Source organism: Calonectris borealis, chromosome W (genome assembly GCF_964195595.1).
Source record: "Calonectris borealis chromosome W, bCalBor7.hap1.2, whole genome shotgun sequence".
NCBI lineage: Eukaryota > Metazoa > Chordata > Aves > Procellariiformes > Procellariidae > Calonectris > Calonectris borealis.
Window position 1 is genome coordinate 48,513,339 of NC_134351.1, and position 209,467 is coordinate 48,722,805.

Genomic DNA, 209,467 nt, shown 5'->3' on the forward strand with positions numbered 1-209,467 from the left:
CATCTTTGCTAAGGCATGTGCTCCAATATCAGTTAAATATCACTAGTGACCTCCTGAGGTCTCTTATGCAGAATATATGCATGCAATAAGATAAGTGTCTCAGCTGAAATGCGCATACAGACACAAGCAGCGCACCTTTCGCACTTGTCAACACAAGGGTGCCCAGGCCATCCTGGCACAGTGTGGCGAGTAGAGTGCTCTGTGCGATCCACCTTTAGGGGCCTCCCTGAGGAGCCTAGACCCCTTTCATTTCCCCGCAGAGCTGTGGTCCACCAGCGCTCAGAGACTGCCTGGGGACAGGATGTTGGTGCTCCGGGACACCAATCCCACAAGGGCCCCCTCAGAGCAATGCGAGTGCCTCCACAGCAGCAGGGCTTGCCCGGAACGGCAGACAAACCTACCCCCGAAACCGGAAAAAAAAGAAACGGCGCATGCCCAAGGAAAGGGTTTCCCAGTAAACGGAGAAAAAGACAGATTCACCCTCCGAACGGACGAGCGGACAATACCACATCCCGAGCCACCAACTCCCCTTTCCCTAAGTACCAAAAGGAGAGCGATAAGTAACCCTCTCTCTGTGGAGTACTGCAATAACTGAATTGCTAGTTTTAGCCCCGCCCTCGTTAGCGTGACGTAGTAGTAGTGACGGAGGCGGAACCAGCGGGCAGATTTTGGTAGGTCGTAGTGACCTATCTGCACTGCAGCCTGGCTTGAGACGGGGTGAAAAGGCGACGAGTACCACTTTGGCTACTGATCTAGCCTATAACAGTTACCTTGGTGGCTGCAGGATCACTGTGCTCCACTATGTTCAACGTGGAAAGCCTAGAACGGGCCGAGCTTGGGGAGAGCCTCCTTACATGGGTGAGTGCCTGGGCCCAGTAGGCCGCCTCGCCTGGAGCAAGGTAGTCTGGCTGGAGGCATTCGTTGCGGTGCATGTTTGTCCGCCCTCTCCGGTCTTCCTCTCCGCGACTCTACGGGTGGCTCCGGGGTCTCTGTCCATCACCGCAGTCCCTGCGTCCCAGGACACATCCTCGCTCTCGGATGGGTTTGAGTCCTGGGGTCGGCGGAGCCCCGGTGGATCTGCCCCGCCTGACCAAAGCCCGGGGGAGGAATGGGGAATCGTAACCTCCGTACGTAGAGGTCTCCATAGCCTTAACTCTGCTTCTGCCGGGAAAAACAAAGGAGCTTGCTCCCCGCGCGCGCCTGCACAGGAGTAAGCAGGTTTCAGTGTGTCGGAGAGTCTGGTGTGTATTTCCTTCCTGTCGCGTGCCTGGACTTTGCGGGCAAGTTGTTATCCATTGCTTTGATTGTGTGTCCCCGGCCTCTCATGTCTTGTGCCTGTCCTGTTCGTGGCTGCGAAGTTCTTGTGCTGTGTTTCCTAACCGTTGCCTGCGTTCGACCTGGACTGCATGCATCAGTAGCTTCATGGTGTGCTTTTACTCACAGAACAGCCAGAACTTACCAGACATTGAACCTGTGTTTGCAGCTACTCTGCATTTTGAGACATGGAACATACCTGTGTAACTGTAACATAATTGTGAAACTGTCATTTCATTAGCAGTTGACTTGCTGGTTTAGCTGTCTAGAATCATTGGCTTCCCAAACACACATTAAGAAAATTGCCAAGTAAATATCTACTATATGAAATTCTGGAACATTTCTGTTTATTCTCAACAATAACTCATTTGGCTTTTAGAAACTTAGCCTGTAAAAGGTGGGAGCTGGAGTAAGCTGTGAAGTTCATGAAAATTATTGGGGGTATGAAAATGATGTTTAGGTTTCTCTGTGAAAATCAAAGTGGATAAGGAAGGGACATCCAATACCTGTTAAAAGGGAGTGGGTAGCTTGGAATGTACACAAGACTGAATTTTATGGGAAGATATGTTTATATTATGCCCTAGCTGCATCAGGGTCTCTCTTTCATTTGCATTCCTGCTAATTTTTGTGTCTTAACCAAGGTTGCTATTTGTCCTCCTTTTTGCTCTCTATGATTTTTTTCCCTCTCCTCCCCCACAGATGTTGGAGAAGACATGAGAGTACTGCTGAGCTTCATGAGGAAGCATACGTGTGTATGAACCCTGGGAAAGAAAAGCCAAGTGAGAGGCTTGTTTTAAGACTGGTACAAGGAAGGAAGGTTTACAAGGGGGTGATAGAAAGAGACCTGTTGCTATGTGTTGCTAGCATCCATGTGCTCCTGCTTTAGTTGTTTTATGTATGCTTCCCCTCTCCTCCCCCTCCAGTCCCAAATTGCTTCTTGGCTCTTTAACTTTTCAAATAACCTACAAATTAACTCTTGCTGTGCTTCCCATCATCTGCATGCAACCAATATCCTTGTGAGCTACTGTAATTATTTATTTTTCTCTTGTATCGTAGTGGTCTGTTAAGAGTGATCTGATCTGTTGATCCTACTTCTTATCCAATTTTAGGTTTGATTAAAATATCTTTGTGTTGTTAGAGCAAAGCTGCTATATGAAAGTCTGTGTCAATAATTCTTAAAGAGATTTTAGGACTAGAAATAGTCTGACAGTTATTTAAAATATGCTGTTCAAATTTGGTTTTAAACTAATTTAAATAAAATTTCAGAAATGCTAAAAAATATTTCATAACATTAAAGTATTTGCTAACTAGCTAGAGGACTAACAAAATGCATAGTTAGAGGCAAAGGCTTCTTTGGGGGAGGGGAGGCTTCTCTGTACCGCTAAATATTATATGAAACAATGCTCTATATGTATTCTAAAGGACTATTGTCTTGCTCAACTTCTGCGTGTGCTCAGGTCCAGTAGAAGTTGGGATAGCACTGATAAAAAATGAAGTAAAATAAAATAACAGTTCTTGTTTGTGGAGGGGATGAGGACCAATATATCTAGATGAAATTTGCTTGTGAACTGTTAGGAAAAAAATTTTTTTTTCTTTTTTCCTTGCATGGCACTGAAAAGTATTGGAACCAACTAGTGATTGTCCCTGCCATGTTTCAAATTTGAAGATGAGGCAATCGGTTTGTTCAGTGGTAAATTTTATTGTTACTTTTGAACTATTTTTACAAATCTGAACCATTAAAAAAAATCATCTTGGGACAAGGAACAGGAAAGAACGGGAAAGTTTGAAATGTTAATTCTGCTCTATGGCATTGTCCATCTGTAGGAATTATGTACTTGGACATGTGATCATTCTTAAGCAATAGTAAGTATTTACACTCCTTGATCATGAAATTGCATCTGTGCAGATGGATCCTTGTCCATCTCTGTAGAAGTGGTCCATAGAGATGGACCAAGCAGTATCCCTGAAGTCTAGCATCCCATAGACCGTTTATTTAAATATTCCAACTAATCTATGCCCTTTACATTTTTTTCCCCATTCTTTGCATGCTGACCTAGCTTCTTCTGTTTTTGGTTAGCAGAAATATTTGTAAATAATTCTTAAATGGCATTAGAATTAGTCAACACAGTTGTGTTTCTTAGGTGAATGTGTGGGGTTTTTTTGCTATTTTAGTCATTTTAATATTTTTGTGTGAATGTGGCTTTGAAAATGGCTCAGTTCAATTTAAAAAAAAAAGGTGATTCAGAATTAGCTTTTGTTCTGGCCCTACCTGGATTTAAAAACTGTTTTGGCTGAGCTGGTTTTACACTTGATCGGCTGAGATGCATCTCTCCTTAAATTGCAAGACATGAAACTTGCAAAACAGACCTTGAGGTTTTTTTAGTCTCGAGTGAAATGGGTAATATAAATAAATAAAACTTTTCTTTGTCTGGCTCTTCCCTCAAGTCCCATAATGATTCTTGGGAAACTGTTCATTTAGATGGCAAAAGAGCTGTTACAACTTAGAAAAGACCGGTCATCTGAGATGTATTTTGCTGGAAAAATTGTTTGTTCTTAAGAACTGGTTTAACCTCCTGGATTGCTTGTAAAAGAAATTCACATCCATAATGAAGTACTTCAACTGGTTTGTCAATGTTTTGAGGAGATAAGGCTTTGCAAAGAGGTCTGAGAAATTATTCAACCTAAATTGTGTTCCTGGCATTGATATAGATGACCTGAAATTGCTCCTCTCTGACAACCTGTGCTTTTGATCGATGAGAATATCCCTCAAGTCTCATATATTGCATGCCTGAGATTACTATATTTGATATCTTTAAACCAGAGCAAGACACTTTACCTATAAATGTTTTGGTTTTATTTTTTAATACTCCCCTCACCGTTTTGGGTTATGTTAATTATTTGGGTTCTGTTATAGTCTCAACCATTCTGTGATTCTATTAACATCTTCATTAAAAATCTGGCTGATGGGGCAGAGTGTACCCTCAGCAAGTTTGCAGATGACACAAAACTGGGAGGAGTGGCTGATATGCCAGAGGGTTGGGCTGTCATCTAGAGGGACCTGGACAGACTGGAGAAATGGGCTGACAGGAACCTCATGCAGTTCAACAAGGGGAAGTGCAAAGCCCTGCACCTGGGGAGGAACAACCCCAGGCACCAGTACATGCTGGGGGCCACCGAGCTGGAAAGCAGCTTGGCAGAAAAGGACCTGGGGGTCCTGGTGGACACCAAGTTGAACAAGAGCCAGCAATGTGCCCTTGCAGCAAAGAAGGCTAATGGTATCCTGGGATGCATCAGGCAAAGTATTGCCGGCAGGTCGAGGGAGGTGATCCTTCCCCTCTACTCAGCACTGGTGATGTTGTCCGAAAAGCGGATTCGTGCCCGGCGTGCAAGTAACCAATTCCACACGCTCAGGAGAGATATTGTTTTATTCAGGCCTGGGTGTTCGGTGGACTTGCCACAAATAAAGCACACCTGGTCTAGTCACCTTTCTGCTTATATCCATGCTTCTCATACATATTTTAAGATTCTCTTTTACATATTCATTAAATTTCCAAGAACTAATTATAATATTACATCATCCTAGACACATGCGCACTAAAGTCTTTGGGGTCTTCTTGAGGGTCTCAAGTGGTCTCTGGTGGTCGGCAGGGTAGTGAACTCTTCGTGAACCTGTTCCTTTCTTTCCTTCTAAGGTCGAGGTTTGTCTCCGAGCCACGTCTGGATCACGTTCATTTATGGTTCTTGATTTTAAGGTTAATCTTTACTAGAGTCTAACAATACTACACACCTGCAAACACAATACCTAATTTTTTAAGCATCAAATCTTCATTGTTTTAAAATTACAGAAACGAAGAGAACAGTATACAATGTTCGAAATTGCAAAATGAACAAACTATACCTACTACATCAATTCCCCCCTTTGAGACTTATGATGTTAAGCATCATGAGTCTCACACCATTTACTTATAAGCATTTGGTCTACAAAAAGACATACATTGAATCATACAACAAGTAATTATAACTAAAATGACGATCAGTATCGCAAATAAAAACAATTGCCTGAGCCAATTCAAATTTGGAAGCCACGAAAATAACCAAGAAAGGTCTAACCCTTCTCGTTCCTTAAATCCAGATGCTAAATTCTTCAATTGTTGAATTTTTTTCTCAACTAACTGTGAATTATCACTTAAATTAAAACAACACATACCTTTAAACTCTTCACAACCATGATTATGTCTTAAAAGTAAATAATCAATTGCAGCCCTGTTCTCAAGAGTAGCTTCTCTTATTTGTGTCATTTCCATGCCAATAGCTGAAAGTGCCTGAGAAGTATAATTTATATCTTTAACTAAAGCACAAGTAATTCTTCTTATGGTGTGATAATTCATGGCTACTCCAACTCCGGGCGCTAGGATAGCTGCAGCTGACATTTCACTTGAACTGTATAAGGTGACTTGCGAGTCACAATCTTCTGATACTTGGTGTACACTCCTTTTAGCTTGTTCACTATGTTCTAAGTCCTTTTTATTTATCAGCAACGGAGCCATCCTCCCAATTGAACATGGACCTCCTGTTACATTTGCTGGGATATAAGAATATGCTATTCGCCCACATAATAAAAACCATCCAAGGGGTAATTTAGTATGGGCCCAGGCATAACTCAGAAGATGAGTAGAGTTACACCTCAAAGGGGGTTGCAAACGTGTTAAATTTTCACATTTAGAAGTACAATTTACAAACTTAACACAATGTCCAGCTGGGAGTGTTCCTCGTACCTTAACTCTTAACATCCCTCTCTCCTTGGATCTAGTTGTTTTTCCCAGACTATAAATACTATGGTAAGTTAACTTGATGTCAAAGCTCTGAAACATCGTGTAGTTCTTTATCAATTCTAGAGGAGTTGGTATTCCTACAAGGCAAGAACTGTACATTCCTCCTACTGAATTCTCTGCTGCAATACAAAAAGAAGACATGTTGGTTACTTCTCGGGCTAAAAGCTCCCAGATATTTCGATTTCTGTCCCATTTTGGCAATAAAAATTGGGATTCAGCTTTACTGATCGTCATAACTAATATCAACAAACTCCACATATTTACTTCTAAACCTCAATTTCTAAATAATTTGATTCCTCTTCTAACAGTAAAAATTTAACTATTACAAATAGTTCAGTAGCATTTCTGGTGACTCATCAAGTACACCTTAAAGTTAACTTCAATGGTCCTTTAGGTATAGATGTCCACAATCTAGGAGGTATTTTCTTTATTCTAGTGTAGTGAATCCAAGAATCTATTCCTTCTAATTTTACAGCAGTGTTTGTTGTCAATAACACTTGAAAGGGTCCCTTCCACTTTTCTCCAAGGGGGTCGTCCTTCCACGTTCGCAGGTAAACTTGATCTCCTGGACTGAATGAATGTACTGGAAATTCAAGAGGTAAAGGTGTCTTCAAAAGAACATACTTGTGTAAAGAACTCAACACTTTACTCAAAGACAAGAGATACTCAGTTAATACTTTTTCCCCTATCACATGCATTTGTTCAGATCTTCCTGTTAGATTAACATTGTAAGGTTTACCATACAGAATTTCGAATGGACTTATTTTTTCTCTAGCTCTCGGGGTCACCCTAATTCTTAACAAGGCAAGTGGTAAAGCTTCGATCCATTTCAACTGAGCTTCCTGACATATCTTAGAAATCTGTCTCTTTAATGTTTGGTTCATTCTTTCTACTTGTCCACTAGATTGTGGCCTCCAAGGGGCATGCAAATCCCACTTGATTCCTAGTGTCTTACTCATATTCTTAATAACCTCCGCCACAAAATGTGGACCTCTGTCCGAGGATATCCCTAAAGGGACTCCAAATCTTGGAATAATTTCCTTTAATAAGTGTTTTGTTACCTCTTTTGCCTTGTTGGTTCGACACGGGAAAGCTTCTGGCCATCCAGAGAAGGTATCTACCAATACCAATAAATATCGGTATTGATTGCACCTTGGTAATTCTGAAAAATCTATTTGCCAATACTCACCGGGAGTTATGCCTCTCCTTACCTCTCCAGGAGGGGGTCAGATTTGTATTTTCGGATTATTCCTAAGACAAATCTCACATTTATTACTCACACTTTTAGCAATCAATAACATTTTAGTCCCTATTGCATATCTTTTTACCGATTCAACCATTGCTTCTGCTCCCATATGTGTCTCAGTATGGGTTTTGACCATCAGTTTTCTCATAATTTCGGGGGTTACTATACATTGTCCATGTGAAGTTATCCACCATCCTTGATCATTCTTTTTGCATTGTAATAGTTCAGCCCACTTATTTTCTTTTTCGTTATAATTTGGGGATTCTAGATGAATTTCTTTTGATGGAACTTAGCGCTACACGCTTGGCAGCTTCATCTGCCTTTCGATTTCCTTGTATTGTTTTTGAATTCCCCTTTTGATGTGCTTTACAATGAATTACTGCAACTTCTTTAGGTTTCTGTACAGCTTCTAATAAATTTAAAATCTCTGCTCCATACTTTATAGGTGAACCACTGGCAGACAAAAGTCCTTGCTCTTTCCATATCGCTCCATGGGCATGAACAACTCCAAAAGCATATTTAGAGTCTGTATAAATATTAACTCTTTTACCTTTAGCCAGATTTAAAGCTCTTGTCAAAGCTATGATCTCTGCCTTCTGGGCGGATGTATTTGGAGGTAATGCTTTTACTTCTCGATCTTCAGTTAAAGTTACCACGGCATAGCCAGCCCTCCTTTCTCCTTTCACAACAAAGCTGCTTCCATCAGTAAATAATTCTTCATCCAGCATCTGGAGAGGGACATCTCTCAGGTCTGGCCTGCTGGCATATACCTGTTCGATAACTTGTAAACAATCATGATTAGGACCACTTTCTTTTTCACTTGGCATTAAAGAAGCAGGGTTTAAAATTGCACTTACTTTCAAGGCGATATCATCTTGTTCCACTAACAGAGCTTGATATTGTAACAAGCGACTAGGGGTAAGCCAATGATGTCCTTTTTGTTCCAGTACTGCAAGTACCATATGCGGGATGTGAACCGTTATTTTCTGTCCCAATGTCAATTTTCTAGCTTCCTGAATGATAAGAACCGTTGCCGCAACTGCCCGCAAGCAGCTAGGCCATCCTGAGATTACTTTATCTAATTGTTTAGAAAAGTAAGCCACTGGTCTTTTCCAATCTCCCAAAAGTTGAGTCAGAACCCCCATAGCTACATGTCTCTTCTCATGAACAAATAGCTCAAAGGGTTTGGTCAGATTTGGGAGTCCTAAGGCTGGAGCTTTCATTAAAGTCCGTTTAATGTCATCAAAACTTTTTCGGCACTCTGGAGTCCATTCTAACAATTCTTCAGGGCCTTTGGTTGCCTCATACAATGGTTTTGCCATCAAACCATAATTTGGAATCCAAAGGCGACATCATCCAGCCATTCCTAGAAATCCTCTCAACTCTCTTTTGGATTGAGGGGGTGCCATCCTGCAAATGGCCTCTTTTCTATCATTTCCCAATCTTCGTTGTCCTTGGGAAATCTCAAACCCCAAATAAATTACAGTTTGTTTTGCAATTTGTGCTTTCTTCTCTGACACCCTGTACCCAGCCATTCCCAAAAAATTTAGGAGGCTAACAGTCTTTTCTTTGCAGATTTCAATAGTATCTGCTCCCAATAGGATGTCATCAACATACTTAAGGAGGGTGATTTGATCTTCCTTACCAGACCACTGTTCCAGTTCCTTATTCAGAGCTGCTCCAAAGATAGTTGGGCTATTTTTAAACCCTTGTGGCAGCACGGTCCAGCAGAGCTGAGTCCTCCTCCCAGTCGACAGATCTTCCCATTCAAAGGCAAAAATCTTTTGGCTGTTTTCTTCCAGAGGTATACAAAAGAAAGCATCTTTCAAATCTAAAACAGAGAAATATGCATTTGATTCATTGATAGTTGTTAGCAGCATATATAGATTAGGGACTACTGGATGAATGTCCACCACTAACTGATTTATTGCTCTTAAATCTTGAACCAGCCTATATCCTTGGTTATGTGGCTTTTTCACTGGAAGGATAGGAGTATTGTAATCAGATTGACATTCTCTTAAAAGTCCATATTTAAGAAAGTTATTTATTATTGGTTCTAAACTTTTTCTGGCTTCTATACTAATAGGATATTGTTTCTTTCTTACCGGTCGAACTCCTGTTTTCAATTCAACTTTTACCGGTTCCACATTTTTCACTCTTCCTGTTTTTTCTGTTGCCCAGACAAAAGGGTAAACTGCATCTTTAATCTCTTCTGGAATTTCTTCAGATTCTTCTGTGTTTGTCTGTAATAAATAAACTTGGGCTTGCCAGGCATTAGCTTCAGGAAAATGAACTTGGATTCTTCCTTTTTTAAAGTTGATTTGTGCTCCCAATTTATTCAATAAATCCCATCCTAAGAGAGGCATGGTGCATTCTGGTATATATAAAAATTCATGCATCAATGTTTTTCCTCCAATTTTACATTTTAAAGGTTTCAAAAAAGGCCTTACCTCTTTCTTTCCCGTGACCCCAACAATAGATACATTAAATTTACTCATTGGTCCTTTACATGTATTTATAACAGAATATTTTGCTCCAGTGTCCACTAAAAAATTGACTACTTCATCTCCCAGCTTTACTGGAACCAGGGGCTCGGCTGGGAAAATATCTTCTTTTACCCCTGGTCCCCATCATTCAGAATCCCCTCCCATCATAAGCAGATCAGCTTCAGGTGGAATCTGTCGTGGCTGATTAACTTTTCTATTTTCTGGACACTTGTTTTTCCAGTGTCCTTGTTTCTTACATGCAGCACATTGATTGATCCCTACTGGAGCAGACTGTCTAAATATATTTCCACATCCTCTACCTTTGCCCCTTAAATACCCTCTGCCTCTACCTTTCAAATATCTTCTTCCCCTACCTTCAGCACATCCTTGAGCATTCACAAAAGCAGCTGCCAGAATAGCAGCTTTCTGCTTCCTATCTTTTATTTTTTCTTTCTCCTGGTTTTTCTTTTCTTCTTCTTCTCTATTATTATATACTTTATAGGCAATCTCAATCAACTGTGATATAGTCATCCCTGTAATGCCATCCACTTTCTGCAATTTCTTTCGAATATCAGGGGCTGCTTGTCCAACAAACAAAGTAGTGAATATTGCCCTGTTCTCATCACTTTCAGGGTCTAAATCCGTCCATTTTCTGGCTGCCTCACATAAGCGTTCATAGAAGGTGGATGGGTCTTCTGTTTTCCCTTGAATTATCTGGGTTAATTTTGCCAAATTCTTTGGACGGGATATTCCATTTTTCACTCCATATAAAATCAATTGTTGATACTGTTTTATCATTAATTTCCCATCATTACTATTAGGATTCCAATTTGGGTCCTGTGTCGGCATAAAATGAGCAGGACCTTCTCTTGCATTTATTCTTTTGTTTTCCATATTAGCTTTTTCCAATACTACCCTCTTTTCTTCAGGAGTAAGCAAATTATTTATAAGAATTTGAATATCTTGCCAATCTGGATTATGATTTTCAATAATTGTCCTAAAGGATCTATACATCTTTTCAGGATTTTCTCTATATGACCCTGCTAGTTCTTTCCAATTCATTAAGTCAGAAGTTGTAAAAGGTACTTTCACAAATACGGGTTCCCCCCTTGGGCCCACAGCCTGACGAAGGGGTGCTAGTAAAACAGACCCCTGCTGGGTCCTAGTTCTGCCAGCTATTGGACTAAATGTATTACTTCCCCTTGCTCCAATTTCAGAACTTTCATTTCTACTCGGTGCCACCAACATCTGTATATCTTCTTCCTCTTCTCCTAGTTTTAAACACCATTTTCCTATACTACAAGCAGAACAACAATGCGCTTTTGGTTCCTTGTCCTCCATCATCATCATCATTACATTAGAATCTGAGTCTAAAAGTTTACATTTCTTCCGAATCTCATGATCATTTCTCAAGCTAAAAAACAAGTCCACATAAGGGACCTCATCCCATTTACTCTGGTTGTCCACAAAATAACATCAGTTGCAAGATAGTATTATATTGTAGAGTTCCCAATTCTGGCCATTTTACCTCATCTTCTAATTTATACATTGGCCACCATCTAGTACAATACTCAATTAATTTCTCCTTTCTCAAAGGATCTCCCCCAAATTTTCCCCAATGTTTTATGATGCATCCAAGGGGAGAGCAAGGAGTTACTTTAGACTGTTGAGTTCCCATATTTTTACCCCAAAAGAACGTTCTTAACCACGACTTCATATACTCCAGTCGTCACTGTCAAACGTATATGAATGTACCTTTTTACCTTTGGCCACAATTTCATATACTCCAGTCGTCACTGTCAAACGCATATGAATATACCTTTTTACCTTTGGCCACAATTTCATATACTCCAGTCGTCACTGTCAAACGCATATGAATATACCTCTTTACCTTTGGCCACAATTCCTTACCAAATGCATGCGCAATTTTATACTCCAGAACAATATCTCATTTACCTTAGCGTTGCACCGTTGAGTCGCTCACCTGCTCTGGTCGGGGAGAATACTCACGGAGTCCCCGATCAAAAGGTCGGTGCGCGCTGGAGTCCAGAGAGCAGGGTCTCCCCACTGAGAGCCGGCAAGTCGATCCGGGCAAGGCTTCACAGCAGTCCCATCTGGGGTGCCAAAAACTGTTGTCCGAAAAGCGGATTCGTGCCTGGCGTGCAAGTAACCAATTCCACATGCTCAGGAGAGATATTGTTTTATTCAGGCCTGGGTGCTCGGTGGACTTGCCACAAATCAAGCACACCTGGTCTAGTCACCTTTCTGTTTATATCCATGCTTCTCATACATATTTTAAATTTCTCTTTTACATATTCATTACATTTCCGAGAACTAATTATAATATTACATCATCTTAAACACATGCGCACTAAAGCCTTTAGGGTCTCCTTGAGGGACTCGGGTGGTCTCTGGTGGTCGTCAGGGTAGCAAACTCTTCATGAACTTATTTCCTCTTTACCTTATAGGGTCGCAATTTGTCCCTGAGCCATGCTTGGACCACGTTTGTTTATAGTTTCCAAGGTTATTCTTCACTAGAGTCTAACAATGCTTCCAGGATACACAATTTAGACTAGTTACAATTCTACACACCTGCAAACACAACACCTGCCAGTTACCTAACTTCTAAGCAACAAGTCTTCATTGTTTAGAATTACAGAAGCGAACAGTAGAATTACAGAAGCAAGCAGTATGGAAGAGTAGATACTGTACCTACTACATCATGGGGATGACTGAGCACTGGAAGGGGTTGCCCAGAGAGGTTGTGGAGTCTCCCTCCTTGGAGATATTCAAAAGTCGTCTGGACGTGGTCCTGGGCAGCCGGCCCTAGGTGGCCCTGCTTGAGCAGGGGAGTTGGACAAGATGACCTCCAGAGGTCCCTTCCAACCTCAACCATTCTATGATTCTATTATGGCATTGCTCGATTTCATTTATCTCTTGGATTTAGAGCATTGTTGTATATGTTCCTGTTGCAAATGAGTGGTTTAGAGGCTGCTTAAAAATCACCGTCAAAGATATCAGCAGAAAGTGATTTTAATAGAGATTTATAAAGGTGCGACCTAACAGAATTCGATGGCAAGGTTCACTCTATTACTTATTACACGGATGAAACATATAAAGGAAAATCATCTAAGGGTTTATATTTCAGGGACTATATGTGTTTGGCAGCAGTCTAGGTTTCATTCACAATTTAGCAACACTTAATTATCAACTAATCATTAACAAACTTTAGTAGCACTTAATTACTAACTAATTCAATATTTGCTAAGTGAGTTAGTAAGTCTACTACAATCACAACTTAATTACAGATTATGCTTACTATCAATTCACACACACAGAGAAACATATATATATATATATATAAAAATATAAATATACAGAAGGTATACCTGTTAAAAATTCCCCTCGATTTCAGTGAAGAAATATTCGCATCGAATGTCTAGGCATTCCCTCTCAACGGGCGAAAGGGTTGAGCTTCGAAAGGGACTCAGCCCAGGACCCGACAGTCCTCCGAATATCGCAGGCCTGAAAGATCGCAAGCTCTGAGAGGCGTCCCACTCAGAGGGAGATGCTGGGTGCAGCCTGCTGCGGTCCAGGAGAGCTCAAAGGGCCTCACTCAGGACCACCGTTTATAGGTTCGCAAGATGGTTGGCTTTAGTCATCCGTAAATTGCCATCCTGGCCACAGTCCCAGGTGGTAATTACTAAAAAATTCTCAAGGTTTCGGTGTTGTTCTACTGGACACCTGGGCCAGGCAGTAGGAGTATGTTCCCAGCCTCAGCTATGCAGAGTTTCTGATACAGTCAAGGAGCGCTCAACTGCCAGACTTCAACACACCAAGGCCGAGGTTTCATGGAAATTTCTGAGATCAACAAGCGGCCCAGATCAACAAGTGGCCCAGGGAAGAAAGGGGGTGTGTGAATGCACCACCACAGTTCCTGAATAATTTTTTTTCAGGATTTTAAACACCTGAGAGAGCTTTTGTTTCCTGCTGTTTCAGCAGTTTGCCATGATGGTTCTTGAGGCAGCCAGGGTAGCAGCAACTGGAGTGAATCTGAGCAAGGGACTGGAGCCCAACTACTAACATATCAGAATTGATTGTTCTAAGCCTTAGCAGTGTTTGCATCCCACTGTCATTGCAGAATTAGTATCCTACCAAACAAAATTTCCCAAAAACCTCTTCTGAGACTGCTCTAGGCAATGCAGTATAGGTACCAAAGCAACATTGCAACCAAAGCAGTCTAGAACAGTGTGGCTGTGGAGTAAACCTGCTGTGTTTTTAAAATTCTTTCAGCATATCTAATAGAGGTACACAGCATCTTTTCTGTTTAAAACTTATGACTGATCAAGGTACAGACACTGAGGTTCTTTGCTGTGGGTGTTGCATCAGGAGTGTTTTGAACTCAATTATATCTTCTGGCCATGTCTGAAGACCTTGGAGAGTTTTCATACATGCATGTGGCAGTTGCACTGTAATATGCCCATATCTGAAATAAGAATGACTGCAGGCTTTTCAGTGTGTTGTTTTTAGTGTGTGTTGTTTTTTAGTATTTTTATCAAACATAGAGCTAAGGTCTAATACTGGGGAAGGTTGCTCAGCGCTTGCTATTTAACCAGCAGGATTCCTCAAAGAGGTCAATGCTGGCTGGTCTTCTGTAGCAGATTGCAATGGAGATGTCAGCAACTGTCCCTCCCCTGTCATGGTAACTGTTGTATGTTATTCTGTTGTATGTTGCCTCCATTGAGTTGTACCTTACCTACTTTCCTTTTCTTCTTGTCTTGAAGGCCAAATAAAAATACTTTCTGCAGGTAGAGGAATTTAGATGCTTATTTCCTTGGTAGAGATGTTAAAACTCTCTATGAAGTGGGCATTTTGTAAATACTGTTCAAGGCCTCTCTTTTGGCTACTTCCATTTTGAAAGTATTTCTAGCTCTCTATGTGGTATCAATCCTTACTATTCTATTTGACTTTCTCCCTTTTGGCTGAAAAACTTCCTCAGTGTGGTGTTTTTGTCTTCTATGCGGTACCCATTCCAAACTGGAAGGATCTGCCTGCATTCATATGAGATCTAGAGGCCATCTAAGCAACTCCTGACAGACTTTGATCCTTCAAGAAGGGTACTTGTGAATTTTTTTTGTAAGGTCCCTTTGTGAAATAAGTCAAAGTTGCTGGAATTCACTAGTTATGTTTTTCCTTTCCTCTTCAGTTACTTCCTTACTTTTTATGCTATAGTACTTTTGGTCTTTGTGTGTCTCCTGTGTAGCCTATACTTTAAGCGCCTGTTTTGGTTTCTTGTGAATGACAGGATTGCAGGAGACTAGCTAAGCCTCTTTGTTCTAGTCATTGATCACCAACCACAAAGTTGTAGGCTTTCATTTTTTCTTCTGAGAGTGATATCATATCTGCACCAAGGAGCTCATGGGTATTATTTGTGCCATCTAACTAAGCTTCTGACTAGTACTGTATATTCTTTGTGGAGGTCTCATTGACTGTTGGGAGCTAAGACTGTCTGGGAACTGAATTTAGATATCCAAGTTGGACAGCAAGTGTGTATTCACATTGTTTATGTTTCTGGTGTATTAGAAGATCTGGGAAATTAAAGTCTGTATTTTGCATATTTCAGACTTGCAGAGCATTTAATGGGGCATAGCCTTTCCTCTGTTCTAGGGTTACATAAGATAAAGCTTTGAGGGAGATTGTTTGCCACAGGCAAGAAGGTATTCTTAGCTTTATTATGGGGAAAAGTGTGAGAGGGAAGGAGCGGCAGAGAGAAACTGTTATGTACTGTGCTGCTTGAGGGGGGGAGGAGTCTGGAGTGAAGAAGTAAAGCTGGGCATGAGAAAGGGGGGAGGAAAGGTGTTGTTTTAACGTTTGTCTTTGTTTCTCATGACCCGAATCTATTTTAATTGGCAATAAATTAAATGAAATTAAATTAATTTTCCCCAATTTGAGTCTGTTTTGCCTGTGACCGTAATTGGTAAGCAATCTCCCTGTCTTTATCTCAACCCACGAGCTTTCTCATCCTAGTTTCTCCCCCTGTCCTGCTGAGGAGGGGGAGTGAGTGGCTGGGTGGGCATTTGGCCCTTAGCCAAGGTTAACCCACCATAATACCTTTGAGGGAAGAGTTCTTTATTCCATCTGTCAATAAAGATGGTGCTTTTCATCTAAGCTATAACTGCAAGGTGGAGTTCTGGGCTTCAAATGACTTCTTTATTCTTCAGGGGCACAACTGTTATCTGTGTTCATCTATGCTTTTTAACATAATGTTTGAAATGTGTTTAAATCTGAACTACTAGTCTTCTAAGCTTTCTTCTCCAAACTCTATCCAAGAAGTTAAAGGACTTTGTTTTGCCTTATGCTGTCAAATAAAAACTATACACCTTTGCATGTCAAACATTGTTTAAATAGGGGTTAAATGGGGTGTAATTTTCTGGTGCTGTTCAGTTTTCCAGTAATCTGGCAGTCTTCATCTGTGATAACAATGGTTTTCTTAATGGGTTTGAATGCTCTTCTGCCACATAAACCAATGTCTGCTTTTAGAGAATAGTTGCATTATTTTTGATAGATTAAACTTTGTGGATTGTTGCAGGGAAAAACTTTTCAACTCACATGATTTAAATCACATGAGGATCAAAGTGTTTTATTGATTTATTAACAATACATGATTAAACAGCAATAATTGGACTATACATTCAGAATCCATATCAATAATACAACAGATAAACCACAATACTAAACACCTACAAAATGTTAATAAACACCTACATATTTCTAAATATGCTTCTGTTGCTACTCCTAAACTAATCGCACACGCACACACAGAGTTAACAGCCCCCCCCCCAAGGCAGTGTAGGGTAACAAGCACACCTCCTCTTCTGGTAGTGTGGGTGTCGTGGTTTAACCCCAGCCAGCAAATAAACCCCATGCAGCCGCTCGCTCACCCCCCACCTCCGGTGGGATGGGGGAGAGAATCGGGAGGGCACAAGTAGGAAAACTCCTGAGTTGAGATAAAAACAGTTTAATAATTGAAATAAAACGAAGTAGAACAGTAATAATAACAATGAGAACAACAACAATAGCAGAATATACAAAGCAGGCAATGCACAATGCAACTGCTCACCGACGTGTGTCACGAACTGGGGGGGGGGGGGGGAGCCCCCCCCCCCGCCCCGGTTTTTATACTGAGCATGATGTCACATGGTATAGAATACCCCATTGGCCAGCTGGGTCAACCACCCCGGCTGTGCTCCCCTCCCCGGTGCAAGCATCACCCAGCAACAGCCAAAGCATCAATGGGCCATCAACGCTCCTTTCACACCAAACCCAAAACACAGCACACCCCTAAGCTACTGGGAAGAAAGTTAACTCTGTCCCAGCCGGAACCAGGACAGTGGGTTACCCTACTTGCACACTCCTCTTGTGGAACATGCGGGTGCTGCACCTTTAGGTGTGCCCATGCTGCTTCCTACAATCTGCTAATGCACATGCCAGTGAGAAAGCCTCCGAAGAGGTCACCTTTGCACCCCGAGGGGTGGACCCCTACTTGGTGCACCCTGTACTGCAGCCCAGTAGCTGGATGCAGGCTACTCATGAGGGAGGAGGCTGCTTTGCTAGGCCTAGGTGGAGGTTGCGATGCCAGCAGGGCCACTTCTGGCAGCATCAAACCCAGTTTCACTGTTTCTCTGGTGCCATTTCTTTTTCCACATTTGCAAAATTTTACTGCTTCTTTTCTACTTCTTTTTTAAGCTGACACAACCCCGTAGAGTTGGCAAGTAGAGACATAGGTTTTTAGAATTTGACGCTCCGAAGGGTAAACTAGTGGTTCACCTCTTGTAAACTCTGTTCTCAATATTTTGTTCTATGACATGTTTCTGGTTTTAAAAGACAGTTTTTTTCTGTGGTGTTTCTGAAATTCATCACTGCTTGGTGAGGTGTGTATGTATGTGTCCTAAAAAACGTGAATGTGCATAAAGAAAATTGTAGTATATTTGCAATTGACAATATTGCCAATGATCTTTTTTTTAAAAAGAATAAGAAAAGGAATTTGGACAAATTATTTCAAAGTATGATTAAGTAGATGAAAGCTCAGAAAGAAGTGTTGATTTAGGCTCAGGCTATTCAAAAATTACCTATTGTATACTGTATTTTCATTTTATCATCACAATTGCTCTATTGGGTTTTTGTTATATAAATACCCTGAAGCCATGCTGACTACTCTTGATGATTTTTATGTCTTTAATGTGCCTGGAAATGGTTTCCAGGATTAGCTGCTCCATCACCTTCCCAGGGATGGAGGTGCGGCTGACCAGCCCGTAGTTCCCTGGGTCCCCCTTCCTGCCCTTCTTGAAGATAGGAGTGACATTTGCTTTCCTCCAGTCCTCAGGCACCTCTCCCAGTCACCGTGATCAAGCAAAGATTATCGAGAGTGGCCTTGCAATGACATCTGTCAGCTCCCCTCAGCACTCGTGGGTGCATCCCATCAGGCCCTAGGTCATCATATATATATGATCCTTGACATTCCCTTTCCATGCTTCTGAATTAGCAGTGCTTGCATCTTGTATCTTAACCTCCATCTACAGACCAGAAACTCTTTTGTATACAGCCCTTAATGTCTGTTACTGTAATAACTGAGTGCTTCAAAATATTTGGAAAACTAGCAGCGTAAAGACCTTCTAGTACTCAAAGAATTATGTTTTTTTCCATCTCATATTATAGAGGAGTTAGGTTTGGAGTACGTCTCTCTGGAACATGTAGGAGCTCTGAGTGATCAGTGTTGTGTTGTTTTGTTTTTTTTATTTTGTTTTGTTTTTAACCAGTTCTCTTATGTACATTATGCTGAGAAAATGGGATTTTCAGAATGTTTAAATGGGAGAACACAAGTCTCATTGACTTCCAACTTTTTCAGTGTGTTAAAAAATGCTTTCAGAAATCCCTTTGTTAGAAATATGCTATAGTTGAGTATAGCTGAGTTTGCAATATCTTTGGTTGCAAAAATAAAGCTATTAAGCAATGTCTCCAGTTTGTTTTACTGATTGCCATTCAATCTAAGATTTTCTACCTCTCTACTCATACAATAAATGTGTACTTTTTTATTCTAAGTAACAACAGCAAATAAAATAAGCACCAAAAGGTTTTCAAAAGTAAAAGAAGAAAATAACTTCTTTTTTTCCCCTTCCTCTTCAGATCCAGACATTTAACATTGAAACACCATGCCAGACTGTGGAAGACTTAACGAATGGGGTTGTGATGGCTCAGGTGCTCCAAAAGATGTAAGAACAAATTTGTTTCATGATTTTTGGTGCACAAGTTTATCACTTGTACATTTGTCTGAATTTGAGTATATTTTCTTATTTCAAATTTGGCCAGTATTCAGTAAGTACTCAACTAAACTATGTTTAGCCAGTGCTTTTAATCTGGAATATGGGTACTACTTTTTCAGATAGTTATCTTAACAGCAGTTAATATAAGCCTAAAAAAATAGTATTTGGACAAGGTGTTTATCTAGTGCTAATCTTATGGAAAAGTAAATTGGGTTAAAACTGAGCTTATATGTTCACAAAACTTAAATTTCATCTTAAACATTTGAAGCCAGTGCAAGGTAAGTTATTAGCTTGGGGCAGTGTTTGAAGTTATAGTATACTGTATCACATGTTAGAATTGCAGTAAATAGAAAAGATGAAGCTGTTAAAATTGTCTGTGTTACTGCTCACACTTTTGCTATCATTTTTATGAGTGTTAAAGGGGAGTGCAAATACTGAACAGGCATCAAAAATAACTCTGAAACTGGAGTTAGTCTTTCCAGGTCATGTCTTAGTTGTATTAGCAGGGCAGCATGGGGAATCTGGATAAAACAATAAAACTTCTGTGAGAAGGGAGCAAGGCAAAAAGCCCTGGACTTCGAGAGAGCAGATTTTGACCTCTTCAGGGATCTGCTTGGAAGAATCCCATGGAATAAGATCCTGGAGAGAAGAGAGGTCTAGGAGAGCTCATTGATTTTTTTTTCAAGAATCACCTCCTCCAAGCTCAAGAATGGTCCATCCCAACGAGCAGGAAATCAAGGAAAGGTGGCAGGAGGCCTGCATGGATGAACAAGGAGCTCCTGACTAAACTCAAGCATAAGAAGTGGTAGCAGGGAAAGAAGACCCAGGAGGAATACAGAGTCACTGTTTGAGTGTTCAGGGATGGAGTTAGGAAAGCCAAAGTCCACCTGGAGTTGAATCTGGCAAGGGACGTGAAGGATAACAAGAAAGGATTCTACAAGTACATGAACAGCAAAAGGGAGTCTAGGGAAAACATGGGCCCACTGCTGAATGGGGCAGGGGACTTGATGACAAATGGCATGGAAAAGGCTGAGGTACTCAATGCCACCTTCCCCTCAGTCTTTCCTGGCAAGACCAGCCTTCAGGAATCACAGCTACTGAAACCAGAGGGAAAGTCTGGAGCAAAGACGACTTGTCCTCAGTGGAGGAGGATTAGGTTAGAGAACATTTAAACAAGTTGAATGCACACAGTCCATGGGACCTGATGGGATGCACCCATGAGTGCTAATGGAGCTGGCCAATGTCATTGCGAGGCCACTCTTGATTGGTCTTTGAAAGGTCGTAGTGATTGGGAGAGGTTCCTGAGGACTGGAGGAAAGCAAATGTCACCCCTGCCTTCAAGAAGGGAGACCCAGGGAACTACAGGCCAATCAGCCTCACCTCGATCCCTGGGAAGGTGCTAGAGCAGCTAATCCTGGAAACCATTTCCAGACACAGACAAGGAGTGAAGAAGAGGGAGCCAGACTCTTCTCCGTGATGCCCACTGACAGGAGAGGAGGCAATGGGCACAAATTGAAATACAGAAATTGGAATACAGGAAATTCCATTTAAAGATTAGAAAATACTTTTTTACTGTGAGGGTGATTTTAACATTGGAACTGGTTGCCTAGAGAGCTTCCCTTGCTGTAGCTGCCCCTGCTTTGAGCATGATTTTGAGGGGCCTCTTCCGACCTTAACTATTCTATGATTCTATAAGCTGAATGGCTTTGTTTTAATAATGTAATTTTAGTGGTATGCAAGGACGTTACTTTCTTAGATTAAAGGAAAGGGAAAATCACTATTATGCTGGATAATAATAAATTTTGATTAAAAACTTTGAAGTTAATTAGGATTAAAATAGTGTATACGTTAGTTAAGCATGCCAGTATATAGTCTAGGATGTTTCTGTATACTATCTGAATTTGAGAATGAAATGTTTTGAAATGCTTATGTTCAAGTGTATTAGCTGTCTAACCTTGACACTGTGCACAGTGTTTTGGCTTCTGGGGGACTATAGATAAGCATAGTAGTTAATATATTGTAGTTAATATAGTAGTTAATAAGTAGTTAATATATATCTAGAAGTACCTGTTTTCAGAGAGAGGTTTTTTTAACCTTTCATTAGAAGAAGTTTCAGGTAAGAGAGAAAATATCTGTTGTGGGAAACCCAAATAAGTCCAATAGCTTAGTAGTGGAAAAAACATGGATCTTTTTAATGGAAGTTCTGAAGAAACAGTTATTTTACTGAAAGAACAAATACAGTCATCTGGAGATTTCTAACATAACTTCTCCTGTGAAGAAAGTGAAGCATCAATTATTTATAAAAATAATAAATGCTGTCCTCTGTATACTTTGCTTCAAGGGAATCTTTGCAATTGCAAATTATGTCAGCAGTCCTGGCTGCTTTAGAATAAGTGAAAAATCTTTAAGTATTTTGTGTTGACATAAAAGAAGACAAAAGATAGAAATGGTAGTTATAATCCAACATTTAAAATAGCATATTCTTAAGTTTTCTGAAATGTGACTGTCAGTGTTACAAGTCTAATAAGAAATTGGATGCTGTTTCTTCAAGATTGTAAAATTCTTCCTCTCTTACCTGCTAAAGTAGAAGTTTATCACACAGATGGTAAGCAAGCTTAGTAAATTCTGTAAGAAGTCAAGATTTTTATCAAAATTGTCTGTAAATTCTTTGTTGGAGCACTTGGTAGAGAAAAACATGATTGTGGCATATTGAGTTTGGATGTTCATCAGTCATCAACTTGTGCAGTTTTCCTCATAGAGTGCAATTCCCATTTACTTCATGACATGTCAGCAATTGATAAGTGTCATTGTTCTTTTGTTAGCTTTTTTAAACTGACTGGTTCAAGGACTGGTCAGAATTGGGATCTAAAAAAAAAATACTATGCCTTGATTGTATACCAAAATAAAGCTTGAATAATCCTCAATAATCTTACTGATAGTATTTTTAACTTTTAACCTATTACTGGTGACTTGGGATGCTGTGGCCCCCCCCCCAAGTAAGCAAGGAAATCTACGCTGAGATACTGGTTTTCAACTGTGATTTCAAGTGATTTCTTAAAAAGAAAAGTATGTACCAAAGTATGTACCATGTGAATATTGTGTTTCTGTAGCAGCACTTGTTTTTTTTTTTCCCTTAGCAATTGTCACATTGATGCTGAATGTTAGCTGGACTTTGTCAGTGTATCCAGAGAAGTTTAAGTAAAGATCAGCTAAGCAATTGCAAGTCTTCTGCTATCTCATGCAATAATTTGAGCCTAACAAAATTACTCTTTGGCTATCTTAACTCATGTCAACTCTAATTCAGATTTACCACTTTGCATGCTTGTGTAATGAAGATATTGATTCTCATACATGGATTTAACAATAACCTGGACTGTATTTCTATTGAGAAAAGCTTCGGAGCAAAGGAATTGCAGCAACGAGTTGATCTTAGAATTCTAAAACAATGATAAGGTATGCATGATTTCTAAGGAAAAATATGATTGCTTCTCTTTTTGTAGTAGTAGTGGATACCTCCAGTAGATCCTTGATGTAGCTATCAAGGGTAGCAAACACAATAGACAGCTGTGTCTCTGAATGTGAAAGGTGGGCACATAGATGTGGTCACTATGTTTGGTCTAAATAGTTGGTTTAAAAAACTGATAGGGAGCCCATAGACAAAGCCACTGTAGAGAATACAAAGAGAAAGCATTCATTGCTGTTAACAATTTGAAAAACAAATTTGAAACTAGTCAAGTTCTTCATTTTGCTACTTCAATTCAAACAGGTACTACAGAAAGGATACTTATTTAAGTAAGGTGGGAGTGTTCAGACAAATAAAAGGAGTTAGAATAGAACAGAGGAGTCAGTCTTTTCTTCTGTATCAGCAGCACTGGTTCCCTCCTTGTCCCAAGAAGGAGCACTAAGTAGAAGAAAGTTGACACATAAGTAGAAATGCATAACAGCAAGGCAGGTGGGTGCTAGAAGTTATTCAGAAGTCATGCATTAAAGTTTAATAGTAAAGAATAAATTAGGCCTAAAAGCAATAGATTACTATAAATAAGGGAATGGAGCCTGGATCATAGGCATGTAGTCTGTGACTTACAGGTGTCATCTTCAATGAAGAACTGAGAGTTTTTTCACCTCACTCTTCCAACCCTTCAGCAAGTGCATCTTAAAGACAAATTTAGAATGGACACTGGAGTCAAAATCCACTTAAAAATTGTTTCTCTTATTCCATTGAGAAAGGCAAACTGCTACTTCTGTAAATTATGTTTCCTGAAGTTTTGGGGGGGGGCGGGTTGTCACTCAGTACAGCTGCCTCCAATTTAAGGTCCTCCACCAATGTGTGTTCATTGAGGCTGATAACATTAATTGCATTGGGGAGGGGAAGAGATTTCTGATGACTTTTCAGTGCATCAGGAATTTCATCATAATTGTACTGGGTCTGGCGGGGATGGAGTTAACTTTCTTCATAGCAGCCCATGTGGTGCTGTGCTTTGGATTTGTGGCTAAAAACAGTGTTAATAACACACCAATGTTTTGGATATTGCTGAACAGTGCTTGCACAGTGTCAAGGCTTTCCCTTTTTCCCCACTCTGCCCCAGCCCAGTGAGTAGGCTGGGGGTGGGCAAGAGGTGGGGAGGGGACACAGCTGGGACAGCTGACCTGAATTGACCAAAGAGATATTCCATGCCATATAACGTTATGCTCAGAAATAAAAAATGGGGGTTTGGTCTTTCCAAAGTAGCTGTTGCTCAGAGACTGGCTAGGCATCGGTCTGTTTGTGGGAGGTGTGGTCTGCACAGTAATGGAGTCTGACAACACGTTATAAAACAAAGATTTATTGAGGCAGTAAGAAAGAGGAGCAACAACGTGCCCATACGGTGACTCACCCAATCACCGATAGCAAACACAGGATCATAAGCGATGCCATGGCTCCGGTGGACTGCCAGGGACACTTGCTGTCCGGGTCATCTGGCAGCAACAGCCAATCGTGCAAATGCCTTTTGAATGCGGGTAAGAGTCACGCCGCCCCTTGGCTCCACCAATGGCAGTGTGATTTGAGAGAATCATACCTTACATGGAATGTGGGCAGCATCCTGCCTTACACTGATGATGTTGGTCAAGGGGCAGGGTGTCAGGAGGTGGCAGGTGACTCCTTTTGCATTGTTATTTCTTTTCTTTTTTATTTCTTATCCCCTCTTTCCTTCTCCTATTAAACTGTCATTATCTTGACCCACGAGTTTTCTCATTTTTGTTCTTCCTTTACTCTCCCCTGTCCTGCTGTGAGAGGGGGGAGTGAGCAAGTGGCTGTGTGGGTGCTTGGCTGCCTGGGGTCAACCTACTACAATAATAAATCCATTTTTATAAAAGTCAGAAAAGCAGATTAATCTCTCCAGTGAGAATTCCAAAAAAGGGATGAGTTTAGTTATTAACAAACATAAATCAGGCAAAGTATTGGATAGAAGTCTGAGGATGTTGGACTTGTTAATTTCTTGCACTGATCCAGTGATCTGGGCATATTTCTGTAGAACACGGCTAGTATTACAAGAAAATTGTCAACTGAGAAGTCTAAACTTCCTATTCTTTCAATTTCTTTTTACTTCCACCATCATGGAAAGGGTCTACTAGGTGCTTATCAAGGCAGGTTACTGTAGAAACAAAGACAAAACTAGGACAGTAGTTTATGGTGAGGAGCAGTTTCAAAGGGATTCTTAGTTCAGAGAAAGAACCATAAGATTTGTTGACAATGAAAGAAGAAGTGGAAGAAAATCACTTGCTCATCAGATGATAGAACAGCCATCCCTTGTGTTAACTGGCTAGGAAGGATCAGGAACTCCTTTGATCTTGAAAGTATGTTGGTTTTGCTATTTTTTTTTTCTAGGATAAGATGTTATCCCAAGTGTATGAGGACCATCTGTATGAAACCATGTAGCAGAACTTCTCTGTAATAAAGCTACTGAAAGAGACTGTGGAAAAGGGTACTTAGAGGGAGTTATTGACACCTTCAGAAGCTTTTCACCAATGTAGAACATGATAAAATATGGTATAAACATGATGCAAGCAAGCAGGAGCATTTTTACCTACAGATACAGGTGTCACTAAATAAAAATCCTGAAGGACACTTTTCTTTTTATCTTAAAACCATCATCTTTGAAATTCAGGTTAAAGTACTAATGAATTGGATTCTCCAGTGCTAAGTTTATTTTATCTGAAAATATCAGCCTGGAGCTGAAATATTTTTTTATTCCTAATTATGTAGACTACACTTGAACCTTCAAATGTGAAGGCTACTGTCCTGGTTTCGGCTGGGATAGGGTTAAATTTCTTCCTAGTGCTGTGTTTTGGATTTAGTATGAGGAGAATGTTGATAACACACTGATGTTTTCAGTTGTTGCTAAGTACCCTGCTAGTCAAGGACAGCTTCCATGCTACCAAGTGCAGAGGCTGGGAGGAAGGAGCACAGCCAGGACAGCTAGCCCAGCTGGCCAACGGGGTATTCCATACCATGTGACGTCATGCTCAGTATATGAATGGTAGGCATGATCCAGGAAGTAGCGATCGCTACTTGGTTATCGGTCAGCGCGGGTGGTGAGCAATTGCATTGTGCATCACTCATTTTTGTATATTCTATCATTATTTTTTTTTTTTTTCCCTTTTATGTTCTATTAAACTGTCTTTATCTCAACCCATGAGTTTTTCTCACTCTTACCCTTTCGATTCTCTCCCCGTCCCACTGAGGGGGCAGGGGGAGTGAGCGAGCGGCTGTGTGGTATTTGGCTGCCTGCCAGATTAAACCACAACAGTCCTTTTTGGCGTCCAATGTGGGGCTCGAAGGGTTGAGATAACGATAGATCTGACCAAAGCATGTTAAGGCAAAATTGTTATAAGCATTCATTATATTGATTGGTCACAATGCTGATTTATTGGCTCTCAAAGTTGTGGAGCTGGCTCTCAATGTTAGGTTATGTAATACCTTACTTGCAGTATATGTTCCCTTTTGTGCTGTTTATCATTATTCAGAACTGGGCCAAGATTATAATTTTGCTGCTGTTTTATGAGGCGATAAAATCATTGGTCGTAAGTCTAATCTGGTATCTGTACTCAGCACTGACGTCATCTCTGTACCTCAGGAACCACCTCTTAGAAACTGTTAGTAATTACACTTTTCTCTCCTCGGAGAATGAATTTAGGGGAGAGACAGGGTGGGACACTTTCTCCCACTTGTTCATCTTCCCTTCCATATCGTCAGAAACTCCTTTTTCTTCTATCCTCTTCATGAAGACGTCCACAATATTCCCTGAGAATTTTGAATATCCTTGGGATGTTCAAACAAGCATGTTCATATTGCTATGTCTCCTGAATGTGGTTTAGGTCTTGTTTAGGGTTAAACAATTATTCAGGAATACTGTCCAGAGATCAACCCCGGCAACAAGAAAAGAGGGAGGGTGAACAGCGGCGCCTCGTCGGGGCGGGTGGAGTGGTGGGTCCCGGGGGCAGCGGGCGGCGGGAGATCAACCCCGGCAACAGGCACTGCGGCCACTTCACCCCCGCGACAACCCCTGTGGCTACTCAAACCCTGGCAACAGTCACTGTAGCTTCTCCAACCCCCGTGACAGGCACTGCAGCCACTCAAACCCCGGCAACAGTCACTGCAGTTACTCCAACCCCCACGACAGGCACTGCAGCTACCCAAACCCCAGCAACAGGCACTACAGCTGAACCAGAGGACCAACCCTTGCTGGTATCCGTTGCCCCTGTACAGAAGAGGGAATCTTGGAAGCGGAAGTCAGGTCGTTTAGAAAGGGATGATGGAAAAGCAGGGCCATCACGAGGAGGGGAGGAGGAAGAGGAAGAACTCATAAACGAGACGGAAACCACACGATCCCTATCCCTGAGTGAGCTGCGAGATATGCGGAAAGATTTCAGCCGTCGTCCAGGCGAGCATATTGTTACCTGGCTGCTCCGATGCTGGGATAATGGGGCCAGTAGCCTGGAAGTAGAGGGGAAGGAAGCCAAACAGCTGGGATCCCTTGCTAGGGAAGGAGGCATTGACAAAGCAATCGGAAAAGGGGCACAGGTCCTCAGCCTCTGGAGGCGACTGCTGTCAGGCGTGAAGGAAAGGTATCCCTTCAAGGAAGATGTTATATATCGCCCAGGCAAATGGACCACTATGGAGAGAGGTATCCAGTACCTGAGAGAATTAGCCGTGCTGGAGGTGGTTTATAGTGACCTGGACGATGTCCGAACACCGAAAGATCCAGATGAAGTCCAGTGCACGCGACCCATGTGGCGGAAGTTGGTACGGAGCGCACCAGCGTCGTATGCCAATTCGTTGGCCGTACTGTGCTGGAAGGAGGAAGAAGCACCAACAGTGGATGACGTGGTTAGCAGACTCCGCGAATATGAAGAAACTGTCTCCTCTTCCCTTGTCTCGGCTGTGGAGAAACTGTCCCGGAAGGTCCAGCAACTCGAAGAGGATATGTCTTATTCTCCACCTGTACGGACCAGTATCTCAGCCATTAGGAGTCAGCGTTTTTCTGCTCAAGAGAGAGGATATAAGGTACACACCCCGGGGCACCCTGTGGTTTTACCTGTGTGACCACGGAGAGGACATGAGGCAGTGGGATGGAAAACCTACCTTGACCCTAGAGGCACGGGTACGTGAGTTGCAAGGAAAGATAATCACACAAGGGGGTTCTCCCAGGAAAAATGCTGCTCCAGTTTTCAGGAAAACCCTGTCTCACGACAGTCCAGTTTCCAGTGAACAGTTACCCAGAGAGAGTAGAAGGGCTGATCTTACTTTGGATTGTGATGAAGAAATACTTGACTCATGTTTGCAAGAAGTGAGAAACGGATACTATGACCAGAACTAGAGGGGCCCTGCCTCCAGCCAGGTGGAGGAAAAGGACAACCGGGTTTACTGGACTGTGTGGATTCGATGGCCTGGCACATCAGACCCACAGGAGTATAAGGCTCTAGTAACAATGATAACAATAACAATAACAGAATATACAAAGCAGGCAATGCACAATGCAACTACGCACCGACTGCCGACTGCGTGTCACGAACAGGGGGCGTGCCCCCCCCCCACGCCCCCCGGTTTTTATACTGAGCATGATGTCACATGGTATAGAATACCCCATTGGCCAGCTGGGTCAACCACCCCGGCTGTGCTCCCTCCCTGCCCCAGCTTCCCCTGCACGTGGCAGGGCATGGAAGGCCGAAAAGAGAAACCAAAAGTCTTCCCGGTGCAAGCACCACCCAGCAACAACCAAAGCATCAATGGGCCATCAGCGCTCCTCTCATACCAAACCCAACACACAGCACAGCCCCAAAGTTAATGGGAAGAAAGTTAACTCTGTCCCAGCCAGAACCAGGACAGTATCCACCCCTTATTCTATACCATCTACGTCATGCCCAGGTCTCACATTTCCCAATATGTTCCAATTAATCACCACCACTTTTCCTGCCTTTTTATATATACACACACACATATATCATTCCCTTAGTCCATGGGCCATCCCTCTGAAATGTCCATTGAGTTCATTTAGTCCGTGACTTTGGGCTCCATCTGTCATAACAGTCCTTCAGGGCAGGAGAGATGGTGTGTGGTGTTGGACTGTTGCACGCTGAGGCCAGTTCTGATTCCATTATCGCTGCGCTCGTCCGGTTCTATCATCGTTGCACTTTGCTCGGTTTCATCGGAGTTCATTCTTCATTAATCTGGGTGATTTTTACTGCAATACTGTTAATATGGAATATAGTAACCATAGAAGTGATGACATACAGTATTATATAACAATTAACATCATACAATTCAGTTCATTGGCTATTTTCACCCAAAATCAAATCCCCTTGAGGTACACACCGGACTTCCCCATCCTTTCGCATTACCCACCAAGTGCACCCAGGTCCTTGAGCAAAAGCAATCCCACAGATGGGTTTTCCCTTGCCAGAGGCAGGAGTAACCCAGACTGTCTTCCCCAGCATATTTCTTATGTGCACGACAGGGACTTTATCTCCATCTACAGTACGTAAAAGTCTTGATTGGGCAGGGCCAGCTCGACTGAAAGATCCCCTGGTGTTGACTAACCAGGTGGCTTTTGCTAAATGTGTATCCCAATGCTTGAATGTCCCACCACTCATTACCCTCAGTGTAGTCTTTAGCAGTCCATTGTATCGTCCGATTTTCCCAGAGGCTGGTGCATGGTAGGGGATGTGATAGACCCACTCAATGCCGTGCTCTTTGGCCCAGGTGTCTATGAGGGTGTTTCGGAAATGAGTCCCGTTGTCTGACTCAATTCTTTCTGGGGTGCCATGTCGCCATAGGACTTGCTTTTCAAGGCCCAGGATGGTGTTCCGGGCAGTGGCATGAGGCACAGGATATGTTTCCAGCCATCCGGTGGTTGCTTCCACCATGGTGAGCACATAGCGCTTGCCGTGCCGGGTTTGTGGGAGTGTGATATAATCAATCTGCCAGGCCTCCCCATATTTGTATTTCAACCATCGTCCCCCATACCAAAGAGGCTTTACTCGCTTGGCTTGTTTGATTGCAGCGCATGTTTCACATTCATGGATAACCTGTGCAATAGCGTCCATGGTTAAGTCCACCCCTCGATCACGAGCCCATCTATATGTTGCATCTCTTCCTTGATGGCCTGAGGCATCATGGGCCTACCGAGCTATAAATAATTCACCCTTATGTTGCCAGTCCAGATCCACCTGAGCCACTTCAATCTTAGCAGCCTGGTCCACCTGCTGGTTGTTTTGGTGCTCTTCACTGGCCCGACTCTTGGGCACGTGAGCATCTACGTGACGTACTTTTACAGTCAGGTTCTCTACCCGGGCAGCAATATCTTGCCACAATGCGGCAGCCCAGATGGGTTTACCTCTGCGCTGCCAGTTGTTCTGCTTCCACTGCTGCAACCACCCCCACAGGGCATTTGCCACCATCCATGAGTCAGTATAGAGATAGAGTACTGGCCATTTTTCTCATTCAGCAATGTCCAAGGCCAGCTGGATGGCTTTCACCTCTGCAAACTGGCTCGATTCACCTTCTCCTTCAGCAGTTTCTGCAACTTGGCGTATAGGACTCCATACAGCAGCTTTCCACCTCCGATGCTTTCCCACAAGGCGACAGGACCCATCAGTGAACAGGGCATATTGCTTCTCGTTTTCTGGTAGTTTATTATACAGTGGGGCTTCTTCAGCACGTGTCACCTCCTCCTCTGGGGATATTCCAAAATCTTTGCCTTCTGGCCAGTTCGTGATCACCTCCAAGATTCCTGGGCGACTGGGGTTTCCTATTCAGGCCCGTTGTGTGATCAGTGCGACCCACTTACTCCACGTAGCATCGGTTGCATGATGTGTAGAGGGGACGCTCCCTTTGAACATCCAGCCCAGCACCGGCAGTTGGGGTGCCAGGAGGAGCTGTGCTTCAGTGCCAACCACTTCCGAAGCAGCTCGAACCCCTTCATATGCTGCCAATATCTCCTTCTCAGTTGGAGTGTAGCGGGCCTCGGATCCTCTGTATCCCCGACTCCAGAACCCTAAGGGTCGACCTCGAGTCTACCCCGGTGCTTTCTGCCAGAGGCTCCAGGTAGGGCCATTCTCCCCGGCTGCGGTGTAGAGCACATTCTTCACATCTTGTCCTGCCCGGACTGGCCCAAGGGCTACTGCATGAATTATCTCCTGTTTAATTTGTTCAAAGGCTTCTTGTTGCTCAGGGCCCCATCTGAAGTCGTTCTTCTTCCTGGTCACTTGATAGAGGGGGCTTACAATCAGGCTGTAATCTGGAATATGCATTCTCCAAAAGCCCACAATGCCTAAGAAAGCTTGTGTTTCCCTTTTGCTAGTTGGTGGGGACATGGCTGTTATTTTGTTGATCACATCCATTGGGATCTGACGACGTCCATCTTGCCATTTTATTCCTAAAAACTGGATCTCCTGTGCAGGTCCCTTGACCTTACTTTGTTTTAGGGCAAAACCAGCCTTCAGAAGGATTTAAATTATTTTCTTCCCTTTCTCAAAAACTTCTTCTGCTGTGTTGCCCCATACGATGATGTCATCAATGTACTGCAGGTGTTCTGGAGCCTCACCCTGTTCCAGTGCGGTGTGGATCAGTCCATGGCAAATGGTAGGGCTGTGTTTCCACCCCTGGGGCAGTCGGTTCCAGGTGTACTGGACGCCCCTCCAAGTGAAAGCAAACTGTGGCCTGCACTCTGCCGCCAAAGGGATGGAGAAGAAGTCATTAGCAATGTCAATTGTGGCGTACCACTTGGCTGCCTTTGACTCCAGTTCGTATTGAAGTTCTAGCATGTCCGGCACGGCAGCACTCAGTGGCGGCGTGACTTCGTTCAGGCCACGGTAGTCTACTGTTAGTCTCCACTCTCCATTAGACTTTCGCACTGGCCATATGGGACTGTTGAAGGGTGAGCGAGTCTTGCTGATCACTCCTTGGCTCTCCAGTCGACGAATCAGCTCATGGATAGGGATCAGGGAATCTCGGTTGGTGCGGTATTGTCGCCGATGCACTGTTGTGGTAGCGATTGGTACTTGTTGTTCTTCAACCCTCAACAACCCCACAACAGAAGGGTCCTCTGAGAGACCGGGCAAGGTGGACAGCTGTTTAATTTCCTCCGTCTCCAGGGCAGCTATACCAAAAGCCCACCGGTACCCTTTTGGGTCCTTAAAATACCCTCTCCTGAGGTAGTCTATGCCAAGGATGCACGGAGCCTCTGGGCCAGTCACAATGGGGTGCTTCTGCCACTCATTCCCGGTTAGGCTCACTTCGGCCTCCAATACAGTTAACTCTTGGGATCCCCCTGTCACTCCAGAAATACAGATGGGTTCTGCCCCTTTATAGCTTGATGGCATCAGGGTGCACTGTGCACCAGTGTCTACGAGAGCCTTATACTCCTGTGGCTCTGATGTGCCAGGCCATCGAATCCACACAGTCCAGTAAACCCGGTTGTCCCTTTCCTCCACCTGGCTGGAGGCAGGGTCCCTCTAGTTCTGGTCATAGTATCCGCTTCTCACTTCTTGCAAACATGAGTCAAGAATTCCTTCATTACAGTCCAAAGTAAGATCAGCCCTTCTACTCTGTCTGGGGAACTGTTCACTGGAAACTGTACCGTCGTGAGACAGGGTTTTCCTGAAAACTGGAGCAGCATTTTTCCTGAGAGAACCCCCTTGTGTGATTGTTTTTCCTTGCAACTCACGTACCCGTGCCTCTAGGTTCAAGGTAGGTTTTCCATCCCACTGCCTCATGTCCTCTCCATGGTCACGCAGGTAAAACCACAGGGTGCCCCGTGGTGTGTACTTTCGATATCCTCTCTCTTGAGCAGAAAAACGCTGACTCCTAATGGCTGAGATACTGGTCCGTACAGGTGGAGAATAGGACCTATTGTCTTTGAGTTGCTGGACCTCTCGGGACAGTTTCTCTACAGCCGAGACAAGGGAGGAGGAGATAGTTTCTTCAAAATCCCGAAGTCTGCTAACCACCTCATCCACCGTTGGTGCTTCTTCCTCTTTCCAGCACAGTACTGCCAACGAACTGGCGTACGACGCTGGTGCGCTCCGTACCAACTTCCGCCACATGGGTCGCGTGCACTGGACGTCATCTGGATCTTTGGGCGTTTGGTTGTCGTTCAGGTCACTATAAACCACCTCCAGCACGCCTAATTCTCTCAGGTACTGGATACCTCTCTCCATAGTGGTCCATTTGCCTGGGCGATATATAACATCTTGGTTATTGGTCAGCGTGGGTGGTGAGCAATTGCATTGTGCATCACTCATTTTGTATATTCTATCATTATTTATTATCATTATTCTCCCTTTTCTGTTCTGTTAAACTGTCTTTATCTCAACCCACGAGTTTTTCTCACTCTTACCCTTCCGATTCTCTCCCCGTCCCACTGGGGAGCGGGGGGAGTGAGTGAGCGGCTGCGTGGTATTTGGCTGCCTGCCAGGTTAAACCACGACACATGGCCTCTAAGGATGATAAGATGAGGCCGCTAAGAAAGTCCTCTTGGTCATCTTTGCCAGTGAAGCACAGATGATTATGTCCACTTGGTGTCTCTCTGGAGAATACAGCAGTAAATTTAATAGTGTTTGGCAGCAACATGTGATAGTTTTATGTCCAGAAATTAGTATTACTTTTTGTGAAACTGAAGTCTGGAGATTGACTACTACATTGACTCTCAAGAGCCTTACCCTTTCAAAAAATGCCATTCTTTTTTGGACTGTAGTGACTATTTTTCATCTGAAATATGAGTCTTTACTTATGTTGGCATATTGCTTTAATACCACTTATTTTTAATGCCTTATCTCTCTTTAGTTCTGATCATAACACTGTCCTAAATCTGTGTTGTAGAATGGAAAATATGACTTCAGTGAGCATTAGGAAATGTTACCCTTTTAGATAATCTTGTCTCTGAATTGGGGGGCAAGAGGGAGGGAGTGTTAGTTGTCATGAATAAGCAGCTCACGGAAGATGTTCAAGAGAGGAAGGAGGTTTATAGAAATAACAGCATGCTATACAAGCAATAGGTGTTCTCTTTTTCTGTGTCTATCTTGATTACTTCATCAGAGTGCAGAAGATGGAAAATCCTTTAAAGAAAGGTAATGGCAAATCTTTTTGTGAAGAATTGCCATGAAGAAATATTTGGAAAAACTGTGATGTTTGATAGAAAGTATAACAGATAAGTATGTCCTCAGTAGCAAATACTTAATTCCAGTGCTGCTTTTAACATTTTTGAGTGTATGAAGGCAGAATATTTTGTTCACTCTCAAGCTTTCCTGTTTGAGTGTTGCAGCCAGCATCTAGCAATGGTAATTCTTGATGTGTGGAAAAAACCCCTTAATTTTACTAATGTTTTCAAGTGTTGCAAACATGGTAGTTTCCCCTGAGAGTTTAAGCCCCAGCATTAGCCGATAATCTAACATTAAGAAAGGAACACTTTCAACTTGGAGACACAAAAGAAATTTGCAAGATGCTTTGCAAGTGTTGCAGTTTCCTCAAAAGTATTAACTACCCATAGCATGCAGATAAAGCTGGGATATGAGCAGGGTGTAAATATTTAGATAAATGAATAACAGCAGGATTCTGAACTTTTGTATACTGACCATATATATCTATATAGGTAGTCACTTAAATCTGCCTAAAATAGATGTTGAGTCACTAAGGTATCAGTACTTGAAATTTGTGTTCTTAACAAATGTTCTAACTTTTTATGTATTTTCAGAGATCCAACTTACTTTGATGAAAACTGGTTAAACAGAATCAAAACAGAAGTAGGAGATAATTGGAGGCTAAAGGTATTTGGTTTGTTTTGCTTGCCTGCAAATCTGTTTATCAGTTCTTAGTACAATATTGTTTGTGCTTAAATAGTAATGTATTTTTAAATTACCACTTTGCTTTATAATAGAGTATATTGAATGTAAGATGATTTTAGTTGTTTGTTACATTATTATTATTATCCTGTACTTCAATGAAGAAAAAACAAACAAAAGTTGAGTTTGTAAACAAGTTTCAATAACTTAAGATGAAAAATAATTCTTAAAATAAATTGTATGTTTAAATTAACATTTGAGCAACTGAGAAGTGTGAATAAAGGGATTTACTCTTTTTATTGCAAAGTGTGAAAATAATTACTCTCAAAAAAAGTTTGTACTCTGAGAAATGACTGCATAAAAATAGCAAAGTAATAAGTAATTTATTTGCATAAAAAACCAAAATGATATTTCTTTTTACTTTGACAGCTCTGCAAAATTATTGAGCTGTAGAGGAGAAAGTGGTGCTCTTCTGTTTTGTGTGTAATCAGCATGTATGTTAACAACACTGTATTTGCTAGATCATTTCTGCCACCTGGTATGCTAGTACTTTTTCTTGATTCGTTCTTATGCAAACCTTCAAGGCAGTAGAAGTTTCGCTGGTGTAATTAAGGAGCATTTGGGCTTAAAACCTGAAAGAACACAGTTAGCCATTTATATGTCAGTGTAAATATAGGTAAAAAGTAAATTCAAATGTAGACTGACCACATTTGATGGGAAAATCATGATATATGTAACTTCCTAAAATGCCATTTCCAACCTAGTTTCCTGGGGAAACAATACTGGCATGGTTTGTCTGTCAGTTCATGTGTCCCATAAATTCACCTTTTTCTGGTGTGCAAAAGCATTTCTGAACCCATTTCAGCCACGTTTGGCAAAGGGCTTAGAATTCTGAGATGTTTTAGTTCTTACAGGCTTATGAACATCAGTGGCTTAATAGAGAAGATGGACAAATAAGTGCCTTATGATGAAAAGGTAGGGAGGACTGCTGTTGTACATGTTTTGGTTTGGCCAACAGACCTGTCAGTATTGTGTGCACTGCCTGGCCAGTCACGTGTAATTCTGAACTTATGTACAGCATGTACTGTCTCTTGCCTAATGGGGTTGCCAGCAGAAGTGAGGGAAACTGATGAGGCAGTATGGGTGGGCTGGGGGACAAGGGACATTCCTCCCAAAACCAGCTCTGTTGGTTCTGCTACTCATAGAGCAGTTTATTTCAAGTAACTGATAGCTTGTTGAGGCATATTCTTGTTGCTAGACAGAGTCTCTCTCTGTATCCAACACCATATGGTGTAATAGTCAACCACTTGTATGAGCTGTCAGTATTACAAACCAAATAAAGGATACAGTAATCTAGCCTAGAATGGAAAATGGGTGACAAGACAGAATGTGCAGGGGTTGTTGTCCCACTTCTCTGATACCTTCCCTTTGACCAGTAATCTTGGCACCATTGACACAACTATTTAGAAAAATACCCAATTGTAAACTTTGATTGAATGTTCTTGCGTATGGAGAATTATGGAAGAATACATGGATACATGGCTCACTCCTCCCCCCCGCCACCCCCACCCATCCTGCATTGTAAGTTATCTTTCTATTCAGTCAGTTACTTGTTTTACTTGCTGATAACTGAAAGGACACTTTCTTATTAAAAGTATTGTTCAGTTACTATACTGTATTGGGTTTACATGGCACGGTTGTGGTAGCGGGGGGGGGTTATAGGGGTGGCTTCTGTGAGAAGACGCCAGAAGCTATCCCCACGTCAGAGACAGAGCCAGTTCCAGATGGCTCCAAGATGGACGCGCCACTGGCCAAAGCTGAACCAATCGCCGACGGCGGTAGCGCCTCTGTGATAACATATTTAAGAAACGGTAAAAAATGATGCGCAAGAGCAGCTGAAGGGAGAGGAGTGAGAATATGTGAGAGAAACAACTATGCAGTCACCAAGGCCGGTGAAGAAGGAGGGGGAGGAGGTGCTCCAGGAACCGGAGCAGAGATTCCCCTGCAGCCCGTGGTGAAGACCATGGTGAGGCAGGTTGTCCCCCTGCAGCCCATGGAAGACCACGGTAGAGCAGATATACATGCTGCAAAATGAGTGATGCACAATGCAATTGTTCACCACCCGACGACCAATGCCCAGCCAGTCCCCGAGCAGGGATCGCTGCTTCCTGGACCACGCTTCCTAGTTTATATACTGAGCATGACGTCATAGGGTATGGAATACCCCGTTGGCCATTTGGGTTAGCTGTCCTGGCTATTCTCCCTCCCAGCTTCTTGTGCACCTGGCAGAGCATGGGAAGCTGAAAAGTCCTTGACTAGCATAAGCACTGCTCAGCAACAACTAAAACATCAGTGTGTTATCAACATTCTTCTCATACTAAATCCAAAACATAGCACTATACCAGCTACTAGGAAGAAAATTAACTCTATCCCAGCCGAAAACAGGACAGTATCCACCCCTTATTCTATACCATCTACATCATGCCCAGGTCTCACATTTTCCAATACATTCCAATTAATCACCACCACTTTTCCTGTCTTTTGATATATACACACAGATATCATTCCCTTAGTCTATGGGCCATCCCTCTGAAATGTCCATTGAGTTCATTTAGTCCATGACTTTGGGCTCCATCTGTCATAACAGTCCTTCAGGGCAGGAGAGATGGTGTGTGGTGTTGGACTGTTGCATCCTGAAGCCAGTTCTCATTTCAGTACTGCTGCGCTTGTCTGGTTCTATCATCATTGCACTTTGCTCGGTTTCATCGGAGTTCATTCTTCATTAATCTGGGTGATTCTTACTGCAATACTGTTGATATGGCATATAGTAACCATAGAAGTGATAACATACAGTATTATAAAGTAATTAACATAATCCAATTCAGTACATTCACTATTCTCACCCAAAATCAAATCCCCTTGAGGTACACACCGGACTTCCCCATCCTTTCGCATTACCCACCAAGTGCACCCAGGTCCTTGAGCAAAAGCAATCCCACGAATGGATTTTCCCTTGCCAGAGGCAGGAATAACCCAGACTGTCTTCCCCAGCATGTTTTTATGTGCACGACAGGGACTTTATCCCCCTCTACAGTATGTAAAAGTTTGGATTGGGCAGGGCCAGCTCACGTGACAGATCCCCTGGTGTTGACTAACCAGGTGGCTTTTGCTAAATGTGTATCCCAATGCTTGAATGTCCCACCACCCATTGCTCTCAGTGTTGTCTTTAGCAGCCCATTGTATCGTTCGATTTTCCCAGAGGCTGGTGCATGGTAGGGGATGTGATAGACCCACTCAATGCCATGCTCTTTGGCCCAGGTGTCTATGAGGGCGTTTCGGAAGTGAGTCCCGTTGTCTGACTCAATTCTTTCTGGGGTGCCATGTCGCCATAGGACTTGCTTTTCAAGGCCCAGGATAGTGTTCCTGGCGGTGGCATGGGGCACAGGGTATGTTTCCAGCCATCCGGTGGTTGCTTCCACCATGGTGAGCACATAGCGCTTGCCGTGGCGGGTTTGTGGGAGTGTGATATAATCAATCTGCCAGGCCTCCCCATATTTATATTTCAACCATTGTCCTCCATACCAAAGAGGCTTTACTCGCTTGGCTTGCTTGATGGCAGCGCATGTTTCACATTCATGGATAACCTGTGCAATAGCGTCCATGGTTAAGTCCACCCCTCGATCACAAGCCCATCTATATGTTGCATCTCTTCCTTGATGGCCTGAGGTGTCATGGGCCCACGAAGCTACAAATAATTCACCCTCATGTTGCCAGTCCAGATCCACCTGAGCCACTTCAATCTTAGCAGCCTGGTCCACCTGCTGGTTGTTTTGATGTTCTTCAGTGGCCCGACTCTTGGGTACGTGAGCATCTACGTGACCTACTTTTACAACCAGGTTCTCTACTGTCGTGGTTTAACCTGGCAGGCAGCCAAATACCACGCAGCCGCTCACTCACTCCCCCCACCCCCCCAGTGGGACGGGGAGAGAATCGGAAGGGTAAGAGTGAGAAAAACTCGTGGGTTGAGATAAAGACAGTTTAATAGAACAGAAAAGGGAAAATAATGATAATAAATAATGATAGAATATACAAAATGAGTGATGCACAATGCAATTGCTCACCACCCGCGCTGACCGATAACCAAGTAGCGATCGGCACTTCCTGGATCACGTCTACCCTTCATATACTGAGCATGACATCACATGGTATGGAATACCTCATTAGCCAGCTGGGCTGGCTGTCCTGATTATGTTCCCTCCCATCTTGTGTACCTAGCTCAGTCAGTAGTCATGGGAGCTGTCCTTGGACTAGGAGGGCACTTAGCAACAACTGTAAACATCAGTGTGTTATCAACATTCTTCTCATACTAAATCCAAAACACAGCACTAGGAAGAAATTTAACCCTATCCCAGCTGAAACCGGGACATCTACCCGGGCAGCGATACCTTGCCACAGTGCGGCAGCCCAGATGGGTTTCCCTCTGCTCTGCCAGTTGTTCTGCTTTTGGGTTCTTGAAATACCCTCTCCTGTGGTAGTCTATGCCAAGGATGCACGGAGCCTCTGGGCCAGTCACAATGGGCTGCTTTTGCCACTCATTCCCAGTTAGGCTGACTTCGGCCTCCAATACAGTTAACTCTTGGGATGCCCCTGTCACTCCAGAAATACAAGTGGGTTCTGCCCTTTTACAGCTTGATGGCATCAGGGTGCACTGTGCACCGGTGTCTACGGGAGCCTTATACTCCTGTGGATCTGATGTGCCAGGCCATCGAATCCACACAGTCCAGTAAACCTGGTTGTCCCTTTCCTCCACCTGGCCGGAGGCAGGGCCCCTCTAGTACTGGTCATAGTATTCGTTACTCACTTCTTTTAAATGCGATTCAAAAGTCCCTTCATTAAGATCAGGAGTAAAATCAGCCCTTCTACTCTGTCTGGGGAACTGCTCACTGGAAACTGGAGCAGCAGTTTTCCTGGAAGAACCCCTTTTTGCGATTGTTTTTCCTTGCAACTCACATACCTGTGCCTCTAGGTTTGAGGTAGATTTTCCATCCCACTTCCTCATGTCCTCTCCGTGGTCACGCACGTAAAACCACAGGGTGCCCTGTGGTGTGTATCCACTATATCCTTTCTCTTGAGCAGAGGGACAGTTACTCCTAATGGCTGAGATACTGGTCTGTACAGGTGGGGAGTAGGACATATCTTCTTTGAGTTGCTGGAACTCCCGGGTCAGTTTCTTGGCTATCATGTCTGGCAGTTTCTCCACAGACGAGATGCAGACCCCTAGGGAGGAGGAGAGACTTTCTTCGTATTGCCGGAGTTGGCCAGCCAATTCATCCACCATTTGTTCCTCTCCATCATTCCAGGTCATTACTGCCAATGAGTTTGCATATGACGATGGTGCGCTCTGTACAATCTTCCGCCACATGGGTCGGGTGCACTTGCCTTCATCTGGATCTTTGGGTAACTGCTCGTTGTTCAGGTCATCATAAATCACCTCCAGCACGGCTAATTCCCTCAGGTACTGGATACCTCTCTCCATGGTGCTCCACTTGCCTGAGTTACATATAACATCTTCCTTGAAGGGATACCTTTCCTTCACGCCTGACAGGAGTCGCCTCCAGAGGCTGAGGACTTCTGCCCCTTGTCCAATCGCTTTGTCAATGCCCCCTTCCCTTGAAAGGGATCCCCGCTGCTTGGCTTCCTTCCCCTCTAATTCCAGGCTACTGGCCCCATTATCCCAGCATCGGAGCAGCCAGGTGGTAATGTGCTCGCCTAAAATTTTTTCAGGACGACTGAAATTTTATCTCATATCTTGCAGCTCATTCAGGGATAGGGATCGGGTGGTTACCACCTCATTTATGGCTTCTGCCTCTTCCTCCTCCTGTTGTCGTGATGGCCCTGGTTCATCTTCATCCCTTACTAAATGAGCTGATTTCCTTGTGTATGTCTTCTTCTGTATAGGGGCGACTGATACTGGCACGGGTTGGTTCTCTGGTTCAGCCACAGTGACTGTTGCTGGGGTTTGAGTAGCTGCGGTGTCTGTCGCCGGGGTTGGAATAGCTGCAGTGCCTGTTGCTTGGGTTGGAGTAACTGCAGTGCCTGTTGCCGGGGTTTGAGTAACCACAGTGCCTGTCGAGGTGGTTGGAGTACCTGCAGTGCCTGTCGTGGGGGTTGGAGTAGCTGCAGTGTCTGTCGCTGGGGTTTGAGTAGCCACAGTGCCTGTTGAGGTGGTTGGAGTACCCGCAGTGCCTGTCGCCGGGGTTTGAGTAGCCACAGTGCCTGTCGCGGGGGTTTGAGTAGCCACAGTGCCTGTTGCGGGGGTTTGAGTAGCCACAGTGCCTGTCGCGGGGGTTTGAGTAGCCGCAGTGCCTGTCGCCGGGGTTGATCTTTGGACGGTATTCCTAAATAGTTGTTTAACCCTAAACAAGGCCTGAACCACATTCAGGAGACATAGCAATAGGAACATGCTTGTTTGAACATCCCAAGGATATTCAAAATTCTCAAGAACTGTTGTGGAGGGCTTCATGAAGAGGATAGAAGAAAAAGGAGTTTCTGGAGATATGAAAGGGAAGATAAAGGAGTAGGGGAAAGTGTCCCCCCTTGTCTGCCCCATAAATTGGTTCTCCGAGGAGAAAAGGTAAAGAGTGTAATTATTAATAGTTTTCGAGAGGTGGCTCCCGAGGTACAAAGATGACAGCAGTGCTGAGTGCAGATACCAGATTAGACTCACGACCAATGATTTTATCATATCATAAAACAGTGTTACACAGTGCAGCAAAATGATAACCTTTACCCAGTTCCGAGCGGTGATAAACAGCACAACAGGGAACACATACTGCAAGCAAGGTATTACATAACCCAACATTGAGAGCCAGCCCCACAACTTTGAGAGCCAATAAATCAACATTGTGACCAGTCAATATAATGAATGCTTATAACAAATTTGCCTTAACACGCTTTGGTCAGATCTATCGTTATCTCAACCCTTTGTGCCCCACGTTGGGTACCAAAAAAGGACTGTCGTGGTTTAACCCGGCAGGCAGCTAAACACCACACAGCTGCTCGCTCACTCCCCCCTCACCAAGTGGGATGGCGGAGAGAATTGAAAAAAAAAAAAGTAAAATTCGTGGATTGAGATAAAGACAGTTTAATAGAACAGAAAAGGAAGGGAAAATAATAATAATAATAATAATAATGATAGTATATACAAACTAAGTGATGCACAATGCAATTGCTCACCACCCGACGACCAATGCCCAGCCAGTCCCGAGCAGCGATCACTGCTTCCTGGACCACGCCTCCTAGTTTACATACTGAGCATGATGTCGTATGGTATGGAATACCCCATTGGCCAGTTGGGTTAGCTGTCCTGGCTATGCTCCCTCCCAGCTTCTTGTGCACCTGGCAGAGCATGGGAAGCTGAAAAGTCCTTGACTAGCATAAGCACTGCTCAGCAACAACTAAAACATCAGTGTGTTATCAACATTCTTCTCATACTAAATCCAAAACACAGCGCTATACTAGCTACTAGGAAGAAAATTAACTCTATCCCAGCTGAAACCAGGACATGTGGCTAACAAAAAGAAATCTATGAATATGGAGAGAACTGTTTCCTGATTAAGAACTAATTGCTTCCTATAATCACTTTTTAACTGCATGCAAACCAATATTTCCTACTGACACATTTTGAAAACAAAACAAAACATCCTTCACTGAAACTAGGAAATAGTACTAAAAACGTAACGCAATTTTCTTGCTAAAATTTCACAAGAATGAAATTCCTTAAACAAAAATAGTTCGGTGGTCAAGGGATGCTGATATGTTAGAACAGAAATTTTAAACAATTAATGACTTGTGATTGACATTTGTGCCTATCTCTGCTTAATTTTATCATGCTATGTTAGAGAGTAGCAGAAGTGGGTGCTCTGCAAGGGCAGATGAGCTTGGAACCAAGGGTGACAGGAAGGCAGTGGCCTCACCAACAGGACACAGTCCCACAACAAGGAGAGCAGGGCAGGTCTGGTGACAGCAGCCAGGTTCAGTCAATAGTCCAGTGATGGCCAGGCAAATCCATAGTGACAAGGCAGGTCTGAGGTCAAGCCAGGAAGTCAAGTCAGAGGGTCAAGTCCGGATTAGTGAGGGACATGGCTGGCCACAGCATATCTACAGCGTAGCTCAGGCCCAAGGGCAAGGCATCTGCTGCACTTGAGCAAAGTGGGGAGGCCTCTGATGAGTCTTCTCCCAGCTCTTTCTCACCCAACTCTTTCCCAGCAGTCTGATCCCAGGTTGCATAGTTGCACCATATCAGAGCTGGCCTTGAACACAGGCAGCCAAACCCCTAGGAAGGGAAGGAAGGAGAGGTTGCAGAGACTGTGTGCTGCTCCGGTGTGGGTCCTCCATGGGCTGCAGTGAATATCTGTTCTGGCACCATGGAGCACCTCTTCCTCCATTTCTGACATTCAGGTTCCCTCTGTTGCTTATCACTCTTTTTGTTCTCTCTCTACTTGGAGTTTTCTGCCCTTTCTTAAGTATGTTTTCACAAAGGTGCCACCATCTTCATTGATTGACTCAGCTTTGGCCTGCAGTGGTTCTGTTGTGGAGCCAGCTTTGTCCAGCACAGGGCAGCCCCTCATGTCCTTTCACAGAGGCCACCTCTGCAGCTTCCCCTGCTACCAAAACCTTGCCACATACACCCAATACAGACACCCTGTCTGGGCCCCTCTCAGGGCTGTCCCAGGAGAATGTCATCCCCGTGCTCCAAGCATGAATCCATCAAGATAAGTCAATGCTGGAGCACCTTTCAGACTGAGGCAGGGGTTGCTGCCTAGGGGTATAGGACACATTATGGGATGCAGGGGAAGACCATTTTGGGATTGCACAGGACTTATTATGGGATGTTTAGGGGAGGAAGCAAAGGCAGGAAAAGGGAGGGGTTTAAGTGATTTGGGGAGGAATAAGTGTGGGGAAAAAAGAGGGGTAAGGGGATAAAAAAGGCTGGTTGCATGTAAACGAGTGCCTGGTCAGTAAAATTGTCTGGCCATGCCCTGTACCTGATCAGTGCAGTCTATCCTATCTTCTTATTAAATTCCTTTCTAACTCTCCCTGGGTGAGGGGCTCTCTAGTCTGTGCGCATGTGTGTGTGTAAGGGTGTCCGAGTGCCAGCAACTGGAGTCACTCCATGGGTTGGAGGGCTTGTGTGCCTTGGTACCAGCGACTGGAGAAAGCTGAGTGAGAAAAATCAAGTGCCAGCCACTGGAGTGGGACATGGGGCCAGAGCACCTGTGTGTCTGTAGTGCCAGCAACCGGACCGAATGCTGCCGGGGTGTGAGTGTATTATCACTAGCAAATATCAAGGCAGACTAGCCAGTGACTAGATGAAGTCAGGGGGATGTGTGTGTTTCTGAGGGTGAGCCCATGGTAGGAGCTGGCTATCAGAGGGATCAGGGGAGTCCCAGCCAGCTGCCGGAGAGACCGTAGGGTCTAGGGGTCTCTAAGGGTGAAACCCACTTTTGTATGTGTGTGTCTGTAAGGGTGAGACTATGGGGGGTTGGCTACTAGGGAACCAGGAGAGTTCCAGACAGCTCTGTGCACGTGTGTGCACATGTGTGTGTGAGTGAGATGATCTCTACCATTAACTTGAGTGGGGCTGCAGCCTCAGGGGCTCATATGTCCAGGTGCCAGCAACTGGGGAGACTGGGATCCAGGGGCAGCTACTGGGCAGACTGAATATCTGAGCCCTGCTGCTGGAGGGATCCACATTATACATATGTACATACATTCCCACTAATGGACCTCCATCCTGCTCAGCCAGAGGGGAACAGCATGAGGCCATTGGTGCTCTTTGTATTTGTGTGAGTGCTGAGTGTGTCTATCTGTGAATATACGTATATATGTGGTGTATGTGTGCTTTGTGTGCGCATGCCTACTGTGAATACATCTTCAGCCTCACTACTGATTGGACCTGGAGGCATGGAGCTGGGGCAGCCTTGTGTCTCTTGGGCTGTCAAATCTGACCTGATATTCACCTAACATCAAGGAGATAATTAGTTACTAACATAGTTATTTCTGTTTCTGTGTCTTTAACTTCTGAGGCACTCTATGTCCCAACATAAGTATAATCTGGAAATGTGTTCAGAACTACCTCCTTTAAAAATATATCTTGGTTTCTAATTAAACTCAAGTGCTTGTACCTGCCCATGCCAAGCAAAGATACAGGCATGTTCTTAGGATTTCTTTTCATGGAAGACAGTTGTGTGTGTGGTCAGGATGGGGTGGGCCCCAAAGCTAATAGGTTGGTGTCTTTCTTGGCCCCCTATATTTTAAGTGGAGAGACAAAGATTCCTGCAGAATGCAGTTCAGAGCAGAAACCCTAATGTAGGCCATTGGAATTGTGGAGACAGATGACTTGGGACCAGTCAGGAGCCAGTTGGGAGCTTATGGGTCAGGATTAGAGGGCAGAACAACATGGGTGATGTTGTGATGGGTGTCTGCTACAGACTGCCTAATCAGGAAGAAGAAATAGATGAGGCCTTCTTCAGACAACTGGAAGAAGCCTCATGTTCACAAGCCCTGGTCCTCATGGGGGACTTTAACCACCCTGATATCTGCTGGAAGGGCAACTCAGCAGGGCACAAGAAATCTAGGAGATTTCTAGAGTGCATTGATGACAACTTCCTGACACAGGTGATTGAGGAGCCAACAAGGAAAAGTGCTCTGCTGGACTTCATACTTACAAGCAATGTAGAACTGGTTGGGGTTGTAAAAGTTGGAGGTAGCCTTGACTGCAGTGACCATGAGATGTTGGAGTGAACTCCTAAGAGGATCCTAAGAGGAGGGAGCAGAGTAAAAAGCAGGACCACAAACCTGGACTTCAGGACAGCAGACTTTGGCTTCTTCAGGTATTTACTTGGAAGAATACCATGGGATATGGGTTGTACCCATGAGTGCTGAGGGAGCTGGTTGATATCATTGTGAGGACACACTCAATTGTCTTTGAAAGGTTGTAGTGACTGGGAGAGGTTCCTGAGGACTGGAAGACAGCAAATATCACCCCTATCTTCAAGAAGGGCAAGAAAGAGGACCCAGGGAACTACAGGCCAGTCAGCCTCACATTGATCCCTGGGAAGGTGATAGAGCAGCTAATCCTGGAAACCAGTTACAGGCACATGAAGGACAAGAAGGTGATCAGAAGTAGTCAGCATGGATTTATGAAGGAGAAATCATGCCTGACCAACCTGATAGCCTTCTACAGTGAGATGACTAGCTTGGTGGACAAGGGGAGAGCAGTAAGTGTTGTTTTCCTTGACTTTAGTAAAGCCTTTGACATTGTCTCCCTTAACATCCTCATAGAGAAGTTGACAAAGTACAGGTTAGATAAATGGACAGTGAGGTGGACTGAGAATTGGCTGAATGACCAGGCCCAGAGGGTTGTGATCAGTGGCACAAAGTGCAGTTGGAGGCAAGTCACTAGATGTGTACCCCAGGGATCGATACTGGGTCCAGTCCTGTTCAACATCTTCATTAATGATCTGGATGATGGGGCAGAGTGTACCCTCAGCAAGTTTACTGGTGACACAAAACTAGGAGGAGTGGCTGATACGCCAGAGGGTCGTGCTGTCATCCAGAGGGACTTTGACAGGCTGGAGAAATGGGCTGACGGGAACCTCATGAAGTTCAATAAGGGGAAGGGCAAAGCCCTGCACCTGGGGAGGAACAACCCCAGGCACCAGTACATGCTGGGGGCCACCGAGCTGGAAAGCAGCTTGGCAGAAAAGGACCTGGGGGTCCTGGTGGACACCAAGTTGAACATGAGCCAGCAATGTGCCCTTGCAGCAAAGGCAGCCAACAGCATCCTGGGCTTTATTAGGAGGAGTGTTGCCAGCAGGTCGAGGGAGGTGAACCTTCCTCTCTACTCAGAAGTGGTGAGGCTGCATCTGGATTATTGTGTCTAGTTTGGGGCTCCCCAGTACAAGAAGGATATGGAGCTACTGGAGTGAGTCTAGCACAGGGCCACAAAGATGATCAAGGGACTGGAGCAATCTCTCCTATGAGGAGAGGCTGAGAGCTGCGACTATTCAGTCTGGAGAAGAGAAGGCTTATAAATGTATATAAATACCTGATGGGAGGGAGTGAAGAAGAGGGAGCCAGACTCTTCTCGTGATGCCCACTGACAGGACAGGAGGCAATGGGCACAAATTAAAACATAGGGATAGAGAGGGAGAGAAAGGAAGTGAAAACTCTCCCCAGCGACCAGCCAGGAAGAGAAGTGGCAGAGGTCCACACGTGAACATCCTTTCGAGTGCAGCAGGGGGGGCACAGTTGCTTTGTGGAGGAGGGGGGATGGGACAACAACCCCCAACCTTTTCCCCCCAGTACAATTATATATTTCATCGATGCGCATTCAAGTTTCCCATTGGTGGTCTTTGTTTGACACTATTGGCATTGATTGGAATATGCTTAATTAGGTGCAGATTTTACACACTAATTGGGTGCAGATTTTACGCACTAATTGGGTACTAAGCCTTGTACACATCTGTTACTGGGTAATATTTATCAGATATTAAAATGACTGTTATTTGCTTATTATCTATCATGTTTGTTCTAATATGGAGTCAACAGTCTAGAAGCTATCAGGTGGATGTGGGGGAGGGAATGGCAAACTAAACAGAGCAGGAAACTAAAACTGCAAAGCAGTGCAGTGAGAACATACAGGAGAAACATGGCCCATTGTTTTCTGTGGTGCTTTCTGCAGCAGCCTGAGGCAAATTACAAACTGGAAGGTTTTTAATGAATCAAGTTTGAAACTGATATTCCAATCAGTACAGTATTCTTTGCAATGATATGAAAATCAATTGATATAATTCTTAAATTTGCTGTAGACTTTGGTTATGACAGTGCATGATCACTGAGAGAGGTCGTGGGGCCTGGACCATTTGGCAATCATCTAGGAAATTTTTGAAGTTCTTAGACCAAAAATGGTGTGTTAGATGGCAGGAGAGGGGGGTTAAACCTGGAGATAAACTAATGATTTGTGTACATCCAATTAAAAGAGATACAGGAACAGCTGTTGTCTGCAGATTGTCATGTAGCATCTCTATTTCTTACCTTAGGTTGCCAGAGTGTTTGGTATTTCTTTTTAGATGTTTAGGTGAATGTTTCAGTATAACTTTAGGTTCAATGATTATGAAGACAATGATGAACATTTCCCAGGGATGTTTTATATGCTTGTAGTTGGTCAGGTTTTGACTCCTGCTTCTGTAAGGGGTGGGTTTAGTAGGAATGAGTTCAGGGCTCTCCTTTATCTTTTGGGATGAATAGCCTGTTGCATTCTTGAACTTTTCTTTGGAGAGAAACTGAGTTTAGTTTTCAGCAGCTCTCATTTTGGCTATGCTGGAGTTCATAATTTGTCCTTGAATATCAATATAGTGCTTCCTAATTTATTTTCTGCTGTGTGTTCTCATATCTTTTTGGAAGATAGAAAACTTAAAGAGGCTGTCCAATGTCAAAAGTTTATTATATATATTAATATATCTTGTTTTAAAGAAAGTAAAAATTTGGACGTTCTGTTTCATTTCCCCTCCTTCCTCCCTCTGTTATAGTTTTGCATTTCATGTCACAACTTGTATGATGTTGTCAGTAGTATGCATCTTGTGAAGTGTAATCACCTGTGGTGTAAAACTTTGTCATAGGACAGTATGCTATTTAGGTCTGAGATAAGATGAATTGAACTGGGACATGATTACCCCATGGTTGTAGTGAGGTGGGGGTTGGTCTCTTCTCCCAAGTAACTAGCGATAGGACGAGAGGAAATGGCCTCAAGTTGCACCAAGGGAGGTTTAGATTGGACATTAGGAGAAATTTCTTTACTGAAAGAGTGGTCAGGCCTTGGAACAGGCTGCCCAGGGAAGTGGTTGAGTCACCATCCCTGGAAGTATTTAAAAGACGTGTAGATGAGGCCCTTAGGGACATGGTGTAGTGGGTATGGTGGTGTTGGGTTGATGGTTGGACTCGGTGATCTTAGAGGTCTTTTCCAACCTTAATGATTCTATGATTCTATTACCCAGGAAAATTCAATTTTCTAACCATTGTCTCCATCCCTCTTCAGGAAGTCTTTACAGAAGTTTTTTATTTAAACTTCCTGTCAAATGAGATAACACATTGCTTCCATTGTTTAAATTCTTTGCTAAGTACTTTATGACACTAATAGGCTGAGAATCTGTAGAAGTTATTTTCAACCAGAAGATTTTTTTATTCTAAATATAACCTGTGAGATCCATACAGTATCTTCATAATTTTTAATAGATGCTCTATTTGATACTTGTTCTAAATGAATTTTCAGCAGAAAGTGAGCTGAAACCCTTCAGTACTAGAGAAATCTGGCATAAATACAAGCCTCCTGCTTATATGGAATTTAACTTTGGTGTTGGTTGTGCAAGTGTTACAGTAGTTATCTTTGCATGGGATTGAAGACGCTGCCAAGAAATGTGGAATTTTGTCTTGATTATTGTAAGGAAGGCATTTAATCATAAAGAAGTGTCCTGGTTTCAGCTGGGATAGAGTTCATTTTCTTCCTAGTAGCTGGTATAGTGCTGTGTTTTGGATTTAGGATGAGAATAATGTTGATAACACACTGATGGTTTAGTTGTTGCTGAGCAGTGCTTACACTACATCAAGGACTTTTCAGCTTCTCATACTGCCCTGCCAGCGAGGAGGCTGGAGGTGCACAAGAAGCTGGGAGGGGACATAGCCAGGACAGCTGACCCAAAATGGCCAAAGGGATATTCCATATGACGTCATGCTGAACAAAAAAAAATGGGGGGAGTTGGCCAGGGGCGCGGGGCCGCTACTCAGGAACTGGCTGGGCATCAGTCAGCGGGTGGTGAGCAATTGCATTGTGCATCACTTGTTTTGTATATTCTTTTATCGTTATTATTATTTTCCCTTCCTTTTCTGTCCTATTAAATTGTCTTTATCTCAACCCACGAGTTTTACCTTTTTTCCAATTCTCTCCCCCATCCTACTGTGGGGGGAGTGGCTTGGAGGTGTATGTTTCTAGAGAGTAAGAAGATTCACCAGGATATTTCAAGAAAAGCAGAGAGGAAAAGAAAATTTTATTTTTTAAATATAAAAACATCTGAAGATAAACAAGTACTCTAGAGAAGACTTCTTTTAGAAAATCATAGTGTCTGGTCTAAAACCCATAGAAGACAATGTGGTGTGTAATTTTCAGAGGGGGTGTTGGTCTTTTCATAGACTTAATTGGGTTCCATTGTTTCATGTGGACTTGTGATAACATCTAGAAATTTGATCACAAGGGACCACTGCATAACTTACTTTATACTAATTTAAAGTGTTCAGACAGTAATTCTCATGGGAACTTAAATAGATGTATATTCATAGAAACATAGAATCATAGAATCATTAAGGTTGGAAAAGACCTCTAAGATCATCGAGTCCAACCGTCAACCCAACACCACCATGCCCACTACACCATGTCCCTAAGCGCCTCATCTACACGTCTTTTAAATACTTCCAGGGATGGTGACTCAACCACTTCCCTGGGCAGCCTGTTCCAAGGCCTGACCACTCTTTCAGTAAAGAAATTTCTCCTAATGTCCAGTCTAAACCTCCCTTGGCGCAACTTGAGGCCATTTCCTCTCGTCCTATTGCTGGTTACTTGGCAGAAGAGACCAACACCCACCTCACTACAACCTCCTTTCAGGTAGTTGTAGAGCGCGATGAGGTCTCCCCTCAGCCTCCTCTTCTCCAGGCTAAACAGTCCCAGTTCCCTCAGCTGCTCCTCATAAGGCTTGTGCTCCAGGCCCTTCACCAGCTTCGTTGCCCTTCTCTGGACACGCTCCAGCACCTCCATGTCCTTCTTGTAGTGAGGGGCCCAAAACGGAACACAGTATTCGAGGTGCGGCCTCACCGGTGCTGACTACAGGGGCACGATCACCTCCCTGCTCCTGCTGGCCACACTATTTCTGATACAGGCCAGGATGCCATTGGCCTTCTTGGCCACCTGAGCACACTGCCGGCTCATGTTCAGCCGGCTGTCGACCAGCACCCCCAGGTCCTTTTCCTCTGGGCAGCTTTCCAGCCACTCTTCCCCAAGCCTGTAGCGTTGCCTGGGGTTGTTGTGGCCGAAGTGCAGGACCCAGCACTTGGCCTTGTTGAACCTCATACAGTTGGCCTCAGCCCATCGATCCAGCCTGTCCAGGTCCCTCTGCAGAGCCTTCCTACCCTCCAGCAGATCAACACTCCCGCCCAACTTGGTGTCGTCTGCAAACTTACTGAGGGAGCACTCGATCCCCTCATCCAGATCATTGATAAAGATATTAAACAAGACCGGCCCCAGTACCGAGCCCTGGGGAACACCGCTCGTGACCGGCCGCCAACTGGATTTAACTCCGTTCATCACAACTCTCTGGGCTCGGCCATCCAGCCAGTTCTTTACCCAGCAAAGAGTGTACCTGTCTAAGCCGTGAGCCGCCAGCTTCTCTAGGAGAATGCTGTGGGAGACAGTGTCAAAGGCTTTACTGAAGTCCAGGTAGACCACATCCACTGCCTTTCCCTCATCCACTAGGTGGGTCACCTGGTCATAGAAGGAGATCAGGTTGGTCAAGCAGGACCTGCCTTCCATGAACCCGTGCTGGCTGGGCCTGATCCCCTGGTTGTCCCACACATGGCTCGTGAGCGCCCTCAAAACGAACCGCTCCATGATCTTCCCTGGCACCGAGGTCAGGCTGACTGGCCTGTAGTTCCCTGGATCCTCCTTCCGGCCCTTCTTGTAGATGGGCGTCACATTGGCAAGCCTCCAGTCGTCCGGGACCTCCCCAGTTAACCAGGACTGCTGGTAAATGATGGAGAGCGGCTCGGCAAGCTCCTCTGCCAGCTCCCTCAGTACCCTCGGGTGGATCCCATCCGGCCCCATAGACTTGTGAGCGTCCAGGTGGCGTAGCAGGTCGTTAACTTCTTCCTCTTGGATTATGGGAGGTTTATCCTGCTCGCCGTCTTTGTCTTCCAGCTCAGGGGGCTGAGTACCCTGAGGATAACTGCTCTGACTGTTAAAGACTGAGGCAAAGAAGGCGTTGAGTACCTCAGCCTTATCCTCGTCCTTGGTGGCAACGTTCCCCCCCGCATCCAACAGAGGATGGAGATTCTCTTTGGCTCTCCTTTTGTCATTAATATACTTGTAAAAGCATTTTTTGTTGTCTCTCACAACAGTGGCCAGGTGTCGTGGTTTAACCTGGCAGGCAGCCAAATACCACGCAGCCGCTCACTCACTCCCCCAATCCCCAGCGGGACAGGGAGAGAATCGGAAGGGTAAGAGTGAGAAAAACTCGTGGGTTGAGATAAAGACAGTTTAATAGAACAGAAAAAAAGGGAAAATAATAATGATAATGATAAAATATACAAAATGAGTGATGCACAATGCAATTGCTCACCACCCGCGCTGACCGATAACCAAGTAGCGATCGGTACTTCCTGGATCACGCCTACCATTCATATACTGAGCATGACGTCACATGGTATGGAATACCCCATTAGCCAGCTGGGCTGGCTGTCCTGATTATGTTCCCTCCCATCTTGTGTACCTAGCTCAGTCAGTAGTCATGGGAGCTGTCCTTGGACTAGGAGGGCACTTAGCAACAACTGAAAACATCAGTGTGTTATCAACATTCTCCTCATACTAAATCCAAAACACAGCACTAGGAAGAAATTTAACCCTATCCCAGCTGGAACCAGGACACCAGGTTGAGTTCTAGCTGGGCTTTTGCCTTTCTAATTTCCTCTCTGCACGACCTAACGAGATCCCTGTACTCTTCTTGAGTTGCCTGCCCCTTCTTCCACAAGTGATAAACTCTCCTTTTTTTCCTGAGTCCTAGCCAGAGCTCCCCATTCAGCCAGGCCGGTCGCCTTCCCCGCCCTTTCTTCTTGCGGCACATGGGGATAGCCCGTTCCTGTGCCTTTAAGACTTCCTTCTTGAAGAACGTCCAGCCTTCCTGGACCCCTTTGCCCTTCAGGACTGTCTCCCAAGGGACCCTCTCGACCCGTGTCCTGAGCAGGCCAAAGTCCGCCCTCCGGAAGTCCATGGTAGCGTTTTTGCTGGCCCCCCTCCTTACTCCACCAAGTATCGAGAATTCTATCATTTCATGGTCGCTAAGCCCAAGCCGGCCTCCGACCACCACATCTCCCACCAGTCCTTCTCTGTTTGTGAACAGCAGGTCAAGCGAGGCATCTCCCCTGGTGGGCTCGCTTACCAGCTGTGCCAGGAAGTTATCTTCCACACACTCCAGGAACCTCCTCGACTGTTTCCTCTCTGCCGTGTGGTATTTCCAGCAGACGTCCGGAAAGTTGAAGTCCCCCACAAGAACAAGGGCTAGCGACTGGGAGACTTCTGCCAGCCTCTGGTAGAATATTTCATCTGCCTCCTCATCCTGGTTAGTTGGTCTATAACAGACTCCCAGCAGGATATCTGCCTTGTTGGCCTTCCCCCTCATCCTTACCCACAAGCACTCGACCTCATCATCACTACCATTGAGCTCTACACAATCGAAGCACTCCCTAACATACAGGGCTACCCCACCACCTCTCCTTCCTCACCTATCCCTTCTGAAGAGCTTATAGCCATCCATTGCAGCACTCCAATCGTGAGACTCATCCCACCATGTTTCCGTGATGGCAACTAAGTCATAGCTACCCCGCTGCACAATGGCTTCCAGCTCCTCCTGTTTGCCGCCCATGCTGCGTGCATTAGTGTAGATGCACTTGAGCTGGGCTGCCGATTTCTCCCCCGACATTGGCGTGCGGTCCCTAGGCTCTTCTCTAGTGAGCCATATTGCATGATTCTTGATGGTGGGGTGTGGGAGGGTTTTTTTGTGTGATTGTCTACTCTTTGACCATATAGTATTTGTGTAACTTATCATCTATTTAGGTGTTCCCTGCATTTTTAACATATTTCCTTCCTCTTACTGTCACAGGTAAGCAACTTGAAGAAAATTTTAAAAGGAATCCTGGATTATAACCATGAGGTAAGAGCAGTTTTAAGTAATCTACATTCACTTTTCTTTTGTTATTCTCTTCAATGTACAATATAGTCTGCTGAGTTATTAGGTCTGGACTTTTTCAGTGTTGGGCACTCAAGGAGTCTTGTAGCCTGTTCTAATGTGTTAGCCCTCTCAAAATTGATTGCCCACATTACCATACAATCATGTATGTTGGAAGGTACCTCCAGAAGTCATGTAATCCAACCTTCTGCTCAAAGCAGGGCCAACAAGAGCTGGTTGCTCAGGGCCTTGTCCAGTTGAGGTTTGAATACCTCCAAGGATGGAGATCCCACAGCCTCTCTGGGCTGGAGTTCCAGCATTTAACCACCCTCATGGGGAAAAAGGTTTGTCCTTATATCAAATCAGAATTTTCTCTGTTGCAACTTGTGTCTGTTGCCTCTCGTCCTATCAATGTGCATCCTTGATGTTGGAGTGACCATGGGTCGGAGTGGGAGCGCGTTCCCGGAGTAATGATGAGTCCCAATGTGGGTATGGTCATTCTCCTCTATTTCAAGATATTGTGCTACTTTTATAAGCTAGCCACAGTAACACACGCACCTACGAATCCTCTATTGGTTTACAGTCAGCAAGCACACGAATCTTAACATACACAGATTGGTCAAAAGCAGGTGTCCACGCGAACGCTTCCTGCGCCTGCATTCCGTTACATAATCTACTGATATTTACATTCCTCAGCCTGTTTTTCCTACTCTACTATCACTTCAGAGACTCTAAAACTACAATTGCTCTTTAGCAGCCTTATACTATTACTAACAAATCCTCAGTGCTTGGAATGTTCATAGGATGACCGTTATTTAATAAAAATCCCTCCACAAATTCCCCCTTTTTGTTTTTGAACAATCCAAGCCTGATTTACTACTTTCGATACAGCCTTTTTTATACAACTAAAAGCAATACAAAAGCATACACACAATATTAAGATGATAATCAATATACGCAAGCCTTCTTTTATCAGAGCTATCAGCCATTGCAGCAACTCTCTAAAAATATTCATGAGTCATTCATCCAAAATGCCATGATTTTGTGGTATCATGCTTACATGGTTTTTTAACCATTGTAATTGTTTATGTGTAGACTCACCATGATCGGATAGGTTCATGCAACACATAAACTCTTCTACCCAGAAACCAGGCACACCAAACAGGTTCTGAAAGGCTCAGTTGCCATAACAAGAGACAAAACAAAACGCAGATTGATCTGTTTTGTTTGCCCAGGTAACCTCTTCTTGTGAGAGTGCAGGCTTCACCGCTCGGCTAGGCACCCATATTGGTCCCTTATCTGTGGAAACACACATGTATCCTCTTCCATTAAATATTACCGAAACTGGGCCCAGCCACATGCCAGTGATTGGGTCTCGATACATTACTTTTAGTTTCGGAAGCGTTGTATGAGAGTTAAACTTAAGGTTTTGGTGATGGATTATAATCGATGGCTCTTCTCTGTCTCCCATCAGACACAAATAATTTAGAGTAAATAGGACTTTATGCAGTCTCATCTGCGGGTCCTTTTCTCCCTCCTTTTGCTTTGCTAGATAGTCCTTCAATACCTGATGCGTGCGTTCTACAAGGCTCTGCCCCGTCGGTGAGCGTGGGATGCCAGTAATATGCTTGACCCCCCATCTCATCAGAAAGGTTCTCAACTTCTGACTGGTGTAAGCAGGGCCATTGTCTGTTTTCAGTTGTTCTGGCACACCCAACACTGCGAAGCAAGCAAGGAGGTGCTTACACACATGATGAGCCTTCTCACCCGATAAAGCCGTGGCCCATATTACTTTAGAAAAGGTATCTATGGTGACATGCACATATTTGAGCTGCCCAAATTCAGCAATGTGAGTGATGTCAGTCTGCCAGAGCTCTAAAGCCTTGAGACCTTTTGGATTAACGCCCAGCCCTATTCCAGGTCCATGATTTCCACACTTGGGACAGGCCTGTATGATAGAGCGAGCTTCGTTTTCTGATAACCCATATTGCCTTCTTAAACCCTTTGAGTTTTGATGAAATATTTCATGACCCTGTCTAGCTTGTAAAAATTTATCTACAGGTGGTACATGACACGCTGGACTGACAAGATTGTCCGCTATCTGATTGCCTTGTCCTAAACCCAACTCCCATTGATGGCTACGGATATGAATAACACAACACGGAGCCACTCGCTGGGAGATGGTCGATCTTAATTGAATAAATAATTTCCCTAGCTGAGGATTATTTGTTTGCCTAATCAGCGCGTCTTGAATTCTTGGTATAAGCCCAGCTACATATAGAGAATCAGTCACCACATTCAAAGGATGATCAAGCCAGTTCCCTAATGCCCATACCACCGCCATTAATTCTAAAGTCTGTAAGGTATCTCCAGCTTGCCCTTGCAAAATCTTTTTGCACCATTGATCTGTTTCCCACCATACGCATGCAGCTTGTCTAGAGCGTTTTCCTGCATCTGTGTATACCGTCAACCCCTCGAGTATCGGGCTAACAATCACTTTAGGTTTTTCTAGCCACTGATTTCGTTTTAGAATCTGCCACAATTTCCCTTGAGGTTGCTGAGAATGCACCTTTCCGCTAAATCCTAACAGAGATTCTTGAATGGCCAGCATGTGACGTATCCACCATTCTAAATCTACAGCGTTAACAGGAATACTGATGTCTGCTGGTTCCTGTCCTGTCAGCTCTATAATTCGCGTTCTCCCTTTTCGGATTAATTCCCCTACGGCTTCAGGACGAGTTTGTATACTGCAACGTGGTTGTACCCGTAAGAAAACCCATTCCAAAATTTGAAAAAGGGAGGAATTTGGCGAGTTATCATTACTCTTGTTGTCAATGGCAATCACGGAGTTCATTCCCTGTTGTCCCTTCATCTCCCCCTTCTTGTTTTGCCATTGACATATAACGGCAAAAGGTGATTCTTCGGTGTTACAGATAAGCAAAGAAAGTGGCAGTTCAAGGATTCTTCTTGCAGTCCAGGCTATAGTAAGTTTGTTTATAATGTGCTGTAAGGCTACGTGGTGTTTGTCCGTCATATGAATTTCAGCTGCAGGCTGAGTGCCACGCAGTAATTCAGTTAGTGGTTTAATGTCTGCATTGGTAATGCCAGCGCAATTGCGAACCCATTGGATGTCGCCTAAGACCGTCTGCACATCAGCCAATGTTTTAAGAGGAGTTTTTAGTGCTATTTTTTGAGGACGAATTTTTGCCTGTTCAATGGTCCACCCTAGGTATTTCCAAGGTGGAGACCTCTGGATCTTTTCTGGTGCAATTACAAATCCCTTGTCTGCTAGCATGGTTGTTAATTGTTGTATATGATGCGCTTCAAAAGGAATTTGTTGACAACACAAAATATCATCCATATAATGATAGATGATAGTGTCAGGCCATTTTTCTCTTATCGGTTGCAGCGCCCAGGCGACATATAATTGACACAATGTAGGAGAGTTTTTCATCCCTTGTGGAAGTACCACCCACTCATACCGCTCTGCTGGTGCTGCTTTATTTATCGAGGGTATGGAAAAGGCAAATCTCTGAGTGTCCTGAGGGTGCAGTGGGATTGTGAAAAAGCAGTCCTTTAAATCAACTATAAGTATGTGCCAATTTTCAGGTAACATATTAGGTGATGGCATTCCAGGTTGTAAGGCTCCCATAGGCAACATTTGGTCATTTATTTTCCTCAAATCATGTAGTAAACGCCACTTCCCACTTTTCTTAGGGATGACAAAAATAGGAGTATTCCATGGACTGACAGATGGTTTGATATGTCCCTCTATAAGTTGTTCGGATACCAGTTGTTTAGTTATTTGCAATCGCTCTTTAGTCATGGGCCACTGGTCAACCCAAACAGGGTCATTGGAGATCCATGTTAACGGTGGGTTGGGCGATTGCTCCCCAGTGCCCATGACTAAAAATGCTTTGTAGTCAGCATTGCCCCGATCTGACTGAGAACATCACGTCCAATTAATGCTTCCAAATTTCCAGGGAGTGACAAAACATGGACCTTCAGTGTTGCCCTCTGGCCTTCTGGGAAACTCACTTGAACCGGTTTACTACTTATATATGAGGCTGAGTTCCCTCCCACTCCTGCAATTAATGCCTTTGGGGTTTCTATTTCCCACTGCAATGGCCAATTTGCTCGATTTATAATAGTTATGTCGGCCCCAGTGTCTAACATTGCATTGATTCTTATTGAAAGGTTCTCCTGAGTCAAAGTCACAGTTTCGAGTGGGCGATGGTCTAATTTTGTAGTGAAACATACAGCAGGTCCAGTAGAACCAAATCCTTTACACCCACGTTCTTCCCAATCTTGGTTCGATTGACTTAAAGGATTTTTAAAAGCTAATATCTGGGCTATTCGACTGCCTTTTGGGATGAAGAGAGGAGGACTTATTGTATAGGCCATAATATGAATTTGACCAGTATAGTCTGCATCAATGACTCCAGGAATTACGAACAATCCTTTTATTCCTGCAGAAGATCGACCTAAAAGGATTCCACCTATCCTATTACTATCAGCTACTAAAGGCCCTACTGCATTGCTAGGGATTTTGCACACTTCTGTATTGGTTAAAGTGAAATCTATTGTTGTTTCCAGGTCGACTCCCAAACTTCCTTTGGTGGCAGCCGAGTGTTTTTGTAAAAACCCTGATTGCTGCTGTTGTTCTGAGGGGGCATTTGTTTCTGCACGCGGCCTCTCCTCGCGCTCGATTTGAAGTTTCCTGAACAGGCCTTAGTAGCATGGGTATTTTTTTGACACCGATCACACCATACCGTAGCACGACAATTTCGCCTGCTATGCCCCTGTTCCCCGCAACGATAGCAGATGCCTTTAAAGGGCTGAACTATTCCTGGAGAGTGTTTTCGCCTAACAACAGCTGCCAATGGTTGCACTACTTCTTTGACAGCACTTTGCAGCACAGCTGCCATCGACTCATTTTGTTGTTGAACTCCTGCTCTTTCCACCCGAGAAAGCATTTCTTCCACTCCTGCCCCTTTGGGCAGACTGGCTAGAATGGCCTTGGTAGTGTTATTGGCGTTATCAAAGGCCAAAATTCTAAACATTTGTTGTTTATTGTTCTCTCCCAAATCTGGGTGGTTCATTACTGCATCCCAAAGCCTATCAATAAAGTTGCTATACTTCTCAGTTGCACCTTGCGTCACCGAGCTGAAAGAAGGGCCTTCCGATCCTGGTAAGGAAAGAAACGCATCTAAAGCAAGCTTAGAAGATAACTGTAACATATTGACAGGAAAAGTTAGTTGGACATTTATATCAGCATAACGTCCCCCACCAATGAGCATTTCTGCTGTGACCCCATATAATGGATCCCCTGGCTGTTGATGTTGGGCAGCGGCATTCACTGCCCTCTGAGACCATGACGATCCCCATAACAAAAACTGCGTAGGTGTCAACAGAAGCCTCATCAGACTTTGACAATCATGAGGACACATCAAATCAGCAGAAAAAATCCAAATAACAATTTGTCGCGAGGCTTCCGATTTAACACCATACTGCGATATAGTATTTTTGGCTTGTTGTAGAATCTTCCAATCATGCAGTTCCCATTTTCCTTGACCGTTTTGCTGTACCACCGGAAAAGCCACGGGGCCAATGTTGGATACAACTCCCCACTGTCCATCCAAAATAGCATCCCGAACAACTCCACTCCATCGGCCAGGATGGGTAGCCGCGGTAGGTCCGGAGAAACAGGGTGGCAAGTTGTCTCTCGAACCGGCAGTTGACCAAGGTTCTCCTTTTTGCTGAGTCTGTGTAGTCAAGTCCTTTAGTTGTTGCACAACCTCTTAACAGCTGATTAATACTGTCTGTTGAATTTTTCTCTTTTCCGCTAGATGGCGGTGTGGCAGCACCGGAGGAATCATTAGAGAGTGGCAAGGGGGGGCAGAGAGGAGGGGCGGTGGGAGGAGGGCGGCACGTTTCCCCGCCTGGATTCGGGGGGGTGGGTGGAGCTGGCCACTCCTCCCCCTTCATGCCCAGCGGTTGCTCTTCCGCTTTCGCCTCACACTGCTGCTGTGCTTTAGCCCCAGCAACTTCCGGCTGCTGTGGCGCAGATGATATTGTCGGGCAAGATGGCGAACATAGACTGTCGGGCGTTTTTAAGTCCTGCTCAACTCTATCGCGCAATTCGGCAACAGTCTTACAGGTGGACCCCGTCATACCCTTCACAGCAGGCAGCCCAAAAAATCGCGCGAAAGGTCCCGCCTTGGATTCCATGCTCTTAGACTGTTCCGGCATGGGGTCCGGAGCCAGCATCTGAACAGCCGCACACGCCACCTCCCGTTCAGCTTTCATAGCTCTTAAAGTATCTAGTACGTCTCCCCACAAGTCTGACACAGACTTAATGTCCTTCTCAAATTTTTTATCACCTCCAGTAAGCTTCTGCCACATTAGTTCTCCCAGCTCCCGCCATTCAAGCACAGAAAACAACGTGTGAGTGTCTTTAAAATGTCCCAAACGTTGTCCTAACTTAATTAGCTTGATAAGCTGTTTCACCGTTGTCTCGATCCCTCTCTTAGAGAGTAGTCCTACGAGCAACGCAGCTGCTGCCTCATTCTCCATAATAGCAGTGCACCCTCTGGGAGGCAGTTGGCCACTCTGCACCGATATCTATTCTATCTGTTTGAGCAATAGAATAGTACAACTCCCAGTCGCTGGTTTCCCACTCCCCTTCTCTCGCTGCGCTTACCGCAGTCTCGAAGAATTGTAGTCTCTGCTACCAGACCTCTGGGTTACGAGCCCAGCATGTTTCCGCATCCTCTGCTACCAGATGTTGGAGTGACCATGGGTCGGAATAGGAGCGCGTTCCCGGAGTAATGAGGAGTCCCAATGTGGGTATGGTCATTCTCCTTTATTTCAAGATATTGTGCTACTTTTATAAGCTAGCCACAGTAACACGCGCACCTCTGAATCCTCTATTGGTTTACAGTCAGCAAGCACACGAATCTTAACATACACAGATTGGTCAAAAGCAGGTGTCCACGCGAACGCTTCCTGCGCCTGCATTCCGTTACATAATCTACTGATATTTACATTCCTCAGCCTGTTTTTCCTACTCTACTATCACTTCAGAGACTCTAAAACTACAATTGCTCTTTAGCAGCCTTATACTATTACTAACAAATCCTCAGTGCTTGGAATGTTCATAGGATGACCGTTATTTAATAAAAATCCCTCCACACCTTGAGAAGAGGCTGGCTCCATCTTCTCTACGCTCTCCCATTAGGTAGTTTGAGACAGCAGTAAAAATCTCACCTGAGCCTTCTCTTCTCAAGGCTGAACAAACCCAGATCTCTCAGCTTTTCCTTGTACATCACATGCTCCAGCCCCCCTGATCATCTTGGTGGCCCCCACTGGACTCATTACAGTATGTCCATATCTGTCTTTTACTGAGGAGCCCAGAACTAGGCACAGGACTCCAGGTGTGGTCTCACAAATGCTGAATAGAGGGGAAGAATCACTTCCCATGATGCGTTGGCTACGCTCTTGTTAATATGTGGTTGGCCTTTTTGGCTGCAAGGACACACTGCTGCTTCCTGTTCAACTTGTTGTCCACCAGGACCCCCAGGTCCTTTTCTGCAATGTTGCTTTCTAGCCAGTTGGCCCCAGCCTGTACTGGTGCAGAGTGTTATTCCTCCCCAGGTGCAGGACTTGGCATTTATCCTTGTATTTCATGATGTTCCTGCCAGCCCATTTCTCCAGCCTGTCAAGGTCACTCTGAATAGAAGCCCTGCCTTACAGCATATTGATCATTTCCCCCAATTTGGTATTGTCTGTGAACTTACTGAGAGTGTACTCCATCCCATCATCCAGGTTGTTAGTAAAGATATTAAACAGTACTGGCCCCAGTATCCATCCCTTAGGGATGCTGCTAGTAACCATCCGTCAGTTGGACTTTGTACAACCCTCTTAGCCCAACAGTCCAGCCAATTTTCCATCCACCCTATTGTCCACTTATCCAGTCCACATCTCACCAATCTGGCTAAAAGGATACCATGGGAGACCATGTCAAAGGCCTTGTTACAGTCAAGGTAAACGACATCCACTGCTTTCCCCTTAGTCACGATTTCCCTGTTCATCCATAGTGGCCTTTCACGCTTGCTCAGCTTCTTGCATGTTGGAATGGACATTTGCTGTGCTTTGAGAAGGTTGTCCTTGAAGACCAACTAGCTGTCCTGGGCCCCTTTGCCTTCCAGGACAGTCTCCCTGAAAGCAGATACCTGAACAAGCTGAAATCTGTTCTCCTGAAGTCCAGAGCTGTGATTCTTCTATTTCTCTTTTTCATTTCTGTCAGGATTTTTAGCTCCACCATTTTTTGGTCACTGCAGCCAAGTCTGCCCTTGACTTTCACATCCCTTAACAGTTTTTCCTTGTTTTTAAGTAACAGGTCCAGGAGAACATCTCCCCTAGTTGGTTCATCAGTCATCTGCATCAAGAATATTGTTTTCACTACACTCTCAAAATCTTCTGGATTGCTTGCATCTAGACATGTTGCCCTTCCAGGTTAAGTCTCACAGTACCAAAGCCTGTGATTATGAGGCTGCTTTTTGCTTTCTAAAAAAGGCTTCATATACTTCCTCTTCTTAATCAGGCTGTCTGTAGCAGACACCTACCACAGTGTCACCTGTGTTGGTCTGTCTGCTCATCTTGACCAACAGGTGCCTGATTGGCTCATCACTCATTCCAAGGCAAAGCTCCATGCATTCAAGCTGCTCCTTTGCATAGAGCATCCATGGCAGCACTCCAGTCATATGAGCTAGCCCCCCACTTCTCTGTGCCTTTCCCATCATACTGTCCCCCATGCCGTGACTTCAGGTTATGGTAATCCTTCCCTGACATACCTAACTTAAAGTCCTCTTCACTATCTTAGTGAGCCTATTAGCAAAGACTCTTTTGCCCTGCTTTGTCAGATGGATCCTGTACCTGCTCAGCAGTCGTCATTCCTCAAAGTGGGTCTCATGGTCATAAAAATGAAAGCCCTGCCTGCAACACCAGGTTTTGACCTTCTGTGTGCATCCACTCATACCTGAGCCTTCTTCCCTCACTGGAGGGATTGAGGAGAACACCTCTGTTCCCCTCAGAGACCTGAGTCTCTGGCAAGCAACAAACCTGCCAAGACATCAAGTCAGGTCTGCAGATGGACACCTCCATCCCCTGCAGGAGAGAGCCTCCAGTAACTATCACCCTTATTATTTTCTTCATGTGGACAGTTGGTTGAGGCTCAGCCGGCTCTGATGCCTTCCCTGAAGGGAGGTCATCTTCCTCACTTGTTTCTGGTGCAAATATTCTGTCATAGCTTCCATGTTAGTCTGATATTTAAGTTTTGGAATACAAACAGGAGATGTTTTTGATACTGACTCTCTTTTGGTGATGGCCTTAAACAGTGCCTCTGTTTTTTCTCCTCTGTTCCAATCAAAGACTGCTTCTTTCTCCCCCCCTTCCCTGGAAAGAGGAAGAGGAAAGAGCACTTTTTCCATCTCCCCATTGTAATTTTTAATTAAAATGTTTTCATTATTGAGCATTAGAGACTGCCCACTCTGTTATATAGGAGGTTGTTATGCAAATTTAAAGATGAATCATTCCAAATGACAAAGTATTTTTCAATGATGAATCTTCAGCTCTAAAATTTGCTTCTAGTTTGAGTGATGTTTTGTAGTGAATTGGTTAGCACAGTGTGATGCATAGTCTGTTCATTCATGTTCATTGCATGGGGATATTGCTCGTCCCAAGAAACAATATTCACTTCTTATAAATACTATGAGGAAGATGACTGCAAATACAGTGAAGTGCTTTAGAACGAACAGATTTTTCTAAAAAACTGAGTACCTGAAGTTAGATTCATAAGTCCATATTTAGTAAATGGTCACCCCTCCAAGTGCTGAATATCCATGCTGAAGTCACCATTTCGAGAACTGATGTTTGAGCAAATGTTTTATGTCCTGACTTATCTGATCATAGCTGACCTTATTAGAAGGCCATAAGTACATTTTAGAATTAGATTTTTGTGGGTTTTGACATAAGTTTTTCAGTATGTGTCCTTATACTTGCACCAGTGCACAAAGTCTGTAACTACTTTGACTTTTCATTTAAAGTTTAAAAGGATCTTTCATTATAGTCTTTTGGCAGATATTTTTTCTTTGAAGAATACTAAAGAACAGTTTCTTTATAGCTTCTGAATTAATGAGTACTGATACATTATAATAAAATCATTCTGTCATAGAATATTAGTATGGCTATGACAAAATGATAGCAGCTCCTTTTCAGCTAGTTGGTATATATGATTGTTAGGAGTCTGATATGACAACTTTATTACCTTACTAAGTCAGCAAGTGACAGGCAATAATGATTGATTTACTAAATTGTACAAATATAAATTGCATCTATAAGTGTTCTAAGTGTGACACACACACATGCGTGCCCCCTGCTGAAGTGATGATTTTAGCAACAGCAGAGATGTACTTGATTCTGCTACTAGCCCTATTTATACTTTTGTTATCAGGGTCTTCCCCCCTGCCTCTGGCAAAGCCCTTTTACACAGTATAGGTGAGAAAAATGCTTGGATTTTACCTGGTGCAGCTAAAAACCTTTGAAAAGTTTTTATGACAATTTATTTCATTTTAGAGAAACATCATAATTTGTTGCTTTCAAGAGAACAGTCTCTCAGTAGCTGTCCTACACTGGTTGTCTTGTCTATTATAATATGGAAGAACAACAAGCTAAAGGAGGCCCCTGGAATCTTGCTGCTTTGGAATCCAAACTTTCATTCTTTTTGTAAAATGTTCTACTATTTATTTTCCTCAAATAAATGAAAGGTGTCTGCTTTCATCACAAGACATTTATTCTGGAGCCTAACCTTCCTTTTGTTGTATATCCCATTGAGTTTTGTTGCAGTATTAAAATTGTCTGTTACATTTATTTCATAATCCTAAATTTTCTTCTTCGCTTTCCCCACTTCTTTATGGTACAAGCTAATATACCTCTTCAGCTTCTCCCAACAACTTTTACAAAGCAACTGTATTATCATTAGTAGAAAAACCAGCATTGCATTAAAAATACAGGCAATACAAGTTGAAATGTAAATGTGAATCAAACTTAGACCATTAAAAAATGCTATGTTTGATTTCATTTTATATAATAGTAACATTTTCTGTTGTACTTGATGCTTCCATAGAACTCTTATTTTCTTATCAGTGACCAAAAAGGAGTCATTTTAATAGAAAAATGGACCTGAAATCTTTAAAATAGTCAGATTTTGTCATGTCTGTGTTCATTCTTTGAGCAAGTCCTTAAAAAACAAACAAATCCAAACAAACAAACAAAAAAAACCCAACCACCTCATGAGTCCTCCAAAGCCCAATCCTGGAAACTTTTCAACAACTTGATTTCTACATCTGTTCAACAATTTTCATATGAATACCTTGACCTGCTCTGCATATTAAGCAAAAGCAACATTCAGAAAATAAATGAGTGATTCCTTCTGTAGTCATTGTTTCTCTATTAAACCTTCTTTAGAATTGGCACTTTATTTTTGTCTACAATTAAAGTTTCAAAATTGTGTTTAATTGCACATTATATATTCATATTTTCAGCTCCCTGAAAGCTTGCAGAACAGTCTAGCAGAAATGTTTAATTACTTCTACAGATAATCATTAATGTAAATTCTTCCTAATTGCAAAGCATTTTCCAGTAATTATCATGTTTTTCTTTTTCTTAGTGTCGTGGTTTAAACCCAGCCAGCAAAAATAAACGCCACGCAGCCGCTCGATCACACCCCCCCCCGGTGGGATGGGGGAGAGAATTGGGAGGGCACAAGTAGGAAAGCTCCCGGGTTGAGATAAAAACAGTTTAATAATTGAAATAAAACTAAGTAGAACAGTAATAATAACAATGAGAACAACAACAATAACAGAATACACAAAGCAGGCAATGCACAACACAACCGCTCACCGACCGCCGACCGCGTGTCACGAACGGGGGGCGAGCCCCCCCACACACCTGGTTTTTATACTGAGCATGATGTCACATGGTATAGAATACCCCATTGGCCAGCTGGGTCCACCACCCCGGCTGTGCTCCCACCTCCCGGTGCAAGCATCACCCAGCAACAGCCAAAGCATCAATGGGCCATCAAGGCTCCTTTCACACCAAACCCAAAACACAGCACACCCCCCAGGCTACTGGGAAGAAAGTTAACCCTGTCCCAGCTGGAACCAGGACACTTAGAGACAACTTATATTCTTGTTTGCTTTCTCGTTCATGAGCTTTCTTGCACTTGCTTGCACTAATGTTATCTGGCTCACGCTTTTGCTCATTCTCTCTTGTACTCTCATGTGCTCTCTCTTGCTCATGCACATCCTTCCGCCCCCACCTTCACTATCTCTCCCCCCCTTCCCTCCACCTCTTGCTTCCCCTCCTCGTCACTCATTTCCCCTCCTCTAGCTTTACCTCCTCTCTCACTTCCCGCACCTCATTTCCCCCCCTCTCTTGCTTCTCCCGTTGCACCCCCCTTCTGCCGCCCCTCCTTTCCCCCTCTTCCTCCCCCTTCTCTCTCCCTTCCTCTCTCTCTCCCTCTTCCTTCACCCCCTCTCCCTTCCCCTCTTTTTCTCTTTCCCCCTCTCTCTTGCTCCCCCTTCTCTTGCCGTATATTTCTCTTGCTCACCCTCTACATTTCTCACCTTCTCTCTTCCCCTCTCACCATCTCGCTCGCTCACCTTCTTGCTTGCTCACCTCCTGTCTCTCGCCTTCTCTCTGACTCGCTCGCCTTCTCGATCACTCTCATTCTGCCACTTGCACACTTCCTCACCCCTCCTCTCTCACTTTCTCTCCCGCCTGTCCACTTCCCCTCTGGCTCACCCTCTCTCTCACTTCCACGTGCCCTCTCTCACCGCATATCTCCCTCTCTCCCACTCACTCACTTGGGTGCACTCTCTCTCTCTAGCCCACCTTCCCTCTCTCACCTGCCTTATCTTCCTAGCTCTCCCTCCCCTTCCCTCTTCCTCACTCCCTTTCTCTCTCTTTTCTTCACTCTCTTGCCTTCTCTCTTGCCTTCCCTCTCTCACTCCTTCTTGCCTTCTCTTAGTCTCCTTCTCACCCCCCCTCACCATTTTGCCCTCTCTCTTGCCTTCTCTCCCTCACCTTCTCTCTCGCTCTGGCTCTCTTGACCTCACCACCTCTCTCACTCTCACAGTTTCTCCCCCCCACCCTTGTGCGGGTGCCTTCTCTCTCTCACCCTCTCATGCTTTCATTCTCTTCATTATCTTTGTATTTACATTTGCTCTCTTTAATTGCATGTTGTACCACTAGGTCAGGTGCTTTTCTCATGGATGAGAAATTAGTTGTTTTGGCTCTGGACATGCTAAGTATCCCTAGATTAGACCTACAAAACTGTTAGACCAAGTGTTTTACAAATTGAGATTTGTTATCCATTCATGCTAGATGTTTTTTATCAAAGTAAAACATTTAATTTCTGACTTTGCAATGGTATGGTTTAGAAATTCAGACTTACTTTTTTCCAGATGGAAAGCTTTTAGGCATTAGATTTTTTTTAAGGAAAAAAATTAATAAAAATAATTAATTCATCAAGTGCCGTTGATCAGCTTTTTTAGGCCTACCTACGTTACCTTTCCTTACCTGGAAGAACAAATCTTGTTCTTGATAAGTTTGAAACTAATACTTTGTTATTAGTTGAGACAGCTTTCCAAAATGTCAGTTGTGTCAAGTGATATGGATGGTTTTATATTTTGAAATATGTATATGAGCTGGTGCAATTTTTTTAGTTTGTTTTAAAGATGGATTTGAAAACTATGCCAAATTAGAGTAAGTGTTTCCTATTGCCTCTGAATCATCTTTGTATTTTGTAATGTATGTGTATGTATATATAGTGATGTACATATGTATGCAGATTCTAGGGCAACAGATTAACGACTTCACTCTTCCTGATGTTAACCTGATTGGAGAGCACTCTGATGCTGCAGAGCTTGGGAGAATGCTTCAGCTTATTTTGGGATGTGCTGTGAATTGTGAACAGAAGCAAGGTATTAAATTTTGAAAGTATATTTTGCTTCCAGGGCAGTTAATGAAAATCTAACTTGCTTTTAAATAACTGAGGGAAAACGATAGGTTGCTATGAGAGACAAATTTACTTTTTCTAAATCATAACACTACTTTATTTTACAGACAATGAGTGCTGTTATATTATGAGCTTTACTAAGTTTGCAGGCTGGAAATGTGGAATTGGTTTTGCTTTCAACATGCATATTTTTAGTTTGGGTTCCCTGAGCTGAAAAGGGACTTCACAAATGAAAAGTCTTGTCCCCAACCTTTAACTATTCATGTGTGAGGTAGCTCTGTGAAGTGAAGAATCAAAAAATGTGATTTACACATCCTTCACTGTGACCCTTGGGTTCAGGAATGTATCCCAATATCTTACTGCATGTCAGAGAGCCTTCGTTGTCACCAGGTGCCATCTACTGCCAACTGAGACACTAGGGTTTCTGAGACTTCTGCACAGGGTTAGCACTGGAGTATGGGAGATTGTGCCCTTCAGCACCAGTAGCTGGAGGCCAGGCAGGATATCCCAAGGACATCTGAAGTGTCACTAGAGGCCTATATTTAAGCTACAGAATCCCACTCCAGAAGTTATTGGAAAACACTTCTATCTCCTCTGGCTTCCGTGATGCCAGTTCTTTATCTGACCTACACAAGGAAAATGAGAACCCATTCTGTTTCTCTCCATATATGGCAGAGGATTTGCTGGACGGTTAAAGCATTTCTTAAGGTGTTCCAGGGCCCTTGTTGCATCCTTGGGTGTGTGATGTCTTATTGTTATCTAGTTCCCTTAAATTATGTTTAACTCAAGTCAGATTAAGGTAAAAATGCAAACAGTTATTCATAACGCTTAAAATCACAGAATCACATAAAGGTTGAGGTTGGAAGGGACCTCTGGAGGTCATGCGGTCCAATGCCCCTGATCAAGCAGGGCCACCTAGAGACAGTTGCCCAGGACCATGTCCAGATGGCTTTTTAACATCTCCAAGCATGGAGATTACACAACCTCTCTGGGCAACCTGTTCCAGTGCTCAGTCACCCTCACAGTAAAAAAGTGTTTCCTGATGTCCAGATGGAACCTCCTGTGTTTCAGCTTGTGCCCATTGCCTCTTGTCCTGTCACTGGGCACCAGTGAAAAAGAGCCTGGCTCCACCTTGTTTTCACCCTCCCTTCAGGTATTTATATACATTGATGAGATCCCCCCCGAGCCTTCTCTTCTCTAGGCTAAACAGTCCCAGCTCTCTTGTGGCATCTGATAGATACATGCACAGCCTTTATCATAATAGGGCAGCCCTACCATCTCTCTCTCTCTCCATTGCACCTCTCTCCCTTGTCTCTCTCCATTGCCTCCCTTATATCTTCCTTCCGGCAACGATCACATGTCTGCTCACAATTCCCTTCACCTGTTTCTGCTCTTGAATCAGCTGGTGCTCATTAGGCCACCTCTTAATTCTTCTCCACATCTCCCCCTTTTTGTTTATGATTTTGTAGCATTGCCAAAGTCCTATCTTATCTTGGCTGAAACTCCCGATTCCAGAATTCTTCTCCACACTCTCTCAGCCTTTCCTCATAGGAGAGATGCTCCAGTCCCTTAATCATCTTCGTGGCCCTTCGTTGGACTGTCTCCAGTATGTCCATGTCTCTCTTGTACTGAGGAGCCTGGAACTGGACACAGGACTCCAGGCGTGGCCTCACCAGTGCTGAATAAAGAGGAAGGATCAGCTCCCTCAACCTGCTAGCAACACTCCTCCTAATGCAGCCCAGGATACCATTTACCCTTTTTGCTGCTGCCAGGTGCCCACTCTATCACTCCCCTCCTCAGCAAGACGGGGGGAAAAAATAAGATTAAAAAATCGTGGGTCGAGATAAAGGCAGTTTAATAAGAAAAGCAAAGGCCGCGCACGGAAGCAAAGGAAACAAACAAAAAAATTATTCTCTACTTCCCATCAGCAGGCAATGTCCAGCCACTTCCTGGGAAGTAGGGCCTCAGTATGCGTAGTGGTTGCTTCGGAAGACAAATGCCCCCTCCTCCTCCTCCTTTCCCTTAGCTTTTATTGCTGAGCTCAATGTCATATGGTATGGAATATCTCTTTGGTCAGTTTGGGTCAGCTGTCTCATCTATGTCCCCTCCCAACCTCTTGCCCACCCCCACTGGTCTTTGTGGGGGGAGTTTGGAGAGACAGCCTTGATGCTGTGGGAGCACTGCTCAGCAGTAGCCAAAGCATTGGTGTGTTATCAACACCGTTCTAGCTACAAATACAAAGCACAGCACTATGAGGGCTGCTATGGGGAAAGTTAACTCCATCCCAGCCAGACCCAATGCAGGCATATTGCTGGCTCATGTTCAACTTGGTGTCCACCAGGACCCCCAGGTCCTTTTCTGCCAAGCTGCTTTCCAGCTCGGTGGCCCCCAGCATGTACTGGTGCCTGGGGTTGTTCCTCCCCAGGTGCAGGGCTTTGCCCTTCCCCTTATTGAACTTCATGAGGTACCTGTCAGCCCATTTCTCCAGCCTGTCCAGGTCCCTCTGGATGATAGCACGACCCTCTGGTGTATCAGCCACTCCTCCTAGTTTTGTGTCACCAGCAAACTTGCTGAGGGTACACTCTGCCCCATCATCCAGATCATTAATGAAGATGTTGAACAGGACTGGACCCAGTATTGACCCCTGGGGTACACTGCTAGTCGCTGGTGTCCAACTAGACTTCGTACCACTGATCACCACCCTCTGGGCCCGGCCATTCAGCCAGTTTTCAATCCACCTCACTGTCTGCTCATCCAGCCCATACAGCTTCTCTAAGAGGATCTTATCTTATGGGAGACAGTGTCAAAAGCCTTCCTGAAGTCAAGGTAGTCAATATCCACTGCTCTCCCCTCATCCACCAGGCCAGTCATTTCATCACAGAAGTTTATCAAGTTGGTCAAGCATGACTTCCCCTTGGTGAATCCATGCTGGCTACTCCTGATGATTTTCTTGTCCTTCATGTGCCTGGAAATGGTTTCCAGGATTAGCTGCTCCATTACCTTCACAGGGATGGAGGTGAGGCTGACCAGCCCGTAGTTCCCTGCGTCCTCCTTCTTGCCCTTCTTGAAGATAGGAGTGACATTTGTTTTCCTCTAGTCCGCAGGCGCTTCTCCCAGTCGCCATGATTGATCAAAGATTATCGTGTCGTCTCATAATGACATCAGCAAGGTCCCTCAGCCCTCGTGGGTGCATCCCTTCGGTGACCATAGAATTATGTATGTCCAGTTTGCTTAAGTATTCCCTGACCTGAGCCTCTTCCACCAAGGGTACGTCTTCCTTGCTCCAGATTTTCTCCCTGGTCTCTGGGAAATGGGATTCCTGAAGTCCAATCTTGCTGTTAAAGACCGACAGAAAGAAGGCATTCAGTATCTCCACCTTTCCCATGTCCTTCGTCACTAGGTCCCCTGCCCCATTCACCAGTGGGTCCACATTTTCCCTAGTCTTTCTTTTGCCACTTAGGTTCTTCGAGAAGCCCTTCTTGTTGCCTTTGACATCCCTTGCCAGATTCAATTCCATTTGGACTTTGGCTTTCCTAACCTCATCCCTGGATGCTCGGACAATGTTCTGTATAGTTCCCAAGGTACCTGTCTCTGCTTCCACCTTCTCTATACTTTGTTTTTGGTTTTGAGTTTTGTCAGGAGCTCCTTGTTCAGCCATACAGGCCTCCTGGAATTTTTGCCTGACTTCATATTCGTTGGGATGGAGCTCTCTTGAGCTTGTAGGAAGCGATCCTTCAGTATCAACCAACTTTCTTGGCCCCTGTTTCCCTCCAGATCCCGGGATAATGCCATGGGACTCTACCAAGCAGATCGCTGAAGAGGCCAAAGTCTGCTCTCCTGAAGTCTAGTCTTGTGATCTTGTTTTTTACCCTCCTCTCAGTGTCCTGAACTCCACCATCTCATGGTCACTGCAGCTAAGGCTGCCTTTGACCTTCACATCCCCCATGAGTCCCTCCTTGTTTTTGAGTATGAGGTATAGCAGAGCACCTCTCCTCATTGTTTCCTCTATCATTGGAGTCAGGAAGTTGTCATTGATGCACTCCAAGAACCTCCTGGATTGCTTATGCCCTGCTGTGTTGTCCCTCTAGCAGATATCAGGGTAAGTTGCAAGAGTCTTCATAAAAGATGTAGGTGGATAAGTGAAAGAAAAAGCTATACTTACTGTATTTATGCTAAGGTTCTATCAAAGGCTGTCTCTCCCTAATACACCTCACTACTGTTTCCTTTCTGGCAAAATGGCAGCTCAGTTTTCAAGACTGTTGTCTTCCTCTTCTATTGTGTATCTTAGCTTTTAAGCTAATTTCCCCTTTCCAGTTTTCTCAAGGTTCTAAATTGCTTTAATGTCTCATCCTGAAACTACTTTTATTCTTCCCTTAAGCAGGAGAAAGTCTGGCCATCCTCTTACTTAGAATACAAGTGTTTTCCCTTCTGTAAGTACATAAATAACTTAATTTAAGCCACCTCTCTTCCACTTGACTGCTTAGTTAACATCTCTGAAGTTGTCAGAGTCAAATACTCTCTGACCAAGTTCTTTTAGATATTCCACACGAGGAGGGTTTAATGTTTAATATAAAATTTACTTATTTGAAGATATTTGATGTTACATGGGATTTTGATTTAGCAGAGTGATACAGCAATATACTGAAATCACAATACAAGCATAATATAGCAATTGCAACATACAGTTGAGTCACAATACAAATGTGATTCCCATTACCGATCTCTCTATGCTCATCGTCATAACACTGGGTGTCCCCAGTTGCCTGGAAGGAATACATGTGTTGAAGTTAGCTCAAGCCTGTTGCTCTCCTCAAAGTTCATTTTATTAGTTGTCCAGTTTTTCTACTTTATGTTGGGCTGAGGCACATATACACTCCCCCCCCCCCATGCTAGTCTGGTTAGCTCAGGAAGCCATTACTCTCTACTAATTATCTCAGGGAAGGCTGTTTATACAACATGATGACCCGCTGGTACAGCCCTATAGCTAAAACAAAGGCTACTCTCCAGTCCCCCTTGTGTTGAGATAAGTTCAGCTTTCTTTACAATAATTGGCGATCATTCCTTACATTCTTCCCTGAGCTCAGCATTCTTGTAGTGTTAGGTTTACGGTTGGACTCGATGATCTTAAAGGTCTTTTCCAACCTAAATGATTCTATGATTCTATGATTCCTCTGATCCTTCTTCCACTGTGGGGGTGTGTTGGTCAGTCACAGAAGTGTAAATTTCTCATTCTTTATTTTGGTAGCTGCTTGGCATTTATTAGTGAGCAATGTATCTTTCCCTAAACATTAAAAACATATGAGATACAGACATCTAAACAGTCTAGTTATATGTAGTTTGATTATTTACTGTTGTGCCTCTTCTAAATTACTTTGAGGTGGCTGATTCCCAACATCTTCCTCTTAGACAAATCATAAAAATGATATGCATGGCATTTGGAAAAAAAAAAAAGGTCATGCTACCTGGCTGGGATGCATATGATATTGGGCTCAGTCTAAACATCAGAATTTGACATTCTAACCACTCAATCCTCTTACAGCATGTTTCCAAAACAGGTCACATCTATATATAGAAAAGGAAGAGAAAATGTGGAGAGGATTTATTGTATTCTTAGTTCTGTGCTTTCTCAAGACCTCATATGGAAATTCTGTGAAATGAGGGTGTTGTCCGAAAAGCGGATTCGTGCCCGGCATGCAAGTAACCAATTCCACACGCTCAGGAGAGATATTGTTTTATTCAGGCCTGGGTGTTCGGTGGACTTGCCACAAATCAAGCACACCTGGTCTAGTCACCTTTCTGCTTATATCCATGCTTCTCATACATATTTTAAGATTCTCTTTTACATATTCATTAAATTTCCAAGAACTAATTATAATATTACATCATCCTAGACACATGCGCACTAAAGTCTTTGGGGTCTTCTTGAGGGTCTCAAGTGGTCTCTGGTGGTCGGCAGGGTAGTGAACTCTTCGTGAACCTGTTCCTTTCTTTCCTTCTAAGGTCGAGGTTTGTCTCCGAGCCACGTCTGGATCACGTTCATTTATGGTTCTTGATTTTAAGGTTAATCTTTACTAGAGTCTAACAATACTACACACCTGCAAACACAATACCTAATTTTTTAAGCATCAAATCTTCATTGTTTTAAAATTACAGAAACGAACAGAACAGTATGCAATGTTCGAAATTACAAAACAAACAAACTATACCTACTACATCAAGGGTGCTGTAGAAAGGCAGGACAAGGAGTCAAAGTCATGGAAAAAGACAACCCATCCTTGGATCCTGTTCTTCTATTGCCTGAATAATTCAGGAACAAAGGGAGAAAAGCACTTGGAGAGTAGACAGTTCTTTTGGGAGGTAATGGGGAAGAAAAAAATGGCCATCATAGGCAAAAAAACCCCAAACATGTTGCAGTGTTCCAGTAAGCCTTGATTTATGTCTGAATAGACTTTTTTTTTCTATAATGTGTTCTTGATTTTGCTGGCCTGAAACTTGAAAGGTAATTACAAATTTCAGTCTCATCTGTAGCACCTGCTCAGCTTGTAGGAAAGATACGACTACTGATCTCATGTTCTGTGTGACTTTCTCAAGCTTAAATAGTAACACACCTGAATGCTCTTATTTTCAGAGTACATACAGACCATAATGATGATGGAAGAATCAGTTCAACATGTTGTCATGACAGCCATTCAGGAGGTATGTTAGAGTGTCCATAGTGTGTAGAAATTAAGCCTTTCAATATTGCAAAAAGATATACTTTTTTCCACTGTGATGAAAAAGGGGCACAGAGTTTGCAATTTTAGAAGAAACATTTTCCTCTTTTGAGTTAGAAAAACAAATCAAACAAGCCTTCTTCATGTTAAAGAACTTTGGTTGCATGCCCCACTTCTCTAGAAGTTTAAATCTTCTCAGCTGTGGTGGGTTGACCTTGGCTAGCCTCCAGGTGCCCACAAAGCTGCTCTATCACTCCCCCTCCTCAATAGGAAAGGGGGAAAAAATACAATGGAAAAGCTCATGGGTCAAGATAAGGACAGGGAGATCACTTACCAGTTACTGTCATGGGCAAAACAGACTCGACTTGGGGAAATTAATTTAATTTATTGCCAATTAAAAAGAGAGTATGGTAATGAGAAATAAGAACAAATCTAAAAACACTTCCCCCCACCCCTCCCTCCTTCCTAGGCTCAACTTCACTCCCGATTTTCTATACCTTCTCTCCCCTGAGCAGCACAGGGGGATGGGCAATAGGGGGTTGTAGTCAGGTCATAACAGTTCATCTCTGCCGCTCCTTCCTTCTCACGCTCTTCCCCTGCTCTAGTGTGGGGTCCCACCCACATGATACAGTCCTCCACGAACTTCTCCAACATGGGTCCTTCCCCCAGGATGCAGTTCTTCAAGAGCTCCTCCAGCATGGGTCCGTTCCACAGGGTGCAGTCCTTCAGGAACAGACTGCTCCAGCGTGGGTCCCCTGCAGGGTCACAGATCCTGCCAGAAAACCTGCTCCAGCGTGGGCTCTCCACAGGGTCACAGCTTCCTTCAGGGCACATCCACCTGTTCCAGTGTGGGGTCCTCCACGGGCTGCAGGTGGATATCTGCTCCACCGTGGTCTTCCATGGGCTGCAGGGGGACAACCTGCCTCACCATGGTCTTCACCACGGGCTGCAGGGGAATCTCTGCTCCGGTGCCTGGAGCACCTCCTCCCCCTCCTTCTTCACTGCCCTTGGTGTCTGCAGGGTTGTTTCTCTCACATATTCTCACTCCTCTCCCTTCAGCTGCTGTTGCACATCATTTTTTACCCTTTCTTAAACGTGTTATCACAGAGGTGCTACCGTCATCGCTGATTGGCTCAGCTTTGGCCAGCAGTGGGTCTGTCTTGTAGCCAGCTGGAACTGGCTCTGTCTGACATGGGGACAGCTTCTGGTGTCTTCTCACAGAAGCCACCCCTGTAGCCCCCCCGCTACCAAAACCTTGCCAAGTAAACCCAATACATTGACTTAAAGAATGTTTTGATAGTGTGGCCCCCTTCCTTTACCTTTCCTACTAGTGTACCTTTCCTCCTGAAGTGTATTATATTGCTTTTATATAAACAACCAAATACTGTAGAATTTTTTCATAAAATCATAGAATCATAGAATATCTCAAGTTGGAAGGGACCCATAAGGATCATCGAGTCCAACTCCCTGCTCCTCGCAGGACTACCTAAAACTAAACCATATGACTAAGAGCGTCGTCCAGACGCTCCTGGAACTCTGACAGGCTTGGTGCTGTGACCACTTCCCTGGGGAGCCTGTTCCAGTGACCGACCACCCTCTCAGGGAAGAACCTTTTCCTAATGTCCCATCTGAACTTCCCCTGACGCAGCTTCATACCATTTCCTCGTGTCCTATCGCTGGTCACCAGAGAGAGGAGATCAGCACCTCCCCCTCCACTGCCCCTCTTGAGGAAGTTGTAGACTGCAATGAGGTCATCCTTCAGCCTTCTCTTCTCCAAGCTGAACAAGCCAAGTGACCTCAGCCGCTCCTCATAAGTCTTGCCCTCAAGGCCTTTCACCATCTTGGTCGCCCTCTGGACACACTCTAATAGTTTGATGCCCTTCTTATATTGAGGCGCCCAAAACTGCACACAGTACTCAAGGTGGGGCCGCACCAGTGCAGCGTAGAGTGGGACAATCACCTCCCTCGACCGGCTAGCTATGCTGTGCTTGATGCACCCCAGGACACAATTGTCTGCCAGGGCACACTGTTGACTCATATTCAACTTGCCATCAACCCAAACCCCCAGATGTCTTTCTGCAGGGCTGCTCTCCAGCCTCTCGTTCCCCAATTTGTACGTATAAGCAGGATTACCCCGTCCCAGGTGCAGAATCCGGCACTTGCTCTTGTTAAATTTCATATGGTTGGTGATTGCCCAGCTCTCTAGTCTATCCAGATCTCTCTGTAAGGCCTCTCTACCCTCGAGGGAGTCCACAACTCCTCCTAGTTTAGTATCATTGGCAAACTTACTTAATGTACATTCGACTCCTGCAACCAGATCATTTATAAAAACATTAAAGAGCACTGGCCCTAAAATTGATCCCTGGGGAACCCCACTAGTGACTGGCCACCAGCCTGATGTAACCCCATTTACTATAACTCTTTGAGCCCGACCCATCAGCCAATTGTTCACTGAATGTATTATAGACTTGTCTAGCTGTGTGCTGGACATTTTGTCCAGAAGGTTACTGTGAGAGACAGTATCAAAAGCTTTTACAAATTTCTATCTAATCATTGGAAAAAAAAATCTGAACAACTAAATGTTGTAACTGGACAAATGAAAAGAAATAGAGAAACATGCAGCAAAATATTCTTTTGTCAATTATTAGCAAGATTAATAGACTAGTTAAGGTATTCCTGATAATACTTTGTAGCATGTTAATAAATGCACTGCAATGTATTTTGTAAAAATGTTGTTTTAAGGATAGTAATAGGAAACCTGATTTCTTTTTAAGACTATGGTGATGGGAAAGACCATTCTTTTGCTGTGCTTAGCAGTCATTAGCCTGGAGAGTTGCTGTATGCAGTAAAGGTTTTCTTGATCATCTTTAAGTGATAAATTACACTAACAATGCAGATGGAAGCATAAAAGAAGAAAACTACAGAATAATGTTAGTGACTGCTCTGTTGCCATGAGTAACTTCTCGTGTGCTCAGTCAGGCTTCATGATGGAGGTTTACTGCAGGGGAATAGTTAAAAGGAATTGTTTCCTGTACTTTCTGACAAGAAAGTGTGGCAAGTGTCCAGAAGTAAATAACAGTTCTTAAGTCTTTGTCAATATGCCTTTCCTTCCTAGGCCTTCACTGGTAATCAAATTGCTTCTGAATGTGAGCAAGAAATGATGAATTCCACGTTGAACACTAGAGCAATTTCACTATTTCTGTTACATCTCGAAAAAGATGTCACTAAAGAGATGTCACTTGAGCCTGAGGGCTCTGCTACCTGTTATCTCTTTGACTCATGCTGCATTCTAACAGTCTTGGATCCTAACTATGGAATCATTTCAAGGACTAAAATTGCAGATTGAGAGTTCTTAAAATTAGGATTTAAAAAAAAATCCCCAAACTACCTACTAGATCAGCTTCTTTTTTCTATCTCTTTAAGTCAGTGCTGTCAGGAACGGGCAAGTGCCAGATTTCCTGCCTAAGTTTTGGGATATTTTACTATTTTACTTTTGTTTTGTGTTTTTTTTTTTTCAGGGAGCAAAACCATTTCTTTTTGAGTTATTTGCAACATATCTGTAATATATATATATTTAAAATTTCTTATGGTACTGCTTTCAACCTTAACTTTACCTTAACTGGTGTCAGGGTTACTTGGCTATCCATTCCAAGGAGATGATATTTTTGTAAATATTGCATCTACAGCTGCCCTTGGTGTGTTATCAGGGGAGCTAATAAAACTGGCTAGCAGTCAGAGCTCAGCCTCTTTGAGCTATTGCTTGCTAGAACCTTCAAATCTTATGTCTTTGTCTCTTGTTTTGAGCCTGCCCTGACAATTTGTTTGCTGGGGGTAGGGGGTTCTTTGGTCTTAAAATATTTGTAATATTTAAATTTATTTCTAGCCATTTATCTGTTGCAGTTGATCAGTGGGTGAGGTTCCTGAAAGAAAACTTTTTTCCCCCAATAAGCATGTTAGTCAATCTGGGGCTTTCTAAGAAAGTAATGACTTGACAATCATTTTTTCCTCACTAAAACCATTACAAACCATTCTTCTAGTCAGATAGATTAGTCAGATTACAAAGAATTGTAATGTTTGTTTCAAAAATACTCATTCTAGAGTATAAATTTTTAATCTGCAAATTCCAGACAAATCGGGAGCAGTAAGCTTGGTCCTCTTTCATTTCTTTATAATTCATTGAGATACAGATGTTTCAAAACCAAAAATAAGAATGTGGGCTCTCAAAATGGGAAAAGATGAAAACAACTGCCAGAGAACAATTTGAGACCTATCTTGCCTGCCACATAATAGCTGCCACCAGTCTAATGCTGCTTCAATACAGTGCTCTGCAAAGGATAGTGTAGCTTTCATGATAGATAATGAATGTGCTTTTTCAGAAGAGAGAATGACTATGTAAGGTAATGTTTTTCATACTTTAGATATTATAAGTCCTGAATATGTCTTTCTGTAATTCTTTTTTAATATACCTCATATAAAAATGAAGTAAAAAAAGTTACTGTTGTCAGAAAAAAGAGCTTTCCTAAAGGTTAAGATGAACCTAATTTTTTGTTGAAACTTACCTTTAATATGCAAATAAATCTTATGTTTTTTCTAATCCAATGTAATCTAATTGCAGTTGATGAGTAAAGAGTCTCCAGTCTCTTTTGGAAATGATGCTTACATTGACCTTGAACGTCAGGTATCTAAGATGAGATGTTTCTTTTTCTTTAATCACAAGAAATCAGTGCCTAATCATTATGGTTCATTGTTAAGCAGTCTACCTTTTCTATTGTGGGAGAGTTTTGTGGAAAATTTGAATAATGGATGCAAAATAAAACTTGACTGTTTTTTACAGTTATCTGTGTAGAAGTACATAAATTCTGGTAGATGGAATTAATTTTTATGTCAGCTGTCCCTTGTAAACTTAAAAAATGAAAGATTATGATCCTGTCTGTGAAAAGTAGAAGGCCCATCTAAAATTTATTATGCATAATAAAATATATACATATGCATTAACTATGTGCATATTTTATCAGACCAATTTTCTTGTAGGTATTTCTTTATTTCCCTGACTACATTCATACAGAAACTTAGAAGATATAAGCCTTTTAATTATTATATAGTCCCTTAAAGAGATATAACTGAATGTTTTCACACTGCTTATAAGATTCAGTGTCTTTTTTCAGATGGGTAGGTTTCTCCATCACAATGTTGATTGCTTCCCCTGTTGTACAGTAAGAGTAGTTCCGAGTGACTAGACAGGTTTTACCTTAACTGTTTATTCCTTGTATTCTACCTCCCAATCTTTTGTGTATTTGAAAAGTAGATTAAAAACTGAAATCATGTATTATTTGCATCCATAAAGAAAAGTGGTATTGATGCTTTTTTTTTCAGTGTACAGAGGCAATAGATTCTTCAGAGCTAAGCTGTTTGCTTTTGAGGGGGCCTCAGTTTACAGAATAAATGTGATAACTTCAATGTTTTGTTTCAAGACCAAATATCACCTTCAGCTATATTTACCTTTGTTAGACAAATTAAACAATGATTACAGTTGCTACTTTGTTTCACTGTAGAAGCAGAATTGCTTTTCTTTTTTCCCCAAACTTCAATATTACATAAATGTAAAAAAAGACTTACAATCATATAATTCATAGTTTTGCTATATCATTTATAGAGATATATGATTATGAAACTAAAAATGATTGTTGTTTATGATAGCTGAAGAAAACTACAGAAGAATTAAATGAAGCCCTAGCAACAAAAGAAGAAATTGCCCAGAGATGTCATGAGTTAGATATGCAGGTAGGTCATCTTCAAATCGAGAAAAAAGTATGTTAATTCTTGGACAGCTGAAGAAAGGGATTATTGTGGAAATCTACCTTTTATATTTTAAAAAAAAATTCCTCAATTGCTGTATTTCCTTACCCATGTTAGCAGAGCAAAAAGTGCGTGCCCAGTTGTATTGATTCAATGATGTCAGCATTAAGGTGATTGGTACTGACAAAACTTTTTTGCATTCAAGCAAGAAATGAGCTGCATTGCTCAACTCATGAGTTACAGAAATCCTAGGAGGAGTTCTGCTCGTATAATGATTTCAGTAAAAACTTACAACCAAATCAAAGTTACTCTAGACTATCACCTATGCATAAACTAAGTTTTACTGTAAACTGAGCATATCTGATCTGGAAGGCATCAACAGACTAAACCTTGAACCCAGAAGAGCCATTTCAATCAGTTCCTATTTTGGTGTATAATTTGACTTTTAGCCAAGCAGTAATGACCGGAATTAATGAAGCCTTGTGCCTTATTGATTTGTGTTTGACGGTTGGTTGATTTTGTTGTGTCAGATGCAAGTTCTGATCAAAACTTTCCTTTCTTTTGGGATATTTATATTCTTTCTTTTCCCCTCCTACCTGCATTTTGATTGTATAGTGTCTAATAATATGAGCTTATGCTTCAGACATTCTTTGAGTCACAGTACTTTGGCTTCTCTGCCCCACTTCCTGTTTTCACAAAGCTGGCAGAAATTTAATCATCTTTGGGACCTCTGTTCCTGTTTCAAGTCTGTTTGCAATTGGCCATTGGATTAAAAAATTTCTTGGAGAGGCATGGCCATGAGAGACTTGAATATTCTGTGTGATTGTATAAACATTGTTTCCTTTGGAAAACATGTTAAAAAACCTTACTATGGGGTGCTAGGGTGTGTGCGTGGGGTGGTGGTGCTTGAAAAGTAGGCAGACTTTAATATAGTGACATAATCTTTGATAACTAAGATATTTTTCTTTAGATATTTCTGAGAAATAAAGGTAAGAACGCTGTTTTCTTTATGGTAAATCCTGTCCCTAATGCTGTAGTAGTACATTGGTTACATCACATATCAAATGAAAAAGTATTAAAGTTACAATGTGTTCCTGTGAAATACAGTTTTGTGAACTTCGATGTTTCCAGTTATGAGTTGTGTTAATGTTTTGCTGTGTGCACCAAAAAATTGCTCTTTATAGCTGACAGCTCCATTATTCCAGTCTGTTCTTTTATTACAACAGGTTGCAGCACTTCAAGAGGAGAAGAGCATTTTACTTGCTGAGAACCAGATTCTGATGGAACGTTTGAATCAATCTGATTCTATAGAAGATCCCAACAGCCCTGCAGGTCATAGGCACTTGCAGCTGCAGACCCAATTAGAGCACCTCCAAGAGGAAACGTTCAGGTAAAAAAGCCACAAGTGGATAAACTGTAGTTGGCAGCCAGTATGAATTGTACGCTTTTGTTTCTACTGGCATTTATGCTAAATTATTATAATGGGTGGCATAATAACCATAGTAGTGAAGTTTCTGTTATGATCTACCTGTTTATAAGCTCACACTTTGAAAAATGTGGATTTTTAAAAAAAATACTGAAATGCTGCATCCACTCCCCTTCCCCTCCCCTGGAAGTTGTAGTAATTCCTAGCTGAAAGTTTGATATGGAGTGTACTACAGACAGTATTTTTAATAGCAAAGTATTTCCTTTTATAAGTTTGAAAAAAAATTATTTGCTATCTGAAAGATAAAAGCAGTCCTTGATGTAAGGGTACGTGGAAGGAGAGTGTCTGCTCCTTTAAGGTTATCTGGTCAAGGACCTTTTCACTGCAAAAAAGGGATAATAAGAAAAGGAGGAAACCATAAACAAGAACATACAGGGACACAAACCTAACCGAGAAATGATAAGGGAGGCAGTGACAAGAACCAAACCTGGTCAGTCACACCAAATGATAAGCGTATGCGAGAGTGTGAGAATGCTTATTCCAGGAAAGTTATCTGATCGAGGAACTCCTAAATTGGGATGATAAGAAAAGGAGAAGACAAAAAACCAAACATACAGCCACACAGACCTGACAAAACAAACATGGAGACAACAAGAAGCAAAGCACGCCAGTCATACTAATTGATGGGCTATCAAGAAACTACAGGTGCCACTTCCAGGAAGATCAACCAGGACTTTGCAATTGATAAGACTGTAAACCAGGGGAGATCCTGGACACTGGACTGGGAGGGGTGAAGGGATCGATAGAACTATACAAATCGATGAAGGAACGTACAGGGGGAAGGAACAAAGAGGGGGTTAGATAGAAAGGAGTATAAAATGGGGCTGGTCAGTACACCCTGTGCCTGATCACTGCAGTCTGTTCTATCTTCTTAGTAAATCTTTTCTTAACTGTCTGTGTAATCTCACTCTCTATCCCGTTTGTATGTGTGCTGCAAGGACTAACTGCCAGCTATCAGTGAGACTGGTGTGAGTGGATTTGGGGCCAGCAACTGGAGTCAGACTGGGGCTGTAGGCACCCCACAGCCTGTGGTGTCATCTACTAGAGCGAGTGAGGGTCCTAGAGTCAGTAGTTGAAGGGGCCATAGCTCTCTGGATCTAGGGAGGGTTCTACAGACTTTGTGCTTGGAGTGTGAGCTACTGGGGGAACCAGCACACGTGGATTTGGTGCCAGCTACTCGAGTCAGACTGACGGTGTAGGTGCCCCCGGTCAATGCTGTCAGCAACTGGAGTGAGTGGGAGTCTCAGTGCCAGCTACTGTAGCGGGTGGGGGTCTCACCCGTCAGCCACTGGGGTGGGAACAACGTGTGTCCCAAAAACCAGCTACTGGAAGGGACCAGTGCAATTGTGGGTATGTGTGTGCACGTGTGTGAGGACTGCAAGGACTAGGTGCCAGCTACTGGGGAGATAAGCATGGGTGGATTTGCGGTCAGCTACTGGAGTCAGACCGGGGGTGTAGGTGCCAGGCCTGTGGTGCACCTGACTGGGCTACAGTGGAAATCCTGGGCTGGAGCTGCTGGAGGTGGTGGCCACTCTTTACATCACTTAATACTCAAGTGACCTCTATTCCCCCTCTGTGTTTCCTCTAACACAAGGAAATATTTTTCCACATTTAACTCTAAGCACTCCCTATTCACCCTCACTTTCAGCCTGCATAAGTCAACGCTGATGCTGAGAGAAGCGGATCCCTTTCACCCTCACCTTCTCATTCTTGTTCCTCTATTTTCCCTCTCCTCTGATTGAAACTAGAGTGTCTCCTGTGGTGGGTCAACCTTGGCCAGCTGCCAGATGCCCACCCAGCTGCTTTCTCACTCCCTCTCTCCAACAGGACAGGTGGAGAACATAAGATGAAAAAGCTCGTGGATTGAGATAAAGACAGGGAGATCACTTATCACTTACCATCATGAGCAAAACAGACTTGACTTGGGGAAAATTAATTTAATGTTGCCAATTAAAATAGATTTGGATGGTGAGAAACAAAACCAAAAATTAAAACACCTTCCCCCCACACCCACTTTTTCCCAGGCTCAACTTCTCTCCTTCATTCCTGACTCTTCTTACCTCCCCCCACACCCTGAGTGGTGCAAGGGGGATGGGGAATGGGGGGTTGTGGTCGGTCCATAACAGTTCCTCTCTGCCACTCCTTCCTCCTCACACTCTTCCCCTGCTCCAGCGTGGGTCCTTCCTATGGGCTGCAGTCCTTCATGAACTGCTCCAGCGTGGGTTCTCCACAGGCCGCAGTTCTTTTCAGGAGAAACTACTCCAGTATGGGCTCTCCACAGGCTGCAGTTCCTTCAGGAAATACCCACCTGCTTCCAGCATGGGGCCCTCCACGGGCTGCAGTGTGGATATTTGCTCCACCATGGTCTCTCCCACGGGCTACAGGGGAATATCTGCTCTGGTGCCTGGAGCACCTCCTCCCCCTCCTTCTTCTCTTACCTTGGTGTTCGCACTGTTGTTTCTCACACTTTCCCCCTCACTCCTCTCTGCCTCTGTGGTGTTTTGCCCTTTCTTAAATATGTTTTCACAAAGGCATCACCACCTTCTCTAATTGGCTCAGCTTTGGCCTGCGGTCGGTCTGTTGATGGAGCCGGCTGGAACCGGCTTTGTCTGGCACAGGGTAGCCCCTTACCTCTTCTCACTGAGGCCACCCCTGACCCCCCACAATGCTACTGAAACCTTGCCATGTACACCCAATACATCTCCCTACACTTTTGCTTTTTCTTTTCTGCCCTCTTTTCCTACACCCTTCTGTAATTCTGATGTCAACTTTCCTGTAACCTTTTATTACCTTTTGTGCATGTGTTTTCCCATCCTTCTACTTTCTCTTGCCAAGCTTCCTTCCTCTCTCTTAGTTCTTCTCACTTTGTGTACACATATGACCCCCTCCCTTTTGTTTCTTGAAAAACAGTCTGTGCTTCTCCATCTTTCATTCCAGCTAATGAACGTTTTCCTTGTCTCTATATAGCTACACTGTAAAGAAATAGTATATTCATGTTTCTCTAAATTGCCCTTATAACTCATCTTAGGATATTTTTCTTAATTATCTGGAACAATTCCTACCACAATCTGATTGTCACTTTCTGTTTATACTAAACAGGTTTTCTCTCTCTCTTCTTCTCTCCCCCACCCCCCTGCTTTAATTTCTGCACTGCCTGTAACAGTGGTCATTCCACCTTCCTCTATGCTCTTTACATCAAAGTTTTGGAGACTCTTTGAAACCTTTCTCATCTGTCCACTGGATCTGTTGTCATGGTTTAACCTGGCAGGCAGCCAAATACCACTCAGCTGCTCGCTCACTCTCCCACCCACCCCAAGTGGGACAGGGAGAGAATCGGAAGGGTAAGAGTGAGAAAAACTCGTGGGTTGAGATAAAGACAGTTTAATAGAACAGAAAAGGGAAAATAATAATAATAATGATAGAATATACAAAATGAGTGATGCACAATGCAATTGCTCACCGCCCACACTGACCGATAACCAAGTAGCGATCGGTACTTCCTGGATCACGCCTGTCGTGGTTTAACCTGGCAGCAGCCAAATACCACGCAGCCGTTCACTCACTCCCCCCACCCCCAGCGGGACAGGGAGAGAATCGGAAGGGTAAGAGTGAGAAAAACTCGTGGGTTGAGATAAAGACAGTTTAATAGGGAAAGCAAAAGCCGCGCACGCAAGCAAAGCAAAACAAGGAATTCATTCACCACTTCCCATCGGCAGGCAGGTGTTCAGCCATCGCCAGGAAAGAAGGGCTCCATCACGCGTAACGGTTACTTGGGAAGACACACGCCATCACTCCGAACGCCCCCTCCTTCTTCTTCACCCAGCCTTATATGCTGAGCATGACGTCATATGGTATGGAATAGCCTATTGGCCAGCTGGGCCAGCCGCCCTGGCCACACTCCCTCCCAGCCCCCTGCACATCTGGCAGGGCATGGGAAGATGAAAAGTCCTTGACTAGCGTAAACAATACCTAGCAACAACCAAAACATCAGCGTGTCATCAACATTATTCTCACACTACATCCAAAACACAGCACTATACCAGTTAATAGGAAGAAAATCAACTCCATCCCAGCCAAAACCAGGACAACGCCTACCATTCATATACTGAGCATGACGTCACATGGTATAGAATACCCCGTTGGCCAGCTGGGCCAGCTGTCCTGGCTGTGCTCCCTCCCAGTCTCTGCTTGGTAGCACGGAAGCTGTCCTTGACAGGGTACTTAGCAACAACTGAAAACATCAGTGTGTTATCAACATTCTTCTCATACTAAATCCAGAACACAGCACTAGGAAGAAATTTAACTCTATCCCAGCCAAAACCAGGACATCTGTCTTTCAGTGCTCCTTTATCTCCTTTCTCTGCATTCTCCCTGTGTGATTTCTAATGACAACTTGTCTGTCTTTTTATTCTTCCAGCTCTAGTAGACCAAACAGGTCTACTAGGTACAGCTTTGTTGATATGCAGCATGGTGCAGCAGCTGTTTTCTCAACCTTCTGTGTCCTTTGACTGTTCTAGTCTATCATTGAAACCTATGTATTTTTCAGCTTAAGGCTCCCATTGACCATTTTGTCTCCATTCTCCTTGAATTAACTGCTTGAATTAACTGGATGTCGTGGTTTAACCCTAGACAGCAACTAAACACCACACAGCCGCTTGCTAACTCCCCCCTCACCAAGTGGGATGGGGGAGAGAATCAAAAAAAAAAAAGTAAAATTCATGGATTGAGATAAAGACAGTTTAATAGAACAGGAAAGGAAGGGAAAATAATAATGATAATAATGATGACAGAATATACAAACTAAGTGATGCACAATGCAATTGTTCACCACCCGCCGACCGATGCCCAGCCAGTCCCTGAGCAGCTATTGCCACCCCCCGGCCAACTCCTCCCACTTTATATACTGAGCATGACGTCATATGGTATGGAATACCCCGTTGGTCAGTTGGGTCAGCTGTCCTGGCTGTGCTCCCTCCCGGCTTCTTGTGCACCTGGCAGAGCATGGGAAGCTGAAAAGTCCTTGACTTTGTGTAAACACTACTTAGCAACAACTAAAACATCAGCGTGTTATCAACATTCTTCTCATACTAAATCCAAAACACAGCGCTATACCAGCTACTAGGAAGAAAATTAACTCTATCTCAGCTGATACCAGGACACTGGACTCCTTGAATTAACTGCTGCTATACCTCTTTCTTGACTGCATCCCCTTTTATGGGTATCTTTATTAATTTTTTATTTTATTTTTGGATCAAATTCACAATGGCACTTTGCACTCTGTGCTACCAAGTTGTCTTCTCCACTCATTCACCATGTTTTGTCAAAGTTTCTCTTGATTATTCCCTTCACTCACTGCCAACTTCATGCAACTTTTCCTACATATATTGATGAGAGTTTGTCATACCAGAGACTTTGTTCTGTGCTCTTCACATGCTAGTCAAAATACTTGGTTTTTCAGAGGCACTGAACAGGCATAGCATCTAAAAATAAAAATTAAGTGAGAGCTACAGCATTCAAAACATCTGAAGAGCAGGTCTGGCTGCCAACATTGATGACAGTATAAGGGAGTTGGACAGCTGGATAAAATCCTGGGATAAACCCTAGGATAAAGTTTTCATGTTCAAACTTTCTGTGCCCCAAAAGGGGGGGGGGAAGTGAAAACTTCTGCAAGAACTTCCAATGTTATCATAGAGAAATCTCAGATTTTTTTCTTTCCAGCACAGTTGATACACACATTTCCTTGTGATATTTCAAAGTAGAAACATTATAATTGAATTGGAAGCATCAGAAAAGTGATGTGCTTCTATGTTTTTGAATAAGCGAGGCATTTGAGAGCAAAACTCCATTCTGTGTGGTGTTGCACATTGGACTGTTGTTTCCTTTTCATTGTGCATCAGAAGGCTTTGTTTCTGGTGTTTCTAGAGAGGATGATGATCATGAAGAAAGTTAATAATGGCTCAAGGTGAGAATCATAGAATATCCTGAGTTAGAAGGGACCCACGAGGATCATCGAGTCCAACTCCTGACTCTACACAGGGCGACCTAAAAGTTAAACCATATATCTAACAGTGATGTCCAAACTCTTCTTGAACACCGACAGGCTTGGGGCCATGACCACTTCCCTGGGGAGCTTGTTCCAGTGCTTGACCACTGTCTCGGTGAAGAAGTTTTTCCTAATATCTAATCTTAACTTCCCCTGATGCAGCTTTAAGCCGTTCCCTCATGTCCTATCACTGGACACCAGAGAGAAAAGATCAGTACCTCCCTCTCCGCTCCCCCTCACAAGGAAGTTGTAGACAGCAATGAGATCACCCCTCAGTGTCGTCTTCTCTAAGCTGAGCAAACCTAATATCCTCAGCCGCTCCTCATAAGTCATGCCCTCTAGTCCTTTCACCATCTTTGGTGCCCTCCTTTGGACGCACTGTAATATTTTTATATCCTTCTTATATTGTGGAGCCCAAAACTGCACACAGTATTCAAGGTGAGGCCGCACCAATGCTGAGTATAGTGGGACAATCGCTTCTTTCGACTGGCTAGCTATGCTGTGCTTTATGCACCCCAGGATACGGTTGGCCCTTTTGGCTGCCAGGGCACACTGTTGATTCATATTGAGCTTGCCATCAACCAAAACCCCCAGATCCCTTTCTGCAGGGCTGTACTCCAGCCTCTTGTTCTCCAATCTATACATACATCCAGGATTACACTGTCCCAGGTGCAGAATCCAGCATTTGTCCTTGTTAAATTTCATGAGGATGGTGATTGCCCAGCACTCTAATCTATCAAGATCTCTCTGTAAGGCGTCTCTACCCTTGAGGCAATCAGTGGCTCCTCCTAATTTAATATCGTCAGCAAACTTACTTAGTGTGCACTCAACTCCTGTGTCCAGGTCATTGATAAAAACATTGAAGAGAACTGCCCCTAAAATTGAGCCCTGGGGAACACCACTAGTGGCTGGCTGCCAGCCAGATGTTACCCCATTTACTACAACTCTTTGAGCCTGACCCTTCAACCAATTGTTCACCCATCGTCTTGTGTACATATCTAGCTGTATGCTGGACATTTTGTCCAGAAGGATACTGTGAGAGACAGTATCAAAAGCTTTGCTAAAATAAGTAAAAAAAACCCCACATCCACTGCCTTCCCTTTGTCTACTAGGCAGGTAACCTTGTCATAAAAGGATATTAAGTTAATAAGGCATGACTTTCCCTTCATAAACCCAGGTTGGCTTTTACCGATGACTGCATTGTCTTTCAAGTGTTTTTCAATAACCCCCAGAATAACCTTCTCCATAATTTTACCAGGCACTGAAGTGAGACTGACAGGCCTGTAATTACCAGGGTCTTCCTTCTTACCCTTCTTGAAAATCGTGACAAATTTGCTAGCTTCCAGTCGACTGGGACCTCTCCAGATTCCCAAGACCATTGATAAATAACTGAGAGAGGTCTCAATAACATCGGCCAACTCTTTCAGTATCCTGGGATGAATCCCATTGGGCCCCATAGACTTATGTGCATTCAATTGCAGCAGCAAATCCTGTACAAGTTCAAAGTCAACTGGGAGCTTCACTCCCCAAGTTGCAGTCCTCCAACCCAGGGCTCCGGGGGTCCCAGGGCCCATCTTCGGTGTTAAAGACAGAGGCAAAGGCGGCATTAAACATCTCTGCTTTGTCTATGTCCCTATTTGTGAGGTGACCAACCTCATCAAGTAACAGACCACTATTTTCTTCAGTCCTCCTTTTGCTGTTAGCATACTTAAAAAAGCCTTTTTTTTTTATCCACCACAGTACTGGCCAGCTTCAACTCCAGTTGAGCTTTGGTTGTACGAATTTTCTCCCCACAGTGACAAACAGATCTCTGTAGTCCTTCTGTGTAGCCTAACCTTGCTTCCAAAGTCCATACGTTTTCTTTTTCCTCTTAAGTTCCAGAAGGAGATCCCTGCTCATCCAAGCCAGCCTTCTGCCCCACTTGCTTGACTTCTGACGCTTTGGAATTGCCTGCTCCTGCCCTCTTAAAAGATGGCTCTTAAAAAGTGACCAGCATTTATGGACCCCAATACCCTTGAAAGCAGACTCCCAGGGGACCTTACTAACTAGTTCCTTGGGCAGCCTAAAGTCTGCTCTCCCCAAATCCAGGGTAGTAGCTCTGCTAACAGTTTTTCTCATATCACCAAAGTTTTTAAACTCAACCATTTCATGATCACTGTGGCCAAGACAGCCACCAATCATCACATCACCCACGAGACCGTCTCTATTTACAAACAACAGATCTAGGAGGGCACCTTTCCTAGTCGGCTCCCTTAGTACCTGTATCAAAAAGTTATCTTCAACGTGCTTCAGGAATTTCCTGGACCTGTTCATGCCTGCTGTATGATAGTCCCAGTTAACATCTGGGAAGTTGAAGTCACCCACAAGAACAAGGGCAACTGATCTAGAGATTTCCCTTAATTCCTTATAGAATAATACATCGGTGTCATCGGCCTGGCTGGGTGATCTATAGTCAACTCCCACAACAACATCTGCTTTATTAGCTTTTTCCCCTAATCCTTACCCAGAGGCTCTCAACCATGTCGTCCTGTTTTACTTCCATTGTACAGGTTAGAAGCTGCCAAAGATGACTATCGCATACGTTGTGAAGAACTAGAAAAGGAAATTGCAGAACTGAGACAACAGACTGAAGAGCTTAGTACATTAGCAGAAGAGGCTCAGTCTTTGAAGGATGAAATAGATGTACTCAGGTAAACTATGTTCCATTAGCTTTGGGTTGTTTTTGCTTTTTTAGAATATATAAATAGTTTTAATCCACAGTAAAATTCATATAATTAAATTTAGTCTTCATTAGCTTTTGGTGTAATAGTTTTAAGGATGGATATGTATTAAAACACTTCTTAAGCAAGTAAGTAAAAGCCATTCTGTGGCCATCAAAGTGATGGTTCTAACTTGTGTGTCAAGCAGTCTGACATCAGATTACTAAGTACCAAAAAGTTCAGTTCAGCTGAATTCATTCCAGTTTCACACTGTTGAGTATGGCTATGGGGATTCATTTGTTATTGTTAGCTTACAGGTTTTGGGTGTTTGAAATTTTTGTGAAAACTTTCAAATTAGAGGATATTTTCCTAATGTTGTTTGTTTTCAATCAAGCTGTGAATTACTTAGGAGTTGGTTACAATTTAAAGTAATGATCCAATATTGAGAAAACTCTGTTTGAATGTATTATAAACTGAGCTCTGTCTTGCATTTTTGTTAAAAAGGATTCAGACTCCAAAACTATTATGGTAATCCCGTATGACTGCTTGGGAAATGGATATAATAGCTGTTAGCATAAATTTGCCATTTCCTTTTTCAGAACACGTTTATCCCTGGTTATCTTAAAAAAAAAAAAAAAGTGAAGGGCAGAAAATATTACTTTTACTCTGGTAAAGCAGTGGCTTTTGAGGATGAATTTAGAGTTGGAAGGAAATAAGTTGGAATTGTAGGAATGTTAACAATTTATTTTTTAATTAATATTGGAAGCAGATAAGGAAATTATAGGAAGAATTATGCCATTCAAAAGCACTTCTGATAACAGCACTTTGTGTCAACTAATGGGGGGGAGCAGACAACTTGAAAACCAAGACATTTAGTAGTGTGTGAGGATGTTTGTGTTCTTGTGCTCCCTTGATGTCTGGGAATGTTTTCTACATTGATTTCTAGTCTTCCAAGTACAGATTTGATACAAATGTTCAATCTCTTGTCTTCCCAGGCATTCTTCTGATAAAGTGGCCAAGTTAGAAAGCCAGGTAGAGTCATACAAAAAGAAACTGGAAGACCTGGGTGATTTGCGGCGGCAAGTGAAACTATTAGAAGAGAAGAATACGGTGTACATGCAAAACACTGTGAGCCTGGAGGAAGAACTAAGGAAAGCCAATGCAGCACGTAGCCAGCTGGAGACATACAAGAGACAGGTGAGAACATCATCAGTGCAATAATTCTCTGCATTTCTCAACATTTCTTCTTTGCAACGTGGCTTATACCTCAAAGTAAAAAACAAACAAAAACAGCTCCTTGTGTTTGCTTCTTTTGTAAATACTTCTTTCTTTCTCCCTCCCTCCCTTCATTGCTTATTGGTCATTATGTCAAATTTGTGTTACTTTTGTCAATGAACAGTCTTACCTCTCAAAAAGTAACAGGTTTATCAAATTATTCCTAATTCAAGTTCAGTAGTGGGGCTAGAATTAGAGCTTCTTTCTCAGAAAAAGCATCCACTCTTCACTTGAAAATTTCCAACAGTGGGGAATCCACCATAGCCTTGGTAAGTTATTCGAGTGGTTAAGTAAGATTTTTTTCTTTAAGTTTCTAACCTGAATTTGTCCATCTGTGGCTAGAAAGTATACATCCTTCTTCCTCTATATCATCCTTGTTGCATATATGCATCAAGAAAAGCACTTTGAGTATCACCAGAACCCTCAGGAGTGGAGAACATCTGTTTATTTTCCTGTTCCACTGAAAGGGATGTGACTATTTCTATAAAAGTGGAGGACATGTGCATATTTACTTTTTGCATCTACAGTACATTGACCTGCCATCATTCTGAGATCCTTTTTGCAGGGCCAGCTTGAGCTCAATTTATGTGAACAGTGCCTTGTCTTTATTCTGACTTCCCTTAACCTTGAATGGTCACACTACAGGTGTCCCTACATGTCAATCCACAGCAGAATTTAAAAAGATACAAAAACAGGCACCAAGAACATTGCAAGCCCTGGAGTCATGTGCATCCCTCAAACTTGAAAGCTGTTTCCCTGCATTTGGCCATCTTGATAAGTAGGGCAATTAGCTTGCACCTCCCTGGGCTGGTTGGTATTATAGTCCAATTAATTCCACCAGAAAAAACAGAACTTGGATAAGAAAAAGGCTGAAGTAACATATAATCAAAGGGAAAAGGAAATATAGAAGGAGACACTCTTTCACACACCATTAATATCTCATTTGCTCATAAAAGGAATAATTCCTCCGAATAACAGAGCACCCATTACAGTTGTGTTATCCCTGATGTTTGCATCTGATCATGCTTATTTCAATGATGATGCAGATTTTGAAAGGGGAAACTTTGTTCTTTTTGTCTAAGCTGTGCATCTGCAAAGAATATCTCTTCTTCTCCCTCATTCCCGATGTTTTATGGATGAGATTTTACAACTGAGGAGCTGTTGTGTTGTATAGAACTTTACTGCTGGCTGAGACTGGAATAAAGCCCAGGCCTCTAATCTGGCAGACCTGAGTTTCTTTCACTTTAACCATACTGTCTCAGAACAATCACACAGTCTGTTTGCTTTCAATGTCTATGAAGTTGGGCTCCTCTTGAATACACCTTTAAGACCAAAACATGAATGAAGAAAGTATAAATATGAAATGTCACAAACAAATTAGTTTCCAGGAGTCCTAACTCTGTGTCCTGCTATAAGAATTAATTATATATCTTCAGCTGAGTTTTCATTCAGCTTATGTGTTTGCCAGTCAGTCTTTACTCTGTTTACTGCTTTCACACTCTGTGTTATGTTATTAACATTCTGGGATTGAGTCTACACTAGTAAAGACTGAGAACTTTGCTGAGTTGTCTTGTGCTCACTGATCTTTTCTGCTAAGCTTTTAAACTTCTCCTTTTTTAGTTTTAAAAGCTCTTTGCTAACTTACAGCTTGAAAAATATCTACGAGATTTTGTTAGGAACATATTGCCCCTTGAAATAAAGAAAACTGATAATGAGCCTGCAGCTGAATTTTCATGTTTGTGTATTAATAAACAATAAAAAATGTCTAAGCACAAGAAAATTTACCTAATTGCATGAACTGGTGCCTGACTTCTGAGTGAGGTTTGTAGAAAAAGAGATGACAAAAGGTTTCTTGAGTTTTTTCTTTTCCATGGCTTCTCTGAAAGTAGGAGGATTATTCTACTATTCCTAAACTCTTTGGTTCATAGGATTATACAGCTTTTCCTGAAAATCTCACTTGTATGTAAATTTTTAAAGATACTTTACATGTTTTTGTTGTTTCTTTTATTTGTGCTAAGGCCTAGTATTTGCATTCTTTTGGTTATACTGAAACATATAACAATTGATGAAAAAGAATTTTAGACTGTCCTGTAGGTAAATATTTCACTTATTTGTCTCATGGCGCATGGTCATTAACTACTTTCTTTCATATGTTTTCTTTTAATGTTAATAATTGCAGACAAATTACTGCTTCTTGCTCTCACAGGCAGTGGAATTACAAAACAGATTATCTGAAGAATCCAAGAAAGCTGATAAACTAGATTATGAATGCAAATGGTTGAAAGAAAAAGTAGACAGCCTCCAAAAAGAAAAAGATGTAAGTTTCATTATATTATTTTTCTAGTAGTAGTGAAAGCAACCATTTTTCCTTTATTACACAGAGCTATGGTTATCAAAAAAAGCTTTTACGTTGAGCTTTTTGAATTCATAAGTCTTATTTTCCACTTAAAAATTTCTAATGTATGTGTACAAATACATTTTTAGACTTAATGTTTATATTCCATGAGATAAAGTGACTGTATTAAAATATATGCAACAGATTTTCAAGAGGAAAAGCCCTCACATATAGTGTCTGAAGTTGTTTCTTGACCATTCACCATGAAAAGGAAAATAAATGCCAAAGATAATTGTAATGTATTCTGAAAAACTATTTGAAGTAGTTTTTTTGCGGTATCTCCCTAGAACTAAACTCAGAAGTGTTTTTTTTTCCAAAGTAATGTTCCTTGAGGTAGCATCTACATGTTTCTCTTTGTGAAATCAAGGCCTCTGTAGCAAGAGATTTAGGAATTTTGTAGAAGGATGTGTCCTCTATTGTGATTTCCCCTTTCTCTTGTGATCACTAATCACTGATTTAGTTTCTGGTGTCATCATGGATATGCAGTATAGATACCAGTTTATTACCAGACTGAGGTTGATTGCTCTTGCCCTCTCTTGCCAAGAATGATCCTCCATGTTTCTCTGGCATACTCTAGTTTCTTTGCCAGTTGGTTTCTGTTTGTGGATATATTTGGAGTCTGTATATTGGCACTTTAAAGTACCACATGAAACATGGCCAACACACTCAGTTAGCAATTGCTCAGGCTTATTTGAAGTGTAAGTCTGTCTTTCCTTCAAGCAGAATCTTTGTAGACACTTTCCTAAAGATATCCTATTTCCTGTCTAATCTTTTAATAAATTTCCAGGTCTTGCACTTAGTTAGCACTTGAGCTGAAAATTCTCAGTTATATTCTGCTCATAGGTCTTAGATTTCTGTACATTGCCAAATTTACTAAATACTATGGATACTTGTCCTTGTCATCACTTTCAAATTGGAATGGCTCACAGTAGTCTTGTTCATTTCTTGCTTTGCTTTTCTTTCCTGTTTTTTACCAGGTTGTGTTGTGTTTTCTCCCCTCACCCCCACCCACATCCCAGATTTCAGGGGAAGTTTGTATTTTTGGCTTACCTGTTGCTTGGTGGAAACCCTTTCATCTTGTATGAAGGACCTGCATTTCAAGTCATTGCAGATATGGTTTTCTGTTTTGCCACCTGGCAAGAAAAGTTGTTTTGGGGTTGCTTGTTTTTAACGCATTCTTTTGAATGAATAGCTGCTTATAAAAACTATATCATAGCTAAAGTAGTCTCTCAGTGTTTCGGTTAGTGATTCTTAACCTATTATTCTTTCTCAATCCCATTATTCTTTCTGTTTCTTGATTGTCACATCTTAATGTGGCATCAGTGACATAGATACTGGGATTGAGTGCACGCTCAGAAGGTTTGCAGATGACACCAAGCTGAGTGGTGCAGTTGATTCACTAGAGGGAAGGGATGCCATCCAGAGGGACCTTGAGAGGCTTAAGGAGTGGGCCCATGGGAACCTCACGAGGTTCAACAAGGCCAAGTGCAAGGTCCTGCACCTGGGTCGGGGCAATCCCAAACATGAATACAGGCTGGGTGATGAATGGATTGAGAGCAGCCCTGCCGAGAATGACTTGGGGGTACTGGTGGATGAAAAACTGGACGTGAGCCAGCATTGTGCACTTGCATCCAAGAAAGCCAATCATATCCTGGGCTGCATCAAAAGCAGCATGGCCAGCAGGTCAAGGGAGGTGATTCTGCCCCTCTACTCTGCTCTGGTGAGACCCCACCTGGAGTACTGCGTCCAGCTCTGGAGTCCTCAGCACAAGAAAGACATGGACCTGTTGGAGCGGGTCCAGAGGAGGGCCACAAAAATGGTCAGAGGACTGGAACACCTCTCCTCTGAAGAAAAGCTGAGAGAGTTGGGGTTGTTCAGCCTGGAGAAGAGAAGGCTCTGGGGAGACCTTACTGCGGCCTTTCAATATAGAAAGGGGTTTTATAAGAAAGATGGAGAAAGACTTTTTACCAAGACCCGTAGTAACAGGACAAGGGGCAAGGGTTTTAAACTAAAAGAGGGTAGAATTAAACTGGACATAAGGAAGAAATTCTTTACAATGAGGGTGGTGAGACACTGGAACAGGTTGCCCAGAGAAGTTGTGGCTGCCCCATCACTGGAGGCGTTCAAGGTCAGGTTGGATGGGGCTCTAAGCTACCTGATCTAGTTGAAGATGTCCCTGCTCATTGCAGGGGGGTTGGACTAGGTGACCTTTAAAGGTCCCTTCCAACCCAAACCATTCTATGCTTCTATGACTAAAATTGCCCATCACAGATAACAAATTACGTTGTGATATCTTGTCAATTATACTTTAGAGTTAGCTGTTGAACTCATTTTTGTCCTTGTGTCTGTTCTGTCAGAGTATGATAGTATGTGACTGATATCTTTAAAAATAATCTGTCTTGGAATTTTCTATATATGTTGTGTTGGCTGATAGATACCCAAGTGTCATGGTTTAATCTGGCAGGCAGCCAAATACCACGCAGCCGCTCACTCACTCCCCCCGCCCCCCTAAGTGGGACGGGGAGAGAATCGGAAGGGTAAGAGTGAGAAAAACTCGTGGGTTGAGATAAAGACAGTTTAATAGAACAGAAAAGGGAAAATAATAATAATAAATAATGATAGAATATACAAAATGAGTGATGCACAATGCAATTGCTCACCACCCGCGCTGACCGATAACGAAATAGCAATCGGTACTTCCTGGATCACGCCTACCATTCATATACTGAGCATGACGTCACATGGTATGGAATACCCCATTAGCCAGCTGGACTGGCTGTCCTGATTATGTTCCCTCCCATCTTGTGTACCTAGCTCAGTCAGTAGGCACGGGAGCTGTCCTTGGACTAGGAGGGCACTTAGCAACAACTGAAAACATCAGTGTGTTATCAACATTCTCCTCATACTAAATCCAAAACACAGCACTAGGAAGAAATTTAACCCTATCCCAGCCGAAACCAGGACAGTATCCACCCCTTATTCCATACCATTTACGTTATGCTTAGGTCTCACATTTTTTGATATATTTCAATTAATCACCACTATCTTTCTTTTTATATATCCATATATATATATGCACACACAGATATCATTCCCTTAGTCTATGGACTATCCCTTTAAAATGTCCACTGAGTTCATTTAGTCCACAACTTTGGGCTCCATCTCTCTGGGCCGGAGAGATGGTGTGTGGTGTTGCGCTGTTGCATCCTGAAGCCAGTTCTCATTTCAGTATTGCTGCGCTTGTCCAGTTCTATCATCGTTGCACTTTGCTCGTTTTCATCGGAGTTAGTTCATTCTTCGTTAATCTGGGTGATTTTCACTGCTATAGCATTGATAGCAACCATAGAAATGATGATATACAATATCATATAACAACTGACATAATAAAATTCAGTTGGCTATTTCACCCAAAATCAAATCCCCTTGAGGTACACACCGGACTTCCCCATCCTTTCCCATCACCCACCAAGTGCACTCAGGTCCTTGAGCAAAAGCAATCCCACGGATGGGTTTTCCCTTGCCAGAGGCAGGAGTAACCCAGACTGTCTTCCCCAGCATATTTCCTATGTGCACGACAGGGACTTTATCTCCATCTACAGTACGTAAGAGTCTTGATTGGGCAGGGCCAGCTCGATTGGCAGATCCCCTGGTGTTGACTAACCAGGTGGCTTTTGCTAAATGTGTATCCCGATGCTTGAATGTCCCACCACCCATTGCTCTCAGCGTAGTCTTTAGCAGCCCGTTGTATCGTTCGATTTTCCCAGAGGCTGGTGCATGGTAGGGGATGTGATAGACCCACTCAATGCCATGCTCTTTGGCCCAGGTGTCTATGAGGGTGTTTCGGAAATGAGTCCCGTTGTCTGACTCAATTCTTTCTGGGGTGTCGTGTCGCCATAGGACTTGCTTTTCAAGGCCCAGGATGGTGTTCCGGGCAGTGGCATGGGGCACAGGGTATGTTTCTAGCCATCCGGTGGTTACTTCCACCATGGTGAGCACATAGCGCTTGCCGTGGAGGGTTTGTGGGAGTGTGATATAATCAATCTGCCAGGCCTCCCCACATTTGTATTTCAACCATTGTCCTCCATACCAAAGAGGCTTTACTCGCTTGCCTTGCTTGATTGCAGTGCATGTTTCACATTCATGGATAACCTGTGCAATAGCGTCCATGGTCAAGTCCACCCCTCGATCACGAGCCCATCTATTTGTTGCATCTCTTCCTTGATGGCCCGAGGTGTCATGGGCCCACCAAGCTATAAATAATTCACCCTTATGTTGCCAGTCCAGATCCACCTGAGCCACTTCAATCTTAGCAGCCTGGTCCACCTGCTGGTTCTTTTGATGTTCCTCAGTGGCACGACTCTTGGGTACGTGAGCATCTATGTGACGTACTTTTACAGCCAGGTTCTCTACCCGGGCAGCAATATCTTGCCACAATGCGGCAGCCCAGATGGGTTTACCTCTGCGATGCCAGTTGTTCTGCTTCCATTGCTGCAACCACCCTGACAGGGCATTTGTCACGATCCATGAGTCAGCATAGAGATAAAGTACTGGCCATTTTTCTCGTTCAGCAATGTCCAAGGCCAGCTGGATGGCTTTCACCTCTGCAAACTGGCTCGATTCACCTTCTCCTTCAGCAGTTTCTGCAACTTGGCGTATAGGACTCCATACAGCAGCTTTCCACCTCTGATGCCTTCCCACAAGGCGACAGGACCCATCAGTGAACAGGGCATATTGCTTCTCATTTTCTGGTAGTTTGTTATACAGTGGGGCTTCTTCAGCACGCGTCACCTCCTCCTCTGGGGATATTCCAAAATCTTTGCCCTCTGGCCAGTTCGTGATCACTTCCAAGATTCCTGGGCGACTGGGGTTTCCTATTCGGGCCCGTTGTGTGATCAGCGCGACCCACTTACTCCATGTAGCATCGGTTGCATGATGTGATAAGGGGACCCTCCCTTTGAACATCCAGCCCAGCACCGGCAGTCGGGGTGCCAGGAGGAGCTGTGCTTCAGTACCAACCACTTCCGAAGCAGCTCGAACCCCTTCATATGCTGCCAATATCTCCTTCTCAGTTGGAGTGTAGCGGGCCTCGGATCCTCTGTATCCCCGATTCTAAAACCCCAGGGGTCGACCTCGAGTCTCCCCTGGTGCTTTCTGCCAGAGGCTCCAGGTAGGGCCATTCTCCCCGGCTGCGGTGTAGAGCATATTCCCTACATCTTGTCCTGCCCGGACTGGCCCAAGGGCTACTGCATGAACTATCTCCCGTTTAATTTGTTCAAAGTTTTGTTGTTGCTCAGGGCCCCATCTGAAGTCGTTCTTCTTCTGAGTCACTTGATAGAGAGGGCTTACAATCAGGCTGTAATCTGGAATATGCATTCTCCAAAAGCCCACAACGCCTAAGAAAGCTTGTGTTTCCTTTTTGCTAGTTGATGGGGACATGGCTGTTATTTTGTTGATCACATCCATTGGGATCTGACGACGTCCATCTTGCCATTTTATTCCTAAAAACTGGATCTCCTGTGCAGGTCCCTTGACCTTACTTTGTTTTATGGCAAAACCGGCCTTCAGAAGGATTTGAATTATTCTCTCCCCTTTCTCAAAAACTTCTTGTGCTGTGTTGCCCCACACGATGATGTCATCAATGTATTGCATGTGTTCCGGAGCCTCACCCTGTTCCAGTGCGGTGTGGATCAGTCCATGGCAAATGGTAGGGCTGTGTTTCCACCCCTGGGGCAGTCGGTTCCAGGTGTACTGGACGCCCCACCAAGTGAAACCAAACTGTGGCCTGCACTCTGCCGCCAAAGGGATTGAGAAGAACGCATTAGCGATGTCATTTATGGCGTACCACTTGGCTGCCTTTGACTCCAGTTCGTATTGGAGTTCTAGCATGTCTGGCACGGCAGCACTCAGTGGCGGCGTGACTTCATTCAGGCCACGATAGTCTACTGTTAGTCTCCACTCTCCATTGGACTTTCGCACTGGCCATATGGGACTGTTAAAGGGTGAGCGAGTCTTGCTGATCACTCCTTGGCTCTCCAGTCGACGAATCAGCTTACGGATAGGGATCAGGGAATCTCGGTTGGTGCGATATTGTCGCCGATGCACTGTTGTGGTAGCGATTGGTACTTGTTGTTCTTCAACCCTCAACAACCCCACAACAGAAGGGTCCTCCGAGAGACCAGGCAAGGTGGACAGCTGTTTAATTTCCTCTTCCTCCAGGGCAGCTATATCAAAAGCCCACCGGTACCCTTTTGGGTCCTTGACATACCCTCTCCTGAGGTAGTCTATGCCAAGGATGCACGGAGCCTCTGGGCCAGTCACAATGGGGTGCTTCTGCCACTCATTCCCGGTTAGGCTCACTTCGGCCTCCAATACAGTTAACTCTTGGGATCCCCCTGTCACTCCAGAAATACAGATGGGTTCTGCCCCTTTATAGCTTGATGGCATCAGGGTACACTGTGCACCGGTGTCTACGAGAGCCTTATACTCCTGTGGGTCTGATGTGCCAGGCCATCGAATCCACACAGTCCGGTAAACCCGGTTGTCCCTTTCCTCCACCTGGCTGGAGGCAGGGCCCCTGTAGTTCTGGTCATAGTATCTGCTTCTCATTTCTTGCAAACACGAGTTATGAATTCCTTCGTTACAATCCAAAGTAAGATCAGCCTTTCTGCTTTCTCTGGGGAACTGTTCACTGGAAACTGGACCGTCGTGAGACAGGGTTTTCCTGAAAACTGGAGCAGCATTTTTCCTGGGAGAAGCCCCTTGTGTCATTGTTTTTCCTTGCAACTCACGTACCCGTGCCTCTAGGGTCAAGGTAGGTTTTCCATCCCACTGCCTCATGTCCTCTCCGTGGTCACACAGGTAAAACCACAGGGTGCCCCGGGGTGTGTACCTTCTATATCCTCTCTCTTGAGCAGAAGAACGCTGACTCCTAATGGCTGAGATACTGGTCCATACAGGTGGAGAATAGGACCTATCGTCTTCGAGTTGCTGGACCTCCTGGGACAGTTTCTCCACAGCCGAGACAAGGGAGGAGGAGACAGTTTCTTCGTATTCCTGGAGTCTGCCAACCACGTCATCCACCGTTGGTGCTTCTTCCTCTGCCCAGGACAGTATTGCCAGCGAACTGGCATATGACGCTCATGCGCTCCGTACTAATTTCCGCCACATGGGTCGCGTGCACTGGACTTCATCTGGATCTTTGGGCGTTTGGTCATCGTCCAGGTCACTATAAATACCTCCAGCATGCCTAGTTCTCTCAGGTACTGGATACCTTTCTCCATAGTGGTCCATTTGCCTGGGCGATATTTAACATCTTCCTTGAAGGGATACCTTTCCTTCACGCCTGACAGGAGTCGCCTCCAGAGACTGGGGACCTGTGTCCCTTTTCCAATTGCTTTGTCAATGCCTCCTTCCCTAGCAAGGGATCCCAGCTGTTTGGCTTCTTTCCCCTCTAATTCCAGGCTACTGGCCCCATTATCCCAGCATCGGAGCAGCCAGGTGACAATATGCTCGCCTGGACGACGGCTGAAATCTTTCCGCATATCTCTCAACTCACTCAGGGATAGGGATCGGGTGGTTTCCGTCTCGTTTATGAGTTCTTCCTCTTCCTCCTCCCCTCTTTGTGATGTCCCTGCTCTTCCATCATGTCTTTCTAAACGACCTGACTTTCGCTTCCAAGATTTCCTTTTATGTATAGGGGCGACCGATACCAGCATAGGTTGGTCCTCTGGTTCAGCTGTAGTAGCCGTCGTGAGGGTTTCGGTAGCTGCAGTGCTTGTCATGGGGGTTGGAGTAATTGTAGTGACTGTTGCCAGAGTTTGAGTGGCTGCAGTGCCTGTCGCAGGTGTTGGAGAAGCTACGGTGACTGTTGCCGGGGTTTGAGTAGCCACAGGGGTTGTCGTGGGGGTTGAAGTAGCTGCAGCGCCTGTCGTGGGGTTTTGAGTAGCTACCGTGTCTCTTGTCGGGGTTGATCTCCCGCTGCCTGCCACCCTTGGGACTCGCCGCTCCGCCCGCCCTGACGAGGCAACACCGTTTGCCCTCCCTCTTTTCTTGTTCCTGAGGGTTGATCTCTGGACAGTATTCCTGAATAGTTGTTTAACCCTAAACAAGGCCTGAACCACATTCAGGAGACATAGCAATATGAACATGCTTGTTTGAACATCCCAAGGATATTCAAAATTCTCAGGGAATATTGTGGACATCTTTGTGAAGAGGATAGAAGAAAAAGGAGTTTCTGACAATATGGAAGGGAAAGTGAACAAGTGGGAGAAAGTGTCCCATCCTGTCTCCCCCTTAAATTCATTCTCCGACGAGAAAAAAGTGTAATTACTAATAATTTCTAAGAGGTGGTTCCCGAGGTACAGAAATGACGGCAGTGCCGAGTACAGATAGCAGATTAGACTTATGACCAATGATTTTATCACCTCATAAAACAGCAGCAAAATTATAATCTTGGCCCAGTTCCGACTGATGATAAACAGCACAAAAGGGAACACATACTGCAAGCAAGGTATTACATGACCCAACATTGAGAGCCAGCCCCACAACTTTGACAGCCAATACATCAACATTGTGACCAATCAACATAATGAATGCTTATAACAATTTTGCCTTAACACACTTTGGTCAGATCTATCGTTATCTCAACCCTTCGAGCCCCACGTTGGGCGCCAAAAAGGACTGTCGTGGTTTAACCTGGCAGGCAGCCAAATACCACGCAGCCGCTCGCTCACTCCCCCCACCCCCCCAGTGGGATGGGGAGAGAATCGGAAGGGTAAGAGTGAGAAAAACTCGTGGGTTGAGATAAAGAGAGTTTAATAGAACAGGGAAGGGAAAATAATAATAATAAATAATGATAGAATATACAAAATGAGTGATGCACAATGCAATTGCTCACCACCTGCCCTGACCGATAACCAAGTAGCAATCGGTACTTCCTGGATCACGCCTACCGTTCATATACTGAGCATGACGTCACATGGTATGGAATACCCCATTAGCCAGCTGGGCTGGCTGTCCTGATTATGTTCCCTCCCATCTTGTGTACCTAGCTCAGTCAGTAGGCATGGGAGCTGTCCTTGGACTAGGAGGGCACTTAGCAACAACTAAAACATCAGTGTGTTATCAACATTCTTCTCATACTAAATCCAAAACACAGCACTAGGAAAAAATTTAACCCTATCCCAGCCGAAACCAGGACACCATGCAATTTGATGAGTTAACTTTTTCTTCAGTATCTGCCACAAGCACTTCTACCACTGATTGCAGCCCTAGTGCTTTGTCTGTTCTCAAAGTACTACTTTTCTGTACCTGTAACTCTTCTCTTTCTGCTACCTGACATTTCAAGTTCTCAGCTGCCTCTTTCTCTTGTGATCTTTCAGGTTTAAAATATTCTTGCTTTCCAGTAATCAACTTCAAGGTATTTTCTGGCTGCCAGTATCAAACTCTGCAGTGTTCCCTGCTGAGTGGCTCTTTTTACTGCAGTGGTAAAACCAATCCAAGGGTTTGTGAAATGGCTGTTCATACAATCAGCATGCCCACTATATTCAAGTTGAACCAACAGTTAAACCAGAATTAACCATGCAAGATTCAGACAACACAAGCCCCTGATGAACCTCACCAAAGTGCTGTTTGCCAAAGGGATCACAAGTCCTGAATCCATTTGGGTTGACTTGTGTCTGGTGTGAGCATCTACCAGCCAACACAACTCTGTACCTACACAGAGCTAAGGGCTGTCCTAGAACTCTTAGTGGCATGGGACACATCCTAGTTCTAGAGCAGACTATCGCTTTGATTTTTACATGAATTGTCACCCTCTTCTCTTATGTTGGAGTCTTGGAATCCTTCTGAGCTACTAACCTGGTGCTACCTGTAGCTTCTTTTCCTTTGCCTTACTGGCAAATTGGAGCATACAGGCCTGACACTACAAAAGAATCAACGTATCTACACTCCAGGATGGTCCAGTACTGTTCTTCAGTTGTCTTTGGACTGAGCCTGAAACAACTACTTTCCTTCCACGTCTGAAGGAATCTTTGCTCAGATGATGGCAAAGCCGGTGACACAGATCAGGAGGAAGAAGTGGAACTGATGTCTAACCTCCCATTGTTGGAAAAGCAACAGTGTCAAGTTACTGTAGTTCATCTGTTGTGTTGACTCTGTATATCCCCCAGCTACCTTACATTTCCCTTCTCCTGTCTACTGAATCTTGATTTCCTTGTGTCCTGGTTTCGGCTGGGATAGAGTTAAATTTCTTCCTAGTGCTGTGTTTTGGATTTAGTATGAGAAGAATGTTGATAACACACTGATGGTTTTAGTTGTTGCTAAGTACCTGGCTAGTCAAGGACTTTTCAGCTTCCCATGCTCAGCACATGGAAGGGAGCATAGCCAGGACAGCCAGCCCAGCTGGCTAACGGGGTATTCCATACCATGTGACATCATGTTCAGTATATGAATGGTAGGCGTGTTCCAGGAAGTAGCGAACACTACTTGGTTATCGGTGTCCTGGTTTCGACTGGGATAGAGTTAAATTTCTTCCTAGTGCTGTGTTTTGGAATTAGTATGAGAAGAATGTTGATATCACACTGATGTTTTCAGTTGTTGCTAAGTATCTTGTCAAGGACACCTACCCTCCAGGAAGCTACCAAGCTACTACCCTCCCAAGATTGGGAGGAGGGAACACAGCCAGGACAGCTAGCCCAGCTGGCCAATGGGGTATTCCATACCATGTGACATCATGCTCAGTATATGAATGGTAGGTGTGATCCAGGAAGTAGCGATCGCTACTTGGTTATCGGTCAGCATGGGTGGTGAGCAATTGCATTGTGCATCACTCATTTTGTATATTTTATTAGTATTATTATTATTATTTTCCCTTTTCTGTCCTATTAAACTATGTTTATCTCAACCCACGATTTTTTTCTCACTCTTACCCTTCCGATTCTCTCCCTATCCCACTATTGTGGGGGGGAGAGAGCGAGCGGCTGCGTGGCATTTGGCTGCCTGCCAGGTTAAACCACGACAGTCCTTTTTGGCGCCCAACGTGGGGCTCGAAGGGTTGAGAAAACAGCACATCTGACCCGAGCGGGTTAAAACAAATTGTTATAAGCATTCATTATATCAGTTTAGTAGGCGTTGTTCACCATGTTGGTTTAGTTGCTCTCAGAGTAGTTGGATCTGTTCTTGAAGTTTTGGTATGTAGCACCTTACTGGCTCTATATACTGCTGTTTGTCGGTATTTATGTGGGGATTGTCATCTCTGGGAGATGGATTAAGGTTATCGTTTTGCTACACTGTGTAACACTGGCTTATGGTATGATAAAATTATTGGTCATGGGATTGTACTCAGCACTGACGTCATTCCTGTTCTTCAGGAGCTATCACTTGGACACTATTAGTAATTACACTTTTTACCTCTTCTCCTCGGAGAGCCAATTTACAGGGGAGACAGCTTCCTTCACCTTCCCCTTCTCCTCCAGGCTGATTACAATAGCTCTTGAGGATTTTGAATATCCTTGGGATGTTCAAACCAGCGTGTTCCTATTGCTATGACTCCTGAATGTGTTTCAGGCCTTGTTTAAGGTTAAACAACTATTTAAGAATACTACCCAGAGATCTGCCCCAAGGCTGGATAGTTATGAGTGGCAGGGTGTGTGGGATAGGATGGGCAAGTACCTAGGACAGTGGTCACCTCCACTGTTCTGGAGCTTCACCCCTGAACAAGTGCAGAATCCTGAAAAACTAGTAAAATATTTGGAGAAAGTATACTGTCACCTTGGCAATTCCAGAGAGACCCAGATCACTGCAACATGCTGGGGCCTGGCCCATGCCTACCGAGCCCTGTTCAACACTATTCAGAACCCTCAAGGGGGAGGGAAGGTCTCCAGATCTGATGACAAAATGGCAGGCACTGCGGCCAATCCAACCCCCGGGACAGGCACTGCGGCTATTCCAACCACCACGACGGGTACTACAGCTGAACCAGAGGACCAACCTGTGCTGGTATCAGTCGCCCCTATACATAAAAGGAAATCTTGGAAGCTAAAGTCAGGTCGTTTAGAAAGACATGATGGAAAAGCAGGGCCATCAGGAGGAGGAGAGGAGGAAGAGGAAGAAATAAATGAGACAGAAACCACCCGATCCCTATCCCTGAGTGAGCTGCGGAAAGATTTCAGCCGTTGTCCAGGCGAGCATATTGTTACCTGGCTGCTCCAATGCTGGGATAACGGGGCCCTGAGCAATGACAAGACTTTGAACAAATTAAACGGGAGATAGTTCAGGCAGTAGCCCTTGGGCCAGTCCGGGCAGGACAAGATGTAAAGAATGTGCTCTACACCGCAGCCGGGGAGAATGGCCCTACCTGGAGCCTCTGGCAGAAAGCACCGGGGGAGACTCGAGGTCGACCCCTGGGGTTCTGGAGTCGGGGATACAGAGGATCCGAGGCCCGCTACACTCCAACTGAGAAGGAGATATTGGCAGCATATGAAGGGGTTCGAGCTGCTTCGGAAGTGGTTGGTACTGAAGCACAGCTCCTCCTGGCACCCCGACTGCCGGTGCTGGGCTGGATGTTCAAAGGGAGCGTCCCCTCTACACATCATGCAACCGATGCTACGTGGAGTAAGTGGGTCGCACTGATCACACAACGGGCCCGAATAGGAAACCCCAGTCGCCCAGGAATCTTGGAAGTGATCACGAACTGGCCAGAAGGCAAAGATTTTGGAATATCCCCAGAGGAGGAGGTGACGCGTGCTGAAGAAGCCCCACTGTATAACAAACTACCAGAAAATGAGAAGCAATATGCCCTGTTCACTGATGGGTCCTGTCGCCTTGTGGGAAAGCATCGGAGGTGGAAAGCTGCTGTATGGAGTCCTATACGCCAAGTTGCAGAAACTACTGAAGGAGAAGGTGAATCGAGCCAGTTTGCAGAGGTGAAAGCCATCCAGCTGGCCTTGGACATTGCTGAACGAGAAAAATGGCCAGTACTTTATCTTTATACTGACTCATGGATGGTGGATGTAGAGGGGGATAAATTCCCTGTCGTGCACATAAGAAATATGCTGGGGAAGACAGTCTGGGTTACTCCTGCCTCTGGCAAGGGAAAACCCATCCGTGGGATTGCTTTTGCTCAAGGACCTGGGTGCACTTGGTGGGTAATGCGAAAGGATGGGGAAGTCCGGTGTGTACCTCAAGGGGATTTGATTTTGGGTGAAAATAGCCAATGAACTGAATTGTATGATGAACTGAATCGTATTATGTTAATTGTTATATGATATTGTATATCATCACTTCTATGGTTGCTATCAATGGTATTGCAGTAAGAATCACCCAGATTAATGAAGAATGAACTCTGATGAAACCAAGCAAAGTGCAACGATGATAGAACCGGATGAGCGCAGTGATAATGGAATCAGAACTGGCTTCAGGATGCAACAGTCCAACACCACACACCATCTCTCCTGCCCTGAAGGACTGTTCTGACAGATGGAGCCCAAAGTCATGGACTGAATGTACTCAATGGACATTTTAGAGGGATGGCCCATGGACTAAGGGAATGATATCTCTGTGTGTGTGTATATATACATCTCAAAAGACAGGAAAATGGTGGTGATTAATTGGAATGTATTGGAAAATGTGAGACCTGGGCTTGATGTAGATGGTATAGAATAAGGGGTGGATACTGTCCTGGTTTCAGCTGGGATAGAGTTAAATTTCTTCCTAGTGCTGTGTTTTGGATTCAGTATGAAAAGAATGTTGATAACACACTGATGTTTTCAGTTGTTGCTAAGTACCCAGCTAGTCAAGGACTTTTCAGCTTCCCATGCTCAGCACATGGGAGGGAGCATAACCGGGACAGCTGGCCCATCTGGCCAATGGGGTATTCCATACTATGTGACGTCATACTCAGTATATGAATGGTAGGCATGATCCAGGAAGTACTGATCGCTACTTGGTTATCGGTCAGTGCAGGTGGTGAGCAATTGCATTGTGCATCGCTGATGTTGTTTATTCTATCATTATTTTTTTTTCCCTTCCTTTTCTGTTCTATTAAACTGTCTTTATCTCAACCCACGAGTTTTCTCACTCTTACCCTTCCGATTCTCTCCCCGTCCCACTGTGGTGGGGGGGAGTGAGCAAGTGGCTGTGTGGTGTTTGGCTGCCTGCCGGGTTAAACCATGACACCTTGGTAAGGGAAAAGTAGCCTATGGTATCTTAGCTCACTTGCTTTTCCCTTGGAGCCAACTATGTGTGGGTGGAAAAGGAAGACAGGTGAGTTGTCCCAGTGCATGCTGTTTGCTATCTGGTATCTGAAGTGTGCGTCATGATTTTCTTGATTTGTGACAGAAACGGAACACGAAATCAACAAAATGGGTCTTAAGCGGGCTCACCTCCAGCACTTTTATGTAAGCAAGTAAGTAAGTGCCTACAAGGCACCATTATGGAGAAATCCCTCAAACACTTTCTAGGATGTCAACATGCTGGGATGCCTTTCTGAAGTGCCTGTACACTAATGCACATGGCATAGGGAATAAACATGAGGAGTTAAGAGATCTGTGTGTAGTTGCATGGCTACAATCTTGTTGGGATCATGGAGACGTGGTGGGATGGCTCCCATGACTGGAGTGTTGCAATGGAGGGATACAGGCTCTTCAGGAAGGACAGGCTGGGAAGAGAGAGCAGCTGGAGTGCTTGCAGCTCTGCCTGGGGATGGATGAGGAGCCATGTGAGAGCTTATGGGTAAGGATTATAGAGAAGGTGGGTAAGGGTGACACTGTAGTGGGTGTCTGCTGTAGGCCACCTGACCAGGAAGAAAAAGTGAATGAGGCCTTCTACAGACTACTTGAAGTAGCCCCACATTTGCAGGCCCTGGTCCTCATGGGGGACTTCAGCCACATCGATATCTGCTGGAGGGACAACACAGCAGGGCAGAAGCAATCCAGGAGGTTCCTGAAGAGCATCGATGACAACTTCCCTTCCAAATGGTAGAGGAGCCAAGGAGGAGAGGGGCTTTGCTGGACCTCATATTCAACCACAAGTAGGAGCTTGTTGGGGATGTGAAGGTCAAAGGCAGCCTTGGCTTCAGTGACCATGAGATAGCGGAGTTCAGGCTCCTGAGGGGAGGGAGCAGGGCAAAAAGCAAGATTGCAACCCTGGACTTCAGGAGACCAGGCTTTGGCCTTTTCAAAGATCTGCTTGGTAGAGTCCCACGGGATAAGGCCCTGGAGGGAAGAAAGGCCCAAAAAGCTGGTTAATTTTAAAGGATCACTTCCTCCAAGCTCAAGAGAGCTCCATTCCAACAAGTAGGAAGTCAGGCAAAAATGCCAGGAGGCCTGCATGGATGAATAAGGAGCTCCTAGCCAAACTAAAACACAAAAAGGAAGCCTACAGAGGGTGGAAGCAAGGACAGGTAACCTGGGAGGAATATAGAGACATTTTCTGAGCATGCAGGGATGAGGTTAGGAAAGCCAAAGCCCAAATGGAATTGAATCTGGCAAGGGATGTCAAAGGCAACAAGAAGGGCTACACTAAGTACATAGGTGAAAAAAGAAAGACTAGGGAAAATGTGGGCCCACTGCTGAATGAGATGGGGGACCTGGTGACACAGGACATGAAAAAAGGCTGAGGTACTGAATGCCGCCTTTGCCTCAGTCTTTCTTGGCAAGACCAGCCTTCAGGAATCCCATTTCCCAGAGACCAGAGGGAAAATCGGGAGCAAGGAAGACGTACCCTTGGCGGAAGAGGCTCAGGTCAGGGAATACTTAAGCAAACTGGACATACATAATTCCATGGGCCCTGATGGGATGCACCCATGGGTGCTGAGGGACATGGCAGATGTCATTGTGAAGCCATTCTCAATAATCTTTGATTGATCATGGTGACTGGGAGAGGTGCCTGAGGACTAGAGGAAAACAAATGTCACTCTGTTGTGAGTTAACCTTGGTAGGCAGCTAAGCACCACACAGCTGCTTGCTTACTCCCCCTGCAGTGGGATGGGGAAGAGAATCAGAAGGGTAAAAGAGAGAAAGTGCGTGGGTTGAGATAAAGACAGTTTAATAGGGAAAGAAAAAGCTGCACACACAAGCAAAGCAAAATAAGGAGTTCATTCTCTACTTCCCATCAGCAAGCAGATGTTCAGCTGTTTCCAGGAAAGCAGGGCTTCATCATGCATAACGGTTACTTGGGAAGACAAACATCATAATTCCGAAGATCTCCCCTTCCTCCTCCTTCCCCACAGCTTTTATTGCTGAGCATGATGTCATACGGTAGGGAATATCCCTTTGGTCATTTGGGATCAGCTGTCCTAGCTGTGTCGCCTCCCAACTTCTTGTGCACCCTCAGTCTGCTTGCTGGCGGGGTAGTATGAGAAACAGAAAAGGTCTTGACTCTGTGTAAGCACTGTTCAGTAAAAACTAAAACATGGGGGATTTATCAAAACTGTTTCGGTCATAAATCCAAAACACAGCACCATACAAGCTACTATGAAGAAAATTAACTGTAGCCCAGCCAAAACCAGTACACACTCCTATCTTCAAGAAGGGCAAGAAGGAGGACGCAGGGAACTACGGGCTGGTCAGCCTCACCTCCATCCCTGTGAAGTTAATGGAGCAGCTAATCCTGGAAACCATTTCCAGGCACATGAAGGACAAGAAAATCATCAGGAGTAGCCAGCATGGATTCACCAAGGGGAAGTCATGCTTGACCAACTTGATAAACTTCTGTGATGAAATGACTGGCCTGGTGGATGAGGGGAGAGCAGTGGATATTGACTACCTTGACTTCAGGAAGGCTTTTGACACTGTCTCCCATAAGATAAGATCCTCTTAGAGAAGCTGTATGGGCTGGATGAGCAGACAGTGAGGTGGATTGAAAACTGGCTGAATGGCCGGGCCCAGAGGGTGGTGATCAGTGGTACGAAGTCTAGTTGGACACCAGCGACTAGCAGTGTACCCCAGGGGTCAATACTGGGTCCAGTCCTGTTCAACATCTTCATTAATGATCTGGATGATGGGGCAGAGTGTACCCTCAGCAAGTTTGCTGGTGACACAAAACTAGGAGGAGTGGCTGATACACCAGAGGGTCGTGCTATCATCCAGAGGGACCTGGACAGGCTGGAGAAATGGGCTGACAGGTACCTCATGAAGTTCAATAAGGGGAAGGGCAAAGCCCTGCACCTGGGGAGGAACAACCCCAGGCACCAGTACATGCTGGGGGCCACCGAGCTGGAAAGCAGCTTGGCAGAAAAGGACCTGGGGGTCCTGGTGGACACCAAGTTGAACATGAGCCAGCAATGTGCCTGCATTGGGTCTGGCTGGGATGGAGTTAACTTTCCCCATAGCAGCCCTCATAGTGCTGTGCTTTGTATTTGTAGCTAGAACGGTGTTGATAACACACCAATGCTTTGGCTACTGCTGAGCAGTGCTCCCACAGCATCAAGGCTGTCTCTCCAAACTCCCCCCACAAAGACCAGTGGGGGTGGGCAAGAGGTTGGGAGGGGACATAGATGAGACAGCTGACCCAAACTGACCAAAGAGATATTCCATACCATATGACATTGAGCTCAGCAATAAAAGCTAAGGGAAAGGAGGAGGAGGAGGGGGCATTTGTCTTCCGAAGCAACCACTACGCATACTGAGGCCCTACTTCCCAGGAAGTGGCTGGACATTGCCTGCTGATGGGAAGTAGAGAATAATTTTTTTGTTTGTTTCCTTTGCTTCCGTGCGCGGCCTTTGCTTTTCTTATTAAACTGCCTTTATCTCGACCCACGATTTTTTAATCTTATTTTTTCCCCCCGTCTTGCTGAGGAGGGGAGTGATAGAGTGGGCACCTGGCAGCAGCAAAAAGGGTAAATGGTATCCTGGGCTGCATTAGGAGGAGTGTTGCTAGCAGGTTGAGGGAGCTGATCCTTCCTCTTTATTCAGCACTGGTGAGGCCACGCCTGGAGTCCTGTGTCCAGTTCCAGGCTCCTCAGTACAAGAGAGACATGGACATACTGGAGACAGTCCAACGAAGGGCCACGAAGATGATTAAGGGACTGGAGCATCTCTCCTATGAGGAAAGGCTGAGAGAGTGTGGAGAAGAATTCTGGAATCGGGAGTTTCAGCCAAGATAAGATAGGACTTTGGCAATGCTACAAAATCATAAACAAAAAGGGGGAGATGTGGAGAAGAATTAAGAGGTGGCCTAATGAGCACCAGCTGATTCAAGAGCAGAAACAGGTGAAGGGAATTGTGAGCAGACATGTGATCGTTGCCGGAAGGAAGATATAAGGGAGGCAATGGAGAGAGACAAGGGAGAGAGGTGCAATGGAGAGAGAGAGAGATGGTAGGGCTGCCCTATTATGATAAAGGCTGTGCATGTATCTATCAGATGCCACAAGAGAGCTGGGACTGTTTAGCCTAGAGAAGAGAAGGCTCGGGGGGGATCTCATCAATGTATATAAATACCTGAAGGGAGGGTGAAAACAAGGTGGAGCCAGGCTCTTTTTCACTGGTGCCCAGTGACAGGACAAGAGGCAATGGGCACAAGCTGAAACACAGGAGGTTCCATCTGGACATCAGGAAACACTTTTTTACTGTGAGGGTGACTGAGCACTGGAACAGGTTGCCCAGAGAGGTTGTGTAATCTCCATGCTTGGAGATGTTAAAAAGCCATCTGGACATGGTCCTGGGCAACTGTCTCTAGGTGGCCCTGCTTGATCAGGGGCATTGGACCGCATGACCTCCAGAGGTCCCTTCCAACCTCAACCTTTATGTGATTCTGTGATTTTAAGCGTTATGAATAACTGTTTGCATTTTTACCTTAATCTGACTTGAGTTAAACATAATTTAAGGGAACTAGATAACAATAAGACATCACACACCCAAGGATGCAACAAGGGCCCTGGAACACCTTAAGAAATGCTTTAACCGTCCAGCAAATCCTCTGCCATATATGGAGAGAAACAGAATGGGTTCTCATTTTCCTTGTGTAGGTCAGATAAAGAACTGGCATCACGGAAGCCAGAGGAGATAGAAGTGTTTTCCAATAACTTCTGGAGTGGGATTCTGTAGCTTAAATATAGGCCTCTAGTGACACTTCAGATGTCCTTGGGATATCCTGCCTGGCCTCCAGCTACTGGTGCTGAAGGGCACAATCTCCCATACTCCAGTGCTAACCCTGTGCAGAAGTCTCAGAAACCCTAGTGTCTCAGTTGGCAGTAGATGGCACCTGGTGACAACGAAGGCTCTCTGACATGCAGTAAGATATTGGGATACATTCCTGAACCCAAGGGTCACAGTGAAGGATGTGTAAATCACATTTTTTGATTCTTCACTTCACAGAGCTACCTCACACATGAATAGTTAAAGGTTGGGGACAAGACTTTTCATTTGTGAAGTCCCTTTTCAGCTCAGGGAACCCAAACTAAAAATATGCATGTTGAAAGCAAAACCAATTCCACATTTCCAGCCTGCAAACTTAGTAAAGCTCATAATAGCCAGTTCCGGGCTTCTCAATACAAAAGAGATATGGAGCTACTGGAGGGTACAAAGAGGATGGAGCCAGGCTCTTTTCTGTGGCGCCCAGTCATTGTCCCTCAAGCGGGGTTCGTTACCCGGTGTGCAATAAGCCAATCCCACACACAGAGCCGAGATATTTGTTTCTTTCATGTCTGCGCAGAGATGGGTGCTAGGTGGTAACTCCACAAAGCTAGCACAGCTCAGTTAACACACGGTAAGCATTTTATACGTTCAGAGCAACAGTTAGTACTTTTTACATTTACACTTAGTCACCCTTACTTCTATTGGTTCTTGTATGCCTCGTCTGCACTTAAAGTCACAGTGTCCTTTCTTTTTACTGCACGTATTCAGTGGGGAAGGGTCTTTGTTGGGCAGGGGGCTTTCCTGCCCGTGGGTGGGTTTTTTACCATGCTAATTAGGATAGTTCACCCGTAGTTCAAGTAGTTGTTTCTTTTACTGTTCTCTTAGTGCTTATCTTGGTACTCCCTTATTTGGCTGACTTAGCATTTTTCTTCCCCAAGGCCATGCCCAGTTAACTCCCTACAGAGGTTGAATAATGTCTTGTTTCATTTCTCACCAGGGCCTTCCTGGGATTCACCATCCTTGGTGCATCTAATCCCTCAGATAAACAATGTCAATATAACCTAAAAGCTAACTATTTGATTAGACTACACACTGACAAGATAAGAGGCAATGGACACAAATGGAAACAAAGGAGGTTCTGTCTGAACATCAGGAAACACTTTATTACTGTGAGAGTGACTGAGCACTGGAACAGGTTGCCCAGAGAGGTTGTGTAATCTCCATACTTGGATATGTTCAAAAGCCGTCTGGACATGATCCTGGGCAACCATCTCTAGGTGGCCCTGCTTGATCAGGGGCATCGGACCAGATGACCTCTAGAGGTCCCTTCCAACCTCAACCATTCTGTGATTCTGTGATTCTGTGATTTTGTAAGCTTATATTCTGATATCTTTAGCCCAACAAGTGTAATATGTAGCAGCAAACCTTCTTAAAGAATTGCTGTTTCCAGGAAGTAGTTGGTCTTTATTCTATTCTGAAATATGTTGAAATGCCTTGACATAAAAATCATCTCTTGAGTTGCATATAAATTCTTTTTTAAGTGTTGATGCTATGCCTTGTGGCAATCTGCTTAGTGTTAAGGATGGATTTGTAGTGCCAAGACTAATATTATTGTTGTTCCTATTATTCAGAGATTAAGAGCAGAAAGAGATTCTTTGAAAGAAACTATTGAAGAGCTCCGATGTATACAAGCACAGGAGGGTCAACTCACCACTACAGGTAAGAGACAAAAAAGGAGATTAAAGATATCTTTTCTAAAGTACACAGAGGTCTTCCGGAGAATACTGGATATGTCTTTATTTAGCAGATAATAAACCTAAAATTCAGCTAAACTCAAAACCCACTTTTGGTATTGTCCTGGTTTCGGCTGGGATAGAGTTAATTTTCTTCCTAGTAGCTGGTATAGTGCTGTGTTTTGGATTTAGTATGAGAAGAATGTTGATAACACGCTGATGGTTTAGTTGTTGCTAAGTAGTGCATTTACCCTAGTCAAGGACTTTTCAGCTTCCCATGCTCTGCCAGGTGCACAAGAAGGTGGGAGGGAGCATAGCCAGGACAGCTAACCCAACTAGCCAACAGGGTATTCCATACCATATGATGTCATGCTCAGTATATAAACTGGGGGAGTTGGCCAGGGGGCACAATTGCTGCTCGGGAACTGGCTGGGCATCGGTTGGCGGGTGGTGAGCAATTGCATTGTGCATCACTTATTTTGCATATTCTATCATCATTATTATTATTATTATTTTCCCTTCCTTTTCTGTTCTATTAAACGGTCTTTATCTCAATCCACAAATTTTACTTTTCTTTCTCCTATTCTTTCCCCCATCCCACTTGGTGGGGTGGGGAGTGAGCAAGCGGCTGTGTAGTGTTTGGCTGCCTGCTGGGTTAAACCACAACAGGTATTATTTTGTTTTCAAATGCTTATGAATTCATGAAACTTTCAGTTTGACTGAAATTTTTCATGTTTAGTCTCTTCCCAAATATGGTGTGTTTAGAAAATGTTTCTCCCTACCCCAGGAATTTGATTTCTGAATAGTCATGCTCAACATCTCTCTCATCTCCAAAGAATAGTATGTAACAATTTCCTGATGCCTACATGATTGTTCATGTGCTGCAGTTTATTTCCATGTGTTATGTTGCACAGTTTTTTAATTCTTATACAAACCAATCAGTAAACCATCCACCATAAAATCACTTCTCCAGAATGGGTGAAAATAGGAACAGTGATTGTTCTCGAAATTGTGTTGTGTTTGTCTTTCCTTCTTGCTAGAGGCCTGACATTTGTATTATTTCCCAGTTACTCAAGAGCATTACTCTAAATCTATCAACTTATAGAACAAAGTTTATTCCTGGTCTTTTAAAAGAAAGTTACTGTTCTTCCTGGTAAACTTTATATCTCTTTCTTTTCCTGACACAGCACTGATGCCCCTGGGAAGCCATGAACCTTCAGACAGTCTAGCAGTGGAAATTGTTACTCCTGAAATCAAGTAAGTTAACTCATATTTTTATTCTGCCTAAGCCTTAGAATGTGCACATAAATGACCGTTCCCATCTGGTTTTCAGTGTTTGAAAAATTCTAAGATTTGTGTTTGTTCTTCTCCTTCCCTTTGAATTTCCATACAACAGCACCCTTTATGCTTATAGACAAGATTCACTTGACCTCTCTCAAGTTTGCCTTGTTTCAAAAGGAGAAACAAAGAAACCCTTCATCCTCAAGTTGGGTTTCTCTTCCTGCAAAGAATTCATACAATTGCAACTTCTTATGTGCTTTAACAGACCAAAATATTTGTAACAATGGGATATATTGTTATTGTATGGGGAAAAAACATTAAAATTGTCAAAATGAAGAATAGATTTTAAAATGCATTTGCATCATGGCATTAGAACAGCCATGCACTATTAGAAAGAAAGAGAAGGGACAGGACTGAAAATCACTATGGTTTAAGATAATGCAGTCTGTGTTTAGCCTTGCCAGAGTGCCTGGTATCACTGTAACTTGAAGTCATGAAGGGGCACTCACATCTCAGAAGTCTGCAAGCTCTTTAGGAGCTCATTTTTTCCTCTGCAAATGTTGGTACAACTATTTCAACATTTGGATAGCTGCATATGGGTTCGAGAAACTTTTTAGAGTAGTTAAAGGATATCTTGCTAGGTAAGTAATAACAGAAACAAGTTGTTTCTCTTCCAGCTGCATTGCTGTGCATTGCTACAAGAGTAGTTCCTTTCAGTTTTGTTCTCTAGCAGCAGAGAAGGAAAGTAATGCTTTGAGACAGTATTACAAAAGTAGGGGGTTATTGCATGAACATTCAAATGATTTGCATAGGAGAGAACAGGATCCTAAATGCTGTAAATACCCAGGCACGGCCATGTAGAGTTCGCTGCCTCTTTACCTTCGGCAGCTCCAGAAGCTGGGTTTCGGACTAACATACATCTATGCTGGCTGTCTGGAGGTGCTAAACTTGGCCTCCTTGCTTACTTCAGAAAGATGGACAGTAGCAGTGGTTGAGCTGGGAAGACTGCTTCTTCCTGATCTACAGAGCTGGGCTGCTGCCAATGCTTCCAATGAAGTGTGAAGGTTGCAGGCGGCCTCTGTTGCTGGTGGGAGGGGGCTCCCACCCATAGGAACAGCTACTGCTGCTCTCCTATCTTCTCCATGACAACAGAGTTTGGGTCTCTCCACTGTAAGCTAGCAAAAAGAGTATCTGGCTGTTCAGACAAGATTTTCTGTTCAACCATCTTTTCTCATCCCATAGAGAAAAATTGCAGACTGGGTGAAAGTGTTTCTTTCACAAGGTGGATTCAGTCTATGGGCTGTTGGTTGGACTTATTCTAAATAAACAAGTTAAGTGACTGTTGTGGGTTGACCCCGGGCAGCAGCTAAGCACCCACACAGCTGCTCACTCACTCTCCCCTGCCCTGCCCCAAAAGGACAGGGGAGAGTATAGGAAAAGCAAAAGCAAGAAAACTCATGGGTCAAGATAAAGACAGTTTAATAGGTGAAGGAAAGAGGGGAAAAAAAAACCCAAGTGGTGCAAAGGCAATCACTCACCACCTCCCACAAGCAGACTGATGCCCAGCCAGTCTCCAAACAATGGCCATCTTGGAAGCAAAAAAAAAAAAAAAAAACCCCACCCCCTTCTTCCTCTACCCCAGTTTTTATTGCTGATCATGATGTTATATGGTATAGAATATCCCTTTGTCGAATTCAGGTCAACTGTCCCAGCTGTGTCCTCTCCCAACCTCTTGCCCACCCCCAGCTTACTCGCTGGGCTAGAGCAGAGTGGGAAAAAAAGAAAACCTTGACTCTGTGCAAGCACTGTCCAGCAATAGCCAAAATATTAGTGTGTTATCAACACTGTTTTAGCCACAAATCCAAAACACAGCACCATATGGGCTTGTATGAAGAAAGTTAACTCCATCCCAGCCAGACTCAATACAGTGACGTTCATGGGGGCTGTGGGGGGGAAGACCAAGAGGAGGGAAGTGACTCGCCCAGGTTCATGCAGTTTATTGATAGCTAAGTTTACAACCTGTATCCTTTGATACCCTGATACCCAGCTCTGCTTACTACCCATCAGTTTGTCTGACCTTGTTCTCAAATCTAATCAGGGCCCTCAGGCAATGTTCCTCTTCTGTGTTTTGTACAATTGCAGCTTCTTTAATCAAGTTTGAATTTGGAAATCAAGAGTCAATTGTAGTTTCATCTGTTTCTAAAACTGGTCAAGATCTTTGTGTTATCTTTACACATCCTATGGTAAACTGTTTTATTCTTTATAGAGAATGCCAAGCTTCTTCTAGTAGATTTTATTTGTTTAGGGAGAAACTCCTTCGCCTTCAGCATGAGAACAAGATGTTAAAGCTGAACCAAGAAGGTTCTGACAATGAAAAGATCGTCTTGTTGCAGAACTTGCTCGATGGTACAAATTTACGGAAGAATGAATTGGAGACAGAGAACAGGTAAGGAAGTTTTGTTCTCTGTTCCAGTGACTTTCCTAACAATGCCATACACTTCTGTCTTAGCAGACTTGTCAGGGCCAAGTTCCTTATGTAAAAAAATGTGGTTAGCCCTATCAAAAAGTATCTCAGCCAGCCTGTGAGTCTACTCAGACATTCAATGCTGTTCCAGTATCTGGAGCCTGCAGTGTGGGCTGAAGAATTCTGTAATAGATTGCAATTGGAATGACGCAAAGGCTCGCAAAAGGAACCATGTATTACTTCAGCTTCTCCTTCTGTAAAGCAAGTGTAACAAAAGGAATCGCTTATCTTCCCTACTACCCATTCATTCCCTGTACATTTTCCATCTTCCCTTCTGTTTCCTATTTTGTTCTTTAAAAGTATGTTCACAAGTGTCAGAGCTGCTGTCAAGGTGATCTAGATTTTGTAAAACTGAGTATTTATGAAAGTTTAGGGTGATAAAAACTTTTCCATCATTTTATATACTGAATTTTCTCTTACTGTAGTATGCAGTAGGTTTTAGGTGTCTTGCTTCATCCACAGAATACTGTGATCAGTGAGGACGAAGTCAGCAGAAAAAATCTTAGACCAGTCACAGCCAGTTCCAGCTGGCTCTGCAGCAGACCCACCACAGGCCAAAGCTGAGCCAATCAGAAAAGTTGGTGGTGCCTCTGTGAAAACTTATTTAAGAAAGGGCAAAAATGCTGGACACGCAGAGGAAGAGAGAAAAAAGAGTGAGAAACAGCATGTGAACACCAAGGTCAGAGAAGGAGGAGGTGCTCCAGGCATCGGAGCAGAGATTCCCCTGCAGCCCATGGAGGACATCATGCTGGAGGAGTTGGATATTTCCTGAAGGAATTGCAGCCCGTGGAGAACCCATGTTGGAGCAGATTTTTCCTGAAGGACTGTGGGATCGAGTGCACCCTCAGCAAGTTTGCAGATGACACCAAGCTGAGTGGTGCGGTTGACACACCTGAGGGACGGGATGCCATCCAGAGGGACCTGGACAAGCTCGAGAAGTGGGCCTGTGTGAACCTCATGAGGTTCAACAAGGCCAAGTGCAAGGTCCTGCACCTGGGTTGGGGCAGCCCCCAGTATCAATACAGGCTGGGGGATGAAGGGATTGAGAGCAGCCCTGCCGAGAAGGACTTGGGGATATACTGGTGGATGAAAAGCTGGACATGATCAGGCAATGTGCGCTTGCAGCCCAGAAGGCCAACCGTATCCTGGGCTGCATCAAAAGAAGCGTGGCCAGCAGGTCGAGGGAGGTGATTCTGCCCCTCTACTCTGCTCTGGTGAGACCCCACCTGGAGTACTGCGTCCAGCTCTGGGGCCCCCAGCACTAGAAAGACACGGACCTGTTGGAGCAGGTCCAGAGGAGGGCCACAAAAATGGTCAGGGGGATGGAACGCCTCTCCTCTGAAGAAAGGCTGAGAGAGTTGGGGTTGTTCAGCCTGGAGAAGAGAAGGCTTCGGGGAGACCTTATTGCAGCCTTTCAGTACTTAAAGGGGGCTTATAAGAAAGATGGGGACAAACTTTTTAGCAGGGCCTGTTGCGACAGGACAAGGGGGAATGGTTTTAAACTAAAAGAGAGTAGATTCAGACTAGATATAAGGAAGAAATTCTTTACGATGAGGGTGGTGAAACACTGGAACAGGTTGCCCAGAGAGGTGGTAGATGCCCCATCCCTGGAAACATTCAAGGTCAGGTTGGATGGGGCTCTAAGCTACCTGATCTAGTTGAAGATGTCCCTGCTCATTGCAGGGGGGTTGGACTAGATGACCTTTAAAGGTCCCTTCCAACCCAAAGTATTCTATGATTCTATGACTGCAGCCTGTGGAAGGACTCATGCTGGAGCAGGGAAAAAGTGTCAGGAGGAAGGAGCAGCAGAGAGGAACTGTTATGGACTGAATGCAACCCTGCATTCCCCATGTCTCCTGTGCCACAGGTCCTTCAGGGAATATCCACCTACTCCGTCATGGGGTCCTCCATGGGCTGCAGTGTGGATATCTGCTCTTGCAGGGTCCTCTCCACATGCTGCAGGGAATACCTGGTCCACTGTCGTCCTTTCCACTAGCTGCCGGGGAATATCTGCTCTGACACCTGGAGCACCTCCTCTCCCTCCTTCTTCTCTGACCTTGGTGTCTGCAGGATTGTTTCTCACACTTTTTTCCTCACTCCTGTGGTGGTGCATTCGCAAAAACTCCTCACTCCCAGGCAGTGTTTTGCCCTTTCTTAAATATGTTTTCTCAGAGGTGTCACCAGTTTCTCTGATTGGCTCAGCTTTGACCAGTGGTGGGTCCGTTGCAGAGCCAGCTGGAACCGGCTGTGTCCAGCACAGGACAGCCCCTGGCTTCTTCTCACAGATGCCACCCCTGCAGCCCCCCTCTCCCCACTACCAAAACCTTTTCACATAAACCCAGTGCAATTTTGAATAAAGAAATAGTGTTGTATCTCTTGCATAGATGTCCTGATAATGCTGGACACTAAACATCTTGGATTTCATCATGTTGTAATTCATTGTTTCTGGAAAGTAAAGTTTTATCTGTTTCCTAGGCTGGTAAATCAGAGACTGCTAGAAGTACAGTCCCAGGTTGAAGAACTACAGAAGTCTTTGCAGGAGCAAGGTTCAAAAGCTGAAGATGTAAGTAGAAATGTATGTAAAACTTGTGTTCAAGTAATTGCTATTATCCTACCTTTCAGCTTTACATAATATCTCCTGCTTGTTACATTTTGAAGAAATAATGCAGATGGAGATTTCTGGTAGCTTTTCATATGTGCTGTTATGGCCTTACATTTAAACTGTATTTTTCTCAATGAGAAATGTAAAATGAAATGTTTGTCTAGAATAAAAAAAAACTTTCTTTGTAGAAAAGGAATTAAATAAATTTTTTTCCCTTCAATGTGTCCATTCCAGTAGTAAACTCAGCATTATTTAAAAATCTGTAATTAGAATAGAGACTTTTATAGGAAATCAAGGATACATTGATTTTCCATTTCTTAGTAAAATATCCCAAAGTATTTTTGTTTAACTGTTCTTCATGGTAGTAAATACCTTTCTTGTCAGTGGAAACCCAGTAATTGCTGATATAAATGTGTATCTCTAATGCAAGATGTCATGCAAGCCAAAACTAAAAAAGTCAAATGAGCAGTCCTTTGACACAGTGCAATATTTTCTATTTCTGTATACCTAGATACTATACATTTTAATATTTAAAATAAAGACATTGTCACAGGGTTAGTGTGGGAACACAAATTCTAATCTTCTACTGAAAATTTTATTTGCTCCCTCCCTTATTCGAGAGTAGAAGCTATAGAACTGTCCTGAAAGCAGTGATTTCCTATTTAGAAAAATGCTCTTAAGAAAAAAATTATAATTCATTTTAAAATGGGTCTATACTATTATGTCATTCCATGATATTCTTTGCTGTCACAGGTCAAAACCAAATTTTTCAGGGTGATTAAAATCTGGATATACTCCTTGCATGTTTTGTGGTAAACAGACTCAACAGAATCTTTGATCTTTGGCATCCTTATCAGGAGCACTGTTTAATAGTGTCCAGTTGAGTGGAACCCTTATTACTAACGCTATCACTATCATTTTAATGTAGGAAGTCTCAAAAAGCCCAACCCAATCGACATTGATTCTGTTATGCGTGTACGAAAGGCTGAGAAATCTTAGGGCTTCCTCAGCAGTGCAACAGCCTAAGTCTCCACCTTTCTCATGCTCTCATAAACATTCCTGCCTTGTAAGCCCAGTGAGATCAGAGCACTGATATTTTGGTACTGGCATGAAGAATAACACAACTTTACTGACATTCTGTTAGTCTCTCGGAAAAAAGGATCTTTGTTGCTCTCAGCTCCACTCTGGCAAGAAGAGTTGTGGGAGCTGAAGGCAAATCATGGTCCCACTGAAAATCAAGAGGAAAACCTCTGTTTACTTCAGTGGAGTCAGGATTTCACCCTGCCTTGTCAAGGAATGCATTTAAATATGCTTGAAATTAAGGATTAGTGAATACAGACAGAGGAGTTTTTAGCAGTTCCTTTTGACAAGTTTGATTGCAATATTACTAAATTTAACATTCTCCTGAAAACTTATGAAGATATTTCTTAAAATGCACCTAGCCTATTATATTTATGTACCAGAAAATGAAACTTCACTTTTACAGTTTAGGAACCCAGAGAAAGCATTTATTGATAAGACAGGTAATTTTTTTTCTCATGAGTTGTGTTATTTTCAGCAGTTGACATATAAAGCTTTATTTTGTGATTTACTTTTTGAGCAATGTGTTTATGAAAGCTATTCTCAGATGTGGAGAGTATTGTAAATAATCTCAGTCTAATCAAATATACCTTTATTTATTGTAATTTTAAATCTGGCCCTGTTTGAGGCTTTGGTTTAGACAGTGATTTAAGATATGTCTACAGTGCACTTAAAGGACTGACTACAGCCCATGTAGGTATAATCTGAGCTGGTTTGGGTTCTGCTAGTAGCAAAACCATGCCAACACAGGTTTTCACATGGAACTGTACAGCCTGCTGTGGGCACCAGGCAGATCTGAAGCTCATGATGCACCAGCTGCATTCCTAGCTTCAGTATAAATTTGACCACACCAGCAGTGATATAATAGGCATTACCCCCATGGACCTAGCTTGTTGGGTTCTGAATATTTGCCTGCATGTACTCTTAAACGAGCAGAAAAGCAAATGTAGAATCACAAAATACTTTAAGTTGGAAGGTACCTTTAGGGGTCTGAATGTCTGGTCCATCTTCCTACTCAAAGCAGGGGCCAACCTGTTAAATCTGTTAGGGGAAATCAGGCCAGATCCATCATGAGATGAGATGAGGCTACCACAGCTCCATGTCTCTAGGTGCAACCAATAGCGAGGCTGAAGATGTATTCCCAGTAAGCACATGCATGCAGAGCACCCATATATACCACATATACACTACATATATACATGGCTGGCCACACAGATCACAGACAGACACACAGAGCACTCACATGAACACAGACAGCACCAATGGCCTCATCCTGCTCCCCTCTCTGGCTGAGCAGGATAAAAGTCCACTAGTGCAAATATATGTATATATGTATAATGTGGATTCCTTCAGCAGCAGGGCTCAGACACTCAGTCTGACCAGTAGCTGGCCCCTGGATCACAGTCTTCCCAGTTGCTGGCACCCAGACATAAGAGCCCTTGAGGCTGCAGGCCCACTCCAGTTGCTGGTGCAGTGGCCAGGACTCCTCTGGTCCCCCGATAGCCAGTCTCACCCTTAGAGACACACACACACATTCCTGGCTCCCGGGTTACTTCACCTACACACTGGCTAGTCCAGCTTGATATTCGCTAGCAATCACACAACCACCATACTCGCTCCAGTTGCTGACACTATGGGCACACAGGTGCTCTGGCCCTTGGTCCCACTCCGGTGGCTGGCACTTGATTTCACTCACTCTGGTTGCCCTGGTTTCGGCTGGGAAACTTTCTTCTTAGTAGCTGGTATAGTGCTGTGTTTTGGATTTAGTATGAGAAGAATGTTGATAACACACTGATGTTTTAGTTGTTGCTGAGCAGTGCTTACACTAAGTCAAGGACTTTTCAGCTTCCCATGCTCTGCCAGGTGCACAAGAAGCTAGGAGGGGGCACAGCCAAGACAGCTGACCCAAACTGACCAAAGGGATATTCCATACCATATGACATCATGCTCAGTACATAAACTGGGAGGAGTTGGCCAGGGGGTGGCGATTGCTGCTCGGGGACTGGCTGGGCATTGGTCAGAGGGTGATGAGCGGTTGCATCACTTGTTTTTCCTGGGTTTTGTTCCTCTCTCTCTCGTTGTTTTCCTTTTCATTAAAATTATTATTAATATTAATATTATTAATATTATTTTTATTTTATTTCAAGTATTAAACTGACTTTATCTCAACCCACGAGTTTTCTTAATTTGCCCTTCCGATTCTCTCCCCCATCCCACCGTGGGGGGGAGGGTGAGTGAGCGGCTGTGTGGTGCTTGGTTACCGACTGGGGTTAAACCACGACACTGGTCTCTCTAGTTGCTGGCACCCAGGCACACGAGCCCCTGTGACCTGTGGTCTGACTCCAGTCACTGGCACTCAGATCCCCATACACACACACGCACACAGAATAGAGTTCGTCACCCAGGGAAAGAGTTAGAAATGGAATTTAATAAGATAACACAGACTGTGCTGATCAGGTACAGGGCATGGCCAGACAAGTGTACTGACCAGCCACTGTTTACATGCGACTGGCCCATTTTATCTCTGTACTCTCTATTTTTCCACACTTGTTCCTCCCCAAATTACTTAAACCCCTCCCTTTTCCTGCCTTTGGTTCCTCCCCTAAACATCCCATAATAAGTCCTGTGCAATCCCAAATGTTTTTCCCCATAATGTGTCCCATACCCCTAGGCAGCAACTCCCCCTCAGTCTGAAAGGTGCTCCAGCATTGACTCATCTTGATGGATTCCACACCTGGACCATGGGGCTGATGCTCTCCTGGGACAGCCCTGGGAGAGGCCAACAGGGTGTTCCTTCCTCTCAGTGTGTAATTTGTTATTATATTTCTTAGAAAAACTGGAAAAGGAAAAAAGCAAATGGCCAAAACCCACAGGTCCATAGCTACTGTAAAGTTCTGTAGCTCTGTTTGAACTCAGTGGAATCACTGAGTTATGTTACCTCCTTGGTCACTTGGGTTATTTTACCTCCTACCCTCTTTATTCATAGTGTAAAAGACAATCCAACTTTGAACTAATCAAACAGCATAACTCAGGAATGTGATTAAAAATGATATTTTGAAGTGTTTAAACTCCAGCTAAAAATTTTTCTTAGATTGCATACAAATTGTCTGTATTGGCTTCGTGTTTAAAGTTTTCTTGAAAGAACATGGAAAGGAAGAGCAATGAAGTAATTTTGTTGATGACTTTATTTTATATTGTGATAGCACTTTGGAGTATCAGTCACAGACTAGGACTCTGCTATAATGGGTACCGGACAAATGCAAACCAAAAAGGCAGTCTCTGAGTTAAATATCCAATATTTGATGTCTTGTATTTAAACCATGTGAAAATAACACCAATTCAGAATCTCTCCACCAAAATACATGTATCTCTACATGTTGATTGCAGCCTGACAGACTACATATTGTCTGCTGCTTTCCTACTGTTGTGGTTTAACCCAGGTAGGCAACTCAGCACCACACAGCTGCTCACTCACTCCCCCCGCAGTGGGATGGGGGAGAGAATTGGAAGGGTAAAAGTGAGAAAAACTCGTGGGTTGAGATAAAGACAGTTTAATAGGGAAAGCAAAAGCTGTGCGCACAAGCAAAGCAAAGCAAGGAGTTCATTCTCTACTTCCCATCGGCAGGCAGGTGTTCAGCCATCCCCAGGAAAGCAGGGCTCCATCACGTGTAATGGTTCCTTAGAAAGACAGACACCATCACTCCGAACGTCCCCCCCTTTCCTTCTTCCCCCAGCTTTTATTGCTAAACATGACATCATATTGTATGGAATATCCCATTGGTCAGTTGGGGTCAGCTGTCCCAGCTGTGTCCCCTCCCAACTTCTTGTGCACCTCCAGCCTACTCGCTGGTGGGGTGGGGTGAGAAGCAGAAAATGCCTTGACTCTGTGTAAGCACTGCTCAGCAATAATGAAAACGTCCCTGTGTTATCATCACTGTTTTCAGCACAAATCCAAAACATAGCCCCGTACTAGCTACTATGAAGAAAATTAACTCTATCCCAGCCGAAACCAGTACAGCTACTAATGGGACTTCAATGTTAAAATTACTTTTTATAACAGCAACTGCTTTCCTTTGAAATTCTGGTTTGAGTACGATGTTTGCATATGTGTGAAAGTGGAACAGCATTCATATACTTGAACACAGCATGGATAATTTTTACTAGCTTTCCTAAACTCTCCAGAAAATGTGACAGGATGAAACTGTTAATGAGAACAGAGAAGTAAGAAAAATGTGCATGTCTGGAAAAAATGCATAGCTTTAAGCTTTTCTGTTCATGACTTACTAAATAGTTTCTTCTGTTGGTTGCTGTTTTTGCTTTATGCTAATATGTCATCTCTGTTTCCTGGCATGGGTTTCTGCTCAAGGCTATTGTGAGTATGGCTTTCTGTTTACTTAACACTACTTTTACTTTATAGGCATTTATCGTTTTGATTTTAAAAGATGATCACTGTATATAAAATGAGTTTATGATTAAACTAAAATTTACTTTGAAACTCACCACCACCACCACCCCTGCCAAGAGTTTATTCAAATGTGACTTAGCCAGAAATCAGAAAACCGTAAGGTGTATTATATTTACATATTTGTAGGCAAAGAAAGATGAGAAAAGCAGAGCAATTGAGGATAAAATTTCTGCTGTGCTCTGGTCAGTGGCACTCTACTCCATCTAATTTTTGTGGGGACAGAATTTTATCTCGAGTCTTTATGTGAATTTGCTTTGATGCATTGGACAGCTCTTCAAGCAAATTTTTCACTATCTAATTTTAAATAAATTTGTTGAGTCTAATCTGCAAAAGTACTGAATCACAAAGCAATGAAAATAACTGAAATACAATTTTGTCATTAATGGATCTCTCCTATATTGATCCAATTCCAAGAAAATATTTGTGAAGTTATAAGGCATTCTGATTTTGGGAAAGTCCACAGCTATCAAGGAAAGGACAACTACTGCAGAAAACTGCTATACAATCATGACCTAAAAATGGGTGAAATTAAATGGCTGTGTTCTGGTTATAATTGTGAAATTATATATTTTAATATAACTGAAATGATACTAAGCACCATAATGTATTAAAATAACTGACACATTTAACTTTCTGTTTTAGTCGCTGCTTCTGCAAAAGAAACTTGAAGAGCATCTGTAAGTAATAAAGCTTTCCATATTTTGCTTGCCATATGAAATGATCTACTTTCCATATGCTTAGCAGGTGCTTAGCCATTAACAGCAGTGGGAAGGCAGTAGTGCATTTGGAAGATATATAAAGAAGAGAAATGCAAATAGCTCAGGAATATGTAGAGAATCTGTTATTGAGCCATTATTTTCATTTCTTATGGAAAGCCTTTGCCAAATTAAAAGGAGTTATGAAAGAGCCACCATTTTCTGGTGGTTAGAAAACTTTATTTAAAATTGTGTAAAGCTTTAGTTAAGAGAAATAATTAATTTTGTTCTGAGGAAAACATTTTAATATAAACAATATTTATTTTTTTACATTTTAGTATACATTATGGACTGAAAGATAACATTTTAGTGTGATCTTTCTGTTCTACTCTTTCTGCACTGCTCTTAATTTTACACTTTTTTAAACTGCAAGTTTTACTTAAAGAATTGTTTGCTTGTTAACTGGCTTACTAGAAAGTATAGTCTCTCTATAACTTTGGGGGGGTAAGCCATTCTTCCCAAATCTTATCACAGCTATTGATATACACTTCAAACATTCCCATAGACATTGACCCACTTTTCATTTGTCCTCATGCCTCACAGCCAAGTCAACTATACTCCCAGAAATATACCATACTCTGAGGGTTTGGGTTTTTTTATCACTTAATGTTCATTCAAGAGGACAAGAGTATTGGAAAAATAATATGTGTTTTTATGGTTTGTAACAGTGAGAAGCTCCATGAAGCTAACAATGAGCTACAGAAGAAACGAGCTATTATTGAGGATTTGGAACCAAGATGTAATAACAGTTGTGAGTTTTCTGATATGCACTCCATTTCTTTTAACCATAAAATGTTTTGCATGCAGGGAATGATCTTCAATTAATATTTCATTTAATATCTATAAAAGCTGTAAGAAAAACAAAACGTATGTTTCAAGTGGTAGTGGTATGTGTGGTGTTAATTACTCTGAAAACTATAATGACCAAAAACATGCTACTAATTCTTGAGATGTAGCAGATCACATTTTAGAGCCCACCGTGGCAAAGAATGATCATCTGTCATTTAAACTCAGTTGTTAACAACTGATGTTTTCTGAAAATAGTATTGTGTCTCCTAACATCTTATGTTTAAAAGTCCTTGTTGCCATCTCCATGTTATTTTAACTCCCAATATATGTTACATCAATATGTTTTCAGATTACAGAGTGGAATTGTGCTATAACTTGAGAAAGTTTTTGGACACTAGTCAATGAGAATGTAGCTTTTGGGCCATTTTGGCAAGTCCTCAGCACCCAGTTGTAAATGACTGAAGGGAACATCACTGATGGCTACCAGCATTTGCCTTTTTTATACTGACTAGTCTTGGTAAATAATACATTGTCTCTTACTTTTGACAAGTAGCAAGTCAGCTTCTCTTGGAAGCACCAAAGCATGAAATTCTATTCATGAAATGGTCTGGGAAGATTGAAATATCATTTTGGTATTCATTAGAAGAATCATAGAATCATAGAATCATTTAGGTTGGAAAAGATCCTTAAGATCATCGAGTCCTAACACTACCAAGTCCACCACTAAACCATGTCCCTAAGTGCCATGTCTACATGTCTTTTAAATACTTCCAGGGATGGTGACTCTACCACTTCCCTGGGCAGCCTGTTCCAGTGCCTGACAACCCTTTCGGTGAAGACATTTTACCTAATATCCAATCTAAACCTCCCCTGGCACAACTTGAGGCCATTTCCTCTCGTCCTATCGCTAGTTACTTGGGAGAAGAGACCAACAACCACCTCGCTACAACCTCCTTTCAGGTAGTTGTAGAGCGCGATGAGGTCTCCCCTCAGCCTCCTCTTCTCCAGGCTAAACAGTCCCAGTTCCCTCAGCCGCTCCTCATAAGACTTGTTCTCTAGACCCTTCACCAGCTTCATTGCCCTTCTCTGGACACGCTCCAGCACCTCCATGTCCTTCTTGTAGTGAGGGGCCCAAAACTGAACACAGTATTCGAGGTGCGGTCTCACCAGTGCTGAGTACAAAGGGACAATTACTTCCCTACTCCTGCTGGCCACGCTATTTCTGATACAAGCCAGGATACTATTGGCCTTCTTGGCCACCTGGGCACGCTGCTGGCTCATATTCAGCTGGCTGTCGATCAACATCCCCAGGTCCTTTTCAGCTGGGCAGCTTTCCAGCTACCTAATGATTATGTAATCATTAGGCAAATTTTAGATCCAAGAAATTTTCATTAGTTTCCAGTTAAAACCACAGAACAATATTACATGTTACAAAATTCCACATTTTAGAAAATGATAAGACAACTGGAGATGAAGTTCAGGAGCTGAGTAGTTGATGAGTATGTAATCCTTCCATACTTAACATGCCTCAGTTGTGGGGGGCAGGGCAGAAAGGGGCCTGGTTTTCTGAGTCCCTAACCTCTAAAATTTAGAGCATATTCAGACTTCTCTGATTGGCTTACTTGAATTGCAAGTTGTTTGTGAAAAACCTTGGGCTGAGCTTCTAACTTGATATGACAAAAACAGTTAAAGTAGTTATACTTCTTCCTTTCTTTCCATGAATAGGATAAATGGTGTGTGGGTTGTTTCTTTGGATTCTTTTAACTGGACTGAATTATGGCCAAGTTTGTGCCAGAATTATACAAAACTTTTAAAAACAGATTCTATAGTCTTGATGAATACCTGCAATTGGTTCTGTAACAGATCAGCAGAAGAAATCTTACCCAGTCATCATCTTAGTGTTTTCCTTATGCTTGGAGAGAAAATTGTAAATAAGACAAACATAAACGAAAATTGAAAAATGAGGTTACAAAACAGATAGATTAAGAGTTGACAAATATTTATCATTGTCTGAGAACCAGACACCAATGTTATATACTATTTGATCGATGGTGACAAATTTGATCTTTCTCTGAGATGCAAGTAGGATGTATAGCTTGCACAAGTAGTAGTGGTTGGCACATTCTTAAATCAACACAGGAAATTGGATGTACAGTGAAACTGTCCTGTTGGTCTGCATCACTTCTTGAGGATGATGAGAAGAAAACATAATTGGAGTGTTTTCATGTCACAATTTTGAAGAATTTTGTTCATTACTACCTTTGGGCAGATATGAGCAAGAATCTTGTTTGTCACTTAGGACTGTTAAACTTCTGTTCATTTGACCTACAATATACTATGCATATTTGACCTACAATATACTATGCATATTGCATATGCATTTTTCATATGCGTTTCTGAGGTTTTGAATTAAACTTATTGTGTCCACTGCATCAATAAGCATTTTTCATTCCTTATGTAAGCTTTTCTTAACTGAAATAAAGTCCTAGCTGTGGGTTTAATGTCTGTTTAAATGCATGTAAATAAATTTAATGTAATTATTTTATCCTCTAATCCTGACATAAAGCACTCAAAATTGAAGAATTACAAGAAGCTTTGCGGAAAAAAGATGAAGAAATGAAGCAAATGGAAGAACGATACAAAAAGTATTTGGAAAAGGCCAAAAGTGTAAGTGTCTGGGTTCCAAGTTAACAATCCTTCCCTAACAGGCTGTACCACATTTTCACTCTGAAGGAATAAAACTAAATTAAGTATCTATACTTGTGACTACTATCTAACCAAAACCCTTTGTACTACTTCTGTACACGTATGTACCCCACTGATACAGATTTATATTAGTTACCCAGACAAAGCTCCTTAAGAGTCACAAGTGCCAGTGGATAACAGAGAGATGATGTTAACCCCTTCCTGATGTTATGAAAACCTGTTTCTTGGTGGAAGTTCTTCCAGGCTCATCAGTGAGTGATGCAGTTTGGCTGAAGTCATGTCCATGCTAAGGCTCACATGTTTTTAAAAAGTTTTTCAGCTATTTTCTAGGACAAACTTAAAAACCTCGGCCTTTACTGGAATCGTTCTTGAGTATTTGTTAGCACTCAAATGCTGTCTCTGATAGGTGCAACATAAGAATGTAGTTAGTTGTTCCCCTCATCTTACTTAGTGGCAGAAACTTCATCACACATGCACTGCCATGGATTCTTCTTGGCTGTAGTAGAACTTTCTAAAATTTGCATTACTGGTACTCCAGATCCCTGAATCACAGCCTCTTTCCAGATAGAAGTAGTCCTTGAGTTCACAGTGAGGCGTGAGTTGAGGGGTAACAGATAGGTAATCCTTAGCTATAAAGAGAAAAAGGCTTCAAGGAAAGGTTTCACATGCTCTGGCCCCATGGCAGTGCAGAATGGGGGTAGGAACTGCTTCCTTGTGTCCAAGATATCGAACCTCCGAGGTCTTGCTTCCTCCTATCAACACTTTTGTTTGACAGTCCTGTTAGAGCACATTTCAGATGATGTGTGACACTTCATGACTGTTGTTTAGTCTCCATCATCCTGGTTGACAATTTAGAGCCTATGTCTTATTAAGGGAGAGATGTGTTTGTATTATATGTCAGCCTTTTAAAATTAAGCATTCTTTTGTTTGACATTTTAAAATGTCATTTTACTTTATTATATTGACATGTTTTAAGTCACTTCTATGTCTCTTAATCTGCCTTATGTGGTTATAATGCCTTGATGCCTTTTCCAACATTGAATTAAAAACAAACTGTGGTTTTCCTCTCACAGGTTATCCGCACCTTAGATCCTAAACAAAACCAGGGTGCAGCTCCTGAGATTCAGGCACTGAAAAATCAGTTGCTGGAACGTGACAGAATGTTCCATTCATTAGAGGTAATAATCTCCATGTTTCCCAGAAGATCTTTTGTCTTTCCTCATTTTTGGGTATAGACTGTGCTTCTCTAATATTTACTGTTCTCTGCAGTTAAACAATTTTAAACATATTGGGTTTGTTTTGTTTTAGAAAGAATATGAAAAAACAAAGAGTCAAAGAGAAATGGAAGAGAAGTTTATTGTTAGTGCCTGGTATAATATGGTAAGAATCTCTAAACTTAAAAACGATAAAAAGGTTAATCTTAGTTGTTTCTGTGGTGTTTATCAAGGTCTTCATTTATTTATAATATTTTTGTGTGTAAAGTATTTTCAAATATATATGCAGATGAAAGCATTCTCTTTTAGTTATCATTATATAACAGTTAACCCCTAGTGGAAAACAATAAACTTGTAAAAGGCTTGACAGTTCATACTGAAAAACAGCAAAGTAAGCCTCAGTTCAGAATATAGAAACCAAGGTGGTTGTTATTTTCAAGTTTCAAAACCTGAAGCATCACTTTGTGGGGAGGAAGTGATCTCCCTGTCCTTATCTTGACCCATGAGCCTTTCGTTATATTTTCTCTCCCCTGTCCAGCTGAGGAGGGGGAGTGATAGAGCAGCTTTGGTGGGCACCTGACATCCAGCCAGGGTCAACCCACCACAGGCTGCTTTGAAACTGCTCTCCTGATAGGAGTCCCTGACCCCCCTGTAACATGCATCTGTTTCATCATAGAAGTTAAATCATTTCACTCTGTCTTCCCTTGGAAGAGTTTCCTTCTTGCTGTTTTATGTTCCTGCTATGTTCATGAGTAGGAGAGTAAAATGGTGTTTAAACAGAGCATTTGAATCTTTTTGGTATTGAAGGCACTTTCGGGTGACCTGGTGCCCTTGTCCAACTACATAATGTTGGTCCCACTGGTAAGCAGAAGACAAGGCTGAGCTGATATAGTTCAGTAGCCTGACTCTCATGTGGATGAAGATGATTAGTGATAGCTTCACCTGCTTCTTCCTTTTAGTTAGTCTCTGATTTTATCCACAGCCCACCATAGCTTCTATCATCTCCTACTGGACAGGGTCTTCCAGTCAGTATGCGATTTTCTTCTTTTCCCTGCCATTCAACAGTGGGAATATTTCATAGGTCCTAGCTTCTGCTAAAGACATAGATTCTCTCAAAAACAGAGAATCACAGAATAGCTAAGGTCGGAAAGGCCTTTGGAGATCATCTTGTCCAACCCCCCCTGCTCAAGCAGGGCCACCTAGAGATGGTTGCCCAGGGCCATGTCCAGAAGATGGCTTTTGAATCTCTCCAAGGATGGAGGCTCCACAACCTCTCTGGGCAACCTGTTCCAGTCTTCAACCACCCTCATAGTCAAGAAGAGTTTTCTTATGTTCAGAAGGAACCTCCTGTGTTTCCATTTGTGCCCATTGCCTCTTGTCCTGTCACTGGGCACCACTGAAAAGAGCCTGGCTCCCAGGTATTTGTACACATTGATGAGATCCCCCCTGAGCCTTCTCTTCTCTAGGCTAAACAATCCCAGCTCTCTCAGCCTCTCCTTGTATGAAAGATGCTCCAGTCCCTTAATCATCTTCGTGGCCCCTTTCTGGACTGTCTCCAGCATGTTCGTGTCTCTCTTGTACTGGGGAGCCTAGAACTGGACACAGGACTCCAGGTGTGGCCTCACCAGTGCTGAGTAGAGGGGAAGGATCACCTCCCTTGACCTGCCGGCAATACTCTTCCTTATACAACCCAGGATGCTGTTGGCGTTCTTTAGCACAAGGATGCATTGCTGGCTCATGTTCAACTTGGTATCCACCAGCACCAAAATATGCTCCCACCACTTCTATTAAGTTAGTATTTTCACAGAGGGTGAATATAATTGAGAAGTACTCAAGTTCGGGGGGGTGGGGGGGGCGTGACTTTCCAAAAGGTTTGTCATAGCACCATGTGTTCATGTGTGGAAATACACATTCAATACCTGGCACATTGGGAGTCCTTTTTCTCAAGAATTACTGCAAACTTGCATGATGATAAAAAGTGAACTAATTGAAAAGGCTCAGGAAGAATGTCTTAACCCCATTCTTGAAAATATAATGCTTGAAATTCAAACCAGGTTAGCTCGTATTTGTGCAGAAGAAATAATAAATTGTGAATTTGTTCATTGTTATTTATTGGTATTCACTGATAAGTTTCTCTTTATAGGGAATGACTCTGCATAAAAAAGCAGCAGAAGACAGACTGGCTAGTACAGGCTCAGGACAGTCCTTCCTGGCTAGACAAAGGCAAGCCACAAGCACAAGGAGATCTTACCCTGGTTATGTCCAGCCAGCAACAGCAAGGTAAAGAAGCCTTGCCTTTAGAAAGAAAATTGCCCTGTGATCCAGGCCACTTCTGTTGCACATGACATTTCTGGAAACTCAACCAGTATCCTATCTCTTTGTCCCTTGTAACCACTGTTATTTCTCAGTTCAAAAAGGGGTTTTATCATGGTTTCTCATTGTTCTAATGTATTTTGTTCATGTTTTTTGGAGTCTCTGTCACTTTCTCTGCCTTTTTGATTGTGCAAAAGTTTTGAAAAAAATCTAGAAAAATGTTTTATAATAATGGAGTCTTTAAAATTTCTATGAAGCCTTATCTCATATGAAAAGCCTGACATAGGCTGTATAGCAAACAAATTTGTCACAGTTGATATATTTGTGCCTACATGTATTATTATCCTATAATGTTATTGTGAAATGTATTTGCAGCCAAAAAACTTAATATTGGCAATGAGAGTAGCCTAGCCGCATCCTTTGCTATCTCATTTAGGATGTTTATGAGTTAAAAAAGCAGAAAGCAAACAACCCCCCCCAAACAAAACCCTAAAAGAAACAAAAAAAAACCTAACCCCCCCACCCATCTTCTCCTACATACAGAGGTGGCTCCTATTCTTGATGCTTGGCATTTAGTAGGGAAGTGGAATTTTTGCAGGCTTTCTTTTATTCTTCCCTAAAAATGGTTCCTATCTGCTTTTGTTTATCAGCTGCTGTTATGTTTGCTGACAGGTGAATGTTTTCAAATGATTTGTTCCACTCATGTTGAAGTTTGTGTGTCTGTGTATGTATGCACATATAAATAAATAAATATAAAAGGTTTAAAAATATTCAAAATGCTTTAATATGCTACAGCATCATTCATTTAAAAGAAGGCATTTATTTTAAACTTTTGTAATTATGGACTAACTACTAAATGGATCAGTCCATCGAGGTCCAAATGTGTAGTGTGGAGGTTAATGTAGTCAAATTGTTATCCCCTACTAAAAGATCTATTTTTAACATATTAATTCAGAGGATGATTATATCAGTTGCCTTACTAATGGTACTAGCTTCTTGAGGCAAGTTTCTTTGTTGCTAACTGTTGAAAATTAACTGTTGTTTATTGTACTAACTTTTAAACATGTAACTGTCTAATACTGTCTCACCCTTGTAGCACCTTTTTGTTGGTCAGTGGAATGGATGAGGGTGCCTATTATTAATTTAGGCCCTGGTCCTACAAAGTTCTGAGCATCCCCTGAGTAACTCTTAACTCTCCCTATCATTTATTTCAAGTAATTGATGGTGCCGGACACAAAGCACATCTGATCATTGGTTGTAATATATTTGCTCAGGGGAGAGTTTCATATGCATGCATTTTGTGGCAATTTCATCTTAAAGAACTTTTTATTTAATCTGTTTTGCTCCTAATATGCATAGCCTAGTTTCTAAATTTATCTTTTTTACATTATTTTAATACTTTCTCCAGTGAAAGCTTTTACTTTTGATATATCCCTTCAGATAAAACACACAATAGCTTTTACTTTAACCATCCCAAGATATATTTTAATCTACACATACCATGGAAAAGGCAAAGGATCATTTAAAACCAGCATGCTTGAATTAAAGGATAGGTATAGATGAGTGGCATTTATAGAAACTGTTTTAAAGCATCAGCTGTTCATATCAAATCCAGGCTAAAAACCTGCATTCAATATGTGTTTGAAGAACTTTTACCCTTTTTCATTTGCACTTTTTTCCAGCAATGCAAACAATGTCTTCTGAAGTCTTATCACTGATGTATATATTTGTCTACCACAACTGCTCTTTGTACAAAGGAGCAAATATAATCATTTTTCTGAATGAATTTAACATTCCTGATTGACAACACAGCATTTATATATCATCCAAAGGAAAAAAACCCAAGAATATTTAAAATTATCTTTTAATTTTGGCTGGATGGCTCTTCTTGTCTGTTACCGAACTGCCAAAATCGATTTGTGAAAGAAAGGGATACCAAGACTTTAACAGGAGGTTTTATCTCCGTGATTTGTCTACTAATTCAGTTTACTATTGCCATTAATTTGATGTGCGTCTAAAAGAAACTCAAATACAGTCTCCACACTAGAATAAAACCACTTGCTCATATTATTTTATCATTTGCGTTACCATTTTGCTAAGGCTTCAGTCACAAAGGCTCTTACAGGTTATACACTGAACAAACATTCATTAGAAACTTTCCTTCTGGCTTTTACTTTTCTGTCTCTTGGGTCTCTGTTCTTTTGTATTATTTTGAGGAGTTTTCCCCTCCTCCTTTTCCCACAAGGTTAGATACTATAGTGTTTTCCTGGGTTCTCTCCAAGAAAAAAATCCTATTCAGCTTTGCGATACTGTATATGTAGGAGCAAAAAAGAGTAATATTGAATCTATGCTTCACTGCTGCTCATAATTGTCAGGTAAGACCAAATAAATATTTTTGTTCTCTGAGAACTTCCACATTTGTAGAAATTCTGTATTTCCCAGAATTTGTGTTACATTTAAACCTCTAAAAGTATGCTAGGAACTTGTAGAACATTCTCTAAATACAGTCCGGTTAGTTCCAGGAGGTCATTTATTCTATGTTTTAATGGTAACCTATAGGATTTCATTCTTTGTTCTTAAGCATTCACTCTTAATATTTGTTGCACACATCAGTTACTGTGTGCGGATGGTTCTCTTCAATACAGGTGGTGAGCATCAGTGAATCTTCCCTGTAACATTTCTTTATTGGAAGGATTCAACTTCAGTACTTTTCTGTTAAGGAATCTTGCTAGTTATGTAGCTTTGGAAATAATTTTGGTATTAGAAACAGAGTTCAGAGTGTGACTTCAAGGAGTAAGAAGCTGTATGGATGAACTACCAGTGAGTACTCTCTCTTTTTAATATCTTCAGTAATAAAAGAATATAAGCAAAAAATTTAAAAAACAGATTTTCCCAGTACAGTAAGTACTTAAAATTTTTTGGGAGGGTTTCTTTTCAGGCACCAAAGACTAATTACATCAAAACTGTAATGATTAGTTATTAAATCAACATTATGTGCTGTCCTGATAAAATTAGAAAAAGAAGAAAGAAAAAAAAAAGAAAAAGAAAAAGAAAAAACAAAACCCTGCAGGGAGATGTTAGAGAGAAATGGTGAATAGTTCATAAGAGCACATACTGCCATTCCTAAGTACTGTTCCTGGGATCTGACTGGCTGAATCTTTCCCAGAGATTGGAATTAAAGACCAATTAAGGCTAAAAGTTAAACATGCTGTTGTGGTTTAACCCGGCAGGCAGCCAAACACTACACAGCTGCTCGCTCACTCCCCCCTGCACCCCGAAGTGGGATGGGGGAGAGAATCGAAAAAAAAAAAGTAAAATTCGTGGGTTGAGATAAAGACAATTTAATAGAACAGAAAAGGAAGGGAAAATAATAATAATAATAATAATAATAATAGCAATAACAGTGGTAGAATATACAAAATGAGTGATGCACAATGCAATGGCTTGCCACCCGCTGACCGATAACCAAGCAGTGATCACTACTTCCTGGACCATGCCTCCTATTTATATACTGAGCATGACGTCATATGGTATGGAATACCCCGTTGGCCAGTTGGGTTAGCTGTCCTGGCTATGCCCCCTCCCAGCTTCTTCTGCACCTGGCAGAGCATGGGAAGCTGAATAGTCCTTGACTTTGTGTAAACACTACTACTTAGCAACAACTAAAACATCAGTGTGTTATCAACATTCTTCTCATACTAAATCCAAAACACAGCACTAGGAAGAAATTTAACCCTACCCCAGCCGAAACCAGGACAGTATCCACCCCTTATTCTATACCATTTACGTCATGCCTAGGTCTCACATTTTCCAATATATTCCAATTAATCACCACCACTTTTCCTGTTTTTTGAGATAAATATATATATACACACACAGAGATATCATTCCCTTAGTCTCTGGGCCATCCCTCTAAAATGTCCATTGAGTTCATTTAGTCCATGACTTTGGGCTCCATCTGTCATAACAGTCCTTCAGGGCAGGAGAGATGGTGTGTGTTGTAGGATTGTTCAATCCTGAAGCCAGCTGTGGTTCCATTATCGCTGCGCTCGTCCGGTTCTATCATCGTTGCACTTTGCTTGGTTTCATCAGAGTTCATTCTTCATTAATCTGGGTGATTTTTACTGCAATACCATTGACATGACATATAGCCATCACTGAAGTGACGATATACAATATTATATAGCAAATAACATAATGCAATTCAGTTTATTGGCTATTTTCACCCAAAATCAAATCCCCTTGAGGTACACACCGGACTTCCCCATCCTTTCGCATCACCCACCAAGTGCACCCAGGTCCTTGAGCAAAAGCAAACCCACGGATGGGTTTCCCCTTGCCAGAGGCAGGAGTAACCCAGACTGTCTTCCCCAGCATATTTCTTATGTGCACGACAGGGACTTTATCCCCCTCTACAGTACGTAAGAGTCTTGATTGGGCAGGGCCAGCTCGATTGGCAGATCCCCTGGTATTGACTAACCAGGTGGCTTTTGCTAAATGTGTGTCCCAATGCTTCAATGTCCCACCACACTCTCAGTGTTGTCTTTAGCAGCCCGTTGTATCGTCCGATTTTCCCGGAGGCTGGTGCATGGTAGGGGATGTGATAGACCCACTCAATGCCATGCTCTTTGACCCAGGTGTCTATGAGGGTGTTTCGGAAATGAGTCCCATCGTCTGACTCAATTCTTTCTGGGGTCCCATGTCGCCATAGGACTTGCTTTTCAAGGCCCGGGATGGTGTTCCGGGCAGTGGCATGGGGCACGGGATATGTTTCCAGCCATCCAGTGGTTGCTTCGACCATGGTGAGCACATAGCGCTTACCGTGGCAGGTTTGAGGGAGTGTGATATAATCAATCTGCCAGGCCTCCCCATATTTATATTTCAACCATCATCCTTCATACCAGAGAGTCTTTAACCGCTTGGCTTGTTTGATTGTAGCGCAGGTTTCTCAGTCGGAGTGTAGCGGGCCTCGGATCCTCTGTATCCCTGACTCCAGAACCCTAAGGATCGACCTCGAGTCTCCCCTGGTGCTCTCTGCCAGAGGCTCCAGGTAGGACCATTCTCCCCGGCTGCGGTGTACAGCACATTCTTTACTTCTTGTCCTGCCCGGACTGGCCCAAGGGCTACTGCATGAACTATCTCCCGTTTAATTTGTTCAAAGTTTTGTTGTTGCTCAGGGCCCCATTTGAAGTCGTTCTTCATCCGGGTCACATGACAGAGAGGGCTTACGATTTGACTGTAATCTGGAATATGCATTCTCCAAAAGCCCACAACGCCTAAGAAAGCTTGTGTTTCCTTTTTGCTAGTTCGTGGGGACATGGCTGTTTTTTTGTTGATCACATCCATTGGGATCTGACGACGTCCATCTTGCCATTTTATTCCTAAAAACTGGATCTCCTGTGCAGGTCCCTTGACCTTACTTTGTTTTAGGGCAAAACCAGCCTTCAGAAGGATTTGAATTATTCTCTCCCCTTTCTCAAAAACTTCTTCTGCTGTGTTGCCCCATACGATGATGTCATCAATGTATTGAAGGTGTTCTGGAGCCTCACCCTGTTCCAGTGCGGTGTGGATCAGTCCATGGCAAATGGTAGGGCTGTGTTTCCACCCCTGGGGCAGTCGGTTCCAGGTGTACTGGACGCCCCTCCAAGTGAAAGCAAACTGTGGCCTGCACTCTGCCGCCAAAGGGATGGAGAAGAAGGCATTAGCAATGTCAATTGTGGCGTACCACTTGGCTGCCTTTGACTCCAGTTTGTACTGGAGTTCTCGCATGTCCGACACGGCAGCACTCAGTGGCGGCGTGACTTCGTTCAGGCCACGATAGTCTACTGTTAGTCTCCACTCTCCCTTGGACTTTTGCACTGGCCATATGGGACTGTTAAAGGGTGAGCGAGTCTTGCTGATCACTCCTTGGCTCTCCAGTCGACGAATCAGCTTATGGATGGGAATCAGGGAGTCTCGGTTGGTGCGATATTGTCGCCGGTGCACTGTTGTGGTAGCGTTTGGTACCTGCTGTTCTTTGACCCTCAGCAACCCCACAACAGAAGGGTCCTCCGAGAGACCGGGCAAGGTGGACAGCTGTTTGATTTCCTCCGTCTCCAGGGCAGCTATACCAAAAGCCCACCAGGACCCTTTTGGGTCCTTGAAATACCCTCTCCTGAGGTAGTCTATGCCAAGGATGCACGGAGCCTCTGGGCCAGTCACAATGGGGTGCTTCTGCCACTCATTCCCGGTTAGGCTCACTTCGGCCTCCAATACAGTTAACTCTTGGGATCCCCCTGTCACTCCAGAAATACAGATGGGTTCTGCCCCTCTATAGCTTGATGGCATCAGGGTGCACTGTGCACCGGTGTCTACGAGAGCCTTATACTCCTGTGGGTCTGATGTGCCAGGCCATCGAATCCACACAGTCCAGTAAACCCGGTTGTCCCTTTCCTCCACCTGGCCGGAGGCAGGGCCCCTCTAGTCCTGGTCATAGTATCCATCTCTCACTTCTTGCAAACGTGAGTCAAGAATTTCTTCATCGCAATTACAATCCAAAGTAAGATCAGCCCTTCTACTCTGTCTGGGGAACTGTTCACTGGAAACTGGACCGTCGTGAGACAGGTTTTTCTGAAAACTGGAGCAGCATTTTTCCTGGGAGAACCCCCTTGTGTCATTGTTTTTCCTTGCAACTCACGTGCCCGTGCCTCTAGGGTCAAGGCAGGTTTTCCATCCCACTGCCTCATGTCCTCTCCGTGGTCACGCAGGTAAAACCACAGGGTGCCCCGGGGCGTGTACTTTCTATATCCTCTCTCTTGAGGAGAAAAACGCTGACTCCTAATGGCTGAGATACTCGTCCGCACAGGTGGAGAATAGGACATATCCTCTTCGAGTTGCTGGACCTCCCGGGACAGTTTCTCCACAGCCGAGACAAGGGAGGAGGAGACAGTTTCTTTGAAATCCCGAAGTCTGCTAACTAAGACATCCACTGTTGGTGCTTCTTCCTCTGCCCAGGACAGTACTGCCAATGAACTGGCATACGACGCTGGTGCACTCCGTACCAACTTCCGCCACATGGGTCGCGTGCACTGGACGTCATCTGGATCTTTGGGCATTTGGTTGTTGTCCAGGTCACTATAAACCACCTCCAGCACGCCTAGTTCTCTCAGGTACTGGATACCTCTTTCCATAGTGGTCCATTTGCTTGGGCGATATATAACATCTTCCTTGAAGGGATACCTTTCCTTCACGCCTGACAGGAGTCGCCTCCAGAGGCTGAGGACCTGTGTCCCTTTTCCAATTGCTTTGTCAATACCCGCTTCCCTAGTGTCCTGGTTCCAGCTGGGACAGGGTTAACTTTCTTCCCAGTAGCCTGGGGGGTGTGCTGTGTTTTGGGTTCGGTGTGAAAGGAGCATTGATGGCCCATTGATGCTTTGGCTGTTGCTGGGTGATGCTTGCACCGGGAGAGGGGAGCACAGCCGGGGTGGTGGACCCAGCTGGCCAATGGGGTATTCTATACCATGTGACATCATGCTCAGTATAAAAACCAGGTGTGGGGTGGGGCTCGCCCCCCATTCGTGACACGCAGTCAGCGGTCGGTGAGCAGTTGCGTTGTGCATTGCCTGCTTTGTGTATTCTGTTATTGTTGTTGTTCTCATTGTTATTATTACTGTTCTACTTCGTTATATTTCCATTATTAAACTGTTTTTATCTCAACCCGGGAGCTTTCCTACTTGTGCCCTCCCGATTCTCTCCCCCATCCCACTGGGAGGGGGGTGATCGAGCGGCTGCGTGGAGTTTATTTTGCTGGCTGGGGTTAAACCACGACACCTAGCAAGGGATCCCAGCTGTCTGGCTTCCTTCCCCTCTAATTCCAGGCTACTGGCCCCATTCTCCCAGCATCGGAGCAGCCAGGTGACAATGTGCTCGCCTGGACAACGGCTGAAATCTTTCCGCATATATCGCAACTCATTCAGGGATAAGGGTCGGGTGGTTTCCGTCTCGTTTATGAGTTCTTCCTCTTCCTCCTCCCCTCCTCGTGATGGCCCTGGTTTTCCATCATCCTTTTCTAAACGACCTGACTTCCGCTTCAAAGATTTCTTCTTCTGTACATGGTGACGGATACCGGCGACGGTTGGTCCTCTGGTTCAGCTGTAGTACCCGTCGCGAGGATTTGGGTAGCTGCAGTGCCTGTCGCGGGGATTGGAGTGATTGTAGTGACTGTTGCCGGGTTTTGAGTGGCTGCAGTGCTTGTCGCACTGGTTGGATTAACTGTAGTGACTGTTGCCGGGGTCTGAGTAGCCACAGGGGTTGTCGTGCGGGTTGAAGTAGCCACAGTGCCTGTCGCAGGGGTTTGAGTAGTCACCGTGTCTGTTGCCGGGGTTGATCTCTGGACAGTATTCCTGAATAGTTGTTTAACTCTAAACAAGGCCTGAACCACATTCAGGAGACATAGCAATATGAACATGCTTGTTTGAACATCCCAAGGATATTCAAAATTCTCAGGGAATATTGTGGACATCTTTGTGAAGAGGATAGAAAAAAAAGGAGTTTCTGAAGATATGGAAGGGAAAGTGAACAAGTGGGAGAAAGTGTCCCATCCTGTCTCCCCACTAAATTCATCCTCTGAGGTGAAGACGTAAAAAGTGTAATTATTAATGGTTTCCAAAAGATAGCTCCCGAAGAACAGGAATGATGGCAGTGCTGAGTACAGGCTCGTGACCAATAATTTTATCATAACATAAACCAGTGTCACACAGTATAGCAAAGCAATGACCTTAATCCATTTCCCAGAGATGACCAACCCCACATAAAAACTGATAATCAGCAGTATAGACAGCCAGTAAGGTGCTACATACCACAACTCCAAGAACAGATCCAACAACTCTGAGAGCAAATACACGAACGTTGTGACCAGTGAGTACTAAACTGATATAATGAATGCTTATAACAAATTTGTTTTAACCCGTTCGGGTCAGATGTGTCGTTATCTCAACCCTTTGTGCCCCACGTTGGGCGCCAAAAAAGGACTGTCATGGTTTAACCTGGCAGGCAGCCAAATACCACGCAGCCGCTCACTCACTCCCCCCACCCCCCCCTCAGCGGGATGGGGAGAGACTTGGAAGGGTAAGAGTGAGAAAAACTCGTGGGTTGAGATAAAGACAGTTTAATAGAACAGAAAAGGGAAAATAATAATGATAATGATAAAATATACAAAATGAGTGATGCACAATGCAATTGCTCACCACCCGCGCTGACCGATAACCAAGTAGCAATCACTACTTCCTGGATCACGCCTATCATTCATATACTGAGCATGACGTCACATGGTATGGAATACCCCATTAGCCAGCTGGGCTGGCTGTCCTGATTATGTTCCCTCCCATCTTGTGTACCTAGCTCAGTCAGTAGGCATGGGAGCTGTCCTTGGACTAGGAGGGCACTTAGCAACAACTGAAAACATCAGTGTGTTATCAACATTCTCCTCATACTAAATCCAAAACACAGCACTAGGAAGAAATTTAACCCTATCCCAGCCGAAACCAGGACAACTCCTGTGGGTCTGATGTGCCAGGCCATCGAATCCACACAGTCCAGTAAACCCGGTTGTCCCTTTCCTCCACCTGGCTGGAGGCAGGGCCCCTCTAGTCCTGGTCATAGTACTCGTTACTCACTTCTTGTAGATTTGAATCAAAAGTCCCTTCATTAAGGTCGGAAGTGGAATCAGCCCTTCTACTCTGTCTGGGGAACTGCTCACTGGAAACTGGAGCAGCAGTTTTTCTGGCAGAATCCCCTTTTGTGGTTGTTTTTCCTTGCAACTCACGTACCCGTGCCTCTATGTTCAAGGTAGATTTTCCATCCCACTTCCTCATGTCCTCTCCGTGGTCACGCAGGTAAAACCACAGGGTGCCCCGGGGTGTGTACCCACGATGTCTCCTCTCTTGAGCAGAGGGACACTTGCTCCTAATGGCTGAGACACTGGCCCGTGCAGGTGGGGAGCAGGACATATCCTCTTTGAGTTGCTGGACCTCCCGAGACAGTTTCTCCACAGCAGAGACACAGGCCCGTAGGGAGGAAGAGAGACTTTCTTCATATTGCCGGAGTTGGCCAGCCAATTCATCCACTGTTTGTTCCTCTCCGTCTTTCCAGGTCATTATTGCCAACGAGTTTGCATGCGATGCTGGTGCGCTCCGTACAATCTTCTGCCACATGCGTTGGGTGCACCTGACTTCATCTGGATCTTTGGGTAACTGCTTGTTTTTCAGGTCATCATAAATCACCTCCAGCGTGCCTAATTCTCTCAGGTACTGGATAGCTCTCTCCGTGGTGGTCCACTTGCCTGGGTGACACGTATCTTCTTCTGTGGTTTAACCTGACAGGCAGTCAAACACCACACAGCCGCTCGCTCACTCCTTGCCTAATCGCTTTTTCAATGCCCCCTTCCTTAGATGGCCCTGGTTCATCTTCATCCCTTACTAAACGAGCTGATTTCCTTGTGTATTTCTTCTTCTGTATAGGGGCGACTGATACCGGCACAGGTTGGTTCTCTGGTTCAGCCGCAGTGACTGTCGCTGGGGTTGGAGTAACTGCAGTGCCTGTTGCTGGGGTTTGAGTAGCCACAGTGGTTGTCACGGGGGTTGGCGTAGCCGCAGTGCCTATCGTGGGGGTTTGAGTAGTCACCGTGTCTGTTGCTGGGGTTGATCTCTGGACAGTATTCCTAAATAGTTGTTTAACCCTAAACAAGACCTGAACCACATTCAGGAGACATAGCAATATGAACATGCTTGTTTGAACATCCCAAGGATATTCAAAGTTCTCAGGGAATATTGTGGATGGCTTCATGAAGAGGATAGAAGAAAAAGGAGTTTCTGGAAATGTGAAAAGGAAGGTGAACAAGTGGGAGAAAGTGTCCCACCCTGTCTCCCCCCTAAGTTCATTCTCCAAGGAGAAAAGAGTGTAATTATTAATAGTTTCTAAGAGGTGGTTCCCGAGGTACAGAGATGTCGGCAGTGCTGAGTGCAGATACCAGATAAGACTTACAACCAACGATTTTATCATATCATAAAACAGTGTTACACAGTGCAGCAAAATGATAACCTTGTCCCAGTTCTGAGCAGTGATAAACAGCACAACAGGGAACATATACTGCAAGCAAGGTATTACATAACCCAACATTGAGAGCCAGCCCCACAACTTTGAGAGCCAAAAATCAACATTGTGACCAGCGACTATTAAACCAATATAATGAATGCTTATAACCAGTTTTGCCTTAACACGCTTTGGTCAGATCTGTCGTTATCTCAACCCTTCGTGCCCCATGTTGGGCGCCAAAAAGGACTGTTGTGGTTTAACCAGGCAGGCAGTCAAACACCACACAGCCGCTCGCTCACTCCCCTCCACCCCGCAGTGGGATGGGGGGGAGAACTGGGAAAAAAAAAAGTAAAATTCGTGGATTGAGATAAAGACAATTTAATAGAACAGAAAAGGAAGGGATAATAATAATAATAATAATAATAATGGTAGAATATACAAAATGAGTGATGCACAATGCAATTGCTCACCACCCGCCGACTGATAACCAAGTAGCGATCGCTACATCCTTGATCACGCCTCTTATTTATATATTGAGCATGATGTCATATGGTATGGAATACCCCATTGGCCAGTTGGGTTAGCTGTCCTGGCTATGCTCCCTCCCAGCTTCTTGTGCACCTGGCAGAGCATGGGAAGCTGAAAAGTCCTTGACTAGCAGGGTACTTAGCAACAACTGAAAACATCAGTGTGTTATCAACATTCTTCTCATACTAAATCCAAAACACAGCACTAGGAAGAAATTTAACTCTATCCCAGCCGAAACCAGGACACACGCAAATGTGTTTACTGTCCAGCAGCTGGAGCTTAGTTTCTGGTCTTCAAGAATGTATGCAGTCCAGTTTGTATACTTCCATGAGGAGTTGAGGTACTATTGTATATATAATTAGGCATCATAAAAAGGAATATTTATGATCCCTGTTTTCCTGATAGCAACGCTTACCACTTGTATCATGCCATATATTTTCCAAGTGCTCTATAAACTATAATAATCTAATGTAAAGGTAAGATGTATGCCACTTATAGTGCAAAGGAAAATATTAGAGCACACAGCTATAAAAAATTTAAAATTAAATAAGTACATATCAGCTTTCAGGTACTTTTATCTCCTTCGAGTTAAGCGATTGGGAGTCCTTTGCAATTCTGTTGTCACCTGGAGATGGTAATAATTCTTGTTCTGAAAGTTGTCTGAAGCTTTCTGTTCAAGTAAGGAACACTAGCAATTTTATATTCATTAGAGTATGAAAGAATTAATGTTGACTTTTTCTGTTGCTGTTTTATGAACATCTTAGCTTGCACATACCATAGCATTGCCAAGAAAATTCAAGAGGTTTTTGGCAATTTTAATGGTCCCTGTATTTTGATGTGTGCCAATAGCTTTTGCATTTTCTCAGTCCTCTTAGCAACTTCCTGGAAGATTTTTGACGGGTTTGATTAACTCGATGTTTTCTTTGTAGATATGGTAATTAGAAAATATTGTCTTACCACTTGATTTTCCTTTAGTTAGTCATTCTGAAGAATATCCTAAATGTGTCTTTCAAATTTTTTTCCTGCAAAGCAAACAATACCTGGATTTCACTCCTCTTATGGAGATTTTTTTCCCCAAACTTAACTTTTCTCTCCTCTCCTCTCCTCTCCTCTCCTCTCCTCTCCTCTCCTCTCCTCTCCTCTCCTCTCCTCTCCTCTCCTCTCCTCCCCTCCCCTCCCCTCCCCTCCCCTTCCCTTCCCTTCCCTTCCCCATAGATTGAGGGGGAAGGTTTTTTGCACTCAGTCAGATATTTAACTCTGACTTCTAGGGTTTGTGCACATGTGTCTTAGGTAGCACGCAGACCCTGTATTTAGCAATAATTTTGTATTGACAAACTTTGACAACTCCAAACCAAGCTTAGGTAATTTTGCAAGCTTTTCCCTCACCTGTACTGTGTAATAAAGAGTGGAAAGAGGTTCCTCCATCATGACATACTTATATAACCATGTATTTTTCTGCAAGTCTTAGGCATTCATACTGCAGGGTTGTCACCTGCAGAGAAGTTTTCAGAGAAGAATTCTGACTGAAGTGTGATCTCAGGAAATCAAGCGCTTAGGAAGAAACTTTTTCAGAAACCATTCCTTAGAATGATTGTATTAACTAAAGCTGGAAATGTGACACACTGGTATTTTTTTCTGTTAAAAAGAAAAGCTAAAACATAACATAAACAAAATGATCAGGTAAGCAAGGAATTTGAATGGGGATTTGAGCCAGGCAGATTGCACACAGCCAAGGTACACTTTCCCTTTCAGACCTGAGCAGTCCAGCTCCCTTCTAGACTAGAAATGATATTGCTTTCCAGCTTTGTGGCTTTTGTGAGAAGGCAGAAGTGAAATTTTGCTTGTTCTTGTAAGGTGGAGGTAGGAGCCCTTCTTATAGCGAGGGACAAATCTCCCTTGCGCTCAGAACATCTCCATGAGCTACATTCATGTCATCTGGGGGGAGTAGGGTGAAGAGAGAGGTGTCAGATTATACATAGGATCCAGCAATATCTGGTTGCCACTCTCAAGGAATTTGAGAGCTTTCTAGCATATTTGATTGTGTTGCCTTGCACCTATGACATGTCTTCCCTCTCTGGAAGTCCAGAAAAGCAGCAGGAACTTGTGAGTGACCTTTGCATGCAATAAGTAAAAATAAGTGATGATTTCCTCAGTTTGGAGGGAAAGGAGGCAGAAGATGAAAGAACCTGTTCCAGGAAGCTTGGTGAGCACAAAAATCTGACGAGTAGTATGTCTACCTGCATACTGCTTTTTTGCTGTAGTTTGAAAAAGAATCATGAGCTCTTGGAATGGGTCTCTTTTTTTTTTTTTTTTAATTAACTTTGAGTTGCATTTGACTATTTGAGGTTTCACCCTATATGAATAAGACCGAAGTTGTTTTATAAGCCATGTCAACCTCAGACTTCCTGCATCTGGTACAGTGAATTCCTGGAGATCTTGTCTTTGCTGCCAGCTTCACTGCAGTGTTTGGAGAATTTGTGGACTTCTCTGGTTTTGTCCTTTTTTCTTTTCTTTTTGTTTTTTTGCCCCCTTTACTTTCATGGGTTCACTGAAAACTGAGATACAAAGGTCCTCTTAAAAATGTATCAACTGATTAAATTAGTGAATGAATGAATACAGATTGAGAAGATTGATGACCCTCAGCAAGTTTGCAGATGACACAAAACTGGGAGGAGTGGCTGATATGCCAGAGGGCCGCACTGCCATCCAGAGGGACCTGGACAGGCTGGAGAAATGAGCTGACAGGAACCTCATGAAGTTCAACAAGGGGAAGTACAAGGTCCTGCACCTGGGGAGGAACAACCCCAGGCACCAGTACATGCTGGGGGCCACCCAGCTGGAAAGCAGCTTGGCAGAAAAGGACCTGGGGGTCCTAGTGGACACCAAGTTGAACATGAGCCAGCAGTGTGCCCTTGCCACAAAGAGGGCAAACGGTATCCTGGGCTTCATTAGGAGGAATGTTGCCAGCAGGTGGAGGGAGGTGATCTTTCCCCTCTACTTAGCACCGGTGAGACCCCACCTGGAGTATTGTGTCCAGTTCTGGGCTCCACAGTACAAGAGAGACATGCTGCTACTGGAGAGAGTCCAACAAAGGGCCATGAAGATGATTAAGGGAATAGAGTATCTCTCCTATGAGGAAAGGTTGAGACACCTGGGACTGTTTAGCCTAGAGAAGAGAAGGCTCAGGGGGGGATCTCATCAATGTATGTAAATACCTGAAGGGAGGGTCCGTAGAAGAGGGAGCCAGGCTCTTTTTCAGTGGTGCCCAGTGACAGGACAAGAGGCAATGGGCACAAACAGAAACACAGGAGGTTCCCTCTGAACATAAGAAAACTCTTCTTGACTGTGAGGGAGGTTGAAGACTGGAACAGGTTGCCCAGAGGTTGTGGAATCTCCCTCCTTGGAAGTACTCAAAACCTGTCTGGACATGGTCCTGGGCAACTGGCTCTAGGTGGCCCTGCTTGAGCAGGGGGGTTGGACAAGATGAACCCCAGAGATCCCTTCCAACCTCAACCGTTCTATGATTCTGTGCAGCCCTAGAAAACTTGGCAAAGCACACAATCCCACAGGACATCAAAGGAACACATAGCAGTAGAACCAAGGCAGCTTCCCAAACATATTGTTTTAGTATCAAACCACAGCTGATGACTTGGCAGGAACTCTTGGTAAATTCTGCAGTGAAACACTCATCTGTGGAAGCCAGTGGATGCTTTTCTTCTTAGGGCCCAGATTTCACACCCTATTTGTAGGGCCTTGCTAATGCAATGGGATTCAGAGAATCATAGAATAGCCCAGGTTGGAAGTGACCTCAAAAGATCATCTCATCCAACCTTTCATGGGAAAGGGAGCCTAGATGAGATTACCTAGCACCCTGTCCAGTCGCGTCTTGAAAACCTCCAGTGATGGGGACTCTACCACGTCCCTGGGGAGGTTGTTCCAGTGATTGATTGTTCTCACTGTAAAAAATTTCTTTCTTATATCAAGATGAAACTTATCCCGTTACAACTTGTACCCATTGTCCCTTGTCTTCTCCATGTGACTCTTTGTGAAGAGAGAGCCTCCGTCCTCTTTGTAGCCACCCTTTAAGTACTGAAATACTGTGATGAGGTCCCCCCTGAGCCTTCTCTTCTCCAGGGAGAAAAGACCTAACTCCTTTAGTCTTTCCTCATAGGGCAGGTTCTCCAGCCCTTTGATCATTTTTGTGACCCTCCTCTGAACCGTGTCTTTCTTGAATTGTGGGGACCAGAACTAGACACAGTACTCCAGGTGCAGCCTGACAAGCGCTGAGTAGAGTGGGATGATCCCATCTCTATCTCTTATAGTAACGCCCCTGCAGATGCAGCCCAGGATGCGATTTGCCTTTGTTGCTGCAGCAGCACACTGCTGACTCATGTTCAGCTGCTTGTCCACCAGGACCCCCGGGTCCCTTTCAGCAAGGCTGCTCCCCAGCCACACAGATCCTAGCCTGTACTGGGCTCTTTGGTTATTCTGACCCAGGTGCAGGACTTTGCACTTGCCTTTGTGAAACTTCATACTGTTCTTGCTAGCCCACTCTTCCAGCCTGTCCAGGTCTCTCTGTAAGATGGCTCACCCTTCTGGAGTGTCCACCTCACCACCCAGTTTAGTGTCATCAGCAAACTTGGTGAGGGTGCTTTCAATCCCATCGTCCAGGTCATTTATGAAGGTGTTGAACAGCATGGGGCCCAGTATCGCTCCCTGGGGGACCCCACTTGTGATAGGCTGCCAGCCTGAGTAGAAACCATTGATCACCACCCTCTGAGTGTGGCCTGTTAGCCAATTTCCTACCCACCTCGCAGACCACCCATCCAGTCTGTATCCTACCAGTTTGTCCAGGAGAAGGTTGTGGGAAAGAGTATCAAATGCTTTGCTGAAGTCCAGGTAAACAACATCCACTGCTCTCCCCATGTCAACAGAAGATGTTATTTTGTTGTGGAAGGTGATCAGGCTAGTCTGGCATGATTTGCTCTTGGTAAATCCGTGCTGGCTTTTCCCAATCACCTGCTTCATTTGGCTTGTGATAGTTTCTAGGAGGACTCGTTCCATTACTTTCCCAGGGACTGAAGTAAGACTAATGGGCCTGTAGTTTCCTGGGTCCCCTTTTGGGCCTTTCTTGTAGATGGGTATGGCATTTGCCCTCTTCCAGTCATCAGGGATATCCACGCCTCACAACAATGTCAGCCACTTCCCACAGATTTATGTGGGTTGAGCCCTTGCAAGAGGCCACAGACCAGCCCTTCCTCCACTACTGGTGGGTCGACACATGCATTGTCGTAGCTACTTGATCCTGTGATCTGGGGTCCAGCTACGCCGGTAAAGACAGAGGCAAAGAAGGTATTGAGAACATCTGCCTTGTCAGCATTATTAGTGACTATTTTCCCTGCCCTGTTTAGTAATGGGCCTCTGTCTTCCCTGTGCTTCTGCTTACTGCTCGCATACCTGAAGAACCTTTTCTTTTTGTACTTGACATCTCTGGCCAATTTCAGTTCTAGCTGAGCCTTAGCCTTCCTGACTGCATCTCTGTATGCTCTAGCGAGGTTCTTGTAGTCCTCAATGGCTATTTGGCCACCTTTCCATAGCCAGTACGCTTCTTTTTTGCTTATAAGCACACCCAAAAGCTCTTTGTTAAGCCAGGGTTGCCTCTTGTTCTGCCTTCCTTTCCCTTTGTAGGGGATGGGCTGTTATTACAGAATCATAGAATCATTAAGGTTGGAAAAGACCTCTAAGAACATCGAGTCCAACCGTCAACCCAACACCACCATGCCCACTACACCATGTCCCTAAGCGCCTCATCTACATGTCTTTTAAATACTTCCAGGGATGGTGACTCCACCACTTCCCTGGGCAGCCTGTTCCAAGGCCTGACCACTCTTTCAGTAAAGAAATTTCTCCTTATGTCCAATCTAAACCTCCCTTGGCGCAACTTGAGGCCATTTCCTCTCGTCCTATCGCTAGTTACTTGGCAGAAGAGACCAACACCCACCTCACTACAACCTCCTTTCAGGTAGTTGTAGAGCGCGATGAGGTCTCCCCTCAGCCTCCTCTTCTCCAGGCTAAACAGTCCCAGTTCCCTCAGCCGCTCCTCATAAGACTTGTGCTCCAGATCCTTCACCAGCTTCGTTGCCCTTCTCTGGACACACTCCAGCACCTCAATGTCCTTCTTGTAGTGAGGGGCCCAAAACGGAACACAGTATTCGAGGTGCGGCCTCACCAGTGCCGAGTGCAGGGGCACGATCACCTCCCTACTCCTGCTGGCCACACTATTTCTGATACAGGCCAGGATGCCGTTGGCCTTCTTGGCCACCTGAGCACACTGCCGGCTCATGTTCAGCCGGCTGTCAACCAGCACCCCCAGGTCCTTTTCCTCTGGGCAGCTTTCCAGCCACTCTTCCCCAAGCCTGTAGCGTTGCCTGGGATTGTTGTGACCCAAGTGCAGGACCCGGCACTTGGCCTTGTTGAATCTCATACAGTTGGCCTCGGCCCATCGATCCAGCCTGTCCAGGTCCCTCTGCAGAGCCTTCCTACCCTCCAGCAGATCAACACTCCCGCCCAGCTTAGTGTCGTCTGCAAACTTACTGAGGGAGCACTCAATCCCCTCGTCCAGATCATTGATAAAGATATTGAACAGGACCGGCCCCAGTACTGAGCCCTGGGGAACACCGCTCGTGACTGGCCGCCAACTGGATTTAACTCCGTTCACCACAACTCTCTGGGCTCGGCCGTCCAGTCAGTTTTTTATCCAGCGAAGAGTACACCTGTCTAAGCCGTGAGCCGCCAGCTTCTCTAGGAGAATGCTGTGGGAGACCATGTCAAAGGCTTTACTGAAGTCCAGGTAGACCACATCCACAGCCTTTCCCTCATCCACTAGGCGGGTCACCTGGTCATAGAAGGAGATCAGGTTGGTCAAGCAGGACCTGCCTTCCATGAACCTGTGCTGGCTGGGCCTGATCCCCTGGTTGTCCTGCACATGGCTCGTGAGCACCCTCAAAACGAACCGCTCCATAATCTTCCCCGGCACCGAGGTCAGGCTGACCGGCCTGTAGTTCCCTGGATCCTCCTTCCAGCCCTTCTTGTAGATGGGCGTCACATTGGCAAGCCTCCAGTCGTCCGGGACCTCCCCAGTTAACCAGGACTGCTGGTAAATGATGGAGAGTGGCTCGGCAAGCTCCTCCGCCAGCTCCCTCAGTACCCTCGGGTGGATCCCATCCGGCCCCATAGACTTGTGAGCGTCCAGGTGGCGTAGCAGGTCGTTAACTGCTTCCTCTTGGATTATGGGGGGTTTATCCTGGTCGCCGTCCCTGTCTTCCAGCTCAGGGGGCTGAGTACCCTGAGGATAACCACTCTGACTATTAAAGACTGAGGCAAAGAAGGCGTTGAGTACCTCAGCCTTTTCCTCATCCTTGGTGGCAACGTTCCCCCCGGCATCCAATAGAGGATGGAGATTCTCCTTGGCTCTCCTTTTGTCATTAATATACTTGTAAAAGCATTTTTTGTTGTCTCTCACGACAGTGGCCAGGTTGAGTTCTAGCTGGGCTTTTGCCTTTCTAATTTCCTCTCTGCACGACCTAACGAGATCCCTGTACTCTTCTTGAGTTGCCTGCCCCTTCTTCCAAAGGTGGTAAACTCTCCTTTTTTTCCTGAGTCCCAGCCAGAGCTCCCCGTTCAGCCAGGCCGGTCGCCTTCCCCGCCCGTTCTTCTTGCGACACATGGGGACAGCCCACTTCTGCGCCTTTAAGACTTCCTTCTTGAAGAACGTCCAGCCTTCCTGGACCCCTTTGCCCTTCAGGACTGTCTCCCAAGGGACCCTCTCGACCAGTGTCCTGAGCAGGCCAAAGTCCGCCCTCCGGAAGTCCATGGTAGCGGTTTTGCTGGCCCCCCTCCTTACTCCACCAAGTATCGAGAATTCTATCATTTCATGGTCGCTAAGCCCAAGCCGGCCTCCGACCACCACATCTCCCACCAGTCCTTCTCTGTTTGTGAACAGTAGGTCAGGCGAGGCACCTCCCCTGGTGGGCTCGCTTACCAGCTGTGCCAGGAAGTTATCTTCCACACACTCCAGGAATCTCCTCGACTGTTTCCTCTCTGCCATGTTGTATTTCCAGCAGACGTCCGGAAAGTTGAAGTCCACCACGAGAACAAGGGCTAGCAACTGTGAGACATCTGCCAGCCTCTGGTAGAATATTTCATCTGCCTCCTCGTCCTGGCTAGGTGGTCTATAACAGACTCCCAGCAGGATATCTGCCTTGTTGGCCTTCCCCCTCATCCTTACCCACAAGCACTCGACCTCATCATCACTATCATTGAGCTCTACACAATCGAAGCACTCCCTAACATACAGGGCTACCCCACCGCCTCTCCTTCCTCGCCTGTCCCTTCTGAAGAGCTTATAGCCATCCATTGCAGCACTCCAACCGTGCGACTCATCCCACCATGTTTCCGTGATGGCGACTAAGTCATAAGTACCCCGCTGCACAATGGCTTCCAGCTCCTCCTGTTTGCCGCCCATGCTGCGTGCATTGGTGTAGATGCACTTGAGCTGGGCTACCGATTTCTCCCCCGACATTGGCGTGCGGTCCCTAGGCTCTTCTCTAGTGAGCCTGGTTTTATCCCCTTCCCCCTTCGAATCTAGTTTAAAGCCCTCTCGATGAGCCCGGCCAACTCATAAGCGAGAATCCTTTTCCCCCTGTGAGACAGCTGAACTCCGTCCGTCGCCAGCAGGCCCGGTGCCGTGTAAACCTCCCCCTGGTCAAAGAAGCCAAAATTCTGCCGATGGCACCAGCCCCTGAGCCACGTGTTGATCTGATGAGTTTTCCTGTTCCTTTCGGTGTTCCGCCCTGCCACTAAAGGGATCGAGGAAAACACTACCTGTGCTCCCGGTCCTCCCACCAGTCGCCCCAGCGCCCTGAAATCCCTTTTGATCCCTTCGGGACTTCTCCCTGCAACCTCCTCACTGCCAGCCTGTATAACCAGTAGTGGGTAGTAATCAGAGGCCTGTACCAGACCAGGGAGCTTCCTAGCAATGTCCTTAACCCGGGCCCCAGGGAGGCAGCAGACTTCCCTGTGGGATTTCTTGTGCTTCCAGGAGGCTGTTCTTGAAAAACTCCCAGCACTTGCAAGCTCCTTTGCCCTCCATGGATGCTTCCCATGGAATCCCTCGCAGCCGGGCTCTGAGGATCTTGAAGTTGGCTCTTCTAAAATCCAGGGTCTTTGCCCTACTATTGGTCTTCACCATGCTCGGCAGGATCTTAAACTCCACAATGTTGTGGTTGCTGTATCCAAGGCTACCACTGGTAGTTATGTTGTCAAGTAAGTCTTCTCAGTTTGTGAGCAGTAAATCTAGCAATGCGCCATTCCTAGTCAGCATGTCCAGTATCTGTAGCAGGAAGCAGTCCTCAATGCATTCCAGGAACCTGATGGACGGCTTGTGTTGTTTTCCCAACAAATGTCTGGGTAATTGAAGTCACCCATGAGGACCAGGTTCTGTTGGCCCAAGACTTCCTTGAGCAGCTGAAGTAAGGTTTCGTCAGCCTCGTCATCCTGCTTGGGAGGTTGGTAACAGATACCTAACACAAGATCCCTCTAATCCTGATCCAAAGGCATTCGATAGAATTTTTGTGGTCTCCGTAACTCACCTCCATACACTCAAATTTCTCTTTTACATAAAGTGCAACTCCACCTCCTCTTCTTCCTTTCCTGTCTTTCCGAAAGAGTTTGTAGCCATCCATTGTGGTCTTCCAGTCATGTGAGTTTTCCCACCAAGTTTCTGTGATTCCTATGACATCATAACTCTCAGTCTGGGCATGGAGCTCCAGTTCCTCCTGTTTGTTGCCCAGACTATGTGCATTGGTATACATGCACTTGAGGTGGCTGGACTTAGGGTTCTTGCCTTTGGAGAGGGTTGGGGAGCTCATCCACCCTGTTGCTTATGGATATACAGGTGTCACAGCTGTGGACCCTACCCCCCCCAAGTTCATTAGTTTAAAGCACGATTCACTAAGTCAGCCAATCTGCTAGCAAAGATTCTCCTGCCTCTTCTAGATAGGTGGATTCCATCTCTTCCCAATAGGCTGTATTCATCGAAGAACATCCTGTGACCATAGAAAACAAAGCCCTGGCGACGACACCAGCCACGAAGCCAGGTATTGATCTGCACCCCTATCTCTGACCGGCCCCCAGGGCTCTGAAGTCCTGCTTGATCTTGCCCAGGTTTTGCTTTACTGTGTCATTGGTGCCCACATGGAAGAGAAGTAGGGGATAGTAGTCTGTACTTTTTACCAGTTGTGGCAGTCTCTCTGTGACATTCCGGATCTTGGCTCCTGGCAAGCAGCAAACTTCCCTTGACTGTATATCAGGCCGGCAGATGGGTGCCTCAGTGCCTCTCAGCAGAGAGTCACCCACTATTAGCACTCGCCACTTCCTTTTGCAGCTTTTAGTATGTGCTGCTGGTGCGGTTTCTCCCTGTGAATCTTGCTCATTGGTTTTGTCCACTTCCAAGGCTTCACATCTGTTGCTGGTTGGCACATATGAGGAAGGGGAGTGAAGTCATATCCTGTTCCTATGGGTCACCAGAGACCATGACGCCTCCTCCAAGGTGCTGTCTGTTCACTGTGGACACTCTTTGTCTGGTAGTCCTTGGAGGACAGTGTCATGGGGACCTAGTATTTCTTCACCACGAAGCTGGTGAAGGGTCTGGAGAACAAGTCTTATGAGGAGCAGCTGACGGAACTGGGATTGTTTAGCCTGGAGAAGAGGAGGCTCAGGGGAGACCTCATCGCGCTCTACAACTACCTGAAAGGAGGTTGTAGCGAGGTGGGTGTTGGTCTCTTCTCCCAAGTAACAAGTGATAGGACGAGAGGAAATGGCCTCAAGTTGCGCCAAGGGAGGTTTAGACTGGACATTAGGAGAAATTTCTTTACTGAAAGAGTGGTCAGGCCTTGGAACAGGCTGCCCAGGGAAGTGATTGAGTCACCATCCCTGGAAGTATTTAAAAGACGTGTAGATGAGGCGCTTAGGGACATGGTGTAGTGGGCATGGTGGTGTTGGGTTGACGGTTGGACTGGATGATCTCAGAGGTCTTTTCCAACCTTAATGATTCTATGATTCTATGATTCTTGCAATGCCTCGAATAATACTTTGTTTCTTGTTCCCCCTCCCTAATACAGCATAGCCTGCTGACTTCCTCCTGCAGCTCCTCCACCTGCTGCCTGAGTGACTGCACCATAGCACACCTTGCACAGGTGGAGCTTCCACCCTCTTCCACACAGGAGGAGGGGATGCAGTCTTTGCAGCCCTCCACCTGGACAGCAGCTTCCCTGATAGGAAGCTCTGTCTGGGTGGCTGCCTCCACTCATCCCAGGCTAGCACGGCTAGTTAGCAGATTCCTGTCTGCTGCAGAGCGCAGCCCTTGCCTGGTCTCTACCACCATACTTCTGACAACCTCAAAGCACTGCCTAATAAGCCCTTCTAATTCCTTGGAGATTTCAAGCTGCTGGGTAGGCTTGCACAGCCACCAGTTAGTTGGGGTGACCATCGGGGCTGCAGCCTAAGCCTGCGAGTGAGCAGAGCAGGCAGAAGCCCGACAGCTGGTAGAGTGTGCTACCTTTCTCGCGCAAATTGCAAAATACCACGCCGCTTCCTGTTAGCATGCCAGTTATATGTGGCTTCCCATGGTTTGAACTAGCTGCGGGGACGGCACCGCTCAACTCTTGCCTGCCCTTCTCGCGAGACCTGTCACCTGCCAGCTGGTCCCTTCCCTACACAGCCCAAGGGTGCCGGGGGCCCAGACACCGCCTCAGACACCCCCTGGGGACCTCACAAGCCTTGCAGTCTTCTCAGCACGCAGAAACAACTGCTGCCGCCGCCACTGGCGTTGGCTTCCTGCAGTTTGAACATTGTTTCTCTGAAATAGTTCTCTCTATTAGTTAGCCACGATAGCAAATCAAGAAATTCCTCTGCTGCCATTTACTGTGTATATGCAAAATTATTTGGGAAACTGATAGCATAGCCTTCAGTCTCCTTAGCACTATTGTGTTGACCCCAGACTTTAAGTGGATTCTATCTGACAGTCATAGAAACATCTTTTGGTGCTGTTCTGTTGCCTCTGTTTTCAGAGCATGATCCAGACAAAGTGAAAAGTGTGGCTAATAGAGGGGAAATGCGGGGCAGTCAGGAAACCTTTCCTGTTTAGCCTTGGAGTGGTTCTTGACTGTCAGATAAAGGTAGACTATAGTATTTCAGAGAGAGCAACATGGTTGCTTTAATCTTTACAGAAGTGGAATTTCCAACTTCTGGTTCCAGCTGTGAGCTCTCCAGTTGTGTCCAGGTCTGGTTTTGTTGTGCCATTTCTATGTTTGTTCTTGAAAACTTTCTTATAGATTGCATCTGTTTCAAAATTCATAACACAACAACTTTTCTAGGTGAGAAAATATGCTGCCCCCAGTTCAGAAACATTGGCTACCTGTTACTCAACCACTGTGCACACTCAGCACATCATGCTGATTTATTGTCACTGTGAAGAGCTGTTAACTATTGTAGCATGGCACAAATTTGAACTATTGCAACAGCAAATATTTCCACAGGTAGGGAGTAATGGATGAGATAGATAGGCAAACTAGAAATGGCTTTCCTGTTACAAAAAGAAAGAGCTTTTCTGGCAGTGGTTATTCTGCAAGTGGAAATTGAATCCCTAATAATGAAGTCAACTTTTTAAAGAGAAAATTAACATGAAGACTGATTGTTAGTATGATCATTAAATGAGCAGAATTTTCATTATCAATGCCAGTCAAAATATTGGAATAGTAATGAACATGTCATAGCGTCGTGGTTTAACCCGGCAGGCAGCTAAACACCACACAGCCATTTGCTCACTCCCCTGCCCAGTGGGATGGGGGAGAGAATCGGAAAAAAGGTAAAACTCGTGGGTTGAGATAAAGACAATTTAATAGGACAGAAAAGGAAGGGAAAATAATAATAATGATAAAAGAATATACAAAACAAGTGATGCACAATGCAATTGCTCACCACCTGCTGACTGATGCCCAGCCAGTTCCCAAGCAGCAGCTGCACCCCCCCGGCCAACTCCCCCCATTTTTTTTTTTTTTGTTCAGCATGATGCCATATGGTATGGAATATCCCTTTGGCCATTTTGGGTCAGCTGTCCTGGCTGTGTCCCCTCCCAGCTTCTTGTGCACCTCCAGCCTCCTCGCTGGCAGGGCAGTATGAGAAGCTGAAAAGTCCTTGATGTAGTGTAAGCACTGCTCAGCAACAACTAAACCATCAGTGTGTTATCAACATTATTCTCATCCTAAATCCAAAACACAGTACTATACCAGCTACTAGGAAGAAAATTAACTCTATCCCAGCTGAAACCAGGACACATAGGAAAGCCAAATTTTTTTGAATTTATAATTTGTGCTCTCAGATTGAAAGAGCTATAAAAATGCAAGGTGGTATTAATACAGCTATAGAGGATATTATGTTGTGAGGCTCTTTTTAAAAGTCAAAACAAAATACCATGGTAGATGGAGGGGAGGGGGGACTTAACAGTAGAAGCCAGGAAGTAATGAAGTTAGGGAATCTGCAAGCAAATAAATCTAGAGGCAGTTAATTCAGAGCAGAGGCTTGGTAGAAATACTTGGGAAATTAATGCATATAGTGCTGGACTTAAAAGTAAACAGAATGCATTGCTCTGATTGCTTTAGTGATTATGTGGCAGTGGCACTTAGGGACAGCAAATGATTGGCTACACAAATCCTGGTCCATCTTAGGACCAAAACTACATTAAATTGAGGAAGGTTAAAAAAACAAGCAAACAGGAAGTTCAGTGTTCTTTGCATTTGATTTGGTTTGAAAGACTACTATAAGCATGTTTTATAGTGCACATGTGAATAGGTACCTCCAGAGCTGGTGAGGGTGGTGAAAAGGAGAAGTAGCCATCTTTTCTGCAGCTGAGACAGCCTGGAGATATCTATATCACTTCTGTGCATTCAAAAACCACAAGAGCAGAGAGAAGTTGAGATTTTTAAAAGAATGATAGCCACATGTGATGAAGTAGAGCTAATGAGGTTTGACACTGAATATCAAAGGAGGATTCCTTACTAAGGAATAATCCCCCAGGCTAGCAACGATAGCAGCATTACTTCAGTTATTACAGTCAGAATATTCTATGCTGGCAAGGGAAGGAAATAAGAGAAAATCCCTCTTTTCTATAGACAGAGTCTCTGCTGAAGAATTGTCATATTCTGATGAAACCACAGAAGTAATGACAGGTTATGCCAGCTGTGGATCTACGCTCGCATCTTGCATTTCTCTTCTATGAAATGTTGTTGCTGCAACAGGTTCCTTTTGAAGTTAATGATTGATTTCAGGTGTTTCCTGAAAGGAAAAAATGAAAGGAAAAACTCCAGCTGGAATGCATGGAGCTCCGCCTGGGGATGGATGAGGAGCCAACTAAGAGCTTATGGGTCAGGATTAAAGGGAGGGCAGGGACAGGGACAGGTGACATTACGGTGGGGGTCTGCTACAGGCCACCCGACCAGGAAGACCGAGCGGATGAGGCCCCCTATAGACAGATAGTAGCAGCCTCATGTTCACAAGCCCTGGTCCTCATGGGGGACTTCAACCACCCCAATATCTGTTGGATGGACAACATGGCAGGGCATAAGCGATCCGGGAGGTTCCTGGAATGCATCGATGATAACTTCCTTCTCCAAGTGGTAGAGGAGCCAACGAGGAGAGGTGCTATGCCGGACCTTGTTCTCACCAACAAGGAGGGGCTGGTGGAGAATGTGAAGCTCAAGGGAAGCCTTGGCTGCAGTGACCATGAAATGGTGGAGTTCAAGATCCTTAGGGCACCGAGGAGGGCGCACAGCAAGCTCACTACCCTGGACTTCAGGAGAGCAGACTTTGGCCTCTTCAGGGATCTGCTTGGTAGAGTGCCATGGGACAAAGCCCTGGAGGGAAGAGGGGCCCAAGAAAGCTGGTTAATATTCAAGGATCACCTCCTCCAAGCTCCAGAGCGATGCATCCCAGCAAAGAGGAAGTCAGGCAAAAACGCCAGGAGGCCTGCATGGATGAACAAGGAGCTCCTGGACACACTCAAACACAAAAAGGAAGCCTACAGAGGGTGGAAGCAAGGACAGGTAGCCTGGGAGAAATACAGAGAAATTGTCCGAGCAGCCAGGGATGAGGTTAGGAAAACTAAAGCCCTGATGGAATTAAATCTGGCCAGGGATGTCAAGGGCAACAAGAAAAGCTTCTATAGGTACGTCGGGGATAAAAGGAAGACTAGGGAAAATGTGGGCCCTCTCCGGAATGAAATGGGAGACCTGGTTACCCGGGATATGGAGAAGGCGGAGGTACTCAATGACTTTTTTGCCTCGGTCTTCACCGGCAAGTGCTCGAGCCTCACCGCCCAAGCCGCAGAAGGCAAAGGCAGGGACTGGGAGAATGAAGAGCCGCCCACTGTAGGAGAAGATCAGGTTCGAGACCATCTAAGGAACCTGAAGGTGCACAAGTCCATGGGACCCGATGAGATCCATCCACGGGTCCTGAGGGAACTGGCAGATGAAGTTGCTAAGCCATTATCCATCATATTTGAGAAGTCGTGGCAGTCCGGTGAAGTTCCCGCTGACTGGAAAAGGGGAAACATTACCCCCATTTTTAAAAAGGGAAAAAAGGAAGACCCGGGGAACTACAGGCCAGTCAGTCTCACCTCTGTGCCTGGGAAGATCATGGAACACATCCTCCTGGAAGCTATGCTAAGGCACAGGGAGGACAGGGAGGTGATTCGAGACAGCCAGCCCTTTACCAAGGGCAAGTCCTGCCTGACCAACCAAGTGGCCTTCTATGATGGAGTGACTACATCAGTGGACATGGGAAGGGCTACCGATGTCGTCTATCTGGACCTCTGTAAGGCCTTTGACACGGTCCCCCACAACATCCTTCTCTCTAAACTGGAGAGGTATGGATTTGATGGGTGGACTGTCCGGTGGGTGAGGAATTGGTTGGATGGTCACATCCAGAGGGTAGTGGTCAACGGCTCAATGTCCAGATGGAGGACGGTGACGAGTGGTGTCCTGCAGGTGTCCGTATTGGGACCAGTACTGTTTAATATCTTCATCAATGACATAGTGGGGTCGAGTGCACCCTCAGCAAGTTTGCAGATGACACCAAGCTGAGTGGTGCAGTCAACACGCCTGAGGGACGGGATGCCATCCAGAGGGACCTGGACAAGCTCGAGAAGTGGGCCCGTGGGAACCTCATGAGGTTCAACAAGGCCAAGTGCAAGGTCCTGCACCTGGGTTGGGGCAGCCCCCGGTATCAATACAGGCTGGGGGATGAAGGGACTGAGAGCAGCCCTGCCGAGAAGGACTTGGGGATATACTGGTGGATGAAAAGCTGGACATGAGCCAGCAATGTGCGCTTGCAGCCCAGCAGGCCAACCGTATCCTGGGCTGCATCAAAAGAAGCGTGGCCAGCAGGTCGAGGGAGGTGATTCTGCCCCTCTACTCTGCTCTGGTGAGACCCCACCTGGAGTACTGCATCCAGCTCTGGAACCCTCAGCACAGGAAAGACACGGACCTGTTGGAGCAGGTCCAGAGGAGGGCCACAAAAATGGTCAGGGGGATGGAACGCCTCTCCTCTGAAGAAAGGCTGAGAGAGTTGGGGTTGTTCAGCCTGGAGAAGAGAAGGCTTCGGGGAGACCTTATTGCAGCCTTTCAGTACTTAAAGGGGGCTTATAAGAAAGATGGGGACAAACTTTTTAGCAGGGCCTGTTGCGACAGGACAAGGGGGAATGGTTTTAAACTGAAAGAGGGTAGATTCAGACTAGATATAAGGAGGAAATTTTTTACAATGAGTGTGGTGAAACACTGGAACAGGTTGCCCAGAGAGGTGGTAGATGCCCCATCCCTGGAAACATTCAAGGTCAGGTTGGACGGGGCTCTGAGCTACTTGATCTAGTTAAAGATGTCCCTGCTCATTGCAGGGGGGTTGGACTAGATGACCTTTAAAGGTCCCTTCCAACCCAACTGTTCTATGATTCTATGAAACAAAACACTCTGTTCTCATTTCTAAATGAAAGAAAATTTCTTGTCGGAAGAGGACTAATATCTTCTTGGATGAATCAGGGTATTTTGTAATATCCTTCAAAGAGAATATACTGTCCAGTGTTTAGAAGATATTAACTTACTTTTTCTCAAAAGAGCTAACATCTGAAAGAGAAAAATGTAATATCAGTTCTGTTAATGTGCAACAGGACTAATGAGATGCTACTACACAGCAGAACTGAACTGGGTCATATCCAAGTGAGACTAGAGGACAGGCTGTGTTTATTTATATGTAGTAGAATAGATGCACACTTATATAGAATCACAGAATCATAGAATATCTTGAGCTGGAAGGGACCCATAAGGATCACTGAGTCCGTCTCCCTGCTCCTCGCAGGACTACCTAAAACTAAACCATATGACTAAGAGCGTCGTCCAGACGCTCCTGGAACTCTGACAGGCTTGGTGCTGTGACCACATCCCTGGGGAGCCTGTTCCAGTGATGAAGCACCCTCTCACTGAAGAACCTTTTCCTAACGTCCAACCTGAACTTCCCCTGACAAAGCTTCATTTCATTTCCTCGTGTCCTATCGCTGGTGTTTTGGTTTAACCCGGCAGGCAGCTAAACACCACGCAGTTGCTCGTACACTCCCCCCCGCAGTGGGAGGGGGGGGAGAATCGGGAGGAAAAAAAAGTAAAATTCGTGGATTGAGATGAAGACAATTTAATAGAACAGAAAAAGAAATAATAATAATAATAATAACAACAACAATAATAATAATAATAATAATGATAATGATAGAATATACAAAATGAGTGATGCACAATGCAATTGCTCACCACCCGCGCTGACCATTAACCAAGTAGCAATCACTACTTCCTGGATCACGCCTATCATTCATATACTGAGCATGACGTCACATGGTATGGAATACCCCGTTGGCCAGCTGGGCTAGCTGTCCTGGCTATGCTCCCTCTCAGCCTCTTCCAGAGCATGGGAGCTGGATGTCCTTGACTAGCAGGGTACTTAGCAACAACTGAAAACATCAGTGTGTTATCAACATTCTTCGCAAACTAAATCCAAAACAGCACTAGGAAGAAATTTAACTCTATCCCAGCCGAAAACAGGACAGTATCCACCCCTTATTCTGTACTGTTTACGTCACGCCTAGGTCTCACATTTTCCAATACATTCCAATTAATCACCACCACCTTTCTTGTCTTTATATATATATATACACACACAGAGAGATATCATTCCCTTAGACTACAGGCCATCCCTCTAAAATGTCCATTGAGTTCATTTAGTCCATGACTTTGGGCTCCATCTGTCAGAACAGTCCTTCAGGGCAGGAGAGATGGTGTGTGGTGTTGGGCTGTTGCATCCTGAAGCCAGTTCTGATTCCATTATCACTGCGCTTGTCCGGTTCTATCATCGTTGCACTTTGCTTGGTTTCATCGGAGTTAGCTCATTCTTCATTCATCTGGGTGATTTTTACTGCAATACAATTGATAGCAACCATAGAAGTGATGATATACAATATTATATAGCAATTAACATAATGCAATTCAGTTCATTGGCTATTTTCACCCAAAATCAAATCCCCTTGAGGTACACACCGGACTTCCCCATCCTTTCGCATTACCCACCAAGTGCACCCAGGTCCTTGAGCAAAAGCAATCCCACGGATGGGTTTTCCCTTGCCAGAGGCAGGAGTAACCCAGACTGTCTTCCCCAGCATATTTCTTATGTGCACGACAGGGACTTTATCTCCATCTACAGTACGTAAGAGTCTTGATTGGGCAGGGCCAGCTTGATTGGCAGATCCCCTGGTGTTGACTAACCAGGTGGCTTTTGCTAAATGTGTGTCCCAATGCTTGATCGTCCCACCACCCATTGCTCTCAGCGTAGTCTTAGCAGTCCATTGTATCATTCGATTTTCCCGGAGGCTGGTGCATGGTAGGGGATGTGATAGACCCACTCAATGCCATGCTCTTTGGCCCAGGTGTCTATGAGGGTGTTTCGGAAATGAGTCCCGTTGTCTGACTCAATTCTTTCTGGGGTGCCATGTCGCCACAGGACTTGCTTTTCAAAGCCCAGGATGGTGTTCCTGGCGGTGGCATGGGGCACAGGGTATGTTTCTAGCCATCCGGTGGTTGCTTCCACCATGGTGAGCACATAGCGCTTGCCTTAGTGAGTTTCTGGGAGTGTGATATAATCAATCTGCCAGGCCTCCCCATATTTATATTTCAACCATCGTCCTCCAGACCAGACAGGCTTTACTCGCTTGGCTTGCTTGATGGCAGCGCATGTTTCACATTCATGGATAACCTGTGCAATAGTGTCCATGGTCAAGTCCACCCCTCGATCACGAGCCCATCTATATGTTGCATCTCTCCCTTGGTGGCCTGAAGTGTCATGGGCCCACCAAGCTATAAATAATTCACCCTTATGTGGCCAGTCCAGATCCACCTGAGCCACTTCAATCTTAGCAGCCTGGTCCACCTGCTGGTTGTTTTGATGTTCTTCAGTGGCCCAACTCTTGGGTACGTGAGCATCTACGTGACGTACTTTTACAACCAGGTTCTCTACCCGGGCAGCAATATCTTGCCACAATGCGGCAGCCCAGATTGGTTTCCCTCTGCGCTGCCAGTTGTTCTGCTTCCATTGCTGCAACCACCCTGTGGTGGTGCATTCATACCCCCCTTTCTTCCCTGGGCCACTTGTTGGTCTGGGCCGCTTGTTGATCTCAGAAATTTCCATGAAACCTCGGCCTTGGTGTATTGAAGTCTGGCAGTTGAGCGCTCCTTGACTGTATCAGAAACTCTGCATAGCTGAGGCTGGGAACATACTCCTACTGCCTGGCCCGGGAGTCCAGTAGAACACCACCAAAACCTTGAGAATTCTTTAGTAATTACTACTTGGGACTGTGGTCAGGATGGAAATTTACGGATGACTAAAGCCAACCATCTTGCGAACCTATAAACGGTGGTCCTAAGCGAGGCCCTTTGAGCTCTCCTGGACCGCAGTGGGCTGCACCCAGCATCTCCCTCTGAGTGGGACGCCTCTCAGAGCTTGCGATGTTTCGGGCCTGCGATATTCGGAGGACCGCTGGGTCCTGGGTGAGTCCCTTTCGAAGCTCAACCCTTTCGCCTGTTGAGAGGGAATGCCTAGACATTCGACGTGAATATTTCTTCACTGAAATCGAGGGGAATTTTTAACAGGTATACCTTCTGTATATTTTTTTATATATATATATGTTTCTCTGTGTGTGTGAACTAATAGTAAGCATAATCTGTAATTAAGTTGTGATTGTAGTAGACTTACTAACCTACTTTGCAAATATTGAATAGTTAATGATGAGGCGTTACTAAAGTTTGTTAATGATTAGTTGATAATTAAGTGTTGCTAAATTGTGAATGAACCCTAGACTGTCCCTGAAATATAAACCCTTAGATGATTTTCCTTATATGTTTCACCCATGTAATAAGTAATAGAGTGAACCTTGCCATCGAATTCTGTTAGGTCGCACGTTTATAAATCTCTATTAAAATCACTTTCTGCTAATTTCTTTGACGGTGATTCTTTAAGCGGCCTCTAAACCACTCACTCGCGACAAATTGGCGTAGTCGGCAGGATGGCAAGTAGTATCACTGATTACTTACAAAAACATGGAATAAATCCAAGTCTTAAATTCTCAGAAGAATGGGCTCGTAATAATTGGCATGATTGGGAAGCTGTGGAAAAACAACTAAAAGTATCTAGGGGCTGTGTAAAAGACGGAAAAGGAAAAGGAATTATTTGCAAAATGTTAGGCACCTGTTTGGAAGCTGCTTATCAGTACAGAAAGAATAACAATAGAAGGGAGCAGGACCTGAAAGAAGAAATAGAAGGCAGAAAGGAAGTTGAATTAATACTGTCCTTGAAAATCGAGCAGCTGCAAAAACAGTTACAGGAAGAAAAGGAGAAATCACAAAAGTTGGAAGAAAAGATCGAGACGACGCTTATGCGGGCTCCCAATCCCCCTGACATTGTACAGATTAGGAAATTAATTGTATCCCCTGAGGAACTGGATGGTGATATTTGTGGTGATCCTGATGACTATGATGAGGGAAATGATGACCCCTTGTTCCCCTCAGATTCCTCTGAATATGAGGCTAGACCCATCATTAAAGCAAAATATATTTTAATTCCAGTTGGTCCTCGACAACAATTGGTAAAATTTTTAATAGATACGGGAGCACAAATTTCGATATTAACACAGCAAGATGCCGAGAAGCTGGGTGTACGACCTGGACGGCAAAGAGTTAAAATCACTGGAGTGAATGGAGCAAGTGTTATGTGCCAAGCTGCAAAAGCTAATTTATGGCTACCGGGTGAGAAGCGTATATCATCTACTTGCTTTGCAATTAAAGATCACAATGAAAATATTTTAGGTTTCGATGTTTTGAATGATCGAACCTGGTGTCTGCCGGACGGCAGCATGTGGTCCTTCCGTTCAAATGTCGACCCTAACCCTGATAAAAATCGGGAAATGATAGTGCGCGTACTCCGTGCAGCTCCTGTACTCCCTGATTCAAAAATCACTAACGTTCCGCAGTATCTGATTTCTGCTGCGGCACGAGTTGGAATCTCTGAAGTAATAGCAGATCTGGAAAAATGACACATTATTTCCAGAACCCACTCCCAATATATTTCACCCATATAATTCACCAGTTTGGCCAGTGCGAAAACCAGATGGGAGGTGGCGATTAACAATTGATTATTGGCGCTTAAATGCCAACACAGCTCCGCTAACGGCTGCCATACCTAATATTGCAGTTTTAACAGCCACATTACAAGCAGCCGCACACCCATGGATGGCAGCATTAGATGTAAAGGATATGTTCTTTATGATCCCTTTACAGGAAAAAGATAAAGAGAAGTTTGCTTTTACTTGGGATGGCATACAATACACCTTTAACAGACTCCCACAGGGGTATAAACATTCACCCACAATTGCCCATGCTGCGCTTGCTGAGCTTTTACAAACCGTCTCACTTCCCCAGAATGTGAAACTGTACCAATATATAGATGATATTCTAATCGGAGGAGATTCCTCTGAAGAGGTAGGGGAAGCAGCAACAGCAGTATGGCAAGTGTTACATAAAGCAGGAATTGAAATTCCCTCTGAGAAATGTCAGGGACCAAGTAAAGAAGTAAAATTTTTAGGTATTTGGTGGATTGCAGGTAGTGCAACAATTCCACCGGACACCCTAAGTAGAATAGAACAATTGCGGATGCCCCAATCTAAGAAAGAATTACAACAGCTTATAGGTACTTTAGGATATTGGAGGAAACATGTACCTGGATTTTCTATCATTGCTCGCCCACTATATTCACTTTTACGAAAAGGAAAATCATGGGAATGGAATTCAGAACGTGAAGAGGCAGTCAAAACTCTAATTCAGGAATTAAAAGCATATCAATCATTGGGACCACTACACCCCCACGACCCTATTATAGCAGAATGGGTTTTTGCTGAACACGGTACTTACTGTAACCTGTTCCAAACTGGCCCTGGCGGACCAAAAAGACCTTTGATGTTCAGTTCGACTGCATTTAAAGAGACAGAAGAGAGATATTCCGAGTGGGAAAAGGGACTTTTGTCTTTAGTCCGAGCAGTGAAACAAGCTGAGAAAATACACCAGGAACAACCTGTACAAACCAGAGGTCCATTTAATTTATTAGAAGCAGTTCTAAAGGGGACTGCACCCCCAGAAGGACTTGCACAAAAGTCTACAATTAGGAAATGGTATGCTTATTTGACAGGAATTGCAGAGGAAATGAGATTAACTGAAGGACACACTAAACTCTCCAAATTACAGATGCCTATAAATGCAGACCCATTAGCATTACAAAAACCTTTTAAACCCTCACCTATTTTAAACACACCTCCCTTTACCGAGGGAACACCATCAGAAGATATTTGGCTTACTGATGCCTCAGCAAGGAGAATAGATGGCAGATGGCAATACAAGGCTGCTGCATTAAACATCAACACTGGCAAACAAATCATAGAAGAAGGTGAAGGTAGTGCACAAGTAGGAGAATTAAGGGCAGTTGTTCTAGCAGCACAAAACGGAGCAAAAGTTATCTATGTCGACTCTTATGCCATGCGGGCAGGTGCCACGCAGTGGCTTTGTCAGTGGGAAGTCCTGAACTGGGAAGTAAATAGATCTCCAGTTTGGAGATCTCAAGATTGGCAACTATTCCTTAAAATAGCCAGAAACACTCCATTCAAGATGGGATGGGTGAAAGCTCATGCCAAAAATAATGAACCAGCCACAAACTGGAATCAAAAGGTAAATGAATTGGCAAAAATTAGAAAAATAAAAGTAGGAAATTCCTTAAATTCTGAGTGGTATCGATTGGGAGAATGGCTACATCAAAAATTAGGTCATACAGGTAAAGAAGCACTTTATTTTGCTGCACAAAGTAAGGGTTGGCCCCTAGACAGGAAAACCTGTGAAATTATTCTTACAGAATGTCCTCAATGTACATTAAAATTACAAACGAATCACCCTGCTAAAGCACCCCCCTTACATATCAGTCAGGGAAAGACTCTGTGGTCCACATGGCAAATTGATTACATTGGGCCACTAAAATCTTCTGCAGGATATCGATATATCCTCACAGGGGTAGAAGTAGTCTCCAGCTTGCTTATGGCAACTAAATGCCGAAAAGCTGATGGGAAAAACACAGTACGAGGACTATCTTCTTGGTTCTCTAGTCTACCTACTCCTGATGCTATCCAAAGTGATAATGGCACACATTTCACAAATAGGGAAGTGCAAGAATGGGCAAAACAGAAAGAAATTCAATGGGTATTCCACACCCCCTACTACCCCCAATCAAATGGGATGATAGAACGAGCTAATGGCTTATTGAAAAAGAGCCTTAAGCCACACGAAGTCCAGTGGGATACACGACTTTCCGAAGTACTCCATCAATTAAACTATCGATACGGACCCACTGGAAGCCCTGTGAGCTGAGCATTCTTTGCAAAAGCTAAATCTAATACTACCCCTTCTGATGAAAGAAAATGTCCGCTAACATTACAGCCAGGGCAACCTGTTATGGTAAATTTACCACAAATTGGAACTGTGCCTATGACCTTAACTAAACCCCGTGGCCCACTGGCTTGGGAAGCTACTGATAGCAGTGGTGCAAAACACAGAATCAGTACTAGATGGATTTTTCCTTCTTTCTAAAAGGGGTAACCCGTTCGGCCTTCCCCACCGAAACGTCTTCTTTCTTTTTTTTTAAACAGGAGAAGATGAACCTATACCGATGGCAACAACAGCAGCAGCATCTCCCCAACCCAATTTTATTTTTCCTTTTAGTCGAGATAAGTATAATCCTTTTAGTTCAGACACAAGATCCTTGGGACCATGCACTACTAAATTACACTGGAAGTATGGGAACCCTACCAACAGAAAAGACAAACCTGAACCTTGCTGTTTTAGTTATACATGGGAATGAGACATATTCAAAAGATGAATGGAGATGGGAGACACTACACCAGAAAGAAATTAAGATATCTCACAATAATAATAACATTCATCAAATTTTATCACTTCAAGCCACACCAGGGGAAGAAATAAAAATAGGGTGCTGTATAATCAATGGATCTACCCACAAAAAAACGCACTGAAATTAAAATATACTACACTGATTTTTCTAAACGTAAAGACAATGAGAAATCTTGCTATAAAACACCAGAACCAGATTGTTGGTACAATTTCACTTTCACGCAACCTGTACTCACTTTTTGCTTCTGGGGTAATCGTGGTGTAGAACTATTGTTTGATTTTATGATTAGTGAAGGAAAAATTTGGAATTTGTGTATGACAGGGTGGCCGTGGATTGATGCATATGTGTCTTTTAACATACCTACATCTAATCTAAATTTATCTGCAATAGCACTACACAATAACATCACCTTTCATAGGCAGGAATGGATTATTAAAGACGAAAATGAAAACCAACAAATTCCATCCTTAAAGGGAACCAAAGGAGACACCATTTCGATAGGATGCCGAATTGAAAATCATACTAAATGTATGACAACAACCTTACACATTGTTGTAAACAACATTGAAGGAAAAGACAACATATATACCTGTCCTTTTAAACATGAGTGCTGGTATACTTTTACTATATCCCATTCAGTACTCGTAAGGTGTCTTTGGACAAACCCTAACTCTCATTCCAGCTTAGGTTTTCAATTCAGGATTGATACCGCACAACCACATTCACCAACTCAGCCTCCTATCAAACTGTCTCCTCACATTTATAACATTGATCCCTATATAATCAAGAACATAGGACAACAGCAAGTGCTATTTAATCCATCGTGGTCTCTAAAACGAGTGGAGCTATCAATGCAAGTTGATATCTCTACAATTAAACCTGCTTGCTCACCATTCCCGAATACGTCTTTTACAGGATGGTTAGCGTGGCTGCATGGACAAACCCTCACCTCTCCAAAAAGATCAAGGAGAGATGTAACTGGCATTCTGGGAACGGGACTAGGAATATTGAACAGCATGGATGCTGAAGTTTTAAGCAAACAAAATAAATTCGGCAACAAGTGATTTACATATATTAGAAGACCCATTACGATCTTCTTTGACAGCATTAGGAACGAGCCAGTGGCTTTTGGCTAATATATTGCCTACATGGGAAAGAATTAATGAAAAGGACCACCAACTAATCACAAACGCATTTGGCACAATTCAAAATAACATATCTCTAGCTCTTAGCTGCATCCGGGCTCAATTATGGATACCATCTACCGTGGCAGCAATTATAAGGGAAGGTGATGAGGGCACCTTGCCCACTGAAATCCGAAAGGTAGTCTGGAATAATGCAACTAAATTTGAAAAAGAATTTCAATCTTGGTGGCATCTAGTCAATTTTGCTTACGACTCCACTGACAGCAAAGTCACAGCCTTTGTTTTGACAACACGCAATGCTTCGGTATATATCATATACCCAATCATTGCGCTGGGATTAAATCACAATGGAACGGTACTCTACCCGTTAGAACATAGAGTATGGGCCCAAAAAAATGGGAATAAATGGCAAACTATTGATGTTGATGCAAGTGTTGTGCGAGAACAACAGGGATTTATTTGTGAAAGCAATACCATCAAAGCTCAAGACATTTGTCTTGACACTGAACAAAATGTTTGTCATTTTGAAATACATCCTGATGAAACCCCTGAAACTGTACTTATATATGTTGGAAATGCATGTGTTTGCATGAGAACTCTTTGTGATTCTATATTTACAGACAACACCACTGTGGAAACATCTAACCACTCAAATATCTGTGTTTGTAATTTTACTAAGATTGTGGGATGCGACTTCAACTATTCAGCTCCTGTTACAACCCATCAGTTGCTCCAATCAAGCTATACATCTTATCAAGATCTACTACCTACCCCTATTGGAATGAATCTTACATTAGTACGAAAACTGTTACAACATGATGACCTGAGTCAATTGCTAAACCAGATTCGAAACAACGGACAAAGAACTCTGATTACGGTCCATCATGATGCAGAGAAGATACATCATGTCCTAGAAAAAGTGAAGAAGGATGGAGAACATCACTGGTGGGATGTTTTATTTGGATGGTCACCAACAGCAACAGGAACTTTGAGTTGGGTTTTACATCCCATAACAATTTTACTAATTTCTATTGTGCTATGCTTATTGTTGAACATTATTCTATGTGTTAAAGTGTGGAAAATAACTAAACAAATGGCACTAATACCAAAACCTCCTCGCATATATAACCTTGCTTAATTGTACTTAATAAAACCTTAATAGTTAAGTATATTAATAATTAAGTATACCAACAAAAAATTTCCCTCAAATTACAATTGAAATATGACATTGATCTGTTTATAGGCACAGAGGCAAGAGGCGACCACACCGCCACTCTGTGATCAAGATGGATTGACTTTAGTCACGGGGTGGATTGTGGTGGTGCATTCATACCCCCCCCTTTTCTTCCCTGGGCCACTTGTTGATCTGGGCCGCTTGTTGATCTCAGAAATTTCCATGAAACCTCGGCCTTGGTGTGTTGAAGTCTGGCAGTTGAGCGCTCCTTGACTGTATCAGAAACTCTGCATAGCTGAGGCTGGGAACATACTCCTACTGCCTGGCCCGGGTGTCCAGTAGAACACCACCGAAACCTTGAGAATTCTTTAGTAATTACCACCTGGGACTGTGGCCAGGATGGAAATTTACGGATGACTAAAGCCAACCATCTTGCGAACCTATAAACGGTGGTCCTAAGTGAGGCCCTTTGAGCTCTCCTGGACTGCAGTGGGCTGCACCCAGCATCTCCCTCTGAGTGGGACGCCTCTCAGAGCTTGCGATGTTTCGGGCCTGCGATATTCGGAGGACCGCTGGGTCCTGGGTGAGTCCCTTTCGAAGCTCAACCCTTTCGCCTGTTGAGAGGGAATGCCTAGACATTCGACGTGAATATTTCTTCACTGAAATCGAGGGGAATTTTTAACAGGTATACCTTCTGTATATTTTTTTATATATATATATGTTTCTCTGTGTGTGTGAACTAATAGTAAGCATAATCTGTAATTAAGTTGTGATTGTAGTAGACTTACTAACCTACTTTGCAAATATTGAATAGTTAATGATGAGGCGTTACTAAAGTTTGTTAATGATTAGTTGATAATTAAGTGTTGCTAAATTGTGAATGAACCCTAGACTGTCCCTGAAATATAAACCATTAGATGATTTTCCTTATATGTTTCACCCATGTAATAAGTAATAGAGTGAACCTTGCCATCGAATTCTATTAGGTCGCACATTTATAAATCTCTATTAAAATCACTTTCTGCTAATTTCTTTGACGGTGATTCTTTAAGCGGCCTCTAAACCACTCACTCGCGACACACCCCCACAGGGCATTTGCCACCATCCATGAGTCAGTATAGAGATAAAGTACTGGCCATTTTTCTCGTTCAGCAATGTCCAAGGCCAGCTGGATGGCTTTCACCTCTGCAAACTGGCTTGATTCACCTTCTCCTTCAGCAGTTTCTGTGACTTGTCATATAGGATGCCATACAGCAGCTTTCCACCTCCGATGCTTTCCCACAAGGCGACAGGACCCATCAGTGAACAGGGCATATTGCTTCTCATTTTCTGGTAGTTTTTTATACAGTGGGGCCTCTTCAGCACGTGTCACCTCCTCCTCTGGGGATATTCCAAAATCTTTGCCTTCTGGCCAGTTCGTGATCACCTCCAAGATTCCTGGGCGACTGGGGTTTCCTATTCGGGCCCGTTGTGGGATCAGTGCGACCCACTTACTCCATGTAGCATCGGTTGCATGATGTGTAGAGGGGACCCTCCCTTTGAACATCCAGCCCAGCACCGGCAGTCGGGGTGCCAGGAGGAGCTGTGCTTCAGTACCAACCACTTCCGAAGCAGCTCGAACCCCTTCATATGCTGCCAATATCTCCTTCTCAGTTGGAGTGTAGCGGGCCTCGGATCCTCTGTATCCCCGACTCCAGAACCCTAAGGGTCGACCTCGAGTCTCCCCTGGTGCTTTCTGCCAGAGGCTCCAGGTAGGGCCATTCTCCCCGGCTGCGGTGTAGAGCACATTCTTTACATCTTGTCCTGCCCGGACTGGCCCAAGGGTTACTGCATGAACTATCTCCTGTTTAATTTGTTCAAAGGCTTGTTGTTGCTCAGGGCCCCATTTGAAGTCGTTCTTCTTCCTGGTCACGTGATAGAGGGGGCTTACAATCAGGCTGTAATCTGGAATATGCATTCTCCAAAAGCCCACAACGCCTAAGAAAGCCTGTGTTTCCTTTTTGCTAGTTGGTGGGGACATGGCTGTTATTTTGTTGATCACATCTGTTGGGATCTGACGACGTCCATCTTGCCATTTTATTCCTAAAAACTGGATCTCCTGTGCGGGTCCCTTGACCTTACTTTGTTTTATGGCAAAACCGGCCTTCAGAAGAATTTGGACTATTCTCTCCCCTTTCTCAAAAACTTCTTGTGCTGTGTTGCCCCACAAGATGATGTCATCAATGTATTGCAGGTGCTCTGGAGCCTCACCCTGTTCCAGTGCGGTGTGGATCAGTCCATGTGTCCTGGTTAAATTTCTGGGGTTAAATTTCTTCCTAGGGCTGTGTTTTGGATTTAGTATGAGGAGAATGTTGATAACACACTGATGTTTTCAGTTGTTGCTAAGTGCCCTCCTAGTCCAAGGACAGCTCCCGTGCCTACTGACTGAGCTAGGTACACAAGATGGGAGGGAACATAATCAGGACAGCCAGCCCAGCTGGCTAATGGGGTATTCCATACCATGTGACGTCATGCTCAGTATATGAATGGTAGGCGTGATCCAGGAAGTACCGATCGCTACTTGGTTATCGGTCAGCGCGGGTGGTGAGCAATTGCATTGTGCATCACTCATTTTGTATATTTTATCATTATCATTATTATTTTCCCTTTTTTTCTGTTCTATTAAACTGTCTTTATCTCAGCCCATGAGTTTTTCTCACTCTTACCCTTCCGATTCTCTCCCCGTCCCACTGGGGGTGCGGGGAGTGAGTAAGCAGCTGCGTGGTATTTGGCTGCCCGCCAGGTTAAACCACGACAGTCCTTTTTGGCGCCCAACATGGGGCTCAAAGGGTTGAGATAACGACACATCTGACCCGAACGGGTTAAAACAAATTTGTTATAAGCATTCATTATATCAGTTTAGTACTCGCTGTTCACAATGTTGGTTTATTTGCTCTCAGAGTTTTTGGATCTGTTTTTGGAGTTGTGGTATGTAGCACCTTACTGGCTGTCTATACTGCTGATTATCAGTTTTTATGTGGGGTTGGTCATCTCTGGGAAATGGATTAAGGTCATTGCTTTGCTATACTGTGTGACACTGGTTTATGTTATGATAAAATTATTGGTCAGGAAACTGTACTCAGCACTGCCATCATTCCTGTTCTTCAGGAGCTATTTTTTGGAAACTATTAATAATTACACTTTTTACATCTTCACCTCAGAGGATGAATTTAGGGGGGAGACAGGATGGGACACTTTCTCCCACTTGTTCATCTTCCCTTCCATATCGTCAGAAACTCCTTTTTCTTCTATCTTTTTCTTCACGAAGATGTCCACAATATTCCCTGAGAATTTTGAATATCCTTGGGATGTTCAAACAAGCATGTTCATATTGCTATGTCTCCTGAATGTGGTTCAGGCCTTGTTTAGAGTTAAACAACTATTCAGGAATACTGTCCAGAGATCAACCCCGGCAACAGACACGGTGACTACTCAAAGCCCCACGACAGACACTGTAGCTACTTCAACCCGCACGACAACCACTATGGCTACTCAAACCCCTGCGACAGGCACCGTGGCTACTTCAAACCCCACAACAAACACTATGGCTACTCAGACCCCAGCAACAGTCACTACAGTTACTCCAACCCCCGCAACAGGCACTGTAGCTACCCAAATCCTCGCGACGGGTACTACAGATGAACCAGAGGACCAACCATCGCCGGTATCCGTCGCCATGTACAGAAGAAGAAATCTTTGAAGCGGAAGTCAGGTCGTTTAGAAAAGGATGATGGAAAACCAGGGCCATCACGAGGAGGGGAGGAGGAAGAGGAAGAACTCATAAACGAGACGGAAACCACCCGATCCCTATCCCTGAATGAGTTGCGAGATATGCGGAAAGATTTCAGGCGTTGTCCAGGAGAGCATATTGTTACCTGGCTGCTCCGATGCTGGGATAATGGGGCCAGTAGCCGGGAATTAGAGGGGAAGGAAGCCAAACAGCTGGGATCCCTTGCTAGGGAAGGGGGCATTGACAAAGCAATTGGAAAAGGGACACAGGTCCTCAGCCTCTGGAGGCGACTGCTGTCAGACGTGAAGGAAAGGTATCCCTTCAAGGAAGATGTTATATATCGCCTAGGCAAATGGACCACTATGGAGAGAGGTATCCAGTACCTGAGAGAACTAGGCGTGCTGGAGGTAGTTTATAGTGACCTGGACGACGTCCGAACACCCAAAGATCCAGATGACGTCCAGTGCACGCGACCCATGTGGCGGAAGTTGGTATGGAGCGCAGCAGCGTCGTATGCCAGTTCGTTGGCAGTACTGTCCTGGAAAGAGGAAGAAGCACCAACGGTGGATGTTGTGGTTAGCAATCTCCGGGAATACGAAGACAGTGTCTCCTCCTCCCTTGTCTCGGCTGTGGAGAAACTGTCCCGGGAGTTCCAGCAATTCAAAGAGGATATGTCCTATTCTCCACCTGTACGGACCAGTATCTCAGCCATTAGGAGTCAGTGTTCTTCTGCTCAAGAGAGAGGATATAGAAGGTACACACCCCGGGGCACCCTGTGGTTTTACCTGCGTGACCACGGAGAGGACATGAGGCAGTGGGATGGAAAACCTACCTTGACCCTAGAGGCACGGGTACGTGAGCTGCAAGGAAAAACAATCACACAAGGGAGTTCTCCCAGGAAAAATGCTGCTCCAGTTTTCAGGAAAACCCTGTCCAGTTTCCAGTGAACAGTTCCCCAGAGAAAGCAGAAGGGCTGATCTTACTTTGGATTGTAATTGCAATGAAGATATTCTTGACTCACGTTTGCAAGAAGTGAGAGATGGATACTATGACCAGAACTAGAGGGGCCCTGCCTCCGGCCTGGTGGAGGAAAGGGACAACCGGGTTTACTGGACTGTGTGGATTCGATGGCCTGGCACATCAGACCCACAGGAGTATAAGGCTCTCGTAGACACCGGTGCACAGTGTACCCTGATGCCATCAAGCTATAAAGGGGCAGAACCCATTTGTATTTCTGGAGTGACAGGGGGATCCCAAGAGTTAACTGTATTGGAGGCCAAAGTGAGCCTGACCGGGAATGAGTGGCAGAAGCACCCCATTGTGACTGGCCCAGAGGCTCCGTGCATCCTTGGCATGGACTGCCTCAGGAGAGGGTATTTCAAGGACCCAAAAGGGTCCTGGTGGGCTTCTGGTATAGCTGCCCTGGAGACGGAGGAAATTAAACAGCTGTCCACCTTGCCTGGTGTCTTAGAGGACCCTTCTGTTGTGGGGTTGTTAAAGGTCCAAGAACAACAGGTAGCAATCGCTACCACAACAGTGCACCGGCGGCAATATCGCACCAACCGAGACTCCCTGATTCCCATCCATAAGCTGATTCGTCGACTGGAGAGCCAAGGAGTGATCAGCAAGACTCGCTCACCCTTCAACAGTCCCATATGGCCAGTGCGAAAGTCTAATGGAGAGTGGAGACTAACAGTACACTATCGTGGCCTGAACGAAGTCACGCCGCCACTGAGTGCTGCCGTGCCGGACATGCTAGAACTCCAATACGAACTGGAGTCAAAGGCAGCCAAGTGGTACGCCACAAATGATATCGCTAATGTCTTCTTCTCCATCCCTTTGGCGGCAGAGTGCAGGCCACAGTTTGCTTTCACTTGGAGGGGCGTCCAGTACACCTGGAACCGACTGCCCCAGGGGTGGAAACACAGCCCTACCATTTGCCATGGACTGATCCACACCGCACTGGAACAGGGTGAGGCTCCAGAGCACCTGCAATACATTGATGACATCATTGTATGGGGCAACACAGCAGAAGAAGTTTTTGAGAAAGGGGAGAGAATAATTCAAATCCCTCTGAAATCTGGTTTTGCTATAAAACAAAGTAAGGTCAAGGCACCTGCCCAGGAGATCCAGTTTTTAGGAATAAAATGGCAAGATGGACGTCGTCAGATCCCAATGAATGTGATCAACAAAATAACAGCCATGTCCCCACCAACTAGCAAAAAGGAAACACAAGCTTTCTTAGGCGTTGTGGGCTTTTGGAGAATGCATATTCCAGATTACAGCCTGGTTGTAAGCCCTCTCTATCACGTGACCAGGAAGAAGAACGACTTCAAATGGGGCCCTGAGCAACAACAAGCCTTTGAACAAATTAAACAGGAGATAGTTCATGCAGTAGCCCTTGGGCCAGTCCGGGCAGGACAAGATGTAAAGAATGTGCTCTACACCGCAGCCGGGGAGAATGGCCCTACCTGGAGCCTCTGGCAGAAAGCACCAGGGGAGACTCGAGGTCGACCCCTGGGGTTCTGGAGTCGGGGATATAGAGGATCCGAGGCCCGCTACACTCCAACTGAGAAGGAGATATTGGCAGCATATGAAGGGATTCGAGCTGCTTCGGAAGTGGTTGGTACTGAAGCACAGCTCCTCCTGGCACCCCGACTGCCGGTGCTGGGCTGGATGTTCAAAGGGAGGGTCCCTTCTACACATCATGCAACCGATGCTACGTGGAGTAAGTGGGTCGCACTGATCCCACAACGGGCTCGAATAGGAAACCCCAGTCGCCCAGGAATCTTGGAAGTGATCACGAACTGGCCAGAAGGCAAAGATTTTGGAATATCCCCAGAGGAGGAGGTGACACGTGCTGAAGAGGCCCCACTGTATAACAAACTACCAGAAAATGAGAAGCAATATGCCCTGTTCACTGATGGGTCCTGTCGCCTTGTGGGAAAGCATCGGAGGTGGAAGGCTGCTGTATGGAGTCCTATATGCCAAGTTGCAGAAACTGCTGAAGGAGAAGGTGAATCGAGCCAGTTTGCAGAGGTGAAAGCCATCCAGCTGGCCTTGGACATTGCTGAACGAGAAAAATGGCCAGTACTTTATCTCTATACTGACTCATGGATGGTGGCAAATGCCCTGTGGGGGTGGTTGCAGCAGTGGAAGCAGAACAACTGGCAGCGCAGAGGTAAACCCATCTGGGCTGCCGCATTGTGGCAAGATATTGCTGCCCGGGTAGAGAACCTGGTTGTAAAAGTACGTCACGTAGATGCTCACGTACCCAAGAGTCGGGCCACTGAAGAACATCAAAACAACCAGCAGGTGGACCAGGCTGCTAAGATTGAAGTGGCTCAGGTGGATTTGGACTGGCAACATAAGGGTGAATTATTTATATCTTGGTGGGCCCATGACGCCTCAGGCCATCAAGGAAGAGATGCAACATACAGATGGGCTCGTGATCAAGGGGTGGACTTAACCATGGACGCTATTGCACAGGTTATCCATGAATGTGAAACATGCACTGCAATCAGGCAAGCCAAGCGAGTAAAGCCTCTTTGGTATGGAGGACGATGGTTGAAATATAAATATGGGGAGGCCTGGCAGATTGATTATATCACACTCCCACAAACCCGGCACGGCAAGCGTTATGTGCTCACCATGGTGGAAGCAACCACCGGATGGCTAGAAACATACCCTGTGCCCCATGCCACTGCCCGGAACACCATCCTGGGCCTTGAAAAGCAAGTCCTGTGGCGACATGGCACCCCAGAAAGAATTGAGTCAGACAACGGGACTCATTTCCGAAACACCCTCATAGACACCTGGGCCAAAGAGCATGGCATTGAGTGGGTCTATCACATCCCCTACCATGCACCAGCCTCTGGGAAAATCGGACGATACAACGGGCTGCTAAAGACTACGCTGAGAGCAATGGGTGGTGGGACGATCAAGCATTGGGACACACATTTAGCAAAAGCCACCTGGTTAGTCAACACCAGGGGATCTGCCAATCGAGCTGGCCCTGCCCAATCAAGACTCTTACGTACTGTAGATGGAGATAAAGTCCCTGTCGTGCACATAAGAAATATGCTGGGGAAGACAGTCTGGGTTACTCCTGCCTCTGGCAAGGGAAAACCCATCCGTGGGATTGCTTTTGCTCAAGGACCTGGGTGCACTTGGTGGGTGATACGAAAGGATGGGGAAGTCCGGTGTGTACCTCAAGGGGCTTTGATTTTGGGTGAAAATAGCCAATGAACTGAATTTTATGATGTCAATTGTTATATGATATTGTATATCATTATTTCTATGGTTGCTATCAATGGTATAGCAGTGAAAATCACCCAGATTAATGAAGAATGAACTAACTCCGATGAAACCGAGCAAAGTGCAACGATGATAGAACTGGACAAGCGCAGCAGTACTGAAATGAGAACTGGCTTCAGGATGCAACAGCCCAACACCACACACCATCTCTTCGGCCCTGGAAGACTGTTCTGACAGATGGAGCCCAAAGTCATGGACTAAATGAACTCAGTGTACGTTTCAGCGGGATAGTCCATAGACCAAGGGAATGATATCTGTGTGTGTATATATATATGTGTGTATATATAAAAAGAAAGATAGTGGTGGTTAATTGAAATGTATTAAAAAAAAATGTGAGACCTAAGCACGACGCAAATGGTAGGGCTGTGTTTCCACCCCTGGGGCAGTCGGTTCCAGGTGTACTGGACGCCCCTCCAAGTGAAAGCAAACTGTGGCCTGCACTCTGCCGCCAAAGGGATGGAGAAGAACTCATTAGCGATATCATTTGTGGCGTACCACTTGGCTGCCTTTGACTCCAGTTCGTATTGGAGTTCTAGCATGTCCGGCACGGCAGCACTCAGTGGCGGCGTGACTTCGTTCAGGCCACGGTAGTCTACTGTTAGTCTCCACTCTCCATTGGACTTTCGCACTGGCCATATGGGACTGTTAAAGGGTGAGCGAATCTTGCTGATCACTCCTTGGCTCTCCAGTCGACGAATCAGCTTATGGATGGGAATCAGGGAATCTCGGTTGGTGCGATATTGTCGCCGGTGCACTGTTGTGGTAGTGATTGGTACCTGCTGTTCTTCGACCCTCAGCAACCCCACAACAGAAGGGTCCTCCGAGAGACCAGGCAAGGTGGACAGCTGTTTAATTTCCTCCGTCTCCAGGGCAGCTATACCAAAAGCCCACCGGTACCCTTTTGGGTCCTTGAAATACCCTCTCCTGAGGTGGTCTATGCGAAGGATGCATGGAGCCTCTGGGCCAGTCACAATGGGGTGCTTCTGCCACTCATTCCCGGTTAGGCTCACTTCGGCCTCCAATACAGTTAACTCTTGGGATCCCCCTGTCACTCCAGAAATACAGATGGGTTCTGCCCCTTTATAGCTTGATGGCATCAGGGTACACTGTGCACCGGTGTCTACGAGAGCCTTATACTCCTGTGGGTCTGATGTGCCAGGCCATCGAATCCACACAGTCCAGTAAACCCGGTTGTCCCTTTCCTCCACCTGGCCGGAGGCAGGGCCCCTCTAGTTCTGGTCATAGTATCCGTTTCTCACTTCTTGCAAACGTGAGTCAAGAATTTCTTCATCGCAATTACAATCCAAAGTAAGATCAGCCTTTCTGCTTTCTCTGGGGAACTGTTCACTGGAAACTGGACCGTCGTGAGACAGGGTTTTCCTGAAAACTGGAGCAGCATTTTTCCTGGGAGAACTCCCTTGTGTGATTGTTTTTCCTTGCAGCTCACGTACCCGTGCCTCTAGGGTCAAGGTAGGTTTTCCATCCCACTGCCTCATGTCCTCTCCGTGGTCACGCAGGTAAAACCACAGGGTGCCCCGGGGTGTGTACCTTCTATATCCTCTCTCTTGAGCAGAAGAACACTGACTCCTAATGGCTGAGATACTGGTCCGTACAGGTGGAGAATAGGACATATCCTCTTTGAGTTGCTGGACCTCCCGGGACAGTTTTTCTACAGCTGAGACAAGGGAGGAGGAGACAGTTTCTTCGTATTCTCGGAGTCTACCAACCACGTCATCCACCATTGGTGCTTCTTCCTCTTTCCAGGACAGTACTGCCAACGAATTGGCCTATGACACTGGTGCGCTCCATACCAACTTCCGCCACACGGGTCATGTGCACTGGACGTCATCTGGATCTTTGGGCGTTTGGTCGTTGTCCAGGTCACTATAAACCACCTCCAGCACACCTAATTCTCTCAGGTACTGGATACCTCTCTCCATAGTGGTCCACTTGCCTAGGCGATATATAACATCTTCCTTGAAGGGGTACCTTTCCTTCACGCCTGACAGCAGTCGCCTCCAGAGGCTGAGGGCCTGTGTCCCTTTCCGAATTGCTTTGTCAATGCCCCCTTCCCTAGCAAGGGATCCCAGCTGTTTGGCTTCCTTCCCCTCTAATTCCAGGCTACTGGCCCCATTATCCCAGCATCGGAGCAGCCAGGTAACAATATCCTCGCCTGGACGATGGCTGAAATCTTTCCGCATATCTCGCAGCTCACTCAGGGATAGGGATCGGGTGGTTTCCGTCTCGTTTATGAGTTCTTCCTCTTTCTCCTGCCCTCCTCGTGATGGTCCTGCTTTTCCATTATCCCTTTCTAAACGACCTGACTTTCACTTCCAATATTTCCTTTTATGTACCGGGGCGACTGACAGCAGCAAGGGTTGGTCCTCTGGTTCTGCTGTAGTACCTGTTGCTGGGGTTTGGGTAGCTGCAGTGCCTGTCGCAGGGGTTGGAGTAGGTGCAGTGCCCGTTGCAGGGTTTGGAGTATCTGCAGTGCCTGTTGTTTTGTCATCAGATCCAGAGACCTTCTGTCCCCCTTGAGGGTTCTGAATAGTGTTGAACAGGGCTCGGTAGGCATGGGCCAGGCCCCAGCACATTGCAGTGAGTTGTGTTTCTCTGGAATTGCCAGGGTGACAGCATGCTTTCTCCAAATATTTTACTAGTTTTTCAGGATTCTGCACTTGTTCAGGGGTGAAGCTCCAAAACATTGGAGGTGACCACTGTCCTAGGCAGTTGCCCATCCTATCCCACACACCCTGCCACTCATAACTATCCAGCCTTGGGGCAGATCTCTGGGTGGTATTCTTAAATAGTTGTTTAACCTTAAACAAGGCCTGAAACACATTCAGGAGACATAGCAATAGGAACACGCTGGTTTGAACATCCCAAGGATATTCAAAATCCTCAAGAGCTATTGTAATCAGCCTGGAGGAGAAGGGGAAGGTGAAGGAAGCTGTCTCCCCCATAAATTGGCTCTCCGAGGAGAAGGGGTAAAAAGTGTAATTATTAATAGTTTCCAAGAGATAGCTCCCAAAGAACAGGGGTGACGTCAGTGCTGAGTACAATCTCATGACCAATAATTTTATCATAACATAAACCAGTGTCACACAGTATAGCAAAGCAATAACCTTAATCCATTTCCCAGAGATAACCAACCCCACATAAATACTGATAATCAGCAGTATATACAGCCAGTAAGGTGCTACACACCAAAACTCCCAGAACAGATCCAACAACTCTGAGAGCAAATAAACCAACATTGTGACCAGCGAGTACTAAACTGATACAATGAATGCTTATAACAAATTTGTTTTAACCCGTTCGTGTCAGATGTGTCGTTATCTCAACCCTTCATGCCCCACAATGGGCACCAAAAAGGACTGTCGTGGTTTAACCAGGCAGGCAGCTAAACACCACGCAGCCGCTCGCTCACCCCCCCCCCACAGTGGAATGGGGGGGAGAATCGGGAGGAAAAAAAAGTAAAATTCATGGATTGAGATGAAGACAGTTTAATAGAACAGAAAAAGAAATAATAATAATAATAATAATAATAATAATAATAGAATATACAAAGTGAGTGATGCACAGTGCAATTGCTCACCACCCGCGCTGACCGATAACCAAGTAGCGATCGGTACTTCCTGGATCACGCCTACCATTCATATACTGAGCATGATGCCACATGGTATGGAATACCCCGTTGGCCAGCTGGGCCAGCTGTCCCAGGTATGCTCCCTCCCAGCCTCTTCCAGAGCATGGAAGCTGAATGTCCTTGACTAGGAGGGTACTTAGCAACAACTGAAAACATCAGTGTGTTATCAACATTCTCCTCATACTAAATCCAAAACACAGCACTAGGAAGAAATTTAACCCTATCCCAACCGAAACCAGGACAACTGGTCACCAGAGAGAGGAGATCAGCACCTCCCCCTCCAGTGCCCCTCTTGAGGAAGATGTAGACTGCGAGGAGGTCACCCCTCAGCCTTCTCTTCTCTAATCTGAACAAACCAAGTGGCCTCAGCTGCTCCTCATAAGTCTTGTCCTCAAGACGTTTCACTATCTTGGTCACCTTCCTCTGGACAGACTGTAATAGTTTGATGTCCTTCTTATACTGAGGCACCCAAAACTGTGCACAGTACTCAATGTGAGGCTGCACCAGTGTAGAGTGGGACAATCACCTCCCTCGACCAGCTAGCTATGTTGTGCTATAGCTTGAAAATTTAATTTTTAATGGACTTTACATTAATATTCGTCCTGAACATTGTAACTTTATGCTTACTTAGCAGTGTTTATGTGCATAACAACACACTTCAAACAGACATTATGCAAAATATACTCTCAAGTTCTGCTTTGAATGTGTTCATTTCATGCATTCTTTATTTTTATTTCATTTGATCTGTTTTGTCTGGGCTTCCTGTGTGCTTTCTGACTACTGTTAGCCTTTTAGGTTGGAGGACAAGAACGAAAAGGGAGGGATACACAAGCTTAGAATAGCTTCCTGATCAGTGCAATAGTTAGAGGGGGGACAATAACCATAATTCACAGAATATGAGTTCAGTCCAATGAAACCATTTTATTCTTTGCAGCACAGTGAGATAAGAGAAAATTGGGATTAGCAGATAATGCTGTGCTGTGTAGAGAGATTTATGTTTGTGGGGGGAGCTGAAAGCACCATAGCTGTGGTAGTAAAGCATTTCACCTGGCTAATTTCATGTGCTGAGAAAGAGGGTATAATAGCCAGGATGGAGTAGTATGCTAACATCTTCTATGCTGTTCTGTACCTAGACTGGCTTAAGTATTACTATATAGCACCATGATGTGATATGCAGACTATTCAGTGGCTCCTATCCTGCATATTTTATTAGGAATACCTATAACTTGCTTGTGCTGAAAAAAATTTAATTTGTTTGAAATGAGTAGAGCTTGCCAGTGTAATATGACACTGCATTTTTAACATCAAATACAGGATTGGCTTTGATCAAAGATGATAAGCACTTAATCTTTAAGAGCTTTCTCTTGTGCTCAAAACTTGAAGTCTCGTATAGGGGAGTTACAACCCCTATTGTCTTTCTGTAGATAGCCATACATTGTATTGGACCTTTCACTTCATATTGTGTCTTGGTTTTGATTTTTGTTTTTTAACTGATTGCACTCAGCAAGAAAGCATGAGGTGTTTTCATATCTATACGGACTAATTTCATAGCTGTGTTAGTTGAGAGTGATGCCCTTTAGGCTCTTAGAAGAAAAATATTAAAATTTATCTGAGTTTAGCCATTGTTAAAGCCTCACTTTTGTTGCTTCTATTTTTGGCATGTAATCTTCCTGTGAATCGGAAGAATTACCCTAACAAAGAAGTTTTCCCTGTGAATTTGCACAACTCTAACTAGCGACAGCCTTACTAAACTGCTTTGAAAATATCTGTTCTAAAAGTAATATGTTTGTTGATTTTTTACTTTCTTGATTTTTTTTTTTATTTGCAATGATGTGGTTGCATGACCTGCAGCATTACTATAATGGGGACTGTTCAGTGCATGACTTGCTTTTCTGTCCAGACTGCATAACTAAAACATAACCAGTTCTACAATTAAGACTCATGGGCATATGATTTCAGAGAGGTCTACTTGCAGAGAAGCTTACCATCTTGGGGAGTTGCTTTCCCATTTCCCTCCTCCATTTTTTTGCCTTCACAAAAAGTATCCTATGAGGCTAGAAAGAGAGGAAACCCACTATTCAGAAGTTCAGAGAAGGCATTCTGCAAACTGACAGAGCACTGTCAGCTCTCCATTTTACTTCTTTCTGTCAATTTCTAATTAACAGCTTTAACACACAGACTTCCTGCAAGATTTTATATAAAAATATAGTCTTAATGGGTTCATAAAAAAGCACCTTTGGTTACTGTTACAATTTTTTAAGCACCTGCACCCTTAAAGGATTCACTTGGAGTCTTTAAATAATTAAAAGTAAAGCCGAGAAGGTGTGTTCGAGAAATGAGTTAGGTTCATCTAATAAGCTCTGAGCCAGGCAAACTATCAAACTATTTTGTTTACAGACACTGCCTGCTTCCTTATTATGTATATACCCTGTAGTTTGTGGCCATTGTCAGTTTCTTTCAAAAACTTTTTTTTTTAAATCTGTGTACAATTGTTAAACAGTCCGAGGAAAGAACATGAATAGTGATAATGAGAATGAAAGCAGTCTACGTTTTCAGTATTATGCAGTGTCCTTGCTAGTTTATAATTTGGATTATTTTTTACCAGTAATATTTTTCTCTCTTTCCCCCCTTATTTTAGCTATTTATTTTCCAATTGCACTAACATGGCTGTTTCTTTGTATTATGAAGTTTTGCTATAAGATTTTGCTGTATTTAAGCGGTATAACTCAATGTTTTGTGCTGTCTGTATTAATTTAAAAAAAAAAAACTACTTATTTAGTATTATTACATATCTGCACATTTGTACTACTGTATATTCATTTTGTACTTGGACAACCTGTTTAACTAATTTAATATCCTTCTTTGATAAGGTCACCCACCTAGTAGATGAAGGGAAGGTGGTGGATGTAGTTTTTCTGGATTTTAGTAAGGCTTTTGATACTGTCCCTCGCAGCATCCTTCTGGACAAGTTGTCCAACTGTGGGATGAGCAGGTACACGGTGCGCTGGGTGAAGAACTGGCTGAAGGGCAGGGCTCAAAGGGTTGTAGGGAATGGGGACACATCTGGCTGGCGACCAGTCACCAGCGGTGTTCCTCAGGGGTCAATTCTAGGGCCAGTCCTGTTCAATATATTTATCAATGATCTGGATGCAGGAGTTGAATGCACCATTAGCAAGTTTGCCGATGATACCAAAATGGGAGGTGCTGTTGACTCTCTCGAGGGACAAGAGGCCTTGCAGAGGGATCTGGATAGATTGGAGCATTGGGCTATGATTAATGGGATAAAATATAACAAGTCCAAATGCCGGATTCTGCACTTGGGACGGAGTAACACTGGACACAAGTATAGATTGGGAGAGGAGTGGCTGGAGAGCAGCCCTGCAGAAAGGCATCTGGGGGTGCTGGTTGACAGCAGGCTCAATAGGAGTCAGCAGTGTGCCCTGGCAGCCCAGAGGGCAAACAGCATCCTGGGGTGCATCAAACACAGTATAACCAGCCAGTCAAAAGAGGTGATTATCCTGCTGTGTTTAGCATTTGTGTGGCCTCACCCTGAGTACTGTGTGCAGTTCTGGGCCCCACAATTTAAGAAGGATGTGAAGGTCCTTGAATGCGTCCAGAGGAGGGCAACAAAGCATGTCCTATGAGGAGCAGCTGGGTTTGTCTAGTTTGGAGAAAAGGAGGCTGGGGGGCGACCTCATTGCTCTCTACAGCTTCCTGAGGAGGGGAAGTGGAGAGGTGCTGATCTCTTCTCCCTTGTATCCAGTGACAGAATGCATGGGAATGGTTCAAAGCTGCGTCAGGACGAGAGGAAATGGCCTCAAGTTGTGCCAAGGGAGGTTTAGGCTGGACATTAGGAGAAATTTCTTTACTGAAAGAGTGGTTAGGCCTTGGAACAGGCTGCCCAGGGAAGTGATTGAGTAACCATCCCTGGAAGTATTTAAAAGACATGTAGATGAGGTGCTTAGGGACATGGTGTAGTGGGTATGGTGGTGTTGGGTTGATGGTTGGACTCGATGATCTCAGAGGTCCAACCTTAATAATTCTATGATTCTATGACATTAGGAAGCAGTTCTTTACAGAGTGTTTGGTCAAACGCTGGAACAGGCTTCCTAGAGAGGTGGTCGATGCCCCAAGCCTGTCAGTGTTTAAGAGGCATTTGGACAATGCCCTTATTAATATCTTTTAACTTTTGGTCAGCCCTGGAGTGGTCAGGCAGTTATAGAATCATAGAATCATACAGGTTGGAAAAGACCTCTAAGAACATCGAGTCCAACCGTCAACTCAACACCACCATGCCCACTACACCATGTCCCTAAGCGCCTCATCTACACGTCTTTTAAATACTTCCAGGGATGGTGACTCAACCACTTCCCTGGGCAGCCTGTTCCAAGGCCTGACCACTCTTTCAGTAAAGAAATTTTTCCTAATGTTCAATCTAAACCTCCCTTGGCGCAACTTGAGGCCATTTCCTCTTGTCCTATCGCTAGTTACTTGGCAGAAGAGACCAACACCCACCTCACTACAACCTCCTTTCAGGTAGTTGTAGAGCGCGATGAGGTCTCCCCTCAGCCTCCTCTTCTCCAGACTAAACAGCCCCAGTTCCCTCAGCCGCTCCTCATAAGACTTGTGCTCCAGGCCCTTCACCAGCTTCGTTGCCCTCCTCTGGACACGCTCCAGCACCTCCATGTCCTTCTTGTAGTGAGGGGCCCAAAACTGAACACAGTATTCGAGGTGCGGCCTCACCAGTGCCGAGTACAGGGGCACGATCACCTCCCTGCTCCTGCTGGCCACACTATTTCTGATACAGGCCAGGATGCCGTTGGCCTTCTTGGCCACCTGAGCACACTGCCGGCTCATGTTCAGCCGGCTGTCAACCAATACCCCCAGGTCCTTTTCCTCTGGGCAGCTTTCCAGCCACTCTTCCCCAAGCCTGTAGCGTTGCCTGGGGTTGTTGTGGCCGAAGTGCAGGACCCGGCACTTGGCCTTGTTGAATCTCATACAGTTGGCCTCGGCCCATCGATCCAGCCTGTCCAGGTCCCTCTGCAGAGCCTTCCTACCCTCCAGCAGATCAACACTCCCGCCCAGCTTGGTGTCGTCTGCAAACTTACTGAGGGAGCACTCGATCCCCTTGTCCAGATCATTGATGAAGATATTGAACAGGACCGGCCCCAGTACTGAGCCCTGGGGAACACCGCTCGTGACCGGCCGCCAACTGGATTTAACTCCGTTCACCACAACTCTCTGGGCTCGGCCGTCCAGCCAGTTTTTTACCCAGCGAAGAGTGTACCTGTCTAGGCCGTGAGCCGCCAGCTTCTCTAGGAGAATGCTGTGGGAGACAGTGTCAAAGGCCTTACTGAAGTCCAAGTAGACCACATCCACTGCCTTTCCCTCATCCACTAGGCGGGTCACCTGGTCATAGAAGGAGATCAGGTTGGTCAAGCAGGACCTGCCTTCCATGAACCCGTGCTGGCTGGGCCTGATCCCCTGGTTGTCCCGGACATGGCTCGTGAGCGCCCTCAAAATGAACCGCTCCATGATCTTCCCCGGCACCGAGGTCAGGCTGACCGGTCTGTAGTTCCCCGGATCCTCCCTCCGGCCCTTCTTGTAGATGGGAGTCACATTGGCGAGCCTCCAGTCGTCCGGGACCTCCCCAGTTAACCAGGACTGCTGGTAAATGATGGAGAGCGGCTCGGCAAGCTCTTCCGCCAGCTCCCTCAGTACCCTCGGGTGGATCCCATCCGGCCCCATAGACTTGTGAATGTCCAGGTGGCATAGCAGGTCATGAACTTCATCCTCTTGAATTATGGGGGGTTTATCCTGCTCGTCGTCCCTGTCTTCCAGCTCAGGGGGCTGAGTACCCTGAGGATAACCACTCTGACTACTAAAGACTGAGGCAAAGTAGGCGTTGAGTACCTCAGCCTTTTCCTCGTCCTTGGTGGCAACGTTGCCCCCCGCATCCAATAGAGGATGGAGATTCTCCTTGGCTCTCCTTTTGTCATTAACATACTTATAAAAGCATTTTTTGTTGTCTCTCACGACAGTGGCCAGGTTGAGTTCTAGCCGGGCTTTTGCCTTTCTAATTTCCTCTCTGCACGACCTAACGCGATCCCTGTACTCTTCCTGAGTTGCCTGACCCTTCCTCCACAAGTGATAAACTCTCCTTTTTTCCCTGAGTCCCAGCCAGAGCTCCCCGTTCAGCCAGGCCGGTCGCCTTCCCCGCCCGTTCTTCTTTCGACACATGGGGACAGCCCGCTCCTGCGCCTTTAAGACTTCCTTCTTGAAGAACGTCCAGCCTTCCTGGACCCCTTTGCCCTTCAGGACTGTCTCCCAAGGGACCCTCTCGACCAGTGTCCTGAGCAGGCCAAAGTCCGCCCGCCGGAAGTCCATGGTAGCGGTTTTGCTGGCCCCCCTCTTTACTTCACCAAGTATCGAAAATTCTACCATTTCATGGTCGCTAAGCCCAAGCCGGCCTCCGACCACCACATCTCCCACCAGTCCTTCTCTGTTCGTGAACAGCAGGTCAAGCGAGGCATCTCCCCTGGTGGGCTCGCTTACCAGCTGCGTCAGGAAGTTATCCTCCACACACTCCAGGAACCTCCTCGACTGTTTCCTCTCTGCCGTGTGGTATTTCCAGCAGACATCCGGAAAGTTGAAGTCCCCCACGAGAACAAGGGCTAGCGACTGGGAGACTTCTGCCAGCCTCTGGTAGAATATTTCGTCTGCCTCCTCTTCCTGGCTAGGTGGTCTATAACAGACCCCCAGCAGGATATCTGCCTTGTTGGCCTTCCCCCTCATCCTTACCCACAAGCACTCGACCTCGTCATCACTACCATCGAGCTCTAGACAGTCGAAGCATTCCCTAACATACAGGGCTACTCCACCGCCTCTCCTTCCTCGCCTGTTCCTTCTGAAAAGCTTATAGCCGTCCATTGCAGCACTCCAATCATGCGACTCATCCCACCATGTTTCCGTGATGGTGACTAAGTCATAGCTACTCCGCTGCACAATGGCTTCCAGCTCCTCCTGTTTGCCGCCCATGCTGCGTTGCCGCCCATGCTGCTAGTTGGACTAGATGATCGTTGTAGGTCCTTTCCAACTGAACTATTCTATCCTATCCTATCCTATCCTATCCTATCCTATCCTATCCTATCCTAACCAGTATTGATAAGTGTCCACTAGTCTCTGCAGTCACTTCCAATCACAAAACACAGCATGAGCCTAGTCCCTGGTCCATCAAATGAGGCTCTAGGCAACCTCATGCCGAGATACCTGCATTTGTTTAGTCTCCAGGGACCTTAATACCTGTGTAGGTAGCGATATGCAGTGATTTAGAGGTACAGCTTGTCCTTACCTCCTTTTGCACAGGAAGGTCTCTGCCATACTATGAGGGGAAGTGCAGGTAAGGACTGAGTTCCAGGCAGACTGTAGGAGAAGAGAAGGCTCAGGGTAAGTTACCAGACCATTCTCTCTCCGTACCCCTGCCTTGGAAGAAAGAGAAGTATACAGTCTGGGCCTGTGTTCTCTCTTCTGAATTTGGGAGATTTGAGAGTTCCACGGCTGCCAGATGCTCTCTGGCTGACAGCAGTCTGGGATGGCTCCTCATTGTTTAGGAGACAGAGACATGTCCTTCCTGATCCCCCAGCATCCAGGGGCAGTGGAGTGTGACTCGGCCTCCAAGGAATAATTGAGTTCTGGACAGTAACATGTCACTTATTCACCCAGCAGAGATAGGGGGTATTCTGATCAGCCTGAATCCTGAGGTGAGTGAGTCTCTAAAACTGTATGCCAAGCCTGGGATTTGGTTCAAGTCCTAGATCTCTTGTTAAGTATCAGAGCAAGCTGTATGAAAATGTGTTCTCTTCCTTCTTGGGAGTTTGGTGTGTGATGCATTTCCCGTTTGCAAACACTGCTGCCATTAGGACCTCACCTCTTCCCCAAGCCACATTGGATGTGGGAATCCTGATGCTGATAGTTCTGTGTTGGGTGGCAGGGGTTGGCTGTGCTTTGTTTGTAGCCATCTTGATGGGTATTCCAAGACATAGTAGAGCTGTACCTTATTTTTCCAAGTGGTCTCTGGCATTAGTGACCAACTAGCAGTTGTTTTTGAGCCTGAAGGCATTTATATGGAAGTGAGTTTAGCTTGACAAAAGCTGTTTGAGTCCACTTAATGCAGCAGAGAAACATCGGGTGGCACTAGTAACTTCCAGCAACTGTGCTGGCTATTTTAATATAGATTAGATTAGATTAGATTAGATTAGATTAGATTAGATTAGCATTTCTGTCATTAAGTGACTGCAAATTTCAGTCACAACTCAGCAGTGATCTCCACCATGTCTATGATATGCTAACTTCATTTGTGCTGCGTAGAAAACTGTTTTACTTTCTTAATAACAACTTGTTTGATAGTTCTGAATTAGGTGTTGACCGGTTACCAAAATACCTGTTTATGAAATTGCCAGTGATATATTTCCTGTAAGAGACTGGATTCCTACAGTGTCAAAAAATTAATTTCCCATTTCAGTTCACCTATGACTTCTGTAACTACCAGGTTGTTGTGGTAGTGGTAGCAATATACATATTTGTATATACACAAAAAATACTTGGTAATGGTCATTAGAATTAAAACATTTAATATTTTTCCCAAATAAACTAATGCTTCCAAGGCAACAGAAAAGTGTACAGTTGTTTAACAAGTTGTAAATAAAGGCTTCTATAAAAATTTTAATACTTGTTTTGTCTCTGTTTCTTACTCTAAGGAGCAGTTAAAGCACAGTTCATGTTAAAAATATAGTTTTGAATGTGAAGTGTTCTTTGCTGTATAAGATGTTAGCTGGTGGTGCCTTCTGCATCCAGTAGGTGATTATCCAGGATCACACAGATAATGCAAAGCAGATGTAAACTATATGTAATAAGAAATTTAGTCAATCTGCAATGGGAAAGAGAACAATCATTGATGCTGTTCCTATAGTGCATGGAGATCTGTAGGTTACCACTGACTTGAGCCATAAGGCCAGGTGAAAGTGACTGTGCTGCTTCCACGCTTGAAAAGAGTCAGCTCAGGGGTCTCTGCACTCACATCTGGGGATACTAATCATGCCATGAGCTTATTCTGCTGTGCTTTTAGGTTTAGGATTGATGTTGCGTGCAGTCCCATTAAATCTTAAAAGCAAGTATGTTTGCTTGCTGCGTTTCAGATGGACCAAGGGAGGAAGCAGGAGGACAGGGTCGGCGAGCAGGATAAACCCCCCATAATCCAAGAGGAAGCAGTTAACAACCTGCTACGCCACCTGGATGCTCAAAAGTCTATGGGGCCGGATGGGACCCACCCGAGGGTACTGAGGGAGCTGGCGGAGGAGCTTGCCAAGCCACTCTCCATCATTTATCAGCAGTCCTGGTTAACGGGGGAGGTCCCGGACGACTGGAGGCTTGCCAATGTGACGCCCATCTACAAGAAGGGCCGGAAGGAGGATCCGGGGAACTACAGGCCGGTCAGCCTGACCTCGGTGCCGGGGAAGATTATGGAGCGGTTCATCTTGAGGGCGCTCACAAGCCATGTGCGGGACAACCAGGGGATCAGGCCCAGCCAGCACGGGTTCATGGAAGGCAGGTCCTGCTTGACCAACCTGATCTCCTTCCATGACCAGGTGACCCGCCTAGTGGATGAGGGAAAGGCTGTGGATGTGGTCTACCTGGACTTCAGTAAGGCCTTTGACACTGTCTCCCACAGCATACTCCTAGAGAAGCTGGTGGCTCATGGCTTGGACAGTACTCTTCGCTGGGTAAAAAACTGGCTGGACGGCCAAGCCCAGAGAGTTGTGGTGAATGGAGTTAAATCCAGTTGGCGGCCGGTCACGGGCGGTGTTCCCCAGGGCTCAGTTTTGGGGCCGGTCTTGTTCAATATCTTTATCAATGATCTGGATGAGGGGATCGAGTGCTCCCTCAGTAAGTTTGCAGACGACACCAAGTTGGGCGGGAGTGTTGATCTGCTCGAGGGTAGGAAGGCTCTGCAGAGGGACCTGGACATGCTGGATCGATGGGCTGAGGCCAACTGTATGAGGTTCAACAAGGCCAAGTGCCGGGTCCTGCACTTCGGCCACGATGATCTTAGAGGTCTTTTCCAACCTTAATGATTCTATGATTCTATGATTCTATGATTCTAAGGTTAAACCAGATCTTCCCTCCCCAAAAAGGGAGGGAGAGAAGAAAGGGGGGAGGGGGAGAGAGGAGGGGAAAGAGAGGGGCGCACATGGGCACAAGAGCGCAGGACAGAGAGAAGTAGAGAAAGGAAGAGAGACAGCTATAAAGAGAGATAGGGAGTGTGTGTGAGAGACAGAGCTGAGAAGCCAGAGACAGTGAGAGAGACGGGGCAGTGAGACCAAGAGGGAGAAATACAGAGGGGGAAAGAAAGAATTAGAGAGGCAGAGAGAGAGTGAGAGGGGAGGGACATGGAGAGGGAGAGAGGCAGATTGAGAGGGGAAGAGGCAGAGAAAGGATTAGAGAGGATGTGAGGATGTGAGCCGGGGAGAGAGACAGAGAATGAGTGAGGAGACAGAGAAACAGAGAGGTAGAGACACTGAGGGAGAGAGGGATGGAGAGAGCACGAGAGTGTGCAAGAGCGTGCAAGAGCGCATACAGGGGGGGAGAGCATGGGCGAGACACCGAGACAGCATGAGTGAGAGAAGTGGGGAGAGGCAGTGTGAGAGAGACAGGCAGAGAGGTAGAGGGCAGACAGAGAGATGAGGGGGGAGAGAATGAGAGAGAGAGAGAGCAGTGAGAGAGAAAGAGGCAGCAAGGGAGAGAGGGAAAGGTAGAGGGAGATGGCGGGCGTGGTGGGGGAGAGCACTCAGCAGGGGTGGGGGGGAGCAGGGGGGAGAGAGAGAGATGTGCAGAGAGAGCCAGAGGCACAAAGAGAGCCAGGGAGACAAAGGGGGAGAGCGTGAATGAAACCGACAGGAGAGAGAGAGTGTGTGACAGACATGGGGCGGGGGGAGGCATACAGAGAAATAGAGAATGAGACATAGAGATAAAGGGAAAGAGAGACAGCATGAGAGAAAAGGAGTGAGGAAAAAAGCAAGAGAGAATGTCAGGGAGAGAGCTATTGAGAGACTGGGGGTGGGGGGGAGAGTCAGAGACAGACAAAGAGAGGCAAACAATAAGAGGGAGAGAGACAGAGGGGGAGGGGAATGGACAGAGAGGGAAAGGCACAGAGAACAAATCAGAGAGAGAGAGAAGCAAAGAGAGTGGATGAGGGAGAGCTGAAGAGACAGAGAGGGAGAGTGTCATCCAGAAAAGGGGAGCAAGAAAGACAAAGAGACAGAGATAGAAACCAAGAAAACAGGCAAGGGGGGCAGGGAGAGAGAGACAGGGAGAAGCAGGGAGAGGAAGAGTGAGAAAGAGAGAGATGGTGAGAGAAATAAAAGAAGACACAGCTAGAACGAGACACACAGGGAGAGAGACTGCAAGAGACTCCTCCATGTACAGTGGTCTTCTGGTCAGGATTACTACAGAGACCAAGAGAGAGACATAGAGTGAGAGAGAGGCAGAGACAGAAAGAGAGACCGGGGGAGACACCAAGAGAGAGCATGGCACGGGGAGAAGGGGAGATAGACTGAAAGAGAGTGTTCCCAAAGTGGGGAGAGGGGCACACTGAGATAGAGTGTGGGACCAAAAGAGAGAGACTTACAGGGAGAGAAAGGGGAGGGGGTGGGCTGAGGGGGCGGGCTGAGGGGGCAAGATAATGAGAGAAAAAGAGAGGGGCACACACTGAGATATTCCATGAGAGATAGAGAGAGAGGCACACTGAGAGTGAGAGGGGCTGTGTGACTGGGAAGGAGAGGCTGAGGTCGAGAGAGAGATCCAGAGGGTGAGAGGGCAGGGGGGGAGGTCGAAAGGGTCAGGGAGAGATGGAGATCAAGACAGAGAGACTGAGACCAAAAGAGAGGCCGAGTCTGAGGGAGAGATCAGGAGAGGCTGAAACCAAGGGCAGGGGGGGAGGCCAGACCAAGAGGGAGGTGGGGAGAGAGGGAGAGAGATGGGGGGGGGGCAGGGGGCGGGGTGAGAGAGTTTGCTACATGCAAAGAGAGATAGGGTAAGAGAGAGTGAGAGACAGAGGCCGAGACAGGCAGAGGGACAGGCAGAAGGACAGAGAGGGGTGGGGATCAAGCAAGATAGACTTGCCAAGGCTGAGCAGAAGAGAGAGAGGATATGGCTGGAGGTGGGGCAGGAAGCGGGGGGAGAGAGACACACACACACACTGAGACCTTCGGGGGGTGAGAGAGGGCAAGAGATAGTGGATGAGACTGAGTGGGAGGGAGTAGGGGAGAAATAGAGGGGGGAAGGAATCCAGATGCTGAGAGAGAGAGAGGCTGAGAGAGCATGGGGGTGGGGGGATCAAAACGCAGGTGTGCTAGAGTGAGACTGAGAAACAGAGAGGCTGAGGTGGGGGGAGGGGGGGAGGGGGGCAGAGAGAGGGTGAGGGCAAAAGAGAGATTGAGAGAGGCAGAGACTGAGAGAGAGACTGAGATCAAGAGAAAGAGGGAAGTCCAAAGGCGGCAAGACGGGGGGGGGGGGGGCACAAGAGAGACAGTGAGAGAGGCTGAGACCAAGAGAGAGTGAGAGAGAGGCAGTGAGTGGGGGGGGCGGGGGGGGCACAGCAAGAGAGAAACACAGAGAGGCTGAGACTTGCGGGGGTGGGGGGGAGAGCATGAGAGAGGACGAGAGAGGACAAGAGTGAGTGGGCGAGATGAGATGTGCTGAGAGAGACTGGGAGAGAGAAAGTGAGAGGGGATGAGAGCAGGTAGGCGAGGCCAAGACAGCGGCCAGTGCCAAGGGGGGGGGGGGCGCGGAGGTGAGAGAGCCTGATACATGCCGGGAAGGGGGGGGCAGGGAGAGGGGACAAGAGAGGTCGAGAGACAGAGGACAAGATGGGGAGGTGGAGAGAGGGAAAGAGAGGGGACAAGGCAGAGAGTGAGAGACCAGGGGTGCGGACAAGACTGGGGGGGGAGAGATCCAAAGACAGAGAGGGGGTCGAGACTGAGAAAGAGAGACCAAGACAGAGAGACCAAGTCTCCGAGTCCGAGAGACAGAGAGGTGCTGAGACCAAGAGAGGGCGAGACTGAGAAAAAGAGAGAAAGACATTCGGAGACCTTGGGGGGGGGGGGGCGAGACAGAGGAGACAGAGATGGGGGGGAGAGAGGAAGAAATCCAAAGGCTGAGAGAGAGAATGTGTGGCCAAGACAGGGGTGAGAGGCAAGGGCAAGAGAGAAAGCAATAGACCAGGGGGTGGAGGGGGGGAGAGGGAGAGAAGCTGAGACAAAGAGAGATTCAAAGGCTGAGGGGGGCAAAACCGAGAGAGGGACAGATAGAGGCAGAGACTGAGGGGGGGGAGCTATGCTATGACTGAGAGAGAGAGATTGAGACATGCTGAGAAAGACAGCGTGATCAACAGATTTTGGGACAAGAAAAAGTGAGAGACCTAGAGAAGAAGAAGGACCTAGACTGAGAGTGGCCGAGACAGGGGGCAGGGGGTGAGAGAGTCTTAGAGAGAGAGCAAGACCAAAAGGAAGAGGCCGAGAATGAAATGGGGGGGGGGGGCGAGCGAGAGAGGGGTTGAGGTCGGGGGGGGGGGCAAGAGAGGGAGAGGGAGAGGGGGGCAGGGGGTGAGAGAGTCTTAGAGAGAGAGCAAGACCAAAAGGAAGAGGCCGAGAATGAAACGGGGGGGGGGGGGCGAGCGAGAGAGGGGTTGAGGTCGGGGGGGGGCAAGAGAGGGAGAGGGAGAGGGAGAGGGAGAGGGAGAGGGAGAGGGAGAGGGAGAGGGGAAAGGCGTGAACAAAGCTGAGAGAGAAAGAGACTGGCACATGCCAAGAGGAATGGGGGGAGGGGAGAGGGAGGGGCCAAGTCAGATTGAGAGAGAAGCTAAGACTAGGGGGGAGAGGCAGGGAGAGAGAGAGGCAGAGGGAAAGGGGGGGTATCCAAATGAGGGGGGTGTGTGAGAGACACTGGGAGAGGGAAGGAGGGAGGGAGGGAGATCCAAAGGTGGGGGGGGGGGGGCCAAGATGGGGAGGGGGTCGGCTGAGAGAGAGAGAGATTGCTACATGCAAAAAGAGAGAGTGTGAGAGCTTGAGTGGGGAGCTGAGACTGAGGGGGGGCATATGGGGGGGGGCGAGAAAGAGGGGGACAGAGAGAGGCTGAGGGCAAGACAGAGAGTGGGGGAAGCCAAGACAGAGAGAAATGTAGAACAGGCAAGAGAGATGCAAAGGCTGAGAGGGGGTAGAGAGAGGAAGAGGTCCAAATGCCACGTGAGAGAGAGGCCATAACCAAGGGGGGGGGTGAGACTGGGGGAGAGGGGCAGAGGGCAAGGATGAGAGAGAGTGAATGAGACACGGCAAGAGAGACTTAGAGAGGGGCAGAGACCCAGAGAGGGGGAGCAATGCGGGGGGGGGGAGAGAGACACACACACAGAGGCTAGGCATGGGGGGGGGCAGGGGTAGGACAGATTGATACATGCCAAGAGAGACTTAGAGATAGAGTGAGAGAGACAGAGGGTGAGGCAGAGAGAGGGAGAGAAGGAGGAAAGAGGGAGGCCGAGGCAGAGAGAGAGGCCAGGACCGGGGGGGTGTGTGTGTGTGATATTGAGAGAGCGAGAGAGATTGGGGGGGGAGCTGCAAAGGTGGTGGTGGGAGGCCAAGGCGAAGAGAGAGAGAGAGGCTGAGACAGAGAGATTAAGAGAGACCCTGAGAGAGAGACAGAAAGGGAGAGGAGAGGAGAGGAGAGGAGAGGAGAGGAGAGGAGAGGAGAGATCCAAAGTCAGGGGGGGAGACCGAGACTGAGAGAGAAAGCAAGAGGCTGAGACACAGACAGAGAGAGCTAGTGAGGCAGAGAGAGAGAGAGCAAGTCAGAAGCACAGGGAGAGAGATATTCAAAGGCTGATAGAGCTAGAGAGGGGCCAAGACAGGGAGAAAGGTGAGAGAGGGGCTGGGACTGAGGGGGGGTGGTGAGAGAGAGTCTGAGAGGGTGGGACAGAACAGTAAGGAGAGAGACCGGTCCAAATGCCGAGAGACAGATGGACAGAGAGAGGCGAGACTGAGAGAATTCTGAGACCGGGGGGTAGGTAGAGAGGAAGGGGGAGAGAGGGAGAGGCACTAAGGCAGAGAGAGAGATATTTATACTGAGGGGAGAGAGGGAGGGTGAGGCGTGGGGGGGGGGTGAGAGAGAGGGCGAGGTGCGGGGGGAAAGGCTGATACCAGGAGACAGAGAGGTTGAGACTGAGACCAAAAGAGGGGGAGAGGGGTTGAGAAACACATATATAGAGAGGGTGAGACAGACAGACAGGGGCTGGGGGGTGGGGGGTGAGAGAGAGGTCATGCACTATCTCAAAAGACCGGGGGGGGGCAGACCTAAAAAAAAAGGGGGAGAGAGAACAAGAGGGAGGTGGTGAGACTGAGGTTGGGGGTGAGACTGAGAGAGGAAGAGAGAGAGAGAGGGAGAGATCGACCAAAAAAAGAGATGGCAAGACCACGTGCACAAGAGAGGCCGAGAGGCTGAGGGAGAAAGGCTAAGATTGAGAAATAGAGAGATGCTGAGAGAACTCTAGAGAGGGAGAGGGAGGGAAGGGGAGGAGAGAGGGTGGGGTGCTAAGACTGGATGAGAAAGAGTGCTTGAGACATGCCAAGGGCAAGAGAGGGTGGGAGGAGGGGGGGCAGCTAGAGGGAGACAGAGAGAGACAGCGAAGGAGTGGATGAGAGAGGCCAAGACTGACAGCGAGAAGGAAAGGAGCAGGGGGCGGGGGGGGGAACAGAGAGAGAGAGACCAAGGCTGGAAATATGAGAGAGATTGTGAGATTGAGAGCAGGGAGGGGTGAGAGAGGGCAAGAGACAGAGGCTGAGGCCAAGGGTGGGGGGTGGGGGAGAAAGAGGGGGGGGCAGGGATCCAAATTCCAGGGGTGGGGGGAGAGGCTGAGAAAGATTGAGACATGCTGAGAGAGAGAGCGGGGGGGGGGAGCCAAGAGAGAGAGGCTGAAATGGGGAGGGGGAGAGAGAGAGAGACAGAGACTGAACGAGAGTGAGAGAGACCAAGAATGAGCGAGAGATTCAGACCTGCTGAGAGAAAGAGAGGGAGGTCACGAGGCAGAGGGGAGGTGCTGGGGGGGGGCGGGGGGGCAGAGAGAGAGGCAGAGAGAGAGGCGGAGGCAGAGAAAGGCCGTGGCCAAGAATGACAGAGAAAGAAAGAGAGGTAGAGCTTCTCGCTCTACAGGGGGGTGCACATATTCTCACTCCTCTCTTCCGGCTGCTGTTGCGCAGCGGTTTTTACCCTTTCTTAAATATGTTATCACAGAGGTGCTACCACCGTTGCTGATTGGCTCAGCTTTGGCCAGTGGCAGGTCCGTCTTGGAGCCGGCTGGCATTGGCTTTATTGGACATAGGGGAAGCTTCTAGCAGCTTCTCACAGAAGCCACCCCTGTAGCCCCCCCCGCTACCAAAATCTTGCCACGCAAACCCAATACAGATATCTAAGACTGTTGTTTGGCTTTAAAATCCCCCAACCCTTTTCCACCTCAGATAGGAGGAGGATGCATATATTAACATGTAGCTGATCCTCAAACAAGGGGATGTTACTCAGCATGACCTTCCTGTGCACAGACCACCTCAGTTTGTCATGTAGCTTGTTTGCTCTGCTTATCAATTCTGCATCTGTCAGATCCCTCGCTGCTGTAAGCGCTGCGAGAGTCCCAGCAAAACAGAGATTATTGTCACTGTTATTTAGATCAATTAAATAGCACCACTTTTAGTCTATAATTTTGGAATGGGGGACAGACTGCAGGATTCTGTGTACCCCACCCCCAACAGCTTTTACAATATTGATAGTCAGGTGGAAAGTCTGATCAAAACACAGCGCGCTCTTACTTTGCAGGAGAGTGCTGACCCAGTCTAAAATTTTTGCAGCATTCATATTGCTTAAATTAATACTGAGAGAATATAAAGACTCAGGCATGCTGACAGCTTCAAGATGGAGCTCAGCGTAATCACCAGGTTCAAACAGCTGGCATAAATGGTCAGAAATTTGCTCTACACCCTGAATATATGTTTCATAAGCTTTGTGTAGTGATACCTGATCTAAATTAACAAATCTGTATTCTTCTACATATTGCCTATCCCCAAACCTCTGGCTTGGCCATTCCCAATGCCAAACATGCTCCATAGAAGCCACGGGGCAGTCTGTTGCCGCCTCCACCACCCCTGCTGCATTTGAGGGTGGGGGTAAAGCTGGGTTTTCAAATGTTCACTCAGGCCTTGGGAGTACAGCTGGTGGTCCTCCCTGGAAAATATCCTCACTGTGTTCAACAGTCTCTCGCTCTGCAGGGGGCTGCAGTAACTGGGAAGTCACTTCCGGGGGGTCATCTTCTACCATAGTGGGAGACGTTCACTGGCCCACCAAGTTCAGAAAAGCAGTTTGCGTATGGGGCCCTTGTGGTCCCCATAACCCCTTGCGAACAAGATGCTTGCAGCGACGCAAAATTCATTTAGCTTTTGTAATTAGCAGTTTTGTTGTAAGTTTTTTCTGTTTTGCTAGAAACAGGAAAACAGTCCCACCAGCCCTTTTAACAGCCCCATCAGCTCTTTTATCACCACCATCCTACCTGCTACTCCTTTGTGCCTGGAAATAAATATGGTCTTTCAGCTCTGCAGCACCTCCATTGCTCTTACTGATCCACTTGCCCCTTCTGCAGTAGCTGTGATCTCTAAGAGCATAGGGATGCAGTCTCTGTCTCAAAGCCTGGGTCTTGCTGCTTTCACAGTAATTACTAAAAGGACAGTCTTGATTGCACACTCAGTCTTCTGCTTCCTCTTCGCAGCAGTGCCCTAAGGATAAGGAAACACATATAGGACCAGCTTGCACACCATAATGATCTCACAGGTAGATAGCTGTAAGATTGCCCACAACCATGGGCAAAGGGATCTCCCCCCCACACACACTCTGTGAGAAACCTCAAAATCCAGTTTGGGATTCATAGTCCCATTGAACAGATCTTCTGGTTTGCATGTTCTTTTTGGGAACCCCTTAAGGTCTTTTCCTTATTATCCCCATGCACATGTTCACCAAATCACAGAATGGTTGAGGTTGGAAGGGACCTCTGGAGCAGTTCATGAAGGACTGTATCCCGTGGGAGGGTCCCCACGCTGGAGCAGGGGAAGAGTGTGAGGAGGAAGGAGCGGCAGAGATGAAGCGTTATGAACTGACCGCAACCCCCATTCCCCATCCCCCTGTGCTGCTCAGGGAGGGAAAAGGAGGAGGTAGAAGAGTTGGGAGTGAAGTTGAGCCTTGGAAGAAGGGAGGGGTGGGGGGAAGGTGTTTTTAGATTTGTTCTTATTTCTCATTGTCCTACTCTCTTTAACTGGCAATAAATTAAACTCAGCAAATTTCTGTTTCTTTTCTAATCATGAACATTCAACAGTGTTGCTTAACCTCAGGGGCCTGATTTCCCCCTTCCTATCCAGGATCACTTGGGGCGGGGTGGGGAAAGGGAGAGTTACCAGTAATGACATGGGACTGGGGGGGGGCAGGTCCCTTGTGCGATACCTCAAGGTATCCAGTTGCCTTTGTTTCCCAAAGCATAATAAAGCAAGAAAGGGTGGCATGGGACAGAGCACGGTCATCTAATTCACAGTGCAAGGCTCTGTTCAACCTTTCACGGTAGGGTGTCCCCTACAGGACTAGAAACCCTGCCTGGTCCTGCCAAGACCAAAATGGTGAACTTCTACCCAAGGGATAAAATTATTTCTGCTGAGGCATCCAGTTGAAAATGCCAAGGAACCTGTGCTGCAAATGGTTCCAAATAGAAGCAGGGTGGCAGCCTGGAACTGCTGAAGAGAGGGTACATGGCCACATGCGCTTCACTATTGAGAGCCACCCCACAACTGAGTCAGCTGCAGTCAGCACATGCACCTGGGTGAACCTCTACATCAAAATCAAAGCTGGGGGAGGGGGCAGGCCAGATACAACCAGCACCATAAAACACAGTTCAGGGACAGGGAGTGCCTTCAGAAGATGGTGGGACCATAGAACAGATGTGAGGGGAAGGAAGCAGAGAGGATGGATTTCTGTCATCTGTTAGAGACAGGACATTGGGAGTTCTGTTGCCATGTGCTTTACTAGCAACACTGCTCTGTTGGTTACAGCCTCCAAGGAATAGAGATTTGAAGGTGGCATTATCATTTCTTGGCACATAAGAACCAACCCAAGTGTGCACAAGACAAGTTAGATGGGCAGAAGACACCATCTTACAGGCACAAAGCTAACCCAAGGAAAATAAAGCTACATCTTACCTCTTGAGGTGCAGTTAAAAATTTCAGCACAAAAAAGAAAAAGAACTGAGAACATGGACTTATATAAAGAACAGCTACTCACAGACTTTTTTGATGCCTGCTGATCTGACAGTACAGATATGGAGATATGGCTTGAGCTTCCTCACAGGATCCAGTTCCCAGACACACAAATAGCAACTTGTCTTGTTCCCCAAGGACTGTGCAAAGCAGAAGAATACTATTTGTGTATCAGGAGTACCCAAGGAAACAAAGACCTCCCAAGCTTTCCCTGGAGAGTCTGAACTAGCTAGTCCATCACAGCAAGAATTACCTAGGCATTTTGCTTCAAGAAGGACCAAGTATAAACTTCCAAATAGTCATACAGTTCTTCTGCTGACTGCAGTTTAGCTACAGAAGCAGTCAAAAGTGCCCCCCGCCCCCCCAATACACTGCTAATATGGACAGAAACATTTTCCTTTCTTTCTCTAGAGTGAATCAGCTTCTTTTTTCTTTTTGGGGTGGGGGCAGGCAGGTGGTGTCAAACAGAAGAATCAGGACGTTGTCCATATTTTGGTGATAGGAAATGCAACAGCTAGGAGCAGTTACTGAGCCCACAAGCATGGTGTATGATGCTGATGCTGAAAAGGCATGAGCAAACAGCCCAAAGCAACTTTTCAAGGGCTGTCTTGAGAGCAAAAAGGAGGGCAACCTCCTGTTCCTCTGCAAGCACAAAGACCATGGCTGCGTCCCACCCCCCCACCCACCCCACTCCCCATGAAGCAGTGACATATGTAAAACACACCATATAATAGTAAATTCATGTGTAAGGTGGACTTCCAGACTACTGAAGAAAGAGCAAGGTGTAGAGCGTGTTGCCAAACCTAGAAGTAACCCCAAGGGAATCCTAAAGCAAGGAGGAAGAAGCCATTAGCATCAACATCATACTTCTCCCAGGGAAGAAATGTCAGAGTTACACAGATATCTGTTCAAAGGAGATGAGGCTCTGTAAATATTATGTCTTCGGCTGCCATTATTGTGTTATCAGGAAAGCTAATAAAACTGGCTAGCAGGCAGAGCTCAGCCTCTTTGAGCTATTGCCTGCTAGAGCCTTCAAATCCTAAGGTTTTGTCTCTTGTCTTGGGCCTGCCCTGACAACTACCTCGAATAGTCCCTCCCTGCTGAGAATACTGGGTAAAGATGTCTGGTCCCCAAGCCCCTGCAGGCATATCTGCAAAGGATGCTGTTAAAGCTCTGCAGTGTACAGATAGGATAAAACAGCTCTAGTAGCAGTATTCACAGGAACTGGGATTGTTACTGGGTGAGATATGGGAGAAGACTTGAACCTTGATAGAGCAACTTTGTCATCACGTGGAGGCTGTAGAAAGGGCAGGCTCTGCTTCACCTCCCCATTCTCCCCCTATTGCTATTCTTTTGCGTGGTGGGGGTTTTTCCTTCATATCTGCTTGTTCTCTCCTTCCCCATTTTACTGGGGATATGGATCCCCTCTTTTTGCATTTCTTATGGAAGATTTCTTGGAGGGTTGGGATAGTGCTTTTCCCAGTGATTGTGCAAAGGTTAACTTTCTTTTGTCCTGTTTGGGGGGCAAGGCCTTGTAGTGGGCTCAGTCTTTGCATGCTCGAGGAGATGGGGTTTTGGATGATTCTACCTCCTTGCTTGCAATGTCAGTGGATTTCTTTGGGCTCGTGCCTCAACCATGTTTTTTAACCCGCTGCACCAGAGGGGGCAAAGTATGGCAGGTGGATTTCCTGAGCATGTCCTCAGAGCTGAACTGGGAGGATGACTTTTTGTTACCTCTCTATATTCACGGCCTGGCTGGCGACGTCTGCAGAGAGTTAGCCCGGGGGTTGGCGCCGGCAGATTTGCAGGCTGCCATTAAACATGTGTCTGAAGCAGAGCAGCTCCTGCGCTTGCCTGGTTCTGCTCCAGCTTCGCGCCCCCCCTCCGCAGCCCCCCCTGCTTGGCAAGGGGGCAGGTGCCATGCTGGCAGTGCCGGGGGTGGGGATCGTGTGGCCAGGACCAGGGTGGCACCTCCCTGCCCCAGCCCTGCTGTGGGAGAACCAGATCCTAGAGCAGTATCTCCGCTGTTATATTAATTACCATCAGGATGACTGGGGCTCTGTGTTACCGTTGGCAGAATTTGCCTATAACAGCAGTGTCCACTCTTCCACACGGCAGACCCCTTTTTACGCACAGTATGGTTTTCATCCCTGTTCGAGTCATCTGTCTGGTTGTGTCCCCTCCCAACCTCTTGCACACCCTCCAATCTACTCACTGGGGGGGCAGAGTGAGAAACAGAAGGCCTTGATGCTGTGCAAACACTGCAATAGCTAAAACATCGGTGTGTTATCAGTATTGCTTTGGTCACAAATCTAAAACACAGCACCATGTGGGCTGCTATGAAGAAAATTAACTCTATCCCAGCCAGACCCAGTACACCCAGGTTAATCCCGTCACGTTTTGTCCGCAGCTTCCACATGCTCTCAAGATTCACCTTGTTCACCTCTCCCTGTTAAATCTTGTTCACCCAGATCCCTTCCAGCAGCAACCTCCACTTCTGCCTCCAGTTATGGTCCAGGGCCAGAAAGATTATTGCATCCGAGCAACTTTTGGATTCCAGGATATCCCAGGGTACCTGCTAGAGCCTTTGAATCTTATGTTTTTGTCTCTCGTCTTGAGGCTGCCCTGACAAGAACTTGGGATGCTGAAGACTCACTGTATAGCCCCCTCCACCAGACTGAAGCCACTGACCTTAGGAAGGTGAGCATAACGCCAGAGAAAGGGGTAGATACTAGAAAGTCTGGGGGTTATCATTTTAACTGCATATATCATTTGAATTGTCTTAGTATCACTGTAACTGGACTAATAATAATTCTTTGGTTAGACTGGTAAGACTTCACTTCAACTAAGAATAAGTTCTTAGCTTTACATATAAGGTGTTCTCCTTTTGCCCATACCAGAACAAGATTTTGAGTGAAACAAACTGTAATGTGGCCCATGTCTAGGCATATGTGGGAGAACGAAATGGCCACCCCCACCATCACACACCCTGCTTCTCCAGAGATGTTTGTCCAGCAGAAAGGACCCAACCCTGCTAGGCAAGCACTGAGAGAACATACTTCAGCTCAACAAGCCCCATCTAAGGATCACACAGGTGGCACTAAGGATAGAGCAGCCCTACCCTACCCACGAGGGAATGGATCTATGTCAGAGTCCCACTGTGCAGTGATTAATAGAGGACTGAAGACTGCCTAGCATCTGTCTGGTGCCCTTCTCTGACAGCTGAGCCCAACACCTTTGTACCTTCTGCGCTCTCTACAACCAGGAGCCAGGATGCTTGCTAAGCATCATTTTGGAAGAAGGATGAACAAACATGGCTGTTAGGACTTCAGTACCACCAAGATTGAGGGGGCCCTGGATGGTAGTGATGCTCTGCTCTATAAAACAGAAAATTGCAGAAGAGAGAAGGGGGAGAGTTGCCCTCAGACATACACAGACACACACACTTTTTCCCTCTTCCTCACCTCTCAAGAAGTGAGGGTGTCGTGGTTTAACCCCAGCCAGCAACTAAGCACCACACGCCCGCTCACTCACTCCCCCCCGGTGAGATGGGGGAGAGATTCGGAAGGGTAAAAGTGAGAAAACTCGTGGGTTGAGATAAAGACAGTTTAATAGGTAAAGCAAAAGCTGCGCATGCAAGCAGAGCAAAACAAGGAATTCATTCGCTACTTCCCATCGGCAGGCAGGTGTTCAGCCATCTCCAGGAATGCAGGGCTCCATCACGTGTAACGGTTACTTGGGAAGACAAACGCCATCACTCCAAACGTCCCCCCCTTCCTTCTTCTTCCCCCAGCTTTTTATTGCTGAGCATGACGTCATATGGTATGGAATATCCCTTTGGTCAGTTGGGGTCAGCTGTCCCAGCTGTGTCCCCTCCCAACTTCTTGTGCACCCCCAGCCTACTCGCTGGCGGGGCGGTGTGAGAAGCAGAAAAGGCCTTGACTCTGTGTAAGCACTGCTCAGCAGTAACAAAAACATCCCTGTATTATCATCACTGTTTTCAGCACAAATCCAAAACATAGCCCCTTACAAGCTACTGTGAAGAAAATTAACTCTATCCCAGCCAAAACCAGCACGGAGGGAATAAAATTAACTCATCACAACAAGCTATTCCCTTTTGCTTTGGTAAACAAAGCACAGCCAGCAGTAAAGCTGAGGTTGCCAGAGTGGAGGAAAGGAAATGATGCAACTAGAAGAGAGTTAGCAAACACCAAACGCATTCACTGTTTAGCACCCTCTGACAGGACTGAGGCTTCTCTGTGTAATAGCAAAGAATCACCTTTATTCCCTCCCAAAAGCGCAGCCAACAGAGGCAGCCAACAGAGGCAGCAGCTTGTACAGCAGTCTCTTGTTTCTGCTTTCGGAGCTTCTGGATCTTCTGGGGACAAGATCCAGGATCATCAAGGAACGCCTGGGAACCCTCTGAGAAACGTGAGGGTGCCTGCTGCTGCCAGGTAAGGATGAGGTAGGGGGAGCCACAAGGATGTGGGTCTGAGGAAGCTCTAGCAGCTTCTAATAAGCATGATCAGCTGACCTTGACCCAAGGGTGTCTGGAGCCTTTGTTACAACTGCCCCCTGATTAGGGAGGGTCAAGCACCCTTTTAGCTGGTGCTAGGAAGAGGCCTATATAAGAGACAGGCCCAGAGTACAGCTGACAGAGCAGATTGCACAAAAGGGCACAAAGAAGGGGGCCTCAGCTGAATTTGTACCAGCAGGTACCAGTCTCAGGTATGGTGGTGTCGCGAATGAGTGGTTTAGAGGCCGCTTAAAGAATCACCATCAAAGGTATTAGCAGAAAGTGATTTTAATAGAGATTTATAAAGGTGCGACCTAATAGAATTCGATGGCAAGGTTCACTCCATTACTTATTACACGGATGAAACATATAAAGGAAAATCATCTAAGGGTTTATATTTCAGGGACTATATGTGTTTAGTAGCAGTCTAGGTTTCATTCACAATTTAGCAACACTTAATTATCAACTAATCATTTACAAACTTTAGTAACGCTTAATCATTAACTAATTCAATATTTGCAAAGTGAGTTAGTAAGTCTACTACAATCACAACTTAATTACAGATTATGCTTACTATCAGTCCACACACACAGAGAAATATATATATATATATAAAAAAAAAAAATATACAGAAGGTATACCTGTTAAAAATTCCCCTCGATTTCAGTGAGGAAATATTCACGTCAAATGT

At 44.9% G+C, this 209,467-nt stretch overlaps 1 protein-coding gene across 1 annotated transcript; it reads left to right on the forward strand.

Annotated features, from left to right (window-relative positions):
* Positions 1 to 653: 653 nt before the first annotated feature.
* Positions 654 to 134,683, forward strand: LOC142074831 (protein Hook homolog 3-like). The gene is made up of 22 exons (XM_075135727.1): positions 654 to 858; positions 19,062 to 19,147; positions 34,429 to 34,501; positions 53,497 to 53,547; positions 67,478 to 67,610; positions 74,274 to 74,341; positions 78,974 to 79,036; positions 80,056 to 80,139; positions 81,381 to 81,544; positions 90,233 to 90,373; positions 91,378 to 91,579; positions 93,864 to 93,974; positions 114,757 to 114,844; positions 116,046 to 116,115; positions 118,445 to 118,585; positions 121,139 to 121,226; positions 127,453 to 127,487; positions 128,234 to 128,316; positions 130,921 to 131,021; positions 132,134 to 132,238; positions 132,369 to 132,440; positions 134,418 to 134,683. Exons 1-22 carry the CDS (start codon positions 802 to 804, stop codon positions 134,556 to 134,558), a joined length of 2,157 nt encoding a protein of 718 aa, XP_074991828.1. The 5' UTR covers positions 654 to 801; the 3' UTR covers positions 134,559 to 134,683.
* Positions 134,684 to 209,467: the final 74,784 nt, after the last annotated feature.

Bases quoted from the DNA above. Each gene is read 5' to 3' on its own strand.
- LOC142074831 (XM_075135727.1), top strand. From the start codon at position 802: ATGTTCAACGTGGAAAGCCTAGAACGGGCCGAGCTTGGGGAGAGCCTC. The intron at 74,342-78,973 runs GTATGTTAGAGT...ATCTAATTGCAG, and splicing joins TCATGACAGCCATTCAGGAG to TTGATGAGTAAAGAGTCTCC. The intron at 90,374-91,377 runs GTAAACTATGTT...TTGTCTTCCCAG, and splicing joins GATGAAATAGATGTACTCAG to GCATTCTTCTGATAAAGTGG.